Raw genomic sequence first — 288,358 nt, 5'->3', positions numbered from 1 at the left:
CAATAGAGCCTTCTTAATCACCGACGCGAAAGGGCCCCGGTAACGCTATCGTGTTCCCCGCTAAACTCGAAGCTTCGGCGTTTGTACTGCGGATATACACATCTTTTTCTCTCACAATTATTATTAAAGACGGTTATCCTGGGCTACTTAAACGCGGAAATATTAGTCTGTCTTTCTGTCAGTAACTCGATTCAGCCACCTGGCCAAAGTGAAAATGAAGTTGCACGGCAGGTTCATATACCCGCAGCCATATCTAAACGTCTAAGTCCGGTGACAAATGTCCATACTTGTGAACATTGTTGGACAAGAACAAAACATTACGCAAATGTGAGGCGTAAAATCAATACATAAGTGGTATTTGCAATGTTCCTTTAAAAAGATTTATGGATGCTTGATTTTTGCGAGAGTAAATGAAATAATACATCTACTTCTAATACTGCAGAAAAAAAACATTCACTCTATCGCCTGCTGTCGCCAGCGCCAGTATAGCTTCTGGCGGTATTTTAAGAAATCAAACGGCAACAGGTGCGAATGGTTCCACTAGATAGCTTCCACGTTCCGCTTGGAGCGCACGTAAAGACAACGCGGTTCTATAAACGTTGAAGTAAGGCGCCTCGATTCTCGCGCGTCTCCGCCGTACGGCAGCGCTGGCGTCGAGGCACTCGGTCTGGACATTACCTCCTTGAATGGCCTGGAGCAGTGGAACGTAGTAAATTTACATTGAGTTTATCAAACCTCCAGCGTGTTTACCTTGGGAGGAGTGCGATGGGAGAGGAGCAGCATGAAAGGTGCGCGGGAAAGCGAAGGGAGGCATTTACTTGGCAAATGTCGACGAAAGACGATCTTCTTTTGTCGACATTTGCAACGAAAAGAGCAGATATGCACCCAACTTTTTTTCCTGATTATCAAAGTTTTCATGCTTCCACACATGGAAACGATTGCTTTTTGATATTGACTCTTTCAGTGTGTAATTAGGAAAATGAAAATTTCGAATAATGTAAACTGAATGTTTTAGGTAGTACGAGATTATATTGATCTTGATCAAAGTTTTGGCATTGGCTTAATAACTTTAAGTGTCTTGTGCTCCACATTTATGGAAGATCGGGAATTGATCCTTTTGCACAAGTTCGGGGATGTGCATTTGAAAAACAATTATAGTCCGGTGCCATGGCCGTTCGTGCAAGGCCATAGGACAGGCCACTCATTATTATAAATATCATGGAAATTAATTCATTTTTCACTAAGCTGTAGCATGTATTTCGCAAGTCATTCTCGTGTGAAACACCAAGCAACATTCTTTATGGCCTGTGTTTCACACGAGAGCGACTTTTTTGGGGAAATACGAAATTTACGCATGATTGCTTTATGCTTCTTTCGATGGCCGGTCCGTCTAGCATGGCGTGAGGTCCATCTTCCAGCGCCTGTAGCGCAATTGCCGCCTACGCCACGCCATCTCATAGCAAGGAGAATTCACAAGGAATTGCAGAAGAAACTACAGTCAGACCCCCTTAATACGTAGTCGGCCGGGAACGACATTTAAGTGTGACATTTAAGCGATGTACGGATTAACCACCAATGCCAGTTTAGCGGCTACTGACGAGTCGGAGAAGAACTACGACACGGTGTTCTCAAACACGCACACTCAGGCTTTATTTGCGGGAAGGCAGCAAAAAATCTGTCATCTTCACTTGTCGTCGTGGTGGCCTTACCGGAAGCTAAGCTCGAAGGCCATGCTTTTGGGCGCTGCAGTTGGCAATGGCTGTATGAACAAGAAATACGTCATGGTGACATTGTTTTGAATTCACTATCGATGGCGACTGTCGTCCTGGCGTCGCAGCTCGAGCATCGAACATCTGCGCACGACCGGTTTTATGGATAGCGACCTGCCCATCGCTGCTGGCGATAATGGGAGCCAGCGAGCCAAAAAATGGCCGTGTAGGGAGTGCGCTCCGTCAGGTGGGTCGAAGTTGAATCCCCAAACTCGCCGGCTTCGCTTCGCTCGCAGTGGGGCCTGCCACTGCTCGCATAAAATGTAGCGGTCGTATCAATCAATGCCGATTCAACCGATCACTACCTATGTATACCGGCCAGCAACGAGAATTCACGGTTAAGTCTAACCCTGTCTTTAGCTATGCAAACGCCAAGGTACGCAAGCAAACCAAACTGGTATTGTATGCGCGTACTCGACTAGCGTTCTTTATTTTCAACCATTTTCGTAGATTTAAACACGCGGAAACTTTGTCGACTTCACTTTACATCAAGGGGCTTCCTTTTGAAGCGAAGCTCGTCTATGCACGGCAAAAATTTCACAGTGGAGGCTGGAATTTGTATAAGCATCCAAGTAGCGCCATTCTGTGCTTGAAAGCGCCGTCATTCTTGTAAGAAAACGTAGTTTTTCAGCGAAGCGAGCACTGATCGATGGCAACATTTTCAGCGGCGCTGCGGTGTTTTTTCCAAACTGGAGCGCCACACTGTAAAAGCTCCGTCTGGGTGCTTACAAACCCCAAAAATGGCAAGGTTGAGTATGGCAGTCGTCTTAGGTCATTGCTCGCGGTGAGAACCGGAGTTACCTTCGGGATATCTTTTTCGAGCCACTGCCCCCGTACCGAACCAATCGGAACCTGGTGAAAACAAATTGCCTTTACCGAGCGCCTGTCGGGCTTGCACATCTGTATGAGCAATATGAAAGGGAACACAGGAACGCGTGGCAAACAGCCTCGAAACAGACTCGGAGTGATACGCGGATGGCGCTGTGAAAAACGAAGGGGGAAAGGAGGGCGCTCTTCCACTAACTGTTGGCACTCCCACCACGCTGGCATTTTTACAAAGCAGCAGCTTGCGGCATTTCGCCGATAATTTGGTATCGTCGGACAGCCGATAAGACGCACGGCGGGATGGGGAACAGCTGTTAGAACAGCGTTACCCTTTCCACTTGTTTCCGACAGCGGCCGCGTATCTCTGATAGCTGGGTGTGAGGGTGTTTTTTTGTACGGGTTCCTATGTTTTCTCTCATCTTGCTCATAATAGTACACAACAAATGCCATCGCGCACGATATGTTCACTGAAAGTGCTACGCAAAAATACTGAATACTCTTTCCGCACATTCTTTCGGGAACGCGCTTTTTTTTGGCTAGTTTTGTCGCCGAGCCTAGCTTAACGCGACTATAATCTACAATCATCGCGATCTAACAGTACGAACTTAACGAGACAAAAGAGGGACACAAGATGAGCGCTTGCGTTCTGTCCTTTTATCACCCCGTTAAGTTTCCGCAGTCCCATCGATATGAATGCATGTCAATTAGCCCAGTTCACGACCTTGTTACAGCCTACAACCTCGGCATCACACCGACTGCAGCTACTCTTTCAAGAATTACTATTCATGCCGCTGCTGCACTGCCTCAGGAGCTGAATGCCAAGACTGCGCAAAAAATTTCCGACGCACGGGTTTTTGTTGTTGTTTTACTCTATGCGTCGTAAGCCAATGGGAGTTAACCCCACGCCAGTGCTTCTACCTGTTCCTCCTTTTTTTCTTTTGATGCACTTCCTGAAGCAGTGCGCGCGAAGTGCGTCTTCCTATTCGTTTTTTTTTTTTTTTTGTTCTGTTGCATCAGTAGACGGAAATGCGCCGAATATTCATTTTCGTTTCAGTCCTTCCGATGTACGCGCGCTGTCCAACGCGTGGAATGCTATAGCAAAGGGTAAACAGCTGTGGACAGTTTCTTGCGGACGATAATGGGGTGGGAGCGCGCTCCGTGGACGCCAGCCGGGGAGGGCGCTTTCGCCAGCCTGACCAGGTAACAGTTTCGCATTAAAAACGTTTATTATAGCACACCGCCGATCCCAAAGAAGGTGTGTACTTCTCTAGTGTGAATCGGCAAAGACCGAGACCGACGGACCGAGAGAAAAAGGGAATAACAACGATGGCAGGCCGAACAAACGTGCAAACAGCAAAGGAATGGGGATTAAATGCAGCGGCAGCCGGTGCAGTCGCGTCGGTAGAACTAAATAGAACCAGACAAGCAATAACAAATTCGCCACGCGGAATCGACGAGCATGAGCAGGTCGCTATCTATAAAGCCGGTCGTGCGTCTGCGCACCTGAGACTTTGCCGATTTTGTGCCTGTTCGTGTAGAACAAGAAACGAAATAGTACGAAATAACCGTTTGATGGGCAATTAGCGGTTACGGCCACCTAGGATGAAGCGAGACGTGCAACGGAGTAAGTGGTTACGGCTTAAGTTAACAGGGTGCAATGAGGGCTGGGTGGGGGAATCTTCGCAACTACATTTAAACCGAAATTACACATTAAACGGGTACGTGTTAACGAGGTTTGACTGTATTTCGTTTTCTAATGATAGTGGACATTCTGACAGAGTGCAGGTTCTCGAGCAAGATGATTTTATCGGAGGATGTGATGTGTGAATAGCTCGAAATAAAAAATGTTCAGAAATTCAGAGAATTATCTACTAATGAGTAGCATTCTTATGCCGCCTGTCTTGACTGTGAGTTTTCTCCATCCAAGTTTTTTTGTTTGTTTTTTTCTAAATCCTGTCCGAGCAATTATCTCCCATTGCGCTATTGTAACGATTGCAGGTGAAACTTTTACGCAATCTACATTATTGTGGAAATGCAGGGTGTTACACGGTTCGCCATTTTCCATAATTATTTTATATTCTGTTATTTATTTAGTTTTTCAAAATTTTGTCCGTCCAATTATCTCCACTTCGGTTATTACAAGGATTAGATATATAACTTTTCCGTAATCTGCATTATTGTATAAATGCAGGGCGTTACACGGTTCGCCATGCTCCGTGATTACGTTATATTTTTCTTATTTTTTATTGTTTCAAAATTTCGTTCGACCAATTATCTCATTTACGCAGTTATAAGGATTACAAGTGAAACATTCGCGAAGTCTGCATCGTGCAAATGGCATGCGGTATACGCTTGGACATTTTCCGTATTTTTAAATATTTTTTTTATTTTTGGCTTTCAAAATTTTGTACGACAAGTTCTCTCTATTTACGTTATAATACCTATTACAGGTAAAACTTTCGCGAAATCTGCATTATTGTGGAAATGCAAGCGTCACACGTTTCGGCGTTTTCTACAGTTAAATTATATTATTCTTATTGTTTTTTTTTAATATTTCTTTCGACCAATTGTGTCCATTTACGCTGCTGTAACGATTACAGGTGTAACTTTCCCGAAATCTGCATTATGCTGGAAATGCCATGCGGTATACGTTTAGACAGTTTCCGTATTTTTCAAATATTTTTCTCATTTTTTAGTTTTTAAAAATTTCGTTCGACCACTTGTCTCCATTTGCGTTATTGTAACGATTACAGGTGGAACTTTTGCGAAATCTCATTATTGTGGGAATTCAGGGCCATTTCCCGTGAATATTTTATATTTTTCTTATTATTTTATTGTTTCAAAATTTCGCTCAGCCAATTATCTCCATTTACGTTATTCTAACGATTGCAGGTGGAACTTCCACGAAGTCTGCATTGTGCAAAGGGCATGCGGAATAAGTTTAGACAGTTTCCGTATTTTTAAATATTTTTCTTGTTTTTTTATTTTCTGAAAATTTTGTTCGACCGGTTTTTTTTTTCATTTATGCCATTATAGCCATTACAGGTGTAACTTCCGCGATATCTCCATTTTCGTGGAAATGCAGGGCGTTACACGGTCCTGGCTGCGGGGGCACTCGGCAAAGAATGCTATGCATTAAAACGTTTCTCCTTTCATGCCTAGGCGTGAAATGGGACAAGTCGCCGTTTTGCCTGCATGAGAGACGCAGCTGAACCTACGCTGTGACGCGTTCAATCCTCCCCCCAGTTTCGGGAATGCCCAGGAATGCGCTGAAAGACATCGCCGCCACGGAGCACGACGGTCGTCGCAAATCCCTAGGAGCAGGCGCCGCGGAACACGTACCTTTCCCTGGTGAAATTTCACGCTTAGTAAAAGAGTTCGGATCCTAGAGTGCGTACTGAGGGCCAGCAGTTAACATGAAACTTATTTAAGTGTTCAGTATATTTTCTTGACATGCCAGCTAAAGGTACACTGAGGCAGCTACCCCAATTTAGACATTTAGCAAGGCAATGCTTACCGTGAAACGCCTGCCGGGGGTGCGGGGACAGGCTGAAGCGCTGCCTCGAGGCTGCAGAGCGTATACGTTAGAACGGAGTGCGTCACATTTGTCAGGATAGTCCGACACCTCAGTCCAAAACTTTATTTGCCAACCTTCGGGCCCATGCACCTATTAGCACATATACTTCCGCCTTCAACAAGAACACTTTGGACAGACAGCCGAGTTTTGTGGAGTGCTCACATGAAAGCCTGCGTTTTGTACAGTGAGGTAACCACAAGAAATTTCTGAATGAACTGCCGCAGATAATTCCAATGTGGCACTAAATTTGAGGAAGTCTGACAGGTGCTGCCAAGTGGAGTCTAAACGTGACGGTATACCGCACGCATACACATGGCTCCGTCGGTTTCAATGCATAATTCAGAAATCACATGAAAGGCGGCGTTTTATTAATGTTTTGGCTGGAAACAGGTTGTTAAATGCCTCTTTTCATCTCACGTACGGTTAAAGTATGTTCTGCGGGGCTGACTGTCATGGTTAACTCTAGGGTCAAACACTTCCGGTCCAAGGTGCCGAAGTGATGCCCGTTCATTCGGGATAGAGACTGTGTTCCACAAAAACCGGTCGTCTGTCACCAAATGACCTCCGAAGAGTTGCCAGCAGTCTGTCCCATGGGGAGCGGCCAAACGTGAAAATAGACAACTCCCCAGAAGGCTATGCAATGTACGCGCACCGTTTGTTAATGCCACGTGGAGCGAAATATATACAGTGGAATCCCAGTTACATGCCTCCTGGTTTTACGACAACCCCGGTTTTACGACGGGCTATAGTCGAGTCCTGGTGAAGTCCACGTAGAAACAATACATTCAAAACATCGGTTATCTGATGCGATTTCATGCCTCACCCGCGTTTTCCGACAACCCACCCGAAGCGTGCGACCGACTGGCGGACGAAATGAAAGCGTTGCGGGCCTGTGGCGCGGACCCTGAGCCCACTCAATCTGTTCTCTCTGGCATAGCTTTCGTCTCCGTCTCTTCCTTCGTTTATCTTTCCTACCACAGCCACCCACTCCTTTGCACGAAGGCTTTACCCCTCTACTCGCTATCGCATCTTCTTGTCTTGCTGGGCCTAATAAGGTGTCGGCAACCCAAATCAGAGAGTTTCGGGCACCTCTCCTCCTCCTCCCATTCCTCATAACCATATCGCTCGCTCGATCGCTCTAGTTGCGCAGAAGTCTCAAGGGCAGTGTGCAGATATTCACATCTCCTACTCAGCAGTGAATCGCCAACGAGCTTACGCTGACCGGCTTAGGCTTCCGCATGTGTTTATCGTAATCGTGTGGGCCATGATTCGCATCGGGTGGCGGGAATCGCGGTAGAGCTGCGGTACAAGGTTTGTTTGAATACAGCGTGATCGGCACCTGCACTGCATTATTCTTATCGCATTTACTTTGGTGATTTGGGTTTCCGAGCCCTGCAAAGCAGCAGTTTGTAGTTTATGACATCATTGAGAAATGCATACCCAAGAGAAAATGAGAGCTGGCACAAACTACTGCCCAGCTGTTCTCCGCTGGCACAGTGTTCGCTGGAAAGCGCAGTGAATTTCGCCGTACACGTGCTAGTACTAGTTCGTATTTACTCTTAGGTACAGATCACAATACACATACGTCCTGTTCCGACGTTTCGTGAAAATCCGTAGCACGAAACCGTATTTATAGGCGAAATTGTTCTTGCTCCTATTTTACGACGCTTTTTTTTTTTGGGGGGGGGGTCCCGAGAGAGGCTTATAATCATCAGGGTTCTACTGTACTAGAAATGGCGGCCTCAGCAGAATTCCTGTACAGCTCCATGCGTGTATCACACCTCACGGTCCGTCCGGTGAAAACTGACGAGGGAACCCTCTCGCCCACTTCCTTTTTTTTAATAATCCCACTGCGAACTTCTACTCGGGGAAACTTACCAATCACTGCAAATTGCTTTTAGGGCTAAGAGATTCACGCTAGCGAGCTACACTTACATGTAAGGAGCTGAAACAAGAAAAAAAAAAGAGCCAAGTAAGTGCACGCATACCATAAAATTGACAGGAAACCGATTTCTAGATTATAAATTTCGCTCTCATAGTGTTGCACTTGACCTAACATACACCAGTTAGCGAACACTTTTTTGGTGCAAGGCTTTGGGCTTTTGGCAAGGCTTTGGTGTCAACGGCGCGCCGCCGTCAGCCGATCGCGGAGGCCGTGGCTCTCCAGCCTTGCTTGCCGCCAGTCCTCTCAGATGGCGCTACCATACGAAGCCGCGAACCGGTCTCCGCCTTTGCTTAATTTTTAGATGCGACGCATCTCTTGCTCTGAGGCATGTCCCTCCTGCGTCGGCGTCGGCGTTGGCGGCGTCCGCACGCCATCTGCGCATGCGCGACTCTCCTCCGCTCTTCTCTCCGAAAGCTGTGCGCAACACTCTCGCTCCGTCTCATTATCATAAACAACAGCTGCGTGCGCGCGCTTCGCTCGCTTCGCTCCGCTCCTGTCGCGCAAGTGTGCGCATGCGCGACTCTCCTCCGCTGTCTCCTCTCCTTCAGGCGCTGTGTATATAAAGCGGGTAGCGCGCTGCGGCGGTTCAGTCAGCGCTCGCTCTCGTTCGACTTTGCGTCACTTTGCTTGACGACTGCGTGCTTGACTTGATTCTTCCGATGAAGACGTGATGGAATCGACAGTCCCTTCAACGAGTGGACTGACGCACTCCACTACCAGCGTCAGTCCAAACGCTCCCCCCTGATGCGTCGCATCACATCAGGGTTCCCTCGCGGGAAGATGGGCGTAATTTTGACCGTATTCTCATCTCGCTTGTTTTTGTTACGGTAGACAGTAATCGCATTGTGAAACATGGGGTATGCTCGACAAACAGGGTCACGTAAGACAACGTCGCCTGAGCCAATCTGCCAGTGTCGTGAAAGACAACTCCAAAGCGGCGGATTGCTTTGCAGCTAAAACAAGCGCAGTGCGCCCAGTAGTAACACCAGCCGTGCGCATCGGTACTTCTATGTTTACGTGTACTTTCGTACCTTTCTTTGTTTACCCTACCATTCTTACGGATGTACCATAAACATGCATTACATTTAGGCGCAAATAGCTCGTTCGGCAAGCTTATAAGGCCTCCCTAATTTGCGTTTGCTTTTGCCGGTTTCAATCATTCGCACAGCTTGGCATATGACTTCAAAGGTTATGTTGCGGGAAATGAGCTAGTAGGCCGTGTAACCATTTCCTTTTTTTTCGAATCATCTAGTTTATTTCATGGAAGTGTGCGTTGAAAGTGGTGTCAGTATGATTGTAACGAGGCAATCTTTCGAATGAACTAAACTTGTGTTTTCTCTGTAGCACGCTGGGAGAGGCGTGCCTCAGAGTTGCAGCCTGGGACTCGGGAGCTTACAAAATGTGCTCCTAGCTTGGAGCAACGTTTCAGTATTGCACCATAGTTTACGCTATTACATATACGCGAAGCGAACATCTTTTTTCTCTCGTGAAAGACCTCACACTTCACGCAAAACATCCTTTGCTTGAAAAATTCAAAGTCCCTTATTCATACATTCGTGTTGGGTGCACGTAGTTCCTTCAATGCCCCACCTGGGTGTTTGAAAAGCAAGTACACTGGCATTTAGAGAGGGGTATCACACCTTGTACGCATACTGATGTCACCTACTACCCCATATACAGCTGACGTATTCGGTCACTAATGTGGCTACGTCAATCCGCCGACCGTGGATTGCTGTCAAGCGTGGTCATCAGACCATATAAAAAAGAATGTATTTGTTTATTTTTTAAACACTCACACTCCATCGGTGTTGCATAATTTGTGTATAAGTGTGTTGATTTGATTGATTTGATTGATTGTAGGGTTTAGCGCACCGACGCAACGTAGGCGATGAGGCGCGCCGTAGTGGAGGGCTCCGGATTATTTTGGATACCTGCGGATCTTTAACGTGCACCGAAATCTCGTACACACGGGCGTTTTTGCTTTTCGCCTCCATGAAAAAAGCGGTCGCCGTGGCCTAGAATCGAACCCGCGACCTCGTGCTCAGAGTGTGTTGATTTCAGCCGTATGCAACCACACAGGAGCGCTAAAAGTTGCGTTCCCGTGAAACCCAACATGCAGAAATATGTCGTATAATATTTTTAGGTCGCAGCCTTTGTCGCCCATCTCTGAACTGAGCAGCGTCGCCCTCGTCGTGACCAAGCGAACGATGGGAAGACCAACGAGTGGAAGAAAAAGCGAACATTGGGAAGACCGACGAGTGAAAGAAAGCAGAGGAGGAGAGTGTCGCGAAATTAGGAGGGGAGGGCGGTTCGCCGTGGCAGCGCGAGCGAGCGATCTCCGCAAGTGTGCTGTGGAAGAAGGCAGGGGGCAGTATGTTGTGCCCGCACGAGGCGCTCGACAGCGCGACGCTTGGGGAAAACGTGAGGGCGGGGGGCGGCGTGAGCGTGGCGATGATGTGCCTTCGCTTCCTATCGCGGTCCCTTCCTGAGACGCACTTCAGGCCGCAGAGGCAGAGTCTCATTATCGCTGTTGTAATATGTATTTATTAATCCTAACTACACCCCATGCCTTGACCTTCGTCATCGCCAGAGGGGGAGATAGGGGAACGGAGTTGGAGAAAGGGAGAGGGGCAGTGAGTGTCACGACTAAATGTAGTCCTGTACGGCGGCTTCTGAACATATACGAGGTCGCTGCCGTCGAGAGAACCCACGGGTTAGTGCTGCCTCAGCGCACTGCTGCTGCGCCCAAATATCGCTTTAGAGATTATCGTAATCGCCAGCCAGTTTTTTTATCTCGCGGGGGAATGCCGGTCCCTGTAGTAGAGAAACAGCGAAAAGACGCCAGTTGGAGGGACCCTCCAATGGAGGGACCCTCCAACTGGCGTCATTTTGGCCAACCTCCACTTTTTGGCCACTGAAAAAACCAGGCTAAAAAGCGCTGGATTTCTTTATCTAGTTAAAAGACTTCAAGTTAGAGGTTTTTGCGGTTGCAGCGTTTCCTAGAAAATCCCCACACGTGGTTACCTTTCAGTGCTAGCCGCTGCTTCTCCAGAACTAGGAACTCATCCGGCACTGAGATACTATTACTTATTTCACTGCATTCTCACCCTACGAGAACACGGCAGAGATGCTGCGGATGGTCTGCACAGGGGTATACTGGTGATGCGGAAAATATGTTCTGATGTTTGTAAAGGGGTGGTGATTATTAAGTACGCCGATAAGGAGCCAAAGGAAACATTTAGGCGCACCACCGAATCGCTCCCGTGGCGCTTTCAGTCTTCTCGTTTCCTCCGTCGTCTTTCTGGAAAGCCTTTGACGGTTTAGGGACGCTTGTGGAGATTATGTGAGAAGGGCGCTGGGCGACATGCAGAGTGATAAGTTTACCAAACGCGACATTTCGTTTCCAAGTCAGTGCAGGCCGGGCATTTCCTGTCACACCTAGCGCCATCTGGTGGGCATAGCTTTGAACACTTCTGAAATCTTTTTGGTCAACTACAAAAATGGTTGTTCGGCCTACGTGAGCGGCGCGGCTCCTAACGCTCGCATCCTAGGTTAGAGCTCCAGCAAGTCTTCATTTTTTTTAATTCCGTAATATTTTTTATTTCAGAAAAAATGCGCCCTTGTATCAGTTCTACGCATGTTTATAGTAAACAAGGGGCTTTAGTACCATTTCAGTTGGTTTAGCTGAGGATAGGAGCCTACAACCCCGTTTAATCAAAGTTCCGCGTCGCACCGGAAGTGGCCAGCCTGTGCTGACTTGGAAACACAGGTTTCTTACCGAACAGAAGGTGCTGGGAGATGGCGCCTGTCGGGGCGCTGCGTCATTCTGGTACTGGTTAGGTTAAGCAAACATTACTAGCCACGTGCCCAGCGGGCAGAAGAGGAACGGCGCGAGCGTTAACGGATGAGAAGGAAACACGGGAATAGGCCAATAGTGTGTGTTCATGGCAAATTCCCAGCTCTTGACAATGGGAAAGGACAGCCAAACGAAAGGTCGTGAGTGTATGTGCCCTCCTGAAACGTTCCTAATTACGGAATTAGAGCAATACGAAATTGTGCCTTCACTGACAAACCACCGGAATAAAAATATGAATATGTGTCCGAAACACGTGGAAATTTTGACACCAGTTCTGTCTCAGTGCAACCGCCAAAAACGCCAAGTTAAGGCCCGTATGAATTTCGTATATACGGAGAACACGGAAATCCTATAGAGCCGTTATTTCCCGCTTTAATTAAGAAAAAGAACACGATAACTGTGTTAAACGTTTCTATTACAAATGATTCATTTTGTTGTTTTTGGAAAGAGTATCTATGCCTTCGTCCCGCAGTGTACCTGAGTAAGATGATAATGATGGTGATGACGACGACGATGGCGTAATAACCCGTGTGAATTCCGTATTCCAGTAATTTCGTATATATACAAAACATTTTATTAGCGTAACGAATCGGATGTGCGGTGAGAGATAGGTGAAGTGCTGCTAAGTACAATAAGCACCTAGAATTCAGCCATAGGTTCCTTTTACAGGTCCTCCCACCAGCGCCGGAACAGAATTAGCAATATTAACTGATATCCGAAAGTCCCATCCCCGTTTGATGGGGAAAATACGGATCGTCTCCTTGGCTCATCGCTTAACTTACTCGTCCCCGTAGAAGAGGAGGCCGAGGCGGACGTCGTCCAATAGGAGCTCGTCGTGTCGGGGACCAGCACCACCTGCTGTCCCATGGGGTCACCTGGTTCGGGGAGAAAAGGGTAAATGTTCGCGCACACATTTGCAAAATGAAGCGAATTCTGTCATGCAAAACTGTCATCCTCAGATGGCGACACCATCCTAGCTCTGCGCTGACGCCCAGGTTCTGGATAAGCGCGTCTAGAATAAAGTGTTGCCAACTCAGTCTGCGTGGCTTTTGGCTAGTTTGGTGTTGCGCGAGATCTAAGCGTAACTTGAAGTGAAACTTGCCACTTCAAGGGCTTCCGCCTGAGCCAACGAACATCTTTAGGATGTACATGAAAAACTTGAACTTGAACACTACATCGATTTCAAAAACAACATGGATTGCCGCAGTGGCGGCCTATTCGTGTGCCAAGAGATAACGGCCAATTTTAACCTCCAGGTGTCATAGCCTGCGAGTTGCTATTGCAGCCATCTTCCTCCTGAGCATGGGTTGAACACTAAACTAAAGCGTAATTACGCTTTAGTGCAGTGCCCAAACCTGCAATTATAGCCTCGCTCAAGTTGCCCCACGGCGGCATGCAGGTTATATGTTCTGGGGTAGTTTCTGAGCGCATCAGTGTTTCAAAAAAAAATTACTTTTTCGTGCCTAAAAAGGTTTTAGAGAAGCGCGAAAGCGAAAAGCAGGGATCTTCGATGTAGGCAGTTGCTAAACTCCGCCTCAAAAAACGGCCCGCATAGACCCCCCCCCTGCTTTGGATCGTGCGTAGCGTGGCGCCGCTGCAGCCGCCGCGTGCACTATCCAAAAAACAATTAAAACTCACAATTTAACCTTAAATGCTGTTTTAAAGTGCATCATTCTTTATTTTTGTGCTTTCGTAAGTTATTAATTGCTATAACTCCGGTTTTTAGGTGGCGATTGCATGCGTCCGCGCATCTGCCATGAGTAATTGGCGCTTGTGCGGGCACTCCGGCACAACAAATGTCGGAACTGAAGTACTAAATTTGCAGTTATCGTTTGGCCTACAGCTCATTGTATGCCAAAACTAATCTAGTAGCCGATCAAGCGGCTCTAAATAATTAATTTCAGCTTGCATAGAGCCGTCGAAGCGACTTATTTATTTTTTCGTCGCCAGAAGACGGAAGAGGACGCGCAGCAGACGACAGTGCGCAAGCGACGGTTGACCCCATGGTCGCATTTTTTTTAGATTCGGAAGCATCTTATGGTCTCGGCATGCCCCGCGTAGGCGTCCGCACTCACACTGCGCATGCGCAACTCTCCGCCTAACACCCACAGCTGCGCGATACTACACTATATAAAAAAAGAAATAGCGGCGCCCGGTTTCGATCGCACGACTCTCTGGCCGCAACGGGAGGTGCGCGGTGCTCTTCCCACTACGCTACAAATCCGGGACAGGAGCAAGTGCTACTAACGCGCCTTATGTCCTTGACTCATTAAAACTACGTCAAGCAGCTACTGATACAACGAAGGCATGCGAATCTGACCGTCAATGGAAACGACGAACTGAAAACTTTAGAGGAGGATGTCGAATTTCCCGTGGGAAAGCTGTGGCGGGAAGCGCCACGCGCCTTGCAGCTCAACCAGCCCTGTCCGCAGCGCCTCTGATGCTGATTGTGGCAGGATGCCCCTAGGGATTGGCCAACCAGATAATCCATCACGAGATAGCTTCGCGTTCAACCACCGTCATCATCTTCCCGTAGGGGAACCGAAGAAGAAGAAGAAGAAGACAAAGCTGCGAAGAGGAGGGCGTGTACATTGCTCTCAGCCGGTGCACCAATGTCAACAACCTTTACCTCACCAAAGCTGACGGAGACTACCGATTCTACCACAGAGACAACATCGACAAGAACATGATGGACGAGTTTCGGCGCCTCGAGAACCACCGCCTACTCACCGTAACACAACAGTACTTGCGTGCCTTTGCCACCGGTGTGGACCTGGACGCGGAATTCCCTCTGGCGCTAGTAAAAACCAGGTCACTCAACATAACGGCAACACAATGGAACCACACGGAACCGCCACGATGCTTCGCATCCTCATCAGGGTTCCCCACGGGAAGATGGTGTAATTTTTTTTCCTACTTTTGCTTCGTATGTATATAAAACACTTGCATAGTCGAGCACATTGGGCTCCTTTGGCATAACAAATTTACGTAAGCACTCAAATACATTTTTTCGCTCAGGTCGTCGAGCGGCGAAGCAAGTTGTATAGTTTATTTTGTAACCAAAAGATGGCGACACTCTACAACAAGATCCAAAACAGTATACCAATCGTAGGGCCACTTTGTGATGCATGGGGCATATGGGGAGTTTCGCAACCCCTATATGGAGTAACTCTGGCTAAAAGTGCGTCCAAGTTCCAACCTTCGCTGAAAGTGCGTCTAATCTATCTTCAAACGTTCACAGACACAAATCGCAAACGAAGAACGAGCCCTTGCGACGACTTTTCGTTCACTGTGTATATATGCGCATCTACAAATGATCTAAATGTCCACGGATACGTGGTTTATGAGATCCAGCTACACTATTGTACTCCTTCATGATCCGTGCGCGTATTGTCTACCTGGAACCGTTCCTTTTTCGCGATTCTCAAGTATCTGTTTTGACACAATGGGAGCAGGGTTTCATGCACGAGCCGTGTGTCCAGAGATATTAGAGAGTTTAAGCATAACGGCTAGTGTACGCTACCGCTATGGCGGTGGATTACCGAGACCCGACTACGCATGCGCGCGCGGGGAGTGTGAGGAAGTCGCCCCACAGCCTAACTATACTCGGTGAAAACTTAACAACGGCACCGGAAGTTGACGCTGTGCCTTATCACTGTAGCCGGATGTTTCTCCGCGCGGTGCAAGTAGGGCGTTACTGGGAATATTTTGAACCGGTGTGAGCCGTTCCCGTGATTTTTTGGACTTAATATGCTTATAAACGATTCCAGTGACGACAAACAAACTGCGTGAGGCAAGGCAGACGATATCACGCATACATAGCAAACACCTTTCAAAACGCGCGCGCACTGACGTCATGGGTCCGGCGCTTCGGCGGAGTGATACACTACATGAGGTGGTGCCGTGCCGTTCTTGAGTTATAACCGAGTATAGAGTGTACTATCTTGATCACAGTTGGGGTGAACACAAGAGCGCGTGTCATTCCGTGCGCGGGAGCCGCCTGTCGGCGTTCCGGGTAACTTCGCACGCATGCGCAGTTCGTTTGCAACGAGGCTATGTGATGCGCGTGCGAAGTTACCCGGAACGCGATCGCGACAGGCGGCTCCCGCGCACGGCATGACACGCGCTCCCGTGTTCACCCTAACTGTGATCAAGATGAGTACTAGGAGAGTTGAGTGCGACGAGCCGCCGGCTCCGCGCCTGCTTCGTAGCGAAGTGCAGTTTGTGTAAGGTTGGCGTGGCGACGCTGCGGTCGGAGTGGATTGGGTTGTGCCGGTAAGAACTGCAAGCGCCGGCATAGGGCGGCCCATATGGAGCGGCCACTGATCGGAGTTCCCGCAGTCGTACTCAATCATTTGTTTTAAAACAGAGCGGAACCGCTGCTGCTGTTCATCTCTCTCTATTGAGTGTTGCGATGCGATGAACCTTTAGTGTTTAATTTCAACGTCCTCGGCATGCCTAGAGCCTTCGCCACTTTTACGTGCCGGGATGCCGCGCCGGCTACGCAGGTTTCAAAGCTGTAAAGACTATTACACCTTAGCGTTCGGAGAGATGAAGCTCGAAGCTCGAAGATCAACCTAAGGTAGAAAACTGCGCCGTTTGCGAGCTGAACTTCGAGTACCGCTACATACGGCGTAACTGCACGCACGTTATCCATGCTAAAGAGGTGAATCGCCGGTGGTGTGCCGTGGATGACGCCCGACGTAGAAGTGTTTGGGCGCGGAAATCACGCCTAAATGCGCCACTCGCAGCAGTCACGACTCATCACATTAGCTTCTAACTGGCATACCATTCAATTGCAATGAACAAAGATGTTGACCAGCTACAGCTTGTTCTGCTGACGCGGTGGTTCTTCTGTATCGCGGTATGCTGCGTTTAATGATCGAGAAGTTTCTAGGCTCGGTCCAGGGCCAACGTCTCGGGAAAGGGCTTGTTTTTCAAATCCGGACGGATACATTTGCTAGCAGTCTCGTGCTTTCGACCTTTAATTCTGCCGAAGCAGTCTTCCCAATCATTCTTTGTATCTGCACTCCCAACTGTAATTAAGCCCGCTAGACAGAAGCTTTATATTTATTCAACGCCCGAAGTAAAACGTTAATTGCTCTAATAAGATATCAGGACTTGTATGTAAGGCATATTTCAGTATATCTTATATAGCGCGTCTAGTCGCGATGTTCTGGGAGGAGCATGCATGGTGAAATAGAATATAAATATCTGACCAAAGTTTCGGTCGAGGAGTGTGCAACGCGCACGGCCGTATAGTCAAATCGAAGGCCGCAACTGGGAATATGTTTAATAGGAAGCGGCACAAGCGGCATCCACTTCTGAATAACTAGCACATACACTTCAGCAATATATAGGCTTCGGTCGAACGTTTACGACCGCAACATTTTAAAAATCATTATTTCGTAGAGAACGCGCTGCAAATTTAGTGTAAAATTACAATATAGCTAGATTCTTCGATTGGCTTCATTGACGCTGCAGTGACATTGCCCAGTGTCATTAAACAGACGCAGGAAAGTTAACGCAGCACTGCCCTTGTTTTCGCTATTCATTGCATTTTACGCCGGGTGAGTCAAGAGGGAACACGGAAAAAAAAATTCCCGCGCCTTCCCGCGAGGGGAACACGAGTAAATGCAGAGCATTGGGGCCTCAGTACTGGTTGAAGGCAGTGTTGCTTCCATCGCTTCTTCCGTGATGCTGGAGTAGCAGACACGAGTAAACGTGGGAGCGAGCGTCAACCAAGGAAGGAAGGAGCAACGGAGTGACAAGCACGAGCGACCGCTAGCGGCTTTATAGAGAGTTTTAGCATAGCGTGCTCCGTCCGCTAACGCTACGGCGGCGGGTAGCGGGGCGCGACTGTGGAGAGCAAATTCGTCACGGTGGGGTGGATTAGTTCCGCGCGGCCTGCCTTCGCCATGCCCGCTCTTTCCCTCCGCTGAGGGGCGACCTCCTTGCACTCCCCGCGCGCGCATGCGCAGTCCGGTCCCGCTACCCGCTAAGGTTAGCGTAGCGTACGGGAGCCGCTATGCTAAAACTCTCTTATATTTGCAGCGCGCGCAGTAGAGGGAGAGCGGTACGGGGTGGGGAGAGCGCGCATGCGCAAGCAGCGCGCGCTCTTCTACGCCCCACCGCGCTGCTATCACGCACCTGTTACGCCGAGACACGGCCGGACTGGAGGAGCGGCGAGCACGCACTTTCATATGAAAGTGCGCGCCCGCCGCTCCTCCAGCCCGGCCGTGGCCGAGACCGCGACGGAGCGTTCCGGGGGTGACGAGCGAACGGGCTGACTACGACGCATGCGCGCACCTGCTGCGGACGCGGAGCTGTGGACGCCGTCCGACGCAGGAAGAGGCGAGGCTAAGAAATGCTCTGCATTTAAAAATAGTGGAAGCTATTACTCAAACGCTTGTCCCTGTCACTTCCGCTCGTCTGTCATTCTTTTTTCCGCGTTCTGAGCACTTCGTTGAAGAAAAAAAGGAGGGGGCACCCGCTGCCGTAGCGTTATCGTGCGCTAGCCGCTATACAACTCAGCTTTAGCACTCTGTATGCTCCGCCTGCTTCGTTCGTACCGTGTTGACCGGGACCCAACTGGTCACTTGCTCATTCGTTCCGGTATGGCGGATTAGTTCCTCGCCCACGCCCCCCCCCCCCCCCCCCTCGCTTCCCTCAGCGCATTCGTCACGGCGGGGGGCGTACAGCGCACCTGCGGCGCTCAGGCGCAGCCCGGTACTGACGCAACGGACGGAGCACACGGAAGGCTAAAACACTCTGTTAGAGAGTTTCGGCAGTCCGTCTATTCCGTTGTGTACGTAGTTACCGTGTTGACCGGGGCCCGTGTGGACACTTGTGCACTCGTCGCGATAGGAGGATTAGTTCAGCGGGCTGGCCTTCGCCATGTCCGCGCATTCGTCACGGTGGGTGCGCCTCCTCGCCCCTCCGCGCGCGCAGGCGCGGTCGGGTCCCGGTCAACACGGTAAGAATGTACACGACGGAACAGACGGGCTGCTGAAACTCTCTAGTGTCAGAGCTTTTCGGTCGGCCAACCACTCTATGGGGAAATGCATTATTTTTTCACAGGACGCCATCGCTCCCACTAAGCCAGCTTTCGCTTTAAAAGTGTTTCCACCGGAATCGGCGTCGCTGTTGGCTGGCTTGGTTCTTCTTTTGCGTGCGAGGGCTAAACGACACATTACACCGCTTTCAAAAACGACGTGAATTGCCGCAGTGCCGGATGCCACTCCGTATGCCAAGAGGTGACGGCCTATTTTAATCTCCAAGTGGCACAGCCTGCAGGTAGATATTGCGGCGAGCTTCGTCCTCAACACGGGCTGGGTACTGCACTAAAGGGTAATTTAAACCTCGCTTAACTAGCGGCACGGCGACATGCAGATTATGTTCTGGCGCAATATCTGAGCGCAACAGCGTCTCAAAAAACACCCGCTGTGCTTATTCACGTTTGCTGAGACGTCATCGCGCATAAAAAAGCGGCTAATTAGCAGCTAGACGGTAAGCGGAATAATTACCCATGATTTCGAAGGCGGTGGGCGCAGGCGTTCAAAGCGGGGCGGGCGGTCAGAGCACGGGGTTCTTCCTCTTTGTCAGCACGGTGTCCCTCGCAAGCTTCGTCTTGTTCTTCTTCGGCGCGACGCCCGACCTCTGAAGTATGCAGTAGCTGAGTAGCTGTGACCAGCTACTGTAGGAAAACGTAAAATTTTACGGACCTCTGAGTGTCTGATCACGGCGTTTGGCTTCTTTTATTTATCTTACCTTGGGCCTAAAGTTATTACTCAGCGGCCCATTCATTTCCCACCACAGCGTATACAAGTTAAAGCTCGTCTCACTATGCTGTATCTGACGAGACAAAGACAAACCTAGTAACCTGATCCTGGTTTTTGGTTGGTTGGTTGGTTCCTTATGTTATGGCGCGTACCCACGCGGGGGATTGGCCAAGAAGCTGCCAGTAATAATTAGGCTGTGACCCGGTTCCTGAGACACAGTTTTGCACTACCATCATCAATTATTGTGCGTCTTTTTTTATGCTGTGTCTTGGCCACACACCCTGAGGTTGGCATGACTGTACCATTATACCAGTTTGACGAATACCTCTAACTTGGGCCCGTAAGGCCCTCCTGCTAGCCCTGTTGGCTGGCTAAGAGTAAGAGCCATTCCAGTCGGTCTCCAGGCGTTCAATCGGCACTGTCATGTGAAGTCACGCTATGCATCTATTTCCACCAGATGGCCACGGTGTCGGATTTACGCCGCGTCACAACGATTAATGACTTTCTTCATGTCTAGTCCTTCCGAGCACCCACCGGCATACACTGCTTGCCCGCGTAGCTGTTGGACACAACCCAACACAACTGCATGCGATGTCGTCTTCGTCTTAGCGCAAACCACTGGCGGCTTTAATTTATCTACAGGATAACGGCGTCGCTTAAGTGATCTGGGACAGTACCTTTGTCCTTTAAGGGCGGCTACCGAGGATGTCCACGTGAAGCGCCCAAACGAAACGCTCACACACAAAGTTTTACAGCTTCAGCAGTAACGAAGAACCCAGGTATCTCGCCGGTATCTCAGCACCGACAGAGGCACTGCGTTACCATGGAAATGGCGCTGAGCTATCTCTTGTCACTGGCTTTCGCCTTCATGTCACGTGGTAGGGGTCCAACGGCCAATCGCGGCGCGCTAATAGTCTGCAACGATTTGCATACACTCTAAGCAGTCGAGGAGTGCTGGGCCCTCTGTGTAGGACTCAAAACTTTTTGTCCCATATTTCACTCCCTTTGCGAACATTGGGACACTCCCTCATGCACAGAATAACGGTACTCCTGCCGAGAGAACCGCGGCACTCCCCACCCGACAGCGTGCACTTACTCCTCCCGTGAGTCCCGCGTGGGCCGCCATAAGGGGAGTCGAAGCAGTCCTCGTAGGATTTGGCTACTCCCGTCGCGGCTAAGTACCTGAACCCTGTATAAGCATTACAGTACCATCTCAAGGCAGCGTTCTGGCATTCTTTTTGAGAGTGGATGAGCTCTACTTGCTGCGGCGTTACTGAATGCCGCAGAAGAGTGCTACTAAGCCCTCTAAGACAGCATTGGGTTACGGCACAAACGCGTTCTGCTATTCCCCGCGAGGCAGCGTTTCTGCACTCCACTTAGCTGCCACCCCCCCCCCCCCCTTCCCCTTGAGCATCATGCATTGTAGCGTTTTCGTGCTTTTGAGCAGCTTTACCTTTTGGGACTTACTAACAGCAAGGCATAAGTAAATTTAAAACAATTAAGGCACCGGACAAATGAACTCTTTTTATTTTCCTTGAAAATATCACAACATCGGTTCTTTCCGCACTTTAACGCAAAAAAAAAATACTAGGCAATAAAATATCACAGAATAAAAAAAGCTGCTGCAATGCCACGCAGAAAGGATACGTAGCCCTTATTTAACGCAAATTAAAGGAACAATTCACAAATAACTGCCGCAAAACAAGAATTTGCAACTAATAATATGAAGAATATAACATTACAAGATGGCATCTACACACAAATAAAAAGGGACAGAAAATGGCAAAAACACGAATAAGATAAAAAGATACTGAAGTTAAACTGTGGTAAGTAAAGGAAAAGAAATCAAGCAAAGGAAAAATTCGCAAATAACTGACACAAAACATGAGGTGGCAAATAAAAATTGAGACTAGAACATTAAAAGATGCCATTAACACACAAATAAAAAGGTACAGAAAATAGCACTAGCACAAATAAGATAGACATTGAAATTAAACTCTAGTACAACACAAAACAGCAGAAAACATTCCCAGTTTCTTTTACTGGTTAAAAAAATTGAAGCTAACTTTTTCAAAATGTTCGTGGCGGCCTTTACAACAGTCGGGACGAGGGCACTAGCCTTCAGCCCAAGAGGCATTTCTATTAGCAGGCAAGTGCGCTTCACCTTCGGGGCGTACTGGACGCTGAAAGCCCAGTACACTGACAGCAGCAGTGCAAAACCGTCAATGATGTCAGGGGCCATCAGGTGCAAACTCTCAAACACTACGGACACTCCAGCAGACGTCTCAGGTCTCTCCCCAGAAAAGAGAATCTTTGGATATGGAGTGCTTGCCCCGGGTTCCTGCATGGACAGAAATGGGAAAAAAACAATGAAAAGACAAAACAATGACAACAAAAAGAATTGGCTCCAATCCATGCTGTGAGGGTGGTTGGAAAGCAAAGCTTTAAACGACACCCACAACAATTGCCCATGCGACGTCACTTGAATTCACACATGTGGCTCTGCAAAGAGTGAAAGGAAAGATTCTGCCAGCCGTTACTTGGAATTCGCGGGGTCGGCCACGGCCGGGCTAGAGCGGTAGGCGCCACCGCCGTAGCCCGGCCGTGCATCAGCAGAAAGTAAACGGAGAGGAGCGTCTTTCGAAGGATGAGACAGCGGAACTTAGCCATCCTGATGTGCTAGCTAGGGGCTACACCACCGCGCGACACAAGCACAGCCACTGAAACAATTCGGCATGTGAACTTAGTGATTCCCATTTATACCGATCTAAACTAGTTAGTTCAGTAATTTTGAGAATTAAGAAGGCTGAGGGAACTTTTATAATCATTATTTAACCGAACCAGTTGCTCCTTCCGCCTTTTGTAGTACCTCATAAACCACAACTGAATTGGTATTCATCTATTTAGAAAACAAAGCCCCATTCGTGGCAAGCAGTGCACAAAAAGTAGCGTTTCTCTAGCGGCCAGATGGCTGTATATGGTTTGTACATTTTGTTTTCCCGCCCTTCAAACCAACCCCTAACGTATCTTTGTCGTACAACCACTTAATTCCGTCGGGTCGGGGTCACACAGGAGGTGCTGTCCAACAAGTTAATCAAGCCATGCCGAGGAAGCGCGCAATGGGTGCGAAGTATATGGTTGCCACCTGCCCGGTTTTGGACCGGCCCGACCGGTTTTTTTAACAGAGGGCCGATTGCCGGTCCATACTTGAAACCGACCGTCATTTGCCGGTTTTTTGGCCTTTGGGCTGTGATTATGTCTGTTTTGGCGTTTTATAAGCGTCAATTCAACAACTAAGATGACAAACATGTGTCAGCAAGTTGCGCAAAGACACGCGAGCAGCGAAAATACGCGGGTGCACGCGCTGCCTGAGATGGAGGGGGACCTAAGGGAGGAACAAAACAACGAAATGCTGCTGCCGCGGTCAGCAAGTGCGGTTACTTTGCATTGAATCACATACAGAGCAATAACCTAGCTCTGAATCCCTTTCGGTACAAAGGTTACGTTGATTCCTCTCGAAGAAAACGCTATAATAAATGTCACTGCATGTCAAAAACATGGAGTCTTTTTTCAACACAAAGTACCCATTCTGTATACCCCCCCCCCCCCCCGAAGGGCCTTTTTTTTTTTTTTTTGTTAGGGAAAAGGTTGCAACCCTAGCGCTAAGCTGCACCAAAATAGACCCAAAACAACCATCGCTAAAGCAGACGAGAAAGCCGCACCGCAGACATGCCCGCCGGAGAGCAGGCACGTCAGTGGTAAATTCGCCGCACCATCTACCCTGTGCTCTGTAGCCTGCCCACTTGGCCCACTCTTTGACAGAACACGCATGTTGCAATGCCTGCCATGGGCAGTGGCTTCTGCTGTTTTTTGCAGCCTATGCCCAAGAACAAGAATGAAGCGGCAGCACAGGGTATGGCCCAATCCAGTAGCTAGTGCAATGAAATATCCAGGGTGGCCCAACCATTCGTGACTATCGTTTAGATTACTTTAACTGCAGCTATCAAAACTCCAGGTTTGCCAAACAAAAACATTTGTCCCCTGTTATTCAGGGCTACAAATGTTCGCAGGCTAATTTTGAACTACGCCGAAATGTATGCCAAGTTGAACACCAAATCTGACCAAAATCAGACACCATGATAAACAAGAACATATTTTTTACAACGTCCATATTACTTGATTCATCACAATTGACAGGGCTGCTGTTCATAACACCGACCTTGAAGTTATGTGCAGACTGCTTTGTGAATTCAAAATGTAAAGCTAAGCTTAGCAATGCCTGCCTACGGAGATTTTACGAGACCAAAACTTAGCTGGGGTATGCAACCTTGTTTTTGGTTACGAACAAATGGTAATCACACTCACTGAAAAAAAAAATCATGATTTAAACCGTGACCTAAAAATACAGGTAAAAAATACTTCACCCCTTAATTAACTGGCCGGACAAGACAGCTCATATCACCAATCTCATATCACCAGTTCAAATCACCAGTTCTCATATCACCAATATCTCTGAAGCAAACCATGTTTCAAACAGAAATAGCTGGCATTTAATTTGTCTCAAAGGCGTCAAGTGCTGAAGAAAAATGACCCCAAACCACAAGATTGAAAACTAGGGTGCTGCCATATACTGCTATGCTTGCTGACCACACTTCCAGCGTCTACGCTAATATCAACATGGAAAGTCAGTGAAGAGAGCACCCGCTACAGTCGCAACAGTGGAGGCATAAGTGGCCACTATTTGCTTTGTGTACATTATAGTGTTCTTTTATATCTTTCATTAAAGCATCTTCCTGTTTAGCATTAATTTTTTCAGTAGGACAGCGGGACAAATATACAGCGCCCTCAATGCAATGTACAAAGTGCGTTACGAAGCAAGACTAAAAATTAACTAAAAAAAGAACGGTGCAATTTTGCTCAGTCAAGCACGTACACCGTTTTTTACTGTGTTGAAGGCGCCACATTATTTTTCCTACGGGAAAAATTAAGGCCATACAGGAAGAAACCGTAACAAAAGAATAAAAGATCATCACTACACAAAGACATTAACGAGATAAATCATTGCCACCGCAGAAATAGAGTTCCAAAAAAATCCCTCTTCCAAAGAAATTCATTTTCTGGCCCACAGATAAAAGTGGACGTGTGGACATATGGCACAGTGTAACAACTGCATGGATCATCGGTAGCAAATGCTAGTCCTGTTTTTTCCTTATTTTTTTACTTATGTGACATGGCAAAAAAAAATCATCTGTAAGTTGGTGCTTCTGCTTGGCCTTTTCATCTCTTGCATTGTTCACTTTGCGCTGTTCCTCTCTTTGTCAACGATGACCCAACTCGCGCAATCCTCGTCCATAGCAGGATCAGTAGACACTGCTACTCGATATTAAAAAAAAATTTGGGTTAATGTTTTGCGCTGGTTATGACCACCTGGGGAGTTATTATGTGCCGAGATTGTGACACCCAGGCATTTCGCCTGCATCTGAAAGTAGCCTTTGCAGCCATTACCAACGCTACTCGACAGACAATACATTTGAAGGTCACGTATTTTAGCGCGAGACAGGTGTTATTCATTAAGTAGTTTTTGACCAGCGAGTGATTGGTAGGGGCAGTGCTATCATTCCTCTAATGTGGACAGCAGGATGACCAACAATGCAGCATTTGCGTAACATTGCATGAATGTGCACACAAAAAAAGAAGAAAACCAGCTGCGAAAGTACGGCAGCAGGCTGCTCCTTCACGAGGCGGGGCAAGCTCTTCAGGACAGCTACAGCGTAACCATCTGAAATGAAAGAATAAACAAACACAAGGGCTAAATGCAATACTAAAAAATACACAATGGTAATCGACTGTGTAAGCAACGAACTAAAGAAATGTCATAAAGTCAAAGGAAGTATTGCAGAAATTCTAATAGGTGATAAACCTCCAAAGTGACACACGCACGTTTACTCAATTTACTCCCATGTTTACTCAGTACTGAGGCATTTTCTTTTCCTTTCCTTTTTTGCAAACTAAAAGCAGTTCCATTCACTGAACATTACAGGGGCACTAAATGAAATTTCATTTTAACTGAAACGTCTGAAACATCATACCCAGAGGTGTGAGCACTTACACTCATCGGTGATGTCCCCGTTTTCTCGAGACCCCGTACTTCTTCCTTCCAGTGCCAGGCTGAGGATGCGGTCCCCATGTTTTTGAATGACCGCAAGCAGGCCCTCCCTCACATTGATGTCCGTCAGCCTTTGAAACTCCTCGTACAACTGAGGAAAAAAAAGCATACTATGTAGAAATTTGGGCATTCAGGCAGCACCTGCACTGCAATGACACAGCTGTGAGGTGTGTTCGAATAAAATTCAGTGCTAATGACTCTTGGCCCATTTACAACCTCGAAACTTTTTTGTTATGAAGAAATACTTATGGCTGATGACAAGTTAACAACCTGAAAAATTTGTGTGGCCTGTTCTGAGAAAACGGGAGAAGCAGATCAACGAAGCTTGAACCTGCAGCATCGTGTAAACCTGAGTTTGCTATTGATTATCCAGGAGTTCATTGCTATGGGTGCTGGCAAAAGGCAGCACGTGTTTAGGTCGGTTGGAGTATTCACTGGAAATATACAAGGCATACTTTAAAACCTCACTTCTTCGCTACATAATTGTTAATTCTTGTTTCGTCTGTTCTAGTGAAAGTTATAGTCAGTTTTAAAGCTGTCTAAAGTAACTCCCCTCATAATGCATGCCCCGCAGCAGTGAACCTTTTACTCAGTTCTAGTGGGCTTACTATCGCGATGTTTTATTTCATAATGCTACAGGTTACAGCATTTGCTCCACCACCCCCTAAAATTGCTAGTGTGATTTGAAATATCCAAGTATCGTTCAATAAAACGTGCTGTTGGGCTTTTATTTTTTTGCACTAAGCCCCCTATTCACCAAGTATGGTTCTTAGGCCAAAGATAACAGCACATGCACTACACCAGGCTTACAACAATTCCAACGTCGAAGTAAAGCTTCACCTGGCCTTCTTTTTTCAGGGCTGGGTAGATGTCGAGCAAGTGCTGGAGTGACGGCTGGTTTTCAATGAAGGCCCTTGCTTTTGAAAGTCTTGCTCATAGATTCTGCAACTTTTTCAATGCTGCCCCCTGCTTTTTTCAGTTCCCTCTTCATGATTTCTATGTGGCCAGCGACCGTTTTTTCGTCTTCGCCTTCATCAAATGCAGCATGCCATACCAAACTCTAGAAAAAAGAAAGAAATAAACAAAGAAAGAAAGAAAGAAAGAAAAGCATGTTAAACCATTACACTGGTAGCACATGAATTATAATTTGAAACACACCTAGGTGCTTTATTGAAATGTTAAACAAGTGGCAAAGATGCTTAAAATGCTTAAAGGGCCCTAAACATGGTTCCAAAGGTTGCGACTTCATATGCACAATCGCTGGAGTACTATCCAAGGATTGTCCGGCTGCAAAAATGGTTTAAAAGCGTTAAGTATTAGCCGGGTTACCGCTCATTAAAAAGGGTCCACAATAAGGCCTGGAGTTTTTACCCTTTCCTCGCGCCTCCAAAGTGCTGTGAAAGCAACGAGTTCACCAACCCAGCACGAGACCAACTACAGAAACCAAACAAGGCCCTTCTTGCTTCAAGATACATGCCGCCAATGGCTCTGCTAAGCGGTACATCACGTTTTTTTTTTTTTTTTAACAGCAAACCCGCATGCTTTACCCAATACTCTGCAAGCGGGGACCGCGGGGCTGATAAGCCAACTAGTGGCAGTATCTCACAACCATGATGTCGGAACGAAACGAAAACCGGAAACAAAACACGAAAAAAGCGAAATTTTTGGCTGGAACGAAAACGAAAACGTAAAGATATTAATTATTTCGTTCAGGAGCGAAACCGAAAAAATTTAGTTTCGGTTTGCGGTTTGAGCGGCAATTTCAGGTATTTCAGGATTCATTTCAATTTCCATTCAGCGAGATGGAAAATTGCGTTGATTCTCTGGCATAAAATCGTCGTTCGTCTTTCTCGCACCCACTCCCCTTCGGAAGGCTTGCTGCCTGCTCCCATACTCTCTCCGTTTGTTCCGATAGGCGCAGTGCTCAGCTCGATGCGTGATTGCCACGGCCATCTGGCCGTGATGCAGCCGTCACGACCGCATTTATTTATTTATTTGGTTAGTTTAATAAAATACCTACATAGCCATTCATTGTTTAGGGGGGGGTGATACATGCATAATATCTAATTGAAAATATATTCCCGGTGCCCATTTATCGGGAGCCTTGCTTGGGCCTCCATTGATTAATTGTAGGGTTTAATGCGCCCATGTATTGGAGGCGATGAGGCGCGCCGTAGTGGAGGGCTCCGGATTAATTTTGACCACCTGGGAATCTTCAACATGCGCCGAAATCTCGAACACCCGGGCGTTTCTGCTTTTCGCCTCCATCAAAAATGCAGCCACAGCCGCCGCCGGGAATCGAACTTGCGTCCTCGTAATAAGGCCACCAGAAAAGCAATGTTTTAAAAACGTGCAATGTATATGTGTGTTTCTGCGAAGAAACGTTTGACATCCACCTGAATGCAGCCATACAGCTACAAAAGAAAGCTGTACAGCTTCCTCAGAAACTTCGCAGTTCGAGGAAAATTCTTCCTGGTCCAGGATTAAACCCATCACCACCGCTTAACCGGAGCAGTCGCTCTACCAACTGAGCTAAGCAGGACGCTAGTAGCTTTAGCGCGAGAGCGAATGGATCAACAACTGGAAGTAATGGACAAGTGTTAATCGACCAGATTTAGGGCTTTGTTTTGTGTATATTGCCATACCAAATGGCCCATGTGTGGATGGTTACTTCCGTCTCGACTGTCGTCAAGCAGAAGCTAGTCCAACTAGAGAAGTTCACCGTCAAAAGATTGCAGTGCATGGTGTTTGACCCCGATACTAAGAATGTTAAGATAAAGCTACTTTGGGTGCCGAGTTACAAGCAATCGAACCATCATTTCGAACCACCCAATCCATTACCAGAGAAATGTGGCGGCGTCCAGGAATGGACCATAAGTAGACTGGGGCTCGCGAGGTGTCCCTAATATTAAAATTATTTATTTGTTTATTTTCATACCTGAAGGGCCAACAGGGCATTACATAAAGGAGGTGACATGCAGCAGTAATAAAACGGAAGATTGTGTCAAATATGCAGGGTATAGCAAAATAATCAGTCGGACATCAAAAATATGTACATACAGAAAAGACCGCAACAAATATTCACAGAGCAAACACAATTGGAAAGCAATAGTTAACGTTTTTACACAAGTACAAGATTACAATGACTAATATTGGTTATCCGTTTTAAGAAAAGCAAGTAACGCAGATAGGAATGTTGAACGTTTGGTGTGTGCGACAATGCTAGCACGCAGTTAAATCCACTCATTTATCGACAAAGCAAGATAAAAAAATTGTGTTTTTTTGTGCGAGAAAATGCCGCTTCTATCTTATGGTCAGGGTCGATACGTTTGGAAGTTTACGAAGGATGTTAAATGAAAGTTCGATGAAGTGGCGAATTTGCGTGCTATAGCTTGCGGAAGAAGAATAAGCGGAAAACCTTTCTGCGCATGCAACTGGGGAGAGATTCAAATTTTGCGTAATGGATGACACACTTTCATAACGGGAATAACATTACAACATAAACCCTGCGGCTTTGTTATGAACCGATTCAAGCATTTCGGTAAGAACTGCTGGGTATGGGTGCCATACTATAGAAGCATATTTTAGGGCTGGCCTGATTACAGCCTTATATGCTGCAAGTTTGGTGTCTTCGTTCGCAAGTTAACAAACGACGTTTAAGAAGGCCGAGCTTTCTGAATGCTTTTCCGATTGTGTATTCTACATGGCTAGTCCAAGATAAATCTAAATGAAAAAGAATGCCTAATACTGTGTGGATGGAAGCGTTTTAATTACTGCATTGTTTATGGCATACACGTTAGGCCAAGGATCTGCAACGGATGAGAAACGTACGTGCCTGGTTTTATTACCATTACTTTTTTTTGTTGTAGGTTTTAACGCACCGACGCAACGCAGGCGATGAGGCCCGCCGTATGGTTCCGGATTAATTTCGATGAGGGTTCCGGATTAATTTCGCCCTCCTTGGGATATTTAACGTGCGCCGAAATATCGAGCACACGGGCGTGTTTGCTTTTCGCCTCCATCATAAAAACGGCCGCTTCAGCCGGGAATCGAACCCGCGACATCGTACTCAGCAGCACAAAGCCTTAGCCACTGAGCCACCGCAGCCGGTAACATTGATTTCCATTTGCCATATACGGCACCATTCCGATAATTCTGTCAGGTCCGACTGCAAGATGAACTTGTAGATGACAACGTCGTCGGCAAACAGACACATTGAATAGTTAATGTTGGAGTCGATATCATTAAAATAGATTAGGAACGCTTCAAGCAGTCCCACCGATGGGGTCTACCAGCTACTGCTCCTCCTTCATAACAGGCACCGCGACGGTGCTTCTGCAGCAGGGGAGTTATGCCACAGACTTTGGCCAGCATCCCGAAAACGTATACACGGAGCGTAACCGCATATGCATGTGGCCAATCTCTCACTAACTGGGTATGTGTCCCGGTTAAACGACGCCGGTCAATGACCAACGGAATGAAGAGAAGGCAGACGAAGTCCGAGTTCCCGCTGGACTGGGTTTGCGCCATCAAGCCACCTCTCTGCCGGTGATTGCGGTGTCTTTTAAAACTACACCTTCTTCCTGACAACCTAGCTCTGCGTTGTCACGGGACAATATAGATTAGGAGCAATAAAGGGACGAGCACGGAACTCTGAGGTACTCAAGACTTGACAGGACTGTGGCTAGAGATAACAATGATAATTTTCACCGACGGGACCCTGTTATTAAAAAAGCCCTTGATCCACTGGGTTGTTTTATCGTCTCGATTTAGATTGCAAATTTTACCCATTCACCGTTTGTGTTGCACGTGATCAAAGGCCTTAGACAGACAGACAGACAGACAGACAGACAGACAGACAGACAGACAGACAGACAGACAGACAGACAGACAGACAGACAGACAGACAGACAGAACAACTTTATTTGGCCACAGTGAAAATAGCATCGGTGTAGCGAGAGGTGTTCATAGAATCGCGCAGGTCAGTCAGCAATTCAAGCAGTTTGGCGTCACAAGAACGGTAAGTACGGAAGCCATGCCATGTTGGTTGTATATTGGCTGGTTGTTTGTATTCAGATGGGAAATTATGTGCCTAAACATAACACGCCCCAGTATTTTGCATGGAATAGAAGTAAGCGAGATGGGTCCGCAATTATTATCTGAAGAGTTTTGGCCAGATTTACATATAGGTATTACAAATGCCGATTTCAAATCTTCTGGGTCGCAACCTGTGTCAAGTGACTGCTGGAATATTAGTTTCAATACATACGCTGATTTTTGACAGGTTAATTTCTATAGTTTGGCACTTATTCCCTCACGCCCTGGGATAGTCTTGTATTTACGCTTCTCTGTCGCTCGTTTCTCTACGCTTCTCTACCATTTTCAGTTATGACAATAGGGGGAAAGGCAACGTGGATGAAAGTCTCTGGTAATTGTTGTTAATCAATTGAAGCTCATCTGAAAATATAGAGGCAAACTGATTGCTGAATACATCTACAGTGTCGTCAGGAGAGGGCGAAAGAGGTCGCCGAAAGGCACCGGCCTACGGTCACCACGAGCTCGCCCACCTAACTCAAGGAGAAGACGACCTGGTGGGGTGGTCGTTCAGCCCTTACCCGTCGCCGACATAAGGACTTCAATTCTGCTTGGTCGCTTCCTCAGCCAATAAAGTGTTTTCTCTCAGGTGACATAGGATAGCCAAGCTCGCCCTCCAGTACACTCGAGTCATTAGGGTCTTTTGGGTTAACTACTCACAGGAATTTTTAGGACCAGTTTTCGGGAGATTAGGTAGTGTGTTGAATGACGGCTTTGAATGACGCTTCAGAGGAGGTTCATGCTGCCGTGCCCTTACTTGCCGGCGATGATGATATCAGTAACGTCTTGTGTGGAGACGTTGAAGATGGTAGTTCCGTTACCTGTCCCATGGTGGTGGCTTCCGCATCCTGTGCGGATGCTGTGGCTCTACCAGAGGATGTTCCGAGTGGCAACAGTGGATCGGTGGAGAGGCCAGCTCCAGCGGACGGCGAGGACAAGTCATCGAACGCTGGCAAAAAGCAAGCGTCCAATGCTCTAGATACTTCCGACATGGCTTTGGCGCCTAGTGGTCTTGTGACACTGGCTGGCTCCAAAAAGCCAGGAAAGTCACTGTCGTCCAAGACCACCCGCAACGGTGGTACATTTGTATGTGGAAAGATCGCTTAAGATGCTCCAACAGAATCGCAAGTGTCACAGCATTGCAATCTGCAGCACTTAACGTGAGAGGCCTAAGAAACAGGAGAAGGCAATACCACTTTTTACACCTCCCTACACGGATGGGCGTGGCCATTGCAGCCATCCAGGAGGCAAAGCTCTGCAGTGATGAGGACACGGCGGCTGGATTAGAGCCTTTTTTAAACATTACAGCGTTACAGCATGTGTGTCAGTCCCTCTGCAGGCTCGTCTGGTGGATGTTTTCTGCTTAAGCTGAGTTTTCCAATCTCTCCTGTAGTATAGATGATGCTGGGCATTTTATTTGCTGTGACCTTGTTATGGTAGGAGTTGAATGTCGTATCATATGCTTTTATGCACCAGTGAATTGTCGGGAGCATGACTCCTTTTTTTATATCACTAGGACATTTTCTCTGCACACAACAGAAAATCCTCCTCATGGATGATTTTAACTGTGTCTGCTGTGACCAGGACCGATCTAGACCACGTTCACACTATCACCAAAGTGCAGCGCGCGGTCTGATTTAGTGCATGATAATGGTGTTGTAGATATTGGCCAGGAAAAAGGGAGTACTATGCACTTCACTCACTTTCAGAGCAATTGAAATGCCCGTCTTGGCCACATATACATTTCAGCAGAAGAGATGCCTAGCATTTCTATTGTAACTCTATTGTACGCCCGATCTTCTTCACAGACCATCGCATGGTATCTGTTTGCTTAGGAAGATCAAGACCGCGTAGTGTGCTTCCTCACGGGGATCTGTGGAAGCTTAATACCTCTTATTCGCTGATGGAGCATTTTGTAAACCTATATCAGATTGCTTGACTAGTTTTCTTGAAACACACAGTCTTTCTCTATATCGACATGGGATGTATTCAAACAGGACGTAAGGAATTGCGCAGTAGAAGAGTCCACTCACCTTCCGTTTTTAAGACGTTTTTATGTACGGGAACTTACTCGTACATTAGTTAGGCTTCATGAACCTGAAGCGTTCAGTCCGGGATCGGGTGTAGAAAAAAGTGGTATTGTTAAAGCACTACTTCAGCAATAGGTTGCCGAAAACTACCATGGCACTCTAATTCGGTCGAGAACTAACTGAACAATTCTTTGATAGCTACCCTACTCGTCGTTCACTGACTTATGAGGGGGAGTCAGCACTTGCAAAGGAAGTGATTGAAATTAAACATAATGATATTAGTACACCGAAGCATCTGAAAAGGCTAATGCTTTCCATGACTATTACAGCAGGCTATTGGCGGGGTCAATTATATTGGCTCGGGGGCAAGAATTTATTTCCCTCATTGATTTACTGCCTGAGCTGACAGACGGTGAGGGCGCTCTTATTTCTAGGCCTATAACACTCATAAGAACGTAAGGCTGCAATCTCTGACCTTAAGACGAACAAGACCCGTTGAGAGTTGAGAGTTTTATAAAACGTTCTCAGCTATCCTTGCTCCTGTTCTCATTGGAATATTCACAGCAGCATACGTCCATGACGTTTGGCCGCCAGCCTTTTATTTAGGACACAGTTTTAATTACGAGAACGTAAGATGAACAAAAGCTGACGTCGGTTGACAGTGATCGGCCAATGTCTCTCTGCAATGTAGATTAAACATTTTTGCAAAACTTTTGTCTGGGCGCTTTCAACTTGTCATAACTAGTTTAGTAGGACCTCACCAAACTTGCGGTATTCGAGGTAAGAGCATTCTAACAAACATATATACTGCTCGTTCAATATTGGAGTGTGTGTCTGATTCGGCAGAGCAGGTGGCCCTTATACAAATTGACCTTTCAAAGGCATTTAATCGAGTTTCTCATAATTTTCTATTCTCACTACTGGCCGCGGCAAATTTAGGGGATATATGTTAAAAGACATTCAGCTGTTTTACGAACAGTACAGCACACAACTGGTCGTCACTCGCGTTTTGTCTAAGCCAGTTTCAGTTAAGTTGTCTGGTAGACAGGGTTGCCCCGTTTCACCCTTGTTGTTTACCCTATACCTCGATCTTCTGTACCTTAGTATTTAGCAGAGTGAAAGAGTACGGGGATTTTCCTTACTATCCTACGACGTTAGGGTCCTTGCTTACGCAGATGACATTGCGTATTTTTGTGCTGATGAGGAAAGCGTTCAAGAAGCTCTCGATCTGTCCAGGAAGTTTTTGTGACGCGACTGGAGCGGCTGGGAATGTGGAAAATACGAAGGGATTTTGGTTGGGTGAATCGGGTACGAGTCCCTTATTTACTGGCATTACTTGGGATGGAGGCGTAGTTCAATATCTACATGTACAATTGCACCAAATACGAAACACCGGACCGCATTGGTTTTTGGCACTTCAAAATGTCAAGCGAGCCTCGCAGGCATGGATGGGGCGACAACGTAATAGGTTTGCACGTGCGCAAGTTTGTAATGTCTTTTTTGTTGAAAAAGTTGTTTATTTGCTGCAAGTACTTCATTGTGCGCGTTATAAAGTACAAGCTCTACCTAGAGTGTTCGCGAAATTTTTAGGGGGGCTCAATGGGAACCATGCGTACGGACAATTTGTTTCTTCCATTAGTGTCTGGGGCTGCTGGGATGACACATTTTTTGTACACCAGCTGGTATCTCGCTTTCTCTTCTATAAAGTGACACATCATCCACTTCTGCTAAACGTTATTCAACAGCGAATAAGTTTTCATTTAACTTGTTTGCTTGCCTCCATCACTGTAGTTAGTACGAAGCCGCCATGTGGCTTTTTAAAGCAGGTGTTGAACACCTTTCGTTTCCTTACTGCGAGGTTCTCCCTGCAATATCTGTTTCCCCTTCCGGGAAGGCTTTGACGAACACTTTATTAGAGAGTCTGTTCCCCGTGCCGGTTTATCGCCAGCCTTACTTTGGCCACCATAAGGACAGTGTTTTGAAGCGTGCCACACATATGTGTCTCCCCCCAAATGCAAAAACGTTTTTCGTTAAGCTGCATACATCAACACTACCAGGGAAAACATGGTTGCGCGACAGATGAATCTATATTCCTTGTTCTTACAAATGGCGTTTATACAATGAACCTGAAACCATAGATCATTGTTTTGTTTTGTGCCACAATACGGTGTTTTTTCTGGGATGTGTTGCAACGAACTCTTAAAAAGGATATGGACATTACCCCTTATACAATTCGGTTCTTGCCTTTTCAAGATGTTACTGGAGTGCCCGAGGTTATATTTTTTGTGATGGGATTGTATAGCTTGTAGAATTGCCGCATGACGGACAGGAACGCGGAACCCCCTCGCTCAACGAGGTTCATTTTTCGTGAGCAGGCTGCATTGGTGCAGAACATTTATACGCCGCAAAGTGTCCCTCCAGAATGGCTGCATCTGTTGGACGTGCGCCTCTACTTGACGGACGTTTGAGCACGGCAAATTTTAGCTCCAGTGATGTGCATCTTCTCGGCTGACTCATAGCATTTGTAGGCTGTAATAAGTGCAGTTCTCCATGCAGTAAAGAAAAAAATTCCATCTACCGTTGCTAACCACGTAGATGAACACGGCGCCGAACTTCCATCCAACTCGAAACCATGTTTTTTTTTTCACGGTATTTTTGCGCCCTTGCTAATTATGTGGAACAACAAAGCGGCAATCTAACAACCAACTTGGCACCTCGTTTCGATTTTTTCTCCGTATTACTGCACCGTCGCTAAATACGTAGAAGAATGTGCGGCCCAGTTTCCAACTCGGTATAGCGTTCTCATTTTTGGCAGTATATTGCGGTGTTGGTAATCCCATAGAACAACAGCACCAAGCTTCCAACCAACTCCGCACAATGTAGAGGTTTTTTGCCGCATTACTGCGCTGTTCTTAACCACGTATAGAATAACACTGTGCCGAACTTCAAACCAAGTTGGCACCATGTTTCGGTTTTGTCGCCGCATCGTTGTGGCTTTTCTAATCGCGTAGAACGTGATGGCACCGAGCTTCCAAACAACTCGGCATAGCATACCGGTTGTTTCGCTGTATTATTGCGCCGTTGCCATAATCCCATAGAATAACACGGTACGGGCGCTTTCATTCGACGCAACACCGCGTTCCGGTTACTAGTCCCGTAAGACAACTTCGTGTCGTACTTTTTTCATTGTAAAAGTTTGCTCTCCAACGTAAAATGGTGGGGTAAGTGAGTCTAAATGTACGCAAGCAGGACGTTTTCACTGGAAAAGCCTAAAAGGCTCCAGTAATACGGCCAGAACAGCCAGCGTCTGTGGTCGGGCTGCCAGCCTGGGTTGAGCCCCACACTACTTAGTACTTGCTGCCGGCAACGTTGGAGACTGCGGCAAGTCCCCAGCAGATGGGGAATATCTGTGGTCGATGCCGACGTGGAGCAAAATCGAGATGTCCGGCCAAACGGAGCCCATCGGTGGTGGAAGCTTGTGTAAGAGCGGCCCCGACGCGAATCATTCGTAGCGCCACCTCCTCACTGCGGGTGAGCCAACCAGAGAGGTTTGATCCACACGGTGGAATACGTGCGGGTGTGAAGCGCCGAAGGTCTTATTTATCGGTGACCCACTTTGAAATTGCATCGACTGAAAACAACGGCAGTGGGTGCGTCGTGGAGGTATAGGAGTCGCCGCATCCACCTGCTGCTATCCAGGGGTCGACGTCCTCTGGACCCAAGTAATCTTCACTCTGAAGCTACGGGTCGCAGCCTTCGCGTGGATCATTTGGGATACGGGCGCTTGATGAAGGACCTTCCGGAGGTCTCGGATGGCTCACATTGAATCTGTAAAAACGTTGACAGGTTGTGATTGGTCTGGCCTAAGCAGCTCTATAGTCGTCAAGGCGTCGGAAATCCCTTGAGCTCAGCAAGTGTTGCCGGCGGCCCCTGAGGGGTGTAGTAATGGCATGTTTGACAAAATTACACGGCTGGATTTACAACGGCTCTGGCTGTGGTAAGGCTTCCTGCAATACTGGAGTCGACGTAAAACATAGCTTGGCCAGCACTGGACGGGAGTGGCGGCGCAACACGGCTTGACCGAGCCATAGGCTTACCGTCAGTAATTAATATTCAGGTCCAAGGAGGGGGTTCTGGAGAGGGGTCTGACGGGGCGTTAATTTGGAGGCCCATATACCACCTTAAAGCAGCCACAGATGTGTATACCGGAGCTTAAAGAGATCTTAGCTGTCGCCGGTGGTTAGCTCAACTGATCTACCGTGTTAAGGCTAGCTTATTCCTGTAGTATGGGCGTTACGCGAGAAAGGCCGGAAATTGTCCTCACCGCTTCTCTATTGATGGCCTCTAGACGATCCCACTCCGCCCTCGTCATGCGCTGAAACTGGGCCTGGTACGTGATACGTGGCTGCAGGATTGCACGCACGAGAAGCCGAGCCATCTTTGTGCGACCCCCTCCCGATTTCATAGAAATCCGGCGAATTGGATGTAGCAGTTGAAAGGCGCGCCAGCTAGATTCCCGGATCCATGGCATAGCTAAGCCGCAGGCCGCAACCTCCAGGTCAAGGATGCGGGGACCAGTAATTTTCGTTACTGGCTCACCATAAAGATTTAGTAAAAAGGGACGGTTTTTCAGTTTTTGTCGAGCCCTTCGGTGGCCGACGATAGGTGACACGGTCTTATCTTGGGATATCACGAGCCCCACGTGTTTGCAGCACGTGTCAACGATATTTAAACATTCTGAAGAGCCTTTTCTTGATCCGCAATGTCTGGAAGTATCGACCAGAGCGTTATGTCATCCGCATAGATGAGGCATTAGAGAACTTTCAATGCCCCTACTGTCCAAGCGAGCGGGAGAAGGGAAAGGTTGAACAGTATAGGTGCCAATACCGAGCCTTGCGGTACCCCGCGGCATGTTGAAAAGGAGCCCACCGCCTGTCCTCAAGCTCTAATTGAAAATGTGCGGTGTGTTAAAAACGACTATATAAAATACACGTCAGGTGTCGTGCACCGAAGGCAGCGTAGTATCTGTAGGATTGCTTGATGGCTCACCTTGTCATACGCTTTCTTTACATCTAGGGCAAGAATGAAACGAATACAAGTGCGTCCTTCTATGAGTACGGAAGTAGAGGATGCTTCAAGGCCGTCCTCTGCACCGATGTCAGGCCGGAAGCCGATCTGAGAGGGATGATACCAACCCATACCCTCAGCCACCATGTGAGCCTTCACGCTAGCATACGCTCAGACTTGCTTCATGCAACGCAGTACTTCCAGCTGTGCAAATTTTGCGCTGCCGCGGGCATTCTCTACAATACGGTATTGGAGTGCTCGCCAAACCTCAAAATTCAAATAATCGCGCACCCTTCCCGTGAGCAGCGGGAGAAGGAGCTGTCAAGCTAAGGTCTTGATGTCCAGCTTAGGCTGGTGGAAAAGGCCGTGGCGTCAGGGGTCACCAATGAAGTCTGAAACTGAGTGCCCCATACCACATTACGATGCTGTTAAGAAAGTTTATCCTCCTCCTTCATGCACAGGGTACATGTTAGAGCAATCGGCCGCAGATTGCTGAGTGTATCCGTGGGACATGTTGAAGTTGCACTTGGGCTTGATTATCATCTTGTATGATGATTTGGACGACATGGACTCCGGCAGACGTGGATTGATACGACATCGTTACTTCCCAGTTAGACGGCGATTTTTTGCCATCCTGAGGTGGAGGGTCTGGTAGCCTTTTGGAAGCGGTTGACGTCCCAGGCTCTGATGGTAACCGTGGTGTCAGCACTGTTACGTCCATCGGGCAATGATCAGGAGGCGGCACAGTCATCTCCTGGGGTTCCGAGGTTAGCCGTGGTTCAGAGGACTGCGTTATAGTGTCCATCTGATCACTTCTAAGTAGTGTAGAGGTGACTTGTGCAGGCACTGCAGTTACATACCAATCATTGGCAGCGACGCAGCTGCCGTTGATGCAGCGCCGGCTTCCGTTTTCGCCCGATGTTGGGCACGAAAGCGGTCACGGCGACCGAAGACTAACCGCCGTGCGCTTGGCAAGATGCTCACCGGAGAGGCCCGGGGGCGCCGCAATGCCCTCCGTACTTGAAGCTTAGGTGCCAGATGGTCACGTCTAAACCTCAAAGCAATCACTGTTCCTTAAATCCCCGTGAAGAACGAGAATATCACCACTGTGGGGTATTGTTCGCCTATTCCAATTCGTCTTCTTCGTATTTTTCCATGTCATGTCATTTTATGTTTTTTCATCAAAGCAAAGCGCTTAACCTCAACCCACGAAGGGTTCTTTCGCGACCGTTGGTGTCAACAGGAAACTCCCGCGAACAAATCAAAGAATTTACTGGCACCGCCAGGAATGGAACCTGGAACTAATACAGTAACAAATCCAGAACCCATTGTATTACCGATTTAGCTACGAGTCCACGCGGAGCCGGGGAAGACAAGTGGTGCACTTACCAAGCACATCTATGGGTTTAACCCCTGCATTCTCCCTGAATGCCACGCAATAGCGATAAAAGAAGCTCACACCAACCCATGGTATCTACCTTCTAGTACGCCAGTGTGCTATACAGCCTTTGCGTTAAAGTGTTCACGTAAAAAATCTCAGGTCATTGTCGTCTGCCGTCACGCCAAACGACACCTCAAGAAGCACATTCAAATACTCCTTGATGGCGGGGCCATCGCTCCAATCCCCAGCATCAAGATCCTGGGCCTAGATCTTCAGGCCATCACCAAGAGTGATGTATCCTTGCACCACCGCCTCAAACACAGCATCAATAAAAATCATGCACATCATCAGGCCAGTTGCCGCCAAGGAGTTAGGCCTCAAGGAATCCGATACCTTTCCATTATTTCAAGCTCTTGTCCTCTCAAGAATCACTTACGTAAACCCCTGTCTTCTTCTCGGCAATGATGACATAAAGATGCTTTATATAATAATTAGAAAGGCGGTTAAGCAAGCCATTGGTCTTCCCATTAATGCGTCCCCAAGAGGCTGCTTAGCACGGGGCTGTACAACACGGTGGAAGAGCTGATAGTGGGCCATCTTTCTATCCAGAAGCTCCGATTGAATAGAACTGCGGCAGGTCGCCGCATCCTTATCCAGATTGGCTGGGCAGCCCAGAATGTCACTCCACTTGATGTACTGCTGGACTTTTTGCGACAAGAAAGAAATATACTTCCTTCGCTTAGAAATATGAACACCTCACACGACGAGGGTCACTGACAAGCACGGGCTCAAGCGCGCAACACCACCCTCGGGGGGATCCTGCAGTTATGCACACAGACACCGCCCAACATCGAGGGCAACAGTTCCCCATCATCGTGGCCACCTGCAGAATCAACCTCTTTATTGTGCCTCTCTCAAGACCGAAGACATGGCGGCAGCAGAAGAGGCAGCCACCGCCATGGCTCTGACTCAACCAGGGGTTCGGAAGGTAGTCACCGGTACCCATCAAGCCTATCGGAATTACCAGTCGGGTTTGGTGTCGTGACCTGCACTGTGTGTGTTAAAAAGCCACTCTTCAAATGGTTCCATTCAGTTCATCTGGACACACGCTCGCGCCTCCATCGAGGGCAACGAATACGCCCACCAGCAAACCTGCGTTTTTACTCCCCCCCTCCCCCCCCCCTGCTATGGAGCTGCACGAGGACAGTCACCCGCTGGTCTGGTTCAGGGACATAACCCAGCATTATCGCCTTCTGAGATAGACCCTACCTTCATCTTACCCTGACCTTTCCATGAACAAAAAACTACCCTACGGATCATACAATCCGGCTCCTTAATTCCCACACACGACGCGTCTTCACTTAATGCAGTCGAATCGCTACGACGCTGAATGTAAACTTTGCTCAGAAGTAGGAATACTCCGCCACATTATATGGGTGAGCGACTTTAGCCCTGATCACCATCCTCTCTTTCCTTCAACTACCGAACAAGAGCAATGGGAGATGCTGCTGTCCGGCCCTCTCTGCCTACCCAGCTTCAGCTGGTGGACAGAGCACAGGCGGCGCGGAATGAATATGGGATACAGTGAAGAAGGAACCACTCCCCTGGGTCGCACTCTGGGCCGTTCACAAATCTGAATAGAAGTATTTCATCCTCCTCCCTCTCCTTCTCCGTCTCTGCCGCCGATCTTGTTGCCTCTGTCCGCAACGGCAGAGACAGAGAAGATCGTCTAACACGGGTTTAAGCTTCCTTATATTTTATAAAAGAAGAGTTTTATCTCATGTGCTACACCAATACAAATCATGCATTAATTTAACCTTACAAAGAATATCTCTTTGAAGTAATAGAGGGTGTCGTTAGGTGCATTTTACTTCTCTCTGGTTACACTATTTGTAGAACGACGTGAGGTAATTTAAGTGACGTCGCATGGGTAATCGTTATGGGTGCGTTTTACAACTTTGCTTTCCAACCACAGTCACCGGGTGCACTGGCGCATTTTTTTTTTCATTATTGTACCACCATTAGGACGGACGTCATCATCGTTCCTTGGCACTGAAAATAAATTGATAGAATGATTTATTGTTGCTATTGTTAGAAAGCTACAATTGAACAAATGTAACAAGTAATTGTTTCCATAGCAGTTTCATAACAATTGTGGATACTTTTTTTCCGCTTTAGAATATTGAGTAATCGCAGTGCCAAGTTTCGTAAAAACGAGTACACGGTCAATCACATGCACTGGAATTTCACCGCCTGTTCTGTTTTCATTCGTATGGCACGCGCTTCGGGTGACAAGCAAATACTTCTATTCCATTTGACACCATATCAGGTTTTTTCGCCTATTAATGGGCCGTTGCTAATCACATAGAACAACCCTGTTCCGAACATCTAGCCATCCACTCGCCATGCGTTCTAATTTTTTCACAGTATTATGTTGCCGTTGCTCAACACGTAGAACAACACGGCTCCGAACTGCTAACATAATTGGCACCACGTTCGGGTATTTTCGCCGTAATATTGCTTCTATTTCTAATCACATAGAAAACAAGGTGCCTAACTCTGAGCCAACTGGAAACGCCCTTCTGGTTTTTGCGCCGTATTACTGCGCTATTTCTAACCACTAAGAACATCATGGTGCCGAACATCCAACTTGGCACCACTTTTCGTTCTTTTCGCCGTATTCTTGCCCCGTTGCTAATCACGTAGAACAACACAATGCCGAGCTACCAACGAAGTCGGCTCCGGGTTTTGTTTTGTTGTTCTTGCATCATGATTTGTCACGAAAATACAACCTACTTGAAATGCCGGCACCTGTCGATGTTTTCAAGGCCTCTTTTAACTGCCGCAATTTTCATGAAAACACGAACCCAGGGCAGGGGTCTTCAAATTATACCACTGCTTGTGGGAACACCGGATACTTAATATACCACGCCACTTTTGTATCATTACTACCAGCCATCTACTGCCAGCCCTTGCAGAGGTAGAACGGAAGTGAGTAGCAAACGCTACCATTATCATCATCATCATCATCTTGTTAAGGTCCACTGTACGACGAAGGCCTCTCCCCTTGACCTCCAACCACTCCAGTCTAAAAGGAGCCATGAAGACAAAATACAAGTTTGTGTTATTCGAAAGATTTCGTGTTTTATAGTGCCCCAGCGCTTGCCCGAATGCAAACGACGCTTTGTTCGCTTTGAAATTAATCAATTTAAGGTAAATGTTTGATTTTCCCGCTAAATCGTGTATTTTTGTGGTCCGCAATGACATCAAAGACTGCCCTACAGCCTTGGATCCCTTGATTCACGCGTACGCCGTACAGGGTGGAGACACGTATACGCTGGGGCCGCCATTTTGGGTCGCTCGCTCGCCGCCGAAGCAAGTCATTGTATCAAAACCGCGCTACAATTATCGCCACAACGCAGTTAACTGGCGAAGTCTGAACCATCTTATCTGTTTCGCGTTGATGGGTTCCTGGGAAACAAAAAGAACGACTCGTTGAGCACGTTGACCAATTGTAGCGGTACGGGACCGTTCAAAGGGTGTATCCACCCTCTACGGCAGCGTTGGCATGGAGGTGTTCACGCGTTTGTTTACGTTTAACCTAGATGGCGCCACTATACCGTGGCATGCCGTTTTGTGCCTTTGGTTTCTTTTTGACCTTGTTTTTGTTCTGGGAGAAAATGGTTGCCTGAAACATGGTGCTCGCTCGACAAATATGGTCACGTAAGACACCGTAGAATCAATCAATCGGCCAGTATCGTCTGAGACGACACGAAAGCTCCGCAGTTCTGTGCAGCTAAACAAGCATAGTGTGCGCAGTACCAACAGCAGTACGCATCGGTACTTCTATGTTTACATGTGCTTTCGTAACTCACACTGTTTGTCCCACCATTCTTACGGCTTTTAAAAGAACGTGCCCTAAATTTAAGTGCAAACAGCTCGTTCAGCAAGCTTATAAACACGCCTAATTTGCGTTTGCTTTTGCCGCCCTCAGCCAATCGCAGAGCTGTCTCATATGACATCATAGGTTCTGCTGCAGGAAATTAGCTAGTTGGTCACATGGCCATTCCCTTTTTTCCTAATTATGTAACTTATTTGAGCGAAGTTTACGTTAAAAGTGGTTCCCAGTATGATTCTAACGGGGCAATCTTTTTAATGAACCACACTTGTGTTTTCTCTTCATGGCTCCTTTAAAAGGAGCTGCTCGAGTACACAGTTCACCCCAAAATTTCTTGATTTCATCCCTCCGTTAAAATAGTGGCCTTTTCTTTGCTCTACACCCACGTCTTGGTATCTATTCGGGTACCTCAATAGCCCACCGGTTGTCGGTTCTTTCACTTGATGCCAATCCAAGTGGATGTTTCTTTGAGCTATGATGTCTTCTACTCTAGTTCGCTGTCTGATCCGCGTCGCTCGTTTCCTGTCCCTGGGTGTGACTCCTAGCAATATTTGTTCCATGGCCTCTTCAGAAGAGCTAAGTTTGCTTTGGAGTTGTTTTGAAAGATGCCAAGTTTCAGGTCCATATGTCATAAGTGGCCATATGCACTAGTTATAGACCTTTATTCGAAGTGACTGATGTAGCTTACTTTTCGCTATTTGGAGTGCTTGCAGAGTGCTCCCCAACCCATACCTATTCTGCGTCGAATTTCTCTATCGTGGTTGGGGTCAGCACTGACCATCTGTGCGAGGTAGTTGTATTCTGTTAATTCTAGCGTTGGACTTTCTAAGCTGAACAGGATTTATTTTTTTAATGATTATCTCTCATTACATGAGATGTATTTCTATTTATTTTTTCCCCACGGCCGTGCTTTCTTACTGTTGTTCCTACAGCAATGTTTCCAGGTGTTCTGTATTCTTACTCAGCAATATGAAGTCGTCCACAAACCTCGAATGACTCAGGTATTGCCCGTTTATCCTTAATCCTATGTTTTTCAAGTCCAGCTTTCGAAACACCCCCTCCAGACATGCTGTGAACAGTTTTGGTGAGATGGTATCTCGATGTCTTACTCTCTTTTGAATCGGGAATCTATGGTTTTGTTTGTGGAGGGTGTTCTTGGACGTGCATTATTATATATGTTTTCTAGAAGTCTTAGAGTGCATCCATAGCAAAAGAAATGCCACCCCGAATGAAAGACCATACAGGAACGTAGTTCAAAACCCCCGCATTGAAAAGTTTATTTCTAGTGAAATTCTGGGAGTATTTTTGGTCGATCTGTGTTCGAAATACACGCCTCTACAGAAGATTGGGTATCACCAAACGCTTAAGCCTTGCGTTGCATTGCGATATCCCTCAAATGCGCTGATGTCCCCATGTTAGGAAGTTCGGAGAGGAAGAAGTTGGAATTCCTAGAGCGAACACAGCAGGTCGGGACATCGCAGAAATCAGGAGGCTTATATGCAAAGGTTCATTTTATTCATGTCACAGAGTCATAAATGCGTGTTGACACAAATCACGACAATAATTTAATCCTTCAACACCTCGGAGATTGGTCATGGGATACCGAAGCTTTTTTTAAGATTGCGGACTCTGGCGTAGTTAGAAGTGATATTACAGGTTTTCAGCGATTTGTCAAACTGAACGTTAAACGCGAGCCAAGAAAACCGGTCGACGATGTCGGGGTTCTTCCATTCATGGAGTATTTTTGCCTGCATAAAGACGTACGCAATAAATGTATCACGAAATGATATTTCAGGTATTTCAACCACCGAAGCTGTACCCGCGTTACGTCTGAAAGCACAGTTTCAGCTTTATATGATACCCCTTGAGCCGCAGTAGACGATTCCGTAATACGTTTGACCACCTGGAGATCATTAACATACTATGAAATATCGGCAAACAGGCATTTTTACTTTTCGGCCTCACAAAGTAAGCTGCCGCCGCTGCGATATTAGACTCCGTTACATCAGTAGCAAATTATTTTACCTACTGAGCGAACAAGGTGGGTTAGAGTAAATTTAAGCAGACCGCTTGGTTAGCAACAGTTATTAATGGCTAAGTAAAGACGCATCCCTAGTTGACTACTATTTTGGTTTTGTTATGCACAAAAAAACTTACCCTAATATTTTGCCAGTTTATCACGTTTATCTACCTGCAAGTACACTTGAGCGGCAAGTTACAAGGTCGCAAGGAAAGGTCTCATTGGCACCTAGAGTATGGTTTATTCATGTGCATTCAAATCACTATGTTCATTTACTGTTTGTAAACTTCGCATAGAATCGGAGTTTCTTTCTGGGCATACGTGTGAGATGTATTTAACAGCTCTGCATGCCACGCACTAACATGACATCTCCCATCGAAGACTAGAGTACGAAAGATGCCCACTTCTCGCAAGACATTTCTGTCTTAGTGAAAGCACCGGAAGGCGCTAAAATACGCCAAGCAAGCAATGACGCTTTACACGCGCGCAGCGATCAGCAAACTAATTGAGCTATGAAATTGGGTGGTGTCTTCGAAACATGAATGCATCCCAGGTAGTCAAAGTTAACTCGTTGTGCTGCAGTAAGCCGCGCCTTATAGCCCATGTGTACCTTAGTCATGGTAAGCCCAACAATAAACCAATCAAATAAATCGACCGTAACGCTTATCATCAATGTTCCCACTCGACAATGTTTCATCGAAGATACACTGCTTTCTTCGAAGTTTTTCTGTTTCGCTCACCCGGGCTAAGATGCGCACAGTTCCGGAATGCTCGGGATTAACTTTGATAACCTAGGAATCTTAAACGTGCACTTAAATCTCGACACAGGGGCGTTTTTCCGTTTCGCCTAGATCTGAAAAGCAGCCAAAGCAACTGGGATGAAATCATCACCCGTGGATTCAGCACAACAACTCCTCATTCGCAGAACCACCACGGCAGGAGTGGGTGCAGCGTTAGCAACAGTAATAACAACTGCGATAACGTGACTATTTTTCAGCTCTTGCACACGTAGGCCGGCAAGCAAGCTTTCACTTGTGGTTGAAAACGTACACCGGGCATCAAAGTTTACCTGGAGAAATCTCAGAAATGAAAGATAATTTCTCTACTTATTGGTAACTAAGCTCCAGCTATGTATAAGGTGTTGATGCTACGATATGTGATGCTTCGGAGACGAAGAAAAATCAGGGGCTGAACCATCAGACAGTAGAAAAATTGGCTTCGGTTTTCGAAATCATCTATCCAAAACTTTTCGTGGTGGGTGTACTATCTTGATCACAGTTGGGGTGAACACGGGAGTGCGTGTCATTCTGTACGTGGGAGCAGCCTGCCGGCGTTCCGGGTTACTTCGCACGCATGCGCAGTTCGTTTGAAACTAGGCTATGTGTTTATCACGCGCATCACGCCACCAAGACGTTCACTTGTCGTCTGCTCTTTGGTTGTGTCAGCCAAGCAATCCTCTGAGTTGTGAAACTATTGGTAGCGGGCTGATTTGAACGGCTCGCTCGTTTCATTGTAATTAGCAGTCACACAGTGATTGTGCCGGAAAAAATAGTTTTATACTGGTAAAAAAATAGTTTCATTTGCTGCGACCAAGGAGAAAACTACCGACCGTTTCCTGGATCTTTTTCCCCCAAGAAAACGGAGTTGTCATTTTTTAGCACAGGCCAGACTTGTGATCAGTAGCCCGACATTTCTCCCAAAAGGCTTGGTGAATACACACAACAAAAAGCAGAGCATAGGCCGCGCTACTAATCAGAAGTGCGACCTTTGGAGAAAAATTTGAACATTTTGTTTTCTTGGGCGGAAAAAGATCCAGGAAAAGGTCGATGGTTTTCTCCATGCTTGCAGCAAATAAAACTGCAGCAAATAATAAGCAAGTCAGCCCTCCTCGTTCTCCGAGCCCGCACCCGCGGCCGCCCCCCACAATCCACCTAGGACCCACAAGTGACCATCCACGGCACTCCCATTCCCCAAGTCACCACCCTTCGCGTACTCGGAGTTCCTTTTCATTACGACGGCTCCGGCGCCGTTCTTCTCCCACAGCTCCCCAAAACAATCACCCAACTTACCCACCTCATTAGGCGCATCCGCGGCTCCACCTACGGCCTCAAAGAATCCGACACCTGCAAACTCGTTCAAGCCCTCCTCATCAGTCGCCTTACATACAGCTGTCCTTTCGTCAACCTCAAGACACAGGAAGCTAACAAGCTGGACGCTCTGATCCACAAGACCTGCAAAGCAGCCTTAGGCCTCCCTACCTACACCTCCAACACATGCCTCCTCCAGCTTGGCCTCAAAAAAAAAAAAAAAAAAAACCTCACAGAAATCTTGGAAGCCTAACGCACTTCCTACCTGCACCGACTCTCCCTCACGCCAGCTGGTCGACGGGTACTTCAGTTCATCGGACGCACTGCCCCTGCCACCCCACACGCGCCCCAACGTATTCCCCTCTCCATTCGTCAACGCATCCACGTAGCTCCCGTCACCAAGCATATGCACCCCTTCTACAACCAAGGCCGCCACAACACCCGCATCTGATTCCTCGAAAAACGCTACGGCTCGGATCCCAACACCCGCTATACCGACATAGCGCAGTCCTCCATCCGCTAAAGCACCACCATCGCAGTCCTCAACAACGAGGGCCGCATCCATACCGCGGCCTCCTACCGCCACATCCCCACGCTCACCGCCGAGTCCCTCGCCATCGCCCACGCTGCCCTGTCCCACTGCCACCAACCCTACCTGACCATAATAACCGACTCGCAGCAAGCCTGCCGCTTCTACCAAGCCGTCCTCGCCCCGCCAGCTGCCATTCACCTCCTTCAACGCCTCCCTGAAGAGATTGACCTTTCTGGACCCTCGGCCACTCCGACCTGGCAGGGAATGAGGCGGCCCACGCCGCAGCCCGCGCACTCATTACCCGGGCACTTCCCTCGCCTAGCCTCGAGCAAATAACTCCCCCACCCCCCGACCCAGCAGCCCTAACACCTCTCGACCCCACGTACAACTCCACCCTCTCCCACCACACTAACTCCCGACGGCGATACCCGCCCCCCCCCTTCCCTCACCGCCCAACAGGCCTACATCCTCCGCCGACTACAGACCGAAACCTACTTTAACCACATCCTTCTATTCCACATTTCCCCTTCTCTCTTTACACCCGACTGCCCACATTGTCACTGTTATGAATGGGCCGAGGACCACGCAAGCAGATTCGAACACTGGTTATCACGCCGAAGACTATATTTAAGAGGACTAAGGACAAGCACAGGACAGTAGACGCTGAGACGTTATAGACAGGACAGGCTTGGGTGTCACACGGGAGCACAGTCAACAGTCCGGAAGGTTCGAGCAATGCCCGGTAAGCAAGTCAGCTTACGTTCCGTCGCGATGTGCTACAAGCGGATCAAACAGCAAGAGCGACAGCGCTCGAGAGCCAGAACGGAGCGCCGGCAATTGGCGCAGAAGCGCCGCGATGACGGTGCCTAGATGCGCTTCCGAGCGTTGGCGGATAGAAGTCGCCTAAAATTCGCTGAGCAGTCTTGCGAATGCCCACATGTCGAGGTTTGACGTTCTCATGTGCCGCTCGGATGATGAACTCCCGGGAGATTTTCGGTACTACCATCTGCTTCCCCGTCTTACCCACTGCAAATTGGCACTCTCTATATAAGAGGCCTTCGCTTTCGAGGAAAGTATAGCGGTGACCTCGTGCGGACCGAGACTCCCTTCCAACTTTTCGGTAACAGGACCTCAAAGTGTAGTCTTTGCGCCACTCTTGGGGTGCTCGATCTCGGTTGAAAGGAGTGCAAGAAGGCGGTGGCACGTTGAACCGTGTGGTCGGCGGTCGTTCAGTCCTTGCAACGGCGGAAATCTGATGCAAGGCTCCGAACGTAGTGTTCGTCCCAGGCTGCTCTTCGGTGTTTCCCTGTTGCCAGCAACTTCATACTCCCAGTCAAGATCTGGCTGGTGAGGCTCCCTGACTCCTGGAATATTGCCGAGTATCAGGTCATAGATGGGACGACTCATGCAAGCTGCAGTGATCTCTCCCACCAAATAGGGTGTGTGGACCTGGATCTTTCTTCTGGGAGTTCCTGGACGGAGCCGTCAAGAAGAACAACTCGGCGTGTCACCCCAGTCAAGCAATTGTCGTCAACCATATCTTGGCGGACGATGGCTGTGTCACTCCCAGTGTCTCGGAGCACCCTGGCGAATTTTCCTAGCACTCGTCCAGAAACAACTGGGATTCCCTCGACGAGAAACGGCGAATTTCTACCGCTGGTGTTAATATAGTTGGAACCACGTTGCGCCCGACATCTGGCCCCTGTGGGACTTGGTTTTCGAGACTCTCTTTGGAGGCTCGTAAATGGCACATGCGATCACTTTGTCTTGGTCTCCTGACCCGCTTCGACAATTGTCGGAACTGCCACCTGGGCGGCCATGCTTGGAGCAGTTTTCATGTTCTTTGGTCACAGTATGACATACTTGCGCGCGTTGTCCAGGACAATCGCCTAAGAACACTTCTGTGTTGCCTTTCCCCGGTGTGTTGGCTGCCCCCTGCGTAATGTCCGGCGCGTCAGTTGGAAGCTTCCCTAAGTTCCCGAAGCTCTGCGGCTCCAGGAAACGGTCCGTGACGTCTGCCAAGGCATCCAGAGCGGCACACTCGCGTTCCTTCAAGAAGGCGACGAGTCTCGGGTGGCAACAACAGCAGAATTGCTCCGAGGTTAACAAATCGCGGATACCTTCGTAGGTCTTGGAAATGTCGGCCATTTCCACCCAATGATCGAAGTAGCTTGAGAGCTTCGCCGCAAACTGCTTTCCCGTCTCGCCAACTTCAGCCCGGGCCTTCCGAAACATCTCCTGGTACGCCGTTGCCGTGAATCGGGACCGCTGGAGCAGCACTTTTTTTACCTTGCTTAGTCAAGCGAGTCCTCTACGGTCATACTGCCAATCACGGTCAGCGCTTCACCGGACAAGTACATACTGAGGCAGACGACCCATTTTTTCCAGCGGCCACCCTTGCCCAGTCGCCACGCGCTGGAAGCGCTGCAAGTACGCGTGTAAGCCATCACGTCTCTCATCAAACAGGGGTAGGAGCTTTTGCGGATTCATCACTGATACATTGGGGCTAGTTTCACTGTCGGCAACGGCATTTGCGGCGTTTCGCGATCCTTCTTGAAGACGGATCGTCAGCTCGAGGATTCGCATTTCATTCTCCGCAGCTTCTTTTGCCCTCTCAGCGGCTTCCCTAGCTCTTTCGTCGGCTTCACGCCTTTCCTCTTTTTCTCGTTCCGCAGCTTCCTTAAGCCTATCTCTCTCAGCCGCCGTATCAGCACGCTGCTCCGCACGTTGCGTGCCGATCCACGCCCGAAGTTCCGGCCCCGAGAGTCCTAGCTGCGTCCCTATCTCCAATAACTTCTCCACTTCCATGTTGTTAGTACACTCACGTCACGAATATGCGCTCGGCATCCAACTTAGTTCTCCGGATGTTAATGGGCGGATCCTGGAATCTTCTGATCCTGGCAGGCTCGACACTTTTGTTGCGCTAGGATCGTGCAGAACCCAATGAGAGGAATGCCGGACGCACACACAGGACGGAATGTATTTACAACATATTTAGCCACTCAACGAAATGAAGGTAACTCAAAAAAGAAATGTTCGCAAAGCGGGTTCGGTTAGCTTTCCACGGCAGTGGCTGTCTGTCGCTAGGCCCGCAAAAACAGTTGCGTTGAGCACGGCTCTCACAGGTATGTCTTGTTGGGGCGCAGTGGTCGTCGAGGGTGAGGGTCGCAAACTTGGCCGGCCGCTTCACGGACAGGTCGCCAACGAGCTAGTGTGGGACGCTCCGGAACACCTCCGCGACCAAGCACACCTGGCCCGGAAGTCGTGGCCAGGACTTAGCAACCCGGCGGTCCGAGTAGGAGCATGGGGCCGACGCTGACGCACCACGAACGTCGGCCTCGCAGCAGCAGAAACCCTGGCTTGAGCCGGAACGGAACGACGCGGCAGCCTTGCGGTCACTCGTGCCCGAGCTGCACCCAGACGAAAGCTCGCCTTGGTGACCGATGGCGACGGTCTCGTCACGGACGGCACGTCGACCGGACGTCTGACGTGGGAATGCCAATCCAGCCGTGCCCTGTCTCGGTCGCCCTGCGCTTCCCGGGTTCGCAGCTCTTGCTCGCACCACGCCCTCGTCTTCTTCTTCTCCGTGGCTTCTTTTTCCCAGCGGCCGCTTGGTGTCTGGCGCGAGTGAAATCTTCCACTATTTTCCCCGTGCCCCCTCCGAGCCACTCATCACAGTCACATCCCTCTCCCCACCTACCACCTCGTCTTCTCCTGCCCCAACACCCACATCCCCACTCCTTCCCTTCCCCTGAGCAGTGGGAGTCCAAGCTAGAGCACTGGACGGGCCCGGGCCGGCCCGAAAGCCCGGGCCCGACCCGGCCCGCGGGCTGGGCCGGGCGGCCCGAAGTCGATTATTGGCGGGCCCGGGCCGGGCCCGGGTTCAGTGCCGCGGGCCCGGGCTGGGCTCGGGCTCAGTGCCACGGGCCCGGGCCGGGCTCGGGCTCAACGCCACGGGCCCGAGCCGGGCTCGGGCTTGAATTCATAGGCCCGGCCGTTAATAGTTCCGACGTGAAGTGTAGAAAAGAGCCTAAAATTGAATATTCTGAGTATACTTTTACGCGCTTCTTGATGTTAGTTGTACACATTGTTTTAAAAACGCGTTTTGCTAGGGCTGATAGTAACTATACTGTAAATTTAATGACATTTCATGAACTGCATCAAGATTTTATATTTTGGGGTATAACATATCAAAGATACGGTTACAGGGAATGCCCTAGCGGGTAAGGAATTAATTAAGCCACCCTGGAGCTGTGCACCTATGTCTATGTACGCGTGTTTTAGATGTCGAACCAATCTAAATGCGGCTACCGTGGCTGGAAATCAAACTCGCGTGCTAGAGAAGCGCCACCGCTTAACAACCACTCCAGGGAAAATATTTCAACGCACGCACATACTCGTTGATTCAAATGGAGAGCAAGAAATTTCATTAATACCAACTTGTGACCGAAACAACCACATGAAGTTGCCAAGTTTGGTTGGTCATCAAAGGTGATGGTGTCTCTCGTGTAAGAATGCGAGCTATTATTGCGCCCATGTGGCGTGAACTGCAGATGGTGTGAGCTAAACTACGTGTACTTTTAAACCCTTAATTTTTGCTTTGCAATTCAGGGCGTGCTTGTACAGACTAGATGCTCCGTCTGACTTCCCGCTACGAAGACACTCGACCAAATATAATAAACAAATTTTCTTCAACGTCAAAGACCAGGCCTGGTCACACATATGCGGGCCCTCCCTAGGCTCAAAAAAAAAAGACAAGACCGTGCCCGGGCTCGGCGTGGGCTTGAGACGACGGGCCCGGGCCGGGCCTGGGATTGAGACGATGGGCCCGGGCCGGGCCTGGGCTTTAGACGACGGGCCTGGGCCGGGCCCGGGCTAGGCCCACTTATGAATTACGGGCCCGGGTCGGGCTCGGGCTTCACAAAGCGGGCTCGGGCCGGGCTCGGGCCTTAAAATCAGGCCCGTGCAGTGCTCTAGTCCGAGCTGACCAGCTCCGCACCGGAGCGCCAGGTCGGCCTGGTGCGGCGCGCACTGGAGGCAGCCTGCACAAGAGGCCTCCTGGCCTTAGGAGGCTAACCACGCCCTTATACCCCTTCCCTCTGGCTCATTAAACGTTTTGCCACCACCACCCCTCACACATTTGCCAGAATATTAGAGAAATATTATTGGCGTCTGAGTCCTAACATTGTTATCTTTTTTTTTTTTTTTGCTCGTATCTATATATTCTCCACTAGATATTCTGGCAGGCTGATGTGCTCTGCTCTGCGTCCGGAAAACGACACATTGGTCATCGGGATAGCTACAACGGCCTGCTATTGGGTGCAGGCAACCCTGGACAAGCGTGGCGAAAGCGTCGGTACTTTTATTGTGACATCAAGAATTCCGATAATCAATAAGTATGTCTACGTCTATCGTGCAAGGTGGGCAAAATAGCCGTCGGTGAAGTTGTGCGGTATCACTGTAAAAGTCTAAATACGGGAATGCAATGCAAGTATTTGAAGGTTAGAAAGCTAATAAAAAGAGCTTGTTGGGTTTGCAGTTTATTCTAGAAATCGGTAATAGAAATTTTCGAAACACCCCTATGATTCTACATATTGTTCTGAGAATATTTGGGCTTACATAGAACGGCATGGGTATTCCAAAAGCAATGCGTCTCGATAATGTTCATTTATACGAATAGCTTATACCAATAGCAGTTGTGCCAGATTTCTGACAAGGCCTGATGACAAACAAGTTTCGGGCCTTAGGTGCACATATTTGGCGATGTTTTTCACACCCACTTAGCGTGTGAGTTCAAAGGTAATAGAGTTCAAAACTTTTAAAATTAGAGTTCAAGGTTTTTTAGTGCACGTTGCACTTCCCGACTATGCGCTGTGTGCGCCCAGCTGGAACAAGTTAACAAAAGTGCTTGTTCAATCTCTGTACGGAAAACAGCGTCCTTCGGTGTGGGAGCATGTCCATTTTCCCAGTGCCACTTTTGGCCCCAAATCCCACTACCTTTATCAAACTTCGTCATGGCGCAGAGTACCTAGTGAAAGTCGTGCCCTCCGTTGTATAAAATCCCATTTATCTAGGCAGCACAGCCACTGTACCAGTGAAGTAGTATTTTCAATTCCAGAAGTTTATCGGTGTTCGCTTATTTCTTGCTCGCAAAAATGTGGTTTAATTATTCATTTTTACGTGGCAACTTGATGACCATTCAGGATCATATTTAGACTGTTATGTGGAGCAGGCTATTATTAACATGTTTTAAAAGCCATCACCTACAGAATAACCCCTGAGGCTGTATCAAACATCAGTCTTTCTTGTCACGGATGTCCACATGCGTATTCAGTCATGCGGATCTAGCTATTTTCTAAAGGTGAACGTTAAGTAGTGTGTAATGTCCTGTAACTAAAAATAATTTGAATATTTTTGTAGCAGCAGAGCTGTTTAAGCTTTTAGTTGCGCTGCGGTGGAGCGTTGCCACAAAACTGAATCCTACCGAGAGTGCGAAAGTGCGCCGCGTGAAGAGCGTCCGGCATCGTCCAGGCTAGCGCGTGAGCTTGCCTGTCCCTACGTGGGAGCGGCCCGCAACTGCAGCCCCAACGTAGTTCCTCAGGACCAAAAATAAAAGTTCTCTGTCTGTATGTCTGTCTGCGGTGCGTGAGCTTGCGGCACGTGAGCAGGTCGCAAAAAATACCAAGAAAAATTTACACCATCTTCCCGCGAGGGGAACCATGGGGTAGATGCGACGCATCGGGGGTTGCCGTTGCGTTTTAACCGAGCGCAAGCCGCGCTAACGCACAGCTAGCACGGCGACGGGAGCGAGCGCAGCCGAGCGCAAGCTGCGCGCTGACCGCGCTGACGCACAGATGGCGCTGCGGTGAGAGCGGCGGAGCGCGCAGCTGCTGCGGCGAGGAGAATGGGGGAGGGATGCGGACTACGCCGGGACAACGCGGGACAAGGCGAGTTAAAGGGATGCGTTGCATCTAAAAATGGCCGCGGCTAACCTCAGCTAACCCTGAATATGCAAAGCAAAAGCTTGGATTAGTATGGTAGATTTTTGGTTTCACTTGGTGAACCTTTGATTTACCTGTATTTTTTATAGTATTCGTCCAAAGCCTGGCTTTGTCTACGGTTGTGGTCCAGCTCCCCGCGTTTTCCATGCCTTAGAGTTCGCTGTTCCTCGATCTTCATTATGAGGTTTAACGCGCCGACGCTACCCAGGCAATGAGGCACGCTGTTGTGTAGGTATCCAGATTAATTTCGTCCACGTGGGGATCTTTAATTAATGCGCGCCGAATTCTCAAAAAATCCCCCGCATTTCCCCGAGGGGGAGAATGTGAAAGTGCGAATGCACGGTTGTCGGCCCGCTTGCGGCGCTTGCGCTCGGCCCCCGCAGCCCACCGCCTCGCCGCCTTCTCTTCCATCTCTTCCATCGGGTTTGTAGTATCACGTGTACACCACGCAGTTATCAAGCCGCTATAACGCCGCTGAGTCGCCAACGCACGCCGCTGACGACGTAGTTTGAATGCGTTAAAGATATAAGGCGCGTCACTAACACTGATATCAGCGTCGCGTCCGTGGCTTGGTCGGTAGAGCGTCGCGCTGCGGCCGCAAAGTCCTCGGATCGAAACCTGGCGCCGGATGCTGTTTCTTTTTTAAATATAGAGAAGCACTGCGGACGCCGCCGCCGCCGCCGCCGGCGGTGGATGGTTTGGGGTCGCTTATAAAGTGCATTAAAACACGGGGATTATCGCTATTCGCCCCCATCAGAGAAGCGGCGGCTGCCGCTTTCTCCTACTGGGTCTACGACAAGAATTGACAGCGCAGAAAAACGAAGGACGAAGGGAGGGCCACGAGCGCCGCTGTGGGGCTCCCGACCCAGCGCCGCATGCGTGGGCCAGCAGCTGCAAAGCAACGAGGCTGCGGGGGTTGTCGGCTGTCTGTCAGCTGAGCACCCACTCCCGCCGCAACTTCCGCATCGCACTTGAGCAGAACTGACTGAAAACTGGTCCGCGTGCGCAGGGCTAGCTGAATGCGGACCCGGCGAGTCAAGTAATGCGCTGCAAGGAGTGCGTCACAGCTGCGGTCAAATGAAGGTCAACTTGCGGCGGACTGCAAAACTGCTGGAGGAGATTAGTAAAGCCCTGCTTTAAAATATTTCGCGTACACGTACGCGCGGCTCGTAATGAGCGCCCTTTAGTTCCGCCGTGGTGAACACACTGCTCAGAGTTGATGGCATTATCGCTCTCGTTTTGTTCTCCTCACCCGTTGACCTGCCTTCGCGTCGGAAGGGGAAAGCACAGACACCTACTTCGCGCTACAGACGCCGAGTTTGCGAACCGGTTGTCGCGGGTTCCAGCGCGTGCCAACGAGGTTCACTCTCGGAGAGACGTGAAGGGCTGCGGACACAACAATCTAGACCTGCCAGTCACGGGAGAGTTTCACGGATAGTTCGGAAATCCATGTGAGGGGCAGCGGCCGGGTCAACGACATAAAGAGACGGGCCGCCAGCCGTACTGTTTCTCCGGCATTGCATCCCCAGTTCAAGCTGCGCCAATTTTTATATTTGATTTTATATTCGCAGCGCGGTTTCGGCAACATTCGCATTTGGTACTGTTCTATGGCTTAGTCATTACACATGGTTGTGTGCCGATTTCACCTGCACGCTGGCAAGTATGGCCCGTGGACACTTAATTAACAAAAATATCTACCAAGCAAATTTCTTTGTTCATATTGTCAAGGGACACACGAAGGGTGTTTCCTCATATGGTCATGGCTTTACACAAGATGACTACGACGATCAAAAAGTGGCTTTGTCCCTGTGCGCCCTATCTTACGGCCGAAATGTACATTATGTAAATACGTCCGTCGCATCTCTTTGTTAATAGATCTCATCCCATCAACTATGGATCGCCTCATCAATTCTGCCGCCATGTAACATTATTAAAGTGACACTGAAGTGATTTGTAAACATTGTGGGATTACTACCGCAAATAGTAGTCCGGAGTCCATAGGCCATGTTTCGACCACTCTGAGTGTGTTTACGCGAACTTATTTAGTAGAAAAATCTATTCGGAAATGCTGTCCTCCTCCCTGCATCCTCGCCCATTCTCTGTGGTGTTCTCGTGTGACGTCAGGAGGAGATGACTTGGCTTGACTGCGCAACTGCACGGCTCGCCGACCTTCCGACAGAGTCAGTCGGCCCAGCGTTTAGTCCGCCGGCCGCCGACGGACGCAATTCGTTCGCTCAGTTGAAACTAAGCCACCACACGTTTGTGGATGGAAGAATGCACCTGCCTTTACTTTGTTAGTTTGTACACTGTATCAAGCTCCAAGTCCAAGTCACTTCACAGAAGTGCACATGCGATGCTTCGCTGACTGGTACGCTAGTAGATTTTTCTAAGGCAACTTGAAGGCAGGAGAAGAGTGAGCGAAGTCAATATAAGTACTAAGGAAATAAAATCAACTGAGACTTTTACCGTACGGCGTAAAACTAGAGAGAAGAAAGCGCTTTTTGTGCGGGGTGAACAAGCACAGCGGTCAGCAGCACGACCACACATCTACGAACGCTTTTCCGTCTAAGAAATGCAATTGCTAGAGGTGAGATATTGTGGAAATTTGGGGGACGCTTACTGCACGAGCGCTATACCACAAATAGTCATCTAAGATGCTTGAAATGCTAAAATAAATCAAAGTGTAAACTGGTTATACATTATATACATTATATTTCCAACTCTGGCAGCGCTGGCCCGTGGCCGAGTGTTCTCGAGCCCTATGTGTGTATTCTGCAAGTCACAAGTTGGAAACCGCGAGGCGCATTCTTTTTTTTTGTTGTTGTTGTTTGTTTTGCAGTTGGCTTTTTTGTTTTCGGCCGATTTTTTCTATATACTAAGTTCACCATTTTTGGGCCGTAATGTTCACTGCTCCACGAACTAGTACACAGAACGTGCGCACGCTTATACTGACGCGCTAGCGAGTGCTCGTTGGCGAAAGGGCAAAAGGGCATCGAATTGGACAGAAAGAAGCTATGGAAGCTGCCTACGCCACGCAATGTCGTCTCTATACTAACGTTGTGGTGCCTATGCGCAGGCATACGCAAACACGTAGTAGAATATATTTAGAAGATATAGAATGTTTCCAGACATCACAATAAGCAAATTATGGCTAGAGTGTGGATGCCTCACACTGATAAGAATACACGCAAGGGTTTGCTCCAATGGTGGGAGGTATTTTCGCCAACAAAAGTCAGTAAAACAGCTGTCATGTACGTGCGCCACCAAGTGATCAATTTGGCCGTGGGCGTCTTCCGCAGTTAGTGAGATTTTAAAAGAATGCGTATACTCGTACGCATGATTCATTTATTAAATTGCAACAGTAAAGGCAACATCAGTTGAAAGGTACTACCATGTCTGGGCTGCTAATACTAGCTGCATCGCATTCTTTATCTGTGATGTCCGTTGATGCCGGCCCGGTGAAATCGTCCTTCAGATAGTAAACCAGCGCTCCCATTTCCAGTGACACTCCAACTATGGCCAACTGGTTCGCATACTGGGTTTCACTAGTTAGGAGCTCCTTGAAGTGTTCCTGCGCAAGAGAAGAAATACGCAAAATAGTTAATCCGATTGCCACACTATCGGCATGGCAAGAATACCCTCAGGTGAAATGCTACCAAAATAATTGTTCAGTTCCCCCATGGTAATGGTTACGGCAGGAATGGTTCATTTAACAGGTAAAAAACTGAAACTACAGATTCACCAGTGTGCGCGTGCACAAGGAAAACCATAAACAAGCCAACTGTGTTCGTAGCTGCTCCTCTCAACGCACAGTAACGAGCGTATAAACGTAGCCTTGGCGCACATATTCGATGACCATTACATTGTTTTTGCGTGCGTAATTGATAGAGCATGCCAGAAACAAGTGCGGCGTCGACGCGTCAACACCGAGGAACTGAAGAATAGAGGCCAACCAAGCGCGTGTGGGGAGGCAGCCCTCAAACAGAAGCTCGAGGCCGCGTCTGGAAGCAGCCCGACCTCCGAGCCTGCAGCTTAGAGCCTACAGAAGCATCGGCTCCGGTGGTGCTGCGGCCGAAGTTCCTAGAAGGACGCCAAGCCAGAAGAACTCCGACAAGATGCTTCAGGAACTGCCGTCTCAAAGCTGAGCCGAGGGGTTAAGGATGACCATGTAGAAATTGGAGGCAGTTTATGAAGCACAACATAACTTTCATCCGTTGCCTTGGGAATCAAATGTTTCCGCCAATGGATGAATATTACCAACTTGGAACTGTTACCGTAGCAATTCCAACCACGAAAATGATTTCTGGCATGGAATTGTTATGGGAAGGGCGGTGGAATTAGAAAGTCCTACTGAATAATGACCAGTAAGGTGATTCGGTCGCCTAGAAGCAGACATTATACATCTGTATTGCCAATAAGGTATGAGCGTGGCGCGTTAATTTAATGGCCTTACAAAACTGTTCAGCTCAACAGCTCAACAATGAGTTCAGCTCAACAACCAATGGGTGGAATTGTTGTAGGATGACCTAATTCTTAGGGACAGGAAGTAATCGTAGCAGACAAACTGGGGTGGCAGACAGCGCAGCTTGAATCAAGACAAAGTGCACTAAGGTTAAAAATTAATTTCAGAAATCTTAGGACCCCAAGGCCAACAGGGTAACATAGTGGCTTCTGCTGCACGGTACTACAAGTTCGGGAAACAAGAAACTCAGTGTAGAATGAATTTGGAAAATCTTCTAAAATAATAATCATCACCAGATAAAAACTTCTGGGGAGGCATTTGTCCTCCAGTGGACCCGCACTCACTGATAATGGTTATGATGATGATGATGGTAAGAGTAGTCCTGACCCCTTCCTGCGTTCTTTACTCAAAAATGCCAAAATAAAGGATGGATCAAGATCGAATACGTTTGATCGCACGTCAATAAAGTTGGGAGGTTTGGCCGTGGACGCGGCCAGAACTTACAAGTTTGGTCAAGTTGGGGGCATGTACCGAAAAAAATACTTTGATTTTTTTGCTACATGTCCCCCGTGGCGTAAATGCAGAGATGTTACAAGCCACGGAGGTGTATGTTAACAATTAGGCAAGCAAGACGCGATGTGTTCTAGAAACGAGCAACGCCGCACAAAGCCTCAAAAAGGGACTGCTTCTCTCCTTTAGCAGGTGGTCGGTGACAACGCACAGCTATGTCCACTAACCCCCCTCGTGAGCTAAGCGCAACATGCACAGCTTACTGGAACACAAACCGTCCGAAGAATAAGCGTGACCTTAACATGTGTCAAAAAGTTTTATTTCAGTAAGAACGAAAGGTATTTTATCTTGCTTTCTCACAATATACGTTTCAGCCACGCTCAGTACGTAAGCTTGTACACTGATTTTTTTTTTTTTTTTGCGGCGTGCGCATTTCCGTCTTGGAGTAGAAAATTTTGACAAAGACTGTACCTTCTCTTGATATCATAGGTGATAGTCTTTCTTGGGATACTTAACCCAAAAACTCTTTGTCTGATGGTCTGTATGGATGTTTAAGCGACCCCGCCGAAAGAGAAAAGTATTCTGAGACGAGAACTTTATATAGGCAAAACCATTCGAGAACATTAAATTTGGTACATTTTGCGTTTGTCAACATTGATGAGCAAGGAGAACATATAAGGCATAATTGAGGCAAATGAAGTCGTACTCGGCAGTGACCAGCAATATTTCCACCCACAAATACGAAAGGAACCTCAGAAGAGTTTAAACTATCTGGGTGGCACAAACCTTTTTCGGTAAAATGGCAGCGGTATACACAGGACAAAACGGAGACGAGGCAAACCCTTTGTGAGTGTTCGTCCGTCAAAGACACGAAATGAGGGAGCGCCCAAGCCCACACTTCGCCGGGGCATCCGAAGTCCTACAGTAACGAAAGGTTCCAATAGATGGTGTGCTAGGATGGAACACAGGAAAATTGGATTGACTTGAGCAAAATTCCACCGGTTTATCTAGGGTAGAGAAAGGCGGGAGTGGAACAGCGTGAGAAGTGAGGGGTGCAGAGATAAGAGGCACTTACAGGGCAGAGGTGGGAGAAGGTTTTCTCCTTTCGACGACATTTGCAGCTTGTTGCGCATATACGCGGGCAACTTTCTCTAGATTCCATTTTATTTTTTCGTCCTTCCCCCATTTGACTGCGTAAGTTTGACCCGATGATAGGAAAGCGGATCTTGCTGTCCACCCTGCTCTTGGTGGCGGAAAGACCTTGTAGTTAGCCAACGCGTTTTGAAAGCACCACAGTATCAGTGGTTCTCAAACGAGGTTCCGCAAAGCCCTCAACTCTATTCACCCCCTTCTTTTCCCCTTTTGGTAAAACCTTCGCTGGCACTACAAAATAAAAAGCCGTTCCGCTCATTGTGAAAGCCGTCGGAAGTTCAGAGCAGCGATTCGCCATAATTAGTTGTAGCGCCACTATTTCCTCGCTGCGAACGCGCAATGCAATCCAAATTTGTCACCTTCGCAGCGCTCGTGCGCCCCTTGCCTGAAACTGCGCCTGCGGGAGTTCTGTTCTTTATGTGCTTAATTTTCCTCCCCCACCTTATGGCGCTGCACTGCTATTTTTTTTCACTTGCTATCGTAAAAACCAACACAACCAGCGTTCCTAACTACATTGACGCGGGCGCTGCCGGTTAATCACGTATATTCGGCCTAAAATGCACCTACGGTTTTGTTTGCGCTAAACAACGGGGAGATGTATGAAAAGCGCCAGTGGTTCATGAGTTTCGAACACTTATGACTGTATTAACCGACTGGCTTTCGAAGCCTCTGGGTTACGCGGCCACGTCCGCCACTACAACGAGTGTCAAAAAGGAAATGCCATAACGTAGTTCTGAAAGAAAGAACGACTAGAAATAACGGAGGATTTCAAAAACCGTTGTCACCGTAAGCGCCAAGCATTTATGACCATCGCTCATGACACGGAGCGACCACACTCGTCCCAGGTGTTACGATCTCTGAGAACCGCCGTCAGTTGCCTAGCACTATGCCTTATGTGCTTTCCACAGCTAGCACGTGAACGCTAAGGCACTAGAGGGCCACGGCACATGATATTATGACCACCAGCAGCCTTAACATGTGCAAACTGTATAAGTACAATTAAAAAAATGACAAACTTTTTTGCAGAAACTTATTCCACCTTGCGAATTAGACAAAATTCTGGTCAAATGAACGCGTCGAAAATTGGCACTTTATATGATTGCGTCACCGAAAACGTCGCAAGATGATGGACCTCCGCAGCCGCTGTGGCGTAACAACACCCAAGCTTTTTTTTGTCTTCCCACCTCTCACTCCCTTGTCGTCTGCTGCTCCTCCGATGGCAAACAAAATAGAGGTTTCTCTAGTTTTCTTTCGTGTTTGGAAAAGGTCACTTGACATCTTTTCGGTTTTACTCCAACTCCCGTTCGCGGCTATTTTTGCCCAGTGGTAGTCTCCACTTACATAAAAATAAATCGCGTCTCCCGGTAGCTCCCCTCTTTTGAACAGTATTTTAAACCCATGGTTATCTCTTTTCTTATTTTAAAATCTATATGGTTATCTCTTTTCTTATTTTAAAATCTATACAGCATGCAGTTTGACCTAAAATAGTGCTTGTATTAAAAGCTACGCCCCTATATCTTGCTTTAACTATGCCCTAGGCATCTTCTGCGGACAGTAATCTTGACATGTAGGAGTTTCCTATGGCTTTGCATATTTATGTAGTTCGTTTTCAAGCACTTTTTCGCATGTCTTTCGGTCATGTACTTGAATTCAGTGAAAGACAGAAATACGGACGCATGGAGGGAGAGAGAGAAAGACAGAGAGACAGACAGACAGACAGACAGACAAACAGACGTACCACAGTATACGAGTTTATATACCCGAATAATGACTACTGTTTTAAAATGTCTGCTGGCCCGAATTACAGTACTCAATACTTGCAGGTAGGGTTACAAATCCACGCAGAAGTTGAAACGTTGGGTTACACTAACTCAGCATCCCATTTATCTAACAAAAATATGAGCAAAAATTGGCCTACTTACAATAGCCGGATACAGGTTACTTAGTTCAGTACGCGTTCCAGTTGGCTGCACCGTACAGTAGCCACGAGCCGGCATCTGATTGGTCGACGTGATGGCGAACACAGTGTAGTAGAATGGGTTGCTGGAAAAATGTGCGGAAACACCAATGCCGTCAAACAACACACATTTTGTCAGCGAGGCCAATCTCTTCGAGGAAGCCCAATAATACTTCAACAGCTACAACAGCAAGTTTGCGCTTATCCCGTTGTCCAAGGAAGTTTTGCGTAGGTAGCTCCTCTCATGCAGCAGCACAGCACTAAAACAGTGTCCTTTCAATTATCTGGCGGTTGTTCCGGCGAAGGTGATATCCCATACGTCAAAAGCACCACTCAAACCTATACCCCAAGCATTCAAAAGACGCAGCTAAAACCGCCGGTTCTTACCTATTTTGGCGTTATAAAAGGTAGCAATATGCAAAAGCTCGGGGTTTTTTTTTTTTTTTGGTATTGGCGGTGAGCGCGACTACGGGCGGCGCTGCGAAGCGCGCCTACCTGACGTCGGCTTAGGGGGCTTAGGGATTCTCGCATTTGTCGTCTGCTTCACTCGGGTTCGCTCTCCCTGATGTTTCTTTGCGCTCGATTGACGTCTGATGCTTGCCCGCGCTAGATTTTGTGTGCGCGTAACTTTTTATCGCAATAATAGACTTAAACTCGCATACAATAGCTGAAGGCGGGAGTTAAAATATAGCGTTGGATGCCGCTACGGAAGAAGCATTGTTGACGTCACCCCATTCCTTGCGAATCCGGTCCTCGGCGGAGCGCGAAGAGTCGGAGCTAGGCGTCAGCTTCGAATTAAGCAATCTTTTGAACAAAGGCAACAGCCAGCTGCTAGTAACCGACAAAAAATACAAGACCAAAACAAATTCCAGGCCTTCGGGGCTGTCGGTTTTGCCAGAAGGCATTACGATTGCCAGTGATCATATGTAAGGTGAAACCGTTTTTGCAACCTTTTTGAAAGGCTCGAAAGTATTGTATTTCATGAATTGATGTTGTCATACAGGAAAGTATGCCGACATGCACTATGGGCTGGAAAAAGTGTAGGTTGAGTTTCAAATAACCCACTATGTGTATAGGCGCGTGCTGGTTTTATACCAGGATTCTAGCCGGTGTGGAGGTTTATTGAGCAAAATGAGTCACGTCTACGGTAAAGATACAGTAACACAATGTTTGCTCAGAGTTGAAGGGATATTTCGGTACATTACCAACAGCCATATCTTCTCAGCACTCAGATATGCGTTATAGGAAAACTGCACTCAATAGGAGGAAGGGGAGCAGGCAGTAGAGAAGCAAACACTATTTAACAGTAAAATAGAGCTGATGGGGCCGGGTCTTCAGTCCAGCACAAGAGAGTCAGAGTAATTTTGTTCAATTCATAGAACGCCATCCCTAGAAGACCAGGATTTGTTCTTTACATCTGGAAGGGTTGGAAAACAGCTGCTTGGAAATATTCATCGGCTTAGATTCTTGTAATATAAGCCCATATACTATTTACTGCGTTTGTTAGCCAGTACATCAAGCCTTCAACATCGAAATCATGTCACAATTGTTCGGGTTGAGAGTCAGTTCGTTATCATAACGATGGTTGCGAAAGAAATTCGGAGCACAAAAGCAGCCTTCGAGTACTCTGGACAACGTCGTCTGGTGCGCGATCGCGGCGGCGTAGCACAAACCTTCCTATTGTATTTGCATGTGTATTTGCATGTGTGAAACAACTCACGCTCAGGATATGCACCTTTTTGCACGCAGCCATAACGAAAACCAATTTGTGAAGAAGGAATGTATGCCATACAGCCTGAAGAAAATATCCACACGCTTTTTGTAAGCCCAAACATTCCGAACCTACTAATAAAACGTTTATGACAGTGCAGCAAGATTAATGCATTGGGCACAGAAAAAAAACAACAGTCATCTGATACAAGACAACAACGGAAGAAACAGAAGACAGCCGCTTTATTTCCTGCTGTGCGATACGGGTATATAGGGCCCGCTGCTTGTTACGTAGCATTACACTATTGAGTCTTCCTAAGAGCATCTCAAAAATGCTGTAGGGAAGCCTGAGAATTCTGAATACTTATCGAGGAGGTCTGACCGCTGTATCTCGCGAATAAGCTAGAAAGGACTAGTTACACAGGGTCTCCTGATCGATGTTTTGAAGAAAGTTGTTCTCTCTCTCTCCTCGTGTGTTGCAAACTTATGCGGGATACAGCTTGAAATTATTCAGAAGTGTTATAAACTGGCAAACATAACTACATTACTAGAAATACGCTTTCTAATGCCCTAAAGCATCAAAGCGGGCGATTTCTAGCACAGACACTGCTGCCCCTCACAAGCGGAGTGTAGCAGACGACAGCGGCGCGAGTCCCTAAGCCGACGTCGGAGCCTGGGGGCGCCACTCATACATCTCACCGCCAATATAAATACAACAGGTTGTGCGAATGACTCATACGAGCTTCCACAACTTCTCCATCTGGGAGCAGCCGTTACACACATGCGGTTCTTATTCTATGTTCCACAGATATCCACGGGGAAAACACCACACACAAGGAAGGATACACGACTCCCATTCAGATCTTTTGGTGTGTCCCCATACATGCCGCTGCCAACGAAGCAAACATGATGACTCGATGACACGGTTATAGCGCTGAGCACAGTTGGCACGTTCTGTGGGGGCGTGTGAGAAACGTCGCGTGTGGCTTTGTGAAGCCGGAACTTGGCCGGCGCACCACATTGAGTTTTCAGTTCGCGAGCGAGAGAAACGAGATTCTTCAGCGTTCTCCCAGATCTCCGAATACAAGTTACACTATCGTGTTAAAAAAAAACCACTGCTGCAGTAGCTTATCTTGTTTCTTTACCTGTACCAATGGCTTCATTAAATTCATGCAATATTGACTCGCATGAACCGTGGCGTCACGAATAGTGGTCGAAGAATTTTTTGCTTATATATACTTCGCCCTCAGGACCACTGCTATAGGAGAAGTGTTGTGCGCAGCCGTGGGTGACCCCATGCAAGATTTCGTAGCAGCGTAGCAAAAAAATTATTTAATAAAACTCCATTTGGTATTCCCAACGATGCGCTCCTCGCAGAAAAATAAAACGCATTCATCAGCACTTCGGCGCACATCTGAAGACATGCGGTCCAAGTATGTCGCGAATACGAGTAGTATGGCGGAAGCAATTTTGTCCACTGCCCTATGCGCTCGCAGAAGCGCACGTTGAGACATGATAAAAGGCATGGAGTAATTTGAAAACTCACTTTACAAGTTCTCTGAAAATGTCCTTGAACTTATCCAGCCCATTCCCCTCTTTGAATGCGTACAAGCCAATTCCGATGAAAAGTTTTCTGTCTTCTCCTTGTTTCTGTAATTTTTTGACCTCCTGAAAAAAGATTTTCACTTTATTAGCAAAAATGCGTTCCTTACGGGCCAGATTAAAAACTATTGCATTGCTTGGGCGGCCTTCAAAATATATTCATGATTAATTTAAAAGCTGGATTTGGGAGTCTGATTGCTATTTCTGACACGTTCGATCATACGTATGTATCGGGATTTGTGCTACAACAAACGTTTTTCTCGTTTCAATAGCAATTGCGAGCTAGAAGTTCAAGAAAAAGGAACAATGGCGGCTAATTGGCGTGAAATACACTCGGAGCCCTTACATGCCGTCGTTTAGACTTTCTATATTGCGACTGTTCACCGCAACCGTCGTGCACTCATAATGGACAAAATCCTAAAAACTGAACGGGGCTTTTTAGCAGCCGTGTTTTGGACAAGCCCGGCTCAGCTAATTTGCTACATGCTGGCCCTCTTCTTTGGGTATATTTGGTTTGGCGTTAAAAATACGAGATCAGAACACGCGGGAAATGCTGCGGACAGACTTTGTTTATTTGTCCCGCAAAAAGGCCTCCAGTGACCAAAAATGTCTGCGGAACCAAGACAACTTCCCCTAAACCAATTTCCCTCCCGACTTCCCCTTCTGGCTACCTCTTGGCCACTGCATGTTCTTTCCTTCTAGGTATGGCTGTCTTATGTTTTCTGCGTTGTTTGACTATCTTACGCTGCGGTAATAAGTAGTTTGTCCATGTTAATGCACTGAAAACATTTCCCGTTTCTTTTTTTGCAGTACGTTCCTTTATTTTTTCTTTACCGCCATTTTGTTGTCCGTAATTTCCCTACCAAATACATGTAGAATAAACAGAATTCTAACGCTGGACTCTCCAAGGGGCGACAAAATAAAATTTCCTGTGTATCCTTGGAAGCGGAAGCTCAGGTTTGACTCCTCGAAACATCTTGCCCTGTTTCCTTCCTGCGTACCAGGCAATACTACCTTTCTGAATTTAGCCCCATATTCGCTCGCACAAACACTTGCAGATGTTGGTTTTTCTCGCAAAAAAAATGTCTTCTTATCACTGTGTTTGCGTTGCGAAATCTGCATAGGTTAATTGATCAGCTCTTTCCAATGTAGTAACTTTCCGACTTGCTATTTTTTCTTGATGTTTCTAAGAGACTGTATGACTACATTTGGCTGATATGCTATGTAATCATATTTCTACTTCTTCTTTGTCCTTATTATGGCTTGAAGTATTGCATAAACAAGTAAAAAACAGTATCAAGCCCTTTCTCTGACAACCCATATTCAGCGTTCTAATCAATGCCGTACGGTTTAATGAATGCTATATTCCTCACCGCCAATAAACGTTTTGCTCTATCCACCAAGCTTTGAAGGTCGAGGCCCTTGGTGACAATGTTGAGAACGCCGTAATTTGCAATGTTGCGGCCCTGCCGAGCGTGCTGGTCGATATCACCGGCTGGGATCTTATCCAGGTTCACGTCCATGTAGCTGCAGCAACGACCAATTGAATAAGACGTTATGCAATGGTTAGAAACGGAGAATCTTTAAATTTGAGGATTTCGGCCACTTGGCCGAACTTTTGCTGGTCATGAGGTACCGAACACAGCGAATATCAAGTTGAAATGTTCAACACCTGCGCACTAGAAGACAAATGTGTCAAACTTTTTCCGCTATCTGCGGAAATAGATATTTTTTGGTTATTCCCTTACTCCAATACTGATGAGCACCGAATAGTAGAAATATAGACAAGGTCAGAAACACGAAAATATTTTCTCACATCTTATCAAAATCAGGAAGGAAAACTTTCCTTGAACGGCACTTTCATGCGTGCGGGCAATGAAACGAAATGTATATCATGTGTGATCACGTTTAACGTGCCCCATTTTGACTCAATGTTTTTATTTGTTTTAGTCTTGTTTGTAGCGAATCTCTTACCAGGGTCTCTTTTACAGCGAAACTACTAGGAATAATTCCCGTGTACGTGTTGCGAGTGCTGCGTTCGCCACCAAGATTGTCCCGATCAAGCATTGCATACAAACTCCAGAAAATTGGCAAATGACAAACACACTCGCCCCCGAAATAGAAAAAAAAAAGTCATTGCTCGCGGAAAGAAGTTCGCGGCGTATACCAGCTTGTGGCAAATGTGGGACGAGGCTGGATAGATTGCAGTCTTTTTGCCTTTTCGTCAATATAGGCACATTTTTTTGTGAAATTAGCCAATGGTAATTGGAGGTGTCACCCCAAGTGGGCAGATAAGCTACTCTGCGTTACCAGCTAGCCGCCAAAATATGGCCCAATCCGCACGTATGAGTCAGGGGGATGGCCAGTGACGGTGATGAATGATGATAAAATGGGCACCTACCAGCTACACAACACCGCGGCTTGATCAGTTACGTTTCACAATTTTATAGCGCAATAGTTGGCTACTAATCGCCGCTTGATATGCTTGTCTTTCTGGTCCGGTCTCACAAGTAAACAGTAAAATTGTTACACGAACTTGGGAAGCTGCTGTTTTATGGGGTGCGGTGCGCCACCCTGCGGGTGTTTCCTGATGACTGTGAGAAGAGCAGCCACCCATGTAGTTTCATAGAATAATAACTAGAGAGGAAATTGGCGCTAGTAACGCGAACACCGAGGCGCCGCTCGCTCTTGATAGCAATTATGGGTAGTTGTGGAACCGGATTGCGTAGGATCGAAACAGACCTATGGCTGGCTGTGCAAATTGTGTTTTTTGACAAAAAAACTCTTGTTCCCTGATTCTTTGTTTGCAATGTACATGGAAAACAAGAAAGCTAGTGACAAAAACTAGTCTTGTACGAAATAAAACGGCACGTTTAAATAAAAAGCAGACGCTGAGTCCAGGAGGTTGGCAAAGCAGGTTTGCCATTTGACGCAAACTTCTTAAAAAAGCTTGGGATTGGGCTAGTTGGTTTAACATCTCAGGGGGAAAAAACAGCGCAAAGACGGGGACTAACGGACTAATGTACTGTCTTTTCGTCCGTTAGTCCCCGTCTTTGCGCTGTTTTTTCCCCCTGAGTTCTTAAAAAACTATTTGTAAAAGTCTGCGCGCTTGTAATTTTAAATATTAAGAAAAGTTTTGTACTTCTAAAAAAAGAAACCGATTACGTTTGCAGAAGTTGTTTTAGCCTGAATTACGGACATTCATCAAGCTGCATTCCCATCAGCCACCGGGACTGCTGGTCTACGCCGTAGAAGCTGGCGTTCGCACGAAAGGAGTGCCTGTTCCAAGCAACCTGTTCCAAGCAACCAAGGAGTGGCTGTTCCAAGCAACCTTCCTAAGCTTCGAATATGCATTCATCTGACCAATGAGCAGCGCCGCAACTCGTGATTTGGAAGCAACTACGCCGCATACACCGCCGTCAATTGTGTTTTCGTGCTCGCTGTACCGGCAAGGAATTGTAACGCAACCGATTCGCAACCGTGGTCATAAAACTTTTCCACTCAGGGCGGCGTCATTGCGCGTGCAGCATTCAGTTAAAGGAGAAAAACATTTTTCACGCTTCTTCCAACATAGGAAAATACGTTCATACAAGTCCAAAATGCAAACGAAAGTGGCTGCACGATTCAATCCTTAATAACTTCCGCAAGCCATCTAGTGCCAATCCGTATCCAAGAGTACCCATCACGCATATTACCGTGGACCATCGCATCACCAGATTCCTCTCTATTTGTTTCTGTATCAAACGGTATGCATCCGCCACCCGAGTTGTTTGCCACCGATCGTATTGGACTACGTAGCAGGCGGCTTATTCGTTGTCCTGGCCTCACTTGAAAATTTGTGAGTACGTTTCAACATGTCAGCACTACGCCGCTCAACCGCGCAGTCGAGAGCGCGCTGACAATAAAGGAGTAAGCGCATTTAAGGTTCGCAAATTCCGCGCACAGGCCGTAGATGCACTGTACCGTGCGTTGCTCTCGTCGAAATGACGGCCTTTGGACCATGCATGGCCGATTTTTTTGTGTGTTTGCGTAGATGGTTTCACCATACTTTGCTGCATTGGCATAGCCAGAAACATTTGTGTAGCGAGGGGAGGGGGGAGGGGGGTATACGCCACCTGATAAAATCAAAAATAAAAAGAACAAGAACCTGTTCCCAGACAATGTCTAAGTCGTTTTTCTGTTTTAACAAAGCCAGTGCATTAGATACCTCGTTTTGTGTAATATCTACACAAAAAATTGACTGGTGATTACGATACTCCCTAATGGAATATTTGGGTGCAGCTATTTACCTGTCACTCCACTATATGTTGAGGCAAAGAATTTCAGACAGACATATTTGTATGGTTACAGAAAACTTGCATTTGCAGTGGCCGACGGAGCACATGTATTAGTTGCCTCGCTCATTGTTCAGCACTTACTCGGAGTTCTGGCGTCGGCGGTTCTGGGCCTCCGCTCTGGCATCTCGTTCAGCTGAAGCGGCTGACGAAGCGCGCCACCCGTTGCCTAACTTGCAGTTCAGCACTCTCTCCAGATAGCTGCAATGCACTGAGGCAGCATTCACTCCTGGGTTCTCACCACTGCAGCTATGGTGAGCCCCTGCTTCGGCGGCGCGAAGTGCGTCTCGGGAAAGGACCACGAACTGCGTCTTAAACGAACGCCCATCGTCGTGTCGTGCACGTCCCCTTCACGTTTTCGCCAAGCCTCGCGCAGTCGAGCGCCTCGCGCGGACACAGCATATCGCCCCCTCTCCCCCCCCCCCCCCCCCCCTCCGCACACTTTAGAAGAAAGAGAGAGAGAGAGAGTAAACGTTTATTAATACGACCCATGTCCGGGTCCGCGCTCAAGGAGGTTGAGATCAAACGACCTCCCCCCTGATGGTGAGCAGGTGCTGAAGGAGAGTTCTCTACGCAGAGGTCGTCTTGCCGAGGTGGGCAACCCAGGCCTCCCAGGAGGAAATGTGATGAGGTAGTGAGCGACGTTGCGGTGTGTGGGCTCTGGGTCAGGTCCAGTGAGTGTGTGTGAGTGTGGGTATGGAGCCGCACACTTGGCAATGTGGTCTGCTTGGATTGTTCTGTATTTGATGCAGAGTGTAGTCGTTTGGTAGGGGGTGTGTTTGTGCTTGCCTTAGGAGTGTCGTGTACTTCCTCGGAAGAGAATCAGGTGGTCTGGGGAGTTCTCTGCAGCCTATTCGGAGTGTTTTCATATACGCTCTTCGTTCCTGATGGCGCTCTTTCCTGTACTCTGCCGGGAAGTAGGTCTCGGGCCAGGCCTGGGAAGTTTCGGAACACCAGGCCGTTGAGGCTTTATCGTGGACGCGAGCATTGCCTAAGGAAGAAGAATGTCCTGGGGTCCATTCTAAAGTGATTGAGATATGAGGATGGCGCTATCCATACTCAGCTAGCGCAGCTCGTATGTTTGGAGGCAGTTCGTTGCAAAGGAAAGCCCGCTGAGCTGCTTGGGAGTCACAGCGAATGACAATGCTCTCTGACTGGTGGTCATGTTGAGTAATGGCTTGCATTATGGCCATCATTTCCGGTGTCGCCGCAGAAGGGACGTCGTGGTGATAATTAACGACTGCGTTGCCAGAAGAATCTATGCTAGCAGTGACTAGTTTGTCAGCGGTAAAGCTGGCGTCGGCATGGTAAGAAAGTGAATCGGTGGGTTGCTGTATGCGGGTGCGTTCTGCTCGTCGTGCGGCGTCCTCTTCGGGGTTCATATGCTTAGGTATGGGTTTTACCTTGATAAATGGGATGGCGTCCCATGGTGGTGCGGTGAGTGGTATGACGGGTAGGTTGGTAGTGTTGTATCCCATAAGCTCCCACAAGGCACGACCTTGTTTAGATGTTGTAAGACGATGATACTGTGCTTCTTGGTGCATGATGAGTCGGTCAGTTAATGTGTTGTATATGGCGGTGCCTTCGACAAAAGTACTTGCAGCATAGCTGGGGACTCCGAGTGTGAGGCGTGTTATGCGTCTCAAGATATTATTGATTTGGCGGAATTGATGTTCCGTGACACGCATGTATGGAAGCCCGTACATGATCCTGGTATATACAAGGGCTTCTGTAATGCGCCTGAGTTCTGCTTCCTTCACGCCATCGATATTGTGAGAAATTCTTTTCAACATATTTGCGATATGATTTCTGTTGTAGTGTCCGCTGCACCCATACGTCTGCTCTACCGTTCTGTTGCCAGTAGAATCCCAGGAGGCGTAAGTGCGGCTTTCGCGGTATTGGTTGACCATTGACCGTGAGTTGGATGAGGCGTAGTGTTTCTTCTCCTGTTTTTGTTTGGTCGTCCAAAACTACTATGTATTCACTCTTCTCTGGGGAGCATCTCAAACCAAGAGAGTCAAGGTATGCTGTGACAACGTTGATACCTTGTTGGATGATTTCTTGCTGTTCGCATGAGTTTCCTTGCGTGCTCCACAGCGTCACATCATCCGCGTAGGTAACATGCTTGAGCCCGGGGATTTCGTCTAGTTGCGGTGGGAGATCCTTGAGTGCGACATTAAAAAGAGTAGGAGAGAGTATAGCCCTTTGTGGCGTGCCACGCGTGAGCGGGTGAGTTGACGGGGTAGTTAGTTATGGCTCACCTTGAGCGCACTCTCTAGGGCACTGTTAAGCTGTGAACGGCTGACACGTCCAGCGAAAACGTAATCATCATTTTTCAAATCATATTAGGTGCACGAATAAGCAGCAAGATGTCCAGCCAAACGTCACTTGGGAAATGAAGCTAGGGTGGCGGATGCTGTTCCCGCAGTTGTTCCGGCAATAGCCTGCATGGTGGCGCACCGATCGCCGGGAAACGGCCGCGCCCTCATAGGGCTGCAAACATTTTCGTACATACTTGTTAGCCAAATTTGGCAATATGACCGGATGCTCAGTGCACGCCAGAAATAGCTGTTTTGTTTTCGGGTGGGCAGCCTATGCACACTTTTATGGAAACATCTCACTTAAAACATCCGCAGGATATCTGAAAACTGGCACTCGTCCCCCTCTTTCTGTCCGCCAGTTTGCCACGCTTTTTGCCATGTCGAAGTTGTTTCACCAACTAGCCCAAATTTCTGCGCTGAAAATCAGAGTTGGAAGTCCATTGGACGTTCCTAGAACAACATATTCCTCAGCACCGGAACATGCCACGGATGATCGCAGTACGTCCTCCAACTTTCTTTGAATGTCCATCACACCACGCCCCACGAATGTTTGTTGGACGCCGTTGGTTCAATAAGACATATACAGACGCATTTACAACAACCAGCGTACAACTATTCATACATGTCAACCACAAGCTGAAGAAATCGCTGTCCCACGAGTTCAGCGTTTGTAGCAAGTTCTACTGCCAAGCAGTATACCTCCAACCAGACAAAGAAATTTTAGTGCCCACGTCAGCTGGAAACTCCCAGGCTACTACTCGCAACTGGATACACCCAGGCTACACAAAGCACTGGCACCGCCAGGGATCGAATCTGAGTCCGAATGGAGAAGCGGAGCAAGAGCCCGTCCGCTTGCTGACAAAGCTATGTCCACAGGTGGACACGGGGAGACAGACGGTGGTTTGTATTCAGTGTCTTGGAAGGCGAAGGGCGTTTTTGGATGCGACACATTCCACATGAGTGAGCAGGAAGCAGTGAGAGAGATGACGCCTCAGCTGCGCGTACCGCCCTCCTCATCACCCTTCCAAAGACGCTCCTCTCCGCTTTCTTTCACCCGGCGCTGCTCCGTTCGGGACGGCGCCCCGGCGCATCCCAGGTAACAACTGACAGAGTCTCTGGTTTTACTCTTTGTCGAGCCATGTGTGGGAATTCAAGCCACGCCGCATGGGTAATAGTTGTGCGTGTCGTGTGCCGCGTCGCAGCGCAACCACCCTCAGCATAGATTGGGGCCAATTTTTGTTATTGCTATGTTGAGCCTATTCTATACGCTTGTGAATAACGTATGGACATTTTGCATTTGACCTAATGTGTTCAAAATCACAGAAGCGTAAAAATCGCAATTAAAGGAGCCATGAAGAAAAAAAAACAAGTTTGGTTCATTCAAAAGATTGCCTCCTTAGAATCATACTGACGCCACTTTTAACGTAAAATTCGCTCAAAGAAGTTGTATAATTATTGAAAAAAGTAAAAAATCATGCGACCCACGCGCTTATTTCCCACAACAGAACCTATGATATCATACCAGCCAGCTCTGCGATTGGGGGAGGCCGGCAAAAGCCAACGCTAACTAGGCAGACCTTACAAGCTTGCCGAACGGGCTATTCGCGCTTAAATTTAGACCACATTTTTTGTAAAGCAACAATAATGGTGGGACCGACAGTGGAAGTTACGAAAGCGCACGTAAACATAAAAGTAGCGATGCGTACTACTGTTGGTATTGCGCGAACTATGCTTGGTTTAGCTGAACAGGACTGCGGCTTTGGGGTAGTTTTAAACGACACTGGGCGAATGACGCAAGCAACGGTGTCTTACATGACCATATCTGTCGAAACAGCACTCTGTTTTACGAAACGATTATTTTCTCCCTGAACAAAATCAAGCCAGGTTCAAATGCGGTCAAAAACAAACCGGAGGCAGAAAAAAGGCTTGCCACGGTACGGTGGCCCCAACTTGGTTTACTAATAGTAAACAAGGCTTTCCAATCGGCTGCGGAGCGTTCGGTTCCCGTGACGTCATTGCAGACAACGGAAACACACGATTTAGCGGGAAAATCAAAACTTTCACGTAAATTGATAAAGTTCTCAGTGGATAAAATATCGTTTACATCCGGACAAGTGTTGGGGTCACTATAAAACACGAAATCTTTTGAATAAAACAAACTTGCATTTTCTCATCAGGGGTCCTTTAGGTTCTCTTCTACGGTGGCTTCGCTGCTAAAACGGACCCACCAGTCAAAAACGGCAGTCAGCCCAGTAACAGACAGAAAATGACATATAGATTTTTAGTATGTCGAAATGATTATACTCGGTTACAACTAACGGCACCACCTCATGTAGTGTATCACTCCGCCAAAGCGCCGGACCAGTGACGTCCGTGCGCGCGCGTTTTCAAAGGGGTTTGCTATGAAGTCCAAAAAATCACGGGAACGGCTCACGCCATGTTCAGAATATTCCCAGTAACGCCCTACTTGCGCCGCGCGGAGAAACACCCGGCTACGGTGATAAGGCACAGCGGCAACTTCCGGTGCTGTTCTTAAGTTGTCACCGAGTATAGCCTACTGCATTAGTATGAGCGGTGCGAGGGCAATGTCAATCAATGCGCTAAATTTTATGAACATTCAACGCAACCCCGTTTCTTTCAAACAAAAAGCACATGCTCACAAGCTCCCAATGCGTAAATCAAGGCGGTACCCTGACATCGGTGATTTAATCACTGACCCGCCGCGGTGGCTCAGTGGATAAGGCGTTGCGCTGCTGAGCACGAGGTCGCGGGTTCGATTCCCGGCCGCGGCGGCCGCTTTTGTGATGGAGGCGAAAAGCAAAAACGCCCGTGTGTACGAGATTTCGGCGCACGATAAAGATCCACAGGTGGTCAAAATTAATCCGGAGCCCTCCACTACGGCGCGCCTCATCGCCTGCGTTGCGTCGGCGCGTTAAACCCCACAATCAATCAATCAATCGATTTAATCACTGGGCGATTGGGCCACTTTCACTAAAAATCCACGTTTCCGAAAAAATGATATAGTTTTGGAAGACACAACCGCCGATTTCGGGGTTGAGTTCGGCTACAAATCAACTTTACGGCCCCTCTGCGTATGAAAATTTTCTAAATTTGTCGCAGAAAAAAAATGAAATAAAACGGCTAGTACGCCATACACATCTGCCAAGACTTGTGAAAAGTAGTGTGTTTTCTTTTTCAGATGACCGGAATACTACATCAAATTCCTACCCATCATAGCAATCCTGATGAATCCCAGATCAGGTGAATGCTATGTCTCATTCCCCTAGTTCTTGTAGTGCAATAAACCTCAAAGGAGGCTGCCTAAAAAACGGGTACGTCGCCCCTAACAATCCGACAAAGACAGGGAGATTTCAACGCAAAGAAAAGTAAAAGCCCCCTTCCCCCACCTTCCCCCCTTCCCCCCCTTCCGCCCCGAAATCACCAAGAGCCACATTCGTCAATAAATTGAGCTGTATAGCTGTGATAACAAAAAAAACCTGAGTAGTATGCAAAGCAGCTATGGGGTCGACTGAAGTTCCCACTAGTTTTCACTTCGTCGTTTCCGTTTACGTTCAGCTTTGCGTGTCTTCGTTGTATCAGTAGCTTCTTGACGTAGTTTGAATGAGTGAAGGACATAAGGCGCGTAATAGCACATGCTCCCGTCTCGGTTTGAAGCGCGGTGGGAAGAGCGCCACGTACTTCCCGTTGCGGCCAGAGAGTCGTGGGATCGAAACCGGGCGCCGCCTAACTATTTCTTTTTATAGTGGACTGCGCTGACGTCAGCCCAAACGCTGACTGGGATGAAGAGACGCGAATGCGCAGTAGAGTGCGGACGGCGGACAACAACAACGAGGGAGGGAGGGACACAGCCCCGAGCATGAGATGCTTCGCATCTAAAATTAAAGCCAATCCCGAAGAAAGCTTCCAAGCGCTCGCCTTCCAAGCGCTCGCGCGCCCCATGCCTGAAACTGCGCAAGCGGAAGTTCTGTTCTTTTGTGCTTGCTTTTTCTTCCGCACGTCCGGCGTTGCAAAGCCACTTTTTTTCGCTCACTATCGTAAAAAACAAACCAACGAGCGTTCCTAACTAAATTGATGCGGTGCTGCCGGTTAATTACGTATATTTTGCCTCAAATGCACCTGCAGTTTCTTTCGCGCTAAGCAGCAAGCAAGCCACAGTGGTTGAGGAGTTTCGAACTCTTATGACTGCATAGGCCGCTTGGATTTCGAAGCCGGTGGGTTACACAGCGACGACAGCGGCTATGACGGAAAGCCTCTACGTGGGTCCTGCGAGCAAGCTACCTACGACGACAAGGCGCGGGCCTAAGATTCTCTGCACTTAATACGGACGACCTGCTCACGCATTGTCCTGCGCGGGCCATTCCCACCACTTCCATGATTTCCATTGTCAGGATGGAGCGGTGGCGGCACAGAGTATTCGTCTGCAAATCTTGAAAGTGGCGAAAATAGCCCTCTACACTAGGAGAATGGGTTAGCAGGCAGTCTGTGTTATTGTCACCGTTAGAGCTAGATGTCTTGGCGTAGGTGGCGTTTGCCAAGTTTCGTTATTACAGCGAAGCATTAGTGTTCTTACTGATGGCGTGTGTAATTGGAAAACGCGCTGGAGGAAAGCCAATTCTTTCTCACGATGATGATGATGTGTGATCGCGGGTGAGCAGAAAGAAAGAAACGCATCGCGTGGTCGGATTCAAACCTGTGTCCCTCGCGTTATGAAGCCTGCATCTTTCCGATTGCTCTATATTGACATCGTCGAAGCTCAGTCGAAACTCAAACGACCACCAAATAATCCGTCACGACGAAGCTTCACTTCCAACCATCCTCGTTGTTAGGCGGAGGGGTGACAATTCCTTCTTCGTTTCGTAGTCTGCCTGTCTCTTCCTTTCCTACCTTCCTTTTATGTATCGAATGTGCATATGCAGATTCCACAAGAACAACTTTAGTTAGCTCTGTCCCCGCCGTTGCTTGTCCTTCGTCTTGTATGTGCTTGTATTCATCGTGAAAACCATGTCGCAACACGCCCTAACCATTCTCCTCTAAACATGCTCTCAACAACACCGGCGTTGTCGCCAAATGTAAATGAGATGAAGGCCAACTCACGCGATGTCGAAAGCCATTCCACCCTTAGTCGAAGAATAGGTATGCATTTGTTTTTTGTATAAGTCCCAGCTCCAGTCGTCACTCACTCCATGTACCACGCCTCCTTGGTCTATGTAGAGCTTGTAGTAGAACAGATAGTGGCAAAGCCCATTCTCTGGGTAAGAGAACGTCTGGGTTGCGTAGGCTCCAATGGTGCAGACCAGCTCTTTGACTGTAAGCAAATACAAAATTGTTCGGGTTTTCTGACCATGTTCCACAGTTCGCATTATTAACAACATAATTAAAATGCGCAAGTTTCTTTTTTTCTCTCTTTGTCCCAATCTATGTTTAAATGGGAATATATTTAAGAGCTATCCCGGGCCGCGGGCGGACATCATTCTTGAACGGAATCAAGAACGGAATGTTCTCCACAGTGTCTATGGGGTGAAATAATCTCATGTAGCAATATTACACAAAAAGTGTGCCATGTATAGCGTACGATCCTCTGTGCTCTTTAAATGCTGCAATACCACACCTATGACATTGGACATCACTTGAACTCCTGGAGAGAGAGAGAGAGAGAGAGAGAGAGAGAGAGAGAGAGAGAGAGAGAGAGAGAGAGAGAGAGAGAGAGAGAGAGAGAGAGAGAGAGAGAGAGAGAGAGAGAGAGATCACTTTATTGAGCGTTCTTTTTGGTCTAAGGGTCTGTAGTGGCCCCCAGCTTGAGCCGAGTGGCGACCTCGGTAGCTCTGTTGACCACAGCGGTTTGCACCTCGGTCTGAGCTCCCGAGCACCTTCTCCCACTGCTCTTCACAAGTAATTGAAGGAAACAGGTCTTTAGGACATCCCCACAGGATGTGAGGAAGGGTGGCGAGGGCACCGCATGCAGGGCATTCTGGGGAGGGGTATATAAAGGGGTGGATTAGGTTCAGTTTTGCGGGATTAGGAAAAGTGTTCGTCTGCAGAAGACGCCACGCGTGTTCTTGGGAAAGGTCGAGTTGAACATGGGCGGGAGGGTATCTACGGCGGGAGAGGCGGTAATGGGTAGTAATTTCATTGTACGTGACTAGTCGGTCCCTGGCAGATCTGGCCCCGTGGGTAGGGAACGTCACGCAGGAATGTTTAGCAATAAAAGGGCTCGCTCGTAAGGCCGCGCAATAAGACCCCGTACGCAAGACTTCCCATATTAAAGGTATTTCCTAACGCCCCCGGATAGTTCTGTTCTACTTCGACTCAACCAGAGGAATAGAGATGAAATGGTAATGCGGAATTCAACTGGTCCCCTCAAGAAAACTTGCTTGCTATCACGTGAATTGTCCGGATACAGTGGTGTCCAGTGCTTGTAAGACTGTGCCACTGTCATTGATTTCTAGACCTTACTGCGACAAGATTACCACACCCCTTACTGCAGTAAGGGGTGTGGTAATGTGTGTGGTAAGGGGTCTGCGACGTCCCAAAAAGATCCGAACGTCTATGTCCCAGCAGTATCTCTATTAGACATCTGTACAACATGCAATATTTTAATAAAAATTTTTGATGTTGAGATAACGTTGCTGGTACCTTAATGTCGGACGTTCTTTCAACTTTGCTAAAGACGTACTCTCGATGTTGCTGCTGCTTTATTTGGGGACGGTATTTATACATATTTTGCTGACGTTGTTCAGATGTTTCTGGTATGTCCGTTTTTTACTTCGAACATGTCTATCGCAGTTACATTTATTTTAGCTATATCTGCTATACTTAATTTTCAAACTCTCCGCAGGCGTACTGTACTGAAGTTACCGAGGGGTTTTGTATGTGTTTTGTAAAGGTTTTGTACCGAGGGGTTTAGTGCAAGTATTGTAATCCACCACTATTGCTTTGAACCTTTGACCTTCAAAACAGTAGCCCAATATTGAACCTCACGGAGAGAGGCAGGGACATTGTGCAGAATTTGTTTACAAGCGACGTTTCCAACGAGCATTGTAAGGTTTTTTTTTCGGTGGGGGGGGGGGGGAGGCGAGGGACCGGGGTCATTGCCGTCAAATCTGAACAAAATAAGATAGGATGATGAATGAAGACGCAATTAGCCCAACTTTACTTGCTACTTGATTTAACCTTGATGTTACGTACCGACTGCAGCTTCATGAATTCAAAGTGTGAGCAAAGCAAATTTCGGGGCTGCCTTGATACTGAGGTTACCGTCTTACGTCACTTGTAGGTTAAACGGCAAGGTACTCTGCCTTTTTTTTTTTTTTTTTTCGCGTTGAAAAAAAAAGTCGATGACACCCTCATTGCAAAATAAAACAAAAAAATCCGTGAGGTTTTTGCCAAGATTCGGACCATAGACTTTCAAAACACAACACCAGCACCTAAGCTCCAATCTACTCGACCACGCCGGAAAGCAATGCGTGTACCCAAGAATTTGGTACCCTAACAGAGCCTGCCGACGAATATTGTCGGTGATTCGTTTTGGTCGTATTTGACAAATTTCGGCAGTGCTAACGCTTGTTTCTTCCGCACCGATCTTTGAGGCGAGGTCAATTATGCTAATACTGGAAGTGATGTAACCAAAGCTCCGCCAAGAAAAGCTATCGCGCTTCATCGTTCCCCCTGTGCAAGCTACGGTAGCCGCGAATGAAACTGAATGCACCGCTAGATTTCTGGCGTTGATAAACTTTTTTCGTTACGCACCGATCTTGCAGACAAGCCCTTCATGCTAACACTACAAGCGATGTAGCCAGAGCTCCCGTATTTAACTCGCAAAAAGCTCTCCCAATCCCCCGATCTCCCCGATGAAAGCCAAGCTAGCCACGGAGGATTGCGCACTTTTGAATTGAAATAGCTTGTAATTTGCCTCAAGGCACCAAATTACTGCACGTTAAAATAATGATTGTTTTCTGCGAACGTAATGACCCCAAACCAGGAGATGGACATTGAATCCGTACGATGTCGCCTGCTTTCGGGTGCTTTCTGGCGCTGCGTCGACGCTGATATCTGGCGAGCAGCAGAGTCATCGGCGCAGCTACATCGGAGCAGTGGGAGAGTGAACTTGCCAGCTCGGACCTAAGTAAGCAGCTTTGGCTCGCTTAAAGGGCGAAGACGGCAGGCCGCACAAACGGGGTCATGGACTGAAGACCCCGCCCACTTCTAAGCCCGATCTACCTGTTAAATAAAGTTTTCTTCTACTCCTCCTCCTCCCGCTTCAGCTCACGTCGCCGTGCGTTTTGCCGACGCCGTCAACGCGGGGCGATGTCGACGCGCGAAAGCGCGGAAAATACGCTGCAAGTGGTTGCGGCCTCAGAACAAACCGTAAAATTACGGCGCCCACAACCACACGGCAGCTGTACTTCCACCGCAGACCCTGAAATTGCCTTAAATGCCGTAATCTAGATTGTCGGTACAATTACTGTTTTCTTTAAAAAATACCCATGCTCGAGCTTTTCTTGTATATAATTGGCAACTAATATCTGTATTTACCAATAACTTGGGCATATATTTCGCAACGCGTTTTTATCAAGGTGGGTGTCTTTCAGGAACTAGTTTTTCCCTCGGACGAACACGAGACAGGAAGTCGTTGCGCGGCGAGTCCGAGTCAGTAGTATTAACTCTATGGCGAGTCCGATCGACCGACAGTGTATTAACTGCACTCCGTATCGATACGCGTGCTACAGGACGGTGACGGCACGGGTGTCCTTTAACTTTCGTTATTTCGGTGATATGACTACCATGGATTTGTCTACCGGACGAAGAAATACTGCCAAGTAGTGGAGGTAAGTGAGTACTAGTGAACCTTGTTTTCTCGTCATGTGTGTTTAACGTAGCAGAGTTGCTCTCGAACTTCGGTACGCGTAAGCGGTTAGCCCTAACGATTTGAGGGACTCTCTTTGTGCGTTGCAGAAATTTGTCGGTAGACCTTTGTACCTGGCTGCTGCGTTTGTAAATAGAATCAATTCTCGCGCCATTTCTAGCCCTGTGTTTGGTGAAGTGTTTGTGTTCTGTCCTGTTTTGCTAGGCGAATGTTTTCATATGAAATGAATTAAGGGAAGCTGGAGAGTGCGAATATAAGTGCGTGTGCGAATAAGCGTGTATGCGTTACACGCACATCGTGTATTTTTAGCGTGATATTGGTTTTTGTTTCGTTTCTGCAGATGCCGTTTCTTTCGTCATAATAGTTTTCGGTTAAAAAACGTGCACAATAAATTGAATGATTGCCGTTCGTGTAGCATTAAAATAAAATATTAATCTAGTGAATTCCGAGAGTACAGCATTAGATTAAAATGCCATCTGGATGCTTTTTTCGCGTTTTCATAGTGTTCAATCTTTTCGAACGCTCAGTTCGGTCGTGAAATGTTGGAATAAACAACGTGTATGCAACCAGAATTTATTTGTAACATCAGAACTACACGCATGTTGTAACTGGTACAGTAGTATGAGCAGCGCTGGTTGTGCTTCGTACTCTTACTGCAGCATCGCAAACGTAAATTAACCTTTCAGATCCTAGTAAAAATATTCAAAAATGGCTGTTAAATTTCTGTCACTTATGGAATTTTCAGCTTAATGAATTTAGTGTGTAACACACCTTGGTGATCAGAGTAACACAGCATTTGGGATTTCGCAGGTTTAAGGCAGAGTATGATTCTGGTTTCTGGCCTGTCGTTTGCTAATAACTTACATGTTGCAGGCTGCTGACTGGTGTAACTTAGACTATGTGTGAATGTGATTGTGCTGTAAAAAATGTTTGCACTACTATGATGCTTCCCGCTGTACAACGTATATACTTCAACTAAAAATGTAGGCCTAGCAGGACAAGCGAACAGGACATGACGAGTGTTTCAGTGATGTGATTTTTGAAGGTTTAGTTATGCATATATACCAACTAGCCCACATCGCCATTCTGCTGCACGAAGTATACGTCCGTGGCAGTGACGCTGTCCGGGTTTGTGCATGTTTCCTTTTGCCACATTTTGTGGACATGGCTTCATCCGTGTATATATTGTCACTTCAATCCACCAAGCGGTTAGGATAGACACAGAAAAATATTTTGCAAGTTCAGATGGGACCTGTAGCTGGGCTAAAATGTCCTCAGAGTCCCCATTCGCGAAATATAGTTCTTATATTTAGTGGTACCTCACATTAGCTGTCATAGTTAGTGTTCAGGTTGCCTTAGTAGTGCCAATGCTGGCATTAAAGTATATCCACTCCGCTCTCTTCCTGTCCCTTCATGTTACACCCATCTTCTAGCGTTCTATTGCCTGCAAAGTCGTCCGTAATTTAAGTTAGACCATTTTAGTTAGCCTGGAAGTTTCTGCCCCGTAGGCGAGTACCGGTAGGATGCAGCTGTCATACACTGTCTTTTTCAGGGACAATGTAAGCGGCCATTCTTTATTATACCAGTCTTAAAAATCTGTATTAACAACACAGATTTTCCTGTACCCATGCCTACATTGATGAACTGGCTGGCAAGGGAGGTGCTACTGCAACAGTCTGCACAAGGCGCCTGCTCAAGCTACTGTTGACGGTCAACTTGGCGCAGGACTTCTCCTGGTTTGGGAGACAGGGAACACGCTTTTTTCCACTTGCGAGTGGCATCCTGCATTGTGTGTAACTAGATATCTTCGTGTTGTTACAGACATCAAATTCTTTCACCAGACAATGTATAGGGCCCAGATTTTTATTGACAGTCACATCCTGCGCAAATATCAGCTTTGTCGACAACCCGCGGCTTCTTAGTTTTTGGTGCTAGAAGCGGTATTAAATTTCTTTCAGCCTTTGGACCATGAAATTTTTACTCACTTTCCACCCAATCCGGTCTGCAACTATTTTGGCAGTTTCTTGCACCACAGCGAAGAACGCAAACTGTTCAAGAATCCCTACCATAACTGATGATGGAGGCATCCACCATTGAACCACCATTGAATCATTTCCGTGCTTCCATGCGTTTTTATTTTGTGTGATTGTTCTTTGAGTGTATCACTTGGTGTGAATCACGTAGTCAAGTAAATCTGTCTTCTTGTAACTAATATTCAATCATTTCCGTGTTCCCCGTTCTTTCGTTTGTTCCCAAATCATATCACTTTGTGTGAAATATTGAAATAGTGTAACTTTTTTTTTCCTAACCATAATTCAATAGGTTGTTTCTAAAGTTTTTTGTTGTTTTATTGTTGTCCTGCCATTTCACTAAGTGTGAATCATTTCATCAAGTAAATTTCTACTGCTCTTGTAACCGCCGTACAGTCATTTCTTTATACGCACCTTTTCTACAGATAATAACCATTTCCCGAGATGTTGGTTTGTTTAAATTAGCTTAAAGTTGTATGGCACTCACAACCACCACTCAACACCACTTCTGTGTTTCCTAGGTGTTTTTGTTTTATTGTTCCCCAACCTTTTCACTACGTGTGAACTATTTAGTTCCGTAAATTTGCTGTGTTTTTATAACCACCATTCAATCATTTCTTTGTTTTCACACTTTTCTTGCGTTGTTTTTCACTCAATTATTTAATGTGCGATATTTAAAGCTGCATAAATATCTTGTGCTTGTACCCTGGGTTTACATGTTTGGTTTTCTTCCTATTTTTTGTCAACCTTTCTGCTGTGTGTGACTTATTTATAGTCATGAATATCTGTACTATTCTTGTAATTGTACAATGTGTACCCTGTGGGCCAGGGCAGATAGGAATGAAAATTAAAGTGGTTGTGTTGCGAAAGCATATGACATAATTTGGAAGTCAATATAAACTGTTTTACCTGAACTCTTTTGTGTTTTATGTGTACTTTGAAAGTGTTCTTACTACCCAGCTGCATTAAAGATAGGATGGGAGACTGTCATTTTACTTAATTCAATTTTTGCATTGTTTCTGTGATAGTTTTTTTGCAGAAGGCCTGTACAGCCGTGTTGTATGGTACAATTCGATGACGCTACTGTGGTTGCCTTGTGCCCAGGGCGCTTGTGCTGATCAGGACTGGTTTGCTGTTACTTACTGCCTCTTGTTTTCGATGCGACATTTCTTGTTTAGAGCTGTGCTTCGTGTGCTTCTGCGAGAGTGTGGGGTCAGCTTGGCACTTCACATATGACACTTCATGCAGTATGCAGCACTTCAAAAGTGGAAACACATTAATCTAGAAACCAGGTGACAAGTAACAGCAAACAGGGCTGAATAAATAGTAAGACATGTATTTGAGGTATAAATGCCCACAACACGTAGGCAACCTTGGAAAGGGGGCTGGCCAAACTTCCAAATAATGTATAAAGAATGTAAATTTCACGCATACAGGTTCATCTCACAATATCATACTAACGTACTTCAAGTCATGAATATAAAAAACTAACGCTTGTGCCAAAGACAGAAAACCAATGAAGAACAGACATCTATATACGTCTTGCATGCGTACCACGACAATATCCATAAGACGTACCACTAAGGTAACGTCCTGTAAATAGCGTATAAAAGTACCATGAGACGTCTATTGTACGTTATCCTTCTTGTGATTTCGACGGGTTTTTTGCAGTTGTAGCAACGCTGAATATATGTAACTTTGATCCCAACGGTACGTCTTCTGGACATCTGCAACGTCTATTGCTGACGTCTCCGGGATATTTGCACGACGTAACGTGGTTTGCTGGGTGATTAGAAATATAGGCTTACTAGGTGGTGGTTTTGTGGTGGTCGTTGTGGTCGTCGGGCTGGTAGTGGTTCTGCTCATCGCTGGGTATCGAGCCATGGCTGGAGAATAAAAATTCATCATCATTTCTCGTAACCTGCAGAATGAAGCCCTATCCTAATTTCACAGCTGCTCTGCACCCCGAATTGACACATCGCCTGGGATTTTCATGTCACTAGTCTTTAGGGCTATCGGTTCACTCCTATTTCTTGTCCCTTTGTCTTTAGCGATGTTCTTACTTGGACGGTCCACCAGTGTGAGCTGCTTGCAGTATATTCCCGCTAAAGTCTTCTTATCTCTACATGTGAGCTAATATGTTTAGGTGGGGCGTATTTCTAACCCAATTACTGCAATTTCTCAGAATACTTTTAAAGACGATAGTCTTTCTTGGGCTACTTAAACCCAGAAATTTTGGTCTGTCTGTCCGTCTGTCTGTCTGTAACTCGATTCAGCCACCCGGCCAAAGTAAAATGCCTACTGCGCAATAGCCTTATATACTCACAGCCAAATGTAAACGTCTAAGCCCGGTTTATATGTTCATACTTGTCAGCTTTGTTGAACAATAACAAGACATTACGCAAATATAAGACAGGAAATTAGTAAACAGGGGATATTTACAGTGAATTCCTTTATTACAAAATTCCTGGATGCTTGGTTTTTCGATAGCAAATGATATTCTACATCTACTAAAGAACAACGCGTACCGCCTGCTGTTGCCCGCGCCACCTCCTGGCGGCATACGAGAAATCACGCGGCAACAGCAACGAAAGGTTCCACTAGCTCGGTTACACGTTCTGCTTGGAACGCACGTGGAGCACGGCAACGCGGTTCTGTAAACCTTGAAGTCGGCCGCCTCGATTCACGCGCGCCTCCGCCGTACTGCAGCGCTGGCATCGAGGAATCCCGCCTGTAGCAGTGGAACACGGTAAATTCAAATCGCCTTGAGCAAACCTTTAGTGTGTTTACCTTGGGATGAGCGTGACGGAACAGGAACAGCATGAGAGGTGAGCGGGAAAGCGAAGCGGGGCATTTCCTTGGCAAATATCTACAAAGACTATCGTCTTTTGACGACATTTGCAACGAAAGGAGCAGATGCGCGGCCAATGTTTTGAAGAACTATTTGCAGGTGTTCTCAAGACTCACTGCGCTAGGCGGTGTATACAGCAAATCTTAATTTTTACAAATATTATCCCTCACTGCGACCAAGCACACACACATTAAAACCCTACTATGCGCGGGTTCCCTCACAAACTCGCCGTCCCGAAACAAGCTGACATTTTCCCAATTTGTGCAGTTAGGTAGATGTGCCTTCAGATGTCTCGTCGATTAACCCATAACAAGGTTTAATCTGGCAAAAACATCCCTGCAAACCTCACACACGCTCCAGTGCTCGCTTTCCGCTATTTTTGCGTCTGCGCGAGGGCGAACCATCACACCTTTTTTTTTTAATTGAAACAAGGTTTATTAGATCCTGGTGAATGTCATACAACACAATATACAGAAAGAGGTCCCAAAGTAAACACTGTAGTGGGACCTCTTGATAGTAAACGCGAGAAGGGATATAAAAAGGTACAGAAAATGCAGTCGCGCGTGCAGTATATACGACAAACAAGGCTAATAAATGATATACGTTTGTGTGACAAAAATATTTTCGAAGCCAGAATACATGATTTTACAGTGCAACAGATTTAAATGTTGGTCATAAAGATCATAGGCGTAATAATAAATTTTCTAGGTAATCACAGTAAAAAACATAGCAAAAGAATTAGCGGGATAAAAATGTCCTGAGTGAGTGTTTGAATGAAGAAATAGGCGAGAGAGGGAGGCTGCTCCAGTTCTTTATAGCAGCGAATTGTACCGTTTGTTTTCCTTAGTTTGTGCGCACTCTCGGAAGCAGATAGTTGTGTTGAAGTGAGAACCGTGTGTTGTTAGGATTGGTAAGTTGCTTTCTATTGATTATGTATAAGTATTCCGAATTTTTTTCCCAGGTTATACAGAACGAGTTTGTCAACGGTAAAAAGGTTTAGTTTCCGAAAAAGTGGGGGCACATGCGCGTTGTACTGGCTGGACGCAACATACCACTAACGAGGGAGCGCCTCAGAGCACGCACTGCTTTCGGAGTCTATTCATCACGCCGAGAAGTGTCGAAGGTGCAACCGCACATTCGCAATGACTGCAACCCTCTGCGCGAACGTTCCTCGGGCCATCCTCTTTGGCTCTATGTTTACCGTCTGCCACCACTATAATATCCAGCAAGCTTCACTCGAGTCACCACGGCCCATAGCGTGTAGCCCGGCGTACGTCTTCCGTGGAATATATTACGCTGCCGCTGACGTCTTCGACGGTCCTTATCCTCAACGGGCGTCATAATGCTGATGTTCAGTGCCTGAAGCGATACTACGGCCCACTAGTTTTGTCATGGCTTCTGTCATTGGGGCGGCATTTTTCAACCCGAAGGTCAATAGGAAGAGGGAACAGTAGCCACCATCGAAAGTAATGTTACTCCCGCAGCCAAATAACAGCGGAGTGTAAGAAACCGCCAGCGGAGCAGATTTCCTTCACGCGGACGGGATCGCCACCGTTCTGACACACAACTGTACAATCAGGGACGCAGAATTTGCTATCGTACCACTCAATCATGTTTTAACTCTCTCTCTCTCAATTCGGAACCAATGGAACACTCTTCGTGAATGTATGTTCTATGTCCCGGGTTACCGCTGGACAGCAACCTCGTGAAAGTAGAGGACACTATTCCGCCATTTTGGTTCCGCAGTGCCCAAATAGCCGATCACTCACTCGCTTCCATATATGATCGTAGCGTTGCCTCCCTGTTTGCGTGCTTTTCTGTCATCTGGGATGAGTACGTAGGTGTTTGTACGCACTCAATTCCCTATCTTGTTTGTCACGGGCTTCAGGCGACGCGGAAGGCTCGTAGGCACTAACGCAGAGATGGCGGGCCGCTGATATCGTGTGGACAGACTCCGGGTTTTGATTCTCCTGCTCGATGACTATTGGAATAGCTTGGGATAAACTTCGACAAGCAATGACCGGCCTTCACCGTGATTTTGAGTAACAGCAAGAGGAAAGTGCACGAACCAGGCGTCGCGTTAGGTGTTGGGACGGCTATGGGAGTCGATAGGAAAACTTACTTGGTTTGCCATCTTTGGAATCGCCCGGTCCTGATGATGGTCCTCCATCGCCGCCTTTCGGGGCCGAGTCGTCGTCAGCTGCGTGCAATCAGTTCCACAATCCAGGCTCATTCACACCGGTCAGCATGCAACGGCGAAGTTTACATGCAAATGCACATCCCGGCGAACGAGAAAATTTTAAACAATACTAAGTCCTTCCACTACTGTAAAGATGGAAAACACGCGAAAGTGTATTGGTGGAAAAGTACATTGACTTATGTATGGCGAAATATTGATCGAAAAGGGGCACATACGCGTAACTTCATTTATGATTTAAAATATTGTGATATGTTTATCGGGATAGTTTCGATAAAACAACACTAAGAGCCATTTTGACCCTCTTGCACAGTAGACCGCCATGCATTGAAAGAATACGTGAATTTTCTTATGTTTAAAACTATATGTTAACTGACCTAGACAACCACCTGAAAGTCACCGTATGAGAGAGTCGTCTTTGCGGCCATTTCTAGTGTAACTTTTCCCAATATACCTGCATTACATTCCGAGCTACATAGCATTTTATCCTAGTTATGCAGCGAACGTGTGCGAATCTTCGTCGACGCGACTAGGCAGACGCCCGTAGTGTTGGGTTGAACCAAGCACCAGACAGCTTCGCTCTGATAGCTCTGTGCCATTCTCCTCTCTGGAATTGGACAACGATAGGAGCTGTTTGTAGGTTATTGCTTGACCGCAAACCTACACTCAAACCGCGCCGTCACGCCAAGGAAAGCATTCAGCCGTATTGTGGCCTCGCCAGTTTTTTCTCTTTCCTCCTCGCGCTATTCGGGGTCTCGACGGCATCTAACTTCAATTGGCACTTGTAGAAAAAGTACAAGTTCGTTTTCTTTAAATGATTTCGTGTTTTATAGTGCCCCCGGCGCTTGTCCAAAAGCAAGAGATGATTTATTCAATGAGAAATTGATCAATTTAAGGTAAAATTGTGATTCTCCCGCCAAATCGTAAGTTTTCGGGATGTCTGCAATAACATCACAAGAGCCGCTCCGCAGCCGATTCCAAAGCCTTGTTTACCGTTAGTCAACCAAGATGCCCCACTATACCGCGAAGGGCCGTTTTCGGCCTTGGCTTTGTTTCCGATCATATTTGTACCTGGCTTATTTTTGTTAAGGTAGATAATGTTTGTTTCGTGAAACATGGTGTCCTCGCGACAAATATTGTCACTTAACACACCTTCGATTAGGTCAATCGTCCGGTGTCCTCTGAGACAACCCCAAAGGGCCGCAGTGCTGTGCAGCTAAAACAAGCATAGTGCGCGCTGTAGAAACAGCAGTGCGCATCGGTACTTCTAAGTTTAGGTGTACTTTCATAACTTTCACTGTTTACCACACCATTCTTGCTGTTATAAAAATGTACCCTCAATATAGGCGAAAACCGCTCGTTCGGCAAGCTTGTAAGACCTGCCTAATTTGCGTTTCCTTTTAGCAGCATCAGCCGATTGCAGAGCTCTCGCGTATCACATCATAGGTCTCTTGTGGGAAATGAGCTAGTGAGTCGCCTGACCATTCCCTTTTTTCCCTATAATTGTGTAGCTTATTTGAGAAAAGTTTACGTTAAAAGTGGTGTCAGCAGGATTCTAACGAGGCAGTCTTTCGAATGAACCAAAATTGCGTTTTGTTAGCATGGTGCCTTTAAGCGTGACGCCTACGGCTCTATCGTCGTCGGGGGTCTCCTTCCGCCGCCATCGCGCACATTGCCGCCCTTTTTTTTTTTCTTAATTTGTAGGTTTCGTTTTTCAACACACAACAAGAGAAAGCCAGCTTCTAAACACGAGTGAATTACCGGGAAGACTTTGTTCTCAGGAGCAATATACGCATCTAATACCGAAACTGGATGGGAATAGGTGGTCCAAGACAGAGGGTAGGCCAAAATGCGGAGGAAGATGACATTCTATGGGTCTGCATGTAAAAAATCCAGAGGCGCTAGCCTATTACAGCTCTGCTGTAGGAAAGGGGTAAGGGGGTTAGGAAGACTTTGGTCGCAAGATTTGGCAGAATTAAGGAGGCGACACGGGGCGCTTCTGTTGCTGGAGGCGTTTTTGCTTGCCAGTTGGAGTAGTAGTCGTTCAGGGACAATTTTGCTATTATCTGTTGTAGATCTAGAAGGTCTAGCACTGAGCATCCGAAAGATTATGGTACCTCTGCCCTCTAAAATAGCATTTTATTATGGCGCCTAGCATACATTAAATGTTAGAGACATAACTGTGCATAGTATTGTAACACTACGAGATTAATATACAGAAAGGTGGGTTCACCCCGTTTTCCGAGTGATATAATTGCAATCATCACCTCGTTTAAACGCACTCATGCGAATGGCCTACGGTAAGTCGACATGGAACGAACAAATTTGCACCAAAAAAGGTGCAGACGTTCACAGAATGGTCTACTAATGCGTAGCACTGTTGCGCTTTTTGTCTTCATCGTGTAATATTTCTAGCCAGATCTGGCAATTATACTCGGTGAAAACTTAAGAACGGCACCGATGATGATGATGATGATTCCTATTGGTTTCCACTTTGAAGCGGGGTGATGACATGTCATCTTACCAAAAAGGACTAATATAACCATGTTTTACACTCTTGGTTTAATACTAGCGCTGCTTAGGGCAGGCACTAACCATAGGTCGGCGTACTCACGTGTGAGTACACTCATTTGCACTCATTTGTACTCAAACTCACGAGTGAGTACGATGATGAGTGATCACACACCCAGAAAAAAACAGTGAGTACGATGACGAGTGAGTACAGGGGTAAGTCCACTACTCGTGAGTACAGTACTCATGAGTACACTACTCATGAGTATGAGTACTCATGAGTACAGTATTCATGAGTATGAGTACTCATGAGTTTGAGTACTCATGAGTATGAGTACTCATGAGTACACAGTACTCATGAGTACACAGTACTCATGAGTACACAGCACTCATGAGTACACAGCACTCATGAGTACATTACTCATGAATACTGTTTTTGCGAGTGCTTGCACTCTTGAGTATATGCACTCCTGAGTACAGCAGTGCAAACAGTAGTGCAAACAAGAAAACGGACGACAAAAGCTGCCACCCGAAGACACGCAGAAAAACGCAGTTTACGGCCACGGCTGCACCGTTAAGCCCCGAGCTCCCCTGAGCCCGACCCGGCCTGAGAACAAGAGGAGACGCCAGACGCAACGCGAGTGCTTACGTTCCGTTTCGCTTTCTCACATGTACTTGCCTTCGCGCAGGAAGTCGCCCAACGACAGTGCACCGCGTCAGACATTTTCTTCCTTTGTCCTGATTTATATGTAACCTGTGTTTTTCTAATCAATTAAACAATTTATTTTCCTACTTAGTTTTTCATTCAAGCTACGACCTAGCTAACAGTGCAGATAAGTTGATTATTCGTGAGTAATACAAATTGAGTACTCATGAGTACAGATTGAGTACTCATGAGTGCAGAATGAGTAGTACTCATGAGTGCAGAATGAGTAGTACTCATGAGTAGTACTCATGAGTGTAGATTGAGTACTCATGAGTACAGAGTGAGTACTCATAAGTACAGATTCAGTACTCATGAGTACAGATTGAGTACGAATACTCGTGAGGACAAATGAGTTTGAGTACAAGTGAGTACGATTACAAATGAGTATTTCATGAGTGAGTACGAGTGATTTTGTGAACAGACAAACTTTTTGAGTCTGAGTTTGATTGAGTACAGCGTGAATGAAAAAAAATGTGATTGAGTTTGAGTGAGTTCTCTCTGTTTTGCCGACCTATGGCACTAACGCTTATTAGGCCCGAAATACTTTCTTTTCCCTGTTACAGGTGGTAACTGTCCTAGGCAATATTCCCCTTTCTGCTTTTCATCCACCAGCATTCTAATCTTTTTTTCGTCCCCTCGACAGCCTTGAAGTTAACTTCCCCTGTGATACCCTTAAATCCTAGGGCTTCTGAAAGCCCAATATTCCCTTCATGTAGATTTGGATGGATACCCTCACATTCTAACAAGTTGCCGCTGTGCCTTATCACCGTAGCCGGATGTTTCTCCGCGCGGCGCAAGTAGGGCGTTACTGGGAATATTTTGAACATGGTGTGAGCCATTCCCGTGATTTTTTGGACTTAATAGGCTTATAAACGACTCCAGTGACGACAAACAAACTGCGTGAGACAAGGCAGACGATATCACGCATTCATAGCAAACCCCTTTCAAAACGCGCGCGCACTGACGTCACGGGTCCGGCGCTTTGGGGGAGTGATACACTACATGAGGTGGTGCCGTTCTTGAGTTGTAACCGAGTTTAGTAGCTAACCACGTTGGGTTACTTTCCTGTTTTACAGTTTTCACTTTCTTCTTTTAAATGCGAATGCATTTCTTAGTCGGGGGTTGTCGTGCTCCGTCGGCGTGCGCCCACAGGTGTTATCTATCCGCGCTCCTACTCGCCCCTAGCAACAGCTGTGGCGCGCCTAGCAACAGGAGCAGGTGGTAGCTCGGGCGGGAGTAGCGGAGGGCAAGGGAAGAGGAGGAGCGTGCTCGGGCGTGTGAGGGCGCTCGCATCGCAGAGCTCGGGCGGAGTAGCGGAGAGTGAGTGGAGAGGAGGAGCGCGCTCGGGCGTGTGAGGGCACTCGCATCGCGGAGCTCGGCGGGAGAGAGAGCTCGCGCGCGGGGCGGGCGTGTTGTGCGGGTCTCTCTCTCCTCTCCGCGTACCCTCTCTCCGCTCGCTGCGCTCGGAAAATGTATATAAATGCAGTGGAGCGCACGCCTCTCTCCGTTACTGCTTGCCGCAGTGCACTCATCGGTGCACCCAATGCATTCGCATTTCCGCACGATCCCCTTCGGGGAGGTGGGGGGAGTTTTTTTGCCTGTGACGTACAGTCTTTGCCGAAATTTTCAAGGCCACGCAAAATAATTCCGGTCCACTAATAATTGAAAGCGTAATCTTAACCTTTACCTCTGACCACAAGAAAATTATGACAGTAAGAAAGAAAGCCGTTTTCTCTGGCTTTCCGAATAAAACGTAGCAGTCTTGATCATCCGCGAAAGTAGTTCCGCCGTGGCCTAGAAACTTTTAACAAAGGCTGCTCATTTACACATATAACAATCGGGGGTGTTTATTCCGCTAGTACGCATTTTCGTGCAAATCCGGGAAGTTACACGATTGCTCTATTTCCCAATTTTGCTGCTGTGCATCCCTTGTTTCTTATAACATATTGGTAGTGCGAGTGCATTCGTACAACCCAATGCTTTTCCAGTCTACGTCACATGCGAACATGTCATGCTCGGAGCATCAGATATTCGTCCTAATTGCCTACACCTTTCGAAGAAGGCCGTTCGAACTCTACCGTCCAGCTTGCACTTATTTTAGGCAATAGGAAGGACACTAGGCTTAGGCTTGTGATGTGATGTAAACGAGGGAAAAAACGTGTTAACTATACGACAACAGGAAGGACTGGACTGTAAATAAACCGCAAGGAATAAGCATTTTGTGACCGCAATATGTTCTGTTGCACTGCCTCGCCTATTACTGCACATCGCCATACTACGGCTGTTTTACCGCGGTAGTGCCCCGGCCAATTAACCAGCTTGCTCCAACAAATAAACAATAAATGTTCTCAAAATTAACTATATAAACCCCTTTTTAATCGGAGCAGCAAAGTATAGAACGCTATCCCTATGGCAACCATGAAGTTGGCCACAGCTTGTAGACTTGCGTCTCGGAGGAGAGGTGGAAACTTGGTTAGAAATGCCGGCCCAGGCCGTGACATATTTCTTGTTGTTAAAGTAGCCTTGAATGAATAAATGACTTTATTGTAGAGAGGAGGCTATAAAGCACTGTGGGTAGGGAATTGAAAACAGGATTGGGAAAGACAACACTAAGTAGTTGTAGTGGATCTAAGCAATGTTCAAGGTTCACTGCAGCTATCACTGTAGCTGTCTCTTGAAAAAAAAACTTTTGTACAGTTTGAAATAATTATCCTCTGGTAATTCACTCAGCTCCATAACAGCAACGAACGGCCTTGTTTTAACGAAAAAATGCAATCAATATAACGAAACTTTCAAATTTCGTACTACCGTGACGTATTCGAGGCAAGAATGACGTAATGCGGGACAGCACAAAAACACAGCTGTCAGTGCGAAACCTGCACGTTAGCATTCAAATGATACAAAGCAAACGGGAATAGAGGCCCCGCTACAATCGTACAGCGATGTTTATCCGTGGTTGCATTAGTCGGCTGCCGCAAATCACACGAACCAGATAACGGGCTATCATATGTGTCATGTGTCAAGGTCACCCCCCGAGAGGGGATGCATCAAAACCTCCAAAAAAGGGGAAAAAAAGAACGAAGGAATGGAAATTTGAAGTGGCCGCCAGAAGCGCATCAATGAGCGAACCCCAGCGCCTACACCCCGAGGCACCATGGTCAAAAATGGCAGCGCGCTGGTCAGCCAATCAGAGAACGCCAAGCAGGAGACCACTGGCTTGATGACCATATATGGGCAAGGAAAGGCAAGGATTGATTGATTGATTGATTGATTGATTGATTGATTGATTGATTGATTGATTGATTGATTGATTGATTGATTGATTGATTGATTGATTGATTGATTGATTGTGGGGTTTAACGCGCCGACGCAACGCAGGCGATGAGGCAGGCCGTAGTGGAGTACTCCGGATTAATTTTGACCACCTGGGGATCTTTAACGTGCGCCGAAATCTCGAACACACGGGCGTTTTTGCTTTTCGCCTCCATCAGAAAAGCGGCCGCCGCGGCCGGGAATCGAACCCGCGACCTCGTGCTCAGCAGCGCAACGCCTTAGCCACTGAGCCACCGCGGCGGGTAAGAAAAGGCAAGGAGCCAATGAGTGTGCGCCACGAGAGAGCCCAGAGGGGTAAAAGCGGGGCGCGCAAAGAGAAGGGGGAGGCAAGAAACGGAGAGGCAAGAAACCAGGAGGCGGCAGGAGCACGTGAGCTTCAAGGAACGAGCCAGGGGGACGTGGCCAGGCCAACGACTATGCCTACCAAGCCTGGGCGGGACAGTGGCGACTTCGCATCGGCTGCGGCCTCCTAGGCGCACCACGAACCTGTGTCTTCGTGGCCCCAGCGGCCTAGGTCTGGCACCTGCGGCCAACGTCCACACTCCGTCTACCTTTGTTTCGACGGCCACGAGAGGCTACTTTCGTGGCGAGACTACCTGGGACCTCCAGCGGCAGCGGCTACCAGGGGGTAGCCACCGAGGAAATTTCAGTATGCGGGGAGACCACGCCGCCTAAGGAACGACCGCGCGCATCGAGCGCCGGCATCAAGGATCTCCAACAGCAGCGGCTACCAGGGGGTAGCCACCAAGGAAACAAGTCAGGACGCGCGGAGCCCACGCCGTCCAAGGAGTGACCGCGCGCATCGATCGCCGGCAGCGAAGCGAGACGAGGTCGGCTACCACCGAGTCGCGGCCATGCAGAGGGTGCGGCACGACAGCGCCGACTACAGCGGGGTAGGCCAGTCCATCAGCGACGCAGTCGTAGGATACAACTGGGGAGTTGTGGTAGGAAGGACAATAACTAGGACTCGATGTAAGGATTGTATATGAACTAATTGTGTAGAACTTTATTGTAGATACTTTTGCTTTTTGCATTGAATTGTATTTCGGGATATGCAATTGGAGGTTTGATTGTCATCGGGGGTGTGCAGTTGACTTATTTAGGGGTTTAATTTAGGGTTTTTAAAGGGTTCAATAATTATGTTTTTCTCAAACCCGTCAACGGCTTTCCTGCTTCCACCTCTCTGAGCTGGTAAAGACAACCCCACCATCTGTGCACTTGACAATAAAAACAAATGGCGAGCCTACCAGGATAGATTTACCTCCCCAAGGATATTCCCATCGGGCCCAGTCACGCATCTGACCACCTGCGAGAATGGATTTGGGTCGGTTTTTGACGTTGCTTCAAACGCGAGGTTTGAACAAAGAACAGTTTTTTTACTTGCTCGGTGAAGAGTGGCGCAAAGTGCATGAGAAATCGGATGCAGATATAGAATAATTGCAAAAGAAGATAGAGCTAGAAAAATCAAGGTGGCGCCTTATGGAAAATAGTTTTTAGGAACAAGGAGGGAGCGTTGAACCTGCCGCACGTGACAGTCAAGGCACGCGCCTAGCACACAGCGATGATGCTACAGGCAACATAATAGAAAAAGAAAACGGGCTCTCGCGACAGAGCGGCCAGGAGCCGCGCGGAGGCGGACGGATATGTGACGTCAACTGCAAGTGACCGGATTGTCCGGCTTGGCGGCGCATCCACACGTGCGGAGCTACGCGGAGTGACTAGCAGACGACAGCGCGGAGGAAGCGACGGGATTCTCGGCGAGGCACCCTGCGGGACCGTTTTTTTTTTTTTTTTTGCCTTGCTTTCGTTTACCCATTGCGCCCCAAACGCCAAAGCGCTCTTCTCCCTGTTTTCCCGACAGCAGCACCTGCAATAATAGCGATATTCCAAGCGGTGCCCGCACCTGTCACTTCCCCACGTATCGACCACACCACGTCGAGAACGCCGACCTTCCACCCGCTTCCACATAAAACCATGTGACCGCAATGACCACGCGCTGCCAGACTCAGTGCCGGCCTATGTGCGAAAAACAGGTTCCATTCCCGGCGGAGGGTCACCGCCGCCAAGCGAAAACATGTGGAGGCATTTTCTTTCCCGGAGCATCCGCGGGAGATCTCCACCGAGGGGCAGAGCCTAAAACTGGTCACGTGAGCGGGTCCCGCGGGCCAGAAAGAGAGGGTTCCTCCGTCGTGTGAATCCCGCTTAAGATGGAAAGCACGCGGACCATCGACTGCAATGAGTCACGTGAGACAAAACGCACGCACGTCGCCGTAAAGGGTGAGGCCGCAAGTGAAAAGGAACACAAAGAAAAGAATTGCTTGTTCGGACAGCCCGCTGAGGAAACAGGTGCGTTTGAAGCGCGAGACAGTGAAATGGTCGGGTGTGGTTCAACCGCAGGCCGAGGGTTTGAAGATGAGCTTGCTGCGAACACGCTAGGCGAGGACAGCTTGCTGCCGCCTTGTAGCTCTCAGGAATTAGTGGGTGTCACGGTTGCCCAGAGATTAATTATTGATATCGAGGTGCCTGACGCTTCGTGCACTGGCAAGAATTGCATCAGGCAAGTAGGCTCTATTGCCAGTGCGGTAGAAAAGCCTATGACTCTTGAGAGTATAGTTCTCCCGAAAAAAAGACAGTGCAAATTCTTTAGACATGCTCAGCGGTCAGCTCAAGGTCTAGGATTGTCAGCGGGGTCACCAGTGCGCAGCTAAGTAGAGGCATTGCAGAGAAACTCGGACAGCTCCCTCAGACCGAGCTGCTTGCTTTTGAACAAGAGTCCAGACTCGAGAAAATTAGGCTAGGCACAGGACAGGGGTTGGTCCCAAGTGAAAGGCAACTACTCCCAGCACAGCGTAACGTTGCTGATACGCAATGTCGCGAGAAAAAATGTCCGCATTTTCAAAATCAAGCGAAGAAGAGGAGGAAAAGGAGTTTGCGTCTTAGGAACGTTTGAGCGCGTGACCGGAGAGGTGCGAATAAAGATAAAGTAGCGGCACAGTTGGCAGAGTTAATCCACGTTACCAAGTTGACAACACAGACGACAGGCTAAAACCCATAGGTGGAACGAACGGCTCTGTAATCAACACCCCAGACAAGGTCGCGTGGGCCACGAGATAGGCATTCAGTCCTCCGGGAGTAGCCAGAGCACTGACTTCAGATGGGAGCGCAAGTGCAGAGGGCCAAATAAGGCGAAATCAAAGAGACCGTGCGAGTTTCGCGAAATCTTGAGAAAGCTTGCAATAGGCAAGGACTGTGGACAGGGCTCGGGTCATAGGTCTGGGAGACAAATGAATACTGATGAATGTCAAAGCCGAGCCGACAGTATAGCCAAGGGTGCTGAATGGAAGAGACGGAAGAAGGTGAAGATAGGTCAACAAACCTGACGGACAACACGGAGCTGACCGGGACAGAAACAGGACTTTTTGGTAATAAGGGAAAGCATAAACATGGTATGGCGCAAACGCTAAGGTGTTGTAAGTGTATGAAGCGTAAATGGGAGCGATGTAGTTGAGAAGTGCGTACTGAGTAAGAGTGTATTTAGAAAACTGCTTGGTTTCGATTATGTGTTTGGCACAAAGCGTATGGGCAGGTTGGTGCAAGTGCATGAAGTATAGATATAAAAGAAGCCGTTGGAAAGTGCGGATTGAGGAGCTGGAGGTCCCAGGTAGCCTCGGCTCGAACGTAGCCTTTCGGGGGCATCGAAACGAAGGTAGACAGAGCGTGGACGTTGGCCGCAGGTGCCCGACAGCCGCCGCTGAGACCACGAAGACACAGGTTCATGGTGCGCCTAGGATGCCGCAGCCGTTGCGAAGTCGGTCCTGTCCCACCCAGGCTTGGTAGGCATAGTCGCTGGCCTGGCCACGTCCCCCTGGCTCGTTCCTTGAAGCTCACGTGCTCCTTCCGCCTGCTGGTTTCTTGCCTCCCCCTTCTCTTTGTACGCCCCGCTTTTAACCCCTCTGGGCTCTCTCGTGGTGCCCTCTCATTGGCTCCTTGCCTTTTCTTGCCCATATATGGTCCTCAAGCCACTGGTCTCCTGCTCGGCGTTCCCTAATTGGCTTACCAGCGCGCTGCCATATTTGACCATGATGCCTCGGGGTTTAGGTGCTGGCGTTCGCTCATTGATGCGCTCCTGGCGTGCACTTCAAACTTCCATTCCTTTGTTCTTTTTTTCCCCTGTGGGGTGGCTTTGAAGCATCCTCTCTCGGGGGGTGCCCTTGACACATGACAATAGGAAGGTTGCCGAAAAGTAGCTGGGGGTTCGCCACTGCTTTGAATGTTTTCTTTTCTACCTTGATTCCTAGTTAGGAGCGTCCGATTAACTTCTGCACAGAGCAATCTTATAATGACCCAAACGTGCATAATTGGTCTTCATGGCTCTTTAAAGCAGCTTAGAAATTTCAATTAGCGTTCCCAGGTTTCAGACTGCTGTAGCATCGTGCTGGAGTAGCGAAAATAAGTAAAAAATCAGTGCCTCCTCACCCTCCTCGTAGGCGTCGCTTGCAGAGTAAGCGAGCGCGCCGACCACGCCTATGACGACAAGGCCGATGACAGCTACGACAGCAACACAGCGACGGTCGTTCACTCCCCTGTAAATTATGAGGTTTAGAATGGTATCCGAAGATGTACACCTACTTTTCAAAGGTATTAGTGAGACACAAATAATAAAATCATGATTTTTGAGACCTGAATGGCATAACCGCCGATTATGCGAGAAATGGGGTGTCTTCATATCAAGCCTGTGGAGACCGGACATGTCTTCATTAGGTCTCCCATGAGCCTACATTCTTCTATTACCTTTACTTAATTTTCTGTTACAAATATGCACAGTCTACACTCGCAAACATTTTGTAATTACCAAAGAGAGTTATGTCAAAAAGCTTAAGAAATACATAATGAGCGTACACGCCCTGTGCCTACAAGTCGCGTACAACGGTAATATTAACGCCATTATTTCTAACAACTGATAGGACCGGCTGCATTTAGGATATTTTAAACAACAATGCATTACGGCCATGTTATCAATCAGGTAATAGTTATTAAATTTAGGGAGAGGAAGGATATAGACGCCAAAATGCAATTCCTTCTGTAGACACGGCCGCACCATCTCCTTCCTCTTGCTTCCTCGCACTTGGAGCGCGTACATTCACCGCCGACGTTGCGAGAGTGTATGCACAGGAAAAGTGAGCGTTACTCCGAGGGGCAAGACCCAGACATTCCCTCTCCTCTTGCCCCTAGCTCGCCCCCACTCGGTTCTTTTTTCTCGTGTGCACACTGATTCCTTCGGAGGACGTTCTTGGGAACGAGCTAATGTACAGTCCACCAGTCCACATATATACAGCTTCGTCTTAAAATACGGCCTTTCTGATTTCCGTATCATTAATACCGTTTCTTGGACTAACACCATATTTCTTTTTTGTTTCATTCAGCGTTCTGAGAATAGCCTTTCAGAAGCTGTTGGCTGTAACCATAGGGGCTTTATTTGCGCGTATTAAAGGTAGAGGAAATACTTGCCATTGGCCTGTGGGGGTGGAAAGCATGGGAAATAGTTGGGTACTCATAACTTCCAAAGTGGGCTACTATTACGCCGTGCACAACTACTGTCCTGGGAAACCAAAAGCAAGAAGACACCCGTTAAATTCCCTGTGGCTTCTTTTTTTTACGTTTCAGCTTGACGCAGTGCTCGTTACTTGGAACCGAAACAATTATTTTCTACGGAAGCAATTGATCATAAACAGAGAAAACCTGTTAATTACAATTCACATTGCTAATATTGGTCATCTGTACAACACATCAGTCCACATCAACCGCAAATTCATTCCCCTCGTGCCGCAAAAAGTCCCAGGGCGCCTATGCGCTTGTTGTGTATTGTGAACGCGGAAGCACCTACATCCAAATGAACGCCCCAACACCGAACAGATATGCCTGTAATCCGGGTGCCGCCATTTTACAGGACGTCCCCAGTGAAAGCAATGCGGAGTGCCCCATCTGCCCTGTGACAGCTGCGCCGCTAGATGGGGTGTGTGCTGAAACCAAACCGGTCTACCCAGTGTGAGGAGGAGTACAACCAATCTCCCCAATTTACCACGTGGCTGTGCGTGTACCCAGCTGTTTTCTACCAGCGCACGTTCATTTTCATGGTTTTTTTTTCTTCAGGCGCGCTCTACACAACACGTCACAGTCAATGAAAATTCAGCGGTCTGCTTCATACACCGAGACCGAGAACACTAGCTTTGTCGGTCAATGCGTGTTTTAATGGCTTCGCAATAAACCAAGGTGACCGCTTTGACTCCGAACAACGCCTCAAGAGATTCAGCTCTTTCCGCATTCACTGTGGTTGCCAAACACGTCGAAAAGGGGCTTTCACCCGGCAGGCAGAACCACGATGGGAAAATGCGCCCGGTAATCACAGGTCTGGCCCTGCGGCCAACATATCTCAGCCAGCGAAAAGCTCTCGTGAAGCAACGAACGTAGCCAAAACCCGAAAGAACAGCAAAGTGCTACAAACCGCCACACATACCTTGTGCCGGTGAAAACCAAAAAAACACAATATGCAGAAATTCAGAGAATTCGCGTCTAGTGCGTTGCATTCTTATTCCGCTCACCTAGTTTGTGAGTTGTTTAGACCGAAGTAGGGCTATGACTATATGACTAGCAAAAAGCGTAATATTTATGCTTTTTCATTTTTTTAAATGCAGAGCATTTCTTAGCCTCGCCTCTTCCTGCGTCGGACGGCGTCCACAGCTCCGCGTCCGCAGCAGGTGCGCCTCTCCGTCTTCCCTCCTCTCTCTCAACAGCAGCTGGCGCGCGCATGCGTCGCAGTCAGCCCGTTCGCTCCGTCGCGGTCTCGGCGTAACAGGTGCGTGATAGCAGCGCAGTGGGGCGTGGAAGGGCGCGCGCTGCTTGCGCATGCGCGCTCTCCCCCCCCCCCCCCCCCCCCCCGTACTGCTCTCCCTCTACTGCGCGGGCTGCAAATATAAAGCGGCTAGCGGTCGCTCGTGCTTCAGTCACTGCGTTGCTCCTTCCTTCCTTGGTTGACGCTCGCTCCCACGTTTACTCGTGTCTGCTACTCCAGCATCACGGAAGAAGCGATGGAAGCAACACTGCCTTCAACCAGTACTGAGGCCCCAATGCTCTGCATTTACTCGTGTTCCCCTCGCGGGAAAGCGCGGGAATTTTTTTTCTATTTTTTCGCTGGGGATATAAATTTATATTATTATAGCGATTAGGCGCCTTCATTTCGCTAACTCTGTTTCTTTTTTCCCCGGAGGTTCAAGACATACTGCATAGATGGTACACTCGCGCTATTTTTTATTCGTACTTCCAACGTTCTTTTTCGGACTTTTTTTCGTTTATCCTTCGGTTTTAGGGGCGAAGCACCTTAGGGGCTTGACCGTCGGCGTCTCATGTCGTTGTCATGTCATGTCGTATTCCCGTGTAGTAACGGTAATAAAACACCGGGACACTCGCGTTCCAACGCCTCGCGCTAGAAAATTTATTCTCCGTGGGCAAAAACGCGCACTAAAAGAACACACCGGGACACTAGTTTTCCGTTGGCTTGCTTGCTTCTATTTCGCTCCGTACTCGCTTTAACTTTGAAAATTGCAGTTGTCTGTTTCGAAAATCGCTTCTCCTCTGTCTCCGTAATGGGGATGTCGCCTATATCAGCGCACGCCGCTTGGCAAGAGAAAGACTTACACTTCTCCAATACACTTATACACTGCATGCTTCGCTCCTCGCTAGGCTTCAAGTTCGCGTAGATGGTCCTTATTTTGGGGGGAAGATGCATAATATGCATATTTTTTATTTTGTCAGATTGATTTCATGAAAATGTGTTCTCGCTTTTATTATTTCTTGGTTTTCCGAAATTCTGTCCAACTAATTACAACCCTTCACACTTTTATAATGATTAACGGTGGAATTTCCTCCGAATCAGCGTTTTGGCAGAAATGTGTGGCTTTACACAGTTTTCACCTTTTTCGCCATTCTTATTTCGTATTTTGAAGGTGCTTTTGCACACCCTTTTTTTATTATTCAACGGTTTAGGGGAGATCTATAAGATGCATCTTCTTGATTTTGTGAGATCATTTTGGTTGAAATTTTATTCCTTTAGGTTTCCTATTTTTAGGGTTTTCAAAACCCTCTCCGACCAATTATCCCCATTTACGTAATTAGAACGTGCAAAAGTGGAAGTACCGTTAAATCTTTGTTTTTGTGGGAATGCAGGACGTTACACGTTTCGCAATTTTGCCACATTTTCGTATTTTGAGAGTTCTTTCGCGACTTTTTTTTTATTCTTTGGTTTTTGGGGGAGATGTACGAGGTGCATTTTTTTATTCTCCTCAGACCGTTTATGTCAACTTTTACTTTTTCTAATTTTTATTTTTAATTTTGAGAAATTCTGTCCACCACTTATATCCATTTACGCAATTTTAACGAATAAAGGTGAAGGTTCTGTTCTGTCCAGTCAGTCCTCTCAAGAGGTCAGTCAGTCAAGGTAGTATATTCAGTGCAGAGCATTATTCAGCAAGGTGTCGATGAAGTCACTAGTTATGGCGACACGGTATGCCTGAATCCCGCACCTGAAAAAATCCAAATTGCTTTTTTGCGACTACTCGCTATCAATGCCAACACAACCGCCTCATCTCTCGGTAGGTCATCCCATCCCTCGCGTACTATCCTGCCGAATTATTGGGCTACGTATCTATGAGTCGTGTAATCAGGCCAATGTGGTTAATACATTTAAAATTTTGCCATCAGCTTCGCATCTACTGCGCCGCATTGTGAACAAGCACGCGAGGCTGCACGAGGGTCAAATAAGTCAGCTTGTACATGCCTTAGCTCTCACTAAAACTGTTTATAGAATTCTTTATATTGATCTGACTTGTCACCAATGACTTGAGACTGAGGTTGCCCTTCGTGCACTGTATAAGGCCGCCCTCAACGCTCCCGTAAATACGTCCACTGAGTGCCTATACTCTACGTGGCTGTTCTTGCCCCTGGAATATCTCATACATCAACATAAAGTCCGGAAAATGGAGCGTCTTTCTAGCACGAAACAAGGACACTGGATACATCACCAAGTTACTCTCAAACCTATTCACCTTCCTATCATCACCCCTATTAACCGCTCCCATATAACTTAAGGATAGCGCCCATTCCAAAAAACGTTGCAGCTGATACCAATCCAAGGAAACGTTCTGCTCGCGTTGTCAATCATATCCATCCTATTGATTCTTCGATCGCCTACACAGATGCATCACGGACGCACATCGGAGCAGCCGCCTATTCAATCGCGAAGGGCAATGAAGTAGTCACACACACCCTTGGTCCCTCCACTAATCTACCTATAGCGACTCTAGAAACCCCCCAATAATCGCCAGTATTGAGAACCTCTCTTTAGTTCCGTAAGGATATACCATACACACTAATTCAATGCAAGCTATCCGCATCATTCACATGGAGAGGCTTCCTGAAGTACTTCAGTACGATCAACGCGAAGCCTTAAAAAAAACACGTCCCCAAACTGTCTCACTGAGGTGGATTCCTGGTCACATTAGAATTCAGTTCCATAAGGTAGTGCATATCGTCACCCGCGAACTTGTGCACCGGGCGTCTAGGATTCCCTGGCCTTGTCCACCGACGTGGAACACTACTCCCTACTACAAACAAGAAATAAAGCCTCACTATAAGAACATCACAGAAACTCCTCGTGCACTTCCTGTTCCAGACAAGCCTCTCAACACAACGCAAATACGCATTCTTCGACGTATACACTTAAATCCTCGTTACACCAGCCCGTTCCTTTCTCCACCGTATCCGAGACTCCCCGACATGCCCCAATTGTCCCGAAGCATAGGCTAATTTAGAACACTGCTTTTTCTCCTGCCCCATTGCAATTCAATGCCCCCATTGTCCACACCCTGCTTCAACGTGGCGGACTTGGCTAGCCAAGGACCAGCCCACGGTCCAGTTGGCGTTGGTGAATCTCGCCCGGTAATTCTCGACACTTAATGTTGCGCTTGAATAAAGTTCTTTCTTACTCCTCTGTCAAATCTGTGTTTTTGTGGAAATCCAAGGCGTTACACGGTCCGGGCTGCTGGGGTAAACAGCAAAGGCTGCTACGCATTAAAATTAGTGCCCTCCCATTCTCTGAAGATTGATCCCCTGTGAAGCTGGACGCGGTCGACGGAGTGCACGAAACAAACCATGTTTGTTTGTAATTTACTATGAGCACACTCCCCACCATTTAATTTAATGAAACATGGGGCTGTCCATTTTACTCTTGCGTGGTAGGCGTCTTCGTATCTGTGTAACACAAAACCCTATCCGCTCGATCACTGAAAACCACAGACAGGTTGCATTCGGCTGTATGGCGTCCACGTGTATGCCCTCCCGCCAGCACAACAGACACGTCATCAGTGAGGGCATGAAACCTATAGCTTCGCGTGCACGCCTCCCGTCCTCCCTCCACTCCCCCCAAGTGCACGCACGTGAAAGTCACGGGCATATAACAGTTGTAAAAGAGGGGTTGGCGGTGGCCAAAAGGAAAGCCGGAGCGGCAGCGAGTGAGTCGGCTTCACCCCAATAATAACTTCGGAGGGGAGGGGGGGGGGGGGGGCGACATATATGAACCTTATGATCAAACATACCGTGCTCCATCACCTCACACCGTCCCCCGACTCGCCGAAGGAGCCGTATACGCACGCGATGGGCAATAGGAGCCTCTCTGGAGCATAACTATTTGATGACAAAGAGTGGAGACATAAGACACCGGAGCAGAATTTTTGCGCCTTCAAGGAACCATGAACAAAGAACACATCTTCGTTAAACTTGGAAGAACACCTTATCATTATCACGACAGCCTTCGCCAACTCCATCGGTTTAACTCGAGCCTAGGAGGACGTTTTATATTTAAAAAACGTAGGAGATATTGACAATTTTTTTCCAATTTCGCGCTACACTGTCGTAATATATCCAGGAGAGAGGTAATTAGGCCATCTGTACAAAGACGTTTTGAGTGGGTTGTTATACTATAAAGCAAGATTAGCTTCCCTACTGCAATCACTCATTTAAGTTTCGTGACGGGGACTTAGGCGAGCGGACTGCCGATCACACAAAATTATGTGATGCCATAAATCGCCGTAAAGAGACTGAGAAGTGGGCACTGCTTCATATGCTTTAATGTCTCGAGTATTTATTTCAAGCTTAGGATAGAATTAGTAACAATTTTAGAGCGTAAAATCAGTTTTTAACGAACCAAACACGCGTTTTGTCTACATTGCCCTTAAAAACCCAATAAAAAATAGGTAACTACGATGGCAATATTAGCAGCCCGGCATTCTACAAACTGTGGAAGAAACATTAGGGCAAACACTTCGTGCTTACTAACATAAATATATATCCAAGTGTCATGGACGCGATAGTACACAGAATTAACAGCGCAGTGCGCATAACTAGAGTGCCGTCCGACGGCGTTCCAGCCAAAAGCTGCAGCCATGCCTAGTGTGCCATTCATTGGAAGTCAACTTTGTAGTACTAAGCTGGCACAGGGCCGAGTATCGGCCGTTGTGTAGAGCTTCCGCTTTATATTCCTGATAACATGGGCGGTGGTTCGAGTCAGGCTCCTGACTCCTTAATGGAACCTGCAGCACTTTCGATAAACGCTTCCAATCTTTCTTTCGCGCCTGGAAACATTGGAAAAGCTACATGTATCGCCAACACGGAGCGGCACTGCGTGATTCGCTCGGCGCAGCAGAATCGCCTTACGCTTTTGCTTTGCTTTTACGGCTTTTTTTAGAGTGGCCATCGAATGCATTATTTGCTGCAACCGAAGGAAAGTCGGCCAACAGCCCGTACAGCGTTGCAAAGACGTAATTCCAGGGGTCAAAGAACGCCAAGACCCGGAAAATAGAGAAAAATGCCTTGAGCAAGCTAAATCTAAGCACTGGATGTGTTGGGTAACTACGTTCGGGAAGCATTTAGGATTTGGAACAAGTTGAAAAGGTGCTTGAGGGTCCCTATAGTTGTTTATTTTTTACTTCAATATTTACAGTTATGGTTTGGCTGTCTTTAGTTACCTTCCGGCATTGAAATGATTCCTTTGTACTTATTAGGTTACGCTAGGCCTGATTAGAGTACACTATGTTACGGAGAGCACAGTAGTGCCGGATCAGGCATGTTCAATAAAGATGACGGCTTTGTCGTCGCGTGAGCAGAGCTAAGAATTACTCACCTGGCTGTTCAGTGCCGACTCCTGCGGGACGGAACGGCAAGAATTTCATTAACAAGTGCAGCACTTTGGTAACTCCACTGCTACGTGAAGTATTCGAATATTTTTACAATGTTTGCTCACAGGAACTGATTGTAGGATACTATATGAAATTTACAACAAGGAGTTTTGAAATTTTCTTTTCAATGCTGAATAAATGTGCTGCACAAAAAAAAGCAAATCCATAAAACCAACGAATAACCACAGCTTGCAAAGAACGTTTTTTTTTTTCAAAGCTGTGGAATGGCTTGCAATCTTTCGCAAACATTACTTCCAGCGATAAGCAGCACAACCGTGAAATAAAAAACATACGGGCTATATTTTCACATCCAAAGTCATAAACGCCTCTACCCGAAGGGGCGTCTTAAACTCTACGCTTACAAATTAAGGCTAGCCAACAGCGAGGCATTAGTTCACAGGCTGTTTTACCGTGGTGCAAAAGAAGTGTGCTCCCATAGTGCCCTGTGTCGCACTCCGTTGGAAAGGTGGCAATGATCATATTATTGCATAAGCCATAGATGACGCATTACGGCAGAATTTTCGCGTCAGTGTCTCAACAGAAGGAGGGAGAGTAGAGGACAAACCGAGAGAGTACAGAGAGAGCTGCCTTTACAGCGCAAGCGACACCGCCAGGGTGGCGCCAAGTCGAAGCGAGGCTCGCCACTTGCCTTTGCTCAAAGCGGGAACACACGAAGGCTGACCACGGACTTCGCGAGAGAGCATGACGAGATGCTCACGCATTAACAAAGATCTACGGATGAGATTTGCGGATCTACGGATGATCTACGGAATATCTGCAGATGACCCAGTTCGCGTGAGAAATTAACAAGTTGCAAAAGAGGTGCTACCGCTCCACCAGCATGATTGCACGTTTGTTGTCTAGCACCTCGGAAGCTTAACAGTGCGGCACCATTGAGGCAGCGAATATTTGATGTGCTAGTCAGGCTGAGTTAAAAAGTGAGATAAGACGAAAAAACGGCGGTAGCTGACCGGCTTACCGGGCATGGACGACATCGCAGACACTTCGGACGCTTGGGACATTTGGGATTCCTCACCTGAAAAAAATAGGAATTATCTTACCCTGAAGGTAATCGACCAAGCTGCCTGCGTTCCATTTAAGTCACAGCTTTGGGAAATTGGGCAAGTAAGACATGGGTAACGGAATAATTGGCCGATCACACAATGTGTTCAAGTGATAATAATTGGACTATTCTACATTCACGTACTTACCCATGATGCAGCGGAATCACGTGTGAAGTAACAATCAGCTACGTGTAAATCTGAAACTCAGGCTTTGTTCCCTGGGTCACCTGATCGGCCTGCGCAGTAACGGCGAGTGTTCAGCCTGAAATGTAAAAGTTATCGTTCATCGGCTGAAGAGGTAGCTCCATGACAGTGGTCATCACAAAAAAAAAATTCTACACATACGTCACTTACAAATCAGCGCATGTGTTTTTTATCTCGTCCGTGGAAATGCAGACATGTGTGTCTCCATCACTCTATCTCGTTGTTTAGAACTTTTTTTTTTAATTTTGCAGCCTTTCTGTAGTGCTGTGACGTGGTTTCATCCTTTGTGAACCGATAATTTTGTTTTAAGGTGACAGATATGTCTTTTAGCAAAGTTATGTAGTATAGCATGTAGTTTCAGTTACGTACTCACGACGCAATCATTGCAACACTGTGTGAATTTTTATGGTGATTTTTTTTTTCTGGCACTGGTATTTGGACGCGCCTGGAAACTCAATGATACACTGGACGAGACAAATGCACTTAGTGTAAAATAAAATACTTTTTCATTGTCAACCATTGATTGGTGCCCAAGAGCTAGGGATGCACGCTTGACCGAAGACAACATGCAATTACATGAACACTGCTTTAATTTAGTATTCGAGAACTTACATTGTATAATCTATGAGAAGACATTTCCCTTTCTTGCCTTTTGTACTGGAGGCTCTGTGTTATTTAAGGTACGCAAAGATAATGTAGTAATACAGCAAGATGGTTAGTTTCTGGAGTTTAATCATTTTTCTTTTACAGAAAGGTGTAAAAGCAATACGGTGGGTCCGTGATGTTATGGACCTTATTTTTGCTTCCCCAAAAACGACCTAATAACAACATGGTGCATCCTTATATAGCTGATGTTACATTTTTTCATTTACAGAACGTTGTAACCGCAGTACGGTTTACTCCGTTAAATAATAGACGTGATGTTCTGTCACAAACTCGAGCGTAGGACGTCTAAAGGTACCTTATAAGTTTTTCATTTTATTGTACAGCGCCTAATTCTTCTTGCAGTCGTCCGATTCATTCGGTTTGGTTCTATTCGCCCCGAGACAAGGCTGGAACTTTCGCGAACGAATAGGCCGTAACACGACTACTCGCGGGCTCGCCGGCAAGAAAATATCAAAATAAAAAGCTCCGCCGCTCAACTTACACCGAAGCTTCTAGCACTTTCGAGGAGGCACGGGTGGCTTGCCAGTGCTAAACAGCGTCGATGATTCTAGAAGGGGAAAGAGGGAAGTTATTCACTGACGGCGGCGGGCGCGTTGTGTGTTGTGCTCTCCCTCTCCGCGCCGGCACGGTTATAAAAAGAGAAGCCGCGCCTAAGCAAACCAACTACGTTTGGCAGTCGTGATGTGACAACGGCACCTGTCAGTTTGTGCATCACAACATCGGCGACCCGCGCCCTGGAGGACTCCAACGTACTCCCGGGCTTCGAATCACCGTGATCGTCTCGGACGGCCTGGCCTACAACGAAGCCACGCTTCCCAGGTAGCCGAATCGCCTCCGACAGCGGTGCATCGTCCGGCCCGGTCGGTGAATATGCTGGGACTCTGTCTCTCATAAGCATCGAACTGTTCGTTTTCTTTTTAGTTAACTGCTCCGCTTCGTAATATTAATTTGATAACGCTCCTGTTTCTATCATTTTGTCTAATTTTGGACTGTTTCTTGTATTTGAATTCCATCGAAGTTGTCTGTCATTATCGATCTGTTACCTCGTGCTTGTGTTTGTAACTTGCCTGTCTAAATATAAGTCTTTGTGCTGTTTTTCGTTCAAGGCTCTTGCTCATTCTTGCCGCTCTGGTCGGCGAAAGCCGCACATCAGACGGCCACCCCCTTTGTCACCTGTGCCCTGTGGATTCGGTGGGGTTTGTTGGCTCTCTTGAGTTGACTCCCCATATCTTCTGACAGTGCACCCTAATCTAAGGAAACGGGTGACATGTTCCAAAAATTATGGACTGGCAGTGTTATCACTGTCTTTCCGTACTACGGAATGTCCTTTCTTAATATTCCCACCAGCTTCTATGTTATGGAAATGTATCCGGCAAAATGCAACATTTTACACAGTTGCCGCGTGAACGAAATTCTGCTACGTCGTCCGCGCAGCAGAACTTGACTATGCATTTCATGTTTTGTACCAAACAACGTGCTCACTTTGCACGCTAAACTTCCAAGTTAAAACTCGCCGTATGAAAAAGAACAAGACATGCTGGTAAATCGAGGTAATTTTGCTCAGCAGGGGACTGCTGGCGCTATCTCTCGTTGAGAGCACGCGGACTAAGGCGTACCCGAAATACGTTTCTGTATACTTCAAAGGAATATATGCAAATAGACTTCAGAACTAAAGCCGCTGCTGCTTCCCGCTTTACTAGATTGTTGTCATGGAGTATTCCTCCCTCTATGCTCCCTCCTGTCTTACGAACTGGCGTGGAAGCAGTCTTGGGTGCTTGTGGCTTGCGGAAACAAGACTGCGTATATTTTAACATGAAACCGAGAAAGTGTTAAGGGATCCTTTAAAAAAAGGAACAACTGATGCGAGGTCAGGTTTAGAGACACTAATTTTCCTCTTGTCTCCACGACTGCTAATATTCCCTGAATCAAATAAAGATTCCCCTTTTTTCCTTTTGGCAAAAATTACAGACGGAAATTTCCCGGAAAAGGGAAAATTCCCCGAACGGAACATCACTGCCTGCACGCACAGTACCTCGGCAGCAAATAATTGCAGCCGGCTGTTACCCATTTGTGATTATTTTCTGTGAGTTAGGCTGTGAAAATGCGCTTTCCTGCGAAATTACGTTCTTAGCGGCATTATTCCTTGCACGTTGTCTACGGCAATTTGAAAAAGCGTATCGATGAGCAGAAAATTTTGGGGCTGCACAACTAATTGATATGCAGCGATAACTATGCATACTGGCCGAATTAGAAACGAAGTGGAGGCCGAAGTACAATCGCGTGAGATCGCTGGGGCTACAAACGCATGCCTGGGTGTCTAAGCACGCAAGACTTCAGCAAGAGTAGTGCTTCACACAATGATGACCAACAGGGGCCCGCCCTATTTGTGGTAAACAAACCGGAAGCAGAGGAATTAATGACAGAGAGCTGTAAGCCCTTCGTGATTTATTTAAATGTGAACCGCTGCCTTACTGTCGTAACATGAAATGAGCAAGATGGAGGAAAAATGGCAAGACCGAGAGAAAAGGCTGACAAGAAATAGTGCTCGAGGCGGGCCTCATGCGACGCGAGGAAACGGCGTGCATTAGCCACAGGCCAGTGCCTCTTGATACCGTAACTTGCCTCAACTCCAATTCCAAATACCTTCTAGCGCGTACGTTACTGGGGTTGACATAAAATAACCGCGGTATTCCAAGTTGTCGCATTACCTCAGAAATGGTCTCTTCACCTATGATCATTCATTGATACATCACCGGGGATAACGCGCCGCAGAAAAACTAGGCTATGAGTCGTGCCGTAGAGGAGGGCTCCGTATCGATTATGACCAGGTGGGTATATTTAACGTGCGCCGAAAAATCGACACACGGCCGCTTTCGCTTTTGTCTCCATCAAAAACCAGCCACTGCTGCCGCGATCAAGCCCTCGTGCTTGGCCATAGCAGTACAACGCCTAAGCCTCTTCGCCTTTTCTCGTTGCACACCAAAGCGATGCTTGCCTTGACCACGATCACACTCAACACATAAAAACGCTGCCAGTATACGGTGTGGGAATACACAAAACAATAACTGGTGCTCCGCTCACCTTGGACGGCGTGCGCCCTCAGGAACTGGCGAAAAAAAGACGCGGATGCTAGCACAGCGAAATTCTCAACGGAAGAAGAAGAAGATGATGATGATCACCTCGATGTGTTTGGGCCGTGCCCACGAAATAGGGGACTGGCCAGGGTCGAATCCTCGGTGGTCTTCCCGTTGTAGCTGATAGGCACAGTTTATTTTGCCGTGAGAAAGGTTTATTGCAACATCCTCCCCGGCCCTTTTTTCTATATACCCCACCACCAGGCTTCTTGCTCTACTTGCTACAATGAAGTCATCCTTTCTATTAAAGGATAACAAAAAGGCGTAAAAGGAACGCACAGTGTAAAAACAAGAATCACTTAATAATTATGTCAATTCAATTATGCAATCCAAGTTACCTGTAGCAAAAAGAAGACGCGGATTCTATTTAGCCTTAACGAATACCTATAAGATCAAAAAGGATCTTGAATACAAGTGAAAAACTGCTTTTGAGGAACCCAAATATATTTCTGGAGGTACTTATCAACACTTTTTCTTTGACATCTTATTTGCGTCTATTCTTTGGCTTTCGTTTCATTGTTTTTTGGTGTAAATAATTTCCCACGGCCGTTGTAGATCGAGCTTTTTCATCCGTCTGCTGCAAGTACCAGCCGGTTCCCATAGAGTTCCTCTATATAGCTCCCGCAGGGAGCTAAGAGTTGCGCGACCGCCCGCCATCTTGTTACCCGTACTGCTGCGGGGAAGCCGCCCGTCGCGAGTGTAGGAGCCGGCCGACGCGCGGTGGGGGCGCTTCGGTCGGCGGCGCATTACGGCGGCTACGCTGCATAGAGTTTCTTAGTAAGTATACTAGAGAGGAAACTGCGCCTCGTAAGCCATGTCGTCGTGGGGGTTCGTGGGAAGACATCCTTTTTGGCTTGGGCTTGGCATGACAACTGGATTCTTAAGCGGTTTTTGGGATTTGCTTTCTTCACTATGCATTCACACGTTTACGAGCTACAAGGAAGCCGAAATCCTCCCGTTTCTGTGGTAGCCGTGTTCAGTGAAACAGCAGGCAATGCGTGATCGCACCTGACGTTGCTCATGCGGCAGTCGAAGGACGTATGACTGAGCGGGTAATATGCCGCCGCGAAATTTGTAGTTGACGAAAAGAGGAAACAAAACGTACTTCGACGAAGACAAGATACGGATGATACGGGTGTATGCGTCCTATCTTGTCACCGTCCACGACTGTTTAACGCCACGTTTTCATTTTTCTTGTTAAACTAGCTGGCGGTCGCGGTGCACCGGTTCACCACGAAGGCAACGTTTTCATAGGCACGCTCAAAAAACTTTCGAAACTCTTCAAACAACTTATTTTTTGAAATAATGGTAAAATTAATAAAATCACATTCTCTAATGAGTTACCCCCCAAATAATAACATTGTTCCTAACCAGAAGCTTGGCCTGCGGAATAGCAGGCACAACCGCTCCGGCAAAAATACGCTTTACTTCTTTTTTTCTTAGTTTTAAACCAGCCTGTTTTTATTTTTCACATACATAACTGATCACTATTTTTCGCGTTTTTGTGGCACTTTGTTTGAATTTGCGGTCACTAAAACGTTTCAATCCAAGCCAATGATGAAACTAAGGCGAGAGCGATGTATAATGGCGGCCCATGACGACACAGACGACCTTGATGTGAACCGCATAGACGCTAGCGCCAGATTCCTCTCTAGTGTATACTGTAAGAAACTCTATGCTACGCTGGACTCCTGCGATGTCGCTCACCCTCTTGCTGCTGCTGCTGCTGCTGTTCCTGGGCGTGGCGCGGTGTGCGCAACCGTGTTGAGGGCTTCTCTGCGCGGCATGGATAACCGGAGTGACGTCATCACGGCGGTGCGTGGAAAGGGGTCGCGTAACTCTTAGCTCCCTGCGGGAGCTATATAGAGGAACTCTAGGTTCCCATAGAGTTCCTGTATATCGCGTAGCGCAGGAGTTGCGCGTCTGATTTCCACATGCCGTGGGTTCCAGTTCGACAGAAAGCCCGCTTTCAGTGCTGCGCACAGTCAGTTCTACCAACGCCGTCTGTATAAACATTGCCTGACGCGTCGCGCGCTTTTCAATGGGAAGGGTAGGGACCCTTAGTTCAGGCACTCATCCGCTATGTGGCGCGTGCCGGCGGACATCTCGCCTTACGTCACTGCTCGCGAGTCGCGAACGCTGCACCCACTTCTACGACGTGTGTCTGTCAGCTGGCTGTTTCGCTCACATCTTAGCCGCGACGGGGCGCTAGTTCTGTAGCGCACTGGGGATCTCGTTCAGCGTGTCGCTCGCTTCGTACTTGCTGCATTTTTCCGAAGATAACTGACGGAGGCGGGCTGAAATAGTGTAAGAACATATTGATTGTCGGGTAGACATATAGCTAACAGAAAAACGATATTTTCCGATGGGGCAGCCATTATTTTACTGATATTTTTCTCTCTGGAGTATTTAGAGAATAAAAAATTGCGTGCACGTTTTTTTGTTCAGGCGCGCACTTCTACCATTATTTTCAAATAATATCACGTGCTTGTAAATTTCAGAAAATTATAGAAAACAAAAGGATAAGCAGCTGAGGGTCCCGCCATACTGTCCGGCCGCTTCTACAGTAGAGTCCTCAATTTTAGAAGTGCGTACCGATGCGGAGTGCGAACAGCGGGGTCAAACAAGACCGAAATGCGGAGGGGACAGAGGGGGGATGCCCCACTCAGAAAATTTCGGGGCCTATGATCCCAGTAGATAAGCGCGAAAAGCCGGCATCAGCCTGCGGCAGCACAAGGGATTTTGCTTCATGGCAAAGGCGGCTTTATCAGCGACAGACCAAGACAGACAGGCATGGTGAAAAACAAGAAGGCGTAGGAGCGCCGCCTCGGGAACGCTAAACAAACTTTCCACTATTTTGCATAGTTTCCGAGTAGCGGCGCTGGCTGGCGGACACGAAAGCGCGCTGGAACGCTACGGAGCGGAGAAGGGTAGGAGAGAGCAACAGGAGAGTGGCTGTTTGGCCATTTTTAGGGGCGAAGCCAGGGGAGTGAAACTTCCTATACCTTGCATGGGACGCGATATTCGATCGAAGCGCCGCACAAGCCCGTGGTGTTTGGGGGCGATACTAAAAACATGGCGGCGTGTTGCAGACATGCACTGGGAAACGCCATCTTGATGAGGACTGAAAAGCCGAGCGGGTAGGGGGGGGGGGGGGGGGCAAATTGGCGCCAAATTCAATTGGGACGCACATGGAAGGTAAATTGAGCGAGTGGAAGATATTCAGATGGCCAGCGCACGACCTTTTTCCTGTTGCGCAACCCGCCACATTATCGAAAGGGCGATTGTTTTGTTCTGATTGATGAAGTTTTACGCGTCCACTTCTTTTTGCACCACTTATTCTAAGTACGACGTTGTTTTGGTTTATTAGTACACACAATCTATACAAGGATAAAGAGTACAGGTATTTTCGTTTTTATTGCTAAATGTACCATTCATACAGTAAAAACACAACTTGGATATTTTACACTTTTAGTCGCAAACAAAAGTGTATGGCACATGGCCGCATGCTAATTAGGTATCTAGCCAGTGCATATCTGTCCAGTGCCTTGTCTGTCCAAGGTCCTCGTAGTCTCTGGTGGTGAAATGGGCAGGACACAGCCGGTAGCTGCTGTAGATCTGTCGAGGTGGTAAATGAGCCAGGTTCTGCCTCTCGCACACTGGAGCCAAGCGCGAGATCTGGAACATCAACAAGCACGTGTGTATATTTGGGTTAGAATGAATACTAGCTTTACTGCTGCTTTCAACTAGCATCTGTATTCGGAATAAACGTTATCTGATATATTAGGAATCTTTCTTAAATTGATTTTGGCTACAAAGACGACTTGTGACCAATCGTAAAGGCAAATTTCAAATTAAAATTAGCCTTTATTATTAAGAGACGCAGATACGTTTTTCTATTTGTGCGATGATAATGTTCGGTGGCAACGACCCACCTTTCCTCCTAATCTAAAATACACTTCTGCAGACAAAAGCAGCCATCCCACACCAGAATCGGTAAGCAATTATTCATGCATATATACTTTGGCGCCCTATGTATTCATCAGGTATTTCTCGGGCGCTGCAATAAACCGGTTATAAAAACCTTATTTCAAAACTTCTAATAAATTCCTAGCAAATTATTTATCGGCTTATAGCTGTAACTGCGTTCTTGTGAATACATCGATCGTTCTTGTGCTAAAGCTGAAACTGCAAGCACGGAACTGAAGGTTAAATTATAAATTATAAGTGGCGGGATTATAGTTATGATTGTATTATAAACATATAAAGTAATTACTTACTTTGTATAGTTATTGCTACAAATTTATTCTGCTATGTGCCGTTGATTCACGTGACGGCAAAATGCAGAACACACAGAACACACAATTGAAACGCAATACAATAATTGATGTAGTCACTACTTAGTCAACATAGTGCGAACAACACGATATGAACCTGCGGACCCAGCCTTTGAGGTGTATGGGAGATGCCTTCCTCCAGCTGTGGACATAAACAGGCTGATAATAATAACGACAACAATAATATTGGTAATAATTATAATAATCCCAATAATATTAATAATAATAACAGCAACGCATGCTACGAAAACAAACTAAACGCAGGCAATAAAAAGATAATAAAAATAGGGCAGATAAGCTCACACTGTTCCATTATTTATTGTATATGTTGCCTCATATACACTTAGCTGCATACCGCGCATTCACTTGCGCTAAAATGCAAAACACACGATCTAAACGCATTAAATCAATAACGCACGTATAAACAAACGTGTGTAGCTAATGTAGTCATCGGATTAATTACCAGATGCTCTGCCGCGCATTTCATGCTTCAGTAAAGACTCAAAGAAGACAATCAGAATGTAATAAATAGAGAGTGCACGTGCATGCTCACTTAAATTATACAGCTACTGCTGCAACCGCATCCTGCTATCTCGTGCAAGCGTAGAAAAGCAAAACAAACAGCATGCAGACCGTACCTTTCGTCCGCCGGGATCCAAAAGAAGTTTATGCCGGCCTGGCGTGAAGAATTTTGACACCACTCAGTACAGCACGATCTGTGATGACGGCGCGAATCCATTCATGCGTCTGTTTCGATTAAACAGACTTTACGGTGGTAAAAACGGCCCTCGGAACACCGTGGATCGTAGCATACCTATGGGCGCGACAAGAAACGCCCCTTTTCAGCGGTGCGAAGCAGAAAGGCGCGGTTCCTGTTTTCCACTGCTGGTGGCGCTCGTATTTTCGCAATCTCTAACTGCAACTTTTAAGTTTACTTGCATATTAAAAACTTCGTAATTAATAATTAACCTAGTATTAAATATAAGATGCAACAACAACGTTCATTTATGCTCGCATGTAGTACAGCCCCCAAACGTTAGGATCGCTGCAGTCACGGGACAGAAAAACGGCGGAGTTTCATCCCCCTGGCGAAGCTCCTAAAGCCATGGGTCTGTCTATCCCTTGTGTCTCGTGGTACCTGACCGCCGCTTTTCTGTTGCGTCATCTTCACGGCCTAGCTTGCGATATAGAAAGTCTTGGAGCGCGTCCAGGCGGCGCTCTATGGCGGTGAAGCGGGCATTCACTCGGTGCTCGAAGGCATCCATTCTTTTTTCGAGGCGATCAATTCTCTCGGTGCACCTACGTAGGCGACGCAGTGCCCACCACCCATCTAAGGTGGTTCCCGGCACACACTACCACAGACAGCAACGGGTGCAGTAGCAGCAACCCCAACCGTAACGAGACGGCGGACGCCGCCGCGCGAACTCTCACCAGATGCGCGACGACCACCACCTCCCTCGTCTCAACGGCTGGGGCGGACTGCGAAGACTGTGAAAGGTGTGGTGCAGTGAACGCCGACACAGGCGACCGAGACGACGAAGAAAACGATCCCATACAAGAGTATGCAGAAGTGCTGGGGTGGTACAGGTACGGTCGTCGGACCATGCCCCCACCCCACCCTAAACTCACGCGAGAACAAGCAGTGCTTTATAGGCAGATACAGACGCGATCAGTGCTGACTCCGGCGCTCGCGCGCCACGTGTGCCCGGAAGTGTTCCGCAGCGACGTGTGCAGTGTGTGCAAAAACTCTAAGGCGACCCTGACCCACATCTTGTGGAACTGTGAACTACACCCCACAGAAGCGGCAGCATTCCCTGGACGGCTGCCAGAAGACATAGAAAGAGCACTGCATTCACACGAACTAGCAAGTCAGCTACTGGCAGTCCAGCGGCTCGAGGTGGCTCTCTCCCGGCAAGCGCGAGAGACTGAGCCTGCGGGTGGTCGAGGACACGTCCCCAACGGCCATCTGCGGGCTGGTCCAGCGTAGGCTGGGGAGGCAACATCACGAAGACGCCATAAGCAAAGTCGGGTGGCGGGCGACCCTGCGTGGTTCCCCAACCACCTCCGCAGGACATTTTCAATAAAGTTCATTTCTCTCTCTCTCTCTGACCGCCGCATGCTTTCGGAGATGTCGCAAAGTGGGCCGCGTTGCACGCGCAAGAACCGGCTGCAACCGGCAGCGCAAACTCGGCACCGGGAGCGCGAGCTTGTCTGTGTTCGCCAACGGAGGCGCGAGCGCACGTGCACTGCGAGGGGGAGATCACGCAAGAGATCACGCCACGAACGCAGGCAGTCGTTCTCGGAGATCGAACGAGACGCAAGGACCTTTGCTCGTTTTCTCTCGTCTTGTTCGGGCACAAGTTCGCCCTAAATAAAAGTTCTTTCTTTACCGTTGTGTCCCATCCTACGTGACAAATTGTGGTCGAGGTGCGGGGTAGTCCTCGATGGCGCGGGGTCTTTCACCAGGTCTGGGCCTGGGAGCATTGACTCCGAAAATAAAAGTTGATTTGTACAATGTACGCACACAGTCTTACGTCTTTCTTAATGATGTAATGGGCGAACTTTCACGGGAGAGTTACGGTTACCGATGATCTCCCCCTCTCGAGCTTCGCCCCACTTATCATCATTCATTCCGTGGATATGGCGTGATTTTTGCTCACGCGTTAGGCAATGTTTACACAGGCGGCGTTGGTTCTACTCAACTGGGCATCGGCGGTTGTGGAAGCGGCGGCCGCTCATCTGATAAGCGGTCCAATATCGTCGTGCGCCAGTTTTTGCCCGGCAGTTTTTGCCCGGCCGCCCGGCGCAGCTTTTTCACGCGAGAAGGGTGGCTTTCCCGCACGACCTGGAACTCAAGATGGCGGATGGCCGCGCAACTTTGCTCCCCTAGGGGAGCTATATACAGGAATTCTAGGTTCCCATAGGGTGCCTGGATGTTCCTCCTCGCCCGCCCCTCCGTGAAGGGTGGAGACATTCTTTGCAGGGTCCCTCGCCGCCTCGACCGGTTTTCGGAGCCGCCGACCGCCATTACAACCCCGCTACTGCGGCGGAACCGCCGAATTGTGCAGCGGCCGACGTGCTGTAACTGTCTGGCCGCGATTAGCGGCTCAAAATGCCTGGTTGCTGCGTGCCTCTGTGCACAAACCACTGCAGGAATGGTTGGCGAATGTTGGCGAATGTTTCTGTGGTGGTATCTTGTGCAATATTTTTAATTGATCAAGTCAACGCCGCCTGTATAAACAGTGCCTAACGCGTGAGCGAAAAATGGCCAAACAGCCACTCTCCTGTTGCTCTCTCCTACCCTTCCCCGCTCCGTAGCCTTTCAGCGTGCTTTCGTGTCCGCCAGCCAGCGCCACTTCTCGGAAACTATGCAAAATAGTGGAAAGTTTGTTTAGCGTTCCCGAGACGGCGCTCCTACGCCTTCTTGTTTTTCACCATGCCTGTCTGTCTTGGTCTGTCACTGATAAAACTTCCTTTGTCACGAAGCAAAATCCCTTGCGCTGCCGCAGGCTGATGCCGGCTTTGCGCGCTTATCTACTCGGATCACAGGCCCTGAAATTTTCTGAGTGGGGCATCCCCCCTATATCCCCTCCGCATTTAGGTATTGTTTTGACACCCCTGTTCGCACTCGGCATCGGTACGCACTTCTAAAATTGAGGACTGTACTGTAGAAGCGCCCGGACAGCGTGGCGGGATCGCAGCTGCTTATCCTTTTGTTTCCTATAATTTTCTGAAGTTTACAAGCACGTGATATTATTGGAAAGTAATCGTAGAAGTGAGCGCCTGAACAAAAAACGTGCACGCAATTTTTTCTTCTCTAAATACTCCAGAAAAAAAATATCAGTAAAATAATGGCTGCCCCATCCGAAAATATCGTTTTCTGTTAGCTATATGTCTACCCGACAATCAGTATGTTCTTAGACTATTTCAGTCCGCCTCCGTCTTTATCTTTGGAAAAATGCAGCAAGTATGAAGCGAGCGACACGTTGAACGAGATCCCCAGTGCGCCACAGAACTAGCGCCCCGTCACGGCTAAGATGTAAGCGAAACAGCCCTTGAAGCCCAACAGGCAAGCTGACAGACACACGTCGTAGAAGTGGGTGCAGCGTTTGCGACTCCCGAGCAGTGACGTAAGGCGAGATGTCCGCCAGCACGCGCCACATAACGGATCAGTACCTGAACTAAGCGTCCCTACCCTTCCCATTGAAAAGCGCGCGACGCGTCAGGCAATGTTAATACAGGCGGCGTTGATCAAGTGAAGGTGCTGAACCAGACACGTACTTTTGGGATTTCATTGCATCATTTTGAGTGTTATAACGAGATGTGGCTGTGTGTAGCAAACTGGGAGACTTTCTGTTGTAATCAGTTCCCCTTGAATTATATTTCATGACTTCTTGCTTTGTTTGGTTGTGTTTGTTTGTTTTAACTTTTTACCAAATGATCCCCAATCCTTTTACTTTTAATTGTGAATCGATATTTCTTTTTTCTGATAGTTTTCTTACAAGTTCCCCTCCTCCATTTTTGGAGGTAGGTCCACTAGAGCTGTGCACGGGCCCGGGCCGGCCCGAAAGCCCGAGCTCCGCCCGACCCGCGGGCCGGGCTCGGGCCGGGTAGCATGCAATATTTATCGTGCCATATTATCGTGCGAAAGCTTAGCGAGTGCCTCGGTTCTGGCAGCCTTGATGCGAAGGTAGCATAAGAGGGTTTCCCGCCAGTTACCCGCTTATGACAGGCTGTAGACCTTCGAGTCACGCCCCGGGGGTTGAAAAGAAGGTCCCCCTCTCCACGTGTAGCCTGAGTGGCGCTGGCTACTACCCTCAAGCGTCAGATACAGTTGTAGCAAATATAAATACCCCCAGAAAGTGAAGAGGAACACAGTCACCCAGATAGCCGAATTGGTAAGGCATTCGAGATCTAATCGAAAGGCGTAGGTTCGGTCCCCACTCTGGGCGCGTTTTTCTTTCTTTCTTTCTCACGTAATTAATAGAAAATAATATTGTAACGGCACTAACGGTAAAAAATAGTCTAACCATTCCCCTGTGTCTTCTTTGGCGTTGTAGACTGCCGGCATTTCTTTCTGCATCTTCCTAACGAGCCCCTCATTTTCCAAACTATATATACAGGGTGTCCCAGCTATCATGCACCAAGATTTTAAAAAAGAGTAATGGCGTCACTCGAAGAAAACCTATTGGATAATGTTTACAGTACTGTGAAGAAGCGGTGACTAATTTTTTCGTTAATGAGACTTAACTAATTATTTCTAATTAATTATCTAACTCGATAATTACTGTCCTAATCACTGAAGTGTCAATGAGGCATTTGTAGGTATCGACGAGGGGCATCTAACTGTGGTATTTTCAGCGACGAACTAATTACGTACACATTTATTCTGACTGATAAAGAAAACCCGCGAAATATGAAAAATACCACGTGACGGCGCGTCTGCGCGCATCGTAAAGCAACGCCCTCAAACAGGCTGCCTCTGAGTTAGCCAGAATGAAATAAACAAAAGAAAGAAAGAAGAAATCGCCACCGAGTTTGTGCCTTATCTGCACACGCGCCTTATCAAGGTGATGCGCTGTCTCTTCGGGTGGGTAACACCGGAAGCAGTTGCTTTCAATCAGCTTATTTAGGGACGCTGCTTTACAATGCGCGCGGATGCGCCGTCACGTGGTATTTTTCATATTTCGCGGGTTTTTTTTATCAGTCAGAATAAATGACTACGCAATTAGTTTGTCGCTGAAAATACCGCAGTTAGATGCCCCTCGTCGATACCTACAAATGCCTCATTGACACTTCAGTGATTAGGACAGTAATTATCGAGTTAGATAATTAATTAGAAATAATTAGTTAAGTCTCATTAACGAAAAAATTAGTCACCGCTTCTTCACAGTACTGTAAACATTATCCAATAGGTTTTCTTCGAGTGACGCCATTACTCTTTTTTTAAAACTTGGTGCATGATAGCTGGGACACCCTGTATATATATATATATATATATATATATATATATATATATATATATATATATATAGGGAGTAGTAGAACTTTGAAGATGGTAGAGAACACAATAGAAGAAAAACTTCGAACAAGGTAAAAGCACGATTGTGGCCTACGTTTCAGCAAAGAGAACTTGCTTTCCTCAGAAGTTTTTCTTCTATTGTATATATATATATATATATATATATATATATATATATATATATATATATATATATATATATATATATATGTGCATTGTTTTGGTAGCCAAAGCCAAATAACTAAAAGTATTACAAACAGAATTTTAAAATTAAAAACAAAACAAATAAAACCGTGTAAAGTATAGAAGTTGCGATTTTTTTTTTGCGTAGGGTGGAGGGTAGGGCTATGGTGGATATTGTGTAGGGCGATGTAGGGCTTTTTGAGGTGCGATGTGGGGCGATCCGGTCAAAGTTGGTTGGCAACACTGCCGCGAACGTAGTTTGCCGCGAGCGGGTGGATCCTAGCGGCGTCGCCGAAGGCGCCGTACGAGATTTTAGATGCGGAGCCTCTTATAGTCTGGGCATGTCCCGCGTCGGCGTCCGCACTCACACTGCGCATGCGCAACTCTCCTCCTTCTCTCTCTCCCACAGCTGCGCGATACTCCCGCCACTTCTTCAGGCCTCGCAAGCTTGGACGTTCCCTGGTTTCCCTATAGGCGGCGTAAAAATCGACGCCCCACGTGACCAACCTACTGCGCTGTTTTCGACCATCAAGTCCACCAGACGGCGCAAGCAAAAGGTTACTTTTGGTATAGAATACAAAACATTGATTCCGTGACTCAAAGAGCCCACACAGTTCGCTTACAATGTGTTATTTAAAAATATTATTAACAAGTTCCACATCAAACGTCCGTTGAGCAAAAATGTACGCAACTCTTTACGAACAGCCGACTGGTGCACCACCTCGTTTCTGAATTCGCAACCACAAAGCCGCCAATTCAAATTGAAACCGCTGCAACGGCCCACCGTTTCTATGTGCGCGGAGCACTGGTTTCGTGGCTGTTAGTGCTGTTATGTGCTTTTGCGTCCATCAGTTCTTGAGAGGACTGGCAAAACACGGGAATTGAGTGCTTGTTGAGTGACAAATGTGGGAAATTCCGCATCGGAAGACAGCTGTCGAAGCCAGAATATTTGATTCTTCCAACAGAAGGTGAGTGTTATGCACTCCGCTAGAAAGACGGTGCAAACGAAACCGTTGTCGCCGTCAATACCTCATTCGTGCCCTTCGTTCGAAATCTTAGCGCAAGTGAACGAGTTGTTATGGCAAAAAAAAAAGGTTGTCATGAAAGCGACGCACAATTGCAGCGATCGAAATGAAATGTAGTGGCCTCTGTAAACTTGCGGATGTCAATAAACGATTTGTTTTCACTTGCTGCTCACTGTGGTCTGTGCCAGTCGAGGCCATCTGGTCACCTGGCGTAACATCACTTCACTAGCGCGGCGCAAGTAAACACGCGACCAGCGTGCCAGCCAGGAACCAGCAGGAGCAGCCACGGCCGGACTCGACGCCCCTTTCGCGCGCGGGAGGAGGAGAGTCGAGTCCGGCCGTGGAGCAGCGAGCCGGCGGCCGCCGTGGCGTGTTTCCGTCTCCAAAACGGCGTAACACCAAAACTTCCGGTGACGTCACACAAAAATAAAAAACAAAAAACAAATACGTAGAAGCCGTTTATGCATTAAGTAGTAATAAGGATACTCATAAAAAGTAAAAATATTGCTGCATGTGTAAGCATTTGCATCGAAACGTTTCACGCATTAACGAAAGTAGGGCGGATGCGCCACGAGCGCTACTAGTGGTAGCAGCAGTTATAAAAAAAATAATAATAATATAATAATAAACAGCGGGCGAGCGCGATCATCGTACAGGAGGCTATGGCGCGCTGCTTGTGTTTACATTCTCGAGTGACAGTGGTTGTGATGGTTGTGATCGCATTGTTGTTCAGCAGTATGCCAAGCTTTTCACATGGACCATTTCAGTGCGGTTGCTTGCCCCGAGGCCCGTCGCCGAACCTGTAATTATCAATGTAATTATTAAGGGTATTTACTAATTAACAGTGAGCGGTAGCGGTATGGTAAAAATGCACACAGACTGCCTTCTATGCGAGTTGTGAGCCGGGAAAGCTGCTTGGCGTTCCGAGTAGACGGAACGATATAAGCAAGGGCTTTCTCGAAATCCCCGTCACCTTATCTTCGCTTGATAAAGAGCGCATCCTGCACCTGTAGTAACTATTTTTAGTCAAGTTCACGAACAAAAACACAGCCTCCGAAAAAGTTGTAGTTCTGTGTATTTTATTTCTGAAATGCAAGGGCGGAAAGTACATTGCACGATTTCTTTCTCAGCCAGCTAACAAACGGTGATATAATCGCTGAGTTGGGACCATTTTTGCAGGGGCCGTGCTCACATTTCTCGAAATTTCTATTTCCCCAGAACGCGTATGTGTCAAAATTGGAAGGTTAGCAGCAAAAGCAGATAAAGAGAGCGTTAAAATTAAACTGCACCTGTTGACTGTCATTTGCGAACGGTTTTGTTTATTGACCGTACCATCTAACAGTGGTTCAGAGACCAGAGTCACGTCACTTTGTTGGTACAGTGTAGGGTACGGGGCATCTCGTAGCACCATTCCCTAGTAGGCTGCATTGCAGGTGCTTAAAATATAAATTATAGCCTACATCTGAGAATGTAATTCCCAGAACCTGTGTCACCGAAATCATGCAGGTGCCACTGACAAAACTTTTTTCACTTATTCTCTACAACTCCAATGCCGCTATCTACCACCAGCTCAGTTCCAATTTCTAAAATTTCAGTAATTGGCGACAGTGCCAGTGTTTCAGTAAACTACTTATGTACTTTATTGCCACTTTCCAGTTTTTGCTACAATTTGCGTAGACTTTTTGTCCCATTAATTGCAATTTTTGAGGTGAAGATGTGTGCTAGCAGTCCCTTTTTCTTATATTGATTTGATCAATCGTGTGGGGACACAAACCAAAAACAAAATTGCACTTTCTAGCCACCTAATTGCATAGAGGTGATTCCTGTACAAGCTGGGTCAACTTTTCAAGTGTAGTCACACGCCAGGAGCATCTTCTAGTGGTAACAAGGGCCGAGCACCAGGCTTGTACCTATTTTCTCAATAGGTGCCCGGCACCACCAAGGCACACGAATGCACATGGTGACTTCCACAGCTACGCTGCACACTCTACTCAGTAACCGCCTGTGGTAGGACATGCCGGCAGACTCTTCCTCCCTTCGGCAATGCGGTGTTGTAGAAGGCCGGGGCCCCACCAGATTGACAAAGGTCGGAAGCCCCTCGCAAGGGTAAAGGCAGCTTTCCAGGCGTGAGTTATCCTTTCAAAAGTCTGCACTCGACCAGGGACACCTGTACCCATTAAAGAAACCAGTGGGTGCCCGGCGGTGCGCAGATTCGAACCCAGTACTTCCCCCATATGAGGCAAGTGCAGTACCTCTGAGCCATTACTGATGAGGCATAGCCACATTCCGTTTCTGCAGTGCACTGCAGAAAAGTTGTGTCCACGTAACCCAGGAACACACTGACTGCCAGACTCATAGGCTTTTCTGCAGAGGGTTTTCTGACACCAGTGCTTAAGGCAGTTGCAGACTGCCTCTGTATTAAGTTTAAAAGGCAAAACGAAAATGCACAATCCCCATGAAAACAAGGTGAAAGTGATGCCGTATCTTCATAAGCCATCGCACAACATAAAGAAAATTATTTCATGGCGCAGTGTTCGAGTAGTGTTTTCCGCACCATGAAAGCTGTCCAGGCTGTGCACGCACATTGAAAACGCTAATACTGGGAGAGCTGGCAAAGGTGATGGTGGAGGTGTGGGTCCTATACAAAAATTACATTGTTGTGTTCATGAGAAGCACCAACTTCACAGTCTCAAGCCCTGGCATGTTCTCTCACCGCGGCTTCATGGCTGTAAACAAGAGGTGCGCTTGAGAAACAGCGGCTTTACAGCCCGAGGGCCTCACATGAATCCATTCCAGCGTACTACATAAGTCTGCAATTCTTGCCGTAGCCTTCTAGTCAGAAGCAACAGCCCACCTCTGCAAAGGAGCAACATTAGCACCTCGAAGGACTGACATCAAACCATTGCAACCTGCTGGGCAACCGGTTCCTATTCTTACTGCAGCTGTACAGCCAGAATATTCTTGAAATGCAGCAACATGAAGCGCTAAGGTCCTGAACTATTCTGATATGCCGCATCATTTTCTATTCTTACAGCAGCTGCATAATCAGATGCAACTGTGTATGCTTCAAAATCAGTGACACATCACTCTAAAGCCCCTCCAACTCGTCATAGTTGCTAGAACAATAATAACTTCCAAGTGTATGGAAGAGGTGTTGAATCTAAACAAACAAAATATTTATGGGAAGTCTCTGCAAAAATTGTCCCACTTGGTAGAATAATGGCTCTATCGTTGTAAGGGGACGCTGGACACCTGACTGTTTGCCAATACACTTTGTAAACTCCTTTGGAAAAATTTATACTCTACTGTTAAACTGCACAAGCACCAAAATGTAATCATGAAACTCCAGCCATCACTATGAAGCACAATTTCAAAAGCACATTTTTATTGCTCACGAAGGTCATTTTACAAACTCTGAAGAAAAATAAAGGAAAGATAAACTGCTGGGTTCATTTCTCAGAAATGCACTGCACAATTCCAAAATAACTTTAATAGCTGACGACACTTCAGACAGAATCCAACACTGCCAACAAAATAACGGCAATTTGAGATCAGTACACCCTTAGTCGGCCCCTTTGATGCCACTTTCATTAGCAACGGGAACAACGAACCAGCAGCGTAGCAGGCATAATGAAACACTGCGTGTAAGTGGATTTTTAAAATCAATTTATCAAAAACACGTGAAGTAATGCCGCAGGGCCACATACTTTCAGCTTTCTGCAATGACGGGGTCCAAATCCAGCAATGTCTTTGGTTCCTTTTTCATAACTTGTAAAGAATACTACTGTAGTGTCCTATGTAGTGGCGCTGTCATCCCGTACTCCAGAAACACAGCCGCGTGTGGAAATTGCGGCGCACAAAACTGACAACTGTCAACCTCCGTAGCCCGCGGTTGAACCTGCTTCACGTGTGGCCGCCTCGAGGTCCCTTTCAACAGTACTGTCGAAGTTTGCGTCGCGGGTGTGGAAGAGTCGCCGAAATTGTTCCAGAGGAAGACGCTGAGAGTGTCATGAACATTCTTACTGTTCACACTGATAATTAAGCGTACGGGTGTCTACTTTGATGTCGGGGTTCAACCTGTTTCTCTGGCATCACCCCGGCACATCATAAAATTTTTAGTGGACACTGACTCAGCTGTATCGATAATGGGAGAACAAAGCTTTCAGAACCTGCTCAGAGACCAAGCTGAGCTGAAGAAATCGCAACTAACATTACTGGATTTTTCACGTCGACAAATTCCTGTGTGTGGACAGTTCCCTGCCCTCACTGTGCACAAATCGGAAACAGCTGTAGTGACTTTCCACATTACCCAAGTGGAACATCACTTCTGGGTATTGATGCCGTACAAGCTTTTGGCCTCCAGATTGTGGGCACAGAATTACACTGCCTTACTGTGGCCAAACATTGACACAAACCAAGTAAAACGTTGACAAGGCCCCAAAATGCTACGCCCCGAAATGCATCCACAGCACTCAAACAAGTTGTCACCGCCCACCACGAAACCACGCGAGCCTGAAGAAATAGTGTCTCTGGTGACGTCTGTACGTCAAGATGAACTGAGACAAGCGAAAGTGGAGGATAACAGTCTACGAGAAGTTTCCCGTTACGTGCAGACATCGTGGCCGCCCCGCAAGAATCAGGCACCTAAGCTGACTCCATACTATGAAGTCCAAAAGGAGTTGACAGCAGTTGATGGCATGCTCTTCCGTACTAAGCGCATCGTAGTTCCTGTCAAGCTCACAGCAACTTTTGTCCAGCTGGCTCACAAATCCCACCCTCGTATCGTGAAAACCAAACAATGCCTACAAGAGAAGTATGATGGCCAGGGTTAGTCAAACATGATGAAACAGATATCCGCAGTTCCGTTTGTCAGCACGCGGAAAAAAGTGCCAAGATCTCACCCACACCACTTCAGCCAATTCCTCTTCCTGAAAAACCTTGGGACAAGATAGCTATTGACGTTGTTGCTCCTTTTCAGCGTGCACCTGGAGACTACTGATTTGCCATTTAAGTAGTTGATTATTTTTCAAAATGGCCAGAAGTGGCTTTTTGCACTGACGCTACCACTCACACGGTGACGAAGTTGCTTCTAGCACTCTTCGTACGTGAGGGTTACCCTACTGAAATAGTGTCTGTTCATGGTCGACTTCACATCAAGGGAATTTGAGTCCTTCCTTGAAGACCGTGAATCAACCACATCTTTTCTGCCGTGTAAAACCCAAAGGCAAGTGGTCTCGTTGAGATTTGATCGTATACTGAAGTCATACATTCAACTGGCTCTGCTCGAGCAGCGTCCAGTGAAGGAAACTGTGACTGAGTACTTAGGAGTATACAGAGCCACCCCTCGCACCACCACCGGTCTCTCCCTGGCCGTTCTTCTACATGGCCGACACATGAGAACTTCTTTGGACGTCATTGGTCAGCTGACTTCAGCACAAATCCTTCACGGGAGATGAGCCCGCTAGGAAAAAGAGTCCCAGAGTGTGAACGAAAAAGTAAGGCATACGCTGAGCAACAGCAAGCTGCAAGAGTCCCCAAATTCCAAGTTGGCACCTACATACGAGTGAAGAAACCAGTTCCTGGGCCAGTTCCTGGCTCCAAGTTATGGACCACTATTAAAAATCCTCAAAAAAATTGGCCGCTGGTCCTTCTATCTGGAAGACGGTCTAACTTGGAACGCTTCACAGCTATCAGCGGTACCAAAAGAGGCATCACCAGGGCAAGAAACTAAGGACAACTCTTGCACGTACAACATGCCCCTGTTGACGGACTACCAAAGTACAGCTGCACCATCGAAAACTTGGATCACTGCACCTGGGGGTCCGCCACAAACACAACCTGCGAGTTCACCCGCAGATCAACTTGAGTCTTCACGCGCTGTACCATCACATGTGCCACCGAGCCCACCACAGCCGCAAGGTTCGCAGCCACAAAGTCTGGCTCCAGGCTCTGGCACTGAGGAGTGCAGTGCACCGGTAGAGGGAAATGGACTCAATGCCAGGGCCACCACCTGACCGGCCCAGGAGAAATCGCAGACCTCCAGTGCACTTCCAAGATTACGTGCAGTGATTCGACAGCTGTCAGGGCTCATACAGACAGTGACTGTATTGGTGATTTCTGCACACAAACAGTGACCGTATTGGTGATTTGTACAGACAGGACTGTCTAGTCTAATGATTGTTTGTTCCCCGGGAGGGAAAGATGTAGTGGCTCGCAGAAGCACCAGGTGCCACCATATTATCCGTAGATGCCAACATGTGGCACCACCTCTGTAATATGCGTACACACACACACACACGCACGCACACACACACACACACACACACACGATGTGCAGTGCAGTGCATCTGTACAGCCGACATAACTACTTATGCTTACGAACAACCATAGTCCATAGCAGTCATGAAACACTCTATATAACGCCAGCGCATTTGATTACCTGAACAATATTCGCGCTCGTTCATAGTGCTTTGTTTGTAAGATACGCAGTCTCAGACGATTGTGTACAGGATAAAAACGCATCGTTGCTCCGATTGTACTACCGCCCAGAGCAACCTGCCAAACCACTCCGTAAAGGATACCTTCCGTTGTCATTAGAGTGAACTAGAATGTGAGTTGTAACACCAGCTACGTAGGCCTCACGTTTAACGTCGGGTGAGCCCATGTTCACAGCCAGAAAAAGAACGTTTGTAGCTTGTCACCACTGCTGTCGTAGAACAAAGCCACTCAAATTCCATCAGGGAGATTTTACACAGACACACATCACACCAGCAACAAATAAAGCCAGGACGTTCTCGGCAGGAGATAGGTGACGACGCTACGAGTAAAAACAGCCCACCACGACTTCCTCACGCACAAATGACGACTTGGCAAGACACACACGGCACAGACGACTTTAGAGCCTTATGATGCACTACATTCGTACAGTTCCTACACAAACTTCGTGGGACGAATCGCACACATCAGAAAACGCCATTGTTTCTTTTTTTTTTTTTTACGGGTGCTTTCTACCACTAGTGCCACTAGTAGGCGCTCGTGGCGCATCCGCCCCAGAGCTTCTATCCGCCCCACTTTCGTTAATGCGTGAAACGTTTCGATGCAAATGCTTACACGCGCAGCAATATTTTTACTTTTTATGAGTATCCTTGTTACTACTTAATGCATAAACGGCTTCTGCGTATTTGTTTTTTGTTTTTTATTTTTGTGTGACGTCACCGGAAGTTTTGGCGTTACAGCGTTTTGGAGACGGAAACACGCGCCGCCGTGCGAGGGCAGCCATGTTATTAAGGAGCTCAAGCGGCCTGTGCAAAAAGCATCCGCCATGTTTACAAAGCCGTGTTTACAGCGCCATCAAGCGGGCGTACTGGGTAGTTCACGACGCCGCCACTACGCTTTTTCTGGCACTACAGGCAAAGCTAGACCTTTGCTTCTCTAAAATCCTCCCTGTTCTGTGACTTCTTCTCTCGTACCAGCTGCGTGCACTTCGCTTTCGCTTCTCCCGCGTTCTCGCTTCTGCTTTCGCGGCGCATGCTCGGCGCTTGCGCATCTCTCCTCCTCTCGTCTCCTCTCCTTCAACCTTGAATGTAAATCGGGTAGCGCGCTGCGCGCGTTCAGTTCAGCGCTTGCTGCGGTTGACTCCACACTTCACTCCGTTCTTCCGATGAAGTGTGATGGAAGCAACAGTCCCGTCAGTTAGTTGATTGATTGTGGGGGTTTAATTAACGCGCCGACGCAACGCAGGTGATGAGGCGCGCCGTAGTGGAGGGCTCCGGATTAATTTTGACCACCTGGGGATCTTTAAAGTGTGCCGAAATCTCGTACACACGGGCGTTTTTGCTTTTCGCCTCCATCTGAAAAGCGGCCGCCGCGGCCGGGAATCGAGCCCACGACCTCGTGCTCAGCAGCGCAACGCCTTAAGCCCGTACTACATGGAGCGATTTCGCCTGCGAATTCGCTGCTGCGGCGCCGCTCGTGCGGCAAAAACACCTTTTTTCGTTGCTGCGGCAAAGTGCCAAACATTTGAAGCGGTCGAGCAAACGCCGCTCGTGCGGCGTGTGCGGCGTAGAGGGGCCGGACCTGCGGCCAATAGGAGCACAGCTCGGCACCACTTGCACGCTTGGAAACCAGATGGCGTTGCTTGTATGAGCGCGACAAAAGCGCGGGCACACCAAAACGTTTGTCTTCTCTGCTGCGTGTGCGTATATTGATAAAGAATTGGCGATTCTTATATAAAACCGCAAATAAACTGCAAACCAGGCAGAAATAACTTGCCAAGAAAGTAAAATAAAACCACCTTTGTTAAAATCACAACAACCTTTGCTGGTGGCAAACTTAATTCAGTCTGCAAACAAGGCGCATCTGAAATGCGAAAATCGCGAAAAATGTTCGTTCCAGCTGATTCGCAGGCGAAATTCGCTCCATGTAGAACGGGCTTTAGCCACTGAGCCACCGCGGCGGGTCCCGTCAGTTAGTGGGTTGGCGCAAGCAAGCGTCAGCACCACCCCACAAACTAACGCTGAGCGGAACACAATGGAAACACAACGGAACCACGAGATGCTCCGCATCTACTCAGCGTTCCCTTCGGGAAGATGGGGCTAATTTTTTTTTCCCAGCGTTGCCCTCCCAGCCTTTTATCGTGGAAGTACTGCCGCTGTGGCTGTTCAAAGCGAGGCGAGACGAAGACGTTGGATCGCTTGAACCACGACCGGCTTTGCTCGAACGCGCGGCCGTAAACATTCACAAGCACGGAGCGGCCTACGGCCGCGTGTGGTTTGCCACGCCTGCCGGTTTGCTGTGACGATTGTATTCAGCATTCTGCTGGGAGTTACCGCGCCACTTTTCTGTTACATCATAGCGGTGTAACGAGGGTCCTAGAAACGGTGCGAAAAACTAAGTTTCGTTCCGCTCGCGTGCGCACTTGCATACCCGGTACGTTCGCATTTTCGGTGTCCCGACTTTGTGGCACGTTGTATGTGCCACATTGCCGTGATGACGTTTGTGGTACGTTTTAACACGAAAGTGTTTTATTCCTGGACACGCAAATATTTCAATGACGTCGTATCCGTCACGGAAGTGACGCCAGTTCAACGAAGCAAGCGGTCTGTAAAGGGTGCACGCCTGCACACAGGGTCGTCTTGCGGGGAAGCTGGGAGTACGTTGTACTTTGTTTTCGGGTTTTATATTTTAACACGAAAGTGTTTCATGCCATGATACACCAAGATTTCACTGACGTCATATCCTTCACGGAAATGACGCCAGTACAACTTTACCGAAGCGACCCGCCAGCAGGACGTCGCTCACCAAGCACACCCACAAGACAGCCGATTTTACCGATTCCTATCAGAGAGGAATCAACCACAGTTTTTTTTTGTCTCTTTCAATGCATTGTAAAACAAGGCGCAGAACCATCGATTTTGGGGGCGGGCGCGGGAAGAACGGATCATTCTCGGCCTCACTCGCAGGTAGTACGCGAGCTGGTTGTCCGAGGACTGCTCAATTCCGTGCGATAGGTACATATGTGGAAAACAAATGCAAGATTACGCCTGGGAGGGACCATGGTGAGTTCTGGACTGACTGCAGCCTTTACTATAACCGGTTGATTACCTAGAATAGGACCTGAGCGGCAAAGTTGAAAAGATAAAATGATCCGTTCCTAGAATGTGCGGTGTGTTTCGTGAAATAAAATATAATTAATACAAGGCGCTAGTATCGTACTCTGTCATCTACAGAGCTTTTGCATGGCGACGTGGGCTAGCTTCAACGGATCAGAATGCTGAATAAATAAAAAGACATCCCCCTCGCGAGGGGCACGATAAAATGCACAGCATTTCCGAGGGGGTGCGCCGGCAAGTCGTATCTCTCGATCGCGGGACCCGTGTCGCCATCTTTTGGAGGCGCGGGACAACTTGTGGCGCTTTCGAAACAAACGAGAAATGAGTGAAGGATATAAGGCGCTTTCGGTGCATCGAAATCTGTGTCGGTTTCGTGGCTCGGTCGGTAGTGCGCCGGGCACCTTGCGTTCCGCCCGCGGCGTCATGGGTTCGAAACCGGGCGCCGGAAACTGTTATGTCTTCCTGGCTGCGGACTACGACAAGGCGCGCTTGCGGACTACGACAAGACGCGCATGCGGACTACGACAAGGCACGCCAACGCCGCGTGACATTGTGAGTTACTAAAATGCTATGCATTTAAAAATGTTTTCTTTGTCTCTGCCATACAGGGTTTCTCCAGCATTTCGATTTTGGGAAGTTGTCGAAGTTCTCCTACGGGAGTTTTGGAGGTTGGGGGGAGGGGGGGGCGTATGAATTGCTGGACGGTGTGCTGGTGTGAAATCTTTTTCGGGGGGTGTCGAAATCCTTTGGTGGGGGGGGGGGGGGGGTGCATAAATCCTTGCTGCCAACCACTGCTGCCAACCCTGCTGCCAGCCAGCAGGCGCCACCCGTCACGCACGTGCGCTTCGTGACGTACGTCACAGTATTTACATGCAGGGAGAGGTCCATTGGGGCCAGCGGAATCAGGGCGGTTTGTCATCATGACGATGACGAATAAAAAAATAGAAGAAGCGGAAGGCGGAGGAGGAGGATTGAAAAAAAAGAAGGAACACAGTTATTTGCGACTTTCGTCAAATTTTGGTGTCCGTGAATGTGTAGGGATTTCATGGTCTGCACAGTACTGGAGGTTCGGCTGGGGAAAGGCACCATGTGGAAAAGGCTGCAGGGTTGCTGCAAACAGGGAACTTTCAACGCTAGCTAAAATTAGTACATTTTGGAGTGGTAAATATCGGAACTACAATTTACACTACACAGGCTAGGCGACTTGGGCAGCAGTTTTTAGGGAGCCCCCAGCTTTCAGAAAAATGGACTGAGCTGGAAGTAGGAAAATGCCAGCTTGCATGTGTACTAACACAAGGCAGCGAATACGTAAAGCAAAAAAGGGAACCGGACCAATGAAATATCAAAATTGGCTATATGAACACACACACAAAAAAAAACTGGCCCAGCTTCGCTGACTTAGCATCGCGAACGCTGATTTTTACAGCGAAGCTCTCTGGCGTTACCTGATCGCAAGTCTAAGCTTTATAGAAAAATTCTCACAGCCAGCAGATCGATTCCCGGTTGCACCCCAACTCTCACTGGCGCTCCCAACAGACGGCTTCTTGTTCCAGAGAGTGAGCGACCTCGCCCATTTTCGGAACATTCGAGAGGCGACCGCGCTCCTCCAAACCATCTGTTAGACGCGCGTTCTCCAATTGGCCGATTCCACTCCTCTCGATTCCACCCACCTGTGTTCAGCACGTGCTCTCTCCCGCGCCTTGCATCCGCGTAACGCCCGCTCCCCCTCTCCCCACTACGCTGCACCTGAGCTTGGCGCTTACTTCGCCATGAAAATATTATCCGTTCAATAAATACTCTCCCTTACTCTCCCCCTCGGCAGGCTATTCCCTCTCCTCATCGCTGCACCCGCGTTACCACGCCTCGTCCCATGAAAGCCTCGATCAACAGTTTCTAGAGCTAGAAAAAGTACTAGAGATTCAAATACAGCTTTCTGCAAGAATAGCCCGTGTACGTGGGCGTCAACAAAGAGTGCAGAATGGGCACTTGAACGATCCCCCCCAAGCCAGTACAACCAGTACAACCCCTTCCCCCTGTCCTTTCCGCTACAACACAACAGGTCTGCCCCCCTCAAGACAAAATCTTGCCTATGCTCGTTCCCGTGTATTAAAAGTGTTAACAAGGTGCCAGCCTATGCACGGCGCAGCAGCTTACGATAGTGTCCGGACTCGTAAGCGAGGTTGTGTGCATGTGCTAGCCGCCATATGCAGGTCAGGCCCAAGAGTGCCGATTATCAGCCGCTGAAGATGCATCAGTAACTTATCATAAGCTGCCATTCTGTGCATAGGTCTTTATTGTTAACACTTTTGACGACTGTACTTGCCCTTGCGAAGAAGCGTGTGCCGTGAGGTTTCCTTGCAAGGTTACTGGTGCACTCGGGCATTCTCAGCAGGTAGCCATCAGGGGCCGAATTCTGAGTTTGTCCATTTCAAAAATGTTTGTTTGCCGTCCATTTCAGTCATGACACAGTCGCACTTGCAAAACCCCTGACCAACAACATGCACAGAAACCGATGCCCCGCCTCGTTTGTGCTGCGTCACACCTGGTCGTCTGCTTTCAGCCAATCGGGGCTCATTCCAAACGGACATCTGAAACGGACATGGAACGGACAAATCTGAGAATTCCACCCCCTGCTAAGGTGTAATTTTGTAGAAGCGTCAGGGCCATGTAGTTGATTGTACCTTCTTGAAATCTTGTGCAGGCCTTTTGCGAGTCAGTTACGACAGTGCGTACCCCGTTATAGCTACCATGAATTGCCGTTTATTTACTCCTGTGATGTGTCGAGCTAGCAGTGTTGCCACGTCATCGCCTGCCTCCTTTCTTCGCCAATTGTGCTTACTGCGTAGTAGTTACAGTAAAACCTTGTTACAAGAGACACTTGGCTATAAGAGACATTTAAATGGAAGCGCTTTGGTTAGTTTTCCTATGTTCGCCATGTGAGCAACATTGCATACAAGAGACCTTGGTTACAAGAGACACGTTTTTTGGTTCCCTTGAGTGTCTCTTGTAACGAGGTTTTACTGTATTGCCATTATATTTTGCTTCATCTGTGTATTTACTCCTTTCGGTCTTGTCTTCGCCCCAGCATTTTGTGCGCTGCCTTGGCTCTTGCCAACCAGCACTGGGTGTACTTGGGATGCATATTTGTTCCGAACTATGTTTGAGACCTACATCTTCCCTTACTCTCATGAGCATGCATCTCCGATGGCGCATCTTTAGTTTGGCAGCGTATCTTGCTTTACTAGCGAGGCAGAGCCCGAGGTAGTTAGCATTGGTTGGTTGATACTTTGCACCCTCACCAGCTTGTTCCAGGTTTTGTAGACCACCATCTTGAGTAGCTCCTGTGTAGAATCGCCACGATAACCTCATAGCTTGAAAGTTTCCCAAATGGCAGTGTTATCCTAGACTTTTTCCCCATTCTTGATACCAGCATAGAGCATGCCATGCATGAATGCTGATGAGGCTGACCGGATGAAGTCTTCTTTGAGGCCATATCGCCTGTTGGCCACTCTTCTTTAAGGCGGACAAACAGCCTCGTGGTTTTTGTACCCTCTACAGTCCCACTCCCTCGGCTTTCCTTTTTGTATGACAAGGCCAAGCATGTGTGGCACACTTCAAGTATCCCTGCCCACCAAAGCTAATTTTGGTGTCCGGTGTTTCTTGTGGCCGTCTTCTTTTTGTACTTGCATATAGCAGCAATAGTTCAAATTTCTCCGGCGTGCATGAGAATTTGCAGCACCTGAGGTATTCCTGAGTTACACACGCCATTTGCTTCTTGCACTGCATCTTTTTGGTTACCTGCTGATCCTCCTGTTCTCACGATGGCGAGGCCATATGAGTACGGCGCACAGCCAATCCCCTTCCCGGTTCTTAAGATTCTCAGCCGAGGAGGTTATGGGAAGCTATGGCACCCACCCTATCCTGGCTTCTTTTTTGTCCAGAGATAGTAACAGCTTGCTCTTTCCCGCTGCACCAGGGGATTTGGTGCTTGGTGGAATATGTATTACATTTTCATGAGAACAAGGCAAACTGCCCTTCAGTAAAACATCCCCACATTCTTTCTTTGAGCCAAAGGATCAAAATTCAGCACACACCGAACAGCACTGAGAGCAATGTAGACAGACCCAAGGTTAAGACACAATCACTGCAAATGAAAATGCCATACACCGTGCACCCATGTATTGAGGTCTACAAACAAAAAAAGAGTTTGGACTAAACATTTATTTCAGTTTGCTTCAAGCAGCTACTGCTGGTACAACTGCCAGGTAAGCGATCGGTCGCATCACTCGCAATAGAAAGTGCCATAACATTTGCATAGTGACAGTCTGTGACTGGTCAAACCGGTGCTTTCGTGCAACCTCCAACAGGTGTGAACAATGCAACAACAAAGAGTGAAAACCCCCTTCCCAGAAACAGCAATACTAACATTGCACGCATTTCCGCACTGCTAACGACAAACAGTATGAGCTCGTTTGGCCACGCAAGTGCAAAGCTCTCTACTCTAATAGTGTTTGATTAACATTGCATGCTTCAGTTCCAATACGGCTTGAGTGACTTACAACAAATACAAACCATTTCTGTGCTTGTTCACTGCTCTAATATTTTATTGGCATGGCACTCAGCTGAAAGCCAAGTGGTTGATTGTTGCACCCCCCCCGGGGTCCTCCCATCCAACAGGAATGAAAAAATGAAAATGCCCTTAAAGGGACAGACAACCGATTTTTGTGGAGCCTATATCCTTTAGCTCGTATGAAAGCCAGAATTTTATATATGGGGCAACCAAGGGACTGACAACCGATTTTTGTGGAGTCTATGTTCTTTAGCTCGTATGAAAGCCAGCATTTTATATAGGGGGCAACCACAAGGAATTTCTCAATAAACCAGCAGAAATAATTCTAATTTGGCACTAAACTTTCCGACATCTGAAATGTAGCACCACGAAAGTGTCTCAACATGACACCACCATACGTATAAAAACAACTTTGTCGGTTTCAATGCATAATTCAAAAACTGCAATAAAGGAGCAGGAAAGAGTGCACAATATTATTGTTAAGGCGGGGACAAGTCTGTAAATACATCTTTCCATCCAACGCACAGTTAAAAGTATGTTGCCTCACGGCTCACTGTCATGGCTTCCGGCATCCATTTTCGCAGCATAAGCAAGGCTGGTAGACCTAAACATTCCCCTTTGAAACGTTCCAGGGCCCTATCAGGAAAACTGTTTCGGTTCAAGGGGTCGCAAGTTATGGCCTTTCATTTGGGATAGACAACATAAACGCCACAAAAATCGGCTGTCTTTCCCTTTAAGTTACTAAAATGTTCATTTGTACGCTGAAAAAGTAGCCCCTCCAGCATTTTTGGTGCAGATGGATTTTTCTTGCGCTGTGCTATTGAAATATGGCTGCCTACATCAGTAACTAAACTTTACACTTCGCATTTTGCAAGCGGAGCAAGTAAATGCTGATGAACTGATAAAACGGGCAAGATGCAGTATTTATTAAAGAGAGCCAGATCCACCAAATATCAAAGCACACGATGCATACCTCGGAAATTAAGCTCCCAGTTTACCTGACTGATTTCTTTTTCTAAACTTAAATGCAGCCACTTTACCTTTGGGTAAAGATACGAGTGTCTTCATTATAAGTCACTAAACAAAATAATAGCCAAGAAGCTGTAAGTTATCTCAGGAATCTGAAATATGAAGCAATCTCATAGATTTTTCACACGATAGTTGGCACAGTTCATTCCGCTAGCACGGTCAGCATTTTGCTTGTAATTGGCGTATGGTGTTGACTCGGAGGTCTCTCCCCCCTGCACCCACCACTAAACCTCCCTGCTTACACCATCCTGATCACCTGCATTTCACTGCAGCCACACTCATCCTTCTATTCCGGCATAATTTACACCTGCATCAAAGCCAGGCCCTGTTGCACCCACGAAATCCCCCACAGCATTGAAACAGTCCTTGCGTAGCAAATTCATCCCGCGTAGCTTTCTTTCTCCAACACCTGCCATTCCTGACACTATGAGAAAGTGGCACAGCTCTCGCCAGGAAAGCTTGAATAGTCCTACAAGACACCACTGGCAAAAAGCACAAGCTACTGAACGTCTAACAGCCGAGGTTGCATAAGACCGCACAAGAGGCGCGACTACTGCACATGTGGAATGCAGATACAGTTTGCTGACCTACACAAGTCTAGAGAGAGCAATGCAACTACTACTAACACACTTTTAACAAGGCCTTCATGGGTAGCAAGCTTCCAGACACCAGAGTCAGGTCGTGACCAAGGTAAATGGCCCACGATGCGTAGCTCAGGGCTTTGCTGCTGACATGCACGCCGCGACAAAATCTGTGATCGCCGAAAAAAATGATAAAAAACACTTGCAACAAGCAATGTCAGCACCCTCAGCAGATCCTACGACAGAAGCGTAGCACTAACAGGTGCAAAATGGTTCACTCCCACCCAGACTGTGCCGTAGGCACAGTACATGGTGACTGCTTTTCAAACAACTCTCACGGATTAGAAGACAAAAACAAAAATTTTTCGACATTATTTTCTATAATCCAAAGGTGATTAAAAATTTTTAGAGACGAGCACACACACCTTCCAGGTAAGCACAGCGCAAGATTGAGTCATGACACACCCTTTTAAGGCTTGCACCGACGTTTTCCGGTGGTCATTTTTTCTGTATGTTATAGAATGGAATCGTTCACCACGCCACGTTGTTAATAGTGCAGACGTTCAATTTTTTTCATTGTGAACTTTGTGCTTATTTCAGTGAGGCCTGAACCAATGCCAGTTCTGCTTTCTCGCATGCATTTCTTTGCAATCGCCCATTTTTCTGTTTTCTGTCTGTATTCACTATTGTACTCCTTCCCTTGTATGACCCTCAAGTGAGGGCTGACAGTATGAAGAGAATAAATAAGTACCTGCCCAAAAATCATTTACCTTCTCACCGTGTGCTCGCAACAACGCAGCTTAGCTTTTGGGCGGCAGCATGGCAGAAATATAGGAGCCAAATACCCAAACATGGGAGAAAAATGGATTGACAAGATGCACTGCAGTTTTAATAGCTATAGGAAAATATCTATGAAGCCGACAAATAAATGCAGAATCAATAAAACAGGTGAATTTTTTAAAAACAATCCCATGTTTTAGCCTGGCCTTTCTGTGTTCAGCAATTCACCCAGTGAATTTACTCCCAAGTCTGCAATGCTGTTACGAATTCTGTTTCACGTATTTTTTTTATCTAGATGTAGAAACAAAGTCAAAGATCACTACGTCAATGCAATCGGTCTTGTACATTCACGCAGCCTTTCGATGCCAGATAACTGGTCCTCCCAAGGCATGCACCGCACATGTCCCCTAGAAAATCGAAGCCCTGTAACAATATAGCTGGGACACCTCACGTAGGCGAGAGTGGCTCCCCCTACATGCGAGAAACCAGGAGGGAGGAGCGGAATTCAGACTGAGTAGAACTGAGTGGCGGCTGAGGACTGGAGCTCGATCTGGCCCATCTTGAACTGGATCCGTTGTAGCCACTTCAGGAAGTTGCTGCTCACAAAGGTGGCCTCTTCTCTAGTCTGCACTGGTGGGAGCCAGTCGAGACATGCCTGCAGTCGTACCTTCAGCTGGCTTGGCAACTGCAACACGGAAGGCATGCACGGTGCGGTGCAAATGTTGAATCAACACATGACAGATGACATGATGTAACCCCTCTGCTTCGATCATTTTGCTGTCAAAATGTCCTGTCTATGCTTGATTCACATTTTAGATGCGGAGCAGCTTATGGTCACGCCTGTTCCCTCCGCCATTATGCGGCGTCCACACCCCCACTGCGCATGCGCATCCTCCTCCCCCTTCTCTCCTCTCCTTGTCTCATTTCCTCTCCTCTCCGGCATTCCTCCTCTCCTCTCCGAAGCTCCTCTCCTCTCCGGCATTCCTCCTCTCCTCTCCTCTAAGGGATTGCGCAACGAGTGGCAACACCTGCGGCTCCGCGCGCGATAATGCGAAGCAGCTTAGGGTTAGAGGTGCTACGGTAGCCGCTGCATACTCCGCTGGGGGCGCCACTGTAGCTCCGCGGTATAAGTGACGCGCGCGCGCTCCGCTCCCCTTATTCTCCTCCCGCAACGCCGCGATCGAACTGAAAACTAATGGGAACTTGAGTCGACCCCATGGCTGCTTCGCATTCTACTCAGGGTTCCCCTACGGGAAGATGGTGAAATTTTTTACGCAGATTTTCTTGCTGCAATAAACAGTGCTCAGTTGTTCATTAGTCCTTGCATTGAGTGGCTCCCTTCCTTTCATCCCGTTTTTGTGCCATTTTTTAAATAACACATCAGGACACACACAGGTGAGAACTCAATGCTGTGGTTTTTAATTTAGGTTATCAAAGTGCGCACACGAGAAAGCTCAATGCTGTGGTCCTCAGTTTAGTGAGTCAGGACACACACAGGAGAGAGCTAAGTGCAGTGGTCCTTATCTTAGCTGGTCAGGACGCACACAGGTGAGAAGTCAATGCTGTTGCTTTCAGCTTAAAGAACCATGAAGAGAAAACACAAGTTTGGTTAATTCAAAAGATTGCCTCGTTAGAATCATACTGACACCACTTTTAACGTAACCTTCACTCAAATAAGCTACATAACTAGGAAGAAAGGGAATGGCCATGCGACCCACTATAGTTCATACCACAAGCTGCATGCAGCACTGTGGAGGCTACATTGTTGTTAACAGAGCGCCCACTGAGAGGGCCTAACTCGCCGCAAAGGAAAGCGAGAACAGGCGCCGGGGCCTACGTGGTTCCACCTGCCAAGAGGGGAGACTGAAAGGTCTTTTCAACACCCCCTTCACGGTGATTTAGGCGTCCTCAGTGGACGCTCTATTGACAACAATGCAACCTCCCCAGTGCTGCATGCAGCTTGTGGTATGACCCATAGCTCATTTCCCGCAACAGAACCTATGATGTCGTACCAGACAGCTCTGCGATTGGTGGAGGGCGGCAAAAACAAACGCAAATTAGGCAGAGCTTATAAGCTTGCCGAACGAGCTAATTGCGCTTAAATTTAGGGCACATTCTTTTGAAAGCCCTAAGAATGGTGGGTCAAACAGTGGAAGTTACGAAAGCACACGTAAACACAGAAGTACAGATGTGTATGCTGCTGTTGGTACTGCGCGCACTATGCTTGGTTTAGCTGCACAGGACTGCAAGGCTTTGGGGTTGTTTCAGACGACACTGGCCGATTGACGCAAGCGACGATGTCTTACGTGACTGTATTTGTCGAACGAGCACCACGTTTCACGAAATGATTGTCTCCATGAACAAAACAAGCACGTACAAATACATTCACAAACAAACAAAAGGCACAAAACGGCTTGCTGCGGTGTGGTGGTGCCATCTAGGTTCACTAACGGTAAACAAGGCCCTGTGATGTCATTGCAGACCACAAAAACGCACGATTTAGCGGGAAAATCAAAATTTTAACTTGAATAATTAATTTCTCAGTGAATAAAGCATCGTTTGCATTCAGACAAGCGCTGGGGGCACTATAAAACACAAAATCTTTCAAATAACACAAACTTGTGTTTTGTCTTCATGGCTCCTTCAACGTGTCAGGGCACACACAGGAGACAACTCAATGCTGGGGTCCTTAGTTTTGAGTGTTAAAGCACACATGGGAGAGAACCTAATGCTGTGGTCCTTAATTTAGGGTGTCAGTGCACATGCAAGACAGCCCAATACCGCGGCCCTCTCTTTAGCATGTCAGGCCACACACAGGAGAGAGCTAAGTGCAGAATGGCTAGCTTTGTATGCCCAGGTTTCAGTTACTACAGGTTTTAGTGGAAGCTAACTTTCTCTCAAGCTATGTATAACGACTGTGCACCTCCCACTAAACAAACATATACCACACATCACTCGCAACTCAAATGCTAGAAGCAACATGCATTTTTCAAACATGCTATCAAGTTCCCTGACTCATAGTGAGCAGGGAGGAGAGATCGCACCCTTGGTATTAAAAGCATCCGTGAAAAAGGTTAGCAGCAATGCGTGGGAAGGCAGCGTGGCCACCGTGTCCCCAATTGTAAGGTTGGCACGAGTGTACGCACCTGCCCCTGGTAGCTGTACAGCACAGGAGTCCACATGGGAAGAAGCTGAAAGGGTGAAATTTGAGGATGATCAGTAGGATGATACGGCGACATGATTACAAATAATTTAGAAACAACAACTGCAGCGACTTTGAAACACAGATATAAAGCGACAGCATTGTTCAGGTCATGCTTACCCTCGCCAGCACAGTAGAGTTGCATTCCAGCAGTGCCTCCATCAAGCTCAAGAAATGCAGGCTCACCATTTCCGCTAGCTGCAGTGAGAAAAAGACGGGCAAACAAACCAACGCTCTAGAAAAACCACTCACACACTTCGGGATTCACCACGACAACAGTGCACGTTACAAAAAGGTCCGACGAGGTATTTCAGATAAAAGGAGCAACAATGTGCATTACATTTCGTGATTCCCGCAGTTATATCGAAGAAATTTTTGTGTAACAATGCCTGCCAAATGCAAAGTATGATTACCTGAATTTTAGGGGTTATAGTTTGATTTCAGGATGACCAAACATTTGGTGGGCCCCCCTGGCGCAAAAAAATAATGATTGATTTCTTTCAAAATTTCCTCACCCAAAGTTTCACCCTTGAATCTACTCCCTTTTACATTAAAAAAAAACCCAACACTGGGAATGCCAGGGACTATCAAAAACATGCCAGCTTCACTTTCCTCAACCCAATAATGCTGAATGGAAGCTTTAAAACTTTTTATAACCTGAAAGGTCATTATGTAGTCAGTTGCACTCTTTTTTTCTTTTCCTTGTACACTAAGTGCTGATGGAAAGATTGCTCTGCTGCAAAGCCTACACCCCCAATTTCTCCAAAGAGTACACACCATTAAGTTGGCCTTCCCACACAGACTGGAGGCGAGTGAAAAAGCAACCATGCATTAAACGAGCCAACAAATGAAACTTTTCCTAAAAAATGCTTTAACAGTGTGCCATGTGACAGAAGCAACTTCCAACCTCCACTTCTCCTAAAGGGGCCGTGAAGACAAAATTCAAGTTTGTTTCAATAAAACGACTGCTTTGTCCTGATGATAACAGTAATTTCATATAACAAGGAAACAGATGAAGCAAAGGCAATGCACCAGCTGCTTTCTTGCTGGGTCCTTATGACGTCACCAGGGACTTGTTTGTGTGATTGGTGGCCACCGGCCAAAGCCACCACCAAGAAAAACACCTGGGCAGTTGCAGTGGTGCCTCTAGTTCTGTTTGATCACACCACTTGAAGGTTAAGACACTGATAACCTTGTTTTCAATACAGGTAAACCTGGATATAACGAAGTTGACGAAAATTCCCAAATTTTCGCTACATGCAGGTTTCAAGTTAACGCTCGCGTGAATGAAGCAGAAACGGAACCAAAAGGCTAGATTTAAGTGATGGTGAAACTCACCCTTAAAAGATTTATCTCAGAGTGCAAAAGTGCCTAATTTGCGCCTCCTGCTTTCCTGGGAACTTAGTCACTACAAGACACTCCAAAGAAGCAAAATCACTACCCTGCATTCACAAATGTGACTTAAGTATCACTTTTGCCTTTTGACACTTTTCAGTGCCTCACCCCGTTTCAAGGACAAAACGTAAGCTGAAAGGGCGCCTTTTCGCGAACTTGACGCTTTCTGCCGCACTCAAAATTGTTGGGAGTGTCCTAGCTGGGATACTGTAGCTGGCGGCTGCGACGTGCTTCTTTCTTGTCGGCGGTGACGGCATTTAAAATTGCCAACTTGCCTTGAAAAGACAAAGCTTTTCGTTTTCTGGCAGCAGAACTCATCACCGACAAACTGACACCACAAATGGCAGCGGAGACACGTGACCACACACCGACACTTTACTGACACCGCACTTTATCAGCACTTTACTCGTTATCAGCACTTTGTCAGCACTTTACTGACACCGCACTCACACTGGAAACGCACAGTAGTTTGCGGTCAGACGAAGTCTGTTAAATTGGCGCATTTCTCCAGCCAATTCTTCATAAAAATAAAAAAAGCAATAGCTCGTCAGTGTAGCGAATTCGTTACATCAAGGTACGTAGAGGGCGCAAACACATGGACTTCTCTGGTGGTGGAAATTGGAAAACTTCGTTAAATCCAGGAATTCCTCACGTAGAGGCTTGTCACATCCAGATATAACTGTGCTCTTTTTATTACATCAGCAGGGATATTGTGTAGCGCGAAATTTCGAAGTTTTTAAGTACTTTTTTTTTCTTAAAAACGTCTTTTGGGTCTGGAATGAAGTTGACCAAAGCACCAAAAGCTACCTAGTCCTTTCAAATCAAACAAGGTTGTATTTCGTCTTCATGGCATCTGGAACAAACGCAAGCTCCCCAATCCATGTTTAAAACAACTGGCCTTTGCTCCTTCTGCGTATTTATCATCTCATTCTACACAAAGAATGTGTCTCCTAGTGCAAATGCTTCCAACTGCTGCATGGCAGAAGCACAAAGGCAAATAACAGAAGAGAGCAAGCAATGGCGTAAATGGGGCAGCGTCTCGTGCAAAACAAGTAACTGGCGTGCACACCTGAGAATGGCCTTCCTGCAAGCATCCAGCAGGGGGTGCAAAAAAGCGAGAGAGAGAGAGAGAGAGATGGGGAGGGAGAGAGGTGGTCAAAGAGAGGGAGAAGAGGCAGAACAAAGACGATCACCACTGAAGCAGAAAGTACATACAAGCCAGTGGAGAGCTGGGAGATGCGTGATGAAGCAAAGTGCACACTGCCTCGTTCCTCAACACTTTAAGAGAGGTTCAGTCTCACGTTAAGCCACACCTAACAAGAAGAGCTGAAAGCTTGCACGAAATAGAAGTATGCTGTAAACTGCCCCCAAGCTTGGAAATGCTTGGTTAGGAACTTTACAATGCCTGTTGTGTGTCTGCGGACTCAGATTCACTAACTTAACGTACATCGAGCTCATGTCACAAGTGAACCTCCACTCACAAGTGAGTCTGTAGAGCCCGACTCCCTTCACATGAGCGTGTAGGCGCCCTTATTTTAGTGTGCACTCATATCAGCAAGTATCCGGTATGCTCTCAAGCGTGGGGGGTTAAGCTAGTCAGTCCAACCTTGGTGGAGGTATAAAAGCACTGAATTATGAGACAAAAGAAGAGGAGTGCTTGTCCTGCCCTTTAGTGTCTCTCCCCTTGTCTCATGTTTAGATTCCTTTGTCCCCTTTACTATATCTACTATAACCCGCCATATGGACTCTATGCCAGACGCACCAATTGTATGCAAGTGACCGCACTTATGAGATAACCCATGGCAATGTGGTGCGTGCTCTGAAGGAAAGAAGAAGGCGTGACTTGCCACTTTGGAGTGGCACACAAGTTGAAGGATGCCCGGTGTGATCTTGATCCAGAAATCAGTGAGGGTCAGCGTGCACAGCTGGCTCTGTTCGCTGCCAGGTGGGTTGAGCGACACCATGTGCTCGCAGTACATGGTCCACAGCTGCAAGCACAGCGGTCGATGAGATGCTGTGCGCCTTGGTCACAGTGAAGATGACAGAAATGCCGAGACACAACACGGGTGAAATGATAAACACAAGGTTACTGCAACACTTAATCTTCTTTAATGCGTAGCACTCTTTGCCGAATACCCCTCCAGCCAGGACCGTGTAACGCCCTGCATTTCCACAAAAATGTAATTATCACGGAAGTTCCACCTGTAATTGCTATAACGGCATAAATGAAGGTAACTGGTTGCATGGAATTTTGAAAAACTAAGAAATAAGAAATATATTTGAAAATTACAGAAAATGGCAAAACCTGTAGCGCATGCCATTTCCACAATAATGCAGATTTTGCAAAAGTTTCACTTGTAATCGTTATAATAGCGTAAATGGAGATAATTGCTCAAACGAAATGGTGAAAAACTAAAAAAATTAAAAATATATAACATAATTACAAAAAATGTCGAACCGTGTAATGCCCTGCATCTCCACAATCATGTAGATTTCGCAAAACTTCCATTTCTAATCGTCGTAATAGCATAAATGGTGATAATTGCTGATTTAGGAAAACCAAGAAATTTGGCTGGAGAAAACTTGCACTCAAGACAAGCGGCATAAGAATGCTACGCATTAGTAGATAATTCTCTGAATTTCTGCAGAATTTTTTCTGAAGTTTGCTTTTTTTGTGCTCGGCTTTTATTGTTTGTTTTGAGCAAGAACAAAAGATGTCTCATGATATTGGCGATAGGTAAAACCAAGTTAATAAAAAGCAATTTCATTTCGTACTTTCTTCATACTCCTCACTATTCAAGAGAAAACTTAATAGGAAATACAAACAGCAGTTGTTGCTTTCCTGTCTTCTAAATAAAATATTTGTGTGACGGGGTTTGTCTAACAAAAGCAGTTACATTTCGGCTAGTTCTCTACGAGCTCTTGAAAGTGATAGAAAAACCTGTTTTTTAGTTGGTAGAAATAAATGCCCTCAGAAAATTTTTACAACATTTATTAAGGACTTCAGAGATAGTATGCACTTCAAAAAGGACCACTTTGTGTCAATAAGGCCCAGACATCTTAAAAACTATGCAGGAAGTACGAATTTTCACTGCACTTTCACTGCACATTATAACTAGAGACCGGAACTTTAGGCAAATGCCTATTTTTCCATTGAGTCCATATCAAGCCTATTTAATTAACATATAAGCATGAACTACTGGAAGTGGAGCATTTTAAGCAATAGATTATTGTGGCTATAAGCGCCTATTTTGACTATATATGGACATATATGGGCTTTTTAGCACCTAAAAATGCCTTTTTTGTGTTATATATGCCTTGTTAGGTTTTTTGAGTTGATGCTCTGCAAGGACTGTTCTTGCTTCAGAAGCCCGAGTGTCCCAAAGTTAAGCACGCTCCCCCAACTTCAGCGAACGTTGAGCATTTTTTTTCCCACAGAATTATTGACTGAAAGGAGACAACTTCAAGCAGCAAATCATTCAGATGGGTCTGGTTTGTCATGGCTCTTACACCCTTTTTTTGTTGTTGAATCACCCTGCATTTCAGTAAATCTGTTAAAACGCCACCTCTTGTGTGGCTTATTTTCATGAAGAAAAAATCCCTTTTCCACAGCACAGGGCTTGTCTGCTGTTTTTATTGCATGTAAAAAATTTGCCGTAAAATACGCTGCTGAAGAAAATATTAAGTGAGCCTATATGTGCCAAAACGACAGTACTTGGTGTCTATATTTGCCTGAATAGCACTTTTCAGTGCCTATTATAGGCACCTAAAACCTTGATTTTTCGTGCCTAATGTTCCAGTGCCTACTTATAACACTATCTTCCAATGCGAGTTTTAACTCCTTTTCTGGTTACTAAGTAGCACTTGCACTCACAGTTCTTCGCACCACCAAAAAAATTGCCTCAGAAAAAATTATGGTGACATGTCGGCGCCAGAACATAAGCTGGCAAAGTCAACAAGTATGATCAATTCCTGGAAATATAAGCAGACAGATGAAGAACTGAGTGGCAATTGTTTCTCTTACGCCAGGGCAACGCACACTAAAACAGCTGTGTATAATAGCGGTAAGTAGCTGTGTAATGGCCGTAAAACATAAAAACACGACTTGCCTGACAAAGAATGAATGCGTGGAACAGCGATGACATGTGGAGGACAGAAGCCTGAAAAATAAACAAAGTGCAAACCCCATTACTCTCACTGTTTTGTAAAAGGAGTACTGACACCAAAGTTTGGTTTCTGAAAAATAATAAGCTCAGCTTAATGAAGAGGCTAAGACGCCGTCCAGCAATTACGGGCATCAATTGTTGTTTGAAGCCAATTTTAAATCATTGTTACTGCCAGTTTCGACACGCCAAGAAATGGTGGCACAGCCACTCTGACATCAAGTGGACTGGTGGTTGTGTCGATGGAGGTGCATAATATAGAAGCTTCTAGCCAGTCAAATTTGAAACCAACAGGTCCATTACATCATAAATTATAACACAAAATAAAAATTTTTCATGGAGGTTCTGGTGTCTCTTATCCCCTTTCACCTGACAGGTGCATTACATCATAAATTAAATTAGATGGTTATTCTTAGCTTTACTGGTTGTCCAGGATTACCTTGGTTATCACGCTTACTGCTGCTTCAATGACACACACTCACGGTATACGCATTATGCGACACGTGTATATTTATCAAGCAGCTCTGGCACATCGTCACCAATCGCCCCAGAGCTAAGCTGGTTCCACAGGCGCACACCGGTGTTGCTCCGACGCACGAGCCATCAGTTCCACACCCAGACACCCATCACATGATCATCAAGTGGACTGGGCCGCCATGTGCGGAACAGAGGTCGGTGATGACGCTGGGTGCGTAGGGTGCGTGAGAGACGTCGGGCAGCGAGCAACGTTCTGCAGCGCACCGTGTGAAGTCACTGCTCCTCGCACATGCGCAGCACGGCTCTCCAGGAGCCACGCGAAACTGCTCAACCTCAGCCAGTGTAGCTCACACTACAAAACTTTTCGTGGAGGTTGTGGTGTCTCTTATCCCCTTTCACCTGACAGGTTCATTACATCATAAATTATCACACAAAATCAAAAACTTTTGTGGAGGTTGTGGCGCCTCTTGTCCCTGTTCACCCTTTTACCACTGCTGCCCACACCTCAGGGAAATTTCAGACTTCTCAATGTGGTAGGACTAATCTGTTATTGAGCTGGGGGAGGCAGGCTATAGGTGGCTGTCAAAATCGGCATTGAATGCTTTTGAATCCAACTACAAGGTGATCGTCATCTTGCTTGGACGGAAAAAAAAAAAAAAGAATCTACACTAAGCCACATGGCTTTGAGCCCAGGCTCTCAGAGGCCCAAATAAAAACTGATGACACGAATAGAGCTGCAATTCATTGATGGCAGCATGTTGGCCAGCCTTAATCTGTGCGCTGTAGTTTACGGGCTAGCATGAACTCATTAGTGCAAAACGTTTTCGCAACAGGCACTCGCACCTTTTTCTGCGTCCACATGCACACATCTTGGGGTTTCTGCACCCGTTAAATACGTAAGGTGACCATTAGCTTCGCACGCAAAAAAGCACATAAGGCCACGGCGAGATTGGTGATATGATTTGGCAGTCAGCAATATGGTCCCTATCAAGTCGAATGGAACAAGTCGACAGGAGCTCAAAGCTTGCGCTTAACATTTCAGGCTGTTGCGCTGCTGAGCACGAGGTCGCGGGTTCGATTCCCGGCCGCCGCGGCCGCTTTTCTGATGGAGGTGAAAAGCAAAAACGCCCGTGTGTAAGAGATTTCGGCGCACGTTAAAGATCCCCAGGTGGTCAAAATAATCCGGAGCCCTCCACTACGGCGCGCCTCATCGCCTGCGTTGCGTCGGAGCGTTAAACCCTACAATCAATCAATCAATCAACATTTCAGGCTGACTTTGGAAGTGTTTGGCATCGGCTCAGACTTCTCGTACACTTAAGTTTCATTGCACACAGATACATTAGCGTAGAAAAGACTCACAAATGCAGGAAATCTCTCTAGCCAAGCGTTGAAGCGCAGAACACCCGGTTTCCCACCCCAAAAACCAAACAGATGGTCGTGTCCTACTTGCCTTGGACTGTTCGGCAAAGCCAGCCAGGATGACCTGTATGTGGTCGGCGATGTGCCCGTTGGCCTCCAGGGGGATCGGCTGGCACACGAGGTTGGCCGTGTTTCCCAGCAGGGCACTGTGCATCAGCGCCCCCACCAGCAGCCATGACAGCAGCCGGATGTGGGCCACACAGTCGATGAACTCCTTGGGGCTGCGTGTGCAATGGGCACCGCACGGGCCGTCTCACTTGCCGTTCCTCATTGCCACGGCAACTGCACAAGCTCACTAGTACCACACAATTGCGCCACTGGAAAAGCTGCGATTCTTTTAATGTAGCTTTGAACGTCGAATGTGGAGCCATGGCCTCAATAAGAAATGCGTTAAAATAAAAAATAACATATCAGTAACAACATCAACTAATGTATGGCTCCTGTGGCATGCACAATTCAAAAACATCCCCTTAATGGGAACTTACCTGCTAACATTCCTATGGGACTTAATGCTACATGACCCACGGGCTTAAAAACCATCGTGCACCAATACGAAAATATTTACATGTCCACAGAAATGTTCACAACGGCCCAGTTTGCTTATTTCGGAAATATGTCACTTCTGTCCTGATATTTAAAAAATATATAAAGCTCTCGCTTGCAAGATTGCTAGCGCCATCTAGCGATAACTAGATAAAACAAAATGTGTTTCTTGTTTATTTTTTATTTTAGTGAAGTTGTGATATATTTTTAAATGAAGCAAACTAGGCTGTTAGAAACATTTTTATTGATCTGTAAACCTTTTCGTATCGGTACTCAATGCTTTTTAAGCCCGTGGATCATGAGTTAGAAAGTCCCATAAGAACGTGATCGGGTGAGTCCCCCTTATGATTAATTTCTAACAACATGCAAGTTTGTCTCAACAAACTTTACTGTATTACATAACGCTCATCAATGTTGCTCCATCTCCAATCTCTGTCGTCAAGCTGTCCTTGACGATTCTCTTGCCTTAGCCTTCCATGTTGCTACTTTCCTACCCCACCAGGTGGCGCCACTATCCCGACACTCCAACACTGGCCCGTAAGGTTGTTACAGATTCAGATAAACCCCCTTCCACTCCCGTGTTCTTTTTTCCCCCCCGAGGGGGGAAGCGGCGCCACCAGTGGTGCACGACTGGTGCAAGTGGTTGCACAGGTGGTGCGTACCCCTGCTGCAGGGAGGAGGGCGGGTGGTAGAGCCAGGGCAGGTACTTCCCGATGGCCCGGTTGTCGCGGCCGTTTCCCCGGGTGATCTCCAGGGCCAGGTACTGGGCCATGCCCGCCTTCACCTGGCCCCCCAGGGTCTCCTCGTTCAGCCGGCTGGCCGTGCCGTGGAAGTTGCTCTGCGCACGTGCACCAAACAGTGTTTCACAAGCATGGTTCGACACTGCTCGGCGAGGAGTTGAATGAAAAAAGGGTCAATTCAACGCAGTGCGCTTCAAAGTAACCTGCTGTGACTCTTCTTTCATCATTGGTAGTATGTCTGCATATGTTCTTTAACTCGGTAAGCTCGAACCCTTCTGTCTCAAATTTCATTGTCCTCTTTCACCTCTGCTCGCACCTTTCAGTCATTCCACCAATTTGACAACAATGATAGCTAGAGTTGCCACCTTTCCCTGAAAAAAAAAAACGGGCTCTCCGAGAGGGGGGGGGGAGGGGCTGGTATATAGAATGTTTAATTTGTGTTGAAAAAAAGACGCCATGTTTTTGACATGCAGTGACATTTATTGTAGCATTTTCTTAGAGAACTCAACATAACCTTTGTACTGAAAGTGAATGAGGGCTTGGTTATTGCTCTGTATGTGCTTCACTGAAAAGTAACCGCAATTGCGGACTGCGGCGGCAGCATTTCGTTGTTTTGCTCCTCACTTAGGTCCCCCTTCATCTCCGGCAGCGCGCTCGCCCACGTATTTTCTCTGCTCGCGCGTCTTCGCGCAGCTTTGTTGACATATATTTATCGTCTTAGTTGTTGAAGTGATGCTTCTAAAACACCAGGCGAAAAGCAAAAACGCCCGTGTGTATGAGATTTCGGCGCACGATAAAGATCCCCAGGTGGTCAAAATTAATCTGGAGCCCTCCACTACGGTGCGCCTCATCGCCTGCGTTGCGTCGGCGCGTTAAACCCCACAATCAATCAATCAATTCTAAAACACTAAAACGGACATAATCACAGCACAAGGGCCAAAAAACCGGCCAATGACGGCCGGTTCTAAGTATGGACCGGCAACCGGCCCGCTGTTTAAAAAACCGGTCAGGCCGGTCCAAAACCAGGCAGGTGGCAACCCTAATGATAGCAGCTTCAACAAAATTGCTAAACAAGTACTGATGCAACTGAGCCCGCTTACGATGAACTTGACCATCCTGCTAAATTGATTCGTTTTAAGTGCGCTCCGTAATATGTGAAACCTTTATAGTAATATGGGCTAAAAAGTAAAAACAAACAAAACTTAAGTTCCTTTGTTTTATATTAAAAATTGCCGATGACGCAGCAATGACACAGCAATGACAGAAAGAAACGACGGCCTGCACTATAACAAAAGCATACGAACACCTCGTGTCACTTTGTCCTGCTTGCTGCTATCAGCTTTCAAATCAGTTGGGCGGCGAAGCCGTTAATTCGAAAGTCTGTGCTCGTGAAGGAGGAGGAGGAAACAACTTTTATGGTCAGACAGAGCGCGTTAAGCGCCCGATGGGGTGGCTCCCTCTTCACGGGTTCCATATGCTTCCAGGGCCGCCTGGCCCCTGTGGATCAGTCGGAGCTGGTCTTCCAGGGCGGGGCTGGATAGCAAGATCTCCCATCACTCGTCAACGGTGAGGATAGTAGGCGAATTACTTATGGGTATAGGTGGGGGGCGGTCTTTGGAGAAATTGCACTCTCCTATGACGTGCTGGAGAGTGCCTAGTAGATTGCAGTGAGGGCATCTGTTCTTGTAGATTTCAGGGTACATTTTATTCTGGAGGCAGGGCCACTTTAAAGTCGTGACTGCGAATACTTGCAACAATTGATCTTACGCTGTCATTGAGTTGTGTTCTCTCACACGTTCATCCTAGCTGAGAAATAACGCCACTGGCTAAGTGCATGCAATGATGGCTGGATGATGCTTGTTCAATATAACCAAAAGCTCGTTATGACTGCAGCCATTGTAAGTGGGCTCGACTATACTTCATCACCACCAGAAAAAAATATAACGATAGGTTCAACAGTATTTACTCCAGGCAACGTTGAACCACCATCGACAACTTTTCAACTAATAAGCAGAAGGTCAGCCTTTGTCACTTAAACAGCAACCGCAACACGTCAATACCTCAACAAAACTTGGAGACAAATAAAAGCATCATCTCTGAAGCTACGATTCCAAGAATTGTTCAGTGTGCAACTGTCATTCAAACTCGCATGATTATTCATTGCAGAGGTATAACAACCGGTTACAGTTGGGTTCTCATGTCTTACCTTGATGCGTATGAGTGCGTGAACGTCGGCCACAAATTCCAACACCTCGTTGAGGTTCTGCCGCATGCATTCACTCGCACCCGTGTTGTACTGCACAGGAGAGTACGCAACAAATTGGAAGCACTGCACACTGCCCCACTTTCACAAGCAGCCGGAGAAGAACCTACGCTGTTTTGAAGGTCTTGCGGAATGAGGAGGTCTTCGACAATCACGTTCGGGCATAAGATCCCTCCAGTGTCTTGGAGAACAAACTGGGAAATAAATAAAGTAAATTTGAGCGACTGAACACTGGGCGGGGGACTGTAATGGAAAAGAGGAGAGCAAGTGCTCACCTGGACTAGGACGAGCAGATTTTCGTCGGGAATGGCTGACTTGAATTTAAGTGCTTGTACGAGCTCAAACACCACCGTTCGTGTGAATACTTGTTTGTCTCTTTCCTGGAAAATAATGCAAAAGATTTAGTTGTTGCATCAGTCGCAACAAACAGCAGACCACAGAATAAACCTCTGCCTGGGTAATGTGGAAAAAAGAAAAAAAAAAATTTAACACAAAGCATATGGCTTCAACCTTCGAATAACATGAATTTCTGGGGTGTTTTCATAAAACCTAAAAATGGCTGAAGAACTGTGGAATTTGGAGCGACGTATTGGCAAATGCAAATGCAGCAAAAGGCAGGAGAATTGCGTTTGCATAATGTACCTGATTACAAAACATATCAATTCACTTTGGGTTACAAAATTTTCATGGCAGGATGTTGGAGGAGGCCATCAAGTTGATCGCCAGAGGTGGCTCACAGACAGCGGTCAACTCCTAAATGTAGCAGCTGGATTGTCAGGGCCCTTTCACATTCACATGGTTAGTTTTCAATGGTAAGCGTGCAATTTAAAAGTACTTGGGCAGGGTACGTACCCTCGACATGTTGCGGTTGCAGAGATGACAAAGCTCCAATAGCTGCTGGTACTGTATGAGGGAGTGCTGGATGGCATAGCTCAAAATCTTGGAGAATGGGTCCAGGATAGACTGAAACAAAACGCACACGTACAAGTTACCACTGACAGCTTCTGCACCTAACACACTGCACGTACTGAACAGAAACGAAAGATTAAAGCCGTTCCACTCAATGTGAAAGCTGTCGGAAGTGCAGAGTAGTGATTCGCCACAATGGGCTGTAGCACCGTTATCCACTCACTGCTACCACCCAATGCAATTCGAACTTACCGCCTTTGCAGTGCTTGCGCGGCCCCTGCCTGAGACTGCGCCAGCAGGAGTTCTGTTACTTTTGTGCTTCCTTTTCCTCCCGCACGTGCCGGCGTTGCACTGCCACTTTTTTTCGCTTACTATCATAAAAACCAACCCAACAAGCGTTCCTAACTAAATGAACGCGGGCGCTGCCGGTTAATTACGTATATTTTGCCTCAAATGTACCAACAGTTTTCTTTGCGCTAAACAACAGGGAGATGTAGGACAAGCACCAGCGGTTCACATGTTTCAAACGCTTATGACTATATGAAGCGCTTGGCTTTCGAAGCCTTTTTGTTACGCCGCAAAGACAGCCGCTACGACGGAACGCCGTGTGGCTCTACTTGGGTCCAGCGAGTGAGCTATGACGGCAAGGCAAGCCCCTAAAGTGCTCTGCACTTAAAAGCATTTTTACAGCGGAACTGCTCTAGTCTGGCTCCCCGTTGTTTGCGTCCATGGACAAGAAAAGCCACTCCCTCCCCGTTTTGGCACACCCTCTCCCTACCCTCTCACTGAAAAGTTGCAAAAAAGAAGGAGCGGACAAACACTGTCCTGTCTTCGTCCACTCTTTTTAGAGAACCACTCTTTGGTTGATTTTCTTTGCAAATGTTTTGCAACCGCCATGTTCTACCCTCGAAATTCCCTGATGGCCACTCATCGTTTCCTACAAACCAATCCTCGCTGCTCAAGCACTTGAAACAACTGAGAGGGGTCGAAGATATAACTAAGGCGAAGTTCCCAGGACACCTAAGCACTTCTTAAAGGGACCCCGCAACACACTTTGAGCACTGCAAATACACCTGCGCGACGTTTAGATTACACTGCCAGGAATACCTGAGCCAGATATTACACGTGCACATGAAGCGGTAAGCTCGCAAATCGCTGTGAAAGACGGGGAATAACAACACCACGCTCTCTTCAATTTCCCTCATTATGCACCACTGTAATTACATCATTACAGTGGTGTCTGTCCTATTGGGTGTTGCTGGTCAACTTCATGGTTTATTTCTCGCATTTCCTGGGACTATACCCCATCGTCGGCACTGTGCACCAACCAACATTTTCGCATTTCTTTCGCATTTTGAGTGCGCGAGGAATTTGAGTGACGAACTCCATACATTCCTTTCAACGAGACCACTTGACAATAAACGTTCAACGCCTCAAAAACGACCTACCAGCCTGAGCACACACTTGCGAGGAGGCACCAATGCCTGCTTTTTTGTTGTGCCAGACCGAAAATAGACCTTCCACATTGCGGAGAAAAAAAGAAAACTCTCCGGCCTGTGATGTATTGAAGGCGGCCGAAGAGAGCACCATGAGACGCCCCCTTCCTCGGGAGAGCGCGCAGCTTTTGTCACGTAGTCTGCAGTCGAATTGAGAGGGAACGATTATGCATGATTTTTCATCTTATATTACTTTGGTGATAGTGAATGAATTTTTATACTTCTTGCGGGAGGAGATTGCTGGGACAATCGACTTTACCACAAAATACATGCCGAGTAGTCAGTGGTAACTGCTGCAGGGCCCCTTTAAGTGATCTGCTTCTGCCTTGCACTTTCTAGTGGCTTCGATCCGCCTCCTACGAACTGCACTGATGCTCGTTCCTGCTGCTGAGCAATGGGATGTTGAGACGAAGGTCAGTTTAACCTGCCTGCCCATTGGCTTGTTTGTCCGTGTTGTTCCGCTCTTTTTCTCTGCTGCTGAGTTTGAGCGCGTGCTGTGGAACCCTCCGTGCTGCGGAACACTTCGCAAGGGAGAGAGAGGGGAGCCAGCCAGCCGGCGGCAACTGAGCACCTTGCAGGTGTTGACAGTGGGCACGCGCAGCACGCAGAGCAGCAGCTTGAGCAGGGGCTCGAGGGGGGCACCCAGGGGGGCGGTGCCCGGGGCGGCGCCGGCCGACGAGGAGGCGGCGGGGGCGGGGGCGGCCGGCGGCAGGGACAGCAGCAGCTTTCTAAGCAGAGCGTCCAGCTGTGGCAAGAAAGCGGTCCACAGGAGCGCGTTGCCCTCGGGGGCCAGGCACTCCAGGTAGGTGGACACGTTGCCCAGCACCTGTGCGGGTACACAAGGGGAACGAGGGGATGGGGTGCCTACACCGCACGAATCCACCACTCTTTGCCCCCAAATTTCTTTGTCTCACCCCTCCACCGAGCTACAAGTCTTCTGATTCTGTAATCCCGTCTCGGTATCTGTTGCCCCAACGATGGTCCACTGGTTGCCAGTTCTTCGCACTACATGCCCAGCCCAATTTGCCACTTGTTCCTCTAAATTTGAGCTAGAATGTCTTCCACCCGAGTTTGCTTCCTACGCCAAGATCCTCATTTCTTATCCCTAAGCAGAGCTCCTGTCATTCTTCTTTCCAAGGATCGTTGGGACGACGACCTGCCTAAGTTTTTTTTCGAGGTGCTTAGTAAGTTGTACAGTACGTCCTTTTTCAATTGCAGAGGCAGCCTACTGCTCAAAGTGCTTGCCTAGTGCTCTTCAGCTCATAGTAATTCTACACCTAAATTCCTTCTCATGGTTTAGATTGGCTGTAACAACTTTACAATCTTACAGGAACATGCCCAGCTCAATACTATAACCGAGCTTATAAACCAGCGTGAAGAAGCAAGAAAGCTCAAGCGTTTTTATATCACAATGGCCGCAGCGCTTCATTCACACTCCCGTGACTTCAAACTTAGACTGTCTTCTACCATGGCGGTACACAACAATGACAACCAATAATACAATGAAGCTTCGTTGCTGCAACCAACCAGTGCCAATCTTTGATACCACAGTCCCTAAAGGTCACTGTGTATTGTACACAGACGCAGCTCTTCTGCCAGACAGAGGACGGACTGCTTTCGTCAATGCCACACACCCGGAAATCAAAGGCTCGCACTGTTACACTGCCGACAATCCAGACCCGCTCCTACTGAAGCGCCAGGATGTGCATGGTGCAACCAATGCTGCAAGTGCACTCCATAACATTACAAAGGTACATATATACACAGACCCACTCAGTGCTGTGAAGCATCTGAAGCCAGTGAAGAAGACACCTCAGATATGCCAGCAGATTCACAGCCTCCACAAAACACCACAGCTAATGATCCGAGTACATTGGGTACAGGGGCACAGTCAGAATATACTGAACCAATCAGCGGACCATCTTTCCCACTCTTCATCCCCACCTGAATCCTCCCCTAGCCCTCTTCCTCATGATAGGTGCTCCCGTCTTGTAGCCCGGAAATCTCTTCTGAGAAGGGACACACACGCCCTGATTCCCCCGTGTGTCTGCCCCCTGCCCCCTAATCTTTCCTGGGTGGAGGAAGTTTCTCTCAGGAGGCTTCAGGCTGGGGTGGCCCTCACACTTTCGGTCACTCGTGCTTGGGGACACTCACAGAACGACCCAGGAACTTGTCCCAAGTGTTCGACTCCGGCAGCTGAAACTGATGCCAAGCATCTTTTTTGGATGTGCGCGGGAGAAAAGACAGCTTGAGACGACGCGCTCAGAAAGGTTGGTCTGCGGTGGGATAAATCGGATGACTACAACCGCTGGGTGCAGGAAGATAGATACTGCAGGTTGCTGATGGACTTTCTGCACGCCACCGGACTGCATGAATACCTGCAGACTCAAAAACTTTCGTGACCATCTGTGCTCTTGGCAGCCCCTCTCTCCCTACTTTCTTCTCTTTCTCTTGCCTTCCTACTTTCTTCTCTCCTCCCATCTTTAAACCACCTCTCATATGCCGCGCGGCAAAAACTCGAAGCAAAAAAAAAAGGTTGTCCAAGATTGTTGTATTCATCAATCCCTTCTAGTATTTCAGTGCCTACGGTCATGGGGTCTGAAAATGAAGACAGTTCATTCTCTCATTTAATGTGCCTGGTTAGAAAATGAAATGCAGATCAAGGCAAAAGTTGTTTTACTTATCGATGCACCAACCCCCTCTACCAGTTCCTGTACACAGATAATATTCTTATCACCAAGCAAATTTTTTTAAAGCTACGGTGCACCATGATGATGATGATGATGATGATGAAACTCATGCTCTTGTGAATGAATGCCTGTTTTCACAAGACCTAGCTTTTAAAGTCACTCAGCTGCAAGCCAGAACCGATTCGTGATACCTGACTGTAAGTATCAGGGCCACAGTTACTTGCATCGTGTAAATTTGTTCAATTACACAGTTATTCACATTAGGTTAGCCGATTTAATGCAGAGCATATGAAGTAGAAGTAAAGTGCAAACCTGCAACAGCTGCTCACCGGCCACGTGCTTGCGTTCAGTGAGCTCCTGCAAGAGAAGAATTTCCCCTCTTTAAAGGCACTATACGCCTTCTCCTGGACACACAATGTTACTTTCCCTTGCATTGAGAGGGTTAAAACTGAATGCAATTCATTATTTTAGGCATAAACGTAGCAGTGAAATCTCATTTGTATGTGCACGCTCAAGTTGCAGTTCATTGTAACTGGTTGTAAATTTTATACCATACCATTTGGTAATACCTTGTAATACTTTGTTACACTTTGTAATATCACTTTGCATCATAGCATCATATCACATCGTAAACTTAAAGCCTCTCTACCAAAGGAATTAGTTAATAGATCTGCAGTGACTACACTTTCGTAATGTTCAGCATACAGACAACAATGTAACTTTATCGTGCATACAGGTGAATAACAATAGACCTATTGTAGATGCAGTAATCCATGGTGCTAGTTTTACAAGCCTGACAGAGCAATGAAAGAAAAAATATATATATTCCGTTGACTGCTGCATTCAGCGACAAAGCACAGTGTATCTGAGAAAGTAACCATGCTATCACAAGTCATGTGACAGTGTCTTACCTCGAAAAGAATCATGAGGGGCTGGATCTGGTTGAGTTCGTTGAAGTCTGCCAGAGCGGCTGCCATTACTTTGAAGAAGTCCGCATCTGTTAAAAAAAAAACAAGGGCAAAAATATTACAATCTCATTGTTGAAAGAATAAAGTGCTTTACATTGAATATATTCTCTCTGGTTGTTTACACTGTCAGTACTATCAATATTCAATAACCTAACCGTCATTTGTCAATGTTTAACTGCGGCCTTTCTCAAGGAACCTTATGTGACCTGTGAAATATGTACCGCTCAATGTGTAATGGTTGAATAGTAAAAGATATTGGAGCCTCTATCTGCTTGTTTTCACAAAGCAACGCTATGCTGTAATTATTGTAGGATTAGATGTTTCCGCACCTAAACCTGCACCTCACCACAGTAGTCCAACATTTTTCTGCTGCTTGTGAATGTCAGACAGTGCACATGTATATTGTGTTAAAGAATCCTGTATATGCTGGCATTACAAAACAAGAGGCCGTGCCCATTATTTTCAAAGAGGTCCATAATTAAATTTAGCATTATGAAACAGAATAGGGGTAATAAAGTGCTTGAAACCTTAAAAAACTAGCCAATCAAGAAATCATTTCCCGTTTCAGGGTGCAAATGAGTGAACTAAACAGTCTGATGCAGCTTATGAGGGTAGTGACAGCCATTACAGATATCACCGTTGATACAGGCAGGTTTAACAATTTTTCAAATGAGAGAAGGTGAAACTATACTGGGTGTAAGGTTACACAGTTTCACACAGTCACCCTATTTCGATTTTAAAAATCTGTATGAATACTATGTCATAAGCCTTAATGCATGCAGTGCATTTTTCAACAATCTGAAAAATTTAGCGTAACGATAAATCATTTTTTTTTTCATCAAACAATGCAATGAGTTAGATTTCGCAGACATTCATTTTTGACGTACAACTTTATAAGTGAAGTATTCAAAATGAAATGAGCATGCTAAAATCTACTCTCGAAACAATCACAACTGAACTTCTATACGCAGTTCTCTCAATGCCTGCATTTTAACTCAACAAAAAAAAAACCAGTTGTAGAGCTTTTTTTTTTTTTTCGATACACATCGTAGCACAGGCTTCGCCGCTCTTTGATTCCACTGGTGTAGCAACAGGAAAGTTACACATGAGAATCGTCATGGTCGGCTCCAGAAAACTCTACAAAAAAATCTGAACTCATTTCTAGTTTTTATCGAGCTTAAGGGCTGTACTTTTACTTTTCTTTGTCACTTGAAGCTGGAGGTACATTCAATTAAATGTTCCCAAATTAGTAACTGCACAATCAAACATCAACTGTCTTCTTAAGTGTTGTCAAGCTCAGGCTCTGACAATATACACATAAAGAGAGACGAACACACAACTTGAACTGTAAATGAATGGGCTTACAAGGGATGCAGGGGCCACCATGTAGGCACTCACCGAAGTTGCCCGTAAATATCTGCTGAAAGATGCCGTTGGTGGAAAGCTGGTGCAGGGTGCACCTAATGAATTGGCGTGCCACGCTCTTGCAACCCCCGGGCAGGTGAACGTTGCTGGGTGTGAATTTTGTCGGCGGTGGGTGCTCAGGAAATGCATTTGACAGGCATGCAAGCCGACATCGTTGGGGGAGGGGGAAGGCAAAAAAGGGGCAAGCTTCTTCTTCAGTGAAAAAACATTCGGGTTTTTGTTTTCTTTACGGCTCTCTCTACTGGCAATCCGCAGAAAAAAACATTTTCTGGAAGTTAGCCGCAACTTTGCAAAAACCACAAAGGCTCAAGAAGGAACCAAAAAAAAAAGAAGAAGAAAAGACTGTGTCACAGTTACTTCGAAAAAAAACAACAACAAAAAGGCTAGCACAAAAAAAACATGACAAGAAAATATAGCTCCATCGTACCAGCAAGCCCTTGAAACTCACTGCAAAATCCAAAGTTTGCCAAGTGGCCTTTTGTTTAAGCCAGCCCGGCTCATTAGGGGCAAACATTGAAGTGTCTGAAAAAGGCATGCTCCAAAACAGCCTTGATGTCGAAAACAGAGCAACTGCTTCAGTCAGTTAACTACTCAAGGAAAATTAGATGGACTGCCATTAATAAAAATAATTGCCCTTCCTTCATTTGTTCCTCTTGTAACTATGCATTGACATATGTAGTGCATATACAGTGCATGCAGGCAGAAACCATTTATCTGTGATCTTGATAAAAGATTGACTCTGTTCTTTGTTTATGTTGCTGGTCATGATAACAGCGAGTAAGCAAAAAATCTGCATTTGCACCAAAAACATACCCTCAATTTAAAACTGGGAGTTCGCGTACAAAATGTGTCAAGGCGCTTGGTATGCGGGGCTAAAACCCCTGAAACAGTTTTTCTAGCAGCTAAATTCCTCACATTGCAAAATGTTTTTTGTTTTTGCAGCAAAAATAAAAGAAAATGTCCAAAAACTAGATGCCGCAAGGCTGCACACCATTCATTTAGTTTGCATCAAAATTTGTTGCAAAAAAAAAAATAATCTTTTGCTTAAAAATTCACAGCAGGAGTGCCATGCTTGTAAAGCTTGACCAAAATTTATTGCCATGTAAATGCTGCATTAAAAAGTGAACCAAAAACCTACGTCACATACAAAAGCAACATTTCCCTAAAGAAATTACTGCTAGATAAATTTCAATTGCAGCTCTGGCAGCAGCAGGAGGTAGATAGAATATTTGCGTGCTAAAACAACATCTTGAGAGGTGACGAGGAAAACATAGAAGCAGTTTGCAGTAAGCTTCAAGCAGGCTGACCATTACAGTGTGGCAACTCATAAAGATGAAAGTCATGCCCAACGCAGAAAGGCTTGGAAGCAAAGCCAACTCACCTTTCATGTTGCCACGGGTAATATACCTGGGATGCAACTCTGTAGGAGAGGAGAGGAGAGGAGAGGAGAGGAGAGGAGAGAAGAGAAGAGAAGAGAAGAGGAGAGAGAAGAGAAGAGAACAGAACAGAACAAATGTCCCTCTAGTACATGTTAGCATAAAACTCCATAAAGAGTTCTTCGAAATACACCATTCGTGAAACTCCGCTTCGGGATTCAGGCCATGCAAGCACCGCTTCTCCAATGTAGCCAAGAGGCAAGCGTATTGGCGTGGCTCCTAAGGGACAAAAACTAAATTTTACTGCTAAACATTTACTTATTAACACAAACTAATAAGATAACGCTCACTTTTCATGTTAGGAAACACCAAATTAGGTACTGTTCACTCGTGTTTCCATAGTCCTTTTATGACTTACGGCAGCAGCTGCAAGTGCTTGAGCATTACTTCAACTTTCTGTCGACAGACGGCAGGCTAGTTAACCTGCTTCTGCTTGCTACCAGCAGTTCTTGTCTGGTTTCTGGCGCACAGGGCCTGCGGGAAATTCTGCTACAGTGTACTAGAAAAGAGAGGTGTGTCATTCGGGGCTGATTAGGGGGGTCCCTTTTGCGATGAAAATTTCTGCTGAGGAACTCCCGTTGTAAGCAGCGCCCCTGGCAGCCGATGCTTACCAGTTGGTTTTAGAAGAAGCTTTGTTTGTTAAATTCATCCTTATCTAATACACTAAATAGTCTTCTTTCTTTGTTTCATGATTAAAGTTTTATAAAACCCGTCAAATAACTGCCTAGTTTGATTTAAAAACTTATAGGTGGCGCTGGCTGAAACAGGAGTTCTCTGGGAAACGCCTGTGCTCCATACATTTTTTTCATCGCAAATGGGACACCCTGGCTCTTGACTGGTTTTCCCCCGCATGACACACCTTACCTTCTAGTGCACTGCAGTTCTGCAAGTGGTGGTGATGTCGAGTAGCTCTGACTGCGTGGTGCTGCGCGAGGTGTCCTACCTGGCCACCAGGCGGAGGATCTCGGGGAGCAGGGGTGCGGCCAGGGCGGGCTGCCGGTGCACGAAGGTGGCCAGCAGCACGATGCACAGGCCCAGCTCTTCGTCCCCGTAGTGCTCCAGGGGGAGGGCGCACTCGGGGCAGCGCTCGGGGACGGCCTCCTCCGCAATGGCTCGCCCCCCGCCACCACCACTGCCCCCGCCACCGCCTCCACTGCTGCTGCCCGGACGCCGTTTGCTCGGGGTCGGGCCGCCACTGCTGGGCTCCGACTTGCGCGCCCGCCTGCGAGCGTCCACTTTTTGCAGCTAACCTCCAGCGATGGCCAATGCTCATCCATCTACGTGTCATACCAACGCACAAAAATTCACAGAAGCTTGCACTCACGCACAAGACTTGAATGGCGAAGTTGTTGTTGGTGAGCATTGCCAGACACATAGTTACGTTTTAGTATCATTATTTATTTGCGCAGTTGCGGTGATAGTAATCGTCGTCATATGCATCGAAGAGGTCGTTTTCTTCTTTGCTGCGAGTGGTGGACGCAAAGTCATCCTCAGCATTGTAGGCTCCCAACAGCTCCTCGTTATCGACTCGAAGCAGTGGAGGCGGAATCTGCAAGCCGTCTCGGGAAGGATTGCCGCACTCGTAGCCATGTCTCCAATTATCCATCACGGGTTCTAGAGAATGGGGAGCCGCGGTGACCTCTCCCAAGCAGGGTGGTTTTTCATCTGTAGCATTTGCGCTGGAGTTTTCTTTTTTTCTTTTTTTACATGCATGGAAGCGCTTAAAGGCAGCGCTGGATTTTTTTGTTTGTTTTTGTTTTAGCAAAGTTTTCTTTCTTTCTTTTCTGCTTTATCACTGCGCGAGCCAGGGACTCCGGCAGTCACCGCGGGGTACGCGCTCACAAGCGCTCGGCATTTTCTTGGTATTCTTTTTTTTCCCTGCAACGTCAAACTCACGGCTTGTACAACAGCTCCGCTGTTAAAAATTTTCACTTCCAGTTTCTTGTGTATGCCCTGTAGCTGTCAATCTAATGTAGGTCTCTCTGAAAAAATAATGCTGAAATTGGCCACTAAGACGACTCTACCATTACACTGAGTTTCATATATTTGTCATAATTAGTTAACAGGAAAGTTTTACGTAAGCGTTACAGAATCCCTATCTGCTGTCGAGACATGGCTGCCAACAGAGAGATTTCGGTTACAGAAAATGGCTGTAACCCTTGTTTTATCGAACTTATCCGAAAGCAAATTATATGACAGTATGCCACTAAGATGATTGTTACGCCAGCTGCTTCCATCCACTTTCCGTAATTACGTAGTTCACAAAGAAGTTGCAAATACTGTGGAATTCCCATCTGTTGTCAATACGCGGGCTAAGGCTTCCATGAGAAGAGAACGGACAGCTCCTTGTTTGTCCCTTAGAATTTGGCCCTTCCAAGTTTTGTATACTGTATTTACTCGCATAATCCTCGCACTTTTTTTTCGGAAAAGTCAATGCAAAGTTAGGGGTGCGAGAATTATGCGGGGAAAAACGGGGAAAAAAAATCCAGTGCACAGTGTTGCCAATTTGCCTTATGCCAATCCTGCTAAATGTAGCGGTCGTTTTTGTATAGGTAAGCTCAGTGTTGCCAACAGCAGCTATTTCTTTTTATTTTATTATTTACAACGTAAACAGTCTCCCGTCAATCAGCGATCATGAAATTACCGCCTTTGCTTTCTGGCGCGTGCCCTATCTCGTCGTCGTATGTGCGTGCCCTACTCCAGTAACGCACGTTGAAGTCGGTGACGCCGAAGTGCCTGCCTGCGGCATGGTTGCTGTGTTCGATCGCGTACTCTTTCGCTTTCAATTTGAAAGCGGCAGTGTAGCTGGCGTTCCTCCCCATGGCGAAGCGGCACCAAGCACAAAACAATTAGATCAAAAAGTTCTCAAAACAGCACTGAGCCATCCACCACTGACGCAAGTGACTTACTGACTGCTGCCACTCAACGGCGGGACCACGACGGCGACACGACGACACGACAGCGGGCTGCGCGAACACAGTCTAGTTGCACGCACGCGAAACATGCGCGAAACCGGCTCAAGGACAGTGTGAGTAGCGTGTTAGGGCGCCTGTTAGGGAGTAGCCATGCAGGTTGTTAGGGCGCCTGGATGGCCTTGGATACACAGCGCTCTCCGCCGAACGGAGAGGCGGCGGGGGAGGGCACGCGTTGGAGAGCGCGTGCACCATGCGGGTTTCGCGAGCAGGCAACTTTTGCCGCTGCAAAGTTGGGGGTGCGAGGATTATGCGAGGAACCAAAAAATCCATGTTTTGGTGGCTCACATTAGGGGTGCACGGATTACGCGAGTGCGAGGATTACGCGAGTAAATACGGTATGTATGCGCATAGACGCTTTGATTGAAGTAAAGCGCACCACAGTTTTGCTGATCATCCTTCTCATTAATTTTTAAAAGCTGATGAATTTCTATTAAGATGCTAAACATGTTTTGGCGGATCACCATTGGGTTTTCTTGGCGTCTCCTTTTTTTAAGCCACAGTGACTCCACGCGTTTTAACAGGGACCATGCAGTTGCTGACACATGAAGCCATGGCAGTGAATGCCAAAGGTATAGCCCTACCCAAATGTCCTGTGCATGGGCATCTGTGAGGAAGTTCACACAAGTCAACATCTTTCGTACCCACTGAATGTTCCCATTGCGATTGCCCATTGCGATTGAGAGTTCCCATTGCGATTGCACGGCTGCGAGAAGTGGCTGCAACCCTTGTTTCAATGCAGAAAAAAACAAAACAAATAATATCACGTTTGGCCGTCACAAGGAATATCCCAAGAAGTAGACAGAATCATTACGCCCGTTAAACAACAGGTGCCTCTGAGGGTAATAATTCCAAACGACATTTAGTTATCATTTCTTACCACCTACCAGAAAGAGTCTGCATATGCTTCTGAAAATGGGCTATAACTTTCATAGTAACAAAAAAATGTCGAAGAAAGACGACAGTCAACTGGCACCCCTGCCAAGTAAATGCCTCCCTTCTCATTCCCGCTAACCTCTCATGCTGTTCCTCTCCTGTCTCGTTCCTCCCAAGGTAAACACGGTAGAGGTTTGCTCAAGTCAGTTTAAATTTACCGCATTCCACTGCTCCAAGTCGGGTGCCTCGATGCCAGCGCTGCCGTACGGCGGAGACGCGCGTGAATCGAGGCACCCTACTTCAACGTCTATAGAACCCCGTTGTCCTACTCCACGAGCGTTCCAAGCAAAACGTGGATCCTATCTAGTGGAACCTTTCGTTGCTATTGCCGTTAGATTTCTTAAATGCCGCCAGGAAGTAGCGCGGGCAACAGCAGGCGACGGTTTCTGCCGTTGATGTAGTATTTTATTTTCTATGGCAAAAACCAAGCATCCATAAACGTTTAATAAAGGAACACTGCAAATATCACTTATGTATTGATTTGCTGCCTTGTATTTGCGTAATGTTATGTTCTTGTTCAATAGTGTTGACAGGTATGAACATTGCCACCGGACTTAGACATTTAGATTTGGCTGTGGGTATTGCGCAGCTTTTGTTTCACTTTGGCCAGGTGGCTGAATCAAATCAGACAGACAGACAGACAGACAGACAGACAGACAGACAGACAGACAGACAGACATACACAGACCAAAATTTCTGCGTTTAAGTATTAGCCCAAGAAGGACTATCGTCTTCAAAAGGCAATTAGCATTTCTTGTGGTTTTCCTCATGCTTGTGTGAACGTTTCCACGCCACCGTACCTGGCAGCCCCTCCTCGGGTGTCAAGGGTGCGCTGGATCTCCACGGTGCTGAGGCCAGATTTGCGTTGCTTGCGGGGGCGGTAGTGAAGTCTTGTGCGGGCTTCATCGCTCGCTCCTACACCAGTGCAACAGCAACAGGGGGAACGATGTGTCAGGCTTGAACATGACAGTATACTGCATTTTCTCAGCTCCAACGTGCATGTTTTTCCCATGAAAAGGGGTCAAGAAATTGCATCCATGTTAAAACCAAGTACAAAAGTAAAATTGACAAGCTATTTTGTATCTGACAGCTTGATTATCAGTTCATTGTTGAACACGGTGTAAGATACACTTTTAGGTGTGGACACAGCAGCCCGAAAATCTGTCAAATAAAGTTGGTGGCGCCGCATGTAGACGTTTGATTGAAAGGACATCTGGTGGCAGAACTCCTAACTAAGCTTCGCAGCGTCCTAGGCCTCAAGTGGCTCGATCAAAGATTGTCTGGAGCAAGGTGGGTCGCAGGCACCAGCGGCATGCGTGTAAAACAACGTTGTTCATGTGAGCTCACCGTGTGAGCTCACACAGCGCGATGTTAACGCATAATTTATTGCATTGTTAAAACAGCTGCGGGAGTTCGGGCGTCCCAAGTTCATTTAGACGCACGCGCAGCTCCTCTGAACACTGGACACGGGCAGTGACTTTGACAACATCGCTTCGTCTCCGCTGCTTCGTGTGTGAACTTACCCGATTTGTGCAACGTCATTTACGACGGAGAAACATCAGTGTGCGTGCCGATAATTTAATCCATTTAAGAAACTGGGCCACTTTCCTTGTATGTCAGGGCGTTGTTCCAGCAGCAGACGCTTTTTTTTGTGGGTTAAGTGCGAATGCACTTCTTAAGCGAGCCTGAAGTGTCCGCCGCCGTCCGCATAGCAACAGCTGCGGGTGCGCGCGCTCCTCGTCTTCCTTGGCAACGGGGGGAGATGGGCGCGCGCTGCCTGGCCGCTGACATGGCACATACCCACGTGGGGGATTGGCCAGGAATCTCCTCGTCTTCCTTGGCAACGGGGAGAGATGGGCGCGCGCTGCCTGGCCGCTGACATGGCACATACCCACATGGGGGATTGGCCAGGAATCTCCTCGTCTTCCTTGGCAACGGGGAGAGATGGGCGCGCGCTGCCTGGCCGCTGACATGACACATACCCACGTGGGGGATTGGCCAGGAATCGGGCGTGAGAAGGGCTAATGCACCCACTTAAAGGAGTACTGACACGAAATTTCAAAGCTGAGATCCGCTCTAGCAATCAAGTACAACGACAACACAAATAGGTGTCTGTGAATAAATGCATCTTTCTTTCTTTGTAGTTGTGTGTGTGTGTGTGATCTCTCTTTCGCGAACATTACCGAACCGCGCAAATTCAACTCGTGCATTCGCACTTTCACATTCTTCCCCTCGGGGAAATGCGGGGAATTTTTTGTCCTGAGTAGCTGGGGGGCTGTAGCCAACGGTAAAATCGACGCCAGTGCATCGTTTGCGAGCGCGCACCTCTTCGACATTCAGTAGTACTTCCCCTCCAAGCTCTAAAAAGTACCCTCTCGCGCAACCGCACTCTCAGAGAAATGCTGACTGCAAAGTAGCACCATTTTCTGCTAGAGATGGCTGCAGGGCACGCATTCATTCGTTTAGGATCGCAGGGAATGTTAAATAATGCCATGTTTTCTTGCCAGTCATTGCAGTACATACTCAATAAGGCAGTTGCACCCCATTTTTTCATTGCGCAAGCATGAAATCTCACTTGTGTGAGTGCTCAACGGCTACCGTGGCACAATATTCCTTCCGGTTTAGGGTTTTATAACTACTTTTGATTGTTACCGACTCAAAACACTGCCCAAGTCCCGTTGAAACACTGGGGCGAGCACAAAGGCTTTCGCATGGCTTTCTTCAAATTACTGTCTGCTCCACCAGCCGGCGGAACCAGCCAAGCCGCGGCAAGGAGACATTGAGCAAGCTGCCGAGAAGGCCCAACAAGGAGCCGAAAAGATCCGAACACCTCCGAGTGGCCGGTGCTCGGGCAGCTTCTTTTCTTTGCCGCTGGAGGGCGCTGCAGTCAACGGTCTCAGAGGCGTCAGTTTGGCGAGTTAATTAAAACGACGAGTACACGTTTGTTTTGCAAGCTGTGTCCTCACCTAATAGTATATCTTACATTGTGGTGTTGAACCACATACTTTAGTCAAGTATTTTGGAGACAACAAGTACTAAAGACAACACTAAAATAGGACTGGCATAGCTGCAAAAATTTGTTTAATGTTAGATGTATATAATGTAAATATCAATGCCAACAGTGTCACACCTTGTATGCAAAACAACTGCATACTTGACAGGCTCGTTTCGCAACCCGTGAGAAATCTTTAACTCGTGATTGGAAATAGTGTGTCTGATTGTATCGGCATCCGGCAACTGTTAAGTTGGAACTTTTTTATCCCACACTTCTCAACGCGATTCTGATTGCAGTTATCGCACTAGCAGTGATACTATCTTGCGCTATCAATGCTGCATGATCAGAAGGCAGCATTTTTTACCCAGCAAGAAGTTTTGGAGGTCCCATTAAGCCGGAATGTTTCAAAACACCAAATAAATCCATGTTGTAAAACACTAAAATATTAATGTTGAAGTAAGCACCAAAGAAATAATCTTTTGATCTTTGCCAACCCCTAGCGACACTCAGCAAGATTGCCCAGCTGGTAGCATGGTTTGCACATGAGGCTAATATAGAGCATGGGTTAATACAGTAGCATGGGCACCCATGGAGAGTTGAAACAATGTGCAACCCACAATGCTCAGGATCCCATAATCTTCCCTTAGTTATATGAGTGCCCGTAAGGGCACAGCACTTTCCCTTGCACTACGAGTGCAACAGGGTTCAGCTTCACCAGCCAGGTTCACAAATGCTCATAGACAACTGACAAAAGCATCGATACTCTCTGAAGCTTCAGCCTAACTTTAAACATAGAAGTACTGTTTCTAAGAAAACTTACCTAACATGTTTTTTTGCGAACTACGTGGAGCACTTGTAGCAAATGCCTCGAAAATGCCTGTGCTTATGCGTGGCACCATGCATTCGGCCTAAGCTCGCTCCCACACTGATTAGAAATACAGCTGGATTCAGTTCAACTTGGCCCAACAATCTGCCCAGGAGCCCACGATACTCAGGCAATGACCATATGCAACAGATCATCTATGCTTATTATATGCTAGGAATAGACTACTGTTTTTGTTTTTGGGACCCTGAGTAAAGGGATGACGGTTTTTGTGCAGTGTGCTGGTTTGACACCAACTCAGTAACAAGGCCATTTCAGACAGCCACGATATGACCCAAGTAGGCTGATCTCTCCCTCATTGTTTGTCGCTCGTCGTACCATTACAGATGACAATAACCAACAAACCAAATGACAGAAAAAACCAGACACTAGCGTGACCCTGACGGTTGTCGAAAACGGCCCTCTCATTGTCATCCCGGCTGACCTTTGGAGTCCGGTGGGTGTGGGGTGGTGGCCAGCTCGTCGTCGTCCTTGACCTCGAGGCTGTTGGAGCCGTGGGTGAGGAAGGCGGTCTCCACCCTTCCGGCGGCGCTCAGCACTTTGTCCAGGATGACGTCCTTCACAAGCATGTCGATGAGGCCTCCGCTGATCGAGTGCTCCTGAGGACGCACCCGCTCCTTCGACCCAGAGGCGTCGGCCGCCTCTGCGGCTGCAGCCGCTGCAGTGCCGCCGCCACCTTTGCCGCCCCCCTTGCCACCGCCCTCTTCAGCGGCGGGCGGCGGGGTGGCCGCCGCACTGATGGTCGCCGGCTGCTGCTGCTGCTGCTGTGCTGTGGGTGGCCGCTGCGGTGAGCTCCCGGAGGGGTGAGCTTTCTCCGCCAATGACAAGTCCTTCCGCGTCGTCTACGGTGCCGACAAAGTGGGCAAAGTCAGGCGCAGAAGCAGAAACACAGCATTGCAGGAGCAGAAGGTGATAGCGACAAGTTAGTGCACATTGCAGCTGCACAGTTCTGACAAAATAAAAAAGTTTGGCCGAGTTGGTACTCCTTTGAATTAATGCCTACAGCGTGAACAACTAGACGAGGGTTGAAAGAGAGTGGCTACGCGGACAAACGCTTGTCTGTGATACTCTGATTCAAAAAGGAGCAGCACTTATTCCAAATTCCAAGTTAATAGTTCTGATTGGAAAAGCATTCACAACCACAGCAGACGGCCTGAAGTTGTCGGCAACAGGGAGAGACGACTGTGTGGTAGAAATTCTTTGCAACAGGGGCTGAAGGGGGGAGGAGCACGAAATATGCACTTCTTGTAGCTTTCACTGTCCTGCCTAGATACTGCCCGCGTGGCGCACGGCATGGCCAGCGGTGACAGCACGGCGCTGGTGGTAATTATGAAGCGATGCAGGTAGCTCCAACTACAGTTCGGTACTGCTTAGATGAAAACTCAAGTTGAAAACAAAGTTGCAGGTACAGAAAAGGAGATGATAATGTCAGTGCAAACTGTGCTATGAATCTTCATTCCCACCGTTAGTAAGAATGGCCATCACATATCAGCTGTGGTGGCAAGCCTAAAGTCTTCTCTAGACGGGCACACTCTGCTGCTCTCTGAAAGCTTTGAAAGTGCCACCAAAGGCGTTCCTCTCCCCACTGACACAAGTTGTAATGCCCCGCAACGCTGTGTATTCTGACTGGCACGGCGCTCGTGACGTGCACAAATACTTTTTTACCCAAGACTATTGCCTCAGGGCAATGCCCCGACCAATACCATATTTTCGAGCGTGTAACCCACACCAAAAATGCAAAAATTTCAGGGATGAAGTAGAGGTGCGGATTATATATATATATATATATATATATATATATATATATATATATGTGTCGGGTATTTCCTTAGGTGCAGCTTCATGGCAATTCGCCTTGTGCCGTGAGGCCCCTACAGCAGCAACACCAACTAAGCCACTCTTATCCCACTGATAGTGCTTATTTTTCACGCACAGCACAACGCTGAGCAAATTTCTTGGGCAAGTCAGCTGCAGTTTTCCGCAAAGGAAAAGTGCTGTTCATGAGAAAACAGTGTGAGTGGCAATGCTCAAAAACGCCATGAAAATACTGCTCCATACTATGATGATGATACGTATGAGTTGAATTTTGTTTTAAATGAGGCAGTGGCTTTCCCCACCACACTGGTCTATTTTTAGATGCGTAATTTAATGTAAACTGTTTCTAACTTTGATCTTTTTGCTGTATAATAATTGTATTCTGCATTCACACAAAAATGGTAGGCCTCTATAAGTTTCAATGAATAGACCATTCCAAGCACGCATCAAGTGTCTTTACACTGAATGGATGGCTGAAGGTCTCTATGACTCAATTCTGACAGGCCCCGTCAATAGGCCTGATGTTGCGCTGTTTTGTAAATGGGTCGCCAGGGCATGGAAGGCGATTCCAGGTGGGATGGTTCACAAGAGCTTTAAGAAATGCTGCATTACAAACAGCATGGATGGAACTGAGGATGAAATTGTGCATGACAGTGACGACTGCAGCCTAAGCGACAGCTGTAGTGAGAGCAGTGACAATGAGTGATTGTGGCTTAGGTCGTGGAGAAAATGTATTCAATACGCAAAATATGGGGGTAAGCTTTTTGCATCAACAAATGTGCCATGTTGCTTTAGTAGCTTTGGTCCAGCCTTTCTGGTATAAAATGTACGGGCAATACAGGGGGATAAATTTTTTTTTATTAGTAGACTGAAAGTGGGGATGCGGGTTATATGCGGGGGCGGGTTATACGCCTGAGAATACGGTATATACTAAGGGGAAATCTCAAGCTGTGGTTGCGTGCTGCCATGGGAGCAACCATCACAGCTGGCAGTTAGTCTCTTTTATTCGCCTTCCCAGAGTAGCTTTGAGCAGTTTCTGGGCAGCCCAAAACTGCTCCCGCCATGGGCAATTAAAATATGGAGCTGCTTGGCGCTGCTCGGAATTGCTCTGAGCAGGCAAATAAAAGAGGCCAACTGTACCATGTTCCCTCCCTGCTTGGCCTCGCTTGCAAGGTGGCTTGTTGTGGCTACAAAAGGACATCATTGGCTACATTTCTTTTCTTGTCCTTGTTTCATGAAGCTTGTAAATAATTACTCTTATAAGCTATTGTTTCACATTAGTAAAGCAACTTTAAATGGGGTTTCAACTGCAATGTTAGTTTTTTTTTCCCCACAGGCAACTTTAGAGCTCGCTTGCGAGTCATGGCAAGGAAGAACGGGATGCTCCTCAGCGGTCCAGTGCGGCTTGCCTAAACACGAGTGCCAGATTTAACTTTACCATATGTTCATAGAAAACTCTCCGGCCAAGACGCAGCAACCATTAATGGGACAAAAGAATGCACATACACCATCAATACATCCAAAAATTTGTTATGCAGCTTGAATAAAGGTGAAGAACGAAGCAGTGGTGGCAGCACTGATGTCTTCTAGTAGCTGTTCTAAACACTACTCTCACCGACCATTCCCCAGAGGGCACCCTTTGCAGCATCTTCAGCTTGTAGGTATTGCACTCGCTGCATCGATTACCCACAACATTCCGTCAGGCAGCTGTTTCTGTGTCCATGCTCCCCAAAATCTGCTTCAAGAATCTCAAGTTTGTGCCAAATTGTCCATAAAACTTTGTTACATTAAAATTTCAAGAAATTGTTACAATACATGGCTTGCATACACTTTGAAGTTTTAAAAAAAATTACGCATTTTGTTACACAAAGGATTTCATTACAATGAAGTTCATTACATCGAGGTTTGACTGCACTATTAATAAAATCCGATTCCCCACAGTGCAGGAGCCGGTCTCTCACCTCAACAGCCTGGATGTCGGGAAAAGTGAAGATGTGCTCGGTGCTGGCGAGCCGCACTCGCGCCAGCAGGTCAGGGTCGCTGCGCTTGGCGACAAGGTTGGTGTCGGTGCTCTGGGAGCGCGCCTTGAGTCGGCGTGCGGGCGACCCGGGGCTGCTCCGGGTGTCCAACGGCTGCCGGGAGGGCATGGGCCCCACGGGCAGCAGCCGCTCCAGCGATGGAATCTCGATGGGCGTGAGCGATGGGGGTCCAAGGAGGGGCCCGCCAAAGCCCACGCCCGGCCGTGTTGGCATGCCCCGGCTGGCGTCCAGGAGAAACACGTCGGCCTGTCTCGGCTCGTGCCGGAAGCGGAAATCGACTCCGGGACCAAGGCTGCCCATGGAGAGTTGCTTGGGCATGAACGGCTTGGGACCCTTGGGCTGCGGCCCGATGGGCAACAGGCGCTCGGGCGTTGGCCTCACCTGCGCACGATCGGACAATTCTCGCTAAACTTTGTGCATCCAACACCCCCCTTTTTGTTTTGCACTAGATCTATTCATAATACAACTCGAAAGACACCAAGGGACAGGTGCAAAGTTGATAAAATAGACACCAAGGGGTAGACATGAAGCTGATAGAGAGATGAGAACTACGTTGTTGAATGAGAACAGTGCGGATGCGACAAATGGAACAGGCCAGTGAGAGATAAAAGGCAGTTCACAGTGATTTGGAGAGGCTTTCGTCCTTCTGTGGGCAATAAGCGGCTGATGACGGACGCGACAGCACAACTCAGATCATCAAACTGCTGTGTTGCACGTACAACAAGGCCAAGTTTTCAAAGTGCCCGGCAAGATTAATAATTAACAGGTTTTGATAAACAAATGCAACTTAGCTAATGCTCCTACAGAGCGACTTCTGTACGTTCTGTTCAAATGAGCATACATGTGGGAGGGGCCCAAGAAGAGGAACACAGCCCGCCTACCATGAGTGGCTCCAGCACAATGGGACCGTGCTGCCGTTGGGTGTTGCAGGCCGGTGGCAATGGCCTCGGCACTGTCACCCGACTGCTCTCCGACCTGGTCCTGTGAACGGTTTCCCTCGGCGCAGCACTTCGCATCTTGGCGGTCAGCATGTCGAGGGACCGCTGGGCGCTCGCCGGTTCCTTGACATACACGCATGCGGGCGGCTTCGGCTGGGCGGCCGGCTCCGAAGACGGCGCCTTCTTGGGGCTCGCTGTCTGCTCCGCGGGCTTCGAGTCCTGCGGCAGCATCTTGGGAGCCACTGCCGCTGCGTCGGTCGTCGCGTCCTTCTGTACTGTCTTCGGAGACTGCGCGGCAGCTGCCACGGTGGCGGGGGCGGCGTCCTTGGGGGGGCTGGGTTTTGGCGACCCTGCCTTGACTCTCAGGGAGCCAAGGTCGACAGCCCCCATGCGATGAATGCGAGGCTTGGGTGATTTGCTGGGGCTCAGTGGGGACGAGCTTGCCGCTTGGTCTCCTCCGTCGTCGATGTCCGTGGTGGACTTGGAAGAGGGTAGTGGGGAGCGCTCCCTCGCGGCGGGGGTCACGGGTCGGGCGTCCAGGGACACTACATTCTTGCGGCCAGACGCAAAGGCAGCAGCAGCCGCGTCCGACGTGGCTCTCGCTTCAAAGACCTTCTTTACAGCCGCAACCTTGCCCTCAATGTCGCTCGGGTGCACATCCGGAAGCCGGATCTCCGGCCTCGGCCGGGGCGACTTGCACTTGCCGGCAGCCACAGGCGTGGCAGCCGCCTTCGGGTCTGGCGTGACACTGGAAGAGTTCTGCCATTCTGAAGGACTCTGCGATACCTCTCTGCACCTGTCGGCGACGGCCTTCGACTCTGCATCAGTCTCTGCTTGCTCGGCAGCAGCCACCGGGGGTTGCGCCGCATCCGCGGCAGCCTTCTCCATGGGTTCTAACGACGACTTTTCGATGTGGGGTAGTTGGAGGGCATCCTGTGGCTCTGCAGTTGAGGGCACAGAGGAGGAGGCTTGCAACGCCTCGGCAGGGGCAGTACTTCCTCCTACGAGAACCGGTTCCTCGGCCAGCTGCCACGACGGATCGACGACCCGAATCGATTCCTGTCCCGGCAGCACATCTTTCACGACTCGGACCCTCGCCTGCTCGGCCAGCTCTGCCATCGGCACAGATGGTGCCAGGGCTTCGAGCTCGCCTCCAAACTCAGCCAGGTCGGAACTCTCCGACTTCGGGCTCTCGGGAATCGCTTCGAGTTCCGGTTCCGCATCGTCTTCATCGCCGGAGCAACTGAAGTCCGCTATCTTGAGCGTTTTCCACTGCGCTCGGTCCGTGGTGACCTCCTTGCCAGAGCGCAGAAGCTCTCGTGTGGCCTCGACCACATCATGGGTGTCCCTGCTGAGGGGCTTGTGGTAGCTTGCCTTGGTCTCGGCCGTGGTGCCGGCCCCAAATGCGAACCGGATCTCGTCTCCGGCAAGGCCAAGGTCAAGGGGCGTGCTTCCGTCGTGCTCTTGGATGTTCTCAAGGTCAACAGAGGCCGTGCTCAGGTCTGTGTAAATGGGAAAAAAAAAATTGAATGTCTTGCGTGTCATGCCACAAATTTAATTGTGAAAAAAACTGTATCCGAAAGATTAGCGAATGATGAGCTCATCCGTATCTTGTGCTAACGATAGCACGAAATGCCACCAACTTATGATGAAACCCAGTCAAGCTTCTTTGCCATCACGTGCAAGTTTTGGTACAACAAACAAGATGCAATCTAAGCGTGAACTGATGGCTTTGTGCACGTAACTAGCTATTCTTGGGAAACTCCTTAAAACACATAGCAGCATTTGTAAGGCCTCTGCCAAGCCTCACTGGGGTAAAAGAAGTGCAACATGGCGAGTAAAAATTAACATGCCCCGAAATGCCCCTGGTCACAAAAACTGGTCCAAACTTCCTCGTACTGCTTCAAGGGTGGACATTAGTGATAACGTGTAGGAGCTCACCTCGGGAGCGTGATGGAACGGGGCTCAGGAACGGTTCTGGAATGCTCTTGCACTGGTGATTCTGCGCATCCAGTGTGTTCAGCACGATGCGCACAAGCATTTGCACTTGTCTTGACAAAGGCGGTACGCCGTAGTCAAACTGCAACACACACACAAAAATACAGTTGAAGTTAAGCACCTGCCATAAAAAAAATGCACAATAGTATTTAGAAAACTCCAAGCCACTATCCTTTTATTATAATCAATGCCCCTATTATGACATACATAAGGCATTCAACAAGTACAAAGCGTAACTCAAGAACAAAGATTTATTTTTCCATTCCGAATGTAACCTTTAAACTCTCCCCCACCCCCCCTTCCTTTCTTCCCCATGCTGACCGACGCGTCCACCTTCTGTAATAAAGTTTTGTTATGTTATGTTATTTTTCCATTTCCCTCCCTGCGAAAATATAGTATAAACACAACATATTTCTTATAAAGGTTTGTATTGTTGGAATAAACAAGGTTTTGTCCCATTCCTAAACTATGCCAGCTTTTTATAACTGCCTCTTCATTCTGTGCTGTTGCCAAATCTGGGCATTCAATGGCTCAAAAGGAGAAAACCAGGACCAAAGTATACCGGTGGACCGCAAATCCCTGCTGACAACCTGTCCCTTGAGCAGGGCAGCATGTCTGAAAGTTTCCAGTTTGGTCAAACACTACAGAGACCCTCCCCACCGCCCAGAAAAGAGTATGCAACTTTTGCTAAATATTAAACAACAACCCTCCCAATAAACCACCCCCAGGCCTAAAATTCATGTCTCTAACCTAACCAGAACACAAAATAGAAATATCTTGTTTGCTGCATCCCTTCCTAGGCTGCTGACAAGTGAGTTGGAGATGATTCAATGCAAAACACGGAGACAGCTATTTGTTCTCAGCACATTTTTGAGCCAAGAGAGGCTTTTTTTCCCTTCAACTTCTGGCTCTCCGCTGCTGCTCCTAGTTGGGCAATACGCCCTTGTTCCATGCACAGTTCCCTCACATTCCACTTCAAGCAGCCATGACAAGAGGTGGGGGTAAGGAAGGAGTGGCAGTCAGTGATTGATTGTGGGGTTTTAACGCATCGCAGTGAAGGTCTCCGGATTAATTTTGACCACCTGGGGATCTTTAACGTGCGCCGAAATCTCGTACACACGAGCATTATTGTTTTTCACATCCATCAGAAAAGCAGCCACCGTGGCCAGGAATTGAACCCGCGCCCTCGTGCTCAGCACACAACGCCTTAGCCACTGAGCCACCGCGGCGGGTAGAGCGGGGCTCACCTTGTAGAGGACGACGAGCACGGCGTTGAGCCAGGAGTGGCGCACGGGCGGGTCCAGAAGCCAGAGGGAGTACCTCGGGGACACGTGCTCGTGCGAGTAGCGCTGGGGCGCCGGGCAGTAGATGAGCACGGGCATGCACGTGCTCAGCAGCACGTTGCCGATCTTGAAGTTGTAGTCCAGCACCTGGGCCAACCAACAGGCGGGGGGGGGGGGTGCACTACTACTTACCCCTGAATAAACACACCGTCCCCAGCACATTGTCTACACTGCTGCACTGAAACTTCTCCTGTGTGCACCAATATACAAACGTTTATTAAGAGCACCTTGCACGGGTTTCAGCAATACGAAATAGTACACTCAGAATTTGTAATTTTCATTAAACAAAGCTGTTGGACAAGTTGGTGCATTATGTTTGAAAAATAGAGCGCGACTTGGACAACGACAGCGTCGCCCTTCTTTACTGTCGTTGTCCATGTCGCGCTCTATTTTTCAAACTTTGTAATCTTCTTCAGTATTTTGTCGCAAAGCTTCCTCCCAAATCTGTGTCTAGTGGACATATTTTGTAAACATGTTTCGTACTAATTTACTCATCATTTTATCATTTCTACTCATTTTACTCATCATCTCTACCGTCAAAGTTGTCAAGAGTAAGATATGAATTATCGCCACTGTACACTCCATATTGCCACTGAACAAGGGCTCCCCAATTATTTCCATAATAAGTACTTTATGCTTCTAATAAGGCAGTTTTAAAAGGAAGAAATTACTCAGGAAGAAATGGCTCTTGCATCGGCTTCAGAAACGAATGATTTGAAAATAATTGAAATCACAATTAAAAAGAACAAGTCAACAGCTGTAATTTGATTTTGTGTGAGTTAACTAAGCTGCAGAAATGCTTTTGTCCTGTGTTTTGCCATGTGAACATATATTAATGATCTTTATCTCTTGATCGGTAATGCACCACAAACTAGCCTAACAAGTGATGCTTCTTCCTTTATTTAAAGCAAACAATTCATGAAAAACTTAACTGATAAACTTACCTTTGGCATCGACACAAGGAAGGCGTTGAAAACAGGTGACGCCCTGAAAAAGTCCACAAACACACTACTAATGAGCAAGTGAGATACAAAAGAGTAAGCGAGATACAGTTAAACCTCATTATAACGAGATGGGCTATAACAAAATAATCGTTATAATGAGCAAATCGCAATTCCCCTTGAAAGTCTCCATAAAAACTAAATGTATTTAAAACCGCATTCTAACGAGGTAAAATTTTTCCATCAAGGGATCAACTAACAAATTCCATGGGGAAATAGAATTTTGAGCCAATTTCACGGACGTGTGCAACAAGGATTGGAGATAGTGTGCAACGCTACAACTGTATTTAGCAGTTCGAAACTCCCACCATGCAACCCCCAGTAATGCGCGCAAAGCTGGATTACAGTGAACTAGAATATTGTAATAGTGACAAAAGCGGCACAGGGAAATTGAAGCCAGAAATACGGAAATCCGCTAGGGGCACTGCTGCGGAATACTGGACGGGACGTAGTGTAGTGGATAGAGTGTCCGCCTTCCAATCAGCATTCATGGGTTCGAATCTCGACGTGGGACAACTTGGTTTTTTTTTTTTGCATATGCATGGGGCGCACGAACAAGATGCCTCAACCACATTTACGGTCAGGATAATATGTCCTTTTTCATAGCGTAGCTGTATTACATTACGCTTTCATACATTTTTTGGTGCCCTTCGTCGCGGGCACTGCATGTCGCGACGACCCTATGAATTCCCCCCCCCCCCCCCCCCCTCCTCTTCCTATTTTCCCTCTCTCTCTCTCGATGCCCTCACATCAAGACGCCATGCGGCAAAGCCAACTTTATGCGCATGTTTTTAATGCGCGAGACGTCAAAAAAAGCGAGAAGTTCATGGCTGTGCGCCTATTTCAGAGGCTCCAAATGCGTCGAAGCGCGAAGCTTCCTTAAACACGTGCTTGAACCCGGCAATGCCCTAAGAAAACAAGCAGCGGTGTAACGTGAAGGAGATCGCGAAGCAACCTTAGAGAACTTGGGACGGTTAAAGATGATACAGAAAATAAGAAATAATATTAAACAGAACTGAAACACTAAACTATAAATGAAATCAATTTAAACCTTAGATAAAAACTTCGCTATGCCGTCGATGTGCTTTTCAAGTCATGTTTTCTTAACACGGATTCGTTCATTGGCGCTCCTTCGCGAAGATATCTTGGCGCCGCTAACAAGAACGTTTTGTACGATGACGGATCAAATTGTGGTGGAAGTAGGAGTCTAAGCTCTCTTTTGTTGCATCGATTTAAAAACAAATAAGTCTCGGTCGTCATAAGGATGGCGTGCCATTCTTCCATCCACCCCCGAGAAAACCAAAAATTTCAGGAAACAGAGTGACCCGTCACCCCTGCAAAACTATTCCTCCATTAGGTAGAGCTCATCATGCTTTGTGTGTATTTGTCCTTGAAGAAAAAAATGCTCATGCCTGCTATGGGATGTCACAAGAGCTCAAAAGCCTGAACGTGCGTGTGCCCTGAGCCACCATTGCCGCGAAAAAGGCTGCACGGCCCAGTGTTCCTTTCCCTCGACTTCATTTTTGTTTCAACGCGAGAAGGAAGGCAGATTGGGAATGCCACAGAAAATGTAGGCTATCCCGAATGAGAGCTTGTCATACGAGGTCTTGAGGATGAATTTTCTTCCGAGCGCGACTTTGAGAAGCGGAAGCTGCTTGGGAACAGTTCAGTCAAATATCTCTTACAAGTAGGCGCCTTTGGTAGGGGAATAGAGGCATTGGCAATTGGGGAAAGCGTACAACCGTCGTATCTGCTTACGCCCCACTAAACCACTGGCCGAGAGCAAGACTATGCGACTCTCAATGCCCAAAATGTTCTTGCATTCCTTGCTGCTGAGTACCTCCGCAGCCAGGACCAAGTAACCCCCTGCATTTCCACAAAAATACAGATTTGTCGAAAAAAAAACAGCTTTAATTGTTACAATAGCGTAAATGGGGTTAATTTGTAGGACAGCCTTTCAAAAAACAAAAGATCAAAAACTAAAAATAAAATTTTCACAAACATTATCTCACAAAATCAAAAATGTGCATCTTATACATTTCCTCCCACAACCGAATAATAAACTAAAAAGCCCGCAAAAGAACGTCAGAAATGCTAATAAAAGTAGCGTAAACGCTCCAACTCTGCAGTACGCCTTTCACCTTCGGGAAAAGGTATTATCAGCCAGCTATAAGGCGCTTCATTACTATAATACTAAAATTTGCATTAATCGAGAAAAGAAACAAACAAAACTTAAAAATAATAAAATAAACCAACGACTTTCGCTACTCATACTCGTATTTGGCTACAAAGAACTCACACTCAACACAAGTAGCACAAGAACGCTAGGCCTTAACAGACAATTCTGTGAATTTCTGCAGATTTTTTCGCTGCCAATAATCAACACAACCATTAAATCAGTCAGTGTTTAGCACAGAGCATTTGCTTTTATTCGTGTTCCTGGGTTTCGAAAAAAGAAAAAGAAAATGGCCACACGCCAGGATTCGAACCCAGGGACAACGAGTGGCAGGCGGTGACTGTATCCACTACACTATTTACCCTCTAGTAATCGATGGCAGCGCCCCTTGCGGATTTCCAGTTTTTCGGCCTCACTGCCTCCCATTGAAAATGCCCTCGCTTTTGCCACTCTTCCAATATTCTAGTTCACTCTAGCTGGATGGTGCACCATGCGTCCGCTGCGCCCGTGAAGCCATTCCCACCTTCCTCTCCCTGCACACGGCACGCAGCCAATGCACACGATACGCACGGCCGCAGCGCGCTTGCCTGCAACTGTAGTCAGTCGCTGACAGGCGCCGCACGAGCTGTGTTGTTGAAGTTGTGCGCATGTTTTTTAATGACGATAGTCTTTCTTAGGCTACTTAAACGCAGAAATATTGGTCTGTCTGTCTGTCTGTCTGCCTGTCTGTGACTCGATTGAGCCACCCGGCCAAATTGAAATAGAATCTACAGAATAGTCTTATATGCCCACACTTAAATTTAAATGTCTAAGTCCGGTGTCAACCTTCATATTTGTCAACATTGTTGAACAAGAACAAGACACTACGCAAATATAAGGCAGCAAATTAATACATAAAGGATATTTGCAGAGTTCCTTTACTTAAAAAATCATGTGCTTGTTTTTTGTGATAGCAAATGAAATACTACATAAACGGCAGTAAACCATCGCCTGCTGTTGCCCGCACCACTTCCTGGTGGCATTTAAGAAATCAAACGGCAATCGCAACAAAAGGTTCCACTAGATAGGATCCACGTTCCACTTTGAACGCTCGTAGAGCAGGGCAACAAGCTTCTATGAAGGTTGTAGTAGAGTGCCTCAATTCACGCGTGTCGCCACTGCACGGCAGCACTGGCGTCGAGACATCTGACTTGGAGCAGTGGAACGCAGTAAATTTAAATTGACTTGAGCAAACCTCTGCCATGTTACCTTGGGAGGAACGAGACAGGAAAGGTACAGCATGAGAGGTGAGCGGGAAAGAGAAGGGAGGCATTTACTTGGCAGGGCCACAGTCGACTATCGTCTTTCCACGACATTTGCAACCAAAGGAACAGATACGCAGCCATTCTTTTTTTAGTGCTTCAGCCTTATCCTTTATTGTGTTGCGCGTGATTCGACCAGCATGAATGCACCAGGCGGGAAGCGTAACACTATAACGCTAGACCAGAAGGCGGCTATGGTAAAAACCGTCATATCAAGCACGAAGCTGAGCAATCCATCGTTCGCATCAGAAAGATGCATCAACGTCCAATTACGGACTTTGCAACAAATTTTGTTTGAAATACGAGTTGCATATTTTGAAGTGCAATAAAGTAGGTGCGTGATCTTTGCTTTTCGCCTCTGGAATGCGGTTACTATGTCGTGTACCACCATGCGGCAATATCCAATATCGCCCGCTGCGTATCTGTTTTGTGTAAGTACAGTGCACAATATTTGCAGTAAATGCCCGCTATGGCTATAACGAAATATTGGTTATAACAAGCACATCGCGGCACCCCTTGAATTTTGTTATAACAAGGTTTAACTGTAGTACTAAAAAACTATAGCACAAAGCAGCGGAGTGCTCCTGGTGGAACCAGGTTCATGTCTACAACACATGCATTTTGCTCATACTAAATCCTACTTCTATCTTTATTTTACGGGAAAATGCAACTGAATTTACACAAATAAATCGTAAAATTACAAATATTTTATAGCAATAAACATTGAGAGCACAGGTCAATAATAAGTAGATTTGTTGCTGCATCCTCAAGACTTCTGTATTTCAAGGAGTCGAAGTTTTGCATACGTTCATACTGAATTTAATACAATACGTATGTCAAAACTGTATCAAGGTTTTCTCTTCCCTTTTTTTTCCCGGATGCATTTGTAATATCTAGTGCAGTGAGCAGAAATATGGAAAACTGAATTGAATACAATTGAATATGCTTACCTCAACTTATTTGGCGAGACAAGAAAACCTTTTTCAGCCTGGCTGTATCCCAACAGGACGTTCAGATGACGAAGAACAATCAGCTGAAACGTGGGCAAAAATACATTAAATGGCCACAAGCATCAATTTTCCAATACCACAAAACTAATTACTCGTTGCGAAACACATTTCACGAAATAGTACAGAATGTGACCACCCCTGCTAATATGAACACTCCCCTCAGAAGTCCATACAGGAACACACGTTCCCTGGCAACCCAGCATACACATAATGTTAAACACAGCTTCAGTGCTAGTTCTTTCACTTTATTTCATTAAAAATTATCCATATGAGCCTATACTTTTCTGTTGGCTCGATTAATTGAGAAAACTTGATAAAACAAGCTAGCAAAACAAGTTCTACATCATTTCAACAACTGCAGGAGCAATAAATTCCAAATCACGTTCTTTTTTTAATGGCAAAGCACTTTGTGAAAATCACAGCTCAGGGTGAGTTTTCTGAGTGAATTGCAAGTTTTAGGTGGCTGCAGTGAGTGAGGTTTTGTTTCTAAGAGCATAGTCAAAATTGAACTTTGAGTCAAGCTCCAGCTTTTTTGAGAATTGCTTTTGGGTCCATCAAGACTGGCATGTTAATGCATGACAAGGAAGTCTAGCGTAACTATAACCCCAGTACCTTGAAGACCTGTGTTCAATAATTCATTTGTTTTAGAACTGTGCTTAAAAGTCTTACAATAATAACTCTAAGGCTTTGTACTGAATGCAGATACAATAAAAGTATTTTGCTGCCCCCATCAGCAAAATACCCCACAAAAAAAGGTGAGACAAGTGAACTTACCTGGTTCCTAGCCATTGCTTTCTCCTCAGTTGGATGCGATTGGTCAGGTCTAGAGAGAAACTTCAGGGTGTGAACACAAAGGGCGAAAACAAAGCAGCAGGAACACAGCAAAACAAACAAAAAAAGAAGGCAACCAAACGGAGTGCAAAGGAAGGAAGTGTACGGAATGTACAGAAAAGAAAAAGAAGGGTGTTTTTTTTTTTTTTTTTCGAGACACGGAATCGCAGAAATGAGTTGGTGTGTGAAAAAAGTCAAAGGATGGAGAAAAAGTGAGTTTGAAGTCAGTGACACAGTACATTCGTACAACACTGTCAGTGTATGAGTGAACTGATTGCATGCAAATCCTACAAAAAAAATAATAATAAGAGCCAGGCTCTTGAGTTACTATGAATAAACCAAAAAGCTAATTGTATGCTCAAAAATTACCAATAACTTGAGCAGTCTATGAAGGCTGAGTATGCTAATTTTGTGCATTGACTTACCCCTGCACCTTTTGTGATGCAGTCACACCAAAGCTGACATTGCTTCCAGGACATGGCCACTGTTTTTACTTGTTTGTTTCTGACCTCGTTTATTTTACTTCCATTTGAATACGGGAATTCTTTTCAACGTGCACCCATATTTGAAACTTCGAATACTTTGCGAACAGTTTCTGCTGTTCCATTTGTGGCGATCATTTCAATGTATACGACTTTTCCACATGTTCAGAATTTTTTATATAGCCATGAGCGTTGGCTCATCCACACGACACACATTTTTTGAAAGCTTCTCCGCACAGCTTGTGCCTTCATGTTGGCTTTTTCCCAAAATGCAGCAGCTATAAAAAAGGCCTAACAATTGAACCTTGCCCAAAACAAATGTGCACCAACTCTGAGAATTTTCATTGAAATAGACTGCTGTTCAGGCGTAAAATTTTTAAAAGCAAGAAAGGCCAGTTTCAAGTAGTGGTGTATATGAAAAAAGGCTGCCTGGCTAAGCTTGCACCGAGATACCTGAGCATACCAGCCAATAAATAAGAGTACCTAGCAAGCACTTCCCTTCACTAAGTAAAGGGATTGCAGTTGGTTGAAGAGCCCCTCTGTAATAAAATGAATGCTCGAGAACTAATGTCCCTTCATGACAACATCTGAACAGCATCAACTGCTTTCACACATTGTCATAATCTCGTACAGTTTTATTATAACAATTTCTTTGAACCATTTCTTGTTTTACCAAGCACCAGTGCATAGTCACACAAGTGCGACAATTTCTGACCCCAAATTGTCTTTTGTTTTGCAGTTTTAATACTTCCTGCATCAAATTAATTCATATCCGAAAATATTGTATTCAATTCGCAGTTTATTGCTTTATCTGCCTTCTATTCACCCTCAAAGTTTCTGTTCGCATGGCTCCACTTTATTTTTATAAGAAGGTTCTGTGGCTTGTGGCATTCAGTTGACCTGTACTACTATTTCTGCAAGGATGACCATGATCAACAATATCAATACTCAAATACTCAATCGAAAAAAAAAAAAAATAAAGAACTGCTGCCATGAGAAATGTTACGCAAACGAAAGCATGTTACTGTCTGCACGATGGCTAGGGTACTCAAAGTACAGAGGCTAAGATCTGGCACAAAGCTGGCTCTGCACTTAGGGTCACACAAAAGTGTGACCTAAGGTCACACTTACGGTCACACATGCGCACAGTCACACTAGTACAGACCTCCATGAGCAGGAAGATTAGCAGGTGGAGCGTGTCCTTGTCGTAATCTTCCATGTCCATGACTCTGTGCAAGACGTGCAAGAAGTGGCCTTCTTCTTGGGCCATGTCCTTCAGGTTCCCGTCTGCACAGGTTGAGCATCGTGCAGCAGGTGACGCCAACTCATCCTTTGCAAACACAGTGCCACCTTAATGTGGGCAAAACAGCGCAAAAAAGACAAAGACAGAGAGAGACACACGACAAGGACTGCGTTGAGTGTTGTTTTGCTGTTTTGCCCAGACTGTTTTGCCCAGATTATGTACCAACACGCCCAGTTGTCCACGATAAACAATACCACCTTGTAAGCCCCCACGTCAAAGTAGCCATGCAGAAATCTCTGTGTTAACTAGTCGTCCACAAAAATGAAAATGTTTGTGGATCTGGTGTCCTCACCAGGCTGCTTCTCCTACAGGTAGTTGATGAAAAAAGAAAAGCAAGAGCAAAAATAAAGGAGGGAGTGTGGGACGGACACGTGCTTGAAGAAGATGGACACAAACTTTACTCTCCTACGCTCCTGCACAGCTAGCTCTGCCACCAAGCATTACCCTGAGGAACTATGAAGCCCCTACAAATAAGAGGTCTTCCATTGGGATAAGTAGCAGCCTCTTTTTTGCACACAAGAAAGCTGTACCTCCTAGTGACATCTCTCGTTATACAGTTGTCTCGAAAATACATATCTCCTGTATCTATACATATATCCATCCATATCTATCTGTCTGTCTATGCATTTACTGTAACGTTCCGGGAGAACGCCCACCCCCGAAACATCACCCACCCCCCTTTAGGGGTGAAACATTCAATTTACCAAAAATCAAAATTTACCAAAAAAGATTCCAAAGATTGCCCACCCCCTAAAATTGATAGCTCTAGTGCCGATGAGTGGACAAAATAAACGCGAATCATCTATTCATGTGATGACGCGGTCACTTATTTGTCCTTTCCATGCTTGACCCGAAAGTTCGCCCATCTCGTATTTTTGCTTGATATTTCCAGAGATTTGGTTGGCAGTGCAACCACTTTTTTGTAGTTTTTCGCACCTGACTTGAAGTTTCTCCCATCCCGTACTTTTCCCTCGATATCTCTCTACTCTAAGTGGGTGTTCTTTCGGAACTTTACGGTACATACTTTGTATCTATTCTACGTCGGAAACCAGCTTGGTACAAGCACAGTGGAGAAGGAGGACATGCCGCATGTCCCGCTTTCAAACGAATAATGCCCCCGCCGTCACCTGGGAAGAAGCTGTTTGGAAAATGCTGCATGGAGGGGTATCCGCTGAACGTTCCGGCAGCACTCATCCGAGAGCTTTTCCTCTTGAGCACCGGAGCTGAGGACTGGCGGCCATAGATCTTCTCCTTGTCCACAACTGCCGGGGGAGGGCAGCAGGGAAGGAAAGATGACACCGGGTTAGCACTCACCACCCAGGGTTAAGGCAAATCAGCAAATGTGACTGTATACATATGTCATATTTCTGTTGCTCTTATGCAGCTATGCCAAGACAGCAATATTAGCGGCAAGTAGCTGTAAGCATTCACGTAAGTTGGTTCAGCAGTGTTTGTATTTGTTATACCGTATTTACTCGCGTAATCCTCACACTCGCGTAATGCTCGTACCCCTCTACGCCATCTACTGGAACCTTTTGTCCCTGTTCAACTTCTTGGAATGCTGCCCCAAGGGGGCGCTGCAAGCACTTTTTGCATTTTTGGGTCAAAACATTTTTTCAAAGGCTTATATTTTATTTCCTATCGCAAAAATCAAGCAGCCATTTAATTTTAATTAGAATTACAGTGCAAATGCCATTTATCTATTGATATTTTGCTGCAAGAATGACTTATGCTTTCTTTTTGCTTAATAATGTTGACAAGTATGAACATTGCCACAAGATATTGTAATTCTCAACTGTTTTGCCTATATAAACGTCTTGTTCAAGAACTCTTCTTTTGAATGGGTGGCTGAATTGAAGGACAGACAGACAGACAGACAGACAGACAAACCAAAATTTTCAGGCTTTAAGCCCAAAAGAGACTACTTAAGCCCAAAAGAGACTACTGTCTGTAAAAAATACAGAATAAACTTCAGCTGCCGATCAAATGTTCACAGATGCAAGCACTTCACAACTTGTTCTAACAATTAACAAGAAACATTACTATTGTAATAAATGGTTTATTTTACCATATAACATTAGGCGAAGTTGATGGTGCCACGACTGTTCATTGTTAGTACATCCAATAAATTGTTGCAACCCGTGCTGTTACAGGTAGATTGGACCGTACAATCTGTGGCACAGAATTGAACGAAAATTTTGCCGATATCAGTTCCTCAACTGGGTACAACAGCGTGGACAACACCAACTCAAGAATGCACTTCTTGGGCAAACATGAGAGCTTCGCCCTCTCCACCAAAGTCCAGATACAGCCAAAATTCGATAAAGGGCACTGATTTTTCAATTCCCAATGCGTTCGTTTGAAAGAAGTGCCCAGTTCACTGCCTTGCCTCGAGGTAAAAGACTGGGCCGAAGGCTAGGCCAACGGGATTAGAGGGAAAGAGAGGCGTACCCATCTTGTTGTCCTGCCGGGAGATCATGCCTCCTGGGGCAGACATGGCACGCTTGTAGGGCCACTTGGTTCCGAGGCTGGCCGTGAGAGTGCGGCCAGCACGCGTCAGCGACAGAGCCTCGTGGGCCCGGTTCAGCTTGCGCTGGAACACCTCGCTGTTCTTGTTGCTGTTCTTCAGGTCTGCCGGCGACAAGAGAAGGGAGGAATGGTGCAAATTTAGTTTTCTTACTGCAAACCAGCTGTACTTGCACAGCAAGACCAGGTAGGTTTGGTGTGCAAACAACAAAAGGAGCTTGAATAGTAGACACATTGCCCTTTACACAACTTCATGACTTTTACGCATCGTTTCATTTGTTCTAAACATGACGAAATCTGGCTTGGGGGTACCATAGTGATGGTTTGATAATCTAATGCAAGCATTAGCACCTCTTGTCACTGAGACAATTGAAAAAAAAAAAAAAAACATTAAAAGCTTGTCTTTCTGTTGCAGTTACTTCATAACAGAAAACACAACACTCAACAAAAAACTGTATTTACCTCATTGTGTGCATAGCCCTCGTTACATATAGCTATCTCTGCCGTCTAATCTCAAAAGCATGATAGCTGCTCCTTAAAGCAATGGCTTGCACTTCCAAACATTTTTGCTGATTTCTCACTCCTGTTCCTTCGTGTGTTGCAGCCAACAGAGTATAGTCTCACATCTATGGAAAGCTCCCTTAGCAAAGAAGTTACAAAAGAACTAACCTCCACCAGGAATACAGCCAGCCATTTACCTGACTGCAATAGAAAGCTTGGCAGCTTTCTGAAAACTTCAAAGTAAGATAAAAAGATACCACCACTCCCGTTCTAGGACAGTTTCTTCAGCAAATGGCTTAGTTAGAAGGCTGGTCACAAGCAGTGTAAAGTGTAGTCTACAGCAGAGTAGTTCGTTTGGTAAATGCTAACTCCCTCCCCTGATAGCTTTGGCTAAGCTGTATCCACTTGCACACCAAGTCCTTCAGAATTCAATCACACATCAACTAACAGCAACTTGCCACCGAGGGAGCACAGTTCGTGGTGTGACTGCTCTAGAGACTGGTGACAGAGCCTACAGTGCAACAGCCACTGGGATGCCAAGTGACTAGTGTCCCCACCGCAGGTGTAGCTGAGAGTAGCTGCGCAGGAGACAATCGTCTTCTGTATTTTTGCAATGCCAAACGCATCGCGCGCTTCCCAATGGGAGTGACTGGTACGCCTGCAGTGCCCACATTTCGCAAGGTGGGGCCCCGAGCTGAACCGGGATCATGCAACCGTAACTGAATTCGATAGCGGCTTGTGCCTGGTTGCCAAGGCAACCGATGTTTGAAATTGTCAAAGTAATGGCGCTCGCGCAAGCGCTAGAAAGCTCAAAGCCGCGGTGGAGCATGTTTTGCCAAGGTTGCCACTCTTTACTACGCGTCGCCCCAAGCTGAACTGGTCACATGACTGAAGCGCTGGGAAGGCTACCGATTGGGGGAGAGTGGCCACAGTAGAAGGAGAGGGCTTGGTTGGTCGGTCCGGGCTGATGCGTTTGGCATCGTAAAAATACAGGAGGCAATGTAGAGACTGGCGACAGAGCCTACAGCACACCAGCCACTAGGATGCCAAGTAAGTGGTGTCCCCACCGCGGGTGTAGCTGATCTCGCCGCTCCTCTCGAGGCCGATCTGTGCCTCCATGAAGAGGGCGTCGAAGCGGTTGAGGAAGAAGTCCCAGGTGAGGAAGCGGCGTTCGCTCAGGTGGCTGTACAGCTGGAACACTGTCTGCAGGATCATGGGGCGGTCCACGATCACCGTGTCGAACTGGGCCTCCAGGCACCACACCAGCAGCTGCACACGTCACCAAGGGGGGCCCCATGAAGGAGTTTGGAGAGCACCTTTGACACAGTCACGGCAGAGAGAAAAAAATACTACAAGCGTGGTTCATGAAAAACTTCCGGAAGCAATGATGTCAATTTTAGATAAAAATAAGCAGACGATGGAGATATTAAACAAAACACATGAAACAGTGATTGATTGATTGATTGATTGATTGTGGGGGTTTAACGTGCCGACGCAACGCAGGCGATGAGGCGCGCCGTAGTGGAGGGCTCCGGATTAATTTTGACCACCTGGGGATCTTTAACGTGCGCCGAAATCTCGTACACACGGGCGTTTTTGCTTTTCGCCTCCATCAGAAAAGCGGCCGCCGCGGCCGGGAATCGAACCCGCGACCTCGTGCTCAGCAGCACAACACCTTAGCACATGAAACAGTGGTGACTCTCGTCACAGAATCTTAATAGTGCGACTGCTGACCACCGACCTAAGCCATCGTCAAGGAACATGACTGGGAGATTGCAGTGGAGCCCCTATTTCTGTATGATCACATCACTTGAATGCTAACGTGTCATTAACGGACTGATAACTGTGTTTTTAGTGCTGGTACATATTACATCACTTCACCCCTTGACTTGGAATTTTCCTATCCCCCTGGTCACCACCAGCTGGTGAGTAAGCAAGCCCACCTTGAGAGACGCAGTCTTGATGCTGTCCAGAGACAGCAGGGCTCTCTCGGCCACTGAGGCCTGGATGTCGTCCAGACAGTGGACCAGGTAGCAGAAGGCGTTGGCCAACGATGACTGGAGCAGAGGGCTGTTCTTGACTGTGTTGGGTTCCACAAAGTGCGCTATCATGGTCACTTTCTCCACTGCCCCACCACGAGAGAGAGAAAGAAAGGAAAAGTACAAGTTAGGCGATTGAGGAAGTGAGCGACACTTCTTAACCCTCCTCTTACGATCACACATTTGTAGGCTTGTGCGAATATTCGGGGACTTCGAATATTCGAACGAATATTACAGTATTCGAATTCACTTTGACTCGAATTTAAAATTTCTGATATTTCGAAGTATTCGGGGTGAACGAATATCAAAACTGCGTTCAAGTTTAGGTTTCGTTAGGCAAGCCGCAGTGCCATTGACAGCAGGCCTACATCGTCACTACATGTGGAGCCAAGACAAGCTAAGCCATATTCAGAACGTTGTTGACGTTGCCATAGCCTGAACCGCATGGCGCGTTTTTGCACACGATTCGGGCGCGTCGGCGCTGCACGTGTGATTTTTTGACGCTCGCGTCGACGATTCCGCGCGTCCGGCAGCTTCTGCCTCGCTCAGAAAATGATGGGCGTCGCGCGCAGCAGTGGGAGGAGCTTGACGACTTGCGCCAATGGGGAGGTGCGCGCCTCATGGCGGCAGTTTCGAAGTTTCGAGACAGCCGGCTGGCTGTCTAGGTGTTTAGGCTTACTACCCTGGCATATATTGCATTAGCGCTTTTACTAGCGGCGCGGATGATGTTTTATAGTACCGTTTTCGCCCACATTACAAGCTCCTTTACCGCACAAGCAACTTCGTGCATGCCTTGAGCGGCATTTTAGGGAGCGCTTAGAAGCGGTTGCTTGAGCTCGCGACACCACTTCGCGGCCGATGCCGCCACCGGCCACGCCGTGCGCAGCGTGCGGGTGGTTCCGCGGCAGCGTCAGCGTGCCTGTGACGTGCGCGGTGCGTTTTCGCAAGCAGAAAACAACAGCCTGGCCGTTCCTGGAGAAAGAGCGACACAAACGGGAGAGAGAGCCCGGATGTCGCCGTCGCTTACTCACTCAGCGGTCGGGCGCGTCGCCGGCTCGGTCGTATCATCCGCCAGGCCGTGCAGGTCCATTCGTAAGAGCCAAAATTTTTCCCATTGCAAACAATCCAATTTCGCCGGGACTTATCAGAAATTCGTATTATCCCGAAATTCATATCACCCAGAAACGTATCAAGATTCCACTGTATAGAACTTTTTTATGAAGGTCCTGCCAGGCGCGGAAGCTCAGTGTCTCAGTGACAGGAAGCTCAGTGACACCCGACAGCTATTCGAATTGGCTTCGAAAGTACGTATTCGACCCCAAGGACTATTCACTTCGAATTCGCTTCGAACAAAAATATTCCTATTCGCACAAGCCTACGTGACATTTGGCTACCTGGCTGGCGAAAATAAGCAGTCAGGTTTTAGCTGGAATAAGCTGGTCCGAGCTCAGAATTAAATGGTCCCAACACGAGGAACAACTGGTCCAGATGAACAGTAAGACAACTGGTCCCACTTAGAAATACTGTATTTACTCGCATAAGTCATGTACCTACTTTTTGAAAAACTGACGGATAGAGTTCAGGGTGCATTCATTACATGAGGAAATCAGTCCTTCATTTCCATATTTCCTTGTTTTTTTTTTTTGAAGAAATTTCAGCTTTGCATTCCTTTGCAGACAACAAGAGCCACTTTTATTATTTACAACTTACCCTGCGAATCCCACAGCGCTATGAACTGAAGTCATGCAGACCTTGCTACCAGTATTCAGCCACGAATCAGACTGCACAAAACACCCCCTTACAAATAGTGTGTACTTCTACCATGCATTAGAGGCCACTCAAAACCCAAAGCGTTAATTTATATATCTGAAGGCTTTCTGAGTGCAGAGTTACCTACGTTTGCCCATTGTGAGTGAGCCACGCCATCAGCGCCCAAGACCAAGCACCTTGTATTGCGTTGCCAAAGGGAGTCAGGAAGCAGGCATCGTGCCCACCATGAGAAAGGTGATTACAAGACAGCAGCTTTGTTCTGGCAAACAATGCAGTGGTGGCATTCCACAAAATTCTGCTTCTGCGTGCATTTGTAAACTTGAAATGGGGGTCGGGGGTGGTTATCATGCAAGGGTAAAAAATATTCAAAACTGTCATAGGTAGTGTATGGGGTACATTCTTTATGTGAGTAAACACAGTATAAGCTGGTTCAAGCTGAAATGAGCACCCAATTAACTTACTGGTACAAGCAGAAGTGAGCTCCAAACCAGCTGCTTAGAGTCCAATTTTACTTTTACCGTATTTGCTCACGTAATGAACCCACTTTTTTTTTTGAGAACATTTGGCATGAATTTGGGGGAGGGTTCATTATGCGGCAAAAAACCTGCAACATATTTTTAAAAGTTCAAGTTTCACACAACCAGGATGGTAAGAGAAGCATTGTCAAAGTCTTACTGTTCTAGCAAAAACACGTAGGTAATTATGTAATGAATTTTTTTATTCACAACATGCCAGTGGCCCCCAACTCGCCATCGAAGGTGCTTCGCATTTTTTATTGGCCCACAGCGCATCAACTTCTGTGCCCCCAAGGCCCTCCAAAACTTCTTTCGCCACAATGGGAAACTTCTTTCGCGTTCGCGCTCGCGGCTCCAGCTATTGGCAAGATTTTTTTTTGGTAGAATGTGTTTTTAGCGTTTCTGCGTGTACTCTCACGTGATATCAAGTTACTGCAATCGTTTACAGAATCAGAAACCATGCCAAGATAAAAAAAATATTTTTACTGCATTTTTATGCAAAGTTACTAAAAAGTAAATTTTCAAGAAGAAAAGTCTGGGGATGGTTCATTAAGCAAGTGGGTTCATTATGCGAATAAATACGGTATTTCATTTTCTTAACCTCAAAAAAATTTCTTTAGTGGCACTCATTTGTTACAATGTGAGACATGTTCAAGGCATTTGTTGAGTCTGCATCCTCCTTGACGTTTCTTTTTTTATGCTATGCAATATAATAGCTCCATCTAGCAGGCGGCATTACCTTGGTCCTAGCTGAAATGCACCAACAACGCACAAACAATAACTTCGTCACCTCATGAGGGAAGGGAGGAAGCGGTAACAAGGTGGTTATAGAATGCACTCTTAACTGTTGCCTTACATCCTACTTGAGTAGCGTCAAATACACACATTTCCATGCTTGTTTATTCCAATACCTGCAGATTTCAAGTGGGCAAAACTACAATTTTGAAGACAACATGCCGTTTCTACCATTTTTACTCATTATGATCAGTTGCCTTACATAGCTTAAATGCAACAGTTGCAAGAAGAGTGAGCTTACTCTGCATAATATACTCACCCATGACAAAGCTTGGTAATCACCTGCCTCAAAGCCTGCCTGCTTTTTTTTGTCAGCAAGTCAAGCTTGTTAATACAGTCCAACCCACTTATAACAATACTAGTTATAACAATATATTGGATATAACACTGAACAGTCGTGGCACCATCAACTTTGCTATGTGTTATATGGTAAAATAAACCGCTTATAACAATGGTCATTCTCGTTTTTATTGGTTATAACAATTGAGCCTGATGGTATGAGCCTACAAAGAAATATAGTATTTGGAGATCTGTGAGAGATCATGGGTGCATTGTGTGTAACCAAGCATGACTTTTTAAGCATGAAATAAGTTGAGGCATCTTCACGGTCTTTCCAACACTGAGAAAAAGTTGGTGCCTTTTATGTAGCCGTGCTATCCCTGAACGAAGAGACCTCCTGACTGCCCCTCTTATCTCCTGCTATGAGCTAGCCCAGGAGATAAGAGAAGCAGGGGCCAGCTCTTCAGCACTGTCCAGATTAAAATAACGCAGTGTCTAGAGTTACGTCCGACGGAACCCAAAATCGAAAACTAGAGTTACGTCCGACGGAACTTTAAGCCAGTTTCTAAAGTTACGTCCGACGGAACTCAGAATTGAAAACTAGGGTTACGTCCGACGTAACTTTAAGCCAGTTTCTAGAGTTACGTCCGACGTAACCCGAGTTACGTCCGACGGAACTTTAGGCCCGTTTCTAGAGTTACGTCCGACGGAACCCAAAATTGAAAACTAGAGTGACGTCCGACGTAACTTTAAGCTGGTTTCTAGAGTTACGTCTGACGGAACCCCAAATTGAAAACTAAAGTTACGTCCGCGCGTGTCCTGCGGCGGAAACAGAGCCCCGGCCGTCGTCATCGCTTGAGCGGTCTGTGTACGCTCCGAGCACAGGATAGTTAGACGGAGATGGAAAGCTCGAGTGACTTGTACGCACTTGGAGCTACTGTCTAACTTGAACTTAGAAGTTTTTCCTTATTTATTTTAATGTAAATATTTGTATAGAACGTATTCGTTTCCCTTCATCAAATCCAAACGCCCCGAGTTCGTCAATTCGACCACCATCTATCCGAGAACTTCAACCCCATCGCCCCGCGAGCCTCCTGCCAAATCAACTGGAGCCCGGGCGATTGGGTTCCTGATCGGCACCGGACTTCGGAAAAACGAACATCACAATCTTTACTAGGGGCGACACTTTTTTTTCTTTAATGCAGAATGCCACCCAGGCCAGTAGTCAGGGGGGCCAGGGCCCCCCTCATCCCCCCTTTCGCTCCTCAGGAAATTTTGATTGGGGGCGTGGGTGTTCTCCAGCAGGGCTCCCGCCATGCCGCTGCACCAATTGAAACTTGCCTAAGCAATACTAAGCAAGTCTTTCCGTGGCCGTGTCTTAACGGTGCCTGAGCATATCGGCCGAAGGACCGTAAGCGACACGGAACCATCACAAAAGAGCAGAGGACGCCGCACCCGGCAGTCGGCGCCCGCTAATCAGAGAAGGGTGTCTGCGCTTCAGACTTCTTCAGCCCCCGGCGTGCTAGCACCAGCCGCGGCAGACAGCCTTGTAGCAGTTTCCTTGAAAAAACTGCTTCAAATTCGCCGACAAGTAAATAACAAACCGAAAGATCAGAACAATTATCTCCGCACATTTATAAAGTGTACTGAGTGGTTTCCCATCTACTGCATGCCCACCTATGTAATCTCCGTAAAATGTACATGCAAAAATTAAGCTTGGGTGTTTTTAATGCCTGGACAAATATGTGCGAACCATTTCCTTCAAGAGAAAATTTCAGCTTTTCACTTCAATATCATTTTGCTGGCATCTGAATATAAAGTGACTGTTTGCTCCATATCACAAATGGGCGTAAAAACCACCCACTCTCCCATAATAGCAGCGACTTTGATAAAATACGTTTTTCATTAATCAGCCAGATCAGTTAACTAAAATGCATCGACATTTTTTATTCTGTGAAGAAATAAAGGAGTACCAGGGCATTCGCTTTATTATCACTATCAATTATTTATTATTAGTGGTAGGTAATTGATCGATTAAACTTCCGATTAATCAATTAATGCTTTAGTCCCGATTAATTGTTTTAACCAGTTCAAGCTTCTGAGCAACAGAAAGAAAAATGTCATGTTGAAATTATACGCAAGCATGTCGAGTATCATATTCGTGTTCAAATAACCCGCCTTACGTTAAGACAGAAAACGATGCCAGTATGCGAAAAGATGGCAGTGATTAAAACCGAAAACAGACGGGAAAATAGCTACTCAATAATATTTCATCGACAACTCTTATCTCAACTCGTGTATATCTTCATGCCACAGGGCAAAATTTCAAATAAAAACTACAAATATACATGGTACAAAAAACGACCAGTGGGCAATTATACATACTGTTTTGCCGTTGTATAAACTATTTCTGTAGTAAGAAAAGTCCGATTAATTGGCGCCATCGGCACTCATGGCGGGCGCTGATGTTCCTGTTTCTAGAAAAAATGTGAGTGACGAACGAGCTGATAAGCGTCGCGTCCGCATCATGCGCCATGATGATGACGTACTTACCTCATCCGGAATGTGTCTGAACAAGTGTATGAGCATATTGATCTGATATGTACTACTACATAATTATTTTTGGTCATTTTTTTCTAAAAAAAACCACAGAACCAAATAATCCATGCATAATCGAATTAATCGATGCCAATTAATCGGGTTGAAATATTAACTGACGCCCAACCCTATTAATTACTCTTCAGCCATGTAAATTGGTTCAAGAGTCTTCAAGAGCTGTAAATTTTTTGTGCTTTACGTTATGCCGGACGTAACTCAAAACATTGGCCTAAAGTTCCGTCGGACGTAACTTTAGTTTTCAATTTGGGGTTCCGTCAGACAAAGCATTGAAAGACTCTGGTCAGACGTAACTCTAGAAACCAGCTTAAAGTTCCGTCGGACGTAACTCTAGTTTTCAATTTTGGGTTCCGTCGGACGTAACTCTAGAAACTGGCTTAAAGTTACGTCGGACGTAACCCTAGTTTTCAATTCTGAGTTCCGTCGGACGTAACTTTAGAAACTGGCTTAAAGTTACGTCAGACGTAACTCTAGTTTTCGATTTTGGGTTCCGTCGGACGTAACTCTAGACACTGCGTTAAAATAAAGCTACAGTGGGGTAAAGGCTACCATTGATTACCGAAGTTATAAAAAAGGCAGAAAACAATGCCACTTTGGTAACATGCAATCTGCCAATTGTTAAAAAAAGAAAGAAACAGTTAAGGATTTGATGCAGAGACTTCCTCCTATGTGGAAGATAATGGTCCTGATAATGGTCCTAGATAATGGTCCTAGAAAGATAATGTGAAAGATAATGGTCCTAGAAGAGGCCCTGTGGAGTTGGTTGGCACATGCATGGCTTAGCCTAGGTGGTCGGCCGTGCAATTACATTTCTTTTTTGTAAACGCTGGGCGCAAACCCGTAAACGTTTACAAAAGTATCTTTTTCTGCCTAACCCAGTCATAACAACGGCTTTTTTGTGGCACATCAATGTTGTTATAAGTGGGCTGTACCGTAATAATGTGCTCCCCACATTGCACGGTAGGGTTAGTCACTTGTCCCTCTCGGCACTAGCTATGATCAACAGCCCTTTTGTGGCACCCCCAAGCTATTCCCTCCACACGCCATCAAACACTGACCGGCGGCGAAGCGGTCCCTCCAGACCTCGCTGTGGAAGTCGGCTTCGACCACCTTCCAGAACATGTCCATGCCGCTGGGCAGCGTGACACAGTGCAGCAGAAGCGGCACGCACAGGCGGGCAATCTGGGAGAACTCCGCCTGCAGCAGCTTCCACAGGCTGCACAAAAAAGGGAGGAGCCCAGTACGCATGCAAGACTTCAGTCCGCGACACGCCTAGAGCTTTTTAAACATGAAGCATCTTAATCTTAAGTGCACTCCCAAAAGAAAATAAACAGCGTCATGTTCGAGTGACAAGCAGACTCGGTGCGATATTCCATCCCCAGACAGGTACTTCCACAAGCCAGGCACTTCCAGTGAAATGGAGAACGCCAAATAAACACGCTGATATGCTGCGTACTGCCTCTAGATTGACATAAAGGATACCAAACCACCTTTATTTATGAAAAGAATGCGTAGAACTGAGCTGCAGAACACTTTACAGTAAAAAGCCACTGCTGTTTGGGAAAAAAGTTTTTCTTGCTGGGCTGAAACCAAGGCCGTTCAAGCTGAAACCTGCAATTCTACCCCTAGGCTACCGAGACCGAACCGAGCAGTTCTTTTAGTGGTTACCCAAAAGAATGGAAGGAGGGTTTCAAGCGAGCCAGTTCAGCACGGGAAATGCCGGACTTGTACCTATCTAGGAATTGAAGGTCACAGACTCGACCCAGTGCAGGCTTAGAACAGGCGCTGAGATCAGAGAGGGGAGGCATGGGAGCCACGGACGTCTCCTATTTCTGATCACGGTGGGCCACACAGAGAAAAGCAGCATTCCAGGACAAGACAAGAGAGAGGGGCGAAGATGAGGGAGGGAGTGGGAGACGAGAAGAGGTAGAGGAGGAGAGGAGGGGGCTCACTTGGCAACAAGGAGGTTCTCTTGACACCAGATGAGAAACCCCCGGTGGTCGTGGGCGGCTCGGTTGAGCACCTCAGCGTGCAGGCTGAGCAGCTTGAGGCAGGTCAGCAAGTGGTACAGGACATCGGCGTCCTCGTGCACTGCCATTTCCTGCAACCAATCGGGAGGCGGGTACGAGTTACATAGCTTTTTGTGGGCCCTGGTATTCACTCACCGTTTCAGGGAGGGAGAAATGCAAAATGAGAGGACCATTAGTTGCACTCCTTGGCATTCTTTCAGCGGTTGTAAATGCATGAACATTAGCACCCACATTGCAACTTGGTTACGGGGAGATAAAAAACACACTAGTTTCGGGGCACTCGATGCTGTCTCAGACAACGAAGGAAGTTGCAAGTGGTATTCACGGCCTCACAAAGCTCACAGAATGTTGGTTTTGTTTACATTACACCATCACTTCTTCAGGTCTCCCTGAACCTCCCACGAATAAACCACATAATGATGCAGTTAGTTTATAAGAACCAAAAGAACGGCAAACACAGAAATGTGCCACATCTGGAGAGAGGGCAGTGCTTTTGGTATTTTCACCTCAACTTTGTACTTTCTTTTTCTTTTTCAAGTTAGCTCAGTCAAGTAAGTTTCAGTTGCTATAACCAATAACATGACTTGATGGCGTTTCTGACAATGGTCTGCAAACTTTCCATTTAGGGCACACTTAAAAATGACTCCCACCGCCAAACAGTTATTTATACGTCAACTTCACTGTTGTGCTCACTACTGGCAATCACAAATATACAAAAAAGCTTCGCAAATGCATTTTGCAACGCGTAGAGAGGCAAACCTTTTTTGTCACCTACACCTATGTTTTACACTGAAACTGTTTTAGCACAGTTTTTCCCTCTGTACTAACTTTCTGCTTGTGGTTATCTTATCGGAGAACACATGCATTTTCCTTGGGTTTTTTTCTTATCTAAAACTGACTAATTTTCTTCCCACACGCACAAATTTATCAACATAAACGTGATAAGCACAAGGCTATGTTGCACACGGGCGATGCGTACAACACATTCCTTAGCAGTCGTCATCTCGCAACATACCGTATTTATTCGAATATAAGGCGAGGTCTTTTTCTAAAATTCGTAGTCTCAAAGTCACACCCCGCCAGATATTCGAAGCTGAGTATACTATATATATATGGCGATGCGTACAACACATTCCTTAGCAGTCGTCATCTCACAACATACCGTATTTATTCGAATATAAGGCGTAGGTTTTTTTTCAAAATTCGTAGTCTCGAAGTCGCACCCCACCAGATACAGTTAAACCTCGATATAACGAAGTCGTACTTGGGGCCGCAAATTTCGTTAAATCGAGAATTTCGTAAAATCGAGGTTTCGATTTTACAGTTCATTTAACCAGTTATTGGGGTTTTAACACTTTGGCCCTCGCCAGGCAACAACTGCTATGTAGTTACCTCTCCAATTAAAGCGAAATTTGTACTAAAACTGGCCGCGAAAATTGTGTGAATTTAGAGTTTCAACACTTGGGCAAAAGAATTCGGATAGCCGACAGTGTAGTTCATGTGTCATCGTAAAACCGGTGCTTTTTCCGCAACGCCTCAATAAATATGATAGCAGACTAGGTTTCCACTTTTTCTTTTTTTCATTTCGGTCACTACTAAATGCCGCTGTTAGTCAATTGAACCCGCGCCCGCGTCCATGTCCCGTGAATTTCACCCCGCCGAGGTGCTCGTTCGAAGTTACGCCTCTTTTCGTCCATTCAGTGGTAGGCTTAGGCGCGGCGGGCCAACAGCGGAAGGCTGCTATGAAACTTTCGAAAGACTTTTTTCATGTACAAAGGGTCTGCAGTATGGGCGCGTGATGCAACCACAACACTCGAGATAAAGCCATGATTGCGAGTTGAGCGGAGTACACGCGTACCGCTTCACTGTGTAGAGCAGCGCTTACGTGCTCCGGAAAGCGGAAAGCTTACATTAAAATTCTTCCGGCCAAATTCGATTAAGCAATTACTTTTATGCCCACTGAGCCCTTACGAAACTGATTTCTCCGCACCGCAGCTGTCTAATGAACGCTGGTGAAACGAAGATGACCACGTTCAAAGAGAGCAATTTATTGCCACCAGCACTCGATGTTCAAGCCGTAGTGAAGAAGTCCGTAAGCAGTGCTTGGCGTTTCTTGACCAGGGCGGGCTTTACGTGACGCTCGTATGCTGACAGCGCTAACAAGGTCTTAAACATTCGTGTGCACCTGCGTGCCTCCGCAGAACATCGATGGCATCCATCACACTTCGGTGGCTGTCAGTTTCACCGAGCTTCCTCAGGCTCTTGTTCGGAACACTTTTCTTTCTCTTGGAGTGCTCATGCTGCTTACAAGACTCACCTAACGATGCACGAACAAAATATTAATGTGGTTATCAGCGAGCACAACCTAGAGCAGCAGCACCGTGAGCAATGACGCGTAAAAAAAAACCTTGAAATAGGCTTCGGTAGCCTAAGCATAGAGGGCGCTGGCGTACGCAACGATGGAGACGTCAAAATAGTGGCCGCACTATTAAACCGTCTATGACCGCTAGTGGTTTGTGCAGCTTCGTTCTTCGCTTTTAATTGTTGTTAACCGTAGATTTCACCGCTTTTCTTTCATTTTAGCCTTCAAGAGTCAATATGAGTACTGAATTTTTTCAATTTAGGGTATGAGAGGCAAAATAAAACGTGCCTCGACCGGAATTTCGTTCTTCCTTTCGTGCCGTGACTTCGTTAAATCGAAAGCGCCGCACAAAATTACTTCGTAAAATCGAGACAAAAATACATGCATTTAGCAAAATTTTGTTAGAAAACTTGAAAAAATTCGTTATATCGCGAATTTCGTTAAATCGAGGTTCGTTATATCGAGGTTCAACTGTATTCGAAACTGAGTATATATACATGGCGATTATTTTTACTCTCCAAATTGCACCCTCGCCTTATAATCGATTAAATGCGGTAATTCTCACTACCTGCTTGTGCATGCTTCATCGGGGCAAAACGTTTCCACGCACCTTCAGCAACACATAGACGAGTCGCAGTTGAGGCGGTAGTTCGTCAATGGTGAAGCGGAATTTCCCCTGGCTCGTCTGCCAGAATGACGAGTCTTCTGCTGGCTCAGGGGCAACCACGGCTCGGTCGTTCTCGTCAACCAGAGTGGCCGATGCAACGGTGCATTTTGCCTCCGCTGCAAGGTCAGTGTAAAGAAGAATTTGTAATTGTGCGAAACGCGCCAATGATAAAACAGCCAACTGCACAAAGCCAGTTATAGCAGTAGGCGAAACACTTTTCACGTACTCACCCTGGACCCACCAATGTGTGCTTCATCACATTTGTTCCAAAATAACGTTAACGTGCATTGTGCAGACAACAATTCTTGCATAGCTCCCAATAAATACATACTAGCTTTATGTATTTTCTGCACTTGTCGTAGCTACACGTGTGGAACCCTATCTTAAGTTTGGCACCAAACAAATAAAAGTATTTTTTTTTTTTTTTGCAGCACGGGCAAAACCAAAGGCTTCCTAACCCTGCCACTGCACATTTAATTGCAACCACCTCATCAAGACCTCTTGAAAACACGCAAGCATCCTGTCTGAATGCCTGTTGACGCTGTAGCACCCCGTCACAGCAATGCACGGCTAAACAAAATGATTCCTGAACATCAAAAAATATGAAATTGAAGCTTGTGTAACTTGCTCTCAAACTTTCATTTATTGCTCTCAATATTAACGAAAATACTTTGCCCACCGTACATTCCACCTGAAAGGGCTAAAGACTCTCATTTAGACAAACTCGTTTATGATAGATTGCCTTTTTAATACAAACAACCCTTTGGCACTCTCCTAACATCTACAATGCAATGTATATTCTCCTCAATATCCATCCAGCTAAGTTCCTTATCTTTTTCATCCAACATACCTCGCCAAATTAGCAAAACCAGTGTGGGACACTCGCCTGTATTTCACATCACAAGCCACTATTTTTCCCCTGCTATTCCTCACCCATATCTACCATGCACCATAGCTTCTTGTTACCCCTATGCAGGTCTAAAGCATTATCAACAAAACCCCGGGTTTTTTTAGTTTAATAAATGTTAAAACAAAAGCAAAAACATCCATTCCGATAATACAAACGAATTTTCTCGATGCTTTCGAGTTCGCCTTAACAAGAGTCTACAGTAGATTTGTGCAAAAATGTATTCAACAGCTTCCCGCTCTCCTCTGAGTGCCCTACCACGTGCCACCCCCCATTCCCAGAGGAGATCTGACTGGCAGCAGCAGTAGCGGCACTTACGGACATCGTCCTCGGTGAGCGTGACGGCGCGCGCAAAGGCGGTGACGACCTGCTCGGTGGGCATGATGGCCACGGTGTCCAGGTGCCCTGTGCACTCCTCCAGGGTGGCCGTCATCAGGGTGGGAGCCGCTTCGGCCGGCTGGGCAGCAAGGGGCAGCTCCACGTCCACCAGCACGGCTGATTCGGGGCTCTCCTGCGCATTTGACGGACAAGGCAATTCTCTTCCCCACGGAATACGACAAACACGAGGCTGCAAGCGAACGCTTTTCTCGGTGCATGAATGTACAGACAGACACGAATGAATCACTCCTCCTTTCGTAGGGTATAGTGGTAGTTCACATTAGTTGTGAGTGAGAAGCAGAACAAGAGGCCATGGCCCTCATGAGAGACCAGTTAAGTGAACAGCAGAGGAGAATGACACCTTCTTTATGAGAAGTACAATCAAGATCCATTTCCTCATCGGGGATGCTAATGTGTCATCAACCAGAGTGGGGAGTGGATTCAGAAGTGCGTGTTTTACTGCGAAACAGTATACTTCTAACCAGCCAAGGAAATTTTCGTGTCCGCGCCAGCAGAAAAATCCCAGGCTACTACTGGCTACTGGCTACACCCTGGCTACACAAACAAACTACTGGAATTGCCAGGGATCGAACCTGGGCCCGCATAGAGAAGTGGAGCGAGAGCCTGTCATCTTGCCAACTAGGCTACGCCCACACGTAGAGACGGGGAGACAGACAGTGGCTTGGATTCAGCATCTGATGAGGGGGAGGGTGCTCTTTGGCGAAAACACATGAAGCAAGAGTAAGGGGGAGGCAGTGAGAGAGATGATGCCTTTGCCACACGTGCCGCCATCCTCCTCACCCTTTGAAAGACGTTAAAAGTAGCCACCAGAAACAGCGCATTCCAAACTGTGCAGTAAGGCGTCGGCATGTGCGACACGAAACCAAGCAAAAAAAGAACAGAACTCCTGCTTGCGCTGTTCCAGGCAGGGGGCGTGTGAGCACTGCGAAGGCAGGAAATTTGATTTGCATTGGATACACCTCCATTCAATTCATCAAGAGAGGAGCGAGACGGGGGCGAAGAGAGTGATAGGTGGTAGCAGTGAGCAGATGCCACATGCGTGAATTCAAGTGATGCCGCATGGGTAATTGTTGCGGGTGTCATTTACAGCTTCACAGTCCAACCACCTTCACGGCGTGGACTGGAGTCAGTTTTTTAGGGGCGAAGCTCCTTAGGGCGTGGGTCTGTCCATCCTCGACGTATGTATGTAGCCACCTCTAGTTTAGTTCTTGGATTGTTTACTAGATGGCGTGGCTACCTCTAGTTTAGTTCTTGGATTGTTTACTAGATGGCGGTACTTGTATATGATGAAAAGATGCGCTTGGATTGTTTACTAGATGGCGTGGCTACCTCTAGTTTAGTTCTTGGATTGTTTACTAGATGGCGGGGCGCGTTGTAATAAAATCCGTTCGCTGTTGGTGCGCGCTCGGAGTCGCCCGATGGATAAGGCTGCAGATGTGCGAGCCCGCGAGGCAGAAGCGCTCCGTGAAGCTGCGCGACGCTGCCGCCAAGATCCTGCCGTACGAGAGCGGGAGGCCGAAGCGTGTCGTCTGGCTGCGCGACGCCGCTGCCAAGATCCCAGCGTTCGAGAACGAGAGGCCCAAGCGTCACGGCAGCGGCGCGAGGACCCTGCCGTACGCGAAGCGGCACGGCTGTGGTGCGAAGAGGATCTCCAAAACGTCAGAGAACGGGAAGCGGCGAGAAAGCGCGCGTATCGGCAGGCAGACCCCGATGCAGTGAGAGCTCGTGAGGCGTCTGCAAAACGCATCAGGCGAGCTCAGCCCCAAGGTGCCGACGCGCGGTTTAAGCGAGACTTTCTAGACGTTACGTTCGGACACAGATGTAGTGGGCAAACTTTCACTGAAGAGTCACGGTTTTACCGATGATTTCCCCTCAGGAGCTTTGCCCACTCATCATCATTCACCCCGTGGATATGCTGTGAATTTTTTTTTTGCTATTCTCAGCAGATGGAAGCCTTTAATTAAATAGTTCAACAGTATACCACACTCGCGTAGCTCACTCCTATCAGCAATGCTACGTGCAGTATTGCTACCAGCACTTGGCCCTGGCATCAGGTGTTTTCACAAGAGCCCTTGCTGCTCACTTGCAGATACTGCTATGCCAGTGTGCTGTTGGGGTATGTAAACAATGACAGAGAATTTGCTGATGGTTCTACAGATGATAAGCGCCCTTTTCAGCCTTTTTTGATAGTCCATACAAGTACAAGGTCACCCTGAACTAGCACTGCTTTGTATGGTAACATCACTCGAGCTTTTTCAGTCACACTTTGAGCCATCGCTCATTCTCAACGTCATAACTTCTAAAAAGACCCTCGTTCCGCGACCCGAACAAACTTCCCACTTACTTTACCAATATAAACAGTTCAAACAAAGACATCGCAAGTAATTCAGCAAGCAGCAAATGTGATGCCACCCATAATGAAAGTTTAGGGTCACGGGAATCCCAGAGTTTAGGGCTGCATGATGTGAGGTGCTTCAAAAACAGGCCACACAAAAAGGGTGAGGGTTCCAGCTATTTGGTAATCCATGAGCTTCATAGCGCGAAAACAGACCAGGGACGTCAAGAAGAGGGACAACAAACAAACGCTAAAACACGCACCCCTCCTGCCCCTGCCCCATTCATTCATTTATATCTACGCTGAATCACTGCACCTTGTGGTGGAACACTTCACCACATTACAAAAGAAGGGCTCAAATCACCTCTTCTTCTTATACACATAACAAAATGCCACACAGCCCCATAACCCAATAACTTCTAAGTTCACGTTGTAAACATCATCTTCTCCTGCTCCCCATGTATTAATAACCAGACAAAACACTCGTCTCACAATCAATAACCCCCCTATAACCTGGAGGAGGCTCACCCCACAGGAGCACAGCCAACACGAGCTATAGCCCTGTGAACAGAGAACCTGCTCATGGCATAAATTTGGATGCTCAAACACGATCTCCCTTTGACAAGCAGTTGGAGCCATTCAACAACACGGTGTCAGAACGAGGCGCTTACACTCAACCCTGTTCGCAGAAGGGCCCCAACTGACCTGGCTTTCAGGGACAGTGGGTATCGCAGGTTCCTTGATGGACGACAGCGGGGCTAGGGTTGGCGGGGTCCGGTGGGGCGGTGTGGCCGTGGGGGGCTTCTGCGACGAGTCTTCCTTCAGAAGCGGCTTGGGCGAGATGGGAGGGTGGCTGTTGGCAAGGTTGGTCGGGTCTGTGGGAATCTGCAAGGGTGGCAATGACAACGCAGAGTGAGAAGTGCGACCCAGCAGCTTTGGGGTTCGACTAGTTAACAGCTACATAGGAATGCATAAGGTTACACAATTTCAACCTTCTTCAAAAGGTTCCCGAAATAGATCTTACAATATATCCCTTTCAGCCCTTGAACTCATGATTTCTAGCAAAAACCTTTTTTGTGTTTGTTTTCCTAATTATTGGGATCTGATAAGCTTATAAACGAAAAGTTGAGCATGCTGTGCAAGTAATTAGCGATTTAGAGGCATGACGACCAATTATGTCATTAGGCAATTAAAATTTCAAATTCCAACGAAAAAAATGTTCTTGCTTGTTTTCCTAAATTTTGAAAACCACTGAGCCCACACACAAAAAATAAAGTTGGTATGAAAGTATTTTTTTTAGTTACAGCCATGTAATAAAACTAGAACTTCGGTCCTTAAAGTCACCCTGACGTCTGTTTGGTCTTAGCTGCAATGCCTTCCTCTCTCTAGCGTTGAGCTGTAACCAAAAATGAACAATGGGGGTATCTATCAAAAGAGGCATCCTTAGAAAACTTTCCCAGAAAACTAGCTGTTTGGGTTTTGCTCTCAAATTGCTAGGAGAATTTTTTTAAATGTCTGAATAATAGGACACCAGGACCAAAAGAGATATTGCAAAGCAACAGCCATGTAGTGTGGAAGAGCAGCACTTAGTGCCATGGCATGAGGAGCAGCTATGCAACAAATTTTCTAAATCAGCGGCCAATGCCCATCTGACAAGCATTGTCTATGCTAATCAGCTTAGCTAAGCAGGTAACTATTGCAGCCACTTAGCCGATAGTTTTTGCCGCGAACAGAATTACACCAACATATTTACTCGCATGATGAAAACGTACTTTTGTATCCAAACAAATCAACGCATACATATTCGGGGTGTGTTCATTACGTGAGGTTAATTTTTTTCGAATTTTTTTTTTCCACTGTGATTTCAGCTTTGTGTCCCCTTCTGGAAGTCACTTTTTAAATTCTAATGGGGCTATGAAATTCGGCCACATTATCGTAAAATTAGTAAATGGCGGCAGAACAAACCCACACCCCTGTTACTACTGGAAATAGTCTGCCACAGTTCCTTGCTTCCATGTCTTTAAAGGGATCCTGCAACACTTACAACCGACTATTTGGAATGCATGTTTGGATAAAGTCTATTGTCTCAGGAATCTCCTCCCGCAAGAATGATTAAAATCCGTTCAGTATCACTGTAGATACGCGCAATGAAAAATCGCGCATAATTGTTCCCTCTCAACTCAGCGTGGACTACGCGGCCAAGGCTGCGCGCTCTCTCCCGGAGAGGGGGGAGCCTTATGACGTTCTCTTTGGGAGCCTTTGATCAGTCATGGGCTGGCAGGTTTTCTCTTTATCTCGGCAACGCGGAGTCGCTCGTTTCCGGTGCGGAAGGAGCGGTGCGGCAATTCAGGCATAGTTGCCTTCATGTGGGTTATCCGACTGTTGTGTTTTCGGATACCTGCTTTCGCTACCGTGCGTTTCGTCGTGCAATGGACCCAGCTCTGCGAGCGCGGCTCGAAGCGGCGAGCGCAGACATGGGTTTCGACCCGTATGCGGACACTTCTCGCCGCAAAGTCAGGAAAAGAGCCGGCGGCGGTTCCCCGGAGCCATCCCACCAGGCCGACGACGACATGCGGTGGTGCGACGGAACGACGGAACACCGTTTGCGCCTATCCTTTTCACTGCTCATCGCAAGCGCACTCGCGGTACACAGCGCGCTCACGGCACACCGCGGGAACGTTCGCAGCCACATTGCGCGCCGTCGACGGAACTCCGTTTGCTCGAAACAGGGCAACTCATACGCTCGCAAGCGCTCGCGCAGACTCGCTGTACGCCATTTTTCGAACCACAAACACCAAGCAGGTTGCCAGAAGTTGCGGCCTAGATGAGTTTAGTGCACAGCGCCACCGACGGCAGCGGATTGCACCGGAAACACGAAGGGGAAAGATCTTTTTTTTTGCCATTTTGATCATTTTAGCTGTGACATCAACAGCACGGCCCGAGTGACGTCCCTTAGGCCATGCCAGAACTGCATAATGAGGAAAATAGAAAGGAGCGCGGTTCGTTTTTCCGCGTCTTTCACAGCGATTTGCGCGGTTACCGCTTCACGTACACGTGTAATATTTGGCTCAGGTATTCCTCGGGGTGTAATCTAAATGTCGCGCAGGTTTACTTGCACTGCTCAAAAAGTGTTGCAGGGTCCCTTTAAGTACGACTATGCCCATGTATTGTGAACAGTGCTTAGCAATGCGTCAACATCCCACTGAAACAAACAGCTCCACAAACAGAAGGAGCATCAGAAGGCAGGTAAGCTAAAATCAAAAACCAAAGATCAGAAATTTAAAAAAATCAAAGCTAAGTGGTGGCGCCATCTTGTGTTGTCGCTTATATGTAATGCCTGCCGTGGGAGCCACAGAAGTCTGCATCAGATGGCTGATTCCTGCTTTTGTTTCTTTTTGTCTCGTTTGTTTCTTCTTTTTAACCCTAAAGCAACAAGCCAGCTGCTACACTCAAACAGTGATCCAAGCCCCCCATTCCCGAAGAAATTGCACTATAACTGCCATTGTGCTTCAGGCATTTGCACTTTAAGTAGGATGCTTAGAATCTAAGTTCCATGGGAGGCAAACCAGTAGTCCGAAAAGCCTGCAATTCATTCTGCTCCACACTGAAAGCAGTGGAAATACAAATGGTCTCCACTGTATTGAATCTCTTTGGTTCTCAAGATAACGGTACTTTGTGCAGCCATGCATGGTGTCAACCCAACAGGACATGCTCAACCCTGTCAGAGGTCAAGAAATCTACAAACATACGGCTGACAGGGGATGTTCCAATGCAGAGGAGAACCAAGCGAAAGGTCAAATAATGAACCATGGACAAACCAAGCGAAAAGCACTCACGTCAGCCATTGCGACCTCCATGACGGGGCAGAAGAACTCGACGAGCGCCAGTACCAGCTGGTACCAAATGGCGGTCATCTCGCAGAATAGGCATGCCACGGGCAGGGCAGTGGTGCCCGCCCCGACGCAGCCGGCCTGGCAGCACTGGTGCGACTCGCGTGGCAGCCGCAACATGGCGTGCAGCAGGGACAGGATCTCACGGGCCTCGGCTGTGCCCAGGCCTCGGTGTGCTGTGATCTCCTGCAGCTCCAACTGCTCAACCCCGATGGGTAGGGAACGTAACAAAAATTAGGAAGACGTCCAAGCATTCCTTATGATGCAGCGATTGTGAAAGCGTGAGTGTCTGAGAGCCGGATGTGTCCTCTTATTGTTATGGTAATCTTTTTTTCCGTTTGTGTTTTTTTCTCCTCTTCTGGGTTAGCATGACACAGCACATGTCCATGTTCCCACTGCTAAGCAAAGGGGATAATTAGTGGGTACATACTCTGCTACTCGCCTAATGGTTGTCTTTTTTAATGAGCATGCTCAAATTATTAATGTTGTCCTCAGGATTTGTCTACATCACGTTTTTAAGTAGAAGGTCACAACACATTCATAAGGGCCACCTTTACTCGGCTGGATCAGGAATCTGTGCGAGACTCACATTTTGGAGTTCTCCGGTCCGAAAGCAACCCAGACCCAAAGTTGCACAGCTTTCTTTTCAACTCAATAACCCTGAATTGAGCCACTGGCCATTTGGAGCGCCATTCATAGTCTACTTTGCATGTAGCCTGAGCGCCAGGGGTGTTGATTTGGTGCCTAACGAGTTGACTAGTGCTTTCACATTAATCACTCGCTTCCAAAGAAAGAGCGCAGGCAACTTCTGGGATGCAGCCACATCAATCCCCGTATTAGACTCAGTTCAACTTGTCATCATTGGTGATCATCATTAATGATGATGATTATGATCACCTTGTCATTACAGTGAACACCTCTTCATGATCCTTGCACGTCTTTAGTTAACGACACAGAGTGAGTTTGCAGGAAATCTCAGAGCCTTAGCACTGCTCACATTTTGTGAGATGTTGCAGGAAATCATAACGGCCTGTTCAGGGGCTTCTTAGTTTTGAAAAGCTGTTTCTACTGTACATTTCCTAGTGAGCTCCTCAGCATTCTGATATCAAGCAGCAGTCGTGTGCAAATATCCAAAATGCTGAGTACTTTGCAAACGTTGTTTGCTTTTACCACTCTAAGCATTTTGCCTTATCCAGATATCAAAGAAAATACAAATAAATTCACTTTGCCTCAAGACATTTTTTTTTAAACATTACTTCCAGCAGGAATTTCTCGGTTGGCTTTCCCACAAAACACCGCAGCTGTGCGCACGAGCCCAACATGTGTAAACCTTGCACAAAACAAGTGTATGCTAAGTACGGGATAGGACATAGCTGAAGTGGAACGCTACTTGGACACAGAGTCTAAACATCAAAAAGAGGAGTTAAAGAGTGTTGGCTGCTATAGTGAACATCTCAGCTGTTCATCATGTCCACGCCACTTCCACAAGGCCTGCCTTTAGGGGTGCTCCACAGCAATTACACTTATGGTGCAGTGAAAGTAACTAACCAAGGTAAGTAGCGAGGGCTAGTTACCTGGTTATCAAATTATTATATAATCTATGATAATTGTACTGATAATTTATGATTGTTTACGGAAAATTGCATTACATACGCATAACCATTTGAAATTTTTTTAGGTAGTGGCACAAGTGAGCAACTAAGAGTTACTGCCTGGCGGCTAGATCCTTGCAGTGAGAGACCCAGTCACACCAGCCACCAGCGCGCCTAGCAGGCAACTAATTTCCAATCTATAGGAATTGAAGCCAGTCAAAGAGCTGTTCAAGTTTTTAAATTACCCGATTCTAACGCGCACCTTTTTTCCGCAAAAATAGGCCGAAAAATCGCATGCGCATTAGAATCGGATACGAAACCAAAGCACCGAAACAGCTGAAATTTCGTTCCACCCATTGCCATCGCCATTTCAAGACGCGCCAAAGCTTTTAGCAACAATTTTTTGGATCTAGGCGCCTTGGCTTTTCTTTCGGCATTCACACAAATCGTCAGATTATTCCACTTGCGTGCTTGATAACAGCAATGGCAGCAGCGGCAACGAAGGTGTGCCGCTTCCGTGGCTTACGATGCTCCTACGTGTTCACAACGAGCGGTTGGCTGAAGCGTATGCCTCTGGAGAAGCTCGCGGGATGGGCGTGCGAGGCGTGGGCCACAATCCCATCGAACATGGTTGAACGTTCGTTCAGAAGTGTGGCATCGCGAACACGCTTGACGGCACCGATGAAGAGATGTTGCGGTCAGCAGAAGGCGACAAGGAGCTCTCGGAGAGCGACGATTAGTGAGATGAGTGAGATTACTTCGGGAAATAAATCGGCCGTTTCTCTCGCTTTCGTTTTTCTTGCTCACAAAGTTCCTTGCACGTTACAATCGGAGGTGCAAGTTTTTTCGGTTTTTTTGCCTGGAAAATCGGGTGCGCGTTAGAATCGGGGGCGCGTTAGAATCGGGTAATTACGGTAAGGAATCCTTTCTTGGTACTATTGACTTCTGGTATTGGTTACAAGCACAAAAAATGCCTATCAGGTGCGCAGCTACCCATTCCATTAGATACTTTATTTGAAACTAAAACTTGGTCATGCCAGCTGCAAAGTTTTCCAATGAAGACAGCACAGCTTCAAGTGGCACAACCTTGTACTGCAGAGGGCCTGCCTGAACTTTACAGTGAAGCCAAGTATACATTGTCTTCATGGTCCTTTAAATTGTACCAACAATCAGCAGCTTAGAACGGTTGTACTGTATATATTTGGTATTGATCTAGTTAATATTTTTTTATTTCCCTAGTGGGAAAAAAAAAAACCCTACCAATGAGCAGTGGGTGGAGCTGCTGACCAGCTCCAACCTCTCACACCAGCAACGATTGGTGGAAAGGGCACAGATGGCCAGCACAGTCCAAGGCATCCCGGACTAAGGAAGCCACAGTCCTGCCAGAAAACAGCCTCCCCCTCCTCCACGCGTTGTTCTCGGCCGTTCCACTTGCCTGCTTTATGAGTATGTCGGCCATGAGGATGTGGCAGCTGAGGGAAACCTCGGCCACGGACTTCTCCTCGCGCGGAGGAGCATCTTCGGGAAGGAAACTAGGGAGCTGGTCGCAGTCCAGGCCAAGGCTACCAAGCATGGTACCTGGTACCCAAAGGAGAGAAAACACGGGTCGGAAATCTGCCTACAACAGCAGCTGGCAACCTTTACACAGAACAGGTGTGTGAACCAAAGCACCTCAAAGTGACAAGGGGGGGTGGTTAAATCCCTGAGCAACCCTTATCTCTCCTTCTGGCTACCCCACTGACTGCAGCATGTGCATAACAGGAAAGACACTGATTCTGCCAACAGGCACAGAATCTTGCCACGATGGTTAAAACCAGCTAGGGAGGTGCCGATAACTCCAGAACAGATGTTCATGCCCCACAAGCTGCCATTTTAAAAGGCCTGTGCACCCTTTGCTGGGTCCCGTCTTGACTCCTGGCAGATCCTCAACTATTCCTATCTTGTGAACATAGTGCTGTGAAAGTGTTTTCTTGCTTGTGTATGCACCTTTTTCAGCCACACAAAGTAGAATTTAAAAAATGCCAATGCATGCAAGATTTTTTGCTCGTGTTGACACTCATCTTAGGGAACCTGAACATTGAATCCACAGACCCCTTAGCAACACGCCACACAACGAGGATAAAACTTCAGCATATTAAACACTGAACTGCTATTAAGTGCATCCTGCAGGGAACATAGACAGATGATGATGATGATGATGATGACGCTGATGGTGGTGGTGGTTATTATTACCGTTGTCATCATCATCATCATCATCATCGTGGTGATGATGGTGGTGGTGATGATGGTGGTGGTGATGATGGTGATGACGCCGACAACAACAACGCCGATTATGATTATTGTTTAATCACTGTGATGGGCCAGCGCACCAGTGGTGTCCTGTCTCAGCGGGTGAAAGCGAGGTGTCAGCCCGGTGACAGGTGCTTCCTTGGCTGCAGCGGCAGCGGTGTCACTCTGCGAGGTGGTTGCAGGGGGTGCCCCCAGTTGCACTCCACACGCAAACATGGAGAAGAGCAGGTTCAGGGGCACCGGAACCTCCAGCATGGTCAGGATCTGCAGAAGAGGCACAACAAAAGGACACTGGTGCACAGAACTGACAAACTCTCGTACCGTACATGGTGATCTCGATGCAGTTTTAAAGGTAGGACAGTGGTTGGTTGCCAGCCTGGTATAAAGTGCACAAGTACTGCAGAGATCAGGCAGTTTGGGAGGCGGTGAGACTTTTTCACAACTGACATGGCTAAGAAATGGCAGGATTGCTTCGCCTCGCTCCCTCCTCAATCTATCTCTCTGGCACTCATATCATGTCGCAGATGTCCTATATAAGTGCTGTCGCATTTTAAAAAGTGACATTCTCTAATAGAGCGGAGCAGAGGAAGAGAAAAAGCTTGGTGATTTGCAGAAAAAGCAATGCTAAAAGATGGAGATGAAAAGAGGGGGGAAGGAGCTTCCACTGTCAACCACAATTTAGTGAAGCATACACACCAGGAACAACATGCCCTCAACTTGGCAAAAGAAGAAGTGCCAGGGCCACTTTATAACTGACGGATATCAGAAAGTAGTGCTTCAGCTTTGCCTCAATGCAAAAGACTTATGCAAGGGGCCTGCTCTGTAACAGCATGCACTACATCGCTTCAAACTGAATATTAAGATGCTAAGGGGAAATCATAACTTCAACAACACAAAAACTAAATGAATGTGTTCTTTCTTGCCTAGTAAATAGGGAGGCATCGAACACCCGTGGCTTCAGGTGTTCAATTTCTTGTGTGTTCAATTTTCTAAAGCTGCGCACACTTTCACTCACTCGGAGTTCGCTCTTATCACAGCCGCTTCCAAGTCCCCAGTTCTGGGTTCTCAAATGACGAAACGTCCTGCCCACGTCAACAGCCAGCAATAGCTACACAAAAATATGATGAACGTACTTGCAGCCAGTAGAGGGCTTGCTCCTGTACTTGGACTGTGGTGTTCTCGAAGCGGGCAGTCAGGAATCCATACATCTGCTTGATGTTGAACCCCAGGGGGCTAAGGTCGGGATCGAGGACCTTGCTGCAATGAAGCAGCGAAAAAGAAGTTAGCAGGAGAAGACGTCCTGATTCCCCAGAGATAATGTGTGTTTTAGTGCTAAGCACTTTTAAGAAAACAAATTCAGGCCAGCTCACCTGAGGAGAATTTTGAGTTCGGAAAGCTCCTCTTCTGGAATTTCGAATCTGAAGGCTTCCATCCAATGCGGCATGATGTATTCCCACACCTGCTGACGCAAAAGGCAAGTAATTAGTGTGCGTGCACAATAAAGGATTTCGGCCCATCAACACTTTGGAGCACATAATGCACACGTGGAGAGGGAAAAACAAAATACAAAGAAAGTCACTGCCAAATCCCGCTACACATGCAAGTAACAGTCCAAAAATCACGCAATCGAGCTCTCCCCATGTGCGGAAGAACGGCCTACGTAAAATATGTTCTCGCTGTCCTGAACAGGCTAGCAGTTGGCATCTTGTATATGACCCCCACTTTTCAACAAAGGATGACAAGCAATACATGTGTGCCAATGAATTTTGGCTACACTGCACATCAAGACGTAAAGATGGGAAAATTTTTGCGGATTATTACCTCAATATTATCCTAAAAGTACACTTCACTTCTGTGTAATAGCGAATGGGAGGGAGCAGCAAACATCTGGTATTGTTACACCAAAGTTCAGCTGACCAGAAGTGTACAAAATGTATTATTGGGTCGAATTGAGCATTAATTTCTAATTAAATGATCTGAAACCACCCTACAGTTAGGTAATATCGATAAAAAGGTTTGCTACAATTTTTGAACAAGTAGACACTCCCTCCTCCCCTCCTGTAAAATTCTCCATGATGAGTTCTCTTTGCTTTTGTTGCATTTTTCATCTAAGTACAGACTTTAATGTTTCCATAAACTTATCAATTCAACACATTCCAAAAGTATCAACACGACAAGTTTCAACAATTCCTCAATACACCACCATACCTTATTAGGCCTGGAAATTACCTCCCAATCAATCGCTGCTCAACTCAAAGCTTCACTGCTCCTTGTAGGGCAGCCATGAAGTTTGTAGGGCAGCCACAGAAATTGAAGAGGAATCAATCACATTCTGTAATTGAAGTTTTTTCCTGCATCTTTTTTCTACGTTCTTTTTCAGACATCAGCAGATGAGCATCTCAGACTTTTCTACATCACGCCCATAGAAACAAACCCAGTCACACATGTCTGCTTCATTCAAAAGATTGCAACTTTAGCATGTTCACCTAAACAGAAACTTGGGCTATCAAAAGCTGCGGGCAGTAACGACAAACATGAACTTGCAACCATAATCAACAAGACTTTTAGAGGGACGTAGAAAATAGGCTGGCACGCACTTATGCCCAGTGCACGTAGGCATGCGTTCGTGCGATACAAAAGTCGTATGAGAGACTGATATCGTCCTGCAGAGACTGTACGTAATGAAGCGCCCACCTCTCTGTTGATAATGTCGTACGGAACGAGGCAAAGGAGTGTCTTGAACCCCTCCTTGATCTGATCGGTCTGGCAGGGCCAGTTATCCCTGGAAGAGAAGACAGACACACGCGTCAAGCAGAAATTAGTGGGGCTGCTCGTTTGACAGTCACAGACTCACTGCGGATAGTTCGTGGGTAGTCCAAGGATTCTCCACGCCACAGAAATATATGTGAAAAATGAATGCCGGAATGCTTATCGGGGACTCCGCAGAGAGTCTGAGACTGACAATCAAGGAGCCCCAGTATTAGTAGTACAAAGCTGACCTATAGTTCATCTCACAAGCTAGCTGCAGCACTGTGGAGGCTACATTGTTATCAATAGTGCGCCCACTGAGGGCGCCTAATCCGCCGTGAAGGGGGTCCTGAAAGGACACTCCCTTCTCCCCTCTCGGCAAGTGGCACCGCACGGCCCCGGCGCCTTTTGTCGCTTCCTTCGCGGTGAGTTAGGCGCCCTGCGGGGGACAACAATGTAGCCTCCACAGTGCTGCAGCTAGCTTCTGAGATGAACTATAAGTGCGCGGAAGATTTTTTTGGCAGACCTGGGGTGCCGTATTTTCGCGCGTACAACCTGCACCAAAAATGCGAATTCAGTGGCAAAGTAGGGGTGCGGATAATACACGGGGTTTTTCCTTTAGTGCAGCTTCACGGCAATGCGCGTTGTGCCGTGAAGCTCCTACACAGTAACATTGACTGAGCCTTCCATGGCAGTGATTGCGCAAAATATATAAGGGCAAGGAAGAAAAAACAAGGACTAAAATAAGAAAAAAAAAACACAAACAACATGGATGGAACCGAAGATGACCTTGTGTACAACAGTGAGGACTGCGGCTCAAGCTCTAGCGAGAGCAGCGACACTGAGTGAATCGTAACTTTTGGCTTGCAGTCAGTGTATTCTACTAGCTAAATATACCCTTTTTCTATCCACATAGTATGTGATGTGTTGCTTCAGCAGTAGCTTTGGTGCAGCCTTTCCTGTATCAAATGTGCGGGCAATACGTGAGGATTTTTTTCTTTTCCGGAGGGCTGAAGATGGGGGTGCGGATTATATGCAGGGGTGGGCTATATGCGTGAAAATACGGTATTACACCAGCTGCAATGCTCTCCAGGGTGAAAAAGTGTACGTACAAAGCATGGCATGAGAAATACCTTTTTAGTTGCCTAAACAATTTATCCAAAGAACCAGAGCACAGGTGAGACTAGTTGTAATGGATTGGTGGAAGTAAAAGAACAACTTCCTTACACCTGATTTTCCATCATACCCTCTCGGTGTCTCTCTTTTTGTTTCCAACAGCTCTGAATGTGACAGCATTCCTGTGCCCGTAGCCACTGCGGAAGAGGGAGCGGTATAGGGGAGGAATCTAGAGGGGAAAATGATGTCCCCTGAGGCTTCATACTAGGGCACAGATGATGTACAGCCAAGGGTACACAAATATCCCAGATGGGGTTGTTTTTACAGATGCCGACACACTTAAAACCAAGTTTCATAGCCTTTTCAAAGAATGGGTGTTGAACTGGAACCGAACTGAACCGAAAACCGGAATTGAACAGGTATTTTTTTCCGGAATTTACCCAGAACCTGAACCCAAATTGGAACTGAACCAAAAAAATAAATATCGGTTACCGGTTCACAACAAAATGGTCTGACCACCCGTAATTGGTAATGCACAGCCAATCTCATTCGTGCTTTCTCTTTCACGCAAAATCAACTTTGCAACCTGTCACACCCTCTTCCCCATCAGTGCAATCATAACACTATCAAGCTCTACATGTGGTCGCAACATGGGGAAAAGTATGCGCACCAGTGTTGCAAGGGTATGCTGCTGCTGATTGCGTGTGCCGAGTGCAATTCTGAGCGATATAAATGACACACTTCCAGCATACTAAAGGCGATATGAAACAGGGATTTTTCCCTTCTTTTGTAGTGACTGTATAGGAGCATTCAGACTGCTAGATTGCTGCACTGCACAATGGTGAAGGCCCGCACCCTAAATGTGACTTTATGGTCTACTTCATATTTTGCTAAAAAGGTCCCACAACTTGAAGCTGTAATTATTTGCTGTGTGCTATCCCCAGGAGTGGTTCAGTGGTTACGCCTAATGCAGGTTCGATCGCCACCCCCAACGGCCATTTTTGTGATGCAGATGAAAAACAAAAATGTCTCCGTGTCAATATTAACCCTTTCGCTGTCACTGACGTACTGGTACATTTTCGCATTTCCCCTCTGCAGTGTCACTGACGTACCGGTACGTCAGTGACACTGGCTCTTTCAGATGCAGAAAAACGGGATCCGACATTTCGGCTATTTCCAAAAATGTGTTAAAATTGTAATTTTTTTACTGAAAAAAATATTTTGTGGAAACCGAAAACAAATTAGTTTATTTAAATGTGTGCAAAGTCTCCACAGAAAAAAAATGCAGCGAAAGCTGCAATAGTTTGTGTTTTACAAAGGTAAGCATTTTGAATTTCGCTCGATTCGTCCAACACGTCCGTAACCCACGTCATTTTGGGGTTTTTTTTAGAAAAGGAAAGTTTTTTTCTGCAAATTTGCTTCATATATTTTAATTCCTGTGCACAGAATTTTTTTTCCCACATTAAAAATGCTGGCGGACACACATGTCCCATCTTTTCAAAACATCCCTGTCTAGTCTCTACATGACGTTAGGGCTTGGCAAGAAATTGGCTGGTGGACCAACACTACTTCATCTATTTTCCCTAATATCTGGCCCAATCATTTAAATTTGTCTTTCAAAAATCACCAGTCATTGGTAAAAAGCAGTATTGCGAATTTTTGCTTGCGTCTTGTTTTTAGTCACCTTAAACTGCTAAACCTTTTCTTCTCCATTCCCAGTTCATCGAACCAGTTCAAAGCTCCCAAACCAGTTCGCAAACCAGTGTGGTACTGTATAAAGCGGATTATAGGTCGAGATTTTTTCCTGAAAAATTTGCCGAAAAGTCACCCCTTGACCTATATAGCGGTCATTGGCTTAATTCTAGTCGTTATTTGGCAACCGGGCAGCCCATCGAGCCCATCCAAACCGCGAAAGCACCATCACCACCACCACCATCAATAGGATGCCCGCCATCTTTGTTTTGTTGCTTCTCACGCTGTCAGTGAATGTGTGCGTACTAGTTTCTTCTTGCTCAAAATGAGTTTGGACGCTCGGTGCCAGTTCACAGCAGCATTTAAACGAAAATTTGGAGTTTTCCACAACGTGTCCGCCTTGGCCAGTTTGGTGCCACCAAAAGAAGTGCACGCTATTGGCGTTAGCTGAAGGGGCAGCTCTCGGTATGCAACGCTCGGAAGACCTCGTTTTATTAGCGCTGCTCAGTGCACCTGTGCTGCTGTACGAAGTGGCGACTTTTGTCCGCAAGCGTCGTGCGACGTCTCTACGAATGGATACCCCAAGATGCTTGCTGGCCGCCTGCACAGACTGGCTCTCAGTACGGTCTGCACACGAGTGTCCCATGCTTTGCGCTCACTTCACAATGACATGGTCTTGCGAGTTTTTAAGTGCTACATATGCAATTCCCTGGACTGCACCGAGGATGACTTGCTGTGTGGGCAACAGCCAGCGAGAAGCAGTCGTTCGAGGACATTTCAGACAACCATAATGAGTAATCTGAGATGAAACAAGTTATACAGTCAAACCTCGGTACAACGAACACCACATTAACGAACTTTTCAGATTAACGAGCGTTTAAGAAATCCCACGCCGACTGCTTATAGTTTTAATGTAAAATTATTTCACTACAACGTACTTCAGAATAGCGAACGTTTCAAAATAACGATCATTTTATTTAGTTCCGAGCCATGTTAACAACACCTCAGTACTACGAACTCATATTTTCAAGGCCGGAGACTCTTAGAAGTCCGTTAAACAATCGCGGCAACCTGGGCAGTGTGCTAGTAGACGACACGGCAAAGCGCAGCGAAGAAGAGGACGTCTTGCAACTTGCTCCGCGGAATGCGGCAGCCGATGCAAGAGGGAGAAAAAAAGGTGAGGAGACGAGAAAAAATGAAGCATGGGTAGCCTTCTCCGTCCCGAAAGCCGCGGCCGCGCTATTCGCGCTCACCCTAACTTTTTCTACGTTTCGCCGCTGCTCACGTGGCTTGCTGGATCTCCACGGACATCAGCGGAGCTGACAACAGAGGACATTGCCCAGACCGTGAGCGTTCAGGATGAAGAAGTGAAGATGGCAGCGAGGATGGCATGAACAAGGATGCCTCTGAGGGTGCCGCAGCAGCACTCGAAGACAACGACGAGCACGCGACGACTGCGGATGTGGTGGACAGCATACAAAAACTCCGCACATGTCCGGGAAAAACCGCACGGCCACTGATTCACTCCCCAGGAATGTGTAAGAGTTTGATTCCTTCGTGCTAGGAAGCTTGTGCTACTCGCGCTAGATGAAAATCGCCAACCACTTTAAATAAACGTGCATTGTTTCGTGATCACTAGAGCATTTTTTTGTGAAAAATGACTCCAAGGATGCACTGCTGTACACGTAGGTCGTTTTAGGCATTGAAATACTATTTGTTTTCTTAAATTTTGCGATTTTCACTATAACGACCTTTCAGAATAACGAGCAATTTTCCACGGTCCCCTGAAGTTCGTTATATCGAGATTTCACTGTAGCCTCAATAAAACAGTGTTGTGTAACTTTTTTTTTTTTGCATTTTTCATTTACAAGGTAAGAGGGTCAACCTATATTCCAGCTCGACCTATAGTACACATTATATGGTACATGATTTAGTCGAACCGGAATTGAACTGGAATGAAAAGAATTGGCTTGGCACACTGGCTCAAGGGTGACAGATTTCCCATTAGCGTTACGCAAAGCTGGCACAGGCTGCATGCGTGTGCCAGGATTGCCCCCATGCTAGTAGTACTCACCAGTGCCCTCCAACTTGAGCATACTCTGCTGGGTGAGGCAGGAGACAGGACACAAAAACGTCAAAGTGGGTCCGTACAATATCCATCAGCCAGCCGTGGATGTACTGCGCGAGCCACAACAAGCACAATAACTGGGTCAGGGCTTCCTCCCCCAATAACACCTCCACACACAATCAACAGTCTGTCGACTTCCTACCTTGTTCAATGTGCTACATGCGTTTGGCGGGGGCAAGGGCAGCAGGTCTTTCGAAGCTTACAAATCACACCAACATAATGCAGAAAAACTCATTCACTTGAACTCCCCAATCCCATCCCCTTTATTCCCCAGATTCATATACAAACAGATCCAAGTGGTGTGCAGACAAAGCTACTTTACAACATATCATATGGGCATGCCCACAGAAACCTCACTCACATGGTGGAACATTAAATAGCAGTACTCCAGAGCAATGGGAGGCCACTTCACTCAGCTCTCACCCCTATGCACAGCAACAACTTGTCCAACTGGCGGCAGATGCCGCAAGGGCCCACAGGCTCATGGCTGCCACCTAACAGGGAAGGCCAGGTGACTTTCTCTCTAGCTCTACCCTCCTTCCTTCTAACAGTTTGGGCTTAAATCTCTCTCTCTCCCCCTCTCCCTCTCCCTCCCAACCACCCATTTACTCACTCACTCACTCACTCAACATTGAGTCACCAGATGAAAGAAAAAGAAATCTGACCAAAAATAACTTATGCCTGAATTTTTCGACCATCAGTGCCCTCCTTTTATCATTGATATTAGGCCCTGCCCTCTAACTTACTATGGACGCTGCTCGTTGATCCTAAACACAATCTCATGGCGACAAATGTGGCGGGGAGGGTGTCATTTAAGAACCCTGTTTTTATAATTCCTGGCTTGTCCCTTTTCGAGTTGTTGTTGTTCAACCATTGATCGGCCGATACCTTAAAGTCTCCAGACTGTTCTAGTGAAGGAAATTAGGCATGTCATTTGTGAGCCAACCACCATTCTCGCACAGGCAGACGTTGGCCTTACGAATCCTGCTACACTCGAAACATGCGTTTGCACCCACCTCCGTTTTGAGCCTCTCCAATGCATTTCCTGTTTGATCTGCAGCAAAGAGGGACAGACACAGAGGTCAGCAAGGGTGTATGCATGGGGGCATAGGTGGTCCGCACACACCATCTGGCAGGCAAGCCGTGTAGTGGAACCACTGGAACAGCATTCCCAAAAGGCGGCCCAGGGTCTCCTGCAAGTGAGCACACACGTGGGGCATGTGTTACTGCTTGCAGGAAGCTGAAAAGCAGGAGTGATGCCACCACACCATGCAGGCATGCCTACAATGCCCTAACAATCAGGTTACTTTTTCATGCATTGCCATGCACAGTTTCCACGCTAGAACATTTTAGGGGGGGAATGGGGAATTAGGTTAAACCCGACCTAGAGTTTGCCATTTACAAGAATAGCTATGGTCACAAGATAAGCTGTACCCTCAAATGGAATTATTGTGGTAAAGCGATGGCCGTTATTCTAGTCCAGAGCAATTAATTCCCAGTAATGAATTATAATTGCAAAGTGCTCTCTACTTTGGTGATGGCCTACAAAAAACTTGCTTAGGAGTTGCTTTTGCCAGCACTTGCTTGAGAAGATGATTTTAAGAAGACTATCTAAATTTCAAAAAGATAATTACCACCATTGGAGGAAATTACAAGTTACCCTCATAGTAGCCTATGGCAAACATCACACTGACCCTATCTATAGTTACAAGTTGGAGCGGCTACAGGATATCTTATGCTAAGACTGACCCATCCAAAGTATGGAATTAGTGAGAGTCGAACAACTTAGCTTTCCCATTTTTACCAGTTCCTCAGCTTACAATACCTGCATCAGAATTATAGCGCCTGAAAAGAGATTGGCGCTGCTAAACAATGCTTTTGTTAATGAAAGTAAAACATTCTTATCCAAATGGCATTTAAAAAAAATCCAACTTCTCCCTGATTCAGAACACTGACAATAGCTCCAAACTGACATTAAACCACAGCACTTGAATGTGACAGAAGTAACAAGACTGGGTGCTTGTCAGCGTCCAGTCTTGTCACTTCTGTCCTGTTCAAGCACAGTTGTTTAATATCAGTATGTATTAACAAGCCCACTCTAATGTGCTTTTTTTAGCTCCAAATTGTTTTTCTTCTGCCGAAATTTATAGTACATTTCACACACTCCAACACGTTATTGTACTATAAAACTTTGGGCAAACAAAAACCGTTTGGTATTTTCATTACTTAATGTACAGCTATATTAAACCCATATAAAACCGTATGTTTGTTATGGTCTTATACTAAACTTCACCGTAAATTTGGGTGGAAAAAAGAACTGGTGGGTATTTTTAATGTTGCATATAGGTTGTATTCACTGGCGAGGCACACATGCAGGCAACCATGTGAGTGCACTGTCACTGGTTACATCAGGCTCCACGGGATGGCGGTACTTGTCCGTGCTAAGCGCATGATATGGGTTGTATATTTCAAGCACTAGCCCACCAAACACGAAGTAATGCCTCGACTCCAATGCAAGTGCGATTAATAACATCACTATTGACACCACCGTTGAGAATCGTGTTGAAATGGAGCAGACGACGCACGCTGGTGTTTTTTTTTTTGCGGCGTGCAGGCACAGTGGCACAGGCCACGCCATGTCTGTGGCGCTTCGGCCATGTCCGTGGCCGTTTCCAGTGTTGCGAAGCGAAAAAACTGACAGCTAAACTTTTCTGTGAATACCATCTGTATGAAATTATATGGGTTCATGCAGGATTTGTACGGGGGTCCCAAAGATAGCAGGCTCACTCACCGGCGGGGTGTTGTCCTCGGGGGTGCAGAGGCCGACCAGGAGCCAGACGCCGTAGCGGCTGAGCAGCTGCCGCTCCTCCTGCGCCATGCACTCGAGGGACTCCTCGGGCCCCTCCGACAGGGCCGTCCCCGAGCGCGAGTGCCGCTCCGTCGTCGACTCCTTGCCCGGCGCTCCCCCCGCCTTGTCCGACATGGGCTGCGCCTCCTTCAGGAGGCTGCACAGGCAAGGGGGGATAAGGGCAGGGGAAGCGAACAAGGTTACAGTTGGAACCCCATTTGTAAACGAAAAGCAACATACAGGTTTTGCAAAGTTCTACATTTTACAAAGCAGACTTTGATTTGCCTACTTTAACCCTTTGAGGGCCATATTTTTTCCCCAAATGCGACCCCCCAGGGTCGATTTTTTTTTATTGCTGATTTAAATTCTTTGGGCAAATCTATTTCAGGAAAAAAACATCTTAATTTTTTTAGGGTGACCGTGAAGTGACAAAAAAATCGTTTGTGTTGTTGCATATGTGTGGTTTATTCATGAGTAACACAAGAAAAATTCTAAAAAAGTTTCGTGGCCACAAGAAGGGGGAGAAGCGCAAGAAGCGCATCAGTTTCGCGGGCGCAAGAAGCGGAAAGCGCCCAGAGGATGAAACTGGAACTAGGTGCTGTGCGCCCGCACGTGACGCGATGCGCAAGCGATAGCCGCCGCACCGCTGTAGTAAAGCATAAAGAAAGAAAAAAAAGCGGCATTGCCGCCATAAAGAATTTTACGTGTTTCCGCAGTGCAGCAGTACATGCCAAGAAACAGAAATGATCAAAAAAGGCGCGTTTTTTAAACATACAAGCAATGCTGACATGTACCTCTTGACAATTTTGAAGGTGTTTGCAGGGGACGTACATGTACATCATTAAAATTGCGGTTTTATTTCAGCGTACGAAATTCTCTCTTTCACAAAATATTCGTGTGCCCACCATCTGCTAAATAGCCAAGGCGGTAAGGTGTCCTGAAATTTAAAGAGCAAGAGCAGCAAGAATTGCATAGTATTGATTCCTCTCAGCTTCAAAGCAGTAAGAAAATTGTTCAAAATGAATTAATTGCTTTCTGGATAAGGATTTAGACCCAAAATCTTTTGTACTACAGCTAAGCAACTGTTTCCACTGTTTGCTGAATAGGCATAAGCCATTACGCAGCTCAAAGCCATACGTGACAAAAGTTCATGCAACTTAAATGCGATCAATTCTGGAGGTACATTTGATTTTTAAACCCTGCCAAGCATAAATGCTTAGTGTAATAGTGTAAATGCTGTTTTTTTTACGCAAGAGTTACGTGTTTGGTTTTTCATCACAGCTTCACAGTGACATGAAAAGTTTACACGCAGGCCCGAACCAAGCTAAGAAACCAAACCAGAGTGTGGTTTGGTTTGGTTGGAAACAACAAAGAAACCAAAGTGTGCTTCACCGAGAAGTGAATATTCCTGCAAGCATCTCTGTTTCGGTTTGTGCTGGCAACAAGTCACATGCCATTACCACTTTTCCGAAGCCAGCCTACAGGCCTCTTATTGCCACCAGTGCTGGCATAGATGTTACTGAAACAACTGCCCATTATCGCTATCCATAACTAACATTCATGGCTCTCATGCAAACCTTTGTTTCTGTGTTTAAAAAAACACCCTGCCAAGAGCTGCGGCATGTGGTTCGAAAACTGTGACTATGCGTGTCAATTTGATCAGAACTTTGCCACCTGTTACTTTTGTTTGCTCATTTCTTGAATACAAGCTCACTCAAAAATAAATAAAGGAAGATCCATTGGTTAGGAATGTGTGAGCACCTCACTCTGCGTTTTTCAGCAGTTTGGCAAACAACTGACATCAGAACACATCTCATATTCTTTTGATAACCCTGCAGTAGCTGCACACTTTGTTTTACAGTACACATCTATGATGACAAACAACAACAACACAAAAAAACATGTCCCCCACCGCTACCCAACCCCGAGCAGCACTGGCTGTATGACAACAGTAGGGTCGCTTAGTTCGGCCACTCATCCGCAGTGTGGTGAGTGGTAGTGGGCACTGCCCAGGCTGGGAGCATGCGAGAAGGTTAGCAAGCGGGGATGGGCAGGAAAGAGAAGCAAAAGGCATGCTTTGACTGACACCTCCTTGGTGACGTCCCCCGATCCTATTGTCAGAGGCAGCTCCGCCTATGCCATACACTATATTTTCGTCCTGTGCTCTTGTGTCGCCCACTCTGGTGATGGAGCCATGCAAAAATTTTGCCGACGCGCCCCATCTATTGAATGGGAGGCTTAGCGCAAAAAAGGCAAGGACAGTGGCAGATGAGACAGGCGTCTGCCACTGTCCTCGTCCTTTTTGCACTAAGCCTCCCATTCGGTATGTACCAACCAGCCCAACAGCACGTTTTATTGAAGTACCCCATCTATTGCTCACATAATTACAGATTTTTCTCCCCTTTAGCTGAGCCATGACAATGTTTCACACTACAATTAGCACCCAGCAACTACCTCACGATTTCATCATACACACACACAAAAAGAAAAACACAAAATTAAAGAAGCTTCACGAGACCTTAACGAGCCCACAAATGCCCTCCCAGCACCTAGACGCTTCTAACTCCCAGCACCTGAGAACTTGTAACCAACAGGAACCTGTTTCCCTACCCAACAATAGACGAGAAGAGCCCCCCCCCCACCTGACAATGGCCTCGACAAAGTAGAGCTGTGTCTCGCGGTCCATGCTCCAGGGGCTCGGGATTGGCCGGAGGGCTACGTGCTGGCTGGCATTGTTGCCCCCTGCGTGCTTCCCCTGGAAGCACTGGCCGCAGTAGCGGATGGGCCGGTTCCCATTGTAGCTCGCACACTCCATCGAGAAGCACGTCACGCTGGCCGACTTCTCTCGGGCGCTGCAGTTCTGCACCATGAGGAAGGACGCGTGGAGAAACCAGGGACAAATATGGCACCAGGAACATACGGAACAAGGAACATACAGAACCAAGAATGTAGGGATTGAGGAACACAGGAAACCAGGAGCATATAGAACTAAAAACGTAGGGAACCAGTAGCATATGGAACCAGGAGTGTATGGTACCAGGAACATAGGGAACAGGGAACATGGGGAACCAGGAACGTTGGGAACCAGGAACATGTGGAATCAGAAACATACGGAATCGGGAATGTACGGGACCAGGGGCGTACGGGACCAGGGACGTACGGGACCAGGAACATACGGGACCAGGAACGTTCGGACGCACACGATTATTTGAACGGACTGCCAGGAAAAGGATGAGGGGAAGGACCTTGTTCTCGCAGTGCAGCGATATCTCCTGCATGGGCAGCAGCACGTCCATCAGGTGATTGGGCCCGTGCTCCCGGCGGATCTGATCAGCGCATCCTTGGCACACAAAGAGCGGCGGGGGACGCTCGCCCGATGCAATCGCAATGGAGTGATCGAGGCACATCTGCACAGGGAGGGGGAGGGGCAAGAGAACGTGTTGCCGCGATGTCACGGTGCCACTTTTAACCCTCGCTACTGGGCCACAGATTACGGCACACTCCTAATCCAATGTCTATAACTTTGAGAGATTGTTTACAGATTCTTGCACTACTCTTGTAGGTTTGTACAAAATTCTATTAAAAATGCTGCAAGAGCAACACTATTGCAGTGCCAGCAGGCAGGTTATATGCAAGGAGCATATTGTGTAAAAAATGATTTGTAAGTACAAAGTGGCCAGCTACTTAAAAAGGCAAATTATCTCTGAGGCATACATCTGCACCAACGGGTGGAGGAAGTCATCATACAAAACTAGTTTCAAAAATCCTGAAACCATTGAATTTCTTATAGCACACTTTGCTAACAGCTAAATAACGTTCATAGCGGGGGGAGGGGTTCCACTATTTTCATTTTTAGTGCTTAATCAAGTAGTTCATTTAATAAGAACACAAAAATGCAAAATTTATCAATGTGAAATTAAACAAAAACTACCATTACAGGCTTATGTTCATGAAATTTTAATTACAGCATTGCATTTTCATGTGAGGTCTATAAGCAAACTAACGTGCGAGTCAAAACCAGCCCAGTATCTCTAATTTTCTAAACACCCTGCCAAGGTCTTTTAACGCTTGGTGATTGAGAAACTAATCCAGTTGACAGCTTTCAGAATGTGGGCAAAGTTGCTCACCTTGTACGCTTCCTTGTTCTCTGAGCTGACACAACTCTCCCGTTGACACATCAGCGGCTTCCAACCTTCAGAAGAGTGATTCACAGTCAGACAGCTTCAGCATTACTAGCTTACGTTTCTGCAGCTGCAGTGCTTCTAAATCTACCTGCTCTATAGCCCTGGGATGATATTTTAGTAATGTGATACAAAATATTTCAGGCAGGATACTATTAGCATTTAAAAAGTGTGGTATACCGAACTGTCAAACCTTTCTGTAAGTGTATTTGAAATTCAGTAAGTTAAAGAGTCTGACAATTATTTTGGAAACCCCATTTTGCAACACTTTCCACGTGCATCTACAAAACATTCAAAGCAAGTGCAATTATCAGTAGCAACAATTTTTTTTGTATTAATAAAAACTGTGATTTTCCCCTCCCTCACTTTTTAATTCCAGATCCAAATGCAAACGACGATGTGCTTTTTACGTTCACCCACGTGGTTATGCTATTATACACAGAATGTTTGTCAAACAAATCAGTAAAGCTTGCGATATTTCTGCATTTTCATTGTTTAACTAAAGTAAGTAACTTGTTCGTCAGCATCTCATTGATTCACCACCCAACACCCTTGCCTCTCTGTATCAGTATTTTATCTCACAAAGAAATACACATTTTTGCACAATGCAGTTAGGTAAGGGTAACGGGAACAACATAGCGGGGCAAAACAGGGTGGTGTTTGGAAGAGAAGAAAGTTTACGCCAAAGTTCCGCAATGTGTGCAGCAGCCTCAACATTCGCCCAACTCAACGCCTGCTGCACAAAGCATCTAAACTAAGATCAACCTAAATTCACACTGATGCACATTCAAGGCCAAAGTTTATCAAACACTTTAAATTAAATTAAAGGAGCCATGAAGACAAACTACAAGTTGGGTTTATTAGAAAGACTGCTTAGTCCCGATAACAATGATACCAATATCATCGCAATCTTCGAAAAAATAACGGAGATATTGAAGAAAACGTGTAAAGCAGTCGCGACCCCCTAGCCAATTTCCCGCAACTTTTCTGTGATGTCACGGAACCTTGCTTGTGCGATTGGCGGCCGCCTAACTGACCTGTCGCGACGACGCACGACTGGACGTCTGTAATGGGGCCTCTAGTTCCATTTGACCGCATCACTTGAATGCTAACGTGCAGTTAACGCACTGAAAATTGTGTTTTATTGTTGGCCCGTATGACGTCATTCTTGCTCATAACACGTCACTGTGGCGCGAAATTTGGAAGTTTTTAAATACTTCTCGCTTTTTTTTCGTAAAAAAACATCTTTTGGGGCTGTAATGAAGCTGAGTGAGATACTGAATCCTAGTTCTTTCAAATTACACGAAGTTGTATTTTCTCTTCATGGCTCCTTTAAGTAGCAGCTGAATCAAGTACAGCCACATTATTACTCCAAGCAATTTTTATAAGTTCTTAAATGCTGCAAGTAGCACATAGCACCTCAAACTCAATAAAACTTTCAACGGCACAAGATGAGTACACATAGACCTCAAGATCTGCTATATGTACAGGCACTTAAAGGGGCCATGCAAACAAAACACAACTTCGTTCAGTTTGAAAGAACTAGTCCTTGGTAAGTCGTTCAGCTCCATTCCAGCCACCAAAGGCGCTTTATTTTTGAAATCAAGAGTTGGACAGAAGTACGTCTGGTTGGGAGAACACATGACAAAAAATTAAAACTGGCATCGACCATGAAAGTTCGTAAAACAAAAACGAGTCGGCTCCCGTATGGGAGCCTTGTTCACAATGCTTTGTGAACAAGGCTCCCGTGTGAACAAGGCTCCAAAGCAATGTGAACAACAAAGCTTTGTGAACAAGGCTCCCATATGGAAGCCGACACGTCTTTGTTCTATAAACTTGCATGGTCAGTGCCATTTGTAATTTTTGTCACGTTTTATTTTTTAACCGAAAAAATGCAAGGAATATAGAAAAACTGCAAGGAATATTTGCAGGAGTGACTTAATATGGGCCCGCACTAATAACAGTTATCAAGGCATAAACTGCACATTAGCATTCAAGTTATTCAAACGGAACTAGAAGCACCATTACAATTGCCCAGTCATGTTCCTTCCTGGTGGCATAGGCCAGCCGCTGCCAATCGCACGAATAAGATTCCGCGGTACCATAGAGAAATCGCCAGAAAATGGCTGGCAAGCCGCCACTGCTCCATGTGTTTTGTTTCATGCTATCTCAGTTACTCGTTTAAAGTTTGCTATGAAATTGGTATCATTGCCATCAGGACAAAGCACTCTTTTTCATGAACCCAACTTGTATTTTGTTTTCATTACCCCTTTAATACCTTAGTATACTTGAATACTTATAACTCATTACTTTTATTACCTTATTACTTTATTACTTACTTTATTACCTTTATAACTTATTACTTTAATACTTACGCATTAATACTTATACATCATGGCCCCTTTGATAGTTAGTACCTTTAATACCATATTCCTATGCAAGTTTACCACTGGTCTGAACACATTGCGGAGCTTTGATGCAGGCATACAGGAAAGAGACGTCTTACCGATGGGGCAAGATCCTGACAGAGGGTTAAACAGGGGCAGAGAGAGGCCAGGGAGAAAGACAATGGGATGACCACAGGGCACAGAAGAGAGAGAGAGAGAGAGAGACACAGTTCTTTGAACGGCGAATGCACACACACACACGACATCGCCTATTACTCTCATCAGAGGAAGGAAAAAAATAGGGACAGCGTAAAAAACATTCCAACAACTCGGGCCCAAATAAGTCCACCCAGAAAACAGATCTCTTTGCCAGCACAGGCGCAGAACAGAGTGTGAACTTGCTGCAGGTAAAGAAACGACAACTGTCTTCGATGTTTTTATGCGATTATGGTTTTTTTCAACCCAAATTCTTTCATTGAAATATTTTCGTGAACAAGATTAATGTCGTTTTTAGGAGACACGATAACGATAAATTCTTTTCTCACGAAATTCGCACAATGCTTCGTGACATCTTGTGCAAAGTCCAAACCATTCATGAAAATTCCAGAATCGTTTGTCTCTTGCTTTTTGTGCAAAAGATGGCCCACTGGGCAGCTGCGAGCAGCTGCACCTACAAATCGATTTTGAAAGATGGATAACGTCTTCCCTATTTTCTGCACACCATTTTGTAGGCACACCAAAAATGAACTTACAGCAGTTACTTAGCACACATTCCAGCCTAAAGCCACTAAAAAAGCTATAATTAGTAGCTCTAGCATAGCCTATACGCAAAACAAAGTTGCTTCTGTCTAGTCTTAGAATGCAGCACTATCGCATTCGGAAGGCACAGGTTCTGTTCTGCAAATCTGCACTACGTGGCAAGCCCATGCTAAGACTGGGTATGGGTGGGTGTCAGGCATAGGAATGGAGGCTTCACACAAAGCTGAAACTTGTATCTTTAAAACAGCTGTTGCATCAAGAACTTGCACAACCATGCATGCATACACAGTTCAATAGTGCAATTTCTTTTCTCATGCAGTAGTCAAGGATTAAACCAATCTAAAAGTAAGCACATTTTGTCCCGTGCTTAAAGCTACACCTGCATTGAAATTCAAACCTGTGACCATCTCGAATTTTTGGCTACTTTTTATGTTCAATCTAAAGCAAAGCCTTCAGGAAAAGTAACTTATGCACAAACAATGAATAAAATACTTGTAAAGAGTAACCACAGACGTCACGCAGTATCCTTTTAATTTTTTTATCTTTAAGTGAATTACAATCAACTAGAAGTGACTGAACATTTACATTGTGAGTAAGTAAAAATACTCGATAAATTTTATCATTGCTAATCTGAACAGTGCACAAAAAGGTTCCATGTGGTAAATTTTGCGCAAAATTTTCTGGTGCAGACAAACTTTCTCGTGTTCAAATATAGTGTGTGCTTATAGCATCGAAAACCAACGTCTTTTTTTTTTTTTTTCAGATCATCCTAACCCTAAAATATCTGAGCCGTGCTGCCTCGTTCCTCTAACTCACCAAAGGGTAATCATAACCCCAAAACATCTGCACCTCAAAAATATCGCATAAAGTTCTTTTTAACCGTGCAGAAGTGTGGCAGCAAAGAGCTGGAACCTCAGGCAGCCCTCTAACAACAGAACTGGCCACAGCTCAAGTATTGTGGGAAGGTATGGTGCATCTGTAACTAACACACTAAATTCTGGCATAACTTAGCCAGAAAGGCTCTTACATGAACACTCGAAGTGGATGAATACTCGAAGTCTAAGCAAATGTTCAGCTGGCTTTTTAAAACTCCACGAAAGCTCTTCCTGCCTCCCATTGTATATATTAGAGGGACTCAGGCGCTTTCTTTAAAGTAGTAACTTCTTAAAAAAATGAACGAAGCTTGCAGTTTGCTAAGCAACACCTACAAGGGCAAGCATGCAGCAGGCATTGTAGGCCCATCTAGATAGCACACGTAGCTTGCAACTACAGTTCCGGCAAACAGGCACAGCCCGCATTGCCATGCATGTCGCAGGCCAAGCAACACCGCATCCAAAGCAGGACTACAATTTTTAGCCACGCTGCAGCCAATAACGTGCGGAGTTCGTACCGGGTGTTTCAGCAGAGACTGAGGAGAACGGGGAAGTTAAAAGTGGGAAAACAGCGATCTCTTCTGCTCTAATACATCAGTGGCGAACAGCCAAAAACAGGTGAAAAATAATGATTGAAACTATTCCATAGCAAAAAAACTTAAAAATTTAGAACCCAAAAGTTTCAACTGCACAAGTAAAGCTGCCATTATTACTCAAGCCTTATCAAGTTGTATGAGTTTAGCAACATTTAAGTTTAAAAGTCTGTAATCAGCTACATGATACCAGACGTCCATTCGCATAGTTGACGTAAAATACAAATCCCCTCCTTCTCATATATCTCAGCTGACCACACAAAGTGTGCTGTATGAATTAAAGTGCCTGTATGTTTAACAATAGTTCTGTGAACGCACACATGTAGAACTGCCCAACTATTCAAAAACTACAAAAAAAAAACACGGAGCTAGTACAACCGTTAAACTGCACAATCCAAAGTTGTGCCCTAAAACCCAGAATTAAAATGAAGTATACTAGCTGCTCATTTCTGCACCTAATAACCATTCTACACCCATTTTTTTAACCCTTACCAGCTCCAATGTATTCATGTTCAACAAATGGTTGTTTTAATTACCTAGTTCTAGCTAGCAACTTCTGCCCACCTCTGTTAAAACACCTGGTGTAAACGGGACAACAGCTATGGAGGAAGAAGAAGAAGAAGAAGAAGAATGGGCGTTGGCAGTGCAGAGTGAAGAGGAGGAGGGAGAGCTTGGGCCCCTGTGTCACACCTGAGTGCCTGATTGAGAATCCCTTCTTGTCCCTGAGCATGGGGTTGAGGGTGGGCCAGTAGTGGAAGAGCATCTCCACCGCTGGGTGCCGTGCCTTGGCAGTGCCATGGGCGATCACGCACAGCAGGTCCTGCAAGGGAGACGGACGGAGAAAAGGGAAGGGGGAGGGAATACTGTAAGCCTCTGCATCGTTAGCCTTCTAGTCTTCCTCTAAGGAAGACTAGAAGGCTAACAATGAAATACGGAAAGAACAGTGGAGAATCCAAGACAGTCAAGATAACCAAAAAAGAGGCAAGGCAGATAGAAACGAATAAATGGAGAGAAAAAATGAAAGCTAAAACTTCGTTAGAGATGTACACGGCTGAGAAATTAGACATCACAAAGGAAAATTTCTACGATAATGCCAAAGGCAGTGCTTTGCTTTTTGAGGCTAGAGCAGGTTACTTGCTAACTAAGAGCTTTGTGGGGAAGTATGCACAAAATGATGGGATATGCGTGGTCTGCGGAAAAGAAACAGAAACTATGCAGCCCATAGTGTTAGACTACAAGGGTATCCATCCAAATCCACGAGGGAAATATTCGGCTTCCAGAAGCCCTAGGATTTAAGGGTAGCACAGAGGCAGTTAACTTCAAGGCTGTCAAGGGGACGAAAAGATTAGAATGCTGGTGGACGAAAAGCAGAGAGGGGAATATTGCCTAGGACAGTTACCACCTGTAACAGGAAAAAAAAAGTATTTTGTGCCTAATAAGTTTTTTGTGCCTGCCCTAAGAGCAGCGCTAGTATTAAACAAAGAGTGTAAAACATAGGTATATTAGTTTATTTTTAGATTTTTTTTTGGTAAGATGACGCGTGATCACCCCGCTATAAAGAAGATACCACTACCAATCATCATCATCATTATTATCATCATCATCATGCATGACCTGTTCCCAATTTTATTCCATCACAGAACGTGACAAACATAAGCTGTATTATGTACATAAGCACCTTTCTAAGCATCTTGCGATCTTAAGCACCCTCTCCCACTTATGAAAGGAAATGATAACGTTTACATCGCAATGTTGACATGCTTTGAATGTATGCAGTAAGTATCGCGAATTTTAACAAGCAAAAGTTCCTAGAATTGAAAAAACAAGGTAGACTACTTTGTACCAATCATGAATAATGTTGTGAATTAAGCAAGGGCAAACGCACCTTGACAATGTCTCGTTTCAGGCTCATCAGACACTCCAACAACTGGGTCTGGTATGCTGTCAAAAAAAAAAAAAAAAAGCAAAAACGGCAATGTAATGACAAAGCCCACACTGAACATTCAAGGTTCGCAAAAAAAAGTCATTGGGATGGTCAGCTCGTGTTTACCTAAAATGTATGCTTAATGCAAACAAGATGGCAGATGAAAAAAAGAAAATGGAGCAACTACCCACAGTTACACTTGGTTCAAGGTAAAGCCAGTTAATGCAAAGGCAGCAAGTAGGCTTGTATAATTAGTGATTTCTGCTTTCGAAGCAGGCATGAAGTTAATATTGGTTTCATTCGAACAGTTTCGAATCGAAGGGAATATTCGTATGCTATTCCAATATCATACCTGCCAGGTTTGCCACGATGGCATTAGGGAGATCGGACCAAGGAAGGGGGATTAGTAGGAACAGAATAAAATATTTTACAGGCATTTTTTATTTAATTACAGCAAAGAAGGAACCGAACTGTGTCGTCCAGACAACTAACCACCTGCACCACTGGTCATTTGCTAAATCTTCAACATGGCCGACGGCCCCATATTCAGGAAGTCCTGAGAACACTGCCGAGCATAACAATGTTCACCCCTGCGACACTTTGCCAAAAGAATGTGACCAAGGGTTGTTAGGCATGGTTGCACGGAACTACCTAGGTGTGACTTTTCTTTGCCATGCTGAAATGCCTCTCGAATTCGGTGTTGCTGCAGTGCTGACCAGTTCAACTTCCGTGCATGGCCGACTGCGCTCAAGCTGTTCGCTGAAAAAAATTTCAATTGGTGCGGGATTGGATTGGATTGTCTGGTATCTCCGGCACAATGTGCCAGACTTGGAGAAAGATTTGGCAAAACACGAGTGCGCTTTAGGGAGATTTTTGTTTCGGTCGTACAATCGTACAAAACCATCAAAATTCGGGAGTCTCCCGGAGAATTCGGGAAACCTGGCAGGTATGCAATATGAAGACGACCATTTTAATGCGTGGCATTCTTTGCCGAGTTCCCCCACAGCAAGGACCATGCAATGCCCTGCATTTCCACAAAAATGCAGATTTAGCAAAAGTAACAGCTCTAATTGTTATAATTGCACAAATGGAGATAATTGGTCAGACAGAATTTCAAAAAACCAAAAAATAGGAAAAATAGAAAAAAACTTTCAATAAAATGATCTGACAAAATCAAAAATGTACATCTCCCTCCAAACTGAAGAATAAACAAAAAAGTCCACAAAAAAATGGTCCAAATACGAATAAAAAGTAGCAAAAATGGGGAACCATGTAACACCCTGAATTTCCACAAAAATGCATATTTGGCAGAAGTAGCAACAGTAATTGCTATAATACCGTAAATGGAGACATGGTTGTACAGAATTTCGAAAAACCAAAAATAAGAAAAATAGAAAAAATAAAATTTTCACAAAAATTACCTGATAAAATCAAAAATACTATACATCTTAAACACCTCCCCAAAAACCGAAGAATAAACAAGAGTCCCCAAAAGAACCTTGGAAATACGTATAAAAATAGCATAAATAGAACAACTCCGCAGTATGCCATGCATCTCACAAAAAAAAAACAATCAGCGAAGTACTTCATCACTATAATCATATATATTTACATACATAACTGGCGAAAAGAAACAGAAGAAAACTTAAAAATAATAAAAGAATTCAACATCTTTCACTACTCATAGCCATATTTGGCTGTAAAAAACTCCCACTCTTTACAAGTGGCATAAGAATGTTGCGCCTTAGTAGACAATTCCCCGAATTTCAACAAATTTTTTTGAGTATGCTGCAGTAACTGGCTCATAGAAAAAAATAGCTCAAGCTATCCTGCTGGTTTTAGACTTAATGACACTAGGTTTACTTTATGTGGGCACAAGTTTTATCTCATGTTGTGACCTCAACCATAGGTGTTTCAGTATCAGTGTAACCAGGGTATACAAACTACCATTAAAAACATTGAAAGTGTTTTTGCTTGCTTGGTTGTGAATGAAATGCATCATCTCCTTCTCTTCTCCCTCTCCATCCCTTCACCACCCTCAACTTGATCCTGCCTTTCTCCCCTCCGCTCCTCCTCCTCCACTTCCCCTCAATGTCCTCTTCTCTCATGCTCATTCCTCTTTTTCTCATTATAACATCCCTTCCATATGCCCACCCTTTCCCTAACCCTCTCATTCCTTCCGTTGCCCCTCCCACACTATCCCCCTCTTCCCCACGTCTCCTCCCTTTACCATTTCTCCTTGTACTCCACCTCTCCCTTCTCTTCCCTCTCCCTCTCTCATCCTTCCCACCATCCTTTCTCCTTTCCATCTTCCTCCTCCCCTTCTCAAGCCCCCCCCCCTCCTCCTATTCCCCTCTGCACTGCCCATTGTTTCTCCTCCCTCCTTCGCACCCCCAACCCCCCCATATTGTCAGTTTACCCATTCCTGCCTCTCCACTTCCATTTTACTATTCCCCTCCCACTTCTCCCCTCCTGCACCCCTTCTTTCATCCCACCTCTCTTAATTTCCCTCTCCATCCCCATCTTTTTCCTCTCCTTCCATGTCCAAATACACCCCCATAACCTCTCCCTCCTTCTCCCTCCCCCATAGCTGCTTCGCTTCCTCCTCCTGTCCGCTCATATACTCGCCCACTCCAAATCCCACTCCTCCCCCTTCCCTTCAGCATTCCCTTTTGACTCATCAGTTCTAGGCTATACCAGAGTCCTTCAATGCTTTACTGGTCACGAAACTGCTCCGTAACTCAATGGGAGAGCTTCATATGCTGCGTTTGGCCGCCGCGCGGTGGCGCCACCCTCTCACTGAGGTCACTCCTCGGGCGGCGTTGCGCTGGCTCGAACGGCGGAGCCGCGGCGAGTTGTGTTTGTTTTGTGCGGGAAAAAAATATAACGTGCATCTCGCGCTCTTGTGATGCGACTTAAGTAGTGCAACGACGATGCCTAACATGTGTTGCGTCCCGGGATGTCATTCCTGGCACAACGATACCACAGAAAATGTTTCCTTGTTCTGTTGACCGAGCGACGGGGAGCTGTGAGAGAAATGGAGGCGCGCCATTCCAAGGCAAGAAACGGGTGATTTCAGCTTCGATTATAAGTGTGTGACAGTGCGTGGAAATGCACTGTGTGTGAGAATGGAAAAAGCAAGGTACCCTTTTGAGAGCATCGTGGACCTAGAATTGTACAAGGCTAACTTAAAGCCGGATTTTTGTCATATCAGTCAGGTTGTAGCGGTGCTTCATTACCAGTTTGCAAACTTGTATTACCTTGCGCTCAGGCTAGCGTGTAAAAAAGGTTTGGGACGTCCTTGTGCTTTTAATTTTCATATTTCCGCGAATTATCCCTTAGGGTTAGTCTTGTTTGTTTTGTAACCGCGCGTGGCCAATTCCGGTTTCTTATCTGCCGTTTCAACCGGGGCGCCCGTTTGCTCTTTTTGTCGTACGTCCCGTCGGGCAATATTGTTTGATACCTCGATAATCAAACCTCGATATATCGAACAGCGCGGTGCCCGCGAAATAGTTCGATCTAACCAGAATTCGATATATGAAATCACACAAAAAACGCGTCATAAACTGGTACAAATCAATAAATGAACGAATTGTGCAGTAAATACTCACTTGGTGCTTCGAAGTATTTATTATTTTGACTTAAAGTACTGCAGCAGGGTAGCCTGCCGTGTTATACACGACTTCCTCAACGTAGTCCAAACGTTCCACAAGCGGCAGGCCGGTGCCTTGTATAGCGCTGCAGTAGCGGTGCGGTAGGGCCAAAACCGCTGAAGACTCGGTCGAACTCGGGAGCGAGACACTGAGCGCTTGCGGGTACAACCTCGGCAGCATCTTCGTTTGTGCGCTCAGTAGTAACCTCCGCTAGGATCTCCACATCCGTCAACTCCGCCGTCGTTCCGGTGCTGTCGTCACCGCCAACAAAGTCATCAATGCACATGCTTCGTGGCTCAGCACCAACAAAGCGCTCCAGCTGGCCCCAGGTTTCTTCAAGCTTACATTCTTCTTTTGCACCGTCCAATACTGCTTCGGTGCAACCGATGCGCAGCAGTCGGGAACGTCCATCGCACCATTGCTATCCTCGAGGGTACTGCGGGATAGCTCGCCGCCTGTCAACAGAACGCGAGCGGTCTGGGCTGCAGTCTGGGGTGGCAGAGTTCGATGTACCCATTTCATGTCCGTCCCAGTTCGAAATGACAAATTAAAAATGGATGGGATTTTCCGCGTGATATAGAAAGTGTTCGATATAGGCAATAATTCGATATACCCGAGTTCGATATATCGAGGTTTGACTATGAAAAGGGTGCCACCTTGTCGCCAACTTGATTTTTTGTTTCTTCGACAATGTTCTCGATCCCATTTCTATGGATCTGAAATTAATAACGTTCCGAGAGTAATGCATGCATAGCAAACGCCGCGCAACTCACTTTATTGACGTTCATCTGTGCACGCCACACTGCGGACTGCTTCTTCGACGTTTGTGTTTCATTCTAGTCTTCTGTAGAACAGGAGCTCGCTAGCTCGCTGCGTTCAGAAAAGCTTTGCGTCGTTCTTGGCTACGTGGCAATATTCTGTTTCCTCCGTGTGCTCCACATCGCAGCGCGAAAAAATAAATTTTTGTACGCTGGACCACGCTCTTTTGTCTCCCTTCGTAACATTGAATTTTTGTTGCGTGTGATAAAATCAGTTTTATTGTATAGTTTTTCGCTTCCTGTTTTTGCAAGGATTGCACAGCGTGGAAGCGGAAAGACACATGGGGCAACATATATCTCTTCGTGTTTTGATCCTTCGCGTTTCTGCGGCGTTTTTAGATGTTCTCAAGTATATACCCGCTCGTTGAAACGGAAATACTGTTGGGCTATCTCTTTTAGTGTGCTGTGCATTCCAGAGCAATCAACGGATTCATTAAGCGTAGTCTGAACGACGCGTACTTGGTTTCTTTCAGTTTTTTTTTATTGTAGTATCGATAGGCCCGCAGCAGTCCGTGACTACGCAGCTACCGTATGTGTGGTATTTACAACTTTTGCTTTAAGAAAAGAAGAAATAGAGATTTAAAAATCCGAAAACACGACGGCGCAGCGCTTGTGCCAGAGCACGCAGAAGCCGTTGCCGTTCGCGGCCGAAGTCTACGGTAATTTACTACGAAAAATAAAACCATATATTGAAGGCAGGTGATGACTGGAGTATTCATCGCTAACTACTACGAAAAAAAAAAAAAAACACACTTAATCAGCGCGCAGACACCAAAAGGAGCGAGCGTTTGCACGCCAAGAGCAGGGCAATACGCCGCGAAAGCGGCGGCTGGATGACCTTCGTGCGGCGTTGGCGCCTGTAGTGGCGCGCGCGGTCCCTATATGAAACGAGCGCCGAAGTTTCGTGACCAGTAAAACATTGAAGGACTCTGGCTATACTGAGTGACTTTTCATCTTGTTTCGTCAATTTTTTTAATTTCTGTTTTTCTTTATCAATGCTCTTCTACACTTCCTATTATAGCAATCAAATGTCTTAACTACATCAATTATTCATTTCTGTGCAATCACAAGGTTGATGCTCCTTGGCAATTTTTTTTTTCAGTTTGTTTTTTCGATTTCATGTTTGTCTTCAAATAGACTATGCTACTATAATGATTACATGCCTTAGCATTGCCAATTATGCATTCTCGTGCAGATACAAGAAATTACACCTTTTGCAGCTGAGGTGCACAAATCAATGCTTATGCATCAAAACACTCAAATGCACACACATACCTACACACACCCATCCGTGGCCGTTCGTAATGTCTTCTTGCTTAGCCCTCACTTAGAACTTTTTTTTATTCTAAAGCGAATCGACACTCACTGCATTAGGTTTCCTACCACATGGCTTTAACATTTTCAACTTTTTTTTTTTTCTAGAGCGTACTTACCCACATTTTCGGTGTACTGAAACACCATCATGATTACGGCTGATGTCGACATGTTGGCGTAATTAAGAGCGTCCACATCCACAGGATTGGCTGGAATGAGGAAAGACGAAGAAAAAAAAATTCCCAGTTTCATCGAAATTCATACAAAACATCATCGTCATCATCCTTTGTCAAATCCAGCACTCTACCCTCAACAAAATCAGCCCTTTTCTTTCTTTTTTTTAAGCACATGCATCAATGATGTTTTTCAAAGGACTTTATTAATGTGCAATTAAGCTCCATTTACTTCAGACACTTCTAAATAAAGAAAGCCAAAAAAATTACTAACTTACAATGAGATGCAACTCTGGCTAGCAATCTCAATGATAAAGAGCGTTGTATAGATCATTGAGCTAGACTTGGAGAAAATAAACACAGACGTACTTTTCGCAAGCATTTGTTTGCCCAACGTTTGACCAACAGTTACGCACGGGTGTCATATGTACTACAGTGCACGGCCATTACTGTTCGCATGTGCCATGGTCGGGGTGAGAATTAAACTAATAGCAGTAGTAGCTAATAGTAATGGTAACTAATAGCAGCTCACTGATGGTGTAGGGCAGCAGGTGGTTGCAGAGCATGTCGACGATGTCCTTGTGCAGGGAGGCCGGGAAGAGGGCCATCGAGGAGGCCACAATGTACGGCAGGGTGTCCATGTACTCGTGCTCCAAAAATGGAACCAGGCATGCCAGGGTGTTCAGGATCGTGTAGCCCAGCGCTGAAGCACCGACAGTGAGGGAACAGTATATAATGAGCTGTATAGAATGTCTTGGTGGCCGGAATAAGAGATAACCGATTGGTTGACTGATTATGACCGACGCTACGCAGGCAAAGTGAACGAGTGAGTTTTCACTCTGATATTTAAGGCAACTGCATTTCTGCCATTGCCAGGGAGTTTTGTAAACGTTTTTTGTGGCGTCGGTGAGTTCTCTTACCGTGAGCTCCAGACTGAATGACAGGCACTGCATCCACCAGCTGCACGATGGCGTGGTAGAGCGCCTTGTAGTCGAGGCTCGGAAACAGCGTCGTGCGGGCGTGATCCTTCTCGTGACACCGAATCATGTCGAGTGGTATGCTCGGAACATCCTTGAGGACACTGCGGCGGGAGACATGTGCGAGGGTCCGTGCACTTCGCACGTAATATCTGCAGGATACCTGCAACGGACTGCAGGGCTCCAAGCCTTGTTTCTGTACAGCTGACTTGCCAAACTTCCAACAAATCAAGCAAATCTTAAGGCCTGTCATATTCGTATCCCTTCGCGTTTGTATTTGTCAACGGTGGCTACAGAATGAAGCAATTGCTTAGGAAAGCTGAGTTGGTTGCTGGCGTAGACAACATTAATTAATAACATCTCAAAGGGACACTGAAGCGAGATGTAGACATTGGTTAATCACCTTATCCGCAGTTAAAGCTTAAAGTACGCATACCCTCTACTCTAGGTTCTCTCATTCTCTCAACCAAATTACAGGCATTTTAAGTAAGCATCATATGGCCCATGTTGGTGTCAATCTAAGATTCAAAAAGAACGGAGCTGTACAAAAACTTACAATATTACTAACAAAAAAAAACAAGAAAAGAAAAGCAACGTTGCTCGAAGCTATCTATCATTTTTTTTTGCCCAAAAAAATACTGCAAGCTCATCATAACGGCCAGGACGATGTTGGGTGACTCACCTGAGCAGCGTCTGTGAGAAATACTTGAGTGTATTGGCCACATCCACCCCTGAAGGCAGGGGAGGAAGGCCGTGCAGGATTCGAGTGTGGTAGTCGTGAAGGTTCCGGATCTTGGCGGTAACTGAAAGCATGTTTTATTTACAGTTACACCGCAGCAACTGCACGGCTTTGCATGAACAGATGCCCGGAAGCCACCAAAAACAGCGCTGAATTACCCAACAAAGGCATGCGAACATCTGCTAGAACACAAAAATGTCAGAAGCCGTGGCTCTTTTAATGTCGCTGAAACTCTCGCAAATTAATTTTCCCTCTTTATAAAAAAGAAGGAAAACTTTATTTTCCCTTACTTCCTTTTCAATGTCTAAAATATCGATGCAAATATAACTTTGTGCATAAACTGTATGTAAAGGTTCATCCTGAGGCGTTAAAACAGTTCCATAAGATTCTCGCAACATAGTATGTATTAACCTGTTTAATTATCGCGCTACCATAAGAAGAAAAATATTAGTAACCACCTCGTTCTATATTGATAATTTTAATTTATACAGGACAACCCATCCACACACAGTTAGCAAAAACCACAAAGTGCAGTCTACAAACAAAAACCCTTTAGGTAAAGAATTTCTGTAATAACAGTAACAGGAGCAATTGCAATGCTTTAATAACACTATAATTGCAACACCAATGGCATAATAATGTTGTTAGGCCAATGCCCTCAACAGGCTTAACATATCACATACATGTATACGACAAAAGCCCAGAACACAAATTCCCACACCATCAAGTTTCACAGAGTGGAAAGGAGGCAGTGTGCGAATACTCACAGGCAGCTGCTCTCGTGCCCATGTTGAGCTACACTAATGTCGACTTCTGGCTCCCAGAACATGTGTGAAAGATGACCAGAAACGTAGAGTAAGTGTTACATGTGCACCAAAATTGCCTTGACAATATAATACCAACCCGCTTGAACTACCTGCACGCTGAATCTAGTTTAAAAAGAGCACTGCCTAATTTTTGCGTGTTTCAGTAATGTCCCTTTGCTGCATTACAGTAAAGAATCACGGAGTACTTTTTTTAATCAAATATTCGGTCATAAAAAAAATGCTGGCTGGTGCATTCATGTTGTTTGTGTATTTGGCGTAACACTACAGCTGTATGCCTGAGCGTGACAGGTTAACAGGCCACTTTGCTAAAAACTACGTGAAGCCGATGGCTCATAAACAAGCTCGTGTACAACTTTTGGCACAGCTATGAATAGATAACTCCATATCTGTCAGTATGTTTCACGCGGAATCCTGGGTAGTTTTCACTGTCAACTTAGAAAGAATGGTGGGCAGAAAAAGGTAATCAGACTCTACTATAGTCCTCAAGATGCCCGACTCTATCTATTTATTTACACAATGCATTATTATTTTTATTTTATGTCTGAGTCATCTGGTCGTCAAAGCAAAAAATGCCTTGTAAAAATACAGTTTAGACAAAACCATGAACACAGTATGGGGTATTGACCAACAAATAACCTACATTCGCCGACAGATCTGAACATTTAGCTACAAGACAATAAATGTAGTCCAGTTGAATCACGTCAGTGCTCAGTCTGTGCCTGAAAGATCTTGCTAACAAGGGCGTCAGAATTGCAGCATATTGTTTAACTCACAGGGCATCAAAATAAGATATCACATATAAATTTGCAGCATTTTTGTGATTACTAAGACGCCATTTTTCTTGAACCCATCATGCTTAGAATGTGATGGATTTTTTATTTGAAGCACACCCGCCTTGAATTCGAACTTTTTGAAATTTTCTCACTGCTAGAGTGGGAGAATGTGCTCAGAATTTCAGAGTGCATAGAATTGAGAAAAAGTTGCCACAAATTCTGCGCTACAATAAATTCCGGCACCAATTCTGAACTTCTACATCTGTAACGTAAAAATAGTATCATCAGTATAACAAACATCAAAGCCAGGAAAACTGACCCTGGTACACATGAGAAGCCTTGGTGACGGTTTGGGCCCGATGATATGCTTACCCAACACAACGTATAAGCAGTTAAATTCTGCCAGATCTTTGCTCCAGCTGCCATTAATGTAGGGTCGACTACTAGGGTGAAAATGTTTAAACGATGGGAGAGTTGAGCAAATCTGAAGTATTTGTGAGAATGTGCGCACGTTCTGGAGGTACATATGAAACAAGCAAAATAATTTGTTCCAATGGCCTAATTTGGAGGATTTTCTAGAAGGGTGGTCAATGCAGTAAATTCTGGCGAAAGTTTCAGTACGGAGAGGTTAAAAAGGTTAAACGCCTTTTCACAAATCCGCATCAGCATAGCGCGCTCAGCCCCATAGAGTTATGAAATTCATATATGTGTCTGCCAATATGACAGGGCTGGAAAACTGTCTGGAAAGTACAGGACACACTTCCGCATGCAACTTCTTCAATGCCATGAAAACTTGGCTTCATACGTTCACGGAAATGTTTGGAGGAATGTCTCCATGATAAATATAGATCCTGCCACAATAAATGTTTTGCACTATCCAGAAAGGTTATTGCTACTGTGCGAATACGTTTTTTTTTTCTTTTTATTGGCCGAAAACTGGTCTTCATCGCCGCAAGAGTTGAAACATAGAGCTGTCCTGTACCTCTGCATGGTCCGTTCAGTTTTCATGATTTTCAGCAATCCTATAGATCGGCTTATTCATATTGCCTGGTTCCTGTTGGTGTTTTCTCTGCCAGCTGCAGCCCAGGCGCTTCGAAGACATACATTTGCGAAAAAGAACTTAATTTACGAATTCAAAGCTCGTGAGAATGATAACAATTGGGTACGAAACGTACGAGCGAAATTTTTATTTTAATATTCGCACTTCTAGTGTCACACTACGCACTTCCATCCATCAACGTGCGCCATTCGACACGCCCGCGGTTCCGGGAGCAAGGCGCACTGCGCCCCGTGTCTTCCGGTGATCAACAAGCGATCGAAGGCAATCACCGCAGCATCCGATCAATCGTTCGCTTCATACCCATGGCACAACTCGCGCCACTGAAAACACAGCCCGCATCATTTTAATCACCATCCTCCCTCCAAGGATGGGGCATCTGTTGGCTTCTCCGACGCCCCTCTCTCGCCGATCGGAGGAGAGCCGGACAGGTGCGCGGCGGGATCGGGGTATGGTGTCTCGGGGTGGCCACTCACCGTTTTCGTTTGGAGGCGAGATTCGCGCGCGGAGCTCTTTCCCGGCGTTTCAGCGCGCCGATGGCGGCCCCATAGGCGACGCAGCGGCGGCAGAGCCTTGCCTCCCACGGATCGGAGCTGTCGGATCGTTTTCGAGTCCGAGTCGACGTGATTTCCCGCTTGCACGGGCCAGAGCGGCGCGGCGGCGTTTCGAGCCGCCCAGCAGTTTGCGGATGCGGATCGGAGACCGCAATGATCTTCGGGGAAGGGTCGGGAAAGAGAAAGAGAGAGGAGGTAGAAGGCACAATATTTCGGTCATTACCCGCCAGGTGGCTTGACCAATGGGCAAGTCGATGCGAGCTCTCATGCGGGCGCGGGAAATCAAATTAGGAATCTACCCGTAATCTAAACTCGCCAGCCAAGCAAGACATATAGGGCATCCGAATAGCTCAGAATAATTGCTTTGGTTTCCTATTTATGCTAATGCGAAAAAGATCCATCGCTTTGTCTTTTTGTAGCTTTGGTTCGACCGTATTACGCCCCCAGCAATGACATCGCATCTCAGACCCCTTAACAGTTCTAACGGAACTTGTCATGTTAAGAAGATACTTTAAAAGCCCTCTTAGAAGCGTCTTCTCCGGACAGCATGTATAATAAAAGTGACAAATTTACAGTAATAGCCAGAACAGGGCACAGAAGCACTTTTTTTGTGTGTTAGAAATGTCAGCAAACTGACCTATTTAAAGGTGGCGCATCTCATGGCCCACCTCGATCATGACCCACAATATATATACATACTTTAAATGTCTGCTCTCAGTCAATGCCAGAGGTGTTTACCTCCGTCGTCACCCAGCAAAAGTGGATCACCCTCTATCATGAGTCATGACATGAGCCACACCACCCTTGCAGTCCCTTCTGGAAATTCGCCGTCGTCTCAAGATCAGGCATTGTGAAGTTAAAACGTACACGGGCCGTATGCTTTGCCCCCTAAGGAGGCATACACAGTTCCTTATCCTAAATAAATTTATTCATTTGTTCGTCTAAGTTCCAAATATATCTAAATGTATGTCGTTATAGGTATTTTGTTTGCTCCCCCAAACTTTTTCTCTTCAAGGAAAAGAAAAACAGGCGTGGTCAGAATATAAATCAAAGGCAGAATTAAGCTGAACGTGTCATCTTTAGTTTCCTTACCTGCTTCGATGCCTGCTGATCAAGACCTTGCCATGCATGACATTTGGTGTGGTATAAGCTATATGTAGTACGCAAGGTTCTCTGTGCAATTAAATTTAAGTTTGTCCGGACAGACGAACTTGCGCTCCTCAATAAACTACAAGATCAAACGTATAAGCAGCTTATTGGAATGACGTGCACAGTCGAGAGTAGGTGCGTTGCCGCAGCGTTTAATGGTCTGCATGCGTTTATCTTGGAGCGCAGAATTTTCCAGAAACGTCCAGTCACATCGAGAATGTTGTCGACCAAACGAGAACAGTCTGAGTGAAGGACAAACAGGTTACATTCTTTTTCCCTCAAGGAACGAACTGGTGTGGCCACATGCAGGCAACACGACAAACAAAACGATTCGCAAAGCATGATTCGAGTTCGTATCGTTTTTTTGTTGTTGTTGTTGTTTTTGTTTTTGTTTTTTTCGGGTAGGGGGATCTTTGCTTGGCGTTTAAAATCACCCCTTAGCGTTGATTTCGCCATACAAAGTATAAAATTTTATTATGATAAAATATAAGAGCTGGAATAAAAAAAATTTTAGGACGATCTGATGCACATTCGTTCTACTTGTGCAAGCACGCCTTATGTGGTTCAGTTGCGTCACTAAGCGGGCCCGAATGGGTCTTGCTTGTTATCTTTAGTGTGTGTACCGGACTGTCTTCTTTCTGCGCCCATCACCCTCTCTCTCTCTGACGGTGTGGTGCCTCTTTCTTTTTCACGCCGTTGCTGATCGCGGAGGCCATGCATTCACGCGCATACACGCAAACAACCGCGCGCCGAGCCACGCGCTAGACCACAGTCCACTAGACCTTTCTGGAGTGGATAATGTTTCTTTGTGGAGGATTCGGGCTGGCCTGGCACTCACACCATCAGCCATTTAGACTTGGGGACTCAGACCAGAAGACCCAGGCGCCTATCCTGCTAGCGCTCCGGTGTCTGAGGTGGATAATAAACATCTTCTGTTGATATGCACGGGAACAAAGTCAGCTCGGGACAACGCACTCACAAAGGTTGGTTTCTATTCCATGGGTGCAGAAAAACAGGCATTACAGGTTGCACTTTCTGCAGAAACCGCATGCCTGCCTCTAGACTCAACCATTGCCTTCTTCAATGCCTGTGATTTTCCTACCCTACTCTTTCTTTTACTTTCCGGTTTTCTTCTCTTCTTTATAATTCTTCTTACATAAGCCGTACAGCTAAAACACGGAGTAAAAGCGAAACAAAAAAATCGCGGGCCCTCTCCGACTAACGTGAAACCTGGGGAGGGGCGAAGCATATTCTTGGCGCCTTTGCGTTTTTGCCAACAGAAATGAAACCGTTGGGGGTAGAGGTATACAGCTTTGAAAGTCTCTTGTCTTCGAAGCACGAAGCTGTCTATGCGCGAGGCGTAAACCAGTGTCCCGGTGTTTTTTTTTTTAGTACAGTTAAAACTGGATATAATAACGAAGTTGACAAAAATTCGCAACTTTTCGTTACATGCAGGTTTTCGTTACATGCAGGTTACCAGTTAAGGCTACCGTGAATGAAGCAGAAACCAAACCAAAATGCTAGACTTCAGTGATAATGAACTTACCCTTAAAAGGCACTAAAAAACTGCGTGATTTGTGCCTGCTGCTTTCCTGCGAACTTAGTCACTATACGGCACTACAAAGTAGCAAGGTCACAAACCCCCGAATTCACAAACCCGTTTTAAAGACCAAACTTATGCTGATATATAGGTGCCTTTTCGCGAAATTGATGCTCTTTATTGTCGCACGTTGACAGGGTACGTGCTAGTTGGGATACTGTACAGGGCGGCGACATTCTTCTTTCTCGCCGGCGGAGACGGCATTTAAAATTGCCAGCTTGCCTTGAACCGACACCACGGATAGCAATGGGGACTCGCGACTACACGCCGACAGGCAGGCCTAGCTAGCACCTAACCGACACCGCACTGAGACTGGAAACACACGGTAGTTTGCGGTGCGGGTGAAGTTCGCTAAATTTGTGCATTTCTCCTGCCGATTTTGAGACAAAGTGCAGAACACAATGGGTCATCAGCGTAGCGAATTCATTACATCAAGGTTAACCGTCGCGATCGCCTTCGTTAACATAGAAGTCACAAACACATGGGGTTTCAATGGGGCTGGCAATGGGGAATTGAAAAACTTCGTTAAATCCAGGAATTCGTTACATCGAGGTTTAACTGTACGCGTTACCAAGCGCTCCAGCGCGAGGCGTAGACGAGTACTGTCCCGGTGTTTTTTTAGTACGCGTTACGTTATGTAATAATGCGAAAGCATTATATAGTTCGTGAGTTCCCCGGTGTTTTAGTACCGTGAATACATGCATTAGCGCACCCAGGATTCTTGTCTAGGGGGGGTTTTGAAATTTTCACAATAAATATAACATATGATAATATATAAATGTAAAAATGTAAAAGAACAAATATAAAGACAAATGTAAGTAATACAAAAAATAAAAATAAATAACCACAAAGAATAAAATATATAAAACTATAAAGAGCAGACGAGTTTTTATTATTTTTTACGCGACAAAATTATGCATTAAATCAGCCGCCATAACCATACAATTCGCCTGCAGAAGGAATATAATAATGGATGCACCTTCATATAAAAAAGAAGATACGCGAAGCCTTTTGCCATTGCCCGAAGCCCCGGACCCAAGTTTGGAAGTAGAATTGGAAGGAAGGGATGACGGGAGATGAGTTTGGGGAGGAAATACAATTAATGCCTTCTTCACTGGTGAAGTCAAGCCAAGAGTAAAGCACGAAATCTGTTCGTATAGGCTGGCACAATTTGCACTGAACATTCAAATTAACGCATATTTCTGAAAGCCTATTCAACAGAACATCATTGTTACCTGTGATCACAGGTTTTCGTAACTCCGCACGAAGCGCTGTCTTCCTCACTATAATGTTACAAACTCAGGCGATATATATAAAAGAAAACCGAACATTTTTTTTTATTTAACGAGAGAGGGAGGGCTCGTGCAGTGCTTAGTATTGAAGGAAAAACAGTTGTTTAAGCTTTCAAATGAAATAAAACAACTTCGATCTGATCTTGTTAGATTTGATTTGAGGCCAGAAGGCAATCTCTACGATACTGAGTCCCAACCTATGGGAAATTTCAGCGTTTTTTTTTTTTTTTTTTTTTCTAGAAGGCGACGAATGATTCAAATCTCGTGATGAAATTTCCGCACAGAAGTTCAGAAAGTGGTATAATCTGGCCCTACAAAAATTGTGCGACTACTTGCGGTTTAGCGTGGGCTATGAGGCATGCCGTAGGATGAGGGGGCTACGGAATAATTTAAAACCCCCAGGGATTTTTAAGCATTCAGAAATTTCCTCTGCAGGGACACTTTTTGTGTCACTAAAATTTTTTCTCATTCTTTTTCTTGAACTACTTCAAGTTATACGCAAGTTGGTCCGCACTGTCTTAAAAGCACAATCCTAAAAGCTCGTGCTCTAGTTTTTTTTTTTTTAATGCTGGTCATACAATATTCTTCTTCGAGATTTAACTGCGAATGTCCAATAATAAAAGCTTCCGAGACTACACACTGCGCTCAGTGAACTTCGGTTCGGTGGGAGAGGCGTGCGGAAGGGGTTGGGTCGACGGACATCTGGGAGGGGGGGGGGGGGGGGGGGGGTTACAACCCCCAAAACACCCCCCGTGGGTGCGCCACTGAATACATGAGATGAGCCAACAGTCCCAGGTTTGGGGCTTCGCCCCTTAAAAAAAGCTCCTCTGTGACAGCGCCTGTTAAGAAAGGGTTACATTTTTAGTTTCCTTCTAAGATTAGTTTTACACTAATCGAGCAAATTCCGTCATTTCTAAAATATTTTGTCATAGTTATTAAAAAAAAAATATCCAGCTAGTACGTTTGTGGGTGCGAAAAGTTCCGAAACGGAGCCGATGTCGTATTTTTGCATTGGATGTCGTATTTTGCAATGGAGGGGGTCAGTTGCTTATTGCAGAAAGGTGGCGAATGCTTAACAATTACCTTGTAAGTATATTAAAACTGCAGTGTGGTGCGCGGACATTTGTTCATGGAATTTGGAGGCGTAAATATGGCGTATTTTTGTACCGCTTGTAAATAAAAAGGTGGAAACAATGCGAACCTAATTCACGTTATTTTGACTTTTATTTACAGAAAACAAATTACCTAAAAAGCTTATATCATGTAAACTCAACTGACTTCTGCTTTTTTCGTAACTAACGAGACATTTCAGAATTTTAAACCAATAAATTAATTGGGGCTGGGTTGCGGAAGCCGAATACAATAAAATAAAAACATCCCAAAGCAACCGACTGTATAGTGTTCATGCATATTGAACAGTTTTGCAATAAAGTTGAGACAATGTTTCGTTTAACTTTTCGGAACTGCGGAATTGAAAAGCGCAAAAAATAAAAAAACCCCAAAGAACAAAGTTTCGGTTTCGATGACGTCAATGCCCAGTGTTTCAAACTCAAGTAACGCCCTTTCTCGCGAGCTCTCGCAACAAGCCGTAGCAGTTTGGTAATGGCGGGCATGGTATAGTCGAGTGGGTGACGATGGGAGAACTAAGTGATGGTGACAAAGCTGTCGTACTACGGGGCCCAACATGCTGTCATGATGCGTGCTCGTCCTCCAGCAGCGGAAACCTTTTACAAGTAGCAAGCGGTTCGCCATGGCAGACGCCGAGGCCGAGAACAAAGTAAAAAGTGCCATCGAAGTCTGCGTCACAGCACAAGCGATGATTGATATTAATTCCGAGCATCTCGACGGGCTTCGAACGGAGTGTGCCACCAGCGCGGAATTAACGCAGCACGAGATACGAGCTCTCGAAGTAAGTACCTTTGCGCTGCCTGCTCGCTCGCGTAGGCGAGGGAATATCTCGGGTGTGAGCCGGCTGCATTGCCCACTGCGAGTTTCCCATTCACTGCCTTCGCTCGTGCGAAAAAGACGGGAAACACGCTCGTTTGAATTCCCCGTGCTTAATCAACCAGCGCTTCCCCGTACGGTTTCACCTCCGGTCGAAAAAAATACCCGGCTTTACACTACTTGAAATCTGGGGCGTATTGTTTTCTCACCCGGAGTAAGTGTGTCACTCATTTTTTTTTTTTTTTTTTGCTTCGCAGCAGTATGCCGGGTGTGTTTCGCTGCGGTTCACTGCATTTGCGCTTCACGCTAGTCGTCTTAAGCAATTCATTGTGCAAACGTATTATGCCGTGTCGCAGCATCTTCGGAACGGCGCGTTAAATGTGGCCGTGGCGAGATCGTCTCGCCAAACGTCGACGTTCTGAGGAGGAAACGAGGAAAAGCGACATTCGCTTGCACACTGTGAAGCCACCTCGCTGTCAACTTTGTTTTGCTGGCAGTGCCGACAGTTATGAATTGTCGAGTTTCCTCTCGCAGAGGTGTGCTGAGGCTGACTAATTGGGAGCTCTTTTCACGTTAATTTACGACTACAGGATACTAAGCGAAGACGTAAGGTCAGGTAGCTTATTTCCGAGGGCTTGGCGACTGTCTAGTTGCGAGATTGCTTTTATTTAAACTGTCCTTTAATTCACCCGTGATGTGTCGGCTGTTCTCGCAAAGCACGGGATCAACTGCGGACCGTCCTGGATGTACAGATTGCCTCGATTCAGTCGTGTGCTTGTTCTTATTGCATTCTTAACGGCCTGTTGGAGGGTAGTCTGCCGACAGACTGACTGCAGTCTTCCCGGATCTGATTCTATCGAGGATGCCCAGTGTTTGCACTAGAATTGTTGCTGTAACCTGTGGCGATTCCAGTTTTCAATTTTGCTGCGATTTGGGTCATATTCGCCATTGTGCTGGGGTATTCTGTATGGTTGTGATAAACATGAAACTTTTTCTCAAATACCATTTTTACTTTTTGTATATTTATTTGTATGACCAACTACGAATACATTTAGCGTGTTTCGTCGTTTACGTACTGTAGACTCCGAGATATGGTGTGGTTTAGGTTTGCTACTATGTGTGCTGTTGCTGTGAATTAGGGCTGATTGTCACTAACTGGTTTTCAACACTCTTGGGATTGACCGTTTCTCCCAACTGATTTACGAAGCAACTGGCAAAAGCGTTTGATTCGGACATATCCAACCTTGCTATGAAAATGAAAATTTGTTTTTTAAAATTGTTTACAGAACATATACAACCAATGAGGGCTGCCATTGATGACTGATGGAATAAGGATTTGGTGCTTTACCAAGCGCCATGAAGGAAAACATAGGCCAAACCAGTGTGCTGCGAAAGGAAATATGTTAGGATTAACACTTACGGGTAGGAAACCGGCATCCCACATCAGGGAACGAACTAGGGGGCAGAACATGGTAGCTGAAATTGAGAGGAAGCGTGCTTGTAATGTGGGGAGCTTAAAACTGGTGGACCATAAGAGTAACGGAGTGGCTACTTAAAGATGGGACAGGGCTGGGTATACAGGAAGGCTGTTAACTCAACGGAGGGATGACAAAATTGGATTCAGAGGCAAAGAATGAACTAGGGTGCTGCAAAACAAGAACATGCTAGTTGCCTTTGTCCTGCAGTGCATGCAAGCAGGCTGGTTAGGCTGCTGTGTGTAACGAAGTTCTTAGTTCAGGCCAGCTGTTTCACAAATGTTAGCTATAGGTATCAGCATCTGGTTCCGCCGTCTGCTACTTTTAAAATTAACTAACCTAATATTGATTATAACATACTGAAATGGATTGAAGCCTTCTTGCTTAGTCGAACCCAGTACGTTTCTACTAACAACTACAACTCGCTGTATGCCCTGTATTTTCTGGTGTACCACAAGGCTCCGTGTTAGGTCCCCTTCTTCTCGTAATATACATTAGCCATTTACCTAACAGTATCACTTTCTCAATCCGACTATTCTCAGACGATTGCGTAATTTACCGAGAAATAACTAATCCTAATGATTCGAGACAATTTATTCCTCGTATAAGCAGTAAGATGAATTGTAGTTGTGGTGTAAGTGTCACACTTGTTACTCGTTTCTTTTTTGTTATAGGTGTGCATGGGAGTGTGTGCACGTGCTGTGTGATCTAATGAGCGCTTTTGTTTTCCCTTCCCCCAGACAAAACTCATCAAGCTGTTCAGCCGTCAGGTGCTGGCCAAGAGGAAGTGCGGGGAGTGCGAAAATGCCGCTGAACTCAAAAACTACCCCAAGCTGGTGTTGTGGCTCAAGGTGGTTGGGCTGTCGGCCAACTCCATTGAGGTACGTCTCCGACTGAAGGGACGAGCAACAGCTTTCGAAACACGGTGCACCTAACTTAGAAACTTAGACTGTTTTATTGTCTGTGAGGTATTTTCGACCGCATCAGTTTTTCTAAACTGATCGGGCCCAGTGCAACAGATTGTCTCTACTCTTGCATTTTATGTGCTATGCATGGCTTGCACATGACATGGCCATAGCCCTTTCGGCGCACTGAACTCGGCTTTCCCAGTGCTAATGCGGGTAAGAGCAGCAGACAAGTTTGAAGCCTTCCACTGGGCACGCAGTGCACCAACATAGCAGTTGCAGTGGCATCAATGCAAGCTATCCATAGCGTTCGATTAAGTTACGGCTCTTACTTTGAATAATGAACATGCCAATTAGGACAATGGTGGAGATTATAACAATGAAGGCGCAGATTAAAATTGCAGTGGCCGGTCCCCGCCGTTTGTATCACCCGACCAGCAGTGCGCACACCCGCAGTGATGAAAATGTTAGCTCTTGGCATTGTGTAACTACATATTCTTTCTCTGCTTACATCTGATGCAAATATTCTTTCGTAGACTATCTCAATGCAGTGCTACTGTCTTGTGTTTGATGGTAATTTCTGGCATGTCTTTTGGGCTAAAAATGACTGCTTCTGCACATATGCAGGATGGTTACTTCTTGGCAGGTTTGAAACAAGGTAACCATATGTTGGGTTCTCCTGATTACTAACCACTGTTACCTTTGGTCATTGTTATTATGAGAAGGTTGTGGCTAGCGTTCCATCCAGACGGAACGATGTACAAGTGCTGAGGTTCCGTCCAGACGGAACGGAGCACTGCGGGTTATCGTTCCGTCCAGACAGAGCCGGTGTGAAATTTGTACAGTTCCGTCCAGACGAAAGCAAAACCGGCTGATTAGACGTCATCCTCGGTCTTCAGATTTGGTGTAGAGGTTGGGCCTCAGATAATGGCACGAATGTACCGGGTTCGATTCCCCCCGGTCATGCTTTATTTTTATTTTTTTTATTTTTTTTTTTTTTTTGCGGGGTTCTGCCAGCGTTTGTAACAGCTAATTTCGCGCCCACTTTACAGTTGACGCGGTGAGAGCAGTCGGTCTTGATTTTGCACTCGACCGGCCACTCCACTGCCGCTCACTAGAGCCAAGGCCGACTGTGGGCCGTATTCTGAGCCCCTCCTCCACTCGGTTGAGGGGAGGATTCCGCAATGCTTATGCATGGGGAAATCGATTTCAAGGTTCTCCTCTACTGGAGGCTCGAGTGGAGGAAGGACTCGAAATACCAGGGTTAATGTGCTTGTTCCATTGCCGCTTGTAGCGGGAAGCACTGCGCCGTAGTTTCATTCTTGGGATCCGTATTGCGGTGTCCCTGTCACTTTTAAGTGCAGAGCCCTTTAGGGGCTCGCCTTGTCGTCGTAGCTCGCTCGCGGGACCCACGTAGAGCCACGCGGCGTGACCCAGAGGCTTTGAAAGCCAAGTTGTTTATATAGTCGTAAGCGTTCGAAACTCGTGAACCGCTGGCAGTCATCATACGTCTGCCCGTTGTTTAGCGCAAATAAAACTGCAGGTACATTTGAAGCAAAATATATGTAATTAAGCGGCAGCGCCCGCATTCGTTTACTCAGGAACGCTCATTGGGTTGGCTTTTACTAAGCAAAAAAAAGTGGCAGTGCAATGCCGGCAGGTGTGGGAGGAAAAGCAAGCACAAAAAGAACAGAATTCCCGCTGGCACAGTTTCAGGCAGGGGGCACGCGAGCACTGCGAATGCAGGAAATTTGAATTGCATTGGGTGGTAGCAATGAGCGGATAACGGTGTTACAACCCATTATGGCGAATCACTGCCCTGCACTTTCGACAGCTTTCACGCTGAGTGGAATGGCTTTAATTTATTTTGTTAATGCTTAGTCCTTTGTTTTAGCGTTCAGCTGGTTTCTCCTAACTGCATTTTTTTTTTCTCTCTCTCTTTGTCTGGCTGTGAAGGGGCTTTCCAACAAGCTCACCACATTTGACGACATGTTGGAGAAGCCCGAGCAGGAGATCAAGGCCTACCTCAGTGCCGTCAACGCCCGGGAAGAAGACAAGAGGCGCTTCCTCATTGCCATGCGCAACCTCAAGACCTACACGGGTGAGAGCATCGGACTGGGCAGCTTTGGCTTCCTCCGAGATGCATATAGGTCACTCCAACGAGCACAGCAATGCTGCTGGCTCAAAGTGGCCAAATGTGACCATTCTCTTTGCCCGTCTACCGTCAGGCACAGGATATCTGTTGTCAGCTTCTGGGAATGCCGTCACTTACTGTTCTGCTCTGTGGTGGTTGTAGTTTGCGGGAGAGGAAAAGGAAACGAAATGCACTGGGGTTATTTTAAGCTTGGCAGGGAGCTCACCTGCATACAACCCAGTGCGGGGGAAGGGGAGCAGAGGGGGAGTGGTAGGATAAAGTGGAGAGAGAGTGAGAGAGAGAGAATGGTATAAAGAGAGCTGTCAGTCCGGGCACATCAGTCAGTCACTGCAGTCCGGGCTACAGCCACTGTGTGAGGCCGGTCGTCTCCAGGTAATGGAGCAGATGGGCGAAGACTTCCCGTTGGGTTGCCGCAGGCCCCTTGGGGAGCAGAAGGTCCCCCATGCCGGCGCTGGGATGTTTCGCTTTGTTACTACTATTATTGGGCACGTCAAACATTCGAAATGAGGCATCTTTGTGCGACCCAGATGTGTGGTGCAGCTGAAATAGATGCTCTGTTCTGTCTAACTGGTTGGTTCTTCAGTGGCCAGACTTCCTAACTTTCCTATCTCCTTTTGAAGCGAATGATATGCAGGTAGAAACGACGTGTTTGCAGCAAGCAGTGGTTTGTTTCGTAATGAGACAAAATGAGAGCAGCTTTTGGGGTTGGCATTGTTTCCAGAAGTGTACGGGGTGATGACAGAAATGGGCCATACCCCAGGGAGGGGCCTCTGTCAAAGAACCTTGATATCCTACACCGAAATGAGCACTTGTGGCTGGCTTGTTCCTTGTTTGAGCCTGCTAATCTCCCTTACAATGGATTGTGCAATAGCTGGAAACCTTGTCAGAGCATTCTTTACAACTGCTATCTGGAGCTGTTAGGGTCAGCTGTTTACATTACAGCTTTTTTTACATCTTGCGAGAAAAAAAAAGCTACGAAAATATACCTAGAATGGTGTGCCTTGATCAGTTTTCTTTCATCAATATGTCATGCTTGGAAACTGTTCAATGTATTCTGGTAATGCTCGGAAACTGCAGGTATTTTGTTGGCCGGACTTTTGTGAGGGGGCATTCTGCCCTGATGCTGTGAACATGTGAGCATAATATGTTATCTTGCGCTGCCCCAGCCTAGGAAAGAACTTTGGTGCAAACACCTGATTTTGGTCTGTAGTAAAGTTGGGGAACTTAAACTCGAACGATTGTTTTTGGACAGTGAACATTACTTTTTTTTTAACCGTGCACTTCCGTTTGTGAGGTGGAAGCCTTTCCTTTCTCCGTTTGTGCCGAGAGCAGAGCTTCGAGGTGTCACCCCTAGTGCAGGTGTTGACCTGCACTGTTTAACTAGAACGAGCCTTTTTGGACAATGAACATTATTGTGTGGGTGCGCCTTCTGTTCAAGGGGTGCTAAGGCCTTTTCCTCCACTGGTGCAGAGCGGCAGCTGCAGGGTGTGGCCCCGAGTGCGGACGTGGACCTGCACTGGGACTCGTGGGACCGTGCGGGGGCGGCCCAGCTGCCCCGGCGAGTGCACACCTCGGTGCCCTCGGAGGAGCTCTGTTCCTCCCTGGGTTCCCGGCTGGCTCCCTCAGCTGCCGCCCTGAGGCCCCCGACGACGCCCCCAGCGTGCCGCAGGAGGGCTGCTGGAGGCAGCCCCAGTGGCAGCCTGGCCGCCCTGCCCGATGCCCTGCCCCCGCTGACCAAGAGCCGCTCCCACGAGGCACACCTGGAGAACCGGCTAGACCTGGGAACAGACAACGGCACCGCGGTGCCCAGGCAGGCACCCCCCGTGCTGCCGTGAGTGTGTACTATCTCTCCTCCTCTTCATCACCAGCCTATCTACGCCCGCTGCAGGGCAAAGGCCTCTCCCATTAATCTCCAATTACCCCGGTCCTGCGCTAACTGCGACCAGTTTATCCCCGCAGACTCTTGATCTCATCTGCCCATCTAACTTTCTGCCGCCCCCTGCCACACTTGCCTTCTCGAGGGATCTACTCTGTTACCCTTAATGACCAACGGTTATCTTGCCTTCGCATTACATGCCCTGCCCACGTCCATTTCTTCTTCTTAATTTCTACTAATATGTCCTGAACACGCGTTTGTTCCCTGACCCACTCCGCTCTCTTCTTGTCCCTTGACGTTACACCTATCATCTTCCGTTCCATTGCGCGCTAAGTCGTCCTCAATTTAAAGTTGAACCCTCGTAGTGAGCCTCCAAGCTTCTGCCCCGTAGGTGAGTACCGGTAAGATGCAGCTGTCGTACACTTTCTTCTTCAGGCACAATGGTAGGCTGCCATTCATTACCTGAGAACGCCTGCTGAATGCACTTCACCGCATTCTTATCCTTCAAATTATCTCTGCCTCATGGTTGGTATCCAGGGTCACAACTTGGCCTAAGTAGATATATTCGCTTACCACTTCCACGGCCTCGCCACCTATCTCTAACCGCTGTGCTGTCCCGAGGTTATTGATCATTACTGCATCACCAGTACTATAATCTTAATCTACCTCCACGTTGTTATAGTAGTCTCCACCAGCTTTTTCATTTGGCTGTTCATCATTGTAATCATCATTGCCCACTCATTAATCGGCATTCTCATCATCATAGTTGCCACCGCCTTTGTGACTGGCTTCCTCACTATTGTAATCATCGTCATCACTACTATATTCTAAATCTATATCCTTGTTAATGTAATCTCTGCTATTGTCTTAACTGGCTGGTTTATTATTTTGTAATCATCATTGTCCACTCATACTCATCGTCATGACCATAGTTTTAATTTCATTCTCATTATTGTACACTCCATTATCGTCTTAATTAATTGCTTTCCAGGTTATCATAATCATCAATGCCCACTCGCCCTTCTCCTTAGCATCATTGCTACTAGTGCAGTTTTAAATCTGCGCCTTAATTGTTATAATCTCCACCGTTGTCCTAATCTGCCTGTTCATGATAATCACCATTATTGGCCACTCAGTTACCTGATGATCCTAATCTGCACCTGTGTTGTGATCGTCAGCCCAGCTATCATCACCTGGAGTAGTGTAAAACTGGGCGAGTTGTGAACGAACTGAAAACGGGACGAGGGCTTTGCTTCTGAATGTTTGTTGGAAGGTGTAGTGTAGCATGAAACTTGATAACATAAGGCCTTTTTTATTATTATTATTAAAAAATGCACTGAATGGAGAAGGAAGTTGCGCGGCTTTGGTAGACCACAGTAGTGGGCAACTCTGTTGAATTTTTGCCCTTTGATGCCTTTGTAATTCCTGAATCGTCTTTATTGCCTACTTTGATGGCTTTGCATCAGGACTGGGACCTCTTTGAGCTGCTATATGATGAGCTCTTTTCATCCCCGCTTTTGCAGTCATTTATACGGTAAAAGCACGGGAACGCAATAAAAAGAGCGGGTTTTGTACTTCAAGGCATTGTTTGAGTAACAAAGCATGCCGCAATGGATGAATTTACACACCCACAAATTCTCAGAGGCAGCAGGAGCTGTTGTGCTTTGCCTGTGTAGAACTAAGATTGTCAGATGTCAGGCCTCATCACAGCAGCGGAATGGTTTAACCATTGAAACTGAGTTGTAGTACAGTTGCTCCAAGGGTATCTTGGTGCGCAGGGGTCAGCTTGTAGCGTAACTGTTGACTTACGTAGCTTGGTTGGCACGAATGAGGGATGGCATCTGTGGCCCTGCCCTCCACCTCCGACCTTCCCAAACAGGAACGACGGTGGTTTGCGGAGGCGCCTTGCCACCGAGCCGGGATTGGAGCTGGCCAACTGCTCTCCACTTTCACCGAGCCGGTCGCCGCCGTTCGTGTCGCCCGACCAACAGGGCGATGCCTGCTTCGTGGACGAACCGGCCACCCAGCGTGAGACCTCCTTTTCTGAATCTCTCGTCGTGCACAGTTCTTGCGTGGAGGGTTAGCCCAGTGTGCCCTGGTTTTGTAATAATGGCCCAGTATCATGGTGTATTCATAGAGTTGCTTGAACTGAAGCGGGATGCCTTGCTTGTTGTCTGATACCTGATCTGGAGTGATGCTTCAACTCTTTATGTAGGGACTTCGCAAAATGCTTGTGACGTTCAAGCAAGCAATAGCAGTGATAAGCCATCTTTGCATTATCTACAGCGGTAGTATGCTGTATGCCATAGCCAGCTGTAGTCATGACGACAAAATTTTGAGAATAAGAGAGAATAATAGCTTATGCGAATTATGGTTAGGTAACGGTGGCGTTATTGACATATACCTGCTTTGTCAGTGCTGAATTCTTGAAAGCAGGTTGTGATAGTGTAGGAGGCCTCCAAGGGAACTTTATGAAAATTGAGAGCATTAAAGCCTGCTGGAATGATTGTGCCAGGCATTGTTTTGTGTAGTGTGCTCTGTGCACTAATTGTCGCATCTTTCCTTTTCAGCTGTTGTTCCTAGGTCTCCGCGAATGCATGGTATGGCCCATGCTATTCATCACAGGTGCGTAGGTGGGATCTTCTCTCATTTGGTAACGAATAGGCTAGTTATTTCAGTTCTAAACCTGATTTTAATAGCAGTAAGTGCCTTTGTTAAATGATTATTTTGATTAACCTGCCACGGTGGCATAGTGGCTAAGGCGTTGTGCTGCTGAGCATGAGGACGCGAGTTTGATTCCCGGCCTCGGCGACTGCTTTTTTGATGGAGGCGAAAAGCAAAGATGCCTGTGTGTACGAGATTTCGGCGCACGTCAAAGATCCCCGGGTGTTCAAAATTGACCCGGAGCCCTCCACTACGGCACGCCTCATCGTCTGCGTTGCGTCGGCGCGTTAAACCCTACAATCAACTTTTAAAAGGGAGATTCGGCAAAAAATTCTCTTGCTGACACCTCTGTAGTGGGGCTTGAGCTGCTGACTGTTGGGAGGCTTTGTTCAAAGTTGTTTCGGGTTGTTAACTTGTGTGAACATAATGTAAAAAAAAAATCTAGAAAAACAATCCAGATGAACATATCGAGTAGATGCACATGTTTGTTTTCTCGTGGAATCATTCAATGACACTTTCTGCAGCAAGAATGAAATGGATGTATGAGAGAGTGCATTGCTCATGATGATATCCAACTGTTGCAGCAAATTTAGACACCATCTTTGCAACTTCATCTGTTTGAAGTACTTAGCGTTGTGTTCATGCTCCAGTGGAAGACACAGCCAGTGGGTTTCTGCAAACGGAAAATGCTGCTATTTTTATTGCCAATCAGTGGTCAGACAAAGTGGGGCTGTTATCTGATAAAGCGGTGCATTGCTCAGCCAAAAGTAAACATTGCACTTACCTTGCGGTAGAAGTAGCAAGATGTTCTGTATCACCTAAAGAAACACTGAGGTTGGTTGCAAACATTGTGTAGCTGGTTTCGCAAGCCTAGGTTGTGTTTCGAGTTTTTTCGGTTGATTTATGCATATTTGAAGAGAAAAGGTCAATACAGAGTGCCGTTTCCCACGTATATTGCACCCCGCTGAATTTCTGTCGGCATAACGACATACTGGAGTCCGCAGGGCCAAGTTTTAGCTAACCGCTAGCATGTTTAACCTGTGTATGCAAAAACAGAAAAACGATATTGCCCATGAAATGGGTGGAAAACAAAATGTGAATAATTGAGGCACCATCAAAGCATATTTTGAAACCAGTGGGATGTCGTTATGGTAGTTTCTGTGGCCACTGTGAATGGTGTTTGGTGTTTTATTTTCTGTCATGCATTACACATGAATAAAGGCTCCGTATATGAATATACGCTTAATAGTCAAGTACTGAACCTCATGGTTCAAGCTGCAAAGTACGGCCACTAATAAAGCACCAACAGATCAATTTAAGTGTCCCTGAAGGAAACTGTAAAATCTGTTCAGGTTGAGAGTTATGTTTGCTGGCATGTCCTGTATACAGACACAAACACCATTGGTGCAGTTGCTGCATTGACACAGCACCTCTCCTAGGGGCGTTCTACATGAGGGGCGTAGTGTTAATTAAATCTTCGACTGTTTGCTCGGTGGTCATAGTAACCCCCTTGCCCTTGTTGTTCTGTCTGTGATCTATGAAATGGGGAAAACTGGGCACATGACAGTTGTCCCAGTATCATTCAACAGATCACACTTGCTGAAACAAGCTCTCTTTCTCTCTTGCCTGTGTGGCTGTGCAGGTTCACCTCCAGCGTCAAGGTCACCACGTGTCAGCAGTGCGACAAGGCCATGTTCTTTGGCTACAAGTGCAAGGAATGCAAGTGAGTGGCGAGAAAAAGGGTTTCCCTCTGCCCCGAATACAACGAAATTTCCACCTTGGTGTCCACCTAGCTGGATCGTTTGTGAGGCTTAAACTCTTGCTGCTGCTTCCAGGTTCCGCTGCCATCGTGACTGCATGGAGAAGGTGCCCCCCTCGTGCGGATTGCCAAACGAACTGGTGGACGTCTTTGCAGAGCACATTCAGAAAGGAGGTAAGGGAACTGAGAATGGGGGGGAGTGGGGTTCAGGGGGGCACCACACACATTGCTGTACGCTGTAACACCAACATAAGCAGATAACTGCGGGGCATCTTGCACGAACCACTTACCGTATTTATTCGAAAATAGGTCGAGCACGAATATAGGTCGACCCCCTAAAAATTGAAGTCGCCGAAAAAAAAAATAATATATTCGATTATAGGTCGACCCATACTTTTAAGAAAAAAACTTGAGGAAACTTTTTAAAACTCCCCTTTATTTACAACGCGGTCACCTCACTGGTCGGAGCCACACACTGCGTCGTCGTCGGAACTTGCGCCGCATGCGCCGCAGTTCATTACCCACCCCCGCCCCCGACTGGCTTTGAAGGCTGAACGGCCAATCCCGCCTCGCAGCGCTAACTGTTGAGCTTTGGTCTGAATATCTTCGCAGGACACTCGGTGTCCTTTCGCACGCTCCTCTTCCACGTGCAGCCGGAGTTTTTTCTCAAGAGCATCGTGCCTCCCACCACGAAACGCACGACGCAGTCCCCTACAATCAAAAAGTTCGTCCCGCTGTTTCCGCCATCCCCTGATCAGCTTTTCATTAACGACTAACTCTCGCTGAGCAGCGCAGTTGTTCAAGTTCTCAGCAAACAGGATCACCCGGCGCTTAAAGTCCGACGTGACATCGCGAAATGCGCACGAGAAAAACGTTGTGTGCGGAAATCACAACGAAGCAAACACAAAGAAAGTGCATGAAACGGAGAACGGGAGATAGTAGAGACAGCGAGCGAAGCAGGCAACGCCGTTCCGTTCACGAGGTGGCTACGCTAGGTGGCGAAAGTCACCTTTACCCCCAACCTTACCCCCACCTCACGCTAGCCGTTACCGCCGCTCCGAAGTCACCAAGCCAAGCCAATCTGGCTCTCTAGCCAAGTACGTAAGCTCGCTCGTGCGGTTCGGCCGCAGGTAATGCGCGATAGCCGGCAGTGACTGTGGGTGGTTTTCTTACGCTGATTGTTTTGTTATTTTTTCCTTTATTTTCTTGCCTGTCTTTGTTCTAGATGCTCCGCGCTGCCGCCTCAAATTGAGGAGCGCCGGGCGCGACGGAGAAACGGATCGCTCGGTGCGCTCGCCATATTTGATCACGACTATAGGTCGAGGTTCTTCGGTCACGATTATAGGTCGACCCTCAATTTTTAAGCACATTTTCGGAAAAAAAAGGTCGACCTATATTCGAATAAATACGGTACTTTTTTTGTCACATTGAGATTGTTGCGAGGGGTGCTTGAATTTAAGCTGTTTGCAAGAAAGCGAGCTAAGATGCAGACGAACGAGACGAGTGCACAAAGGACACGGCGCCTGTCTGTGCCTCGTAACTGTAGTTTTGGGGGCTTTCGATATGGCAGGCTGGTACATCTTGGTATCTGGGCGCCACAGAAGAAATGTGCTTGGAGAGACCCATAGCTGACAGTTAATGCGTGTGCAGGCTCCTGCTTCCCTAATTTGGTCTGCTGTCTCAAATGCGACAGCTCACTTCTTGAAAGTACCGTGACTGTTCCTTGTAACCTGCAACACTTGGGTAGAGCCTGCACAGCTTGGAGTAAACTACCGCCTCGCGACACCGCCAGACAAGAAATGAAACGACAGCTTTTCCGTCGTGAAACCACTAGTGCCCGTAGGTGGCCGAGGCTACGAAGGGGTGCTTGTGCGTTCTTCCGACGGCAGGCATGCAGTCGCCCAACCACGTGGCCGCGGGGGCCCACCTGAACAGCAGCGGCAGCAGCCCCCTGCACGGGGGAGGCAGCGTGGGCGGGGGCAGCATCGGCCGGTGCTCGGACCGGGGTCGGCCGGCCATCAGCCTGCCGTTCCAGGGCCCGGACTCGTCGTCGTCCTCGTGCAACTCCTCGACGCCCTCGTCGCCAGCCTTCCTCATGGCGGCCTCCTCCTCACGCCAGAACACCCCGTCGTCGGCCTCCCGCCTGCAGCAGTTCCACTTCCCCGGTGAGGACGAAAGGGAAGAGGGATGCCTCCGTTGTAGGCTAGGTTCTGACCAAAACGGTGTGCATTGACGCAAAGCGTGTCGACAGATTTGACGGCAACACCAACTTTGTGGTGAATGCTCTGTAGGTCTCCCTCTAATGGGGGTATCTTAGAGAAAAATATCGTACTGAACTTAGCCGCTAGGACAACTTTATTATTGCGCCAAGTTTTATTTACTTGTCTCCAATTAGTTCACAGTGAAGTTGTAAAAGTTGCAGCATTCCCGTCATCCGTTAATACACAGGCCTCTACAGGAGGGAAATGGACAGCCGCATGTTTGTCCGCTAAGATGAAACTCTGCTCCTCCCGAGTTTCATTCTGCTAATTAACTAGGAAGTAAGCTCAATCGCAAAGCGCAGACAAGCGTGTTTGGTCTCGTGCACTCCTTGAACTGCGCCCTGGTCAACAGAGCCACATATGGCTCTGCTGGTGATCCACCTTTACAGATTGGAATGGCACTGAATTTTTGAAGTGAAACGTTCAGCCTCTTATTGGTGTCGTCTGTAGTCCACCCAAAACGCAGTGCAGTAAAGCAAACTTTCTCTGGCCATCGCCTCCTGTATTTTTACAATGCCAAATGCATCGCGCGTATTCAATGGGAGTGACTGGTACGCCTGCAGTGCCTAGATTTTGCAAGGTGGGGCCCCGAGCTGAACCAGGATCACGCAACCGTAACTAATTTCGAGAGTGGCTTGTGCCTGGTTGCCAAGGCAACCTATGTTTGAGATCACCGAAGGAGGGGGCGCCCCCGCCAGCGTCAGAAAACTCAGGCTCGCGGCGGCGCACGTTTTGCCAGCGTTGCCGCTTTCCACCACGCGTCGTGCCGGGGTGAACCGGTCACGTGACTAAAGCGCTGGGAAGGCTACAGATTGGGGGAGAGTGGCCGGAGTAGAAGGAGAGGGCTTGGTTGGCCGGTCCGGGCTGATGCGTTTGGTATTGTAGAAATACCGGAGGCGATGCTCTGGCGATGGCGATGATCGTGGGTGAAGTGAAGAGAAATTAAAATAGTTCCTGTGGTCGGAATCTGACCTATGCCCCTTGCATTATGAACCCGCGTCTATCTATTTGTGCCATTCCAGCACGGTCGAAGTAGTTTGGATTTGGGGAGGGGTGCATGGAAATGTATAGATGAAACGTCTGCAAACAGGCTGTGTAGAGTAATGATGGCAAAACCTGTGAGTGAGAGCCATAATGCAATTCTCTAAGTGTAAAGCCGTGATGTGAAATCAAGAGTTAACTGATGGACATAACACGATGTCTCTTCATTTAAACGAATAAACTACTCCTCTGTCAAAATGGCCATGACAGGGGAGTCCAATGCTTTCCAAAATCCAAGTCCAACACCAAATGAACCAACGCACAAAAGAGTGGACTGACATCACACCACCTTACCATGCACATAAGGTGGGAATTGCGTTACCACCACCACCATACTAATTGTCATAAATATATTGGGTCTGCTAGCTTCTGGGTTGGTTTATTTGGTGTTGGACTTGATTTCGGTAGGTTTTGTGCTCCCCCATCGTTGGTGTTTCAACGTAGGGGTAGGTGGTTTTTGGTTACATATTATATTGCAGCTTGCTTTTTTTTTTTTTTTTTTCTATGTTAGTTTACAGTAGAGTAAAGGGAACCGTGTGGATGCCCACCGACAATCTAGATAAAGTATGATGAGCAGTGGGAACTTCATTTTGGGAAAACAGATTTATGACACATTAGTTGTTAAAGGGACACTAACAGCTAAATGTCTTCCTGTTTTAACTGGAAGATCACGCCCTAAACGCTCTTCTGTCTTTTGTTTGATACTGGACAGTTTTGAACTCACTTTTCGAAGACTTTTGATTGGTGTAAAGTGTAAATGCAAAACTTTTAGCAGCATGTCGCCGGTGGAACCGTGAGGATAAGTGTCGAGTGTGCCAACTGCTGCAGTGTTCTCACCCTTGCGCCACCCTCCTTCCCTTCTGTGCATCTCCTCAGAGATCTTGTCTACAGAGAAGGAATTGCCAGCACCGGTGTCGCCGCTTGCCCATTCAGAGGTTGTGGAAACAGTCAAGTCCACGGACAGCGACCGGACGGTATCGGGAACCTCGGGATCTGGCAGCATAAGTGTACGTCCGGCTGTTGTTTCAAACTCTGCTACCTTGGGCACATAGTTCGTTGGTCAAAAACTTCATTTTTGCAGTTATGATGATTGGGGAACATGTGTAGTTTTACATTCTGATCGTAGATATTTCATTTATTTCCATTTATTTATTATAAAATTTGTTTTTGCGTGAAATGGCTATACTCAGATTTACTTTGATTTTTACATTTGATTTTCTGACAGCTTTTGTGTCACGATTTGGCCCGCATTCGTAAACCTGGGAGGGTCGGGGTACCCTCCAGCCAAGTGACGACCTACAGCATGCTGGTGGTGACGGTGACTGACCGCGAGTGGCTGTGCTCGTCGGTGTTTATTTGCCAGCTGTGCACAATGTTTCCCACCGAGCCTGGTGGGGCCACCGAACTTAGCGGCCAACGAAGATTAGGGTCGGGGGTTGCCACACACTTGTCATATTTTGTAAAAGAACTGGAGGGATGCAGCTGAACAAGGCACCAGCGAACTGTGCACAAATCAAGGAGTGCAATAAGACTAACATCATCATTTTATGTGGTCTGCAGCAGAAGTTACAACTGTTTGAAGTTTGGTTCTGGAAGGCAAAACGAGTTTTTCTGGTTCCCACCTTCCAGGCCCAAACTCCAAATGGTGTAACTTCTGCTACAAACCACATAAGATGATGATGTTAGTCTTATTGCACTCCTTCATTTGTGCACAGTTCGCTGGTGCCTTGTTCAGCTGCATCCCTCCAGCAGTTCTTTTACAAAAGCTGTCAGAAAATCAAATGCAAAAATCAAAGTAAATTTGAGTATAGTCGTTTCATGCAAAAACAAATTTTATATCTACGATCAGAATGTAAAACTACATATGTTCCCCAACGTTCATCATCATAACTCCAAAAATAGACTTTCTTGGTTTAAGACCAGTGGGCCCCCTTAAAACTCCGTCGGCCTTGTTTTGTGACAGAAACTAAACTCTGTGTCGGTCCCTGTGCTGTACTTCCTTGAGACGGCTAATTAGGAGACCTGTTGCATTGCATCTGTGTGTGAGGTACACTCACAACCTGACAGGTCCACTGCATTCGTGCTCTTTCAGACGGATTCTGAGAAAACACTGGCTTCAACGCGAGTGGACTCGCAGGACAGTCAAGTCTCGGATCTGGATCCGACTGACAGGCTTTGGCCGCGGCAGAACAGCGTGCGTTTCGCTCTCTTACTTTTCCTCGCTTAGTCGATGGCCACCCGAGTTGGATTTGAGTGGCTTCCAGATTTAAATGTGGAGAACCTGAGTTCTGCTAATGAAGTAACTGCTGACCCTATTTGTAATTATTCGCGTGTTGCGGACCAATCTAGCGTGACTGTCGGGGTGTGCCTTGGGACACCTAGGCTGCGTCCTGGTGCCACCATTGACACGTGACTCAGTGATGGCAAAGTCATTCCTGCTAATGAACTGTCACTTGTTCCTAAGTTGGCCAGAATGCAAATACTAGTTGCTAGCTTCAGAAGAGTAACGGGATTGGCTTGTCTTCTGACGGGGAAGTAAAATAACATCCACTTGCTTGCAATTAAGTGGCTAAGTTGGGCGTACTTTTTTTTCTATGTGAGTGAGAATGAAGCAAAGCATGGACACATTTCTGGGCTCCCTATCGAGTGTATTTGACAGATCCAGAGAGAGCAGAAAAACATTGACTTGGGCATTGTCCTAGTCCCAGCAAAATGTGGAGTCAAAAAGTTATTGCGAATTAATGAATACAAACCTGACGGGGCACGAAAGCTATATAGGGAAGAGGTGCACGTTAGGGAAAATAAAGAAAGGCTATTCGTAATGTATTTTATTTTTTTGTGTTTTATTTATTTTCTCAATGTTAAGTGGCTAACTTTTTTTTAATGATACTACGAGTTGTTGGAAAAGGGCTGGACTTCTTTCAAGCTTGTGTATGCTTTGCGCTGTGCTCATATCTTGCTTGATGCGCTCTGCTTTTGCAGCTTTCTTTGAGGGAGTGGGACATACCTTTTGATGATGTCCAAATCAAGGAAAAGATTGGTGAAGGCCGGTTTGGGAGTGTCTACAAGTGAGAGGACAATCCTTACTTTCCTTTTTTGCATGAACTGAATGCATCTTTCAATGTACCACTCCACTAAAAAAGACGAGCACCCCAGTGGTTGTCGGGATCCTGTCTTCATTGTTTTAGAGTGCAGCTCTTAATTAAGCACACGTTGTGCATTGAGCGATGGCAGTGTAATCGAGTGGATGGAAAGCACGGGGAAGGGGGCGGAAAAATGAAAGAGCAAACTCTGAGAATAAATGGCGATAGCAAAGAAAGCACGAGGAGGACAGCAGAGTGCTGCACGAGACATTTTCCACGGCAGCGACCCGCCAACAGACGGCACTGGAGTAGTGAGCAGTAGTCCATGCATGTATGGCTTCATCGGTAACTACTGTGTGTCCGTCTGGGGGTTGCTGAGAGGTGGTTCCAGGGTACACGCATGCCTTTCAAATTATCTGCCCCAATAGGTGGTATTCATTGGAAAGTTTAGCTGCCAATTTCTTTGCTTGGCAACACTGAAAACGGCCACAGACATGGTCGAAGCGCCACGGACATGGCGTAGCTTGTGCCACTGTGCCCGCACGCCGCTGAAAAAACAAAAAAGAAAACACCGGCGTGCGTTGTCTGCTCTGCTTCTACTCGATTGTCAACATTGATGTCAACAGATATGTTATTAATTGCAATAACATTGGAGTCGAGGCATTACTTTTTGTTCGGTGGTGTAGAGCTTGGAACGTCCAACCCATATTGTGGTTAACACGGGCAAGTACTGCCATCCCGCGGAGCCCGATGAAACACGGCGCACTCGCACGGTTTCCTGCATGCATGCCTCGCTAGTGAATACAAGCTATAAATGGCGTTATCAACACACCTAAAGTGTCACGCGCAGATTTTGCTTTAGGGAGTGTCGTAATTGTCAGCAATCCCTTTCGTTGCGTTCATCCATTTCAGAGGAAACTGGCATGGGAGTGTTGCCGTGAAAATGCTCAACATGGATCACATAGACGACAGAAAAACCCTGGAGACATTTAAGCAAGAGGTGGGCTGGTGCTTTCCCAATTGCCCATGCGTGTTTGTTCTGTTCCCCTCGTTGTTCCTACAAAGGTTTCCGTTTGTCCCTCTCTGCCCACGCCAGGTTGCGACCTTCCGCAAGACGAGACACGAGAATTTAGTCCTCTTTATGGGTGCCTGCATGAAGCCACCAAAGCTTGCTATCATCACGAGGTGGGTGAATCCCCGCTTGTTCATTCTCAGAATAAATTGTTGCCTGTTAAACGAAGAAAAAAGAGGATTTTGTCCAGCCAGCACTGGCTGTGACCCCGTGGCCTGTGTTGTTTGTGTCATCTTGTAACGTTGCAGTGTAACAAGTTGCAGTGGTGTCTTTGTGCAGTGGTTTTGTTTGCAGTGTTTTTTTTTTGTGCTTTCTATTGTAGCTAAGAGCCTCATTGTACTTCCAGAAGTGCTGGGTAGCGGAAGCCTTGTTGCTGATGGCAAACAGAAGGGACGTGGGAAAGATTCTTAATGTTCGGAATGACAAATTATTCGAAACTTTGAGTAGTTAGTTTGTTGTTAATGTAGTTGTTCTCTCCCCACACTCCCCAAATATTCAGGGGCATTCAAAGGAGTACTATCACATTTAGGGGCCACACTGCTGCATAGGGAGAAGGCACCCACTCCACTCGTGTTTCTTGGGTTTGGAAAAATAATGTTGTTTTTACTGGAGCATAACGGAATTTTGTGGCTTCAAATATGAAACTATACTTTTAATAACCTCGGAAGGAGACGTCGTGTTAGTGAGTAGTCTTATATTCAAGTTGTGATTTTTTTGTTCCGCCTGTCAGATTCTTTGAATTTGATGAAAAGTGCTTTCATTCTATGTAACAATTCTTTCACTACTTTTTGAAGCTATTGAGTCTGAATTAGGTTTTGAGGAAAATTTCGCTGTTTGTGCACCTCTTGTGAACAGCGGTGTGATATAGTGTTATAATTTGCATTTCAAGTGAACAGCTGTGGGTTCATGGCCTGTCGTTTGCGTGCGCTCATGCCCGCTCCCCTCCCCCCCTCTCTCTCTTGCAGTCTATGTAAAGGCATGACACTGTACAGACATATTCACCTCCGAAAGGATAAGTTCAACCTCAACAGGATTAGCGGCATTGCCCTGCAGATTTGCCAGGTCAGTCGGACTACTGTTCTTCTGTGCCATCCACCAGAGTTTGAATTGAGGCTTGTGAAAAGGCTGGATGCCTTATCCTTTCTTCATCAGTGCTCCGCATCACGCACTATTGTACCAGGAATACCAACCTTGTCATCAGTTAAAAAAGAAATAGATTTTTAAAAAGTACAGAGCCAAAACTGAGTTTTCAATAGGTTTTATACACAAATGTAATAGCTTGTTAGTTGGCGAAGCATTCCTGGATTGTTATAGAGCACAGACACATCCATTAGGTGGTTGAGAAATGCTATCAGTCTGTTCTCGAGCTAACCAGTTCGCATGATCTGACCATTGAATGTCCCCGGCACTGAGACTTGTGGGAGCTTATGTTGCATTCTCTCTTCGGCAGGGTATGGGCTACCTGCATGCCCGGGGCATTGTGCACAAGGACCTCAAGACGAAGAACATCTTCTATGAGAACGGGAAGGTGGTCATCACTGACTTTGGCCTCTTTTCGGTCACCAAGCTTTGCCACGGGAACCGGTAAGCTTGCTGTACCAGTTCAGAATGGTTGGGGGCATGAAATAGGCATTCTTTCATTCTTTACATTTTAGTTAGGGGTTTGAAAATTATGCGGGAACATGCTAAATACAGTAGTTTAAATAGCTTTTTAACTCACCTGTTGCATGAGGCAGTCTATTAGGCTGGCATGTATCCATACTCTGATCATACGACACCCTTGTCATACGACTCTTTTTCACGGTCCCTTGAAAGTCGTGTTATTGGGGTTCCACTGTATGTACTAGTGGTGCGTTTGTGATCACAGAGGGTCGTGCCTTTGTGGAGAGCTCAGTTGCAGGAGGTTTGTGTCAGCTTGACACCCCATGATGTTCTCCTGCAACGCAGGAAGGGGGACTGGCTGACGATCCCGCAGGGCTGGCTGTGCTACCTGGCGCCCGAGGTGGTGCGCTGCCTGCGCGCGGGCAACCAGCACGATGCCGACGACCTGCCCTTCACCACCGCCTCGGACATCTACGCCTTTGGGTGAGCAGGGGGAGAAGACGGGGGGAGGGATCTTTGTTTGCCCAACACGCCCTCCTTGTATTCCCTGTCCTCTTTGCAACCAGGACGGTGTGGTACGAGCTGCTGTGCGGGGAGTGGCCCTTCCGGGGACAGCCCTCCGAGTCCATCATCTGGCAGGTGGCCAAGGGCATCAAGCAGTCACTTGCCAACATCCAGGCATCCCAGGACATCAAGGTAGCCGAGGGGCTGCGTGTGGGTGCGGGGGGGAGAGGGGTGACTATGATTCCTTCCAAGAGACTGCAGATGGTGTTTATGAGCCCCTGAAGAAGAAGCAATGTGCATTGTGCTTCATGTCATAGCTTTGAAGTACTGTTCTTTGTTTAAACGGGCCATGCAAGCAAAGTGCGTTTGGTTCATTCGAAAGTTCGCCTCATTAGTGTAACACTATGGCACCACTTTTAATGCAAACTTCACTCAAATAAGCTTAATACAGTTAAACCTCGATGTAACGAAGTCGGTAAAATTCGCTGTTATAATAAAGTGTTCATCCCTGAAGCATTGCCTGCAAAAGAAAACGTGGCGCGCATACACGGCTGGCGCACTGTTTCTGTTTCTATCGGAGCTTAATCGTCTATGCGGGCATCAGTGTGAACCGCATGGAGCGTTTTCTCCCCGCAAAAACGCGCCCCGCAAGCCACAGGCGCACGGACGCAGCCGCGGAGACGACCCGCACGATGCGGGTAGCTCCAACGACCGCTTCTAACCGCTCGCTGAAACGCAACTCGAGGGGCAAACGAGAGGGGCATTCGAGAAAAAAAGTGATAACGTGGGCAAAATTTTCACCGTAAAACGTCATACACCCTGCTTACGAAAGCGCCCATCAAATATCCTCCGCAGCGGTAAGCCTAATCGTCTGGCCAGCCGGCATCGCCGAGCGCTTCAAAGCTCCGGCCATCGCCTCCTGTATTTTTTACAGGAGGCGATGCTCCAGCCATCAGGTGCGCGAAACTGGTCAGGTGCCTCCCACTGCCGCGTAAAGCGCGAGTCACCAGAAGCCGCCGCCAGCTCGCAATCGCGGACACAAGTGTGAAAAAAACGTGCACGCAGGGCTCATAAATATTCACAAATGCTTGCTGGAACGATGAAACCCAACAAGCATGAGCGAACTCGAACGAAGGGCAAAGCGGTGGCACGCGGCGGCGGCGGCCCCGCCAGAGGCGATTAGGCTTACCACCGCGGAGGATATTTGATGGGTGCTTTAGTAAGCAGCGCGTTCGCGTGATACGACATTTTACTGTGAAAATTTTGCTCGCGTTATCCGCGTTTTTTTCTCGCGTGCCCCTCTCGTTTGCCCCTCAAGTTGCGTTTCAGCGAGCGGTTAGAAGTGGTCGTTGGAGCTACCCACATAGTGCGGGTCGTCTCCGCGGCTCCGTCAGCGCGCCTGTGGCTTGCGGGTTGTGTTTTGCGTTTTTGCGGGGAGAAAACGCTCCATGCGGTTCACGCTGATGCTCGCGTACACGATTAAGCTCCGACAGAAACAGAAGCAGCGCGCCAGCCATGTATGCACGCCACGCAGTTTATAGGCAAGGGGCTCGCTGACAGACTCCGTGGCTCGGTGCATCCGCGGCATTGGGCAGCCTGTGTTGCCGTTCGCGTTTTATTGAGGCCCCATTTCGGCACTTGCATCTCCCAAAATATACCTCTACAACTTAAATTTCGTGCCAAGCTCTACATGAAACTTCGTTACATTGAAATTCCGGCAAACGGGACTTCGTTACACGGAGGGTGAAAATAAATGGTGTGCATACACTTGAAGTTAACGAAAAATTCTGTGTTTCGCTACATCGAGGGTTTCGTTACATTGAAGTTCGTTACATCGAGGTTTAACTGTATTTAGGAAAAAAATCGGCGCAGCTTTCGCTAGTGGTGCAAGGCTGGAGAAACAGCAGAGCTGCAGGCGTCCCCTCTCCCTTCTTCGGAGACCCGGCTGTTGCACTTCACATCTATCTCCGAACTTGCCGCTGAAAGCTCTCCATTACTGGAAGGCCCGGATCGTTTCGTCCGCAGGGTTTCGCATCTCTCCCAAAGTGGAGCACATTAGCACGTGCTACATATAACCCGCGTCCAAGTCCAAAGCCAATGCCTGTGCTACTAACTCACAGGAAATGCTGTGCGCCCGGAGTGCGATGATATCTCAATCGCATAGATGCCGGTTTCATATCGCGTGGGATCCAGGTTAAATTCCGACCACAGGAAACTTTTTTTTTTTTTTTTTCTTCCCCTTCCCAATTGACTGCACATGTTACTCTTCCCAGCCTTTGGCATGGCCCAGTGGTTAGGTTGCTGGTTTCACGGCGTTAGGGGTCCCGGGTTCGTTTTCCAAGACTTCCCTAACGACATTTTTTAGATGGGAAGCATGTGATGCTTGGGGCTGTGTCCCTCCCTCCCTCGTCGTTGTCCGCCGTCCGCACTCTACTGCGCATGCACGTCTCTTCAGCCCTGTCAGCGTTTGGGCTGACATCGGCGCAGTCCACTATAAAAAGAAATAGTTAGGTGGTGCCTGGTTTCGATCCCACCACGACTCTCTGGCCTCAACGGGAGGTACGTGGCGCACTTCCCAGTGTGCTACAAACCGAGACGGGAGCATGTGCTACGAACGCGCCTTATGTCTTTCACTCATTCAAACTACGTCAAGAAGCTACTGATACAACGAAGACACGCGAAGCTGTACGACAACGGAAACGACGAACTGAAAACTAATGGGAACTTCAGTCGACCCCATGGCTGCTTCGCACACTACTAAGGGTCCCCCTACGGGAAGATGGTGTAATTTTTTTTTCTTAAGGCTTTGGGGTTTTCTGTCCATGCCCAACGGATTTGCGTCTGCCAAACTGCTGTGCTGTTAAAAATGCGACCCACTAGCTCGTCTCCCACACCAGAACCTATGACGTATACTGGCAGCTAGTTTAAATTGGCTCAGGCTGACAAAATCCAACGTAAATTAAACAGGGTTAGAAGCTTGCAGAATGAGCTATTTTCACTTAAATTTAATGTGTATTCTTTTTATAGCAGTAAGAATGGTAAGGTAAATGATGGAAGTTACGAACATACTGTATTTTCATTTTCCGGTGTATAAGGCGCGGTTTTTTTCTGAAGTTTTTCTTAGTGCGTCTTATCCACCGGTGCGACTTATGTATGGAATAAATTTGGTACATCGAGGCCGCACATGGTCCGCGCTTGAAAAGGTGCCTGTGTGCTGCGTAATGTCAGCGCACGTTAAGAGACACAGCTCTATGGTCTAAATGAATGAATTATTTGTTAGCGAGTCGGAGGAAGAAGGCTTCGATGGTTTTGCATAAACACTATCTGTAAGTACATGCCATCTGTGTGTATCAATAAACCATTTTTGAGAAGTTAGTTCTGTCTAGACTTTGGATGGCAGATGCACGTGTTACTGGGGGATGCGTTCAGAGGCGGCGGCCACCGCAACCATGTACTTTCACCACACTTTCTAACAAACTGATCCTCTATGAGTCTACCTGATTAACAAGTGCGTTTTGTACACCAGTGTGACATATGTACGTTTTTTTTTTTTTTTTTTTTTTTTCCGGGAAAACTGTCGTTTTGAGGGGGGTGTGGCTTATACAAAAGTGCTACTTATAGACCGAAAATATGGTAATCATAGAAGCACCAGTGCATACTGCACGCACTATGCCAGTTATCGCTGCACAGCCGTCCAGTGTGTTGAGCCTACACTGGCCAACTGGCATAAGCGACATTGTCTTCTGTGGCTCTGTTTGTCGAGCATACCCCACATTTCACGAAATGAGCTCTATCAACTGTAACAAACGTTATCCTGGCTCAAATACAGTCAAAAACAAAGCGAGGTCCCAAGCAGTTTGGTGGCGCCATCTAGGAGGACTGATAGCAAACAACTGATAGTTCGCTGCAGCCCTTATTTGCATACTTGCGTTCGCTTCCTGGATACATCATCGCAGACGTCACGAAACACACAATTCAGTGGGAGAACGAGAATTACGGCTCAAATTGTTTAATTTTTAACGAATAAAGCCTCGTTCGGTGTCGGAAAACCTCTCGGGCACTGTAAAACACCAAATCTTTCGAATAAAACAAACTTTTATTTTGTCTGCGTGGCCCCTTCAGCCCTAGCACAAGCAAGCTAGGGTGCTAAAGTAACAGGGTAGGCCCCAGACCACAGCATCTGTATTCATATAACCTGCATGTTTTCAAATACAACATCAGAAACACAGAGCATCTAAGGTTATCTAAGGTTTGTGACATGAAAGTCACCCATTTGCCTCTAGAAAGCAACGTACTCATTTTCATGAAGGAAAGGCCATAGTAACATTTTCAAATTCCTTTGTGTGGATGTGGAAAGATCCATTCACCTTCCAGTCTGGCTGATTGATTGCAATGTTATAAGATTTTTAGGGTCGTCATATTGGTATGTTAGGGGAATGAAGTTTTGTGCATCAGGTTTGGATGCCCCCTTCGCACAAAACGAGCATTGGTTTCTTGGAGTTAGTTCTATGAATTTCTCGCCTTCGTATGGATTGAGCATCTCTGTTGTAGTTGAAAGCATGTAGGTTTTTTTTAATAAAATTGTTGAGACTTAACACTTGTTGGGCTACTGTCACATCCTCGTTTCTTAACGGCAGCTTCAAGTTAAGCAGGGACTATGTGGCCCAGTAACGAATCCTTTCAAGTGAGGCACGTGTATAGATTCCTTTTGATTTCAGTTTGCGTAATATTACATGATCTGTAGTATTTGGTCTGGGATTGTGTCATGTTATTTACCTCTAATAGACACGCTAACATGCTTTGCAATCTGTTCTAAAATGTGAAATGCAATTTCCACCGAGGAAACTCATTTCACCCCACATTGAATTGCCAAAAGATTTCGGCGCACGTTAAAGATCCCCAGGTGGTCAAAATTAATCTGGGGCCCTTCACTACGGCGTGCCTCATCGCCTGCGTTGCATCGGCGCATCAAACCCTACAATCAATCAATCAATCAATCAATTTATTGCCAAAATGTAGCTTTGCGGTCTGAGCAGCAACCATTATTGTTATAGTACACTCAAAATTTTTCTGAAATGAGAGTGTTGCATTACCGCCGTGCAAGGTTAAAGGAATGTGATGATATGAGGCAAACCCTTGATGTAGGCAGGTGTACATTTAAACCATAGCCACAGAGGCCAAAAGGAGCAATTTCACATTGACTTCCTCCTACCGCTGCAGAAAGTGAATGGAATTGAACTCCGTGAATTGAACTGCGAGGTGGCAAGCACGGAGACGATCTTTACTCACCCAAATGTCATCTCTGAAGACTATGATGGGCTCAATGCATTCAGTGAACTAACAGACTGGACGGAGAATATAAAACCAGTTTGACTGAAAAACACTGCGAAATCGCAAGTTGGAGGCCAGTCTGGATGTCTGGCATCCCACTAAGGCGGATCAAATTGTAACTTGTAATGCGATGGCAAGCAGTATTTTGTTGCTGACGTAAATGCGTGTTTGAAGGTGGGGGTGCTGTCTTCGGCCTGGTAAAAAAAGAAGAGAAACAGGCTAAGGGAAGTAGGGAGGACAAGCAGTCTTCAGTGTAGGTGGTTTGTTAGTTAGCCTGGCTGAAAGCTTGCACTAGCTGTAATCACCCATCGCATAAAAACCTAGATGACGCGTCGCTTCTTGTTCCTTTTTTTGCTGTCGGGAACAACAGGACTTCCTGATGGTGTGCTGGTCGTACAAGTCTCAGGACCGACCGGCGTTTGCCAAGCTTCAGCTTCAGCTTCAGCGGCTGCCCAAGAAGCGGCTTGCCCGGAGCCCCTCGCACCCGACTCACCTGTCTCGCTCGGCTGAGTCGGCCTTCTAGCTCCGACCACCCGCCGGACTTCCGGGCACGGCCCAAGGGACGCCCCGACCTCCATAACTAGCCTCTCCTCCTCACCTTCTTCTTAGTTAATTGTTCCTTGTCTTTGTCCACTGTCGCCCGATGCAACGCCTTTTGTTTTGTTGTGTTGTGTTTTTCGCTGAAAGAGGACGTCGATGAGGGTTGTTGCTGCCTCTCTTTTCGTGTATTTCCTTCTCGGAGTTCTTTGGAACTGACAGCTGTGCAAATAGCACGATGCTCGCTCGCGGGCATATGCCCAAAGGCTTGTGTTTGTGTGTTTGGATGTGAGCTCTTGTCAGGTTTTTTTTTTTTTTTTTTTTGCATTTTCTAAAGTCAGAATCTGGGCCTTACCGTAAAATCGATTGTTTCATGCCTTTGCCAGTGTAATTCCAGCTTTTGCCCTACCAAATGAAATTGCGCAAAAATAATGAGGAATGATTGCTGGCACAGTTAATTTCCAGGAATGGCGCTTACTTCATGTGAAATGTTCTTTCGAGTTTCCTTTTTTCAGTGTTTGTCTGTTGAGTTAAGCTGTGGCTCAAAGGAGGCTGAATGTGTTTTGGATTACACATTTGACGTGGCGGGAAGTGATAACCCTCTGAGAGGCGTAATCAGAGAGCATTAATCTGTAACGTAGCCCACAGAATGTGTGCAAAAGCTGGTGTGGTTGCTGTGACCCCCTGAGGGGCGTAGTCCATAGCTGCAGTTGCTTTGTAAGCCTCATTTTTAGGCTGCCTATCGTCGTCGTTGCGCATGGCAGAAATGACAGCTTCTGGGATACGTGTCAAAGAATGGGAAACTGTTGGGAACGATTTTGCTCGGGAACCACGTCAGTAACTTGAAATTTCCTCCCCTTTTTTGTTTTTTCCTATAAGGGTGGTATTGTTATACAAGGTCAGCACAATGTTGAAGTGAGGTGCCACTATGAAAACTTGTCTTTCCGCTTGACTTGAAGCCCACTTTATGAAGGGTGCAAACAGTGTTGTCTTTTCCGTGCGCACACAAGCTAGATCACACTGGCGGCCAATGCACTGGCAGAAGCGAAGGCCCCTAGATAAATATTCTTGTTGGAACCACGCTGCATCGTTTGCAGGCTCTTATAACCCTTTAGTTGATCACTTTCTGGGTCTGTTTAATTTTGTCTCGATTTAAGCTGCAGCAGACATTATTCCTAGAGTACGTTGTGTCTGGTTTTGGGATCAACCTCTTCTTGCTTCAAAGTACACATTGAGCTTCCGTGTATGGTGTCAAGGCAGCCGTTTCGGGTCAAATCGGCACGAGAGCAAACACGATTCCGAGTGGTTTTTTTTGTGGGCGCTGATGCGCTCCACCACAAAGAACTTCCCCGCGGAGTTTCACTTGGCAAAGTTGCAAAGCGACTGCCTGCTTTAAAAAACGCTTTGTGCTTCACATTGTAGCCGCAGGCTCTGACTGTTTTTGGGAAGCTTTTCAAATCTTCGAACATAGTGAGCTGGACGAAAGCTGTGTTGATCCACAGGTCGGTTGTGGTCGAAAGCTTTGTTGGAGCCAGTTTGGGTATTTCTAGGTTCAGCTGCTTCCCGGTAGAATTTTGTGGAAAAACCTTGTTGCACACACGCACACTAGAGTGAGCTGCTAAAAGACAGCCGACGTGGCCCACCCTAATGCCCATTTGTTGGGGTGCAGAGGGTTCAGTATCTGAGCTTCTTTTGACGTCGTCTACTCCGAGTGACTGGTTGCTACGCGTGCATATAACCCGGTAAGGTTGGACAGCAGGCAGCCTGTAGGAAGCTTCCTTCCAAGAAGAGAATATGCAAGTCGTACGTGCACATCGAAATTTGTTATGTGTGTGTTTCCTGTTTCAAACGCATTGAGAGACTTTAGTTTGCTACTGCTAAAGGGCCAGCCAGTCGGTCGAGTCACCGTTGATGTATATTTGCAGTCTGCACAGCACCTTAGTGTGAATCTTGGCCATGAAATTTTGGACGACCTAGCGTCATGAATGTAGTATCCCTTTACCCCCGTGTGCTGGTGGTGCTATATTGAGGTCTCCTTGGAAACAGCAGGAGTTATTTCATTTCGTTGAAACAGAAACGTTAAATGCCACAAACAGGCATTGTGGAATTCCTGTTGGCGTGGAATAATGGGAGCGTGTTTGTTAAAGTACAGGCATCTGTGAGTCCTCACTAGTGCTGTTTAATTTAGTAGTTTTTACGGAAGAGAAACGAATGCTGGGATCGTGAGCCGCAGGTAATTTGTGGGAAGGTGTGGGCACTTACGAGCGAGCACTTTGGTGTTAAACGTCATACACAAACAGTAACCCATAATGTGACACTTCATGTGCGTGCAGGCCTTTTTCTTGTCATGGCGAAGCAAGTTGTGTGAGTGCAGCGCAGTTTCAGCTGCTCTCGTTCAGGATTTGTTTTTTTTTTTTTTTCAAAATTTTTCCTAGCTTACTGTTTACATATAGTTAAACAAAAACTGCACATTTACGACTGTGAGAGATGGGGCTGCACCTTTCCCCCTCAGGCTTGCTGTGTGTCGAAACAAGGCGTGGAAGGAAGATGTATCAGTATTTGCATTTCCTTTACATTCCACCCTGTAGAACAAAATGTTTTCGGAATGAACTGTTTAGTGCTGAAGCTGCGTGTTAGGCCTTTTGAGCGCTGGGTCTTGTTCCATGAGTGTGCTCAATTGTATTTCGTAAAAGCTGTGTTTGAGTTATTTGATCTGGGAGCTAGTGGACAATGTAGCTGTTTCTAGCTGTAGAAATCTCTTGGCATTCTTAAATCTTAAAGGGTTTACTGGAGGTATAGTATACTATGTTGAGCTACTCAGTATCATGTCAAGGAGAGCTCCATCATTCCCTGCTTTTTGTGCAGTGGTTATTCGGATTTGCAGTTACTGGAAACTGTTAGACTGGTTGCACATGTAAGTGCGATATACGAAGTATGGAGCCGCTCGAATTGGTTTGTTGTTCCACATTACGTCGGCGTATGCTCTCCAGTCAGCGGCCAAATTCGCGGTTCCTGCATGTCCCTCAAATTGCAATTAATTTAAGGGTCCTCATTTTAGTAGGTTTTTAATGAACGGCTAGCTATAATAAGCTATAAGTGACAGCTTTGCCACAAGGTACACTGAGCTGTTGTGTCTGCAGCTAAAACAGAAGGAAAATTTTAGCGTTAAGATTCATCAGTCGTGGTTCTTTTCTGGAACGTTGAGTCTAGTTTTTCTGTGGTGGGAAAAGCTTTTGGCGCTCAGCCGTGTACAAGGAATTCGTTCTCCTATAGAGCGGCTCATGGAAACATCGTTTGGTTAAGATGTTTTTTTTTTCTTGCTTGCGGGTATGCTTTGCAGGAGAACACCGCTACAAGTTTGCTGTGCTTTGTGCCGAGGAAACCGGTCTTTGTTTTTCGTTCACTTTGACAGCCTTTTTGTAGCTGTTTTGTGTCTGAGTGGTTGACACGTAAGCAGACCGACATGATTCAGAATAACGAGCTTCTAAATTTAGAGCGTGTGTCGTAGTGGTGCTGTGACTGTCTTTCCCTCCCTGGTGCAACATATTCTGGTGCTCAGTGTCTCCGATAGCTACTTGCCCTTGTGTGAAGCACGTATTGTTCAAGGTTCCTCTGTAGGATCACTGGGTTTTCTTTTTTCTCTTTTTCCCAATCGAGGAAAAGTTAACAGGGGAGAGATAGAGCCAGCATTTTTGTCTGGGCTTCTCAAGAGAGACCAACGCTGTCTTTTTTTTTTCCTCCTCAAAGACAAGTTTTGGGGCTGGGTCCTCCTCTGACGTGTTCTTGCTCTCTTTGGGAGATTGCATGCTATACATTACGCAGTGCTGAGCGGGATTGTTGTACATATGTGCTAGAGCTGTATTATGTTGTACCAAATGTGAGATAAGAGAGCAACCTATTGTAAATATTGATAGACTACAGTGTATTGCATGGGGAAAAAAAAAAGATGAGTTTCTAGTTGGGCAGAGGACTCTTTCGTGCTCAAGTTCTTGCCTGTGTAAACAAATTTGCCTACTTTTTTCTGTGGGCATGCGTTTCTTTTCCCTTCATCCTATCATTGTAATGTTTTCCTTAAAGGTGCTTTCTACGTTCCGTGGTCCTTGGCATAGAAACTTTTGGCCGCCCCACTTTCAGTGCTCCATTATGGGTGAAATGGGTTCGGCGATGAGGGGAGGGAGTTTTCTGTGGTGCCACTGCTCCCTTCGATGAGCTGGGGGAGACGAGAAACGTTGATCATAACCTCCTGGATGTAATTTCTCTGCGCAGGTCTTAGTGGTAGCGAAAACGACTTAGAATGATGTTCTGTGAAATGGATGTCGCATCTTTTATGGTTGTAAGGAATGCTTTGCTGTGATGTCCTCTGCTTCTTTGTCTGATTAGTGATGCCTAGAGGCAATGGGAAACAAAAAAGGGTAGCATTACGGGCACGTGTGTGAAAGCCTGAGGCATACTTTGGTGTTTCCGGAGGGCTGTGCACGGACCTAGGGGAGGCCAAAGCGCGTTTCTATCGAAGCGTGCTGCCTGCGACATTTGGTATCTTAGAAGTCGTGCTGGAGGGAAAGGGACGCTCGGTACGAATGCTTCACTGACTGATAGATGTGATGTCGCGCCTGTCTTCTCTTTGTCGGCAGCGCAGGTTGCCAGACCACTTATGTGAGCAATGCAAAGTGTTCAGAGTTGCGGGGGAGGGAAAGAAATGTTATTAGCTGTTTAACAAAATATAGATTTTTTTCCCCCGCCTCATCACTTTGTTTCTTTCTCTCGAGCAAGCATGTGTGGCACTGTGCTTGATCGCAGATCTGCTGCTTCATGCTGTGCAGCGAACAATAAATAGTCATGGTCTGGTTGTGAGTCGTCGTGGGAGCTGCATTTCTGCTAGGGCCAGTGTTGAACCTGCGGCGTGCAGTGGGAAACTACAACGGTTACAGGCAGTCTTGTGTTAAGAGCGCATGGCATCATAGCTGCTTCATTCAACCTGTCAAGCCTAAAAATGGCAAAGCAGTGCAGTTTTTATTTCCACTTCAGAAAGGTGCAAATAAAGCCAACTAAAGCAAGTTGTCATCGTAAGCGTAAACAAAGTTAGGCACATTGATCTCTCATGAAATGGCGGTCAAGCGAAACTTGCTAAATTGATGGTCAGAATTTCAGCAGTTCAGTGTGTTTAACTGGTGATGTGAGCACAAATGCAACCTCCATATCGACGGCACAGGGAGGACAAAAAGGGGGGGGAGGGGGGGGGGGGGTAGTGATAAAATGCTTTCTGGAGAGTGGGGAAGAGGTTTTAGCATTGTCAACATCATATCTCCTTCCTCTCTGGTCCCCTTTGAACTCTGTTCACAGTGGCACGACGCATTTATCGAATACCAATCACGGTGTGAACCTCGCTTGTGTGTGAAACAGTGGCCATTCATTGCTGGACAGAATGAAGCAGCGACGACAGCCCGTTTCCAAAAACTTGCTATGAAGTTCTTGTTCTTGGTGAGGAATTATTTCACTCCTACCGAACAGTAGTCTTGTAGACAAATTACGATCCCACCGCCCAAGAGGAGGCGCGCACAACTTTACTGAAATCATAAAAAGTGCCACAATCCTTGCCCATTCAATCAGCTGTCTGCTAGGGTATTAGGAGCAAGTTTCGAAGACGATGGTCTTCCTTGGGCTACTTGAATGAGAAAATTTTAGTCTCTGTCTGCCCCTCGATTCAACTGTGCGGCCCAAAGTTCAGATGAAATCTTGAAGGAGAAGTTTTATACAAGCAAAGCTTTTCCAAACCACCAAATGTGGAAACACACTTCATTCCTGTCAACATTGTTCACGAAAAAGAAAACGCCATGTCCGGAGTGCCGCAGCGCAGCGCCCCAAGCATGGCTAGAATGCTGTCCGACAACATTGGGATATTTAAGACTGGGCTGATACAGGCCATGGCGTCTGCCATTGTAGTGTAGAGCTTCCGTCTTAGGTTCCCGTTACTGAAGTCAGTGGTTTGAGCCTGGCTCTCGCTACCCTAAATTTTTTTTTTACATCCTTAAGATTTAGTTATAATTGTTATGGCTTAGATTAGTTTTAAAAGAGTTTTTTTTCTTTTCACTTCATTTGGTTTGTTAGGTTAGTTTACGTTACGCTATCTTACGGAGGTAAAGTAATGCCAAACACGGCATTTTTTCTGTCATCGAAATGCTGATGGACATCGCTTTAGCGGAGTGCTTATAGTACCGTCGGACGGCACTCTAGACACAGCCAAATGAAAACAGGCATATTTGAAGCAAAACATCAACACATAAATAGTGTTTGCTATGTTATTTCATTTTTTACAGTAGGAAATGAAAATATAGGCGTTGGAAACAATTAAGAGCATGCAACAAGTTGACCTCGTGAGGGTGTTCCTAGTTCTGCGGTAACGAAGGGTCCGTTTGATGGTGCGCGAGCAGTGCAGTGCATAAAAACTGAATTGACATTAGCAAACTTTCTACGTGTTTTATTGTGGAAGGAGTGAAACGGCTGGGGAAAGAGCAGGGGAGAGAAGAGGCAATATTTGCAGTGGAGGGAGCAGATACGCGGCTAATTTTTCGCACTGCTTCTGGTCGGCAGAGGCAGGTGGCAAGCCTCGCTTCAGCTTGACCCAAGTAATGTCTGGCACGGAGTGAAGGCATTGCCACTGCAGCCACACACCCCTTCCTTCCCGGTCTGTGGGGAGTGATCGTTGCTGAAAATTCTGCCTACGCGATGCTGTAGCAGCACCAAAATACATGATATATTCGCTTTACTCTTTTTAGCAACAGGACTACGTGCGCGTTGCTACGATGAGATTCGTCAGTGGATCTGCTGGTTCAAACCGGCCGTTGCAAAAACACTTATATTTAGCAAGACCTCACAAAAACACATTTATAAGCCGCTTCATCATTATCTTAAATTATCAGAACAGTCCGTCAAGGTTGTATACACATACACTAAGAGGGAAAGTCTGCAGCATGGCCTACATGATTTCTTCATACGTTCGGCAGCAGGAACAAAATTGGTTATCCCACGGCAAGCAGGAAAATCTGAGCCCTTTCACCCTGTGCGAAGCCGACGTGCAGATGGCACTCGCTTTGTTGGTGTTTAGCTGTATTCTGATTTGGTTTGTGCATAGGCGTAGAGTTTTCAATTTCCCGGTGGGGGCAAATACACATGTATATACAGTCAAACTCCGCTACAACGAACTCCGCTACAACGAAATTCCCGCTTCAACGAAGGTTTTTCGATTCCCCGCCCGCATCCCATAGGCCCCAATGTATTAAAACTCCCTCCACAACGAACCACTTTTTTTATTGTTCTCCCGGTTCAACGAAATTTTCCCGGGACACAAGTCACTCGATCTGCAACGGACTGAACCACTGTAACTAATTTTGAAAAGTTCTAACAATGTAAATTATTAGTAGCAACATTTTCTCCGAACATCCGGACATCGAGAAGCTGCCGCTTCTCGATGTCCGGATTACCGGTGCCGACGGCGCTCAAAAGCGGCGGCGGCGGCGGAGGAGGAGGAAATGACCGAAGCATGGGCAGCTCTCGAGGAAGCCGGCATTGTTCCTGAGAACGTAGCATTGAGCGACTACGTAAATGCCGACACGGACGTGATCGTCTACGAGGAGCTGAGTGATGCCGAGATCCTCAAGAGTGCTCGCGCCGCCTCCGCCGCCGCCGCCGATTCATCCGACGACGAAGAAGTCGGGCATGGTGTTCCGACGGTCCCGACGTCAGTGACCGCGTCGCAGGTCATGGAATCCTTGGACGTTTTACGTAGTTTCCTTGGCGCCCATGACGATGATGTCGCCATGCAGCTCCTCGCAGACTGTGAGCAGCGCATTCTCCCGTTGCTCGTGCGAAAGCGCAAACAGTCAAAAATCAGCGATTTTTTCAAGTTTTGGAAATAAAATGCTCCCAGAGTGTCGTGCATATCCTGTGCATATCCGTGACCGCAAATTAAAATATAAACTCCGCGCTGTAATTTCACGACGCCTGCTTTTGCGCGGATCTCCACGAGTACGACGCGCATATTACAACGCTGGTCTAAGCGCCGCGAGACGCGTTGTGACCGCAAATTACGATATAAACTCCGGGCTATAAAAAGGGTGCTATTTTTGGCGGAGCGAGCTCCAAGCAAGTTGGCAACATTGGTGCGAAAAGGTAGGTGGGAGATTTCGCGACGCCAGTTAGACGCCTGCCTTGTTTTCTTTATTTACTGATTTTTCCGCG

General features: G+C 46.8%; 2 protein-coding genes across 2 annotated transcripts; one reads left to right on the top strand and one right to left on the bottom strand.

Annotated features, from left to right (window-relative positions):
• Positions 1-138,322: 138,322 nt before the first annotated feature.
• Unc79 (UNC-79 domain-containing protein) lies at positions 138,323-248,032 on the bottom strand. The gene is made up of 59 exons (XM_077677602.1): positions 247,796-248,032; positions 245,430-245,475; positions 244,606-244,726; positions 243,867-244,027; positions 243,479-243,649; positions 242,893-242,982; positions 236,950-237,005; positions 235,755-235,884; positions 232,960-232,974; positions 230,400-230,464; positions 229,518-229,679; positions 228,915-229,132; positions 226,216-226,429; positions 224,551-224,617; positions 224,441-224,478; positions 223,371-223,474; positions 218,435-218,522; positions 217,111-217,199; positions 216,874-216,997; positions 215,821-216,004; positions 214,887-215,029; positions 211,806-212,057; positions 208,675-208,854; positions 205,554-205,746; positions 204,272-204,444; positions 201,222-201,370; positions 200,328-200,485; positions 193,199-193,380; positions 192,323-192,524; positions 190,680-190,859; positions 189,356-189,490; positions 188,091-188,212; positions 186,387-186,446; positions 185,553-185,635; positions 181,069-181,111; positions 180,029-180,211; positions 178,725-178,863; positions 176,727-178,285; positions 175,768-176,226; positions 172,416-172,833; positions 168,914-169,028; positions 165,149-165,427; positions 164,151-164,189; positions 162,743-162,855; positions 161,288-161,373; positions 160,689-160,733; positions 158,258-158,512; positions 156,134-156,244; positions 155,557-155,661; positions 155,392-155,475; positions 155,225-155,314; positions 152,941-153,116; positions 151,767-151,956; positions 149,786-149,836; positions 147,520-147,664; positions 146,746-146,756; positions 144,402-144,479; positions 144,226-144,270; positions 138,323-141,764 (listed from the first exon to the last, which is right to left on the bottom strand). Exons 2-59 carry the CDS (start codon positions 245,449-245,451, stop codon positions 141,585-141,587), a joined length of 9,330 nt encoding a protein of 3,109 aa, XP_077533728.1. The 5' UTR covers positions 245,452-245,475; positions 247,796-248,032; the 3' UTR covers positions 138,323-141,584.
• A 5,462-nt stretch (positions 248,033-253,494) lies between these two features.
• On the top strand, positions 253,495-284,974 carry Ksr (kinase suppressor of ras). The gene is made up of 19 exons (XM_077677601.1): positions 253,495-253,823; positions 256,074-256,214; positions 258,195-258,339; positions 259,864-260,224; positions 262,149-262,297; positions 262,840-262,894; positions 264,576-264,656; positions 264,769-264,866; positions 266,582-266,857; positions 268,871-269,001; positions 270,087-270,188; positions 270,977-271,062; positions 271,990-272,077; positions 272,174-272,262; positions 273,115-273,211; positions 273,600-273,733; positions 274,097-274,234; positions 274,318-274,447; positions 279,957-284,974. The coding sequence occupies exons 1-19, from the start codon at positions 253,665-253,667 to the stop codon at positions 280,107-280,109; spliced, it is 2,613 nt and encodes an 870-aa protein (XP_077533727.1). The 5' UTR covers positions 253,495-253,664; the 3' UTR covers positions 280,110-284,974.
• Positions 284,975-288,358: the final 3,384 nt, after the last annotated feature.

This window comes from Haemaphysalis longicornis, unplaced genomic scaffold, assembly GCF_048455015.1.
Source record: "Haemaphysalis longicornis isolate Haplotype H1 unplaced genomic scaffold, Haemaphysalis longicornis Haplotype H1 scaffold_7, whole genome shotgun sequence".
Taxonomy (NCBI): Eukaryota; Metazoa; Arthropoda; class Arachnida; order Ixodida; family Ixodidae; genus Haemaphysalis; species Haemaphysalis longicornis.
This window is presented reverse-complemented; position numbering and strand designations above follow the sequence as displayed.

Bases quoted from the DNA above. Each gene is read 5' to 3' on its own strand.
- Unc79 (XM_077677602.1), bottom strand. From the start codon at position 245,451: ATGGGCACGAGAGCAGCTGCCT. The intron at 178,286-178,724 runs GTGAGCTCCTAC...CCATTTACACAG, and splicing joins CGTTCCATCACGCTCCCGAG to ACCTGAGCACGGCCTCTGTT. The intron at 164,190-165,148 runs GTAGGACACCTC...CCTCTCCTACAG, and splicing joins ATCCTCCGCCTGGTGGCCAG to AGTTGCATCCCAGGTATATT.
- Ksr (XM_077677601.1), top strand. From the start codon at position 253,665: ATGGCAGACGCCGAGGCCGAGAACAAAGTAAAAAGTGCCATCGAAGTC. The intron at 269,002-270,086 runs GTACGTCCGGCT...GTGCTCTTTCAG, and splicing joins CGGGATCTGGCAGCATAAGT to ACGGATTCTGAGAAAACACT. The intron at 270,189-270,976 runs GTGCGTTTCGCT...CTGCTTTTGCAG, and splicing joins TTTGGCCGCGGCAGAACAGC to CTTTCTTTGAGGGAGTGGGA.